This window comes from Lynx rufus, unplaced genomic scaffold, assembly GCF_022079265.1.
Source record: "Lynx rufus isolate CCGP_SWC_20201006 ecotype Redwood Valley unplaced genomic scaffold, mLynRuf1.p SCAF_10, whole genome shotgun sequence".
NCBI lineage: Eukaryota > Metazoa > Chordata > Mammalia > Carnivora > Felidae > Lynx > Lynx rufus.
Genome location: NW_025814824.1, coordinates 57,750,958 through 58,039,315, shown reverse-complemented (window position 1 = coordinate 58,039,315; position 288,358 = coordinate 57,750,958). Strand labels below are relative to the sequence as shown.

At 42.8% G+C, this 288,358-nt stretch overlaps 8 protein-coding genes and 2 long non-coding RNA genes across 17 annotated transcripts; 4 read left to right on the top strand and 6 right to left on the bottom strand.

Annotated features, from left to right (window-relative positions):
- The first annotated feature begins 4,716 nt into the window (after window positions 1–4,716).
- GNE (glucosamine (UDP-N-acetyl)-2-epimerase/N-acetylmannosamine kinase) lies at window positions 4,717–70,222 on the top strand. Of its 5 annotated transcripts, none has more exons than XM_047066313.1 (12): window positions 4,717–5,113; window positions 35,513–35,718; window positions 41,820–42,271; window positions 43,621–43,773; window positions 45,881–46,093; window positions 50,760–50,847; window positions 51,589–51,799; window positions 54,886–55,015; window positions 56,067–56,282; window positions 58,175–58,357; window positions 67,229–67,345; window positions 68,497–70,222. In XM_047066313.1, the coding sequence occupies exons 1-12, from the start codon at window positions 5,057–5,059 to the stop codon at window positions 68,730–68,732; spliced, it is 2,262 nt and encodes a 753-aa protein (XP_046922269.1). In that variant the 5' UTR covers window positions 4,717–5,056; the 3' UTR covers window positions 68,733–70,222. The 5 variants fall into 5 exon arrangements, with proteins under 5 accessions (XP_046922269.1, XP_046922265.1, XP_046922285.1 ...); XM_047066309.1 differs by having other exon boundaries at window positions 4,718–5,113; window positions 56,067–56,288; XM_047066329.1 differs by lacking the exon at window positions 4,717–5,113 and adding an exon at window positions 30,002–30,116 and having other exon boundaries at window positions 56,067–56,288.
- A 5,711-nt stretch (window positions 70,223–75,933) lies between these two features.
- On the top strand, window positions 75,934–84,935 carry LOC124501824 (uncharacterized). Its single transcript, XR_006959820.1, has 3 exons — window positions 75,934–76,746; window positions 77,051–77,162; window positions 79,037–84,935. It is a non-coding gene; the product is annotated as an uncharacterized LOC124501824 (long non-coding RNA).
- Window positions 77,940–100,048, bottom strand: CLTA (clathrin light chain A). The gene is made up of 5 exons (XM_047066299.1): window positions 99,722–100,048; window positions 92,049–92,086; window positions 89,904–90,021; window positions 84,935–85,046; window positions 77,940–78,371 (listed from the first exon to the last, which is right to left on the bottom strand). The coding sequence occupies exons 1-5, from the start codon at window positions 99,933–99,935 to the stop codon at window positions 78,200–78,202; spliced, it is 654 nt and encodes a 217-aa protein (XP_046922255.1). The 5' UTR covers window positions 99,936–100,048; the 3' UTR covers window positions 77,940–78,199.
- Window positions 100,049–122,449: 22,401 nt separating this feature from the next.
- Window positions 122,450–124,216, bottom strand: CCIN (calicin). The gene has a single exon (XM_047098905.1). It carries the CDS (start codon window positions 124,214–124,216, stop codon window positions 122,450–122,452), a length of 1,767 nt encoding a protein of 588 aa, XP_046954861.1.
- A 3,715-nt stretch (window positions 124,217–127,931) lies between these two features.
- Window positions 127,932–148,485, bottom strand: GLIPR2 (GLI pathogenesis related 2). 3 transcript variants are annotated; one of them, XM_047066265.1, is made up of 5 exons: window positions 148,378–148,485; window positions 138,323–138,431; window positions 137,871–137,974; window positions 135,884–135,961; window positions 127,932–129,478 (listed from the first exon to the last, which is right to left on the bottom strand). In XM_047066265.1, exons 1-5 carry the CDS (start codon window positions 148,403–148,405, stop codon window positions 129,318–129,320), a joined length of 480 nt encoding a protein of 159 aa, XP_046922221.1. In that variant the 5' UTR covers window positions 148,406–148,485; the 3' UTR covers window positions 127,932–129,317. The 3 variants fall into 3 exon arrangements, with proteins under 3 accessions (XP_046922221.1, XP_046922230.1, XP_046922238.1); XM_047066274.1 differs by lacking the exon at window positions 148,378–148,485 and adding an exon at window positions 147,592–147,694; XM_047066282.1 differs by lacking the exons at window positions 135,884–135,961; window positions 137,871–137,974; window positions 148,378–148,485 and adding an exon at window positions 147,592–147,699.
- Window positions 148,486–158,028: 9,543 nt separating this feature from the next.
- Window positions 158,029–158,983, bottom strand: LOC124501809 (uncharacterized). Its single transcript, XR_006959819.1, has 3 exons — window positions 158,880–158,983; window positions 158,413–158,539; window positions 158,029–158,067 (listed from the first exon to the last, which is right to left on the bottom strand). It is a non-coding gene; the product is annotated as an uncharacterized LOC124501809 (long non-coding RNA).
- Window positions 158,984–167,775: 8,792 nt separating this feature from the next.
- RECK (reversion inducing cysteine rich protein with kazal motifs) lies at window positions 167,776–252,114 on the bottom strand. The gene is made up of 21 exons (XM_047098894.1): window positions 252,015–252,114; window positions 239,569–239,627; window positions 236,715–236,789; window positions 235,771–235,807; window positions 233,218–233,303; window positions 231,758–231,805; window positions 218,749–218,782; window positions 216,147–216,344; window positions 213,745–214,012; window positions 211,351–211,530; window positions 205,388–205,600; window positions 203,594–203,730; window positions 201,269–201,409; window positions 199,669–199,857; window positions 196,776–196,898; window positions 194,304–194,475; window positions 172,882–173,074; window positions 171,486–171,696; window positions 169,852–169,925; window positions 168,885–169,040; window positions 167,776–167,997 (listed from the first exon to the last, which is right to left on the bottom strand). The coding sequence occupies exons 1-21, from the start codon at window positions 252,112–252,114 to the stop codon at window positions 167,776–167,778; spliced, it is 2,916 nt and encodes a 971-aa protein (XP_046954850.1).
- A 13,794-nt stretch (window positions 252,115–265,908) lies between these two features.
- Window positions 265,909–268,344, bottom strand: LOC124526118 (olfactory receptor 13C7-like). Of its 2 annotated transcripts, XM_047098874.1 has the most exons (2): window positions 268,324–268,344; window positions 265,909–266,835 (listed from the first exon to the last, which is right to left on the bottom strand). In XM_047098874.1, the coding sequence occupies exons 1-2, from the start codon at window positions 268,342–268,344 to the stop codon at window positions 265,909–265,911; spliced, it is 948 nt and encodes a 315-aa protein (XP_046954830.1). The 2 variants fall into 2 exon arrangements, with proteins under 2 accessions (XP_046954830.1, XP_046954838.1); XM_047098882.1 differs by lacking the exon at window positions 268,324–268,344 and having other exon boundaries at window positions 265,909–266,859.
- A 9,504-nt stretch (window positions 268,345–277,848) lies between these two features.
- LOC124526114 (olfactory receptor 13C7-like) lies at window positions 277,849–278,805 on the top strand. Its single transcript, XM_047098865.1, has one exon. The coding sequence runs from the start codon at window positions 277,849–277,851 to the stop codon at window positions 278,803–278,805; it is 957 nt and encodes a 318-aa protein (XP_046954821.1).
- A 5,585-nt stretch (window positions 278,806–284,390) lies between these two features.
- LOC124526106 (olfactory receptor 13C7-like) lies at window positions 284,391–285,344 on the top strand. The gene has a single exon (XM_047098853.1). The coding sequence runs from the start codon at window positions 284,391–284,393 to the stop codon at window positions 285,342–285,344; it is 954 nt and encodes a 317-aa protein (XP_046954809.1).
- The last annotated feature ends 3,014 nt before the right edge of the window (window positions 285,345–288,358 follow it).

Below are 288,358 nucleotides of genomic sequence, written 5' to 3'. Positions count from 1 at the left end.
TGGAGGTTTCAGGAGAGCGGTGGGGCCCGAAGGCAGACTGGACAAGTTAAGGAAGAGCGGGTGGCTGGCGAGTGGAAACCCTAAGTGTAACCTGTTCTCACAATACTATGTCACGAGAGGAAAGAAGGAGATGCCCCTCCCCCCATGCAAAGTGGCTACAGTATCGAGAACTGGTTTGGGTTGATTGTGTTTGTTTTTGTCCTAGAGAGACACGTTGGTACACAGACAGGAAGGCCTGTCGGGAGAGGAGGGGACTGAAAAGGCAAAAGACGAGGGGGATGATTGAGCAAGCCCCAGTCCCAGTGAAGGAGGAGCCTTGGAAAATCAGACTGAGGTGAGAGTCTGTTGTGTTGAAGCAGCACGCACATCTGACAGTCAGACAAAGCCGGGTGGAGCTCTTGGCCTAGCATAGAGCTGGCATCTCCCAAACCACCCCCATATCCGAACCTTGGCATCTCAGCGCATGGACCTGGAGCCCCAAGCAATGTTATGAGAAGGAGGTAGGACCCTGAGGAAAAGATAAGAGGGTAAGTGTGGCTGGCTTACCCAGTCGCCGTGGCCCTGAGCCAATTTACTCTGCAACCGCCCGGAAAGAGGAACTGAAGGCAAAGAGAGAGAGGAACACACACACCCAGAAGACGGCCAAACCCACACAGCAGGCTTGAGTCGATTGTTTGTGGCACTTACCTATAAGGAAGACTTAGATGAGAAAGTAAGAACAAGATGCTCAGGCCTTCAAATAGACCTTCCAGCCCCCAGCCTTTGCAACTTCCCTCCGTTCCACTGCATCGCAGCAGTGGAAGGGCAAAAGAAAGCCTCCCGGGGGCGCCTGGCTGGCTCTGTCAGTAGAGCGTGCAACTCTTGATCTCAGGGTTGTGAGTTGGAGCCCCACATGGGGTGTCGTGATTCCTTTAAAAAATAATAATAATAAATAAACTTGAATGCAAGAAAGCCTCCCACCCAAGGCCTGAGATCGAGTGCACTCTGCCTGGGCTTCTTGGTAAACACATAACAGACCCTCCTAACCAGTGTGGCAAGTCATGGATCTTAGTCCCAGGAACAAGGGGGGTCTGGGGCCGACTGCCTCAGCATGGGTGCTTGAGAGCCTAGATTTGTGCCAGGCTGTTCTAACTCTAGTATCTGCTAAATGAATGGCTACATATATTCATTATCATTTGTATTGGAAAAAAAAATCCATTAACTGGCGTGGTAATCCTATGGAAAGCATAAAAGTCACTCCATATCTTTTAAAGATCTGTGCGTTGGAAAAATATATAATTAGTCAGTTAAACCCATGATGTCACAAATATTATTCGCTAGTACAAGGTTAAGTAAAGAAAAACAAAGAGTCGATTTAAAGTTGATTTCAGGAAAAATAAAAGTAAAACAATATTACAAGCAGATAGGGCAGTCATCAGACTGAGACACATGGTCCCTCCCATTGCCCTCCGCCCATGAGCGCCTGTGTCCCATTCTGCCCGGGCCTGGGGAGAGGAAGGAGCTCACTGGGTGACACTCAGTGTCACTGAGTGTCAGGTGCTGGGTGTGCATTCTGCATAGAGGTCCCCTTCGACCTGGCAACAGTCTTCTGAATATTCTCCCTTCGGAAGTATCATCAACCTTAGAAAAGCCCAAGGTCAAGCAACTACAAATGGCAGAGGCAGAATTCAAACACGCTCTGGCTGACTCCTCCGCCTGGCTCCTTTTACTCTCTGCCAGGCACGGAGAAGAGGGTGAGTCAGTGTTTAGAAAACATTCAGCTTAGGGGAGGAAGCATGAGGGAGTTTCCTTGGGAGGTTCTCTGTCTCCACGAAGTTGTTGGTGAGGCCACTGTGGGGGATGTGATAAGAAACCACGCTGACTGAAACGTTCATCTTGATATGATAGAAAATTAAAAGAAATACAAGCCCTGGAAAAGGAAAGACTTCAGTAAGTTTGCAACCACCCATGGCTCCTCATGCTGGGAACTACTTAGGGATTTACCTGTGGCAAGATACTTTTACACTCATCCCCATATTTGAAGGGCCTCAAAGTTTCACAGTACCCCCTTCACAGGGATCTCTAGCTCCTTACTGCTTACAGTGCGGTCCGTTGGACCAGTATTAGGGTCGTCAACAAACTCGGTTGGCTTGGGGCTGAGGGACAAGGGGACAAGGACAGTTTAGCGCTAAAACTGGGATAGTCCTGGGACACATTGGTCACCCTGACCGGTAGCACCCGGAAGCTTGTTAGAAATGGGGAATCCTGGGGGCGCCTGGGTGGCGCAGTCGGTTAAGCGTCCGACTTCAGCCAGGTCACGATCTCGCGGTCCGGGAGTTCGAGCCCCGCGTCAGGCTCTGGGCTGATGGCTCAGAGCCTGGAGCCTGTTTCCGGTTCTGTGTCTCCCTCTCTCTCTGCCCCTCCCCCGTTCATGCTCTGTCTCTCTCTGTCCCAAAAATAAATAAAAAGTTGAAAGAAGAAAAAAAAAAAAAAAAAAAAAGAAATGGGGAATCCTGGGCCTCATTCCACATCTACTGAATCAGAATCTGCACTTGAGCAAAATCACGTGCCTATTCAGGTCTGAGAAGCAGTGTCACAGAAGGGATATTGGTGTAGTAGATCTAGTGATAGTCCCTTGGATTAGTCAGGGTTCTCCAGAGAAACAGAGCCGATACACAATATACGGATAGATAATAAAGAGGTTTATTTTCATGAATTGGATCACATGATCGTGGAGGCTTGGCAAGTCCAAAACTTCCCCGATGGAAGGGGCTGAGAGGCTGGAGACTCAGTAAAGAGTTGTTGTTTGAGTCCAAAGGCAGTTAGGCTGGAGGCCGAGGAAGAGCCAATATTGTAGATGAAGTCTAAAGGTCATCTGCTGGCAGAATTCCCTCCTGCTTGGTGGAAGTCAGCCTTTTGTTCCATTCAGACCTTCAACTGATCGGATGAGGCCCACCCACATCGCGGAAGACAGTCTGCTTTACTCAAAGTCCACTGGTTTAAATGTAAATCTCATGCAAAAACACCCTCACAGAAATATCCAGAATAATTTTTGGCCACATATCTGGGCACCATGGCCCAGCCAGGCTGACACATGAAATTAACCATCACACCCCCTCAAAAGATATGTCCACGTCAAACCCTGGGAACCAGCGAGTAAGTGTTACCTTACTGATAAAAAAGAACCTTTGCAGGTGTAATTATGTATCTTGGGATGAGAACATCCTGGATCCTCCGGCATAAACCCTTAATCCAATGACAAGCATCCTTACGAAAGACGGAAGAAGAAAAGGTCATGTGAAGATGCACAAGAGGTGAGCGTGACGTGGCCACAGCCAAAGAAACCAAGGCACATCTACAGCCCCCAGAAGCTGGAAGAGGCAAAGGAATCTCCCCTCGAATCTCTGGAGGGGGCGTGGCCCTGCCGGCACCTCCATTTTGGACTCCTGACCTCCAGAACTGTGAGGGAATACTTGTCGTCGTTTTAAGCCCCCAGTTTGTGGTAACTTGTTGGCTGCCATAGGAAACGAATGCCACTGGGAAATAGCCGGAGGCTCCCTCTCGCCCACCTCTTTGCTGTGGTCCATCACCTGCACACTTGCCCACCTGTGAGAAAAGGCTAGAAGCAGTCCTTCCCTCGTACTCCCGGCTTCTGCTACTTGGGTGGTTTGAGTCCAGGCCCCCATCCCACGTCAGGACCCTTCGCCTCTAGTGCCCTCGAACCTCCTGCCCACCCAGCCCTGCAAGCCTGCCCGCCTCAGGCCTCACAGACTGCCTGTCTCCAGGGACATAGTGCGGATGGTGTCTTTCAGGCTCTCTGCTCCGCCTTGGGCCCCCACGCTGTCACCGTCTCAAGTCAGCAAGCGTGTGTTGTGTGTCTGCTCCTGATGCCCCCAGAAGTCCTACCCTCCATAGGTTTACTGTCAGCTCAGTCATTTCCCACCCTCTCACCTCTCCGGAAACGCAGCCCGCGGCCACCAAGGCCCAGCAATCCGCGAGGTGCCTGCTCCTCGGTCTCCCTGGGTAAGAGCACACCCCACACCCCCGTGTGGGGGGGCAGCGGGACCGATGGAACTGTGGAGCCTCTTTGGAATGTGCACTTCACCTGTTGGCCTTTGCTGGGGAAGAAGCCAGGTACCAAACGAAAGGAGGGCGTGGGCTGACTTCGACCCATGGAGTCAGAGATTGTCCTTTCATGAAAGCCTCAGACCCGATGCTCAGGCATGTTTGTATAAGAAAAGATAGGGAACAATGAGGGTATGTTTTCCAAACTAGAATAGTTAAAATTTACATAACCGTTACCACAGCCGCTGGAAAAATGTAAGGGCAGGCCTCATTTCAAATCCTGCATCATGAAAAAAACTTCACACTGTAAAATCCACTCACTTCAATAATCAAGATATTTCATCAGTAGAGATTGGTATTTATTTATCAATTTATTATACTCTTTGAGGATGGGAGAGTATACTCTCTCCACATCTGATTTTCTTTAAAAAAAAATTCTCTTTTATATCTTTGATATAGTTGTCACTTTAAATAATCCAAAATGTGTTTAATTACTTAAAAATTTTTGTTTAATGTTTTATTTATTTTTGAGAGACAAAGAGAGACAGAGTGTGAGCAGGAGAGGGGCAGAGAGAGAGGGAAACACAGAATCCAAAGCAGGCTCCAGGCTCTGAGCTGTCAGCACAGAGCTGGAGGCGGGGCTCAAAGCAGGAACCGTGAGATCATGACCTGAGCTGAAGTTGAACGCTCAACCGATTGAGCCACCCAGGCACCCCATGTTTATTTACTTTTAATCGATCAAATAATCTACTCTAGACATAAAATCATGAAGATTAAGACTGAACTGACCTTCAGCATCAAAGAGACCATTCTTGTCTTTCTCAGCATTTTTTTTTTTTTTTAGCGCTCTTACCCCCATTTATATCAGAAATCATGGGGGTAATTATAGCAGAAATTATCTCACTTTCATTGAACTCACTATTTACTTATTTGCTGAGTGTCTACTATGTGCCTGGCATTATACAAGATTTTGGAAGCACAAAGATGAAGAAAACGGCTGTGGCCAACCCTAATGGAGTTTCCAGTCTACCGGAAGTGCCATAGCATACACCGAGCGGTGGTTCTCAAGGTATGGTCTGGGGACCCTGGGGAAGGGAGAGGGGCCCTGAGACACTTGCCAGGGCTGTGTGTGAAGCCCAAACTATACCCCTATATTCACAATAATGTAGCCTGTTCTCGTTACTTGCAGTAGTTATGTTCTATGAGGTGGCTGGGGATACTGAATCAGTGAATACTATTGCTCCCAAGGGAAATGTAAGGTTATGTTCCTGCACATCTCTGGTCACAACGTTTTTGTCAATGGATCAATAGAAAACCTTGTTTTATGTGTGTTTATGTTTAAAGGCACCTTAACATGAGGGGATGGGAGGCTTGTGGGCCATCTCTCCCCTCCCCAACTTCTCTGGGAGGATATCTTGACATGATTTCTTTTTTTTTTTTTTTTAAGCTTTATTTATTTATTTTGAGAGAGACAGAGACAGCGTGAGTGGAGGAGGGGCAGAGAGAGAGAGAGGGAGAGAGAGGATCCCAAGCAGTTTCCACACTGCCAGCACAGAGCCCGACGCCGGGGCCAAGCCCACAATACTCTGAGATCATGACCTGAGCCAAAACCAAGAGTGGGACGCTTAACTGACTGAGCCACTCAGGCGTCCCTGGTGACATGATTTCTTAAGACCTTCTAGGTTCTGATGTGATGAGGGGCCTTCTGCTCAGTCCCCTCAAAATAGACCTTCAGAGCATTAAACTGCTCAGTTGCAGCCCAGAATGGGCTCTTCAAAAGCGGGTGTCCTACCTCTCTACAGAAGCAGCCAGCTGGCTTCTGTATTGTCCTTTCTGGTGTGTGGGACGAAGACCAGGGGAGCTGGCCCCCCAAAAGTGGCTTGTTGTATCTTTACCCAGTCGGGCTCATCCTCAGCCTTGTGTGTACTTGATAATCAAAGAGACCAAAGGGCAGATGTAGGAGAGTTACTCTGTTCACAGCTGAGCCATCTGACTCGCAGACCCCAGCCTGCAAGCCAGCGACGAGAACATTCTTTCAGTTTTAGCCCTCACGGCTGAGCCTTCGTGACAGAGACTGGAAAAGGAGGGAGGGGAGAGGAGGACTTTTTTTCCCCGAGAGGTTTTAGGTAAGTGAAGAGGAACAGACTGGATGTGAGGAAATAGTTGGGAATGAAGTGTGGAGATTTAACGGAAGAGTGTTGCTGAGGGTTTTGTATACCCTTAGTCATTTTTGGCAAATGTAAGAAAAAAAAAATTGAGTTATTTAAAAATCCTCTTTGGTGGCCCAGCTGGTTTCTCTGATTGCAACACTGCTTTTAAATTCAAACCATGGCTTGCTTCATAATCTGTCAATATATAATGGTTAACTAGGAATTTCTGTGCCTGGGGGCGGGAGACTCATGAGGCATGACACCCTTGAATGTCCCGATGAAATGGCAGAAGACATTTCTATTATTTTCTATATAAGTACAAATTCCTTAAGCTTTCTACGTGTGGTGAAAACAGAGTGGGCGTAATACTTCAGCAGAGTTTCCCAGTGGGAATGGTCCTGCCTTTTGGGACAGGAAAATTTCTTCTTGGGCAAGAGAGTTTCTGGCATTGCCTAAAGTTCTCACCCAGTGAAAACCAAAAGCACCCACTCCCCCTTGTGACAGTGGAAAATAACACCCCTCCTCCACACACATTGTTTTAAGTTTATTTATTTATTTTGAGAGAGACAGAGAGAGGGAGACAGTGTGTGCAAGCATGCACAGCAGGGGAGGGGCAGAGAGAGGGAGAGAGAGAATCCCAAGCAGGCTCCACACGGTCAGTGTGGAGCCCGACATGAGCCTCAATCCCATGAACCGTAAGATCATGACCTGAGCCCAAACCAAGAGTCAGATGCTTAACTGAATGAGCCCCCAGGCCCTCCCGCTCCATTTAAAAACATACCCCATTGGGGATGGAACTGCATCCCTTGAGAACGACCGTGAGTCAAGAGTAGATGAGAAAGATGAGAACTTCAGGCACTGGGTTAGGTGCTAGGAGTGCAGTGAGAACAAGACAGACATGGCCTCTTTTCATCAAAGAGCTTGAGAAATTTCATCAAAGAAATCTTTGATGAATTCTTTGATGAACTTCTGAGAAATTCAGCTCCAGCCTTCTTCTGCCTAACTGTGCCATATCATTTATTTCACTCCTGTAGCCTCCCCATGTTGACGGGGCAAGGGAGAAGGGGGCCCATCTTATGAGGCATTCTTGGAGACCAAATGTTTGTGTCTCCCCCAAAACTCATATGTTGAAACCGTACCCCCCCAAACGTGATGGTAGGAGATAGAACCTTTGGGAGGTAGTTCGGATTAGATGAGATCATGAGGGTGGAGCCCTCAGGGATTAGAAGAATTAGCACAGTGCTGGCTTTCACCAGAACGTAGCTATATTGGTACCCTGAGCTCAGACTTTCAGTCCCAGAATTGTGAGAAGTACATTTCTGTTGTTTACAAACCAGTAAATTATTTAACTATAGGCTAAAACTTCTTCCTGTAATTAACTATACAGTGAAGATAAAAATTTAAACTCCCGCAAAACATTTTATGTTGAGTAATTATGCTATTATAGGTCATTCATTCATTCATTCATTCATCCATCCAAGCATTCTACAAATATTTATTGAGTACTTACTGTACTTCAGGCACTGGGTTAGGTGCTAGGAGCACAGTGAGAACAAGACAGACATGGCCTCTTTTCATCAAAGAGCTTTCAGTATACAGGGACAGAAAAAACTTAAAAATTAATTAAACCAATAAAAATCCCAGTTGGGTTTCTCATGAAACTTCACAAGTTGATCCTAAAATTTATATGGAAAAGCAAAAAAGAGAGGAAAAAGAATAGTCGAGTGTATCATAATACTAAAATAATTAAATAGTAAAGACTATATATCTGAATTTTATAAATCTATAATAGGTTTAAGTGAAGACTGGAAATCCTATTTGAATTGTGCTTTTTTTAAATTTATTTATTTATTTTTTTAACATTTATTTATTTTTGAGACAGGGAGAGACAGAGCATGAACGGGGGAGGGTCAGAGAGAGAGAGAGACACAGAATCGGAAACAGGCTCCAGGCTCTGAGCTGTCAGCACAGACCCTGACGCGGGGCTCGAACTCACAGAGTGCGAGATCGTGACCTGAGCCGAAGTCGGCCGCTTAACCGACTGAGCCACCCAGGCGCCCCTGAATTGTGCTTTTTTGAATGTTACATTGCTTTGGAAATAAAACGTGATTTCGTGACTACAATAGTTATTGACATATGTATACATAACTATCAAGTGTATAGAATATAGTTTAGATTTCTTTTTTACATACATGGGATCATACTATTCATATAGTTTTGATGTTCCTTTTTCTTTTCTTTCCTTATCTTTTCTTTCCTTTTCTTTTCAACTAGGCTCCATGCCCGGTATGGAGCCTAATTTTGGGCTTGAACTCATGACCCTGAGATAAAGACTTGAGCTGAGATCGAAAGTCTAATGCTTATCCAACTGAGCTACCCAGGCATCCCTGATACTCCTTTTTCATTTAACAGTGTGTCCTAGAAGTGTTCCACGTGTGTTCCTTTTTTTTTTTTTCAGATTAATTAATTTATTTTTTAATTTACATCCAAGTTAGCATGTAGTGCAACAATGATTTCAGGAGTAGATTCCCTAATGCCCCTTACCCATTTAGTCCATCCCCCCTCCCACACCCCTCCAGTAACCCTCTGTTTGTTCTCCATATTTAAGAGTCTCTTATGTTTTGTTCCCCTCTCTGTTTTTATATTATTTTTGCTTCCCTTCCCTTATGTTCATCTGTTTTGTCTCTTAAAGTCCTCATGAGTGAAGTCATATGATATTTGTCTTTCTCTGATTGACTAATTTCGTTTAGCATGATACCCTCTAGTTCCATCCACATAGTCGCAAACGGCAAGATTTCATTCTTTATGATTGCCAAGCAATACTCCATATATATTTTCCATGATATATATATATCACATCTTCTTTATCCATTCATCCATGATGGGCATTTGGGCTCTTTCCATACTTTGGCTATTGTTGATAGCGCTGCTATAAACATTGGGGTGCATGTATCCCTTCGAAATAGCACACCTGTATCCCTTGGATAAATACCTAGTAGTTCAATTGTTGGGTCGTAGGGAAGTTCTATTTTTAATTTTTTGAGGAACCTCCATATTGTTTTCCAGAGTGGCTGCATTCCCATCAGCAGTGCAAAAGAGCTCCTCTTTCTCCTCATCCTCGCCAACATCTATTGTTGCCTGAGTTGTTAATGTTAGCCATTCTGACAGGTGTGAGGTGGTATCTAAATGTGGTTTTGATTTGTATTTCCCTGATGATGAGTGATGTTGAGCATTTTTTCATGTGTTGGTTGGCCATCTGGATGTCTTCTTTGGAGAAGTGTCTATTCATGTCTTTTGCCCATTTCTTCACTGGATTATTCATTTTTTAAAAATGTTTATTTATTTTTGAGACAGAGAGAGACAGAGCATGAACGGGGGAGGGTCAGAGAGAGAGGGAAACACAGAGGCAGAAGCAGGCTCCAGGCTCTGAGCTGTCAGCACAGAGCCCGACGCAGGGCTTGAACTCACAGACCGCAAGATCATGACCTGAGCCGAAGTTGGACATTCAACCGACTGAGCCACCCAGGCGCCCCTGGATTATTCATTTTTTGGGTGTTGAGTTTGATAAGTTCTTTATAGATTTTGGATACTAACCCTTTATCTGATATGTCATTTGCAAATATCTTCTCCCATTCTGTCTGTTGCCTTTTAGTTTTGCTGATTGTTTCCTTCACTGTGCAGACATACGTGTTCCTTTTAACAATTACATAGTATTTTATAGTATGGATATTCTACATTTATTTACCTAGTCTCTTATTAGAGTTATTTAGGGTATCTACAGTTTATTTAAAAGGTACAATGATCATGATTGTACAAGTATCTTTGTATGCATTTGCAGGTACATAGGTGTAATAGATGAGTAGAAGTGGCAGTGATTAATCAAATAGTATATATATTAAACTTAAAAATAACACTAGATGATGAGGTGCTTAGGTAGCTCAGCTGGCTAATTGATGGACTTTTGGTTTCAGCTCAGGTCAAGATCTCATGGTTGGTGAGTTCGATCCCCTCGTCGTGCTCCACGATGACAGCAAGGAGCCTGCTTGGAATTCTCTCTCTCCTCTCTCTGCCCCTCCCCTGCTCAAGCATGCACGCATGCGCTCTCTCTCTCTCTTTCTCAAAATAAATAAATGAACTTAAAAAAAAAATGGATAGATATTGCCAAATTGTTCCCCAGGAAGGATGCAACCATATATACTCTTATCAGCAGAGAATGAAAGTTCTTGTTCTGCCAACATCATTGCCATCATTATATATTATCAAATCATTTTATTTCATTTTATTTTTTATTTTAGAGAGAGCACACGAGTAGAGAAGAGGGGCAGAAGGAGAGAGAAAGAATCTTATGCAGGCTCCATGCTCAGCCCAGAGCCTGATGGGGTGCTCAATCCCAAGCCCTTGGAACCATGACTTGAGCTGAAATCAAGAGTTGAATGATCCACTAACTAAGCCACTTAGGTGTCCCAAATCAATTTAGCTTTGGAAGATTTGATAGGCAAAAGATAATTACTCTGTCTTTGTTTTCATTTATGTTTCCCTGAGAACTAGTGAGGTTGAAGATCTTTTCAAGTATTTACTTGAATATTTGTGGGTTTTGTTAGTTTTAAGTTTTTTCAATTATTTTTATTCTTTTAATTTTATTTTGGAGAGAGAGAGAGAGTATAAGCAGGGGAGAGGGGCAGAGGGAGAGAGAAGGAATCTTAAATAGGGTCAACATGAAGCCTGACTTGGGGATGGACCCCATGACCCTGGGATCACAACCTCAGACAAAATCAAGAGCTGGAAGCTTAACCGACTAAACCACTTAGGTACCCCATCAAATATTTACTGGAATATTTGTGTTTCTTCCTCTAAGAATTATCTGTGTTTCTACTCTTTTTGGTCTATTAGCCTTATTTTTAATCCTGTATTTATAGAAATTCTATATATTACAGTTAAGCATTGTCTATGGTATATGTTGCAAATATGCTTTCTAGTCATTTACTATGAGGAGTTTTGAATTTCTATTTAATAAAATCTGTTTTTGCTTATGAATACTGATTCTTTTTCATCCCATGGTTATAAAGATACTGCCCTGTGTTTTCTTTTAGTGCTTTCATAATGTAGGTCTTGAATCAGTCTGGATTTATTTCTGAGTATGGTATGGGGTAGGAATTCACTTCATTTTTTGTTCTTGTGGCTCTTTTATTGTGCCAGTACTATTTCTTTCTTTCTTTTTTTAATGTTTATTTTTGAGAGAGACAGACAGACAGTGTGAGCAGGGGAGGGGCAGAGAGAGAGGAAGATGCACAGAATCCGAAGCAGGCTCCAGGCTCTGAGCTGTCAGCACAAAGCCTGATGTGGGGCTCGAACTCATGAACCCCAAGATCATGACCTGAGCCAAAGTTGGATGCTTAACCAACTGAGCCACCCAGGTGCTCCTCTTTCTGAATACTCTTTCATTTTCCCACTATTTAGAAATTCTGCCTTTACCATGTGCTAAAATCCCATGAGTACACAGATAAATTTTTGGACTCTATACTCTTTCATTAATTTATTAGACAAATAAATTCGCACTCCAGTACTGCATTGTTATAATTACTGTGGTTTTATAGATTGTTTTCATATCTGTAAGTTCTTCACCTCATTTTTTTCTGCAAACTTTTTTTCATTATTTTTGTTGGCTGCAATGGCTTGCATTCCCACCAACAGTGCACAAGTGTTCATTTATCTCCACATCCTCGCCAACACTTGCTATTTCTTGTGTTTCTGATTTTAGCCATTCTGACAGATGTGAGATATTGGATTGTGGTTTTGACTTGCATTTCCCTGATGATGAGTGATGTTGAGCATCTTTTCATGTGTCTATTGGCCATCTGTATGTCTTTGGAAAAATGTCTACTGTTAGTGTCTCCTGCCCATTTTTAATTGGATTATTTGGATTTTTTTTTTTTTTTGGTGTTGTGTAAGTTCTTTCTATTTTTTGAATATTAACCCCTTATTGGATATAGCATTTGTAAACATTTTCTCCCATTCAGTAGGTTGCCTTTTTGTTTTATTGATAGTTTCCTTCACTGCACAAAAGCTTTCTACCTTGGTGTAGTCCCAACAGTTTAATTTTGCTTTTGTTTCCCTTGCCAAAGGAGACATATCTAGAAAAATGTTTCTATTGCCAATGTAGAAGAGATTACTCCCTATGTTTTCTTCTAGAAATTTTATGGTTTCAAGTTTCATATTTAGGTCCTTAATCCATTTTGAGTTTATTTTTGTGTGTGATATAAGAAAGTGGTAGTTTCATTCTTTTGCTTGTAGCTGTCCAGTTTTCTAGCACTATTTGTTGGAGGACTACCTTTTCCCCATTGTTTATTCTTGCCTCCTTTGTCATAGATCAATTGGCCATATAATCACGGGTTTATTTCTGGACTCTCTATTCTGGTCCATTGATTTATGTGTCTATTTTTGTGCCAATACATACTGTTGTGCTTACTACAGCTTTGTAGTGTATCTTGAAATCTGGGATTGTGTTGCTTACAGTTCTGTTCTTTTACATGATTGCTTTAGCTATTTGGGGTCTTTTGTGGTTCCATACAAATTTTAAGATTATTTGTTCTAGTTTTGTGAACAGTGGTTATTTTGATAGGCCTTGCATTAAACGTGTAGATTGCCTCGGATAATATCGACATTGCAACATTATTTGTTCTTCCAACTCGTGAGCATGGAAGGTCTTTCCATTTCTTTGCATTGTCTTGCATTTCTTTCATCAGTGTTACTATAGTTTTCAGAGTATAGGTCTTTCACCTCTTTTGTTAAGTTTATTCCTAGATATTTTTATTGTTTTTGGTTCAATTGTAAATGGGACTGTTTTCTTAATTTCACTTTCTGCTGCTTCATCATTAGTGTGTAGGAATGCAACACATTTTTTTTTTAATTTTTAAAAAATGTTTATTTATTTTTGAGAGAGAGAGAGAGAGAGTGGGGGGGGGAGGGGCAGAACAAGAGGGAGACACAGAATCTGAGGCAGGCTCCAGGCTCTGAGCTGTCAGCACAGAGCCCGACACGGGGCTCAAACTCACGACCCGTGAGATCGTGACCTGAGCCAAGGTCTGACGCTCAACCTACTGAGCTACCCAGGCACCCCAAATGCAACACATTTCTTACGGTGATTTTGTATCCTGCAACTTCACTGAATTCATTTACCAGTTCTAGTGGTTTTTGGTGGCATCTTCAGGATTTTCCATATATGGTATCATGTCATCTGCAAATAGTGAGAGCTTTACTTCTTCCTCACCAATTTGGATGCCTTTTATTTCTTTTTGTTGTCTGATTACTCTGACTAGGATTTTCAGTACTCTGCTGAATAAAAGTGGTAAGAGTGGATATCCTTGTCTTGTTCCTGATCTTAGGGGGAAAGTTCTGTTGTTACCCACTGAGGATGATGTTAGCTATGGGTCTTTCATATATGGCCTTTATTATGTTGAGCTATGTTCTCTCTAATCCTACTTTGTTGCGAGTTTCTCTTATGGTAGATATTGTACTTTGTCAAAGGCTTTTTCTGCATCTACTGAAATGGTTATATGGTTTTTAGTCTTCCTCTTGTTAATGTGGTGTATCACATTGGTTGATTTGTGAATATTGAACCAGCCTTGCATCCTGGGAATAAATCCCACTCGATCATGGTGAATGATTTTTTTAATGTATTATTGGATTCGGTTTGCTAATATTTTGATGAGGACTTTTGCATCTGTGTTCATCTATAGTTTTCTTTTTTTGTAGTGTCTTCGTCTGGTTTTGCTATTAAGGTAATGCCAGCCTTGTAGAATGAATTTGGGACCTTTCCTTTCTATCTTTTGGAATCGTTTGGGAAGGAAAGATATTAACTCTTCTTTAAATGTTTGGTAGAATTCATGTCTGAAGCCATCTGGTCACGGACTTTAGTTTGTTGATAGTTTTTTGATTACTAATTCTATTTCATTGCTAATTGATCTGTTTGAATTTTTGGTGTCTTCCTGATTCAGTTTTGGGAGGTTATATGTTTCTAGGGATTTCTGCATTTCTTCTAGATTTTCCAATTTGTTGGTGTATAATTTTTCGTAATAGTCTCTCTAAAAAAGTTTTTTTTTTAATAGTCTCTTATAATCGTTTGTAGTTCTGTGGTATTGGTTGTTATTTCTTCTCTTTCATTTCTGATCTTATTTGTTTGATTGGGAGTCTTTAAACCAATTTCTTTTTTTTTTAATTTTTTTTTTTACATTTATTTAATTTTGAGAGACAGAGAGAGACAGAACACAAGTGGGGGAGGGGCAGAGAGAGAAGGAGACGCAGAATCCGAAGCAGGCTCCAGGCTCTGAGCTGACAGCACAGAGCCCAACGCAGGGCTCGAACTCACAAACCGTGAGATCATGACCTGAGCCGAAGTCGGAGGCTTAACCGACTGAGCCACCCAGGCGCCCTAAAACCAATTTCATTTTTGATTTGTGCTAGCTTGCGCTGGTTCAGTAAATGTGCTAGCCTATGCTAGTGTATATGCTTCCCACTGTTCATTGTTTTTAAAAAAATTTTTTTTAAATGTTTATTTTTAAAATTTTTAAAATTTTTTAAATGTTTATTATTTTTGGGAGAGAGAGAGACAGAGACAGAGAGCAAGCAGGGGAGGGCCAGAGAGACAGGGAGACACAGAATTGGAAGCAGGCTCCAGGCTCTGTGCTGATGCAGGGCTCGAACTCACAGTCTGCGAGATCATGACCTGAGCTGAAGTCAGCCGCTTAACCGACTGAACCAACTAAAAATAAATGCTTATTTATTTTTGAGAGAGACAGAGTATGAGCAGGGGAAGGACAGAGAGAGAGGAAGACACAGAGTCTGAAGCAGGCTCCAGGCTCTGAGTTGTCAGCACAGAGTCTGACACGAGGCTCGAACTCACAAACCATGAGATCATGGCCTGAGCTGAAGTTGGAAGCCCAATTGGCTGAGCCACCCAGGCACCCCTGTTCATTGGTTTTAAAAACAGCGATATAAAGTATTCCAAAGTAGAATGTAAAGTTGTGTAGTAGATAAGGCTAGGCTGGTGATGTGTTCAAATGAACACACACCAATGAAATGGAAATAAGCAGATGATCAGCCTATACCCTTTGCCACCAATCTGGCTGCAAGGGTCCCTGAGCACCAAAAGTGCAAGGTACATCCTTGCTAAAATGTTGCAATAATTTTCGATTCTACCTAGCTTAAATAAAATGGAACAGTACTGATTTTTCCTTCAATCTCATGAAACTAAGGATTCTAAATCTGTTGAGGCCTCTATTTTTTTTTTTAATTTTTTTTTCAATGTTTATTTATTTTTGGGACAGAGAGAGGCAGAGCATGAACGGGGGAGGGGCAGAGAGAGAGGGAGACACAGAATCGGAAACAGGCTCCAGGCTCTGAGCCATCAGCCCAGAGCCCGACGCGGGGCTCGAACTCACGGACCGCGAGATCGTGACCTGGCTGAAGTCGGACGCTTAACCGACTGCGCCACCCAGGCGCCCCGGTCTCTGACTATTAAAAACCTTGAAACCCTCCTTGAATTTTAGTTTAATGTCTCAATTAAATTTTTAAATTATTTTAGTTTTAATTTAATTTTAGTTTAAGTTCTTTGCTTTATTCCTTTGCTCAAATAGTACATCAGTTGGGATTCTGATAGATTTTTGTTTCTACCTTCAATAAACTCAGAAGAAAATACTTTTTCTAGTGGAACCTAGAATCAAATGGTAGAAACAGAGAAGTAACAGACACTGACTGTTCTCATACTTTCAAGCTACTGTCCAGGAATACAGGAAGAATTTAGAATCTTTTTTTTTTTTTTTTGGTCTTCCTTTTCAGAGAGGCGGGGCTCAAGATTTAGTCTGGAGTTCAGATGCCTATTAATGACTGCTCTGTGGCAGCTAAGCCAAGAGAACAAACAGCTGCCTGTTCATTAATTTAAACAACACCAGGTCCAGAGCTTGTGCTACAAAGCTTTTTGCTCCGGGATGGAAATCAATGTGTATCCTCACTGGAAGTTATGTTTTCAAGGACCTCATGTAAGTAATTTGGCAATTCGATAGGGCTTCATCATGAAAATTGCAGTCAGAAAAAATGAGGACATTACAAGGAAGAAGAGGAAAGCTTTGGTTTTAAGTCTGTCCCAGCCATCTTTTTTTTTTTTTTTTTTTTCTAACGTCTTCTTTTTACTGCTAACTCAGGTTAGTCATTCTGTGGTTCCTATTTATTTCTCAGTTACTGTGCTGAAATCCCCAGTCTCCTTAGCATTTCTAAACTGAGCTGAAAATGAACTCTTTCCCTCAGATTCCTAATGTCTTCATCAGATAAAGTGGGTTTGCTTTTACTTTATGAAACTCTGCTTCATAAATGCAGTTTATTCCCCAAAGTGTGATGTTTGTTGCAACTATTTTTACTTTCTCCTTTGTTTTTGGTACATGATGCATAGAGGGGCCCAGCTGATACTCCTTTCTCTCCCAATTATTTAACTATTGACTAACCACATGGGGGAGAAGAGTGTGTTTACTCTGAGTTAATTAGTATCCAATGATAATGGAAATTACCATGTTTATCAAAATATATCTATGTCATATACTGTAGTATATTATAATGTAACTTATTTAACTTCAATTTTTTATTAAGGTGTATGGAAATCCAGATGTTTTAGGAATTATCACATTTCAATTTGGTGATTAAACAACAACAACAAAATATATATAGTTTGTTTTTAAGATCACATAGGGGCACCTGGATGATTGAGTCTGTAAAGCATGAGATTCTTGGTCTCAGGGCTGGGAATTCAAGCTCCACATTGGGTATAGAGATTACTTAAAAGAATAAAATATTAAAAAAAATAAAGATCATCTACAGTTAAGGAATGGTTTATGAGCAGTTTTATGAGCAGTTTTCAATCAAATAACATCATTCTTGCAATTATTGTCAACACAGTCGACTTCCAGCTATGTATCATTAATGCCTAATTTCAATTTGCCTTCCTCACTGAGAATTTATTATCTTTATTTTTTTGTAGCAGTTGCACTTAGGTTTAGGCTCAAGGTCAGATTTTCTGAGTTCTGAGTTGGAACTTCTTAGGTTTTTTTTTTCCCCCTGTCATGTCTTCAATGAAATCTAAGAAATGGTTGTCTTTAGTTACAAAGGTAATGGTTGTTCTGACTCCCATTTTTCATGGGACTGATTTTTTTTTTGATGCGCCTTGAAATTACCATTTCACCCATCTGCCTAATGTCTGGTGGTTCTACAACCACATCAACTCTGAAATGCTGTATGTAGTTTCTAAGCTCCCTTTCAAGATACTCTTCCCCTTAATACTACACCCATATTTTCCAGTATTCCTCAACAAAACTTCTCTCCTGTCACGCTAGTCTCCTCTACATATTATTGTCCCTCCCTTATTATGTTCAACCACACCATGTTCTCTTCTCGAAAGATGCCTGTCTAAAATGTAAAATTAATAGGATTTCATGACAGAGTGAATTTGAGAGCTAATGGGGCAGGAGTCGAAGAAGCCTCCCAGTTACTGGGTGGAGGATGATACCCTTCACGGAGAATTAGAGTAGAGAAAGCCCAAGTTTATGGAGGAGAAGAGAATTTCTTTTGGGCAAGTGGATTTGAAGTGCCGGTGGAACACAGCCAAACGCAGATGTCCTGAAAGGAGTTGGTTATTTGGGTTTGGACTGAGAAGACCGGGCTGGAGGTTCAAATTTAGCAAAAACTTAAAATGCTAGTTTGTGAGGCCATGTAGATGGATGAGGTCACCTTAGGTGTATAGGGAAGTGAGATGAATGTAAGCTAAGAAGGGAATTCCATAGGGCTTTGGGGGTTAGCAGTTTGAGGAAGGATAGCAGCCAGAGAGGTTGCGGGTGGGCAGGAAATCAGGTGTCATGGAAGCCTGGGAAGTACAAAGTTGGAAGAATGAGGCAGTGACAAGTGTAAAGAAGGGGTTAAGAGAAGAGCCGCCGAGGGCAGAAAAGACTAAGGGCCCCGGCAATCGGAAAAAATGAGTGGGGAAAGAGGGAACTGGCCAGGAAAACACCACTGAATGTTTGACATAGCACACAACACACTGAAGTCTCTGGGTCTCCACAGAGTTTTATACCCTGATAATGTCTAAGAGTCTAATCATCTAGGACTTAGAAAACTGTTGTATGTAGAATATTAGAAAAAGCGTGCTGAACCGGCCAGGAGTAAAAGTATAACAAACTGGGCTGGGCATCAGGGGCATTAAAAACGTCTGGCGAAACAGGTAGAACAAGAAATGTAGTTGGGTGCCTTGGGCTAAGAGTGTGCCGGGCGGGTGTATTTCAAAATAGATTTGAATTTTGTTGGATGAATTATGCGTATCACAATAGGAATCTCTGACCCATATCATTCTCCAGGTCCCCAATCAAAGGAAAATGCCCTTTAAGCACTGTAAATTCAACATATCCAAATCAGAGATCCTATCTTATCACCGCCTCCAGCCCATCCCAGAACCTGTTCCTTCTCTGTTTCAGACGGCTCTGCTGGCCACCCAGCTGCTTGAAATAGAAACCTCAGTCGTTCTCCTACATCATCAGGCCTCCCATCTCATCTCTGCCATCAAGTTCGGTCCGTGCTTTCTCCACATTCTTTTGATTCCATCCTCTTAATTCCCACACCACCACCTTAATTCGGGTCCTGAAATAGGATTCCTGACTGGTCTGCCTTCTTCTAGTCCTTCCCCCTCTTCCCGACCCATCTTCCACAATTGTAATTAAGCAAATCTGTTCACGTCACTCCCCTGATTTACAAAACCTGCCCGTTCTAGCGAGGAGAAAGAAAGCCTGACCTCCTCAGCAAGACATTCTACAAGGCCCTCACTGACCTGGCTTTACCCCATATCTTAGCTGCATCTCGTTGCTTTCTGCCTCCACATCCAGCGTATAACACCATTAAGTTTCCCCTGTTCTTCAACTCACCATGCTTTTTTACACTGAATCCCCTGTAAAGTCCGAGCATTGGTGCTGTACTAGTAAGATCATAAGCTTGGGTGCTGGAGGAGGGGAGATGGGGAAGTTGAATCCAAGTGACATGGACTAGCCATAGAGAAAGGAACAGGGACTTTTTTTTTTTAAGATTTTATTTCTTTCAAGTAATCGTTACACCCAACATAGGGCTCAAACTTACAACTCTGAGATCAAGAGTCACATGCTGTACCGACTGAGCCAGCCAGCTGACTGGCAATGACTCTTTGATAAGAGATAGGATCCCCCCATTTCACTCAATGCTTATTAGATTGCATTTCTTTTTTAAAATGTTTATTTCTTTATTTTGTGAGAGGGAGAAAGAGTGCATGTATGGGTGCACCCACGAGTGGAGGAGGGGCAGAGAGAGAGGGAGAGAGAATCCCAAGAAGGCTTCATGTCATCACTGCACAGCCTGATGACTGTGAGATCATGACCTGAGCCTAAATCAAGAGTTGGACACCTAACTGACTGAGCCACCCAGGCGCCCCAGACTGTATTTCTTTTAAAAGTTTTTTTTTTTTTAATGTTTATGTATTTTTGAAGGAGAGAGAGAAATAGCGCAAGGTGGGGAGGGGCAGAGAGAGAGAGAGACCCACAGAATCTGAAGCAGGTTCCAGGCTCCCAGCTGTAAGCACAGAGCCCGATGTGGGGCTTGAACTCATGAACCATGAGATCATGACCTGAGCTGAAGTCGGAAGCTCACCCAGGCACCCCCCAGATTGCATTTCTTACATAATTCATGGTTCAAGGAACTATCAGGGAGACAAATATACCCAACAGAACAAACTTCAAGGAATTTCTGATCTGATGAGAAAAATAGGACATAGAGAATGAGTAACTAAAGTGACCGATTTTCTTAGGTTCCTTATAAAAGATCAGATCCATTATTTTACAGTCATAAATATATACATTCAAAGATACCAGGTAATTAAGTGTGAAATGAATAATCAAGACAAATGCTACAGGCATTTAGAAGAAGAAGAGATTGTTTTGGGATAGGGTGTTCCGATTAGGTTTTAAAACAGAGATAGGACCTGAAGCATGAGTAGGCATGTAAGTAGCAGGAGGGATGATGGCCTTCTCATTGTGGGCAATGACACAAAGTGAGGCAGAGAAGGATCTGTTCAGGACAAAAGGATTTGGGTAGGACAAAATGTGGGTGACAGGAAGAGGTCAGGGTGTGATTCTGGGGGACCTTCAAAGCCAAAGTTGTTGTCCTAGGCATACCTTGCCTAGCAGGGAATGAGGAGCCACTGAAGTTTTTCTTAAGCAAAGAAATGACTTCATGAAAGCAGTCCTTTAAGGGGGGATTGACCAGGCGGTAATGTGCAGGACAGATTACAAAGCAAGGGAACACAGGCTGGGTGAGCAGGTAGAGGCACAGTAATTTAGGTCTAAGATGCCATGTTTTCCTAATTCCAAGACACTATTGACATAACAGAGTTTGTAATAAAAATAATTCTACATGAAATGCACACGTTGATTATAAGATAAATCTTGATTTTAGGTATGAAACATAAAAATGTAGGCAATTTGGAATTAAGGAAATAAGGGCACCTAGGTGGCTCAGTCAGTTAAGCATCAGACTCTTAATTTCTGCTCAGGTCGTGATCTCACAGATCATGGGATCAGGCCCCATGTTGGGCTCTGTGCTGGGCGTGAAGCCTGCTTGGGATTCTCTCTCTCCCTCTCTCTCTTGGCCCTTCCCCTGCTCTCTCTCTCTCTCTCAAAAAAGAAAAAAGAATTAAGGAAATAACAGGATGAACTAAGATAGTGATAGTAGGAATAGGAAGGAAAGAGTAGCTGCAAAAAAAAAGGGGGGGTGCCTGGGTGTCTCAGTTGGTTAAGCATCTGACTCTTGATCTTGGTTCAGGTCATGATCTCACAGTTCGTAAGATTGAGCTCCATGTGGGCTCTACGCAGACAGCATGGAACCTGTTTGAGATTCTCTCTCTCTCTCTCTCTCTCTCTCTCTCTCTCTCTCTCTCTCTTCCTCTGCCTTCCCCCCCACCCCACACACACAAACACCCATGCTTGCTGTCTCTCTCTCTCTCTCTCTCAAGATAAATAAATAAACTTTAAAAAACAAATCCAAAACCATTTTGAAGAAGTTGAGACACTGGATGTTAAAAGTCAGAGAGAAGATTACAATGACACTGTGCTTTTGAGTCTGAATGCAAGTGGCAAGTTGGTACCATTAAAAGACATGGGGAAGTCAAGAGGAAAAATAATGAACCAAATTTTATATATTGAGTTTGAGGTAAAGAAATATCTAACAGGCAATTGGGACATGGGCCTAGAACTAGGAAGAAAGGTCAGGCTAGAGTGTGCATCCACGGAATTATCTACACAGAAGTCAAAATGGAAGACTTGAAAGTGAATAAAACTGAAGGATGGAGTATGTAGAGGACAGGGGGCAGAGGTGTAATCCTTAGGAAATACCCACATTTGGAGACAGGAAGCAGGGCAGGGAAGAAACACAGAATGATATGAAAGGTTGGATTGGATTCGTTCCAGGGTAGGGGCATGAAAGTCATGAGAAGGGAAAGGTTGAGGCTTTATGTTCATGCTTAGGATTTATAGACGTTAATTATGTGCACTTGGATGTGTCTCAAGCATTCACACAAGTATGAAGAAGCCCACTTCAGTCCAGCGGAATGTCCATGTGGGACCCACCTTCATCCTTAGCTGTAGGCTCACTACCAGGTGGGGGCTATTCCTCAGCTCCAGGGGGTTTGGACCAGTATCTTGGCTGGTTCCTCAGCCTATGCTGAGAAATCATGAAGTTTCCCCAAAGGCTTGTTGCTGGTATTGAGTGCTGTTGATTTTAGCCAGCTCCTTTTAGGTCCAAAAGAATATCCTTCTCTCAGAACTCTTTAATAAGCAGGTATTTTAGAACATAATTTTGTTGATCTAACTTTTTATAACGGAGCCAAAGTTAAAGACAAACTAGTTTTTAACACTTTTCCAGTTCTTCTGGAAGAGCTGTGCAAATTAAACTTTGTGAACTCCGATTGGTCAGGGATGGCTGAGCTGTCTCTGGCTTACCACATTCCCTGAGCAGACAAATAAAATTATTTACTGGTTTGAAATATGATCCTTTCATAGCTCATAAAGAAAGGTACATTTAGGGCACCTGAGTGGCTCAGTCGGTTGAGCATCCGACTTTGGCTCACGTCATGATCTCACAGTTTGTGAGTTTGAGCCCCAAACCAGGCTCTCTGCTATCAGCGCAGAACCCCGCTTCGGATCCTCTGTCCCCTCTCTCTCTGCCCCTCCCCTCCTCGTGCACTCTCTCTGTCTCTACTCTCCCTCTCTCAAAAATAAGTATTAAAAAAAAATGAAGATAGACTTAAAGATCCCAAAAAAGGGCAACATTTCACAAAAGCAAACACATGGTCATTGCATTTATTTGTACTTTTCTTCCATAATTGGGAAAACTGGCCCAGGGACGGCTCACAACCACAGGTGCTCTAAAAAGCTGATTGGCTGACATAATACACTGATTAGCCATTGGGGATATGAATAGTGATTAAATGGTCCTGAAATATGAATTTCAAAAGGCTTCTCTTCTTGTTATGAATACCTTAATCAGTACCTTTGTAAGCATATCTTTCCAGCTCATGCTCTTGCAAACCTGAAGTTGACATACAGTTTAGGACGTTACTGAATTATTTTCAGTCAATGTAACCTTAATCCTTATGTGCTTTTCCTAAAGGGAAAAGAATTGTTTTTTCCCCCTATGTAGTGTAGCCTCGTCAGAGCAGTAAGAGAAATCCTCTCTGTTCTGTGAAGGTGCCTATATGACTTGGTTAGGCTATAAACAATCTTACGCAGTGATATCTGGTTTGTAAGATGTGTTTTATCTTTTTTATATCCTCAAGAGATTCCGGCAATTAAAAGTGTTGTGCCTGAGATACAGAGTAGGGTGAGGGGAACAGTTAACGAAAGGATATTTATTAAAGGGGAAATATCCAGCGTAATATGGTGATTAGTTGCTCAATTTTTTCCATGTCTTGATTTCTTCATGACACTGGCTAAGGGCAGGAATGGCAAGTACGTGGCACCGTCCCTGCCTTCCTCCCATCCTACCCCAAAACAACATAACAGATACCAGAAGACTCTTTTCCATTGAACACAGTCTTTTCCATTTTCCACGCAGTTTTCTCAGCAGCCACTACCAAATGGTCAGAGTTGGGAATTGAAGTGATGGGGTTGGGGATTCTCCCGGTTTACGATTTTGACGTGAGTATCTTCTGATTGCAAGGAAACAGGGCACCTTAAGAAAAAGAGGATTTATTTTAAGGACACACATGGATTGAAGTTGTTCAGGATCCAAGGCAAGTCAGGGACTGGATTCTCTCCCTATGGCCCACCTGTCCTACCTTTTATAACATATCTGCTGTGACTATGATTTGTGCCTCATTTTCCAATCCACTACAAACTGGCCAATCCTCCCAGTATTCCACAGTCTAAATGCTTCCAAGAGCTAGTATAGCATGCTTAATCAGTACCCTAGCGTCTATTAGTAAGCATAGCCTTGGTGCTAGGTCTTTTCATAGGCCGTGGACAGGCAGTCCTTGGGTACACAGCCCATAGACACTGGCAATGTTTTATTTCTTTATTTTAGTGGTAGTTATCCAGGTATACTCACTTTATGAAAATTCAGAATTCAACACATACTTATTTTTTTCAACGTTTATTTATTTTTGGGACAGACAGAGACAGAGCATGAACGGGGGAGGGGCAGAGAGAGAGGGAGACACAGAATCGGAAACAGGCTCCAGGCTCTGAGCCATCAGCCCAGAGCCTGACGCGGGGCTCGAACTCCCGGACCGCGAGATCGTGACCTGGCTGAAGTCGGACGCTTAACCGACTGCACCACCCAGGCGCCCCAACACATACTTATTATGTGCAAGTTTCCTTGTTATATTTCAATAAAAAGTTGATCTTTTTTTTTTTTTAATTTTTTTTTTTCAACGTTTATTTATTTTTGGGACAGAGAGACACAGAGCATGAACGGGGGAGGGGCAGAGAGAGAGGGAGACACAGAATCGGAAACAGGCTCCAGGCTCCGAGCCATCAGCCCAGAGCCTGACGCGGGGCTCGAACTCACGGACCGCGAGATCGTGACCTGGCTGAAGTCGGACGCTTAACCGACTGCGCCACCCAGGCGCCCCAAAAGTTGATCTTTTTTAAAAAAGGGCCAAACCAATCTCATTTTCTTTTTTGAAGGCTTTGTAAAACTTGAGTGGCAGAAGACTATCATAGACATTGTATATCTTGATTTTAAAGGAGATATCTTTAAAAGTCTCTTAAGACATTTATGTATGCAATTCAGAGAGATGTGGCTGGATAATAGTAGAGTTATGTGAATTCTTTTTTTTTTTTAAGTTTATTTATTTAAGAGAGAGAGAGAAAGGGAGAACATGGGAGGGGCAGAGAGAGAGGGACTGATAGAGAATACCAAGCAGTTTCCACACTGTCAGCGCAGAGCCCTATGCAGGGCTCAAACTCACGAACCATGAGACCATGACCTGAACTGAAATCAAGAGTCAGATGCTTCACCGACTGAGCCACCCAGGTACCCCAAGAGTTATGTAATTCTTAACTAGCAGAACAGCATACCCAAAGATTGATGAGCAAGTTCAACCTGGAGATAGGTTTCTATCATAAGAAGGACTGTGTTTAGTATAAAGAGAAAATATAGGGTAGTGGCTAAACATGTGGGATCAAGGCCTGGGTTCTTCTGTATAACAACTGTGTGACCATAGGCAACTTTCCCTTTTGTGGTTTCCCCCTATCTATAAAATGGGGGCGATGAAATCTACAATTTTGTTGTTAGGAGTACTGAGGGAATGTAAATAAAGTCTTTAGAATAGTAGAGTACTAATACATGGGCAGAATTTATAGAGAAGCAGAGTACTTTTTTAATTAAACCACCAAATAAAAGAGGAAAATAAGTCCCTATTAGAAGAAATGTTCCCAAAGTCAGATGAACGTCTGTCGGGGATGATTTAGAGAGGTCTCCTCCTTCAATGAAAAGGGTGGGTTAGATAATCTTTTAATATTAAGGATACTTGTGGTGCCTGGGTGGCTCAGTTGGTTAAACATCTCTGACTCTTGACTTGGGCTCAGGTCATGATCCCAGGGTTGTGGGATCCAGCCCCACTATCGGGATCTATGCTGGGTGTGGAGCCTGCTTAAGATTCTCTCTCTCTCTCTCTCTCTCTCTCTCTCTCTCTCTCTCTTTCTCTCTCCCTCCCTCTGTCCCTACCCCGCTCAAGGTCACTCACTCTCTTTATCTCAAAGGAAAAAAGATTTAGGATTCTCTGATAACCTAATTATGCCATAAATGCTTAAAGTTATTCTGTTTATGGAGTAATCTATAGAAAAATATGATTTTATTGTATTATAAAGCCATAAAAGTACTTTTTTATAGCTTGTAGAGCCCTCAGATTAAAGCCAAAGGAAGCCAAACCAAGCATACAGAATGTAATGACTTGGGAAGATTTTTTATATGTTAATTCACTCTGTTAAATAGCAAAGTAACAGAGATCCAGAATTATAATATTACCTATAGAAATGTGATCTCAAAAAGCCAGAGGGAAATGCTCCTACAGCTCCTTGCTACAACTACATCTTAAGAGAATATAGGGGAAAATTCTAAAAAGAGGGCCATTTCATTCATTTCATTTCCATTTCAAGGTGAAATGATTCCATGAACACAGAACTACTAGACTGTATATGGAAATATACAGTTCTCAATATTGGTCAAGCAAACATAAAATCTACAAGTGGCTTAATAAGGCACAAATTCTCAAAATTGTATTATCTTTACAAAATGTATTTATATTTCTAGTTACATTTTTTCCTAGCTATCATCTTTTTTTTAATGTTTATTTATTTTTGAGATACACACACACACACACACACACACACACACATACACACATACACACACAGATTTCGAGTAGGGTAGGGGCAGAGAGAGAGGGAGACACAGACTCTGAAGCAGGCTCCAGGCTCTCGGCTGTAAGTGCAGAGCCTGAGGTGGGGCTTGAACTCATGAACCACGAGATCATGACTTGAGCCGAAGCCGGACACTTAACCAACTGAGCCACCCAGGTGCCCCTGCATTAAGTATTTTAAAAAAACATTGTACTTGGGGGTACTTCGTAGCTCAGTTAAGCATTGACTCTTGATTTCAGCTCAGGTCAAGATCTCACAGTTTGTGCATTCAAGCCCTGCATGGGGCTCTGTGCTGACAGTGCGGAGCCTGCTTGGAATTCTCCGCCTCCTTCTCTCTCTGCCCCTCCCCTGCTCTCTCTCTCTCTCTCTCAAAATAAATAAACATTTAAAAATTATATTGTATTTATACATAGAAAAAAGTGCAGATATCTTAAGTGTACAGTTTGAGTTCTAATAAACTAAACACACCCATGTAATAAGCACCCAGATTTTTAAAAACTGAACATTTACATTGTTTTTTAAAAATAATTTTTTGTAACTTTCAAAAGAAAAAAATTAGTGTTCTTTTCTGGATATTTGCTGCTGTGGCGTGTAACTTTATTTATTTTTAAATGTTTTATTTATTTATTTATTTATTTATTTTTCAACGTTTATTTATTTTTTGGGACAGACAGAGACAGAGCATGAACGGGGGAGGGGCAGAGAGAGAGGGAGACACAGAATCGGAAACAGGCTCCAGGCTCTGAGCCATCAGCCCAGAGCCCGATGCGGGGCTCGAACTCCCGGACCGCGAGATCGTGACCTGGCTGAAGTCAGACGCTTAACCGACTGCGCCACCCAGGCGCCCCTAAATGTTTTATTTTTAAGTAATCTTTACACCCAACATGGGGTGAACTCACAAACCCGAGATCAAGAGTCACATGCTCCACCAGCTGAGCCAGCCAGGTGCCCCTGGCATGTAACTTTAAAAGCAATATGCCCATCTTGAACATCTCCTGGGAGTTTCAATAGCACTTGTGGTAGGCAACATAGTAGTTTCCCAAAGACAGCCATGATCATCTAGCCATGATCCCTAGAATTTGTGAATGTTTCCTAATACAGCAAAAGAGATTTTGCAGATGTGATTAAGGATTTTGAGATGGGAAGATTATCCTGGACTATTTAAGTGGGCACAATGTAATCACAAGAGTCTTTTTAAGTGAAAGAGGAGGAGAATCCAAGGAGATGTGACAAGGAAAGCAGAGGTCAGAGGGCCACAAATCAAGGAATTCAGCCTGTAGAAGCTGGAAAAGGCCAGGAAACGTTGTTACTTGCTCCCTAGGGAAGGTAGACCCACTGAAAGTTTTTGTTTTTTCCTAATTATTTTATTTTTGAGAGAAACAGAGACAGCATGAGCTGGGGGCTAGAGTGGGGGCACAGACACAGAGAGAGAAAATCCCAAGCAGGTTCCGTGCCGTCAGCACAGAGCCCGACATGGGGCTCAAACTCACAAAACTATGAGATCATGACCTGAGCCAAAACCAAGAGTCAGCTGCTTAACTGACTGAACCACCAGGTACCCCCCACTGATACCTTTAAAACAAATTGACATATATATTATATTTTATATATATATTACATTAGTTTCAAGGGTACACCATAAACATTTGGTATATGTATATACTGTGAAGTGATCACCACAATGTCTAGCTAACATCCATCCCCAAACATAGTTATAAATTTTTTCTTATGATGATACCAACATTGCTACTTTGATTTTAGCTGGGTGAAACCCATTTCAGACTCCTAACTTCCAGAACTGTCAAGATAATATATTTGTTTTTAGTCATTAAGTTTGATGTGATTTGTTATAGCAGCAAGAGGAAACTAAGACACCCTCTGGTGAATCCGTGTCCAGAATCATGTATCTTACTGCTCACTTAGTAGCTTCATCTGGCTACTTCATAGGCATCTCAAACATATACCAAATTAAAGCTTCCCTTTTAACTCCCCAAACCTGGTTCCTGCCTCAGCTTTTCTCTCATCTTGGTAAATGGCACCCATCAACCAATTACTAATGCCAGATACCTGGAAGTCACCCTTGTTTCTTTTCCTTCCTTTTCTGTCATTCCCTCAGAGCCAATCCCGAATTTTCAGTTCTACTTCCAAACTCAACCTCATAGCCATCCGCTTCAGTTGAGTTTCACTGCCACCATTATTTTTTTTTACAATTAATTGTATTCTCTTTAATATGAAATATGTATATATATTGCAAAATACAAAGATATTATAAATAGGTATTCACTGGAAAAGTCCATCCCCTTGCAGCCTGTCGGTGTTACCAGTTTTTTACGCATCCTTTCAGTAATTTTTTTTTTTTACACTGCCACTATTCTTTAAATGCTAATCCATTCTCTCCATAGTAGCCCAAGTGATATTTTAAAAAGAAATCTGATGGCACTTCCTTACACAAATCCCCTTAAGATCTCTCCTTTTGTGTCTGATATGACCTTCTAGTAGCTCCAAGCTAGTTGCAGGGTAACTGATAGTACATTGAGTATTCTGCAAATTAGAGCTTCATTATTAATGTTTATTTATTTTTGAGAGAGAGAGAGAGAGAGCGCGAGCACAAGCAGGGGAGGGGCAGACAGAGAGGGAGACACAGAATCCAAAGCAAGCTCCAGGCTCTGAGCTGTCAGCACAGAGCCCCAATGTGGGGCTCTATCTCCCAAACTGTAACATCATGACCTGAGCTGAAATTGGACGCTTAACCAACTGAGCCACCCAGGCACCCCTAGAACTTCATCATGAATTGAAATACACGATGTGCAAAAGTTTGATTGGATTTGAAAAAAAAATTTTTTAAGTGTTTATTTATATTTGAAGAGATAGTGAATGAGCAGGGGAGGGGCAGAGAAAGATTGAGACAGAATCTGAAGCAGGCTCCAGGCTTTAAGCTGTCAGCACAGAGCCCTAGCTGGGGCTTGAGCTCAGGAGCTGTGAAATCATGACCTGAACACTTAGCCAGCTGAGCCACTCAGGTGCCCCTGAAATTTGCTTTATAGCAACAACTCTGGATGGGTTGTTAGATTATTTAAATAGTTTTACCTGTGGTAAATTACTTAAGGATTGTAAAAAAATGTTTTACTGTTTTGTAACACCAACTCATTCAACGTTTGTCACTGGTGCCTTAGCAATTTGAAAAGATCACTAAAAAGTCTTTATTAATAAGCAGCTGTGGGAGCCTTTTCCCTGACACCTTTTCTGCTGCTGCCAAGTTCCCCGCCCGACGTCCCTGGGGCAGGGCTGGTGGGAAGTTTCCTAAAGAGGAGGCCTAGGCTGAGCGTCTTATAAGGATCAGCCGGTGTGTGGCTTGTTTGGGTCATCATCAACACTCCATCAGAGCCTTCTAGGAGACACGGTCCTGGAGCGACAAGGGATGGCTCTGTGGCTGACCGGCTGCACGGCAGAATTGTTTTGGTGATAGCCTATAAAATGCCCGAGGGAATACAAGGCCTAATTCCCCCTGGGTGCAAGGCCAAAACCACTACCCTGGGTGAGGACCCGGGCTCCCGAGCGTGCGTAGCGGCGCAGGAGAAGGCGTCGGGGCGGGAACAGAGTGAGACCAGCAAGACCCCGACCGCCACGACAACGGAAGGCACTCGGCGCCCCCGCACCGGCCCCCTCCAAAGACCGTTTGGCCAGGGGGTGGGGCACGGGAAGGCGCAGCCAATCACAGGGTCGCTCTCAGGTTACGTAAGGGCGCGTTCGCCGATTCGGCGCTCGGGGTGGGCGTGCAGGGGAGTGCGTGGCTGGGATCTAGACCCGAGTCGTCCGCGCGCTTGGCCGACGTGCGGAAGGCGCGGGGGCGGTCTTGGGCCGGCCCGCTTGCTGGTGCTGCGTTCGTCTCTGCCCGCGAGGCGGGGCGGCGGCGGCGGCGGCGGCGTGCGAGGGAGCTGCGCGCCAGCGTGTGGTGAGAGCCCCGCGTCGGCCGGGACTCGGGAGACGGGCCGGGGAGAGCATCCTTCGGACCCCCCAGGCCTCTTCCCCCGGCCCCCGCCTCGTGGCCCCCGCAGCCCGGCGGCCGCCCGGTACCTCTCCGCGTCCCCAGGCCCGCACAGACCCTGGCCTCGCCCGGTCTTCGCAGGCCTACGTGCCAGGGCCCCTCCGTATTCCTGTTACGGGCTCCGTCTTGTGGCCCGCGGAGCAGACCGCTTCATTGCGGGCCCCGGGCGGGTAGCCGGAGGCCTGGCATGATTCCATCCCCCGGGCAGCGCTGCCCAGTAAGGAAAGGGGCTGTCCTGGGAGATAGTGAGGGTTCTGTTACGGGGGTGTGCAAAAGAGGGCGGAGAGCTCCTTGACAGACAAGTTGCCCTGGGGTGTAAAGGGTTGGATTAAAAGATGATTTTGAAGGTCTGCGCCCAACCCTGCCATTCTGAGTCTGGGCTTCCGTAGTAGTTTGATGCGCGTTTATTTTCCTCTCCAATCTTGAGCACACCTGTAAAATTGTTAGAGCACGAACAAGTATTCTGGGCTCCTCGGAAAGAGAGGAGTGTCGTGTAGCAGTCTAGATAATTGGCTAACCCAGCTAGAGAAGCTCTGGAAGAGGCCAAACCAAACTACAGCTCGGGAATAGGCTTCAGAAATTTCAGGCCGCTTTTACATAGCTCCTTCCGTCTTAATTGTAAGTCGCATCCCCGCTGCACCGAGGGAAGAGTGGTATGTCGTGTTCTCTTAATTGCTATGGAGCCTGGCAAGACCTGCCACGAAGAAGGCCCGTGGATGTTAAGGAACAGACACTAGGCAAACACTGGATGTGTAATATCCTGCGTGCTGGGTCTGATTTTTAGTTCTGGCAACAAACTGTACTTTGGGGCAGGTAAATTATTTTGTCTGTACCTCAGTGTCCCCGTCTGTAAAATGGGATTGGTGAGAGGGCTCTCAGGATGAGATGGTTAATGTAAAGCTCTAAATATAGTTAGTGCTTAGCACCTCAGAAGTACTTAGCAGATGCTTACTGTTACTGTTTCCTCTGCTCAGTGACTACTTGAGCCAAGTGCTGGTGAGTCTTTTTCCAACAGTTCAGTTGAGAGGTCCAGAGGAATATTTTTCTGGGAAGTGTTGATCATGTTGATCACCTTTTGTTAGTATGTAAAATGGTCACTCTTGAGAGAATGCAGGAAGTGGGCTTTAAGAATTGGGTTTCTCAGAGACTGCCAGTGAATTCGAGATGAAAGCATACTTCTCTGAAATTTAGCTATATTTTAGTTACAGTTCTGGAGTTAATAGGTGAAATGGGTGTAAATATCCAGCCCCTCCTGACTTTCTGAGCTTTAGGCTTGAGGGAAATGTGGACAACATACCTACTTCACAGTGTCTATTTAAAAGATTCTTAAAAAAAAAAAAAGATTTCTTGTTTTGATAGTGACAATTTCAAGTATGCTGAAAAGGACAGAAGACAATATGACACCCTCTACCAGTCACCAAGATTTAACATATATTAATATGTTACCGTGTTTGTTTCACATCTCTGCCTATGGTATGATTTAAAAAAATAAATGTTACCTAAGCCTTTTCAGCCCCATTTTTCTTTCCCTTCTCTCCCTCTCCAGAGATAATAACTACTTTCCTGAGTTGGTGTGTAACTTTCCTGTAGAGAAATAAACAACATATAATGTTTTATACATTTAAACAGTACATTATACATTAAGACATTTACAAAAAAAATGGTACCTTATGTATTTAAGATTTTAGAATTTGTTGTTTTCCTCTGATGTTCTGTTGCTGAGATTCATAAGTGTGGACAAATATAGACATAGTCCATTCTTTTTCATTGCTGTCTGGCATTCCAGAGTGTAAAGAAATGAGTTTTATCTTGTTTCCTTTACATTGCACTTTATGCAACTTAAATCATGCTGGTATAGTTTAAGTCCATTTTGCCACATTTACTCATTCTATACTGGTTACGGGGACTCTGGTCACAGTTCTCAGTATAAAAATGTATCTTTGGGTATGACCTCTTATGCAGAATAAATGATAATGTATACTGGGCTGAAAAAAATGTATTTTGTTTCTGGTGCTCCTATTTGGGAAAGTGAACTAGTTAATTAAGATCTATTATGTGGCCTGGTGTCAGGTATTAGATTTAAGTTTCCAAAAATCAGAGACTAGGTCTTTCTCAGCTCTGTGTCTGTCTCAGCTCTCTTCATAGTTCTCTGCACATAAATGTTTGTGACATTGATTATTTTTACTTTTGGGGTTCTCATACCCTTCATATATTTGAAGAGTTGATGGTGCAATTTTCAAAACTTTTTGCACCTTTAGGTTTAACATTTCCAGTGCCTTTTAAGTTTTCCAATTTCCCCATTCAATTCAGAAACAAAATTAAAAGCATTTTATTTTTTTAAATTAAAAAAATGTTTTTATTTATTTTTGAGACAGAGAGAAACAGAACATGAGCAGGGGAGGGGCAGAGAGAGAGGGAGACATAGAATCCGAAACAGGCTCCAGGCTCTGAGCTGTCAGCACAGAGCCTGATGCGGGGCTCAAACTCACGGACCGTGAGATCATGACCTGAGCTGAAGTCGGATGCTCAACCGACTGAGCTACCCAGATGCCCCAAATTAAAAGCATTTTAAAAAGCAAGGTATGAATATCAGTTTGTAGAATGTTACTAGTTGCATAATATGTGCTGTATGTATTTGTAAGCAAATACATCTGTATTTATATATGCATATAGTTTACTTATAGAAGTATAGATAAGAATATAGTAACTCATAGCATCCAGTGAGAAGAACTACATGGCTGGGGAACACAGATGAGAAGAATTTTTGCTATGTAGCCTCTTGTGACTTCTCAGTTTTAAACCATGCATATGTATTACCTAATCAAAAAATAAGTTAAAATTATGTATATATGTATATATATAAAACTTCTCCCCTTAAGCCATTTTACCATATTTTTAAGATTTAACTTCCTTTCCTTAAAGCTTTGGCCTTAATAACATTTTTGCCTTTTTCATTGTTGGTTTATTTAGCTATCTTACTCTCAGTTTTGTTAGAATAACCTTTGACTTACTTGGTAAATACTAAGTATTTTAGTATTGCAAGATAGAGTTTACTGTTCTTCTAAAATGAAAACAAATTAACCAACCATGAAAGATTTGCTTTGCCCCACCCAGCAAGTTGAATATCACCAACAAGTTATTCAACTCAAATTTAATCATCAGTGAAAGAGGGATAATGCACAAGAACATTTAAAATAACCATTTTTGGAAAAATATTTTTGCCTTTAACGATATTGGTAGTGCTTAGAGCTTATGAATACAACTGTCTTGACAGATGCTTATTTCATTATTTTATAAATGATTTCTGTTGGGTGCCATTAGCTTTTACCAGAGATTGTGAAGTTCAGAATGGGCCTAATGATGGGGCAGTTCGTGTGCTCACAGAAGTTCTAGCCCAATACAGAGGTGAGATGGCCACTGATGAGATTTCCAGCGGGTTTTAGAGTATCCTGGTCTAAAAGGCAGCTCCCCTTTTACTGGCATCTTTACTCAAGCTTCTCTGTATTACTGATTGCAAGTTCTAAATATTGGCACACTTCCTGAAGCAAAAGCGTTGCATCCATGAGGTGGAATTTTACATTGATATAGAGAAGTTTAAAATGCTCCATAAGGGGCGCCTGGGTGGCGCAGTCGGTTAAGCGTCCGACTTCAGCCAGGTCACGATCTCGCGGTCCGGGAGTTCGAGCCCCGCATCGGGCTCTGGGCTGATGGCTCAGAGCCTGGAGCCTGCTTCCGATTCTGCGTCTCCCTCTCTCTCTCTGCGCCTCCCCCGTTCATGCTCTGTCTCTCTCTGTCCCAAAAATAAATAAACGTTGAAAAAAAAATTAAAAAAAAAATAAATAAATAAAATAAAATAAAATGCTCCATAAAACATCTCTTATCCCTTGCCACCAATTTTTACTTTTGAATGAAGGGTGTAGATGGCAGGAGGGCAGAGGAGTTGAACAAAAGTATATATGTGTATGGTAAGGCCATACTGCTCAGAGGAAGACAGCAACTAAAAGGGGTGAGGTGGAGAGGGACCAAAGTTTACGTCAGGGTTTTCAGTAAGAGGCAACCCTGAGACTGGGTTTTGAAGAATGGGGAGGAGGCTGGGCAAGGGGAAAAGGAAGTTTTAGGTAGAGGTACTTCTATCTAGAAAGGCACAGAGATTTGAAGACTCACTGGTTGAACCGCAGGCACTTTGGTATGGCTTTGGCACCGAGTACAGGTAATTGTAGGTTGAGGAGAAGTGGTTGGAGAGATGGACCAGGCCCAGATCAGCAATTCGTACTTCATCCATAGGTTATGTATTCTGTCAGTCATGGTAATCAGATTTACAAACTTTGGACCGATCACTCTGAAAGCCTGTGCGAGGCAGGCAAAGACTGGCAACAGGCAAATTCCTGTGGCAGCTCTTAACAGTAGTTCAAACCTAAAATGAGAGTTTGGGCTAGGAGATGTCCTGGTGGGGAGGAAGAGGAGGAGCTAGATTTGAAAGCTGTTTAGGAGGCGGAATTGACAGGGCTTGGGAGGTATAAAGTAAGGAACAGAGAAGACAAGGATGTCAGAGCATTTGGATGAATGGAAGTTCATAACTGACTTACATAACAAGGAAGGAGGAACAGAAATGAGGGGGGAAAAAAAGTAAGTTTGGGTTGGGCTACTGACTTTAAGGTGTGTGTATAAGACAAGAGATCTCTCGTAGGCATTTGGAGTTGTCCAGTTTGTAGGCACTGGCTGTAGGTGCTAATGAGGCTTTGAAGGTAGGGGTTTTTATTTTACCGTTCTCTTCCTCAGCACTAATCACAGTGCTTTGTATACAGTGGGTATTTAGTGTGAGGGTGAATAGATCTTATCCCTTATAAAATGTGATCTTGAACCTTGAGTTAATTTCCTCTTTCAAGACCTGTGTTTCCCTTTTTGTAAAAGAGAGAGAGAGTTGAACTAGATCAGTTATTCTCAGTCACAGTTTTGTAGTAGACCGGTATGTTGGGATCAGTTGTGAGACATTGAAAGTAGTTTCTAACTAATTAAGAGCTGATGGTTCCTTGCCCTTTAAAGAGGAGTTGATTTGTATCACTGTTTCTCAATTGCATTCCAGTATGTTTTCTTAAGTGTCACAGAAAGAGGTGGAATTAGTCAGCTGGAATTTCTTAGCTCTGGGTGTACCAGTGGGTGTGTCACACAGGAGTGGGGGTGGAAAAAAGGTTAAGAAGCACTGTGTTAAATGTTGGTTAAAGGCTTATTAGAACTGCAGAATTCTGTGTTTATATCTAGGACCTATCATTCTGGTTATAAATAATTTGTTTTTGCAACTTTAGGAACTCTATTTTAAGAATCTCTCAAAGCAAAAGAAACAAGTCATGGAGAAGAATGGGAATAACCGAAAGCTTCGGGTTTGTGTTGCGACTTGCAACCGTGCTGATTATTCGAAACTTGCCCCGATCATGTTTGGCATTAAAATGGAACCTGAGTTCTTTGAACTTGATGTGGTGGTACTTGGCTCTCACCTGATAGATGATTATGGGTAAGATGAAAGCATTTTCTTATGATATTCTTAATTGCAACAAGGTGTGCAGAGAGCTTGGCTCTTGGCCTCATGTGGACCTAGCTTCAAATCCCAGTTGTGCCATTTAGTTTTTATATGGCTTGGAGAAGTTGCATCTTCAGGTTCCTCAGTTATAAAATGGAATGAAAACCTATGTTGCATGTTACTGTGGAGAACGGAGATTGTGCTGTAAAGCGTCCATCACAGTGTTGCTGCTTAATAGGTGCTTGATAAATGAAAGCCATAAATATTTTTATTGTTACATTCAGGAGAAATGCTACTTATAAATCTATATTGTGTGACTACAATAATGTAACTACCTGTAATGTATTTTGTGACTTGTAATGGTACTTTGTTAAAACTCATGTATAGATTGACAGCATCCCAAGTAGTAGATATGGAGTAAGATTTTAAAAATCTAGTTGATCTACAACATAATGTAGAATGTTACATTACCATTGGTATTTATTTTGGTGATATTAGGTTTATTATTGATCACAGTCTAAATTTGAAAAAATGACAGTTGGGAAATCTTGGAATAGAATGTCTAAACCAGAGATAAACATTCATTGTGTTCTTTGTAATAAAGTGGCATTTAGTGCACTCTTGTGGCATAAAAATATTAATGCAGTTTCCAGAGATATCAATAATACACTATTACATGTGAGAGAACCTTGTGTTAAAGTACAATTGCCTTTTTCAGACTATTCTTTAAAAGCAAGACAACAACAACAGCAAAAGCAAACAAAAACCTGTCTCTAAAAACCAGTCCGCTCTAGGTAAATACATAAAGTAGAGAAGAAACTTATGGCTAGCTCAAAAATTCATAGGTTTTAAACATGTCAAATGAATTCTGGCTATCTAAGAAAATCCACTGGGTTTTCGTATGTACATAGAGCAAAGTAGAAGAGAAATTTTAGCCAGAGCGTGAGATGAAAGTCTAAGTGGTTCCTTTACTTCTGTGAGAAGAATTTGACAGGAAGACTAGTGGAAGAGAGGCTGTGAAGGAACTTGTGCTAGGTTTCTTATCTGCCAGCCACTATAAGGTTAGAAAGGCAGTATTTGTTTGGTGAGACTGGTAGGAAACTTGACTGGTACTTAATGGAAATGTTGTATGAAGTACACTGACATAAGTTTCTGGGAGAGGAACTGGATGACTGGGAAACAAAAGTGAGAAGGTAGCCTTTTCCCTGTAGAACCTTTTGTATCTTAAATTTTAAACCATTCGAATGTATTATTATATTAAAAGACATTAAAACAACAGAAAAATAAGCTACCTTCTATTTCAACTACCTGGGTACTTTTTTTAAAAACAGCATTTTTAGGGGTGTCTGGGTGGCTCAGTTGGTTAAGTATTTGACTCTTGATTTCGGCTCAGGTCATGATCTCATGGTTCACGGGTTTGAGCCCTGCATGGGGCTCTTCGCTGACAGCATGGAGCCTGCTTGGGATTCTCTCTCTCTCCCCACCCCCTCGGCCCCCCCCCCCAATCTCTCTGCCTCTCTTGCTTGTACCCATGTGTGTGTTCTCTCTCTGTCAAATAAATAAACATTTTTTAAAAACAGTATTTTTATACTCCTAAGAATTGGGTGAAAAAGAAAATCAAATAAGTAACAACAGACTACTTAGAAATTCATTTGTTCATTCATTTCCTATGAGTTGGTAATAAGAAATTTTTTTAAATTTTAGAGCAGTTTTGGGTCTACAGCAAAATTGAGCAGAGGGTTGTGCCTCCACACATGCATAGCCTTTCTCATTTTCAACATCAGCCCTCCATCCCTAGTGGTACATTTGTTACAGTTGAACTTAAATTGGTACTTCATTATTATTGAAAGTCCATAGTTTACATTAGGGCTCACCGTGGTGGTTTAAACCCTATATGTTTGGGCAAATGTATAATGACACGTATCTACCATTATAGTATCAGAGTCGTTTCCTTTCACTGCCCTAAAAATCTGTTCTTTAACCACTGTTCCTTTTACCATCTCCATAGATTTGCCTTTTCCACAATGTCATAGTTGGAATCATAAAGTACACAGTCATTTCAGATTGGTTTCTTTCATTTAGTAATATGCATTTAAGTCTCCATGCATTTTCATGGTTTGATATTCCTTTCTTTTTAGCACTGAATAATATTCCATTTTCTGGATATACCATAGTTTATTGATTGATTCACCTACTGAAGGGCATCTTAGTTACTTCCAAGTTGAGGCATTTATGAATAAAGCTGCTGTAAATATCCGTTTTGCAGATTTTTGTGTGGACATAAGTTTTCAGCTCCTTTGGGAAATACCAAGGAGCATGATTGCTGGATTGTGTGGTAAGAATATGTTTAGTTTTGTAGGAAACTACTGAGCTGTCATCCAAAGTGGCTGTATCATTTTGTTTTCCCACCATCAGTGGGTGAGTGTACCTGTTGTTCCAATTCCTTGTCAGCATTTGGTGTTGTCAGTGTTCTGATTTTGGCCATTCTAATAGGTTTGTAGCAGTATCTCATTGTTTTAATTTGCATTTCTGTGTTCTATGATGGGGAGCAGCTTTGCATATGCTTATTTGCCAATTTTGTATCATCTGTGATGAGGTGTCTGTTAAGGTCTTTAGCTCATTTTTAAATCAGGTTGTTTTGGGTCACCAGAGTGGCTCAGTTGGTTGAGCATCCAACTCTTGATTTTGGTTCGGGCCATGATCCCTGGATCGTGGGATTGAGCCCTGTGTCAGGCTCTGGCTGAGTGTGGAGCCTGCTTAGGATTCTCTCTCTCCCTCTGCCTTTCTCCACTGCTCATGCACACTCTCTCTCAAATTAAAAAAATGAGGTTGTTTTCTCTTACTGCTGAGTTCTTTTTTTTTTATTTTTTTATTAATGTTCATTTAAAAAAAATTTTTTTTTAACATTTTATTTATTTTTGAGACAGGGAGAGACAGAGCATGAACAGGGGAGGGTCAGAGAGAGGGAGACACAGAATCTGAAACAGGCTCCAGGCTGTCAGCACAGAGCCCGACGCGGGGCTCGAACTCACGGACTGCGAGATCATGACCTGAGCCAAAGTCAGCCGCTTAACCGACTGAGCCACCCAGGCGCCCCTATGTTTATTCATTTTTGAGAGAGAGAGAGAGCGAGAGAGCATGACAGCAAGTGAGGGAGGGGCAGAAAGGGAGACAGAGGATCCGAAGTGGGTTCCAAGCTGAGGGCAGAGAGCCTGATGCAAGGCCAAACTCACGAACTGTGAGATCATGACCTGAGCCAAAGTCAGATGCTTAACCAGCTGAACCACGCAGGCACCCCGTTCTTACTGTTGAGTTCTAAGCCTGTGGACCAAGTAAGTTTTAAGGGAAATTGGAAAATCTTCTGAACTGAAGAATATTACAGTATATCAAAATTTGTGGGTATAGATGAAGGAGTGCTTGGAGGAAATTTATAGCTTTAAATACTTAGGTAACAAAGGAGAAATTTCGAGTTAATGGTCTATTTTCACTTTCTTAAATGAGAAAAAGATGAGAAGACACCTAAGTAAGTAGAAGGGAGAAAAGCATGAAGAGTGGAATTCAATGAAACAGAAGTAGGTTAAGCAATAAAAGAGTTATATTTAAAAATATAAAGTTGACAAATTCCTAGCAGAGCATAAGAAAAAGAGAACACAGAGATTACCAATTTAAGATGAGAAAGAGGATATCACTACTGATCTTCTAGCCATTAAAAGAATAAAAAAATATTAGGCCAGTAAAGTTGGCAATCAGTGTATATAAAATGGACAAAGTCTTTGAAAAAAAACCACTGCTTACCAAACTGACACAGAAGAAATAGAAAAATCACAATAGTCCTGTATCAAAGAAATTGAGTTCATTATTAAACACTTCCTATGAAAATAATTTCCTACAGAGATGGGGTCACTTATGAAATCTATCAAGCATTTAAGCAAGAAATAACACCAGTCTTTTTTTTTTTTTTTTAGTTTTTAATTTTAATTCCAGTATAGTTAACATACAGTGTTATATTAGTTTCAGGTATATAATATCATGATTGTATGCATTACCCAGTACTCGTCATGATAAGTATACTCTTTAATCACCATCACCTATTTCATGTATTCCTGCCCCCCCCCCCCACCGCTGTAACCATCAGTTTGTCCTCTACAGTTAAGAGTCTGTTTCTTGGTTTGTCTTTTTCTCTTTTTCCCCCTTTGTTTGGAAATAACACCAAAATTCTTCTATATTAAAAAATTTTTTTTAAGTTTATTTTTCAGAGAGAGAGAGCATGCACAAGTGAGGGAGGGGGCAGAGAGAGGGAGAAGAATCTTAGGCAGACGATATGCTGTCAGTGCAGAGCCCAATACAGGGTTCAGACTCACAAACTATGAGATCATGACTTGAGCCAAAATCAAGAGTCAGATACTTAACTGAGTTACCCAGGCGCCCTGGGAATAACACCAATCCTACATAAACTCTTTTAGAAAATAGAGGAGAGGGGAACTTTCCCAGATTGTTTTATAAAATCTGCATAATCTTGATAATAACACCTGACAGAGACATTGTAAGAAAAAAAAATTACACCAGTATCCCTTATGAACATAGATATAATTTTTTTTTTTTTTTTTAATTTTAGAGAGCATGTGGGTGGGGGTCGGGGAGAGAAAGAGAGAGAAGACCTTAAATGCTCAGCACGGAGCCCAATGCAGGGCTCGATCCTGTCACCCTGTGATTCATGACCTCAGCCAAAGTCAAGAGTCAGATGCTCAACCGACTGAGCCACCCAGGTGCCCCCATAGACATGAAATTTTTTAACAAGATATTAACAAATCACATTCAGCAATATAAAAAACAGCTAATACATCATAACCAAGTAGGTTTATCTCAGGAAATCAAGACTGATAGAACATTTGAAAATCAGTGTTACTCACATATTAACAGAATAAAGGGGAAATACCTGATCATCTCAAGAGAGGTCAAAAAAGCATTTGACAAAATTAAATCAGTTATGATAAAAGCTCTTAACAGACTTTGAATAGAAGGGAAATTACTCAATCTGGTAAAGACCGTTGTTAGAGACAACATGATGGTTTGTGTAGGAAAATGCCAAGGAATCTGTAAAATGACTATTAGCACATCCGCATGATGTAAAATGATGTATGTAAAGAATCTTTCATTATCAGAGAAAATATTGTATGAAATGGATTAAATAGATTATAAAATTGTGTGTGTTCTCCCCATGTTAAGATATCATGCATGAAATGGCAAGAAAAATAAAAATGATTACACTGATAGTGCTGAGTGGTAGGTTTAGGGAGGATAATTTTCTATATTTTCCAATTTAAAAATACAGATTTTGAAAAATTATACAGAATTACATTATTATATGTTTATTAAAAACCATATCTTTTTAAATCAGCCATAACAGACAGGAAACTTTGAGGCACTGAGAATTGCTATTGTTACTAAAGCATGAAACAGACATGAAATTACATTTTATAGCCAATTTAATGCTGTAAAACCTACATTTACACCCCATTCAGAATTATGCTGCACTAATGGTACAGTACAAATTCAGAAGAGAATTTCCATCATTCAGAAATTTATAGTATAGTGACATGTCAGGGATCCTGATTGCCTATTTTTTTTTTTAATAAAAAATGAGCTTTTCTTTTATAAGTAACATTTTTTAAAAATTAGGTAGCGTATTGTTTTAAAAAAAACTTATAAAAAGAGAAAGAGAAAAGTCAACCACCAAAAACTTTGGTCTCTATTTTAATAAAAAAATTCTCCCCCAATACCCTGAGTGCCCAGGTATTGGCCAAGACACTAGTGAGACACTAGTGAGACACTAGTGAGGGTGCTGGATATGTTATATCTTGATCTGGGTAGTAGCTATAGGGGTATTTATGTAAGATAATCAAGGGATCTGTACATTAATGATCTATGCTTTTTAATTTTTGTGTGTAAGTTACACCTCAGTTTGTCTATTTTAACAAGTACATTTTATAAAATATTTCTCCCTTCAGGGTTGCTCTTAGATTGGTTTTTCATATGTTTTTATGGTCCTGTGTTGAAGAACATGCTCTCATATCTTTATTTCTCTCCTGTTTTAGGAACACATATCGCATGATTGAACAAGATGACTTTGACATTAACACCAGGCTACACACGATTGTTAGGGGGGAAGATGAGGCAGCCATGGTGGAGTCAGTAGGCCTGGCCCTAGTGAAGCTACCAGATGTCCTTAATCGTTTGAAGCCTGATATCATGATTGTTCATGGAGACAGATTTGATGCCCTGGCTCTGGCTACTTCTGCTGCCTTGATGAATATCCGAATCCTTCATATTGAAGGGGGAGAAGTCAGTGGGACCATTGACGATTCTATCAGACATGCCATAACAAAACTGGCTCATTATCATGTGTGTTGCACCCGAAGTGCAGAGCAGCACCTGATATCCATGTGTGAGGACCATGATCGCATCCTTCTGGCAGGCTGCCCTTCCTATGACAAACTTCTCTCTGCCAAGAACAAAGACTACATGAGCATCATTCGGATGTGGTTAGGTACGTATCAAACTGTATTCACTCTGATGGTTGTTTTTGTCGGTGTTGGGTATGTTTCAGTTCTTTCAGAAACCATTGTAGGTAGAATATTCCATTAGAAATCGGAAGGCTAAAGTTTTAGTTCATAGATCTCACCTTATGGCATGACTTCACCTCTCTGAGACTTCTCAAGTTTTTATTTTTACTTATTTTGAGAGAGAGTGCACACCCACGTGTGAGCAGGGAAGGGGCAGAGAGAGAGGGAGAGAGAGAATCCCAAGCAGGCTCCGTTCTGTCAGCACAGAGCCTGATGTGGGGCTCGAACTCATGAACCCTGAGATCATGTTTAGCTACACCTTAAAGTAATCTTGAGTTTCATCGATTCATTAATACTGCTGGTAATTTGCTAGAAACAGAGAAGATTTACATTTTTCTAATGCTTTGAAATATTTTGGATTTTATTTAATTTATTTTTATTTTTTAATGTTTACTTAGAGCAGAAGCAGGGGAGGGGCAGAGAGAGAGGGAGAGAAAAAAAATCCCATGCAGGCTCCATGCTGTTAGTGCAGAGCCCAGTGTGGGGCTTGATCCCACAGACTGAGATCATGACCTGAACTGAAACTAAGAGTTGGATGCCCAACTGACTGAGCCACTCAGGTGCCCCTATTTATTTACTTTAAAGTTTATTTTGAGAGAGAGAGAGAGAGAGAGTGCAAGAGTGTGCATGTGAGCAGGAGAGGGGCAGAGAGAAGAGGGGAGAGAGAGAATCCCAAGCATGCTCCATGCTGTCAGTGCAGAGCCTGACTTGGGGCTTGATCTCATGACCTGAGTCGAAATCAAGAGTCAGATGCTTAACCAACTGAGCCACCCAGGTGCCCCTGAACTATTTTGGGTTTTAAAACAATGGGTTCTAGTGACAGCTACTTAAAATTAGATATTTTGTTTATGGTAGCAAGCACCTTTATAAAATTTGCTGGATTCTTGGACTTGGTGCTCTAAATTCTTACTTTTTTATTTATTTTTATTTTTATTTTTTTGAGAGAGAGTGCACAGGGAGGGGCAGAGAGGGAGAAAGAATCTTAAGGTCCACATCCAGTGCCAAGCCCAACTCGGTACTTGATCTCAGGACTGTGAGATGATGACTTGAGCCAAAATCAAGAGTTGGATACTTAACCGACTGAGCCACCCAGGCGCTCCAAGTTCTTAGTGTTTGATCCTATGTCCAGATACTCTACCTGGAATGTGACAAACTGTTTTTTCCTTAGAACTTTTGAAAACACAGACTTTGGGGTCTTACGTTTTAGAATTTGCTTTTTCCTCTTTAAGATTCTTAACTAATGAAGCAACGTGGTTTGATTTTCTTTAAACAGGTGATGATGTAAAATCTAAAGATTACATTGTTGCGCTACAGCACCCTGTGACCACTGACATTAAGCATTCCATAAAAATGTTTGAATTAACATTGGATGCGCTTATCTCATTTAACAAGCGGACCCTAGTTCTGTTTCCAAACATTGATGCAGGTAATTGGAAATGAAATTATGCCACCTCCTTTTCTGATTTTATGTTTCTATTATGTCCCCTTTTGACTGCCCCTCCTATCTTATCTTATCATTGAAGGCCACTGTATTCTGAAATGCATTCCAGTTTTTAGGGGGTCACCAATTTTGTAGTAGATTGAAGTTTGTGATGTTTTTGCCAAGTCTGATAGAAACTGGGTAGGAAAGAAAGAAATACTTAAAGTTTTCTCTAATCTCCACTGTAGTTCCAAGTTTAGTCTCTGTCCCCCAGTTTCCACCAATGAGAAAATGCAGTAGCTAAAAGACAAACCTTAGAAAGTGAAAGGGTATCTCCAGGAAAGTAATGATCCGAGTGAGTGCAATAAAATAGCCCTTACTGTTATTTCTTGTTCCCTTATTTATATTAGCTATACCTTAATCTTGAGCACAGGCAGTTTAGATCCGGAATCCCCAACCAGTTTGTCCTTAAGCCTGACCTGGTTGATCACCTACTGGTGGATGGTACTGTAGCCTTTGGTGCTAGTGAGACCTTAGGCAGGTTAATGGGAATGTGAGCTATAAGTGAGAAATGCAGAGCAGGGCCTGGTGCTACAGAATTTTCAAGTACTGATTTAGCTGACACCACTCGTTGCTGAGCTTTTAGGCATTTTTTGGTAAAGGAGGCAGGACCCTTCTCTGCAGTACCAAGATGTCAGCGTCTTACTCTGAAAGTATCCTTCTTAGTGTCTCTTGAATCTTTTCTATTAGGGGAATCAAAGTAGGATGTTAGTTGGAAAAAAGAAGAACTCCCAACCCAGGTTTCATCCAGGTAACATATTAGTATTTCAAAAATGTTAATATTGATTCTTCTAACCCTTTAAATTTTCTATAAATATTTGGTAATGTAATTATATATCTCTGATTCAGTATTCATTGTCCGCGATACTCTGTTTATAATATACTTTCCTGATTTTACACACTTTAGAATTAGAGATATTTTTCCCCAGTGAAAATAAAGGGTCCCAGGAATGCCCAAATCATGTCTGCTACATGCCCCTCTCCTCCTCGCGGGGCTTTTGATAAAATTAACACAAGGAACTTTAGAGAAGTAAGAATCACGGCATCCATTTATCATTATGAGGCTTAGTGCCCAATTCCCCAATGGAGGAGAATAGAAGTAGTGTCTGTGGTTTAGGCTTAAGGCCAGAGAAAGCCTTCAGTGAGCCTAAACCTGAATCTCAGAATAGTACTACCTTCTGGCGTACTAAATACTACAATAATTATAGTTGATGACTGACGTGCTCTGGCAGAACTGGATAGAGAGAGGGGTGGCCAGGCCTGCGGTAGGGAGTTAGACCCTGAGTCTGTCACCTACCTTGCCACATAGAGAAAGTTAAAAAGAGAGAAAGCACATGTGTGCCCAACTTCTGTTACGTCAGTGGCTCCGCCCACCATTAAATATGGTGTGCTAACACAGTTTGGTGCTCACGGTCTTGTCTAAGTAATAAGATTAGCAACCTTATCTCCCTTGTTAGATGCTGGTTAGGAAAGGGTGAGTAAAGAGGCAAGCAGAGAGGCATTAATTATTGCCTCCCCCTTCATACACCTGTACCATTTTAAATAATCCTGCATTTAATATAAAATACCAGCCACAATATCAGGTTCTACATGCATTTTGTTGGGAGTTTAGTCCATGTAATCAGGGATGCTATCCACTTGAGCAGTTGTTAGGGTAAATATGAGCATAGCTAAGGCAGAGGCTCTCTAATCAGCTTGGTGTGTGGAGCCCGAGACCTTTCAATTTAGGAACTCCCAGCTTAAGAGAGAGAGACTGTTGGCCGATCTTGCTTCTTAGTTGTTGTTTAATGTAAAGGCTTTTATTGGGGCATTAGTAAGAGGTGTTTACTTTGATGAATGCTGTTTAATGTTCCTAGATGAGTTGAAGCAGAGAGCTGACCGGACATTTTAAATATTCATCATTCCTGGAAAGATCAGTAATTAAAATTATTATCTCCCTAATAACCATTGTGCATCTGCATAGAACAATTTCTTTAAATGGGGCTATACTTGCCAGTGAAAATGGTTTTTTTAATCTCATAAACCATTTAACAGTTGATTTTCATTTTCACAGGGAGCAAAGAGATGGTTCGAGTGATGCGGAAGAAGGGCATTGAGCATCATCCCAACTTCCGTGCAGTTAAACACGTCCCATTTGACCAGTTTATACAGCTGGTTGCCCATGCTGGTTGTATGATTGGGAACAGCAGCTGTGGAGTACGAGAGGTTGGAGCTTTTGGAACACCTGTGATTAATCTTGGAACACGTCAGATTGGAAGAGAAACAGGTATTTACCTTTGTCCATGTCTCAGCTATCTAGAGATATATATGAAGGCAGTGGCTCTGGCAAGCACAGTGTGGTCATTGCCCTGCTGTCTAACCAATCAGATTAGTAACTTGGCCTCCCATCGTAGGCAGTAGCTAGGAGAAGGTGAGAGAAGAGGCGTTAAGTATTGGCTCCCCCTCATATATCTGTAACATCTTTAAAATTCTGTATATGAATTATTACAAGGCAGTGCTGGCATATATTTTTATGAATCAGTGAGTGAATGAGGTTAATGACCAGTTGTAGCCTAAAATCTATAAATAGCACAAAGTGATTACCAAATTTTTTTAGGGCTCTACATTTATTTTTATTGTCTTTGTAATATCAGAGCTAAGAGTTTCTTAGCTGATTATGGTCTTTGATGGCTGTGGGTAAGTTAGAATGGTTGAATGTATTATAAGTATATGAATGCTAGTCTCATTTTTGGGTACAGTAGAGTACTTTTAGTGAGTAGTTTAGAGCATGAAAACTCTAAGATGCTCCCTTAATAACTGAAGGATAAAGAAATTTTATTATTAATTTGCTAATTGAGTTAGATCTTGTTTTTAATAGTAGTCTAAATTCTAATACTGTACATGGAAATATATTTCTGTAGCTAATGGAAAAATGTATGGACTTTGTGAAAAAAGAACAAGACTAGAATCAAGGAGGTTAGTTTCAGCTCTGCTTTTTCTCTATTCGTAATTGCTACCCTAATTTTCTGTTGTCTTTAGGTCTTCTTTCCCTTACGTTATTATTATTTGTTTTTAATTTACATCCAAGTTAGCATATAGTGCAACAATGATTTCAGGGGCAGATTCCTTTATGCCCCTTACCCATTTAGCCCATCCCCCCCTCCCACAACCCCTCCAGTAACTCTCTGCTCTCTATATTTAAGAGTCTCTTGGGGCGCCTGGGTGGCGCAGTCGGTTAAGCGTCCGACTTCAGCCAGGTCACGATCTCGCGGTCTGTGAGTTCGAGCCCCGCGTCAGGCTCTGGGCTGATGGCTCAGAGCCTGGACCCTGTTTCCGATTCTGTGTCTCCCTCTCTCTCTGCCCCTCCTCCGTTCATGCTCTGTCTCTCTCTGTCCCAAAAATAAATAAACGTTGAAAAAAAAAATTAAAAAAAAAAAAAAAAGAGTCTCTTATATATTGTCCCTCTCCCTGTTTTTATATTATTTTTGCTTCCCTTGTGTTCATCTGTTCTGTGTCTTAAAGTCCTCATATGGGTCATATGGTATTTGTCTTTCTCTGACTAATTTCGCTTAGCATAATACCTTCTAGTTCCATCCATGTAGTTGCAAATGGCAAGATTTCATTCTTTTTGATTGCTGAGTAATACTCCATTGTGTATATACACCACATCATCTTTATCCATTCATCCATCGATGGACATTTGGGCTCTTTCCATACTTTGGCTATTGTTGATAGTGCTGGTATAAACGTTGGGGTGCGTGTGTCCTCTTGAAACAGCACACCTGTATCCCTTGGATAAATACCTAGTAGTGCAATTGTTGGGTCGTTGGGTATTTCTGTTTTTAATTTTCCGAGGAACCTCCATACTGTTTTCCAGAGTGGCTGCACCAGTTTGCATTCCCACCAGCAATGCAAAAGAGATCCTCTTTCTCCACATCCTTGCCAACATCTGTTGTTGCCTGAGTTGTTAATGTTAGCCCTTCTGACAGGTGTGATGAGGTGGTATCTCAGTGTGGCTTTGATTTGTATTTCACTGATGATGAGTGATGTGGAGCGTTTTTTCATGTGTCGGTTGGCCATCTGGTTGTCTTCTTTGGAGAAGTGTCTATTCGTGTCTTTTGCCCATTTCTTCACTGGATTATTTGTTTTTTGGGTATTGAGTTTGATATCCCCTTTCATTCTTAACATATTACCTTGCTCCCCACTTCACAGAGAAAATACAAACCACTGAATGGAAATTGTTTTGACTCCATTCATTAAGAAAATATTTAATAAACACCTAGTATGTGTAGGCACTGGGATTTGTCAGTAAACCAGACTAACAAGGGCTGAGCTCTCGTGGAAATTTCATTTTAGTGGGAGGGGAGATAGATGATAGACAAAAAAGAAAAAAAAAAAAAGAAGACTGTCAGAATTTATGTGTAGTGTGCAGGGTGTAACCTGCAGGTGATGTGCCGGGCTACATTAGACTGCATCAGGGAAGGCCTCGTTGAGGAGATGACACTTCAGCTGAGATCTGAGTAACAGTGAATCTGCTGTGTGAGGATCAGAGAGAAGCAGAGGGAACAGCCAGTGAGAAGACCCTAAGACAGGAACAAGCTTGATGTATTTGAGCAGCAAAAGGCCAGTGTAGCAGGAGGGTACTGGGCGGGAGGAAGAGCGATACAAGATGATGTCAGAGAAGGAGGTAGACCTTTGTAAGCCAGGGTAAAAAATCTGGGGTTTTTCCCAAGTATCATGGAAAGCCATTTATGGGAGGATGACACGATGTGACTTGCATTTTGGAAAAACCACTCTGCTGCTCTATGAGAGTGGAATGTGGTGGGACAGGAGTGGAAGCAGGGAGACTACTTGAGAGGTTATTTCAGTTGATATGAGAGTTGATAGTGGCTTAGAGTACATGATAATAACAGAAATGGGCAAAAGTTAGATTTGGGGATTGTTATAGGACTTGCTGCTGCTTGGATGTGAGCAGTGAAAGGAAGAAACTTGCAGATTTTTGGATTGAGCAGTGGGGGCACTCTTTGCTGACATAGGGGACACCGTGGGAGGAACACATTTGGGAGGGGTGCCATTAAGAGTTCTCTAATAGCTGTGTTAAGTTTGAGATGCCTATTAGATATCAAAGTGGACATGGCAGACAAGCAGCTAGATAGTTCCAGGGAGAGTCAGAGTTGGAGATAGAAGTTTTAGAGTGATTGGCATGTGGATGTTGTTTAGTTAGGATATTAGTTCATCTGCTGTAACAGAGAGAACCAAGATAATAGTGCCTAAGTGGGATTTTCTTTGTTTCTCATTGGTATAACTCCATGGTTATCAGAAATTTAGCCTCCATCTGTCTGCTTGAGGGATGCTAATCTTGCTATCAAGTCCACATTTTAGTCATTGGGAAGGAAGAGGAGGGAAGATGTCCTTCTTTTAAAAGCACAACCTGTAAATTTCAAATATTTCTTCATGTATCCTGTCAGAACATAGTCCCAGGGTCACAGCTAGCAGTAGGGGAAGGTGAGGAATATAGTCTTGAGCTGGATTATCAGATGCCTGGCTAAAAATTCTGATGCTAGTACAGACAAAGGATATGGAGATAATGGTGCACCCTGCCAGAGATGTCATTTAAAATGAAGGGATTGGGGCGCCTGGGTGGCGCAGTCGGTTAAGTGGCTGACTTCAGCTCAGGTCATGATCTCGCGGTCCGTGAGGGCTGTGAGTTCGAGCCCCGCGTCGGGCTCTGTGCTGACAGCTCAGAGCCTGGAGCCTGTTTCAGATTCTGTGTCTCCCTCTCTCTGACCCTCCCCCGTTCATGCTCTGTCTCTCTCTGTCTCAAAAATAAATAAATGTTAAAAAAAATTTTTTTTTTTAAATAAAATGAAGGGATTATAGGAGATTAACCAGGGTAACATGTAAATAGGGAAGAGAATGGAATCCACAACCAACTGCTGGAACTAGTCAGCATTTAGAGTTCTGGTGAGGAGGAGGGGGTCAGTGGGAAGACTGAAAAGGAGTTGCCAGTGAGTCCAGAGGAAACCCAGGAGTGTGATAGCATTAAAGCCCAGAAAAGAAAGTGTTTCCAGGAGATGGTATTGAACGCTGCTCAGAGTTCAAGGACAATGTGAAAGAAGAATTGAACGCTGGATCTGGCATCGGGTCTTTAGTCAAAGGCAGTCTTGTACTTTGCCATTTGTCACCACACTTCTATAAACACATGTCCATCCATCCTTTCCTTCATACCTCTTTACATTGGAAGGGTTGGCATCTCTTTCCTGCCCATTGCTCAGCCTTCTACCCGTGTTCTAGATCCGTACCCTTCCTGCCTTCTCAGGGACCTCAGGGGTATCCTTTCTGTACCATGATTCTGTAGCCTCCTCATCATTTAAACATGCCTTCGCCTCTCACATCTGAAAACCAACCCCTTCCTCAACCCCATGCCTCTTTCCAGCTCTTCTCTTCTTAGCTAGGTCTGTTGAAAAATATGGCCATTTTTACTGTATTTACTCCATTGCACTGGTCAGAAAATATATGGAGAAAAAGTGACTGAACAGCTGACTGGCTGATAGACTAATGGAACGACCTGGCCTGACTGCTGATGAACACCTGGCCAAGTAGATGGAAAGCAGGGTGGATTGAAAGAATGGACGCACTGAACGATTAGATGAGGGGTGGGGGGTAAGTGGGTACTAGATTAATGTACATCATTTATTTCAGTAAATCACCAAAAACTTGATTTATTCTTTTTGGGAATAAAGGACCCTAGGGTCCTTAAGTATTTGGTACATGGAAATCTTGTTGAAAGTGCTTTAAAGGTATAAAGGAGAAAAGTCGATGTTTCTCTGATAGACTCATTTGAAGTCCTCTGGGTTTCAGGGTTAATAATGAGCACAACACATTGCTAATTTCTTTATTCTTTGGATATTTCCACTTCCAAATCATTGTAATGTGTCACTGGGTTCATCTAGGGGAGAATGTCCTTCATGTCCGGGATGCTGATACCCAAGACAAAATACTACAGGCACTGCATCTTCAGTTTGGCAAACAGTACCCTTGGTGAGTATATACCCTTTCTAAAGAAGTGATTTAAAAGGGGGAGCTGTGGGCACCATTTTTAAGCTGTGATCATTCTTCAGTCATTTTAACAGAGCTTTTGTTGTATATCCCTAGGGGTCCCTAGCTGTCAGGGAGACAGGGCTTGGCAGTAGAACCCCTATTACTCTACCAGGGGTTCAAATGGAGGATAGCTGTTTTTTATTTGTCTCAGTTAATTAATATAGCACTTCTGCCAGGAAATACTTCCTTAACCTACTTTGACGTTTTATAAATATTAGAAAATAACTGATTTTCTTTAAAAATAGTCTAGTTCAGCATTTTAATTTAGACTGCTCACCTTTCTGTTTCAAATTAATGAGATTTTCCTTTATTTGGATGTTTGAAATGTTTGAATTCTGAAAATAACTTTTTTTTCCTCACGAATGTAAAGGTTTAAAAAGCAATAAATAAATAGATTCATTGTCCCAAATTATGTTATATTCTGAAATTGGCTTAACAAAGGTAATTTGTCTTTGATGATAGAGACATTTGTTAATGGTATCCCAGTCTGGAATAGTTGTATTTCAACCAACAGTGGAGTTAGACATTCCGTTGATCATACCCTGAAGATATCAGATGTTATTTTAAAATGAAAAAGCACAACTTTATTACCTGAAGTCTTGGTTTCTATTAGTACCGTGTCCTCCAGACCATTTCACATGTATGAGAGAAGCATTTAATTTGACTTTTTTGATACTGCAGTTCAAAGATATATGGGGATGGAAATGCTGTTCCAAGGATTTTGAAGTTTCTCAAATCTATTGATCTTCAAGAGCCACTGCAAAAGAAATTCTGCTTTCCTCCTGTGAAGGAGAATATCTCTCAAGATATTGACCATATTCTTGAAACTCTAAGTGCCTTGGCTGTTGATCTCGGTGGGACAAACCTCCGAGTTGCAATAGTCAGCATGAAGGTAAAATAATTCCTAAGTCTTAACTTCATACCTCATATAAATAATTGATCTTTTCTTTAAAGTATGGTTGGAAGGTAGGACTAGAAACATACATTAGAGTTTATAATCATTTGCCCACAGGATTGACTTTTAGATCCATTACAATGTTTGTCTCGCAATATTTTACAAATTATTGACATTTCAGAGAAATAAAATTCTCCGGGAATCCAAGTTAGTGAGACTTGAATTAACCATGGGAGACCCCTTAGGCACCAGAGAGGGCTCTTGCCACCCACGAGACCTGGAATTCTGTATTTGGTAACAGCATGTAGCATGTTGATTATGGTCATTATCCAGCGGAAGACATCGGCAAATGGGGAAGGGAATTGCATCTCCTCTAGAACATGATTTTTAGTTGAGTACAGCATACTTCAGTCCCTTAACCAAAAAATCAGCAGTGTTGACAGAGACTGAGAGAGCATCATAAAAACACTAAATTCTTCATGTTAAAAGATCTCTGATGACTTAAGAATAAACCTACCAGAGGGGCACCTGGGTGGCTCAGTTCGTTGAGCATCTGACTTCGCCTCAGGTCGTGATCTGAAGGCTGGTGAATTCTAGCTCTGCGTTGGGTTCTATGCTGACAACTCAGAGCCTGGAGCCTGCTTCAGATTCTGTGTCTCCCTCTCTATCTGTCCCTCCCCTGCTTGTGCTCTGTCTCTCAAAAATGAGTAAAGATTGGGGCGCCTGGGTGGCGCAGTCGGTTAAGCGTCCGACTTCAGCCAGGTCACGATCTCGCGGTCCGTGAGTTCGAGCCCCGCGTCAGGCTCTGGGCTGATGGCTCGGAGCCTGGAGCCTGTTTCCGATTCTGTGTCTCCCTCTCTCTCTGCCCCTCCCCCGTTCATGCTCTGTCTCTCTCTGTCCCAAAAATAAATAAACGTTGAAAAAAAAAAAAAATTAAAAAAAAAAAATGAGTAAAGATTAAAAAAAAAAAAAAAAAAACAACCTACCAGAGAAGGTTCTGAAATCTTGTGGATATATAAAGTTTTAGGAGTTCATGAAAAATAGTAAGGTCTTAAAAAATAAAGTTGTTTAGGGGCGCCTGGGTGGCTCAGTCGGTTGAGCGTCTGACTTCGACTCAGGTCATGATCTCGTGGTCCGTGAGTTCGAGCCCCGCGTCGGGCTCTGTGCTGACAGCTCAGAGCCTGGAGCCTGTTTCAGATTCTGTGTCTTCCTCTCTGACCCTCCCCCGTTCATGCTCTCTCTCTGTCTCAAAAACAAATAAACGTTAAAATAAATAAATAAATAAATAAAAGTTGTTTAGATCAAATAGAGCAAAACAAAACCTAATTTTCTCAAAAGAAGTGGTGGTCTCCTTTGTAAATACTCTTTAAAAAGTATTAATAGAATGGGCACCTGGGTGGCTCAGTTGGATAAGTGTCCAACTTCGGCTCAGGTCATGATCTCACATTTGTGAGTTTGAGCCCCCCACTGGGCTGTCTGTTGTCAGTGTGGAGCCCACTTCAGATCCTCTGTCCCCCTCTCTCTCTGTCTCTCCCCCGCTTGCATTCACGCATTCTTTTCTCTCTGTCTCTCAAAAATAAACATTCAAAAAAATATATTAATAGAAGATTTTCTTAACCCGAAGATGATCTATTCTGTATCAGTGGTCAGTACCCTTTGTAGTGGTGAAATTCTAGAGAAAATCAAGAAGAAAAGAAATGTTTTCTGCAGCATTATTTCACATAATTCTGGGGGAGTCACAAAGGGATAAAGCAAGGAACAAACAGCACAATCTCTCCTTCTCTGCCCCTCCCCTGCTTGTGCTGTCTCTCTCAAGATACATAAATAAAATTTAAAAAGATCAGTAACTTTCTACTTACATGAAATTTTAGGCAGATTTTTGAGTTTTCCTCTTGGTGAGTGTTAGCCTGACTGCCCATTAGCATTACCTGGAAGCTTTAAAAAAAACACAGATGCCCAGGCTATTTGAATCTCTGCAGGTGGGGTCCAGGGCATCACTATTTGTTCACTATTTGTTGAAGGTTGAGAAACACAACTTTAGGTTTACCTTTTAAAAAAATATTTATTTACTTTTGCACATGTGTGTGCACAAGTGGAGGAGGGGCAGAGTAAGAGGGAGACAGTGAATCCCAAGCAGGCTCCTCGCTGTCAGCGCAGAGTCTGACGGTGTGGATCTCAAATCAAGTCAGATGCTTAATCAACTGAGCCACTCAGGCGCCCCACTTTCGGTGTCTTTTTAATGACAATCATTAGTGATTGCTTTAACCCTTGTAAATGGATAAAATCCATTAATAACAAAAGATTGGGAACAACAACCAAAATTGTAAGAATCATCTGAACTAACAACTTACGCAATCTATCTATATGAAGAAAAGTATAAAACTTCAACAAGTAATGTAAAGGCTTGAAAAGTGTCCTAGATGGGAATGCTGAGTATTTTTAAAATGTCAGCACTTTTCCAAATTGAATTACAAGTTTAATACAATTCTAGTCAACATTTCAGCGGGATTTTTTTAAAGTTTGGCAACATTATTCTGAAATTTACTCAAAATGATGCACAAGTGAGAAGAGCAAAGAAAAAACTTAAAAACCATAATTGGGAGAGACTCTCCTTGACTGGCTTTAAAACAGATCACAAAGCACAGTAATTTAAACATTTTGGAACCATGCCATTATTGGCTTCACTTATGGGAGGTGATCAGCGCTTACCTCCCTAGGATATATATTTAGGTGCCTCAGTTTTTAAGCAAGGAAGTTTTTTCAGCCTGAAAGAGTAAACTACGACCTTTTCGTGAAGATTGTGATTAGCCAGCACTGACTTTATGCATAAGAGGGGCGCCGTGATTTGCTGTGAGCTGTTGTTTCTTCAGTAGCCATGTGCCAGGATGGTTTCTCAGGAAACTACTTGGACATACCCCACGGCCGGCCCACATCAGAGCAGCTCCCTTCCTGAGCTGTCCTCTAAATCTACAGTACTCTCTATCCTATAGTGAAGTCTGATGTATCGTGAAAAAGGTCAGAAGATTCACAGGCTGCTTCTTAGCTTAGATCAATGAGACAGGGCTTGTTTTTTTCTCTTTTAGGGTGAAATTGTCAAGAAGTATACTCAGTTCAATCCTAAAACCTATGAAGAGAGGATTAATTTAATCCTACAGATGTGTGTTGAAGCTGCAGCAGAAGCTGTAAAACTGAACTGCAGAATTTTGGGAGTAGGTGAGATTGTGAATTACATATTCAAGAAATGTTCGTTTTTTTTTTTAATATGAAATTTATTGGCAAATTGATTTCCATACAACACCCAGTGCTTATCCCCACAGGTACCCTCCTCAATGCCCATCGCCCACTCTCCCCTCCCTCCTACCCTCCATCAACCCTGTTTATTCTCAGTTTTTAAGAGTCTCTTATGGTTTGCCTCCTTCCCTCTCTGCAACTTTTTCCCCCCTTCCCCTCCCCCATGGTCTTCTGTTAAGTTTCTCAGGATCCACATAAGAGTGAAAACGTATGGTATCTGTCTTTTCTCTGTATGACTTATTTCACTTAGCATAACACTCTCCAGTTGCATCCACGTTGCTACAAAAGGCCATATTTCATTCTTCCTCATTGCCAAGTAGTATTCCACTATGTATATAAACCACAATTTCTTGATCCATTCATCAGTTGATGGACATTTAGGCTCTTTCAATGATTTGGCTATTGTTGAAAGTGCTGCTATAAACATTGGGGTACACGTGCCCCTATGCATCAGCACTCCTGTATCCCTTGGGTAAATTCCTAGCAGTGCTACTGCTGGGTCATAGGGTCGGTCTATTTTTAATTTTTTGAGGAACCTCCACACTGTTTTCCAGAGCGGCTGCACCAGTTTGCATTCCCACCAACAGTGCAAGAGGGTTCCCATTTCTCCACATCCTCTCCAGCGTCTATAGTCTCCTGATTTGTTAAGAAATGTTCATTTTGACATACAGAGTTTTCCAAGTTCTGATGCATGACTGACCATCATGTCACTGCTCTGTGTACAGATGGCTCCAGGTCCTATCTGTGGGCCCCAAGTGTGAGGACTTCCTAGAACCCCAGTAATTGTTATGGGTACATTGGTGGGGAGCTACAGATTTTGCTCAGAATTGCCTGACATTTCCCTGCAATCTTTGGTAATGCTTGTCTTAGGAGATCTTGGGTGAATTAATTTGTGTTTGAAACCCAGTAAGTTGGCATGCTTTCTAAGGTTGCTTATGAGAATTATTTTCCTTGTGTGTGTGGTGGAGCTCAGGTATTTCCACGGGTGGCCGGGTAAATCCTCGGGAAGGAATTGTGCTGCATTCAACTAAACTGATTCAAGAATGGAACTCTGTGGACCTCAGGACCCCCCTGTCTGACACCTTGCATCTCCCTGTGTGGGTGGACAATGATGGCAATTGTGCTGCCCTGGCGGAAAGGAAATTTGGCCAAGGAAAGGGCCTGGAAAACTTTGTGACACTTATCACAGGTACAGGTAAGAGGAGTAAGAGGTTGTTTGAGGAGCTAGAATGGGTGTTGGGGCATGCCTTCAGCACCAGCAGGCAGCTTGTGAGTCTGCTTTAGTGTTCACTTTCTGCCTGAGTAGAGCCAGGAGGTGAGCCCCACATGAGAGCTTAGGGCCTTCTCAGTCTTTCCTGGGCATATGCCCTGCCCTGGGCATGTGTGTGGACCTCAGATTGCTAGGAACTTGTCAGAGCTGTTCAAAGCTCTTACTCCCCAAAGCTTCTCATTCTCAGCTTTGCCTCCCAGTCTTCTTGGTTAGTATATTATTTGCCTCATCTGTCAGCTGTCACCCTAGGCAGCAGAGACGAATAAATATATTTTGCCTTTAAATATTTTTGACAAAGGCCACCTGAGTGCCTCCCCAGCTCTAGGGGAGTTCTGAGGTCAGTGACACAAAGGTGAGCTGAGCTGAGCTCTTCGAGTTGGTCCTCCACTAGCCGCCAAGTAGGTCAGAACAAGCAACCACAGGTTTTCGAGAATGAAGTTGGTCCTGCTTCTTCCAGTACTGCCGTCTCTGTGCAGGATGTGGGCTGGTTCAAGGCCACCAAACTGGGGAGTGGGTGGTGGGGCCAGAAAATGCCAGAAGGAGCTCTTAAGACTCAGTTGTTTTTTTTTTCTTGAGTAAGCATTCCCTGGTTGTTACAAAACCTGTGATTAGTTTCCAGAGTTCCAAAAAAAATTGGTTCTGAGAGTTTTTGCCAGTTTATTCATTGCTTTAGTGGAGGGATGGACTTTTGGAGTCGCCTACTTTGCCATTTTTGCTGATGTCCTACTTTTGGAATGAAAAACAGACTGACCTAGTAAGTGGTTGAGCCACCATTTATCCCAAATATATGTAACTTCAAAACTTGTGTGCTCTTAAACTCTGAATTATGCTACCTCCTCTTGAAGCTCAGGCCCTTCTTCTCTTAGTTGCAGATACAGTTTTAGCAAGCTTGGATATCATTTCTTAGTTCAGAGCAGGTAATTTGCAAATTAAAAGGGTGGAGTTGAGTAGGTGCCACAGGAAGTAACTGATGGCAAGAGAGCTCTAAAAATAGTCTTCTCAGGCTTTCCTCCTTAATAACTCCTCCTAAACTTGGTAACAAGAGTCATTGATATTCATAATCATTGAATCATAGATTTTTGGACATGGTGGCATTAAGAGGCAAAATCTTAATATTCTCTGTTTAAGGAAGAAAGTGGTGTGTGAAAGGTGGTGTGCGATACGTTTGGGAAAGATGGTCTTGGGTTTCTCCCACAGCAGAGCCCAAGACGAGGACTTAGGTGTGAGAATTTTATGTGGGAGGTGATCCTGAGAAGCAGGAGTAAAGGAGTGAGAAGAGTAGAACAGAGTAGATGGAAAACCGTTATCCAAGTTGCCTTGAGGGCAGTGGGGGCTGAAATCAACCAGAGCCTCCCAAGAAGCCTGTGAAATATCATCCAGAATTGTCCACTGGAATCTGTTGGCTCCTACCTTGCTTGGTTGAGGATGCCCTGTGCTCACGTGGACAGTTAGGCTCTAACGTTAGTGTTGGAGATGGCCTTGGTGAGAACAGGCATTGTGAGCTTGAGGTGGTACACTGGCATCACACGGTGAGTCTGAGCCTGCATGGATCTGTTCCCCACAGCTGTGCTTGAAATCACAGTGAGCCACGTAGGTGCGACACAGGCCATCAGGGGATCTGCTAGATAGATTTTCCTCCAAAATGCTTCCAGGTGAAGTGTTAATACTTAGTAAGTTTCCGCTTTTAGGAAAAGGGGCATCATAAAGAATCTCACATTCCAAAGCTTTGCTAAACACATGAGGCATTGCCATATTTCAGCTTTCTGTTTCAGGGGAAGAGCCACCTCAGTGATTATTGTCTCTTGCTGTAGGAATTGGCGGGGGTATCATCCATCAGCATGAATTGATCCATGGAAGCTCCTTCTGTGCTGCAGAACTTGGCCACCTTGTTGTGTCTCTGGATGGGCCTGATTGTTCCTGTGGAAGTCATGGGTGTATTGAAGCATATGCCTCTGGAATGGCCTTGCAGAGGGAAGCAAAAAAGCTACATGATGGTTGGTTTCTTTCTCCTGAGGGGTTAAATAGCTAAATTGTAGACAAGTATTTCAAAGTACATATTCCAAAAAGAGCTGCACACTGAAGCCAGAACTTCTACCCTTCTCACTTCCTGGAGGAAAGATGGGGTTCCTCATACTAAAACTCCCAGGTACCCTTAGTCTTGATCCATATTAACACTTTCCTCTCCAATGCTGGGGGTGGACAAGGGTCTTGAGCTCCAGGAGAGCAGGGAGGATTTTTAAAATTTTTGTTTCCTCGGCCTCTAGCACAGGGTGGGTGCTTAATACACATTTTTAAAACTTTCTTTTTTTAATGTTTGTTTATTTTTGAGACAGAAACAGAGTGTGAGCAGGGAAGGGGCAAAGAGAGAGACACAGGATCTGAAGCAGGCTCCAGGGTCTGAGCTTTCAGCACAGAGCCTGATGTGGGGCTCGAACTTGTGAACCATGAGATCGTGACCTGAGCCAAAGTTGGACGTTTAACCGACTGAGCCACCCAGGTGCCCCCTTAATACACATTTAAAAAAAATTTTTTTTAACATGTATTTACTTTTGAGAGAGGCAGAGCATGAGCTGGGGAGTGGGGGGAAAGAGAGAGGGAGAGAGAGAGGGAGAGATACAGAATCTGAAGAAGGCTCCAGGCTCTGAGCTGTTTGTTAGCACAGAGCCTGGCACGGGGCTCGAACCCACAAACTCCCAAGACCATGACCTGAGCCGAAGTCAGGTGCTCAACCAACTGAGCCACCCAGGCACCTCCCCCCCGTCCCCCCACTTAATACACATTTTAATGAGGAAGTAAATGGATTAACATACTACAGTTGTGAAGTCTGAGAAGTCTATTTGAGTTAAAGCTATTTTTGGACATGTTAATAAAAGGATGGTTTCTAGCCTAAGAAAAAGGAGTCATTTAATATCATTATTAATATAGTGTCAAGTGCACTGAGAATGATGGCCAAGGAATGTAGACGTATAAAAGGACACCAGCGTTCTCTCCCTGCCCTCTTCATATGGGGAAGGGAGTGTTAGGATGCTGTCTGGAGGTTGAGAGAGGGTAAGTAGAATTAGCAGGGCAAGTTGGGATGAGCCAGGGATGCTTCCAAGCCTGGGAAACAGTGGTGTGGGTACATAAAGGGCAAGGTGGGGTAGAGCGTAGCAAGAGGGAGGCCAGGACCAGCAGCTAATGAAGCCATTGAGAACTTTTAGGGGAAAAGCATGGTCAGATCTGAATTTTAGACTCTTCACTACACTGTAACTTTCTGTTTTCTGGGAGAAAAATAGTAGTTGAATGGAGTGGCTTTATTTTTCAAAATTTTATTTAAATTCTAGTTAACATACAGTACAGTATTGGTTTTAGGAGTAGAATTTAGTGTCTTTTTTCCATTGGATATTCTTTTCTGCTTTGTTGAAGATTAGTTGACTCTATAGTTGTGGGTCCATTTCTGGGGTTTTTATTCTGTTCCATCGATCTATGTGTCTGTTTTCATGCCAGTACCATACTGTCTGGATGACTACAGCTTTGTAATATAGCTTGAAATCCAGAATCGTGATGCCTCCAGTTTTGTTTTTTTCAGGATTGATTTGGCTATTAGGGATGATTCCATAGAAATTTTAGGATAATTTGTTCTAGCTCTGTGAAAAATGCTGGTGGTATTTTGATGGAGATTGTGTTAAATGTGTAGATTGCTTTGGGTAATATAGACATTTTAACAATGTTTGTTCTTCCAATCCATGAGCAAGGAATGCTTTTCCATTTCTTTGTGTCTTCTTCAATTTCTTTCATAAGTGTTCTGTAGTTTTCAAGAGTACAGATCTTTTACCTCTTTGGTTAGGTTTATTCCTAGGTATCTTACGGGTTTTGGTGCAATTGCAAATGGGATCGATTCTTTGATTTCTTTTTCTGCTGCTTTGTTTTTGGTGTATAGAAATACAACCAATTTCTGTATGTTGATTTTATATCCTGCAACTTTGCTCAGTTCATGTATTAGTTCTAGCAATTTTTTGCTGGAGTCTTTTGGGTTTTCTACATAGAGTATCATGTCGTCTGCAGATAGTGAAAGGTGGACTTCTTCCTTGCTGACTTTGATGCGTTTTATTTCTTTTTGTTGTCTGATTGCTAAGGTTAAGACTTCCAGTACTATGTTAAATAGTAATGGTGAGAGTGGACATCCTTGTCTTGTTCCTCAAGGAGAAAGGCTCTCAGTTTTTCCCCATTGAGAATGGTTAATTAGCTGTGGGTCTTTCATATGTAGCTTTTATGATGTTGAGGTATGTTCCATCAATGCCTACTTTGTTGAGGGTTTTTATCAAGAATGAATGCTGTATTTTGTCATCTATTGAGAGGATCATATGGTTCTTATCCTTTCTTTTATCAATGTGGTGTATCACGTTGATTGATTTGTACATATTGAACCAGCTCTGCAGCCCAGGAATAAAAAATCCCATTTAATTGTGGTAAATAATTCTTTTAATGTAGTGTTGGATTCAATTTGCTAGTATCTTGTTGAGAATTTTTGCATCCATGTTCATTAGCGATATTGGCCTGTAATTCTCCTTTTTATTGGGGTCATTGTCTGGTTTTGGAATCAAGGTAATGCTGACCTTGTAGAATTAGTTTGGAAGTTTTCCTTCCATTTCTGATTTTTGGAATAGTTTGAGAAGAATAGGTATTACTACTACTTTTTGTTTGTTTGTTTGTTTATTTCTGAGACAGTGTGCATGCGAAAGCTGGGGAGGAGCAGAGAGAGGGGAAGAGAGAATCCCAATCCATGCTGATAGCATGGAGCCTGAGAGAGGGCTCAATCCCACAAACCGTGAGATCATGACCTGAGCCAAAATCAAGAGTCGGATGCTTAACCCACTGAGCCACCCAGGCACCCTAGTATTAACTCTTCTTTCAAGGTACGGTAGAATTCCCCTGGGAAGCCATCTGGCCCTGGACTTCTGTTTGTTGGGAGTTTTTTGATTACAGTTTCAATTTCTTTGCTAATTATGAGTCTGTTTAAATTTTCTATTTCTTCCTGTTTCAGTTTTGGTAGTTTGCATGTTTCTAGGAATTTGTCCATCTTTATGATTGCCCAGTTTGTTGGCATGTTATTTTTCATAATCTCTTATAATTGTATTTCTGAGGTGTTGGTAGTGATCTCCCCCCTTTCATTTGTGATTTTATTTATTTGTGTCCTTTCTTTTTTCTTTTTGACAAGTCTGGTTAGGAGGTTATCAATTTTATTCTTTCAAAGAACCAGCTCTTAGTTTTGTTGCTCTGTTCTTTTTTGTTGTCGTTGTTTGTTTGTTTCTGTATCATTTATTTCTGCTCTGTCTTTATTATTTTTTTATTTTTATTTTTTCAACGTTTATTTATTTTTGGGACAGAGAGAGACAGAGCATGAACGGGGGAGGGGCAGAGAGAGAGGGAGACTCAGAATCAGAAACAGGCTCCAGGCTCTGAGCCATCAGCCCAGAGCCTGACGCAGGGCTCGAACTCAGGGATCGCGAGATCGTGACCTGGCTGAAGTCGGACGCTTAACCGACTGCGCCACCCAGGCGCCCCTGCTCTGTCTTTATTATTTACCTTGTTCTGCTGGCTTTAGGCTTTATTTTCCCTTTTCTAGCTCCCTTATGTGTAACGTTAGGTTGTGTATTTGAGACCTTTCTTAATTCTTGAGGTAGGCCTGTATTGCAAGATACTTCCCTCTTTAAGACTGCCTTTGCTGCATCTCAGAGGTTTTGGACTGTTGTGTATTCATTTTCTTTTTTTTTTTTTTTTTATTTATTTTTTTTTTTATTTTTTTTTGTGTATTCATTTTCATTTGCTTCCATGTACTTTTTTATTTCTTCTTTAATTTTTTCATTAACCCATTCATTCTTTAGTATGATGTTATTTAACCTCCATGTATTTGTGGTCTTTTCAAGTTTTTTCTTGTGGTTGATTTCAAGTTTCATAGCGTTGTGGTCTCAAAATATGCATGGTTGATCTCGGTCTTTTAGGGGCTGATTTGTGACCCAATATATGATCTGTTCTGGGGAATATTCCGTGTGTACTCTAAAAGAATGTGTATTCTGCTGCTTTAGGATCAAATGTTCTGACTATATGTGTTAAGTCCATCTGGTCCAGTGTGTCATTCAAAGCCATTGTTTCCTTGTTGATTTTCTGCTTAATCTGTAAATTGGTATAAGTGGGGTGTTAAAACTCCCTACTAGTATTGTATTTCATCAGTGAGTTTCTTTATGTCTGTTAGTAATTGATTTGGGTGTCCCAGGTTGGCATAAATATTTACAATTAGAACTTGATGGGTAGACTCCTAAATTATGATATAATGCCCTTCTTCATTTCTTTTTACGGTCTTTGGTTTAAAATCTAGTTTGTCTGATAGAAGTATGGCTATTCCAGCTTTCTGTTAGTATCCATTATCATGATAGATGGTTCTCCATCACCTCACTTTGAATCTGCTGATGTCTTTAGGTCTAAAATGAGTCTCCTATAGACAGGTTATAGATGGGTCTTGTTTTTGTTTTTTGTATCCATTCTGATACCCTGTATCTTTTGATTGGAGCATTTAGTCCATTTACAGTCAGGGTGATTATTGAAAGAAAGGAGTTTACTGCCATTATGTTACCTGTAAAGTTGGTGTTTCTGATGATGTTCTCTGTTCCTTTCCAGTCTTCGTTGCTTTTGGTCTTTTTTTTTTCCCCCCAGAGTCCCTCTTAATATTTCTTGAAGGAATGGCTTAGTGGTCACAAATTCATTCAGTTTTTGGGGAAACTCTTTATCTCTCCTTCTATTCTGAATGACAGCTTTGATGGATAAGGTATTCTTGGCTTCATATTTTTCCCATTCAGCATGTTGAATATATCCTGCTATTCCCTTCTGGCTTGGCAAGTTTCTCTGGGCAGATTTGCTGCAAACCTGATCTGTCTTCCCTTGTAGATTAAGGACTTTTTCCCCTTGCTGCTTTCAGGACTCTTTCCTTGTCTGTGTATTTGGTGAATTTGACTATGATATGCCTTGGTGATGACCAGCTTTTGTTGAATGTAATGAGAGTTCTCTATGCTTCTTGGATTTTGATATCTGCATGCTTCCCCAGATTAGGGAAGTTTTCAGCTATAATTTGCTCACTGAAACATTCTGCTCCTTTCTCTCTCTATTTTCCGGGACTCCTATGATAAGAGTGTTACTCCGTTTTAATAAGTTGCTGAGTTTCCTAAGTCTACCTTCGTGATCCATTATCTTTGTTTCCCTCTTCTTTTCAGCTTCATTATTTTCGATAATTTTAACTTCTGTATCACTGATTCGTTTCTCAGATTCACCCATTCTCACTGTTGTGACATCCATTCACGTTTGCAGTTTGGTTATAGCATTTTTAATTTCAGCCCGACTAGGTTTTAGCTTTTATCTCTGCAGTAAGGGATTCTCTACAGTCTTCTAAGCATTTGTCAAGCCCAGCTAGAATCCTTATAATTGTTGTTTTAAATTCTAGTTCAGACATACTACTTATATCTGTATTGATTAATTCCCTGGCTGTCATTTCTTCCTGTTCTTTCTTTTGGGGTGAATTCATCCATCTTGTCATTTTGGAGGGGAAAAAATAATAATAAAATGGAATTTAAAAAATAATAAAGGAAGCTAGATCCTTGGTGTATAGCTTGAAGCTTGATAGAAGAAAAAAGATTAAGAAAAGGTAAAAAAAATTTTTTTTTAATTAAAAAAAATAAAATACAATAAAAAATAAAAAATTTGCTTTCTGTATCCCAGGAAAAAAAACAAACACAAAAACAAGTAATAGAAACAAAGCAAAGAAGCAAAGCCCAAGGGAAGCTAGATCCTGTTTCCCCTAGAGCTGAAGCTTTGCAGCATTCTGTGATCTGTAGACGTAGTGCATGGAAGCAGTTTGTGTTGGTCTTCTGGTGGAGGGGCTTACTACTTTGATTCTCAGGCCAACTTGCTTTACCAGAGATGTGCCTGGAGGGTGCAAGGGGGCGGGCTTGGTGTATTGGCTCTGTTCTCCACTTGGTGGCTCCATTCTCTACTTGGTGGCGCTGTTTAGCTCACTGAGGTTGATCAGTGATGATGGGCTAGGGGTGAAAATGGCTTCACCCCACTCTGTAGTCTCCAGAGAGGCAAGTTTGTGCCCCCACAGATGTGCAATCAGTCATCCTCCTGTGTCCCCAGATTCTGTCAGCTCCCCACCTTCATTCACCCTGTGTCTGCGCTGTCCACCTGCCATATGGTGCCACCCTCCTGGGTTTTATCTCAGACACAGCTGTGTTTCAAAACCCCACACTTCAGAGACCCCTGCGGCTTGGGACCTGCATTGAATCCTGTGGGACAGCATTTTGCTGCACTGTGGCTGGTGCTGGCTAGTCCTAAGCAACAGTTGCGCGACTGTGCAGCAGCAGTGGCTTAGAGTTTATGGTAAATTGCAACATACAGCCAGCATCTTTGTTCCTGTACTGGTGAATGGGGCAGCTCAGTGGTACCCACCAGGGCTTTTGCCTGCTTGAGAGGCCATGTCGCCTCTACCAAATGCACTCCAGGGGATCCTCAGACCACACTGCCCGCTCCGGGGCTCTGCCCTGCTTCCTCAAGGGAACTGACCTCTAAAACATCAGACTCTGCACTCCACCCTCTCCTTTTTCCCCATCATTGGTTTTGGGGAACAGTTTTTTTTGTGTAGTCCCCTGCATGTATTTTCACTCTTTTATTTTTTTTCTTCATTCTTATCTCCCCTCCCCCTGATCAGAGATCCCTCCCTTTCACAGTGTCAGCCATTCTTTTCTTCCAACGACTCAACCTTCCACAGTTCCTACCTTGCATGGGTTGTTTTTTCTGCTTGTAGACATGCAGTTTTGTCTTCTAAGACTTCCGGTCAATTTCTTAGGTGTTCAGAATGATTTTATACTTATCTAGCAGTTTGGGGGAGGAGGCAAGCTTGGAGTCACCCTACTCCTCTGCCATCTTGCCTTAATCCCTCCAAATGGAGTGGCTTTAAATAGTACAATTCTAGAGTGACTTCCCGTTTTCTAGTCGGACAGCTGGGGGTTGAGAATATGAAAGGAGGAACAAGTTGTGGCAGAAGATGATGGTTGGGTGCTTATGGGACATAGGGTGGAGGTGTGTAGGCAGAGCCTGGCTACAGGAGTCTGGTGCTCGGGAGAGAGGACTAGAGGTGGGGATTTGGGAATCATCAGTGCTGAGGTGGCAGTTAAACCTTTGAATTGAATGAGATTGGAGTGAGGCAAGAGTTAGAGGTGGAACCTTGCAAAACAGTGTTTAATGGGCAGAAAGGAAAACCAGGAATGGGTAAAGTCACAGAAGCCAAAAGGGAGAGTGCTTCGGGGAGGGAATAGTTGGGAATGTCAAGTGCTGCTTTTGGGAGAGAAAATCAGAAAAAGGTATTGATTTTGGCCATGAGGACACTATTTGAAACCCTGAAAACTATTTTTCAACCTCATTTTTTACATTCAGCCCCTCTTAGGAGCCTGTTCAGACTTTTCTTAGTCCTCCCCCCGCCCCATAATACTTTAATACCATATATCTGTTGATCTGTTTGTATTTATGTACTATTTGTATAAGAAGAATAAGCTTATAAACTCCCCCCCCACCCCCCTCCAAGAACCAGTTTTGGTCCCCATCAGGGCAAATGCCTGTCTTAAGAGCACTTTCAAATCACAGGAGCAGAAACTTGACTACGCTGAGAGGGAAGAAGTGCTTTGAGGACATGGAAATTGTGAGCACCTGCCACTGGAAAGCAGACAGTAGGAATGGAAGCAAGGGTTGAGAATGCGGGAGGGAAAGGGCAGTTGAATCCCTACTATAAAGCTCCTGGCGAGGGGGTAGGAGATGAGCTGCAAGGCCTCGACAGAGGGCCCAAGAGAGGGGAAGGATGAGTGAAGGTGTGCAAACAGACGTGTTTATAGGTGGGGGCAGAAAAGTGAGGGGACTGCTGCCTGTTGATGGCCTTTAGTAGAGAGGCCAGCAGGACGGAAATCCTGTGGTAGGAGGTGGGGTATAAGGTGTGAGGTGGTGGAAACTGAGAAGAGCCACGGGGGGGAACGGGAGAGTGCTGGCAGGGGCAGCTGTGAGAAGATCCTTGGATGGGGTCTAGGCGGCAGCCTGCATGGCTGGGATTTTCTCTCATCAGCACACAAGTATGACAGCAGACAAGGAGGCAGATTGACCTGGGTTGAGACGGGCAGGGTGAGGGGCAGAAAAGACCAGGACTATAGATAATAGACATGTTTAGTGAGCATTGACTCTGGCCAGCACTTAACTAAGTACTTGATATCTGTTACCTCATTCAGCTCCTCACATAATCCTGCCAGGGTACATGGTGTTACCCGTTTTATAGAGAAAAGAAGGGTCTGCAGGTGGCGTGACATGGACAGGGTTGTGCAGCTGGTAGTGGCCAAGCGCCAGCAACTGAGAACCCCTGTCAGCGTCAGTTCTTCAGGCCCTGCTGTGGAACGTGGGGCACTTGCAGTAATGTGACCTGCATCTGGGGTGGATAAAGGAAGGAGATAAATACAGAGGAGTCTGATAATTTGGGGGAAAAAAACACGTTAAGGACTCAGTTTCACGTGGAGGTGAGAAGTAAAGAAACTAGAGAGCCGGATAGGAGGCTGTGGTTGGAGTTGAGGATTTTCCAGGTGGGGAAGTTCTGGATGATAGGTAACCAAGACAGCAAGAGGACAGCGGCCTCTGGAAAATGTATGTGGACATTTGTGCGTGATAAAAAGCTTTGCAAATGTGAAAAGAAACCATGTCTTCCCACTTGGGGGCTTGCCGCCCGCAGGCAAACTTAAAAGGTTGGCCCTGCTGCAGGGCTGCCACAGCCCAGTGATGACTGCTGCCTCTTGCCTCTTCTCTAACAGAAGACCTGCTCTTGGTGGAAGGGATGTCAGTGCCAAAAGACGAGGCCGTGAGTGCAGTCCATCTCATCCAAGCCGCAAAACTTGGCAACGTGAAGGCCCAGAGCATCTTGAGAACAGGTGAGCATGTGGCTCTGGGCAGCTGTGCCCTAGAGGGCCCCTCAGACCGCCCAGGGCTCCGACACGTACCCAGCCCCCCTCGGGACCAATGCTCTGGAATGTGTGTTCAGGGCCGTTTTTTCCCACCTTTCTGAGAGTGAAAAAAAGGAAATGGCATTCAAGGTATTTGGCAGCATTGCTTTATTAAACAAGTTTTTTGTCTTGTTTTAAAACCATGAATAAACTACTTGTTCATTTTATAGGAGATCTAGAGAAATACAGGAGAGTAGGAAAAAGTATCCCTTTGGGGAGCCTGGGTGGCTCAGTCGGTTGAGCGTCCGACTTCAGCTCAGAGCCTGGAGCCTGTGTCAGATTCTGTGTCTCCTTCTCTCTCTGCCCCACACCCACTCTCTGACATGTGCTCTTTCTCTCTCACTCAAAAATAAACATTAAAAAAAATTGAAAAAGTATCCCTTCAAGTTTTACTCTTCAGAGATAGTCAACTATTAGCATTCCCTTCCAGTCTTTTCCAGTTTTTTTTTTTTAAACATAGTTGAGAGCATATGGTGTAGTATTACCATATCTAGCTTTTTTTAAATTTCGAAGCATTTTCTCATATTAAGAATAAATCATGAGGGCGCCTGGGTGGCTCAGTTGGTTAAGCATCCGACTCTTGATTTGGCTCAGGTCATGATCTCACAGTTTGTGAGTTTGAGCCTGCATTGGCAGTGAGGAGTCTGCTTTGGATATTCTCTCTCTCTCTCTCTCTCTCTCTCTCTCTCTCTCTGCGCCCCTCCTCCACTCAAGCATACGCTTTCCCTCTCAAAATCAATAGGAGCGGGTGGCTCAGTCAGTTAAATGGCCAACTTCACCTTAAGTCATGATCTCATGGTTCATGAGTTTGAGCCCCACATCAGGCTCTCTGCTGTCAGCACAAGCCTGCTTTGGATTCTTTGTACCCCTCTCTCTCTGCCTCCCATCTCAAAAATAAACATTAAAAAATAATAAACCTAAAAAAAAGAATAAGTCTCAAACAGCTTTAAAAGTACCACTTTCTCTTACGTAGTATGAATGTAGTGAGTATTCTGGGCTGCTGACTCTTTCCACTGTCCTCTGGTGTTTTTGATTTGGCTCTCTCCTTGAGACTTATTTTCATTTTTGTTTTCTTGTAGCTGGAACGGCTTTGGGTCTTGGGGTTGTGAACATCCTCCACACTATAAATCCTTCCCTTGTGATCCTCTCTGGAGTCCTAGCCAGTCACTACATCCACATCGTCAAAGATGTCATCCGCCAGCAAGCCTTGTCCTCGGTTCAGGATGTGGACGTGGTAGTTTCGGATTTGGTGGATCCCGCCCTGCTTGGTGCCGCCAGCATGGTTTTGGACTACACAACTCGCAGGATCTGCTAGGCCTCCCAGGAGGGGACATGGACCAAGACTCAGAACTTCTTCGTGGAATCAGGTTGTCTTTTAGATGAGCGTTTCTTACAAAGCAAATTTGGTATTTAGCAGGTGACTTCAGTTAAATTTTTGCTTTTAGTCTCCTCTTCCAAAGTCACTTTTCCCAACCCGTTTTGGTAGATGCTGCTCTTTCTGGGGTCATTTTAGCTCAAACCCTGTAAGTACCAGTCACAATTTTCTGTGCCAAAGGAGCTGTGATAGTAGACAAGGAAGCCTTAGGACTCTGCTCACCAGACGTACCACTTAGACCTGCAGGCCTTGCTTGAGATGGGACCTTGATACTGGAGTTTGGATTATTAATCCTTCCTACTCTGACCTTAAACTCAGATTGCAGAAAGGGATCCAGTCAGGAAACAGAAGGAAATCTCACCGTGAATGGCTAAAGTAAACTTTTTTAAAAACAGCTTTACTGAGATATTTTTAAAAGTGTACAATTTGGTAAGCTTTGACATATGTATATACCTGTGAAACCATCACCACAATCAAGACATTGGACATACCTGTCACCCCCAAATGTCATCTCCTTAAAGATGTTATTTGCTACTACTCTTGGAGAGTCTTGAGCAACTTTAGGGATCTGAATTACAGTGGCTTTAAGTGACCTTGTCCTTATCTTCTTAAGGACAGCTGAGAAGCCACTAGGACTTAACAGCCTCTGAAAGGAGATTAACCATCCCCAAAGGATCTTCGCTATGGACAAACACCTCTCCCTTCAGTAACTTTTCATGCTAATGTTGAGTATGACCCTGGAGTATCTCCTAAGGCAGCGTTTGTGGAGCCCGTATCTGTGAATCTGGATTCTGGCGAAATATGATTTTGTGCTTTCATTGGTGTCTAGATACAAAGGCTAGGGTTCTTGCTATCAATTTCAACCTGGAAGAAATACGAATACCCACCATTTATTAAGTGCCTACTGTGTGCCAGGTTCTGAACTAGGTGCTCCATATATGTTATTCTAAATTCTCACAACCTGGGAGGTAGGTGTTTTAATTTCCATTTTATACAACCACAAATTAAGTCTTGGCGCGTTTAAGTGATGGCTCCTAAAGCTGTGTGGCTAGTGACTCTCAGAAACAGGATTTGCTCCCAGGTCCATCTGTGCTTTTCTGCTAAGCCACACAACCCCTCAAATAAAAACCTTGCAGAAGGTAAATATATCCTAATTTAGTTCAGACTGACAACAGCTTTAATAAGACTGTCTCATTAGCAGATGACTCAATTTGTCTTTGATGCTGTCCCTCAGTGATAAATTTAATCAAATATTCTTCTCTGCTGTGGACATTTTGCCAATACAGTATTTTGTCTAGTGACAGGTTTTTATGGGTACTTTCAGATGATCTAAGAAAGCATATGCATGTTTTTCAGATTCTTATTGTAGGAAAACCAGAAAGTTTCTATTGTTTCAGTGTTAGCATACAAAATAAAGTGTGAAAGAATCACTATTGCATTTGAACTACTTCCTTCCTGGTGGGTTAATGTGAATAGATAGGTTGGCTGATTCCAAGAACTCCACCGGCCCTGAAATAATCTCCAGGTCCTGGTTATTGTTGAAAAATTCCACCGTGATTCCTAGGAAGGAAGCTAGTTCTGCTTGGCGTCAGCGTCTGGGGTGAGGTGGTGTCCTGGGAAGGGACACCAGTTGTTCCTGGGCGACATCTGTAACTGCTCTGGACACCAGACGGTTGCATTGCTACCAGGCTTCATACCAAATATTTGGAAGGATGGTTCTAAATCTAAAACCAAATCTTAGTTTTTATTGAATTCACAGAAAGGATAATTAATATATTCCAACATAATTATTACTGACAGTTAAATCACATATTAATTTATTTTAGTGTAAATATTTGTATGTTACTGTTCTGAGCCAAATTCTAAAGAAAAAAATAAATATATTTCTTTGTGGAAATCCTAACATTTTTGCATTTTGTTTTCTTAATTAACTGTCTAGCTAAAATCCCTTCCCAGAAGAAATTTATGTTGTTGCATTGCTTACTTTTTGAAGGTCATGTAACTTCTTAAGGCATCTAGTACAGATTTCTTAACCAAACAAATAATAAATCTTTGATAATACGGAGTACTGCTATGTAATATTTTTATATATTGCAGATGATCACCACAGTAAGTCTAGTTAACAGCCATCACCATACCTACAGAACTTTTTTTTTCTTGTAATGAGAACTTTTAAGATCGACCCTTGTAGCAACTTTCAAATATATGGTATTTGAGGTACAGGCGTACCTCATTTTTAAAAAAAAATTTTTTTTTTTAACGTTTATTTATTTTTGAGACAGAGCATGAACGGGGGAGGGGCAGAGAGAGAGGGAGACACAGAATCAGAAGCAGGCTCCAGGCTCTGAGCCATCAGCCCAGAGCCTGACGCGGGGCTTGAACTCACGGACCGCGAGATCGTGACCTGAGCTGAAGTCGGCCGCCCAACCGACTGAGCCACCCAGGCGCCCCCAGGCGTACCTCATTTTACTGCGCTTCACAGATAATGTGGTTTTTCTTTTTTGTTTTTTTGTTTTTTTTTTTAAACAAATTGAAGGTTTGTGGCAACCCTGTGTCACACAAATCTATTGGCACCATTTTCCCAACAGCATCTGCTCACTTTGTGTCTCTGTCACTAGTTGGTAATGACCGCACTATTTCAAACTTTTTCATTATTATATTTGTTGTGGTGATCTGTGATGTTACTGTTGTGTTTGGGGGCACCATAAGCTGCACCCATATGAGATGGTGAACTTAAACCAAGAAATATGTGTGTTCTGACTGCTCCACTGACTCGCCGTTCCTCCATCTGTCTCCCTCCTCACACCTCCCTATTCCCTGAGACACAATATTGAAATTAGGCCAGTTAATAACCCTACAACGCCTTCTGTGTATTCAAACAAAAGGAAATGTTACACATCTCTCACTTTAACTCAAAGGCTAGAAATGAGTGAGAAGGGCAGGCCAAAAGCCGAGACAGGCCAAAGCTATGCTTCTCACGCCAGATAGCCAAGTTGTAAATGCAAAGGAAAAGTTCCTGAAGGAAATGAAAAGTTCATTTGCTACTCCAATGAGCACACATATGATAACAAGGCGAAACAGCCTTATCATTGGCATGGAGAAAGCTTCAGTGGTCTGGATAGAAGATCAAGCCAGCCACATTTCCTTAAGCCAAAGCCTAATCCACAGCAAGGTCCTAACTCTCTTTAATTCTGTGAAGGCTGAGAGAGGTGAGGAAACTACGGTAGAAAAGTTGGAAGCTAGCAGAGGTTGCTTCATGAGGTTCAAGGAAAGAGGCCATCTCCGTGACATAAAGTTGCAAGGTGAAGCAGCAAGTGCTGATGTAGAAGCTGCAGCAAGTTATCCAGAAGGGCCAGCTAAGATCATTAACGGAGGCGGCTACATGAGACAACAGATTTTCAATGTAGACAAAACAGCCATATATTGGAAGAAGATGTCTTCTAGGACTTTCATAGCTAGAGAGGAGAAGTCAGTTCCTGGCTTCAAGCTTCAAACGATAGGTTGACTCTCATTAGGGGCTAAGGCAGCTGGTGACTTTAAGTTGGAACCAGTCAGTGTTCATTCATATACCATTCCAAAAATCCTAGGGCATTTAAGAATTATGCTAAATCTACTCTGTGCTCTGTAAATGGAACAAAGCCTGGATGACAGCACATCTGTTTACAACATAGTTTGCTGAGTATTTTAAGCCCACTGTTGAGGCCTGCTCAGAAAAAAAAAAGATTCCTTTCAAAATACCACTGCTCATTGACAAGGCACCTGGTCACCAAAGAGTTCTGATAGAGAGGTACAATGACATTAATGTTATTTTCAAGCCTGCTAACAAAACATCCACTCTGCAGCCCATGGGTCGAGAAGTCATTTCAACTTTCAAGTCTTATTGTTTAAGAAATACCTTTCATCAGGCTCTAGTGCCATATATAGTGATTCCTTTGATGGATCTGGGCAAAGGTAATTGAAAATCTTCTGGAAAGGATTCACCAAGTCCGGTGCCATTAAGAACACTCATGATTTATGGGAAGAGTCAAAATATCAACATTAACAGGAGTTTGGAAGAAGCTGATTTCAACCCTAATGGATGACTTTGAGGGGTTCAAGACTACAGTGGAGGAAGTGAGTGCAGATGTGGTGGAAATAGCAAGGGAACTAGAATTAGAAATGGAGCCTGAAGATGTGACTGAATTGCTATTACTGTCATGATAAGATTTTAATGGATGAGGAGTTGCTCCTTATGGATGAGCAAAGAAAGTGGTTTCTTGAGATGGAATCTACTCCTGGTGGAGATGCTGTGAAGACTGTTGAAATGACAGCAAAGGATTTAGAAATTACATAAACTTAGTTGGTAAAGCAGTGTGGGGTTTGAGAGAATTGACTCCAATTTCAAAAGAAGTTCTGTGGGCGAATATCAAATGGCATTTAAATGCTACAGAGAAATTGTGAAAAGAAGAGTCAATCAATGTGGCAAATTCATCGTCTTATTTTAAGAACTTGCCACAGCCACATCAACCTTCAGCACCCACCACCCTGATCAGTCAGGAGCCACCAACATTGAGGCAGGACCCTCCACCAGGAAAAAGATTACAACTCACTGAAAGCTAAGATGATGGTTAGCATTTTTTTAGCAATAAAGCATTTTTTAATTAAGATATGTATGTTTTTAGACATAATGCTGCTGCACACTTAACAGACTACAGTATTATAATGTAAACATTTGCACTGGGGAACCAGAAGATTCACTTGACTCACTTTATTGCAGTATTCCCTTTATTGCAGTGGTGTGGAATTGAACCTACAATATCTACAAGGTAGGCCTGTATTATTTTATTTATTTTTTATGTTTATTTTTGAGAGAGAGAGAGGAGACAGAGCATTAGTAGGGGAGGGACCGAGAGACAGGGAAACACAGAATCTGAAGTAGGCTCCAGGCTCTGAGATGTCAGCACGGAGCCCAACACAGAGCTCAAACCCACCGCGACATTATGACCTGAGCCGAAGTCAGACACCCAATCGACTGAGCTACCCAGGAGTCCCGGTAGGCCTGTATTATTAACTATAGTTGCCACACTGCATTACTTCCCCATGACTCAATAAATGGAAATTTGTACCTTTTGACTCCCTTCAGCCATTTCACCAACCCCTTCCCCATCCTGCACCTCTGACAACCACCAGTGTGTTACCTGTTCTCTATGAGCATGGTTTTTGGAGTTGTTTTGTTTTTTTTTTTTTTAAGATTCTACTTGGATTTTTTTTTTTTTTAATTTTTTTTTTTCAACGTTTATTTATTTTTGGGACAGAGAGAGACAGAGCATGAACGGGGGAGGGGCAGAGACAGAGGGAGACACAGCATCGGAAACAGGCTCCAGGCTCTGAGCCATCAGCCCAGAGCCCGACGCGGGGCTCGAACTCACGGACCGTGAGATCGTGACCTGGCTGAAGTCGGACGCTTAACCGACTGCGCCACCCAGGCGCCCCTCTACTTGGATATTTCATATGGTATTTGTCTTTCTGACTTTGCCCTCAAGGCCTATCCATGTCACAAATGGCAGTATTTCATTTTTTATGGTTGAATAATGTGTGTGTGTATGTGTGTGTGTGTGTGTACGTGTATGTGTACACAGATACCACATTTTCTTTATCCATTTATCCACTGATGTACACTCAGGTTGTTTCCAGATCTTGGCTATTGTAAATAATGCTCTAGTGAAGACAGGGGTGCATTTATCTTTTCAAGTTAGTCTTTTCATTTTCTTTGTTAAAATACCCAGAAGTGCAATTGAACTATACATTGGTTCTATTTTTAAATCTTTGAGGAAACTTCATACCATTTTGCACTGTGGCTGCACCAATTTGCTTCCTACCAACATAGTACAAGGAGTCCCTTTTCTCCACATTCTCCCCAACCGTTTTTTGTTTTTTTTTTTTAATGTTTTTATTTTTAAGACAGAGACAGCATGAGCAGGGGAGGGGCAGAGAGAGAGGGAGACACAGAATCCAAAGTAGGCTCCAGGCTCTGAGCTGTCAGCACAGAGCCTGACATGGGGCTTGAACTCACGGATTGTGATATCATGACCTGAGCTGAAGTCAGATGCTTAACCGACTGAGCCACCCCGGTGCCCCCTGTCTTTTTGATAATAGCCATTCTCACTGTGGTTTTGATTTGCATTTCCCTGATGATCAGGGATATTGAGCATCGAAGCATCTAGCTAGCTGTTGGCTATCTGTATGTCTTTGGAAAAATGTTCAAATCCTTTGCCCATTTTTCAATTGGGTTTGATTTTTTGTTCTGCTGGTATAGGAATTTTTACATATTTTGGATTGACCCCTTATCAGATATGATTTGCAAATACTTTCTTCCACTCATTAGGTTGCCTTTTCATTTTGTTGGTTTCCTTTGTGCACAAGCTTTTTATTTTAATGTAGTCCCACTTTTCATTTTTGCGTTTGGTGTCAGATTCGGAAAATCACCAAGACTGATGTCAAGGAGTTTATTGCCTACTGGTTTCATGTCTTATATTCAACCCTTTAATCCATTTTGAGCTAACTTTTGTGTATGGTGTAAGATAAGTGACTTAATTTTCCCAACAGCAATTATTGAATACACTGTCTTTTCTTGATTATATATTCTTGTCTCCTTTGTCGTAAATTAACTGACCATACATTCATTGGTTTATTTCTAGGCTATTCTGTGCCATTAATCTAGGTCTGTATTTATGCCAATACTCGATTACTATAGCTTTGTAATAATATAGTTTGAAATTAAGGAGCATGAGGCCTCCAGCTTTGTTCTTTCTCAAGATTGTGTTGGCTGTTTGGAGCCTTTCGGGGTCCCATACAAATTTTAGGGTTGTTTTTTAAAAATGCCATTGGAATTTTGAGAGATTGCATTGAATCTGTAGGTTGCTTTGGGTAGTGTGAACATTTTAACAATATTCGCCCAATCCCTAAGCATGGAGTATCTTTCCACTTATTTGTCTGCAGTTTCATTTATGTCAGTTTTCAGTGTACAGGTCTTTCATGTTTTTTAAAAATCCCTGGGTATTTTGTTTTTGATGCCGTTTTATAAATGGGATTATTTTAATTTCTCTTTCTGGTAGTTTGTTATTAGTGTACAGAAATGCAAGATTCCTGTGTATTGATTTTGTGTTCTGCAACTTTACTGAATTTATTAGTTCCAACAGTTTTTTGGTCTTTGGGGTTTTCTATATGTCATTTTATCTGCAAAAACTGACAATTTGGGTGCCTTTTGCTTGCCTAATTGCTCTGGCTAGGACTTCCAATACTATGTTAACATTTAAAATTTGACATAAAAAGCAAAGTGGTCCAAAGAAAGAAGTTTGAAACTAAATGTTGAACACTCTACTGAGTCCATGGACCAAACTCCCTCCTTTTTATGAAACCCCATGTGGGTGATGCAGGTTATCAGGAACAATTCTAAGTTACTACAGCTTTGTCACAAACCACCCTAAAAACTTAAGAGGTTCAAACAGTAATCATTTCTCTCTCGGATTCTGTGGACTAGGAATTTAGGAAAGGCTCTACTTGGCAGTTCCGACTCCAGGTATCGGATGTATTTGCATTTACAGCGGCTAGAGCTGGGCTAGCGGGAAGTTAGAACACGAGGGACTGGCCAGACATTTCTGCTTGTAGTTTCAGGATCGCTCTGTGTGGGCTGGTCTGGGCTTCCTCACAGAATTGGCTTCAGGGTGACTCAAGGACTTACCAGCCTGTGTAGCTTTTGCGTGTTCCAACAGACCAGCTGTAAGCTGTGTTGCCTTTGATCTAGCTTTGGAAGTCACAGAGCAGTCCTTTTGTCGTGTCAACCAGTCACCTCTTGATCTGGGGAATGTCAGACTTTATGGATCTTTTACAACCGCCACATCTCCCCTCAGGAAGCCCATCTGGTGTGAGAGAGGCAAGACCAGCCTAGATACTGCCACCAGGAGAATACCAAAAGGTAAGCTGCCCCACGTAGAAGGCCATGGGAGCTCACAGAGGGGAGTAAGGGAAAGCATTTTGGAGGCGACCTTTGAGCTGGTTTTTAAGATGGATTTTGACATTTTGAATGGCATTAGCAAGGTCCAGAAGTAATAAATGGTTGAACAGCGAGTGATTACTTGACTGCAATCAAAAGTGGCTGAAGGAGAAGGAGTGAGCAGAGGCCAGAAATGTGAGCCAGATCAAGGAATGCCCAACCTAAGCAGCTTCGAGAGAGGTGGGGACATGGGCAGAAAAGTAATGAAGGTTCCTCTCCCCTCCAGATTCAATTACCATGGGAGAGATGGTGAACTTTCCTTCTTGGCAAGATCTACTACCCCTCCTGGGTGGTATTACAGGAGTTTACAGCAGTCTCCAACTTGGAAATAGTATCAGGTAACTATAAGCATGTATTTCTGATTTGGCTTTATTAGTTGCTTGAACTATCACCTAAAATGTGACAGGCTGAAAGGCATATAACACGTGTTGAAGCCTGAATGGAGTACACAGTCTCTTAGTGCTACCTGTCGTGTAGATCAGTATGGTCCAGAACTTTCTGTGATGATAGCTGGGATGCTACCTAACCACAGGCAGCTATTAAGCATATGAAATCTAGGGCTAGAAATGTATTTTAATTTAAGCACACGGGCCTAGTGTGCTGGTTAGCCAGGCCTACATGAAGGGTTTGGCAAGTGCAAGAGTGGAGTCCTAGGGCTGGCACAGACCCCAATGTGTGCTGTGGAAATTCAGAGTAACAGGGCTAGCCACAAAGTAATGCCATCCTGATTCAGGTTTACTGGGTCAATCCGATGGAATAATATATACCCCAGAGAGACCCCTGGTGAAAAATACTACCCAAGCCCCTAGAGTAGGGGACAGTGACAAGAGCCGGCTGGGAAAAATATCTGGGTTGGTAAGGGGATTCACAGCTCTCTGGGGAGCAATGGGAGGTTCATTTTCAGCCACGGGACTCCCTTTTTTCAAATAGAAACTTCCACAGCATCCTACTACATACAGATGGCAGTAACTTGGAGCTCTTTCAGTTCAGAGCGGGGGTGGACACTCCGTGGCTGTGCCTCCTCAGTGCTAGAAATGATAAAAGGAAATCCATCATCCTTTCCAATCTTACTCCAACGTGCAGTGTATCTTGAGGTCAATAATGAGACTTCACGGTTGTTTCTGAAACAAATTTATTCTCAGAATAATGCACAAAAGTAGAGGTTGAGGCTACCTTTGGGAGGCTTCCTCCCCCTCCTCTCTGAATGCCAGGGAGAACACAGTTGAGGGAAACATGCAATCACAAACAATGATCAACTCTAAAGACAAAAAGGTTTGGTCCAAAAGAACTCAACATAATTAATCCAATTACTGTGAACAGCTTCACTGAGTAGGATTAAGATATTGCAGATGTAGTGTTTCCACAGGGTGGCTCTTCAGTGCACCAGGGGGGCCTGCTTGAGGGAGATGAGGACAGAGCGCATGCGGGAGACGTCTTTGGCCTGCTTGCTGGACTTGGGGTTAAAGTCACACAGCCGGGCCACCCGTTCCCACTCAGTGCCTGGGGACGACTCGTCTATGTCGTTTACAAAGGCTTCTTCTGCTGCCCTGGAAGCAACAATGAAATATGTTGGTTTAATGTAGAACCCCTTGTGAGCTACCTGGTGGCTGCCTCTTCATGCCTGACTGAATGGCATCTGCTTTTCCAAAGAGTGACAGCCCCTGCCTGGCTCAGGTCAGATTCAGGAGCAGACACGTGGCCAGTTCTCCCAGGCACAGGGGCCCAGACTGCTGTGTAAAATGTTGGAATACAGGTGTTTGGTGCAGGGCTCACTCTCTCTCTGTCTCTGTTGACACAGAGCATTAAAAAAGCAAGTCCTTGGCCAGCTATGCACTGCCTTCATTAACAGGAGCAAAGCAGCAGGCTGGTCAAGAATGTGAACAGTGGTTTATGTTGGGCTCTACTGAGTTTCAAGTAAATTCAGAGCCTTCTAAAAAGCCCACCGGTCATTGCACGATAGCCTCTCGATTTATCCCTAAGACCGGAGAGAAACAGGGCAGATCAAAAGGAATTCAAGACAAAGCTCCCATGCGAGCAGGCACTAGAGACTTAAAGCCATTCTGGAAGGGGGTTTGTTAGGACATTGTCCAGTTCAGCTCAAAGTTGGCCATTTTCCCTCCAGCCGGGTGCCTTGGGCCACTCAGGGCACTCTCTGGACGGGGTGGGCATCTGATGGCTGAACAGCCAATCAATGTCAGTTGTTTTTTGCTAGGATGCTGCTCCAACGATCTTTCACGTCAAGGTCAGCCCACCCCCCAGTTGGGAACTGGTGGGAGCTACAGCCTGAAAGGACAGCGGAAGGAGGAGGGAAGACACACTATATTCATCTACTCCGACAAGCATCACGGGCAAAGCAAAAGCAATGGAGATGACTGGTCTGTGGGGACGGGGGGGGGGGGGGTGGCACTCTCACAGGGATGGCCGTGGCAGACACTGCTGAAGCCCAGAGCCACTACAACACTGCGACTTCATGGCACACACAGTTAGGGGCAGTGAGAAAGGTTTACTTAACTGTTCTAGGCTGTAGCAAGGATGGTTTATGTTTGTGCTTAAAGGTGAAGAGAAGAAAAGAAACAAGGAGAGAAACTTTAGGTCAGATATAGAAAATGAGAATGAGCTCAATGCAGATGGTCAGTAAGCTAGACATGCCCTTGCCACTATAGCTACACTTGGGAACGTGCAGCTGGCTTTGCTGGGCCACCCTGCTGCCCAGCAAACCCAGACTCGACCTTTCCAGTCTCCATTTCTACTCCAGAGAGAATGTGCAAAAAATCAATCCAACACCACCTGTAAGTCCAGCATTTCACAAATCTCATTGCAAATGCATCTGGGGACCCAGGGAACCCCGCTCTGTAAAGGGATGAACGTGTAAAGGTCACAGGCCCTAAGAGGCTCTACAGCCATGAGCCTATTGTCCACCCTTCTACCCTCATCTCCCTTGTATCAAAAGCTAGTCCTAATTCTTAAGGAAACAGCAATACTGCTCTGAAAACAAGAATCCTTAAGTACTTTTCCAGAGAAGATGTAGTTTTCTTTGGAGGAAGAAACCACAGTGGCCCACACCAGACAGCTTTGGCCATCTGGACCTTAAAAAGCTTGGGGCCTCTTTGTGCCACACTAGGGGGATAGGGCATCAGAAGGTGGCCACTAAACAATTTCCAACATATAAAACCATAGAGAAACAATTACAGAGCTCCCCCCTTACCCAATGAGACAATCTCCTCTGCTCTGGACTCTGCTGCCCCAAGGGAGAAGCAACCAACCCCACATGTCGTTCTATAGAATTAAATGTAGGAAATCCTGCCTCCCTCCCTGCCCCCCCCCCCCCAATAGCTCCCAACCACAGAGCTTCCACCTGTTCCAGGTGGGGACACGTCCCGTCCCCACCTAGGGCAGGTAGGTAGCAAGAAGTTAGAGCCCACCCCCGTCCCACAGCCTTCCCAGACAAGGTCACAAATGACCCACATTTTAAAAGGGAATCTGCTTCCTTCTCTCCAAAACCCTGGATGTGCAAAAGGGCTATCGGAGTTAAAGGGAGTCACGATTCTGCAAGACAAATCGATGGGTCATACCCCCAACCTTATAACTCTTAGGCAATCCCCAGAGTGCCAATCTGAAATAATTCAGAAAGCAAAGCAACTTGTGACATAACAGGAACATTAACTCTAAACAAAAAGTAGAATCAAAACAAGAAAAGGAATTAGTTTTGCAACATACACATAACCAATCACGTCAGCGAAGGGTTGTTTGTAGAAAGCTTCATCTGCCACCCTAGACAGCAAGAGGTCCAAAAGGCAGGCAAGCAGGCAGGAAAAAAGAGAGAACATTGAGAAGCAGAAACATCTCAAATCCACAGTAGAGGCATGACTGTGCTCCAGGGCGCTGCTCCCAAGGCTCCGTCCTCACCCAGCAAGGCTTCAAGTGCTGGAGACCAGCAGGCAAGGTTCTCCGCTGGCCTTCCCCAGGGGCGGGTTCTCCCAAGGGAGCCCTGCCAACTCCTTCCCCACCTTCTCCTGACAACAGCGAGCCTTTCTCAGCGCCCGCTTCCAGGTAAGCCCTTTTAGAGACTCCGAATCCATCCGATCCAATCCTCAACCCCAACGACCTAGGAGAACACTAGGACGTGGTCTCACCAACACTTTACAGATCAGGTAACAGGAGGCCTAGAGATGAAGCAACCTGCTCAACCCCAGGCGGCAGAACTCGGAAGCAGGCCGGCCTGGCTCTCTGCACTGTGCAGTAAGGCTTCTTCCCCGCTGGCGGATGACCGGGAAGCCACGCCGCCTTCCCGTCAGCCTCAGGGAGTCTCACTAGGCACGAACGCTGCCAGCTGCCCGACACCAAACACGCTAGGCCCCAAAGCCACTGTCCAACTACTGCTTCTGAACCACCCTGGCTCAATGGGATCAGTTTTCAGTATTCTGGGAACAGATGAGGAAAAAGTTGCCGACACAAGTGGTCTGGCGGAAAGGACTGCAGCCCAGGGTCCTGGCTCTGGCACCGTCTTCCTGTGTGTCCCCGAATAAGCTGGTTCGTCCGCTCAGTCCAGCCAGACTGGACTGCCACCACAAGGTGCAGTCCAGAAACCCCAACTTCACTTCCCCTCTCACTCACACCAGGAATGGATCAAAGTGGCAGGGCTCTATGGGACAGAAAGGGAAGGGGGGCACGCTGGGTGGAGGAGTTTACACCCCCACAGACAGGCTGGCTTATTTAGACTTTGTTGCCCCAGGCTGAATCCCTGGGCCCAGCCAGCCCACCCCATCTATTGTGGGTGGGCAGGGAACCTCCCTGCGGAAATCTTACCCTGTCCTTTGCCAGGCTGGTTTTGGGGCACAGGAGCGGGAGGGGCATTTTGAAGGAAAATCATGCCTGTTTATTAACCTAGGGTCACTTATTTATTTAAAGGGAAATTCTAGTAATTTTATTTCAGTTTATTTTTAGACTCACCACAGCCTGCCTTCTTTCCCATTTTGGTTTATACATAGGAGGTGTTTTGTGGAAATTTGATTGTAACTCTCAGTGAGTCAGCAGGAAAACAGAGTTGTTTGTGGGCAGAATGAGTGGGCGGGAAAGGAAAGGCCAGACAGCTTGTAAGCCCATAATCCTTTTAGTTTACACAAAGGGCTAAACCTAATCAATTTCAGTTTGTGCTTGCTCCTACTGGAAGAAAATAAAGATTTAGTGACTCCAGTAGAGGCATCACTAAGACAACAAAAGCCTGAATGCCAGGCTTCTGTTCCTTTGCAGTTAGCCCCAAGACTAAAGAGCTTGTTAGTGACAGCAGAGGCCCATCCGGGTCGGGTTACAGACAAGCAGGACAAATGGAAAATCATCATCTAAGTGGCCTGTTTGTTCTTCACCCACCAGACAGAAGGGCCTGAAAGCAGCAATCCTCATGGAAGCCTGTGGGAAAGGGGGCGGGGGGAGGGAGGAGGAATGCCTTTGGGCCTGACCACAGGGTACTCAAGAGGTGACCCACATCAATAGCCCCAACGGGGCATGGGAAAAATGTCTGCCAACTTTTAGAAGTCTTGAAAGAGGGGGAAAGTTAGCACCAGAGACCCCTGTAAAAGGGGAAATGTTTCTGTCAGTTTGGAAGGGAACATGGTCTGCGGCTGGTCTGGAGTACACACTGTCCTGACTGGCTCCCGTGGAGGAGGAATTTGTTTCCACAGGCTGTCACTAATAATTGATGGCTCTTGTGCAGTGGCATCTGCACCCTGAGTTGGGATAAAAGCAGGGAGATGCAATCTGAGCACTGACACCAGTCTACAGATGCAGTGAAGACAAGATCTGCTGTCATCTGCCCAGCACCACGCCTGGGCACCTAGAAGGTTTTAGTTTGGGGCACCTAGAAGTCAGGAGCCTGACGATACACTCAAATATAGGCCCTTGCTACCCACTGCATCTCTTCTTTCAAACTACTCTACCTATCTTTGTGGTCCCCCTTAAAAATCCAGCTGCTACAAAAGTCATCCAGAGAGAAGGGCACATGCTTGAAACGAACACTTCATTTTCTCAAAATACTCACTCTTTACCTACGAACAGAGTTCCTTTACATATATAAATGGGACTCAGTCCCACAGGATGCTGTTTAGAGAATCAAACACGGAGGGGGAGTGGTCAACAATGTCACAATCTCGAGGAGGGGGTGTGTGCCATTGGAAGAAGTTCCCCACGGTGGCTCTAAACGGCTCCCATGCTAGTCCATGAAAACTAACTGGAGTAAAATGTAAAAACCACCCCTTCCATCCTGGAACCCTGGTGACAATGGCTCATGTGCCTCCAGTTTTACACACTCAGAGTCTGCCCTGTGCTTCGTGACCTGGTTTTGAAACAGCTACACATTCTCCATGAGTGGCAAGTTTAAGTCTTTTCCCCTCTCTGGAACTTGGGAAGTTCACCTATGACATCATCCAACCCGACATTCTACGATTCTAAGAAAGGTACCAAAGCCCTAAACCGATGCCTGGAGGGACTAAACCTTAGAGACTGAGCTCCTGAAAACAGGAGTGCTTACTCCAAGGATAACTGACACTGTATACAGACAACCCCTTTCTTTCCAGAAGGGCTACAGTTTAGCAAAACTGGCCTGAAAAAATTTCCGCAATTAGAAGCCTATTCCCACCATAATAATTTTTTAAGTCTGAGAATCTGTATGTCAACTTGTTTACACATCAAGGACCCTGAACAGGGAGGGTCAGCCCGGTTTTACCAAGTACTTCAGGGCAGACGGACTCCCGGGCAACTTGCTAGAATAAATGGGGCCTCACACGGTACTTGCACAAAGAACTCGCTCCTCTCCCTTTAGAGATGTGAACTTGTATCTGTGGTAAATCATCTGGAATGAGCACAGAATAAAGCAGCCTGGACCTGTCAGCACTTCAAAATGACCACAAGCTCAGGAGAAGCCCTGGTAGTTAATGCTACCCTGAGCAACTCAATGTGAAGACCAGAGGGCAGTCCCCACCGTATTAGAACTTCACTGGAACCTGAGAAGCATTCCTAGAAAATACCTCCCCACAGGAAGGGGGCCAGGACTAGGCTCCCATTTGGCATTTAAGACGCAGCCAACAGAACCAACTATGGCCAACAAGAGAAAGGTAGCCGAAGCCTACCGCACACAATGGTCCATCTGTTCTGCTGTAGGTGCCCCACGATGGCACAGGCTGGCTGGCAAAGCGGTCTGCTCCCTCTTTTCTGGCAGATTTCCAGCAAGAAGCTGCCAGAGACCAAAGCACTTAAACCAACTTCTGCCTCTGAGGCAGGAACCTAAGAAGGCGCTTTACCCTGAAAATTACAACTATCCCCAGGCTCAGGCTAGCCTATCTTTCCACTGAGGTAGTGAAGCGACCGTGTTAGAGCTGGGCTCGGGATGCAGCAGGAAGGTGAGCCACTGGCCTACATCAAGGCCAGCAGTGCTGCCTCCACCTCTCTGAGCTACTTCCAAGCAGACTGAGCATGGAGACCACAGCTCCTGCTCGGCGGGGAGAGGAGGAGGCGCTTAGTTTCTCCCTCAACTTTAGGGAGTACATCATAAAGAGCACTTTCAAAAGGTCAATCTTAGGTCAGTTTTCTCAGATGTACGCGGAGGACCCTTCGTTCTCAAGTCACCATGTCGGAACATCCCTGGCTACTGAATTACAAAGCACATTTCCCTGCTAGCGGGCCCCTCTGCCTAGCAGCTTTCAGAGAGCGAGGCTGTATTTAGGGGCTGCAACATGACCAAGTCTATAATCCCCAAAGTACTGAGATCCTGGTATATTCATAACGCAGCCCTTCATTTCAGGGTTATGTTTCTGCATGTGGACTTAATCCATGACATAACTTTCCCTTTTGCTGCTTCATACCGATACAAGCAACACATATTAACCAAACTCTTAGCTGAAGAGCTAAATCCACTACAACTGGGATGGCTAAAGGACAGGCTGGACTAAGCTCATAAGACCCGAGAGACCTGCAACCTTTATGTTTCAAGTACTTTTTCCAAAACCTGCAAATACATTTCACACTAAAAGAGGCAGCACGTGAGAACTAAATTGGCCACTGGAAATGAATTTGATTCCATCCTGGAAAGCAAGCAGTGCTGGCAGCACCGGGGACTGACCTGTTATTTGCTTTTGTTTTCTGTAGCTGCTCGTCCTGCCTCGCATACCACTCTTCTAGCTCCTTTATTGCTTTTTCTTTCCATTCTGCTTCTTGCTTCCGAGAATTGGCATCTTTGAAGGGAAGGAAAAGAAATAAAATGAGGCGAAACACAAATCGAAGTCTGCTCCATAAATTTTTTAGTCTTATTAAAACTGCTGTGTGGGGCGCCTGGGTGGCGCAGTCGGTTAAGCGTCCGACTTCAGCCAGGTCACAATCTCGCGGTCCGTGAGTTCGAGCCCCGCGTCGGGCTCTGGGCTGATGGCTCAGAGCCTGGAGCCTGTTTCCGATTCTGTGTCTCCCTCTCTCTCTGCCCCTCCCCCGTTCATGCTCTGTCTCTCTCTGTCCCAAAAATAAATAAACGTTGAAAAAAAAAAATAAAAAAAAAAAAACTGCTGTGTGCTGGCGGGAGACTAGGCAGGAGGGAAGACAAAATTCTGTTTTCCCTGTTTGTACATCCAGTCTCTCATCTCAGGGATTCCATTCAAAGGGTTTCATATTTTATCTCAATCCACTGACATTAGTGGATTCACTAATTTTGGGATTTCTTTTGGGGGTGGGGTAGGGGAGGAATACTTTCTTTTTTTTTTTTTTAATGTTTATTTATTTTTGAGACAGAGAGAGACAGAACATGAACGGGGGAGGGTCAGAGACAGGGGGAGACACAGAATCTGAAACAGGCTCCAGGCTCTGAGCTGTCAGCACAGAGCCCGACACGGGGCTCAAACTCACGGACCGCGAGATCATGACCTGAGCTGAAGTCGGACGCTTAACCGACTGAGCCACCCAGGCGCCCCAGGAATACTTTCTTAATAGAAAAAAGCCTTTGGGGGCACCAACCAGGGAAAAAACAACTATGGACCATTCTTTAATAATGCTGTCAATATCACTTCAGGGTGGACAATTAATATTACATCATCTAACAACATCTTCTCCCAAACTATATTTAACAGCCTAGGTTTGACAACCAGTGGTTTTGTAAAACATAAGTTGGCACTCTCTTTTAACTAAAGATGGTAGAAGCACCTCTATAAAGCAGGGAGCTGTTGTTAAAATTACCAGAGGTAGAGAATATTCAGGAATATAGGCGGTAGAATATAGATGGTAAATGTTGAGGGGGACCACAAAATAGCTATTCCTGCTTGGACTGCAGAGTGAGTCTGTGGCAGAGCTAAGACAGAAGTAAAAAAGAAACTAATGGAGGATTGCTGGGGGTTGAGGTGGGGTAGGGGATCACTAACAGTTATCCAAAAGGTTCTAGAAATTAGAAGACGCAAACTTGGCAGGTTTGCCATACTGGATTCTCAAACATTAAGTTTCTCGGCTAAGTATTCACTAAGACATTTAGCTAAAAAGACCAAGTCAGTAGAGAGCGGGAGACAGAAATGCAGGTCACATGCAGTTGACATCTGAAGTTACTCTGAGAGTTCACTTTTAAACATGTTCTTAAGGAAATACTCTCTGGCAGGTATTTTTATTTAAAAAAAAATTTTTTTTTAAGTTTATTTATCTTTGAGAGAGAAGACAACAAGTGCACACACACGAGTGGGGGAAGGGGCAAAGAGAGAGAGAGAGAGAGAGAGAGAGAGAGAGAGAGAGAGAGAATCCCAAGCAGGCTCTGCACCGTCAGCAAAGAGCCCAATGTGGGGCTTGAACTCACGAACCGTGATCATGACCTGAGCTGAAGTTGGATGCTTAAGCGACTGAGCCACCCAGGTGCCTGTCGCAGGTGTTTTATAATAGACCCCTCATTTAATCTTTATAACAATCCCAAGAAGGTAAACTCTAGACCCATGCTCAGCACTGAGACAAACTATAGCTCAGAAAGTTTGAGTAACTTTTCCTAAAGGTTAAAGTCAGTGGCAGAACGAAGATTCAAACCCAGATTTGCCTCTAAAGCTTACACGTTCTTACTTCATTAAGCTGCCTCCAAAGAGAAGGATGGAAAGGAAGGCAAGCCTAAAAAAAAAATCACAAGATGTGACTAGAAGGTGCTCACCAGTGCTCCAGAAAAGAGTCTGGACAGCACAGAGCCAGAGCCCGACCTGTAGGTAGCATCCTCGAGGAGGTTACAAAGCAGCGGTGGTGGCCAGTCACCCCCTGAAGAAAAGAAACTGAGCATTCGGGAGCATTTTTGGGGCCTTTGCAAGCACATTTTATAGTAACAACCTACAGAAAAGGCTGTGTCTGTAACTACTAGAAATAGCCTACTGGCACCTAGAAACTCTCCAAAAGTTTCGGATTCTAAAGCAGCTGTTAGCCTGTAGCCTGTTGTGTAAGTGAAATGGAGAATGCCACGATGCGACGGGAAATGCTGTGAGCTGGCAGTGCGTGTGGACAAGAAACCAAAGAGTACCAAGGTTAAAATTGAAGGTCACCTTTTCAAGAGTGGTGAAATCACTTCTAAAACATTACTTTTTGACTGCAGAGTATTTGCCTTTGTGTGTAGTCTAATGATGATTTTTTTAAAGTTATTTCTCTGAAAAATTAAATAAAAATTGTGATCTGCAGATTGTAGTCGCTGCATAAAACCACCTCTTTAAATCATCTACTTGCTTTTACAGATTTATGAAGGGACACTAGCAATAAGAATTTAGAATTCTTAAATGCTTAGTACAACAGGGCAGAGATCTAAGCTGCAATACAATCACTGCATCTGGGCAGGAGAAGAGGGAGGGAAGGATGAAGAGTCCCCTTAGAGAGCAGGGCACATGGACGGCTGTCTTCTCTGGCAATCCCTATTACTGCTCATGGAAAGGAAAATTATTTGAGGACACAGCCAACAGCTAAGCTGAAAACGACTGACATGGATTCTCTATTTTTAGCATCTATGCTTTCTCACAGTTCTTGCAAGGAAAAAAAAACAAAACAAAACTGAAAAAACACCTAAGGTTCACAGACCAATTTAATTCAGCTGCAAAGCCACATGTTTGACTTCCTTCATAAAAACATCCTAAGGGGCCACCTGGGCGGCTCAGTCGGTTGAGCATCCGACTTTGGCTCAGGTCATGATCTCACAGTTCGTGGGTTCGAGCCGCGCGTCGGGCTTTATGCTGACAGCTTGGGGCCTGGAGCCTACTTCAGATTCTGTGTCTCCCTCTCTCTCTGCTCCTCCCTGGCTCACCCTGTCTCTCTCTCAACAATAAATAAAGATTTAAAAAAAATTTTTTTTTAAAAAGCATCTTAAGAAAACAATTCACTGAACATTCCCAAGGTGCCCAATCTGGTAACTGAGAAAACGCAATTCTTCCAGACACCAAAAGCGTACTCCCTCCATGGAAGACAACTTTACTAAACTTGGGGAAAGGGAAAAGATAAAGTTGGGTTCTGAAACGTGAAAAATACTAATACCAGCTAAGTCTTGCCTCTCAGCTTACTCAGAAGCAGCAGCCAGGACCAAGGCTGCCGGCACCACGAGGACAATTTTCATCTTATCCGATGCAGGAGCTACTAGCTACACGTGGCTGTTAAAATTTAAAATTCGGTTGCTCAGTCACACGAGTCACATTTCCCATGCTTAACAGCCACATGTCGCTAGTGGCTACCATCACTGGAGAGGAGAGATAACGTAGTATTTCCATCATCAAAGAAATTACTACTGGATAGTGCCATAAAGGTTCAAACAGAAGTGTGTCCTTTGATCTCAAAGTCACATAAATTGGACTGGAGAAATAACAGACTCGGTCCTACTTCCAGGTGTCAACTATCCCAACCGAAGAATAGGACTCACGTGTTTACTAATTCAGTGGTTCCCAAGAAAGAATAACGCTGACATTGTGGGTACACAGAAGAACATCATTATTTCTAGATACACAATAAAATATTTAGGCATAAAATACGTGATGTATCTAAAAGTGGACCAGAAATGTGTGTGTATAAAACATACATACACACACACACACACACAATTACATTTATATAAAGATAACCCAATATGACAAAATGTTAATTGCTGAATCTAGGGGGTACACACAAGTTCATTTTACTCTTCTTTCAACTATTCTGTTTGAAATTTTAATGAAAAGTTGAGAAGACTGCCCCATGGCTTTATGTCCACACTGTGCCATACCTCTGCAACTCCCAAGTACAGATACCAAGCCTCCCAATCCTGACCAAAAGCGACACTCCATACACAGATCTTCACCGAAGGCCCGGCCAGCTGGCACTGATCTTGGGCTGGGCCTGCCTGGTGGGATAGTGTTCACTAAATGCAATGTGACTAAGGGACAGATGGGTCTGGACTATGAAACAGGGCAGACTTGAGCTGAATTGTGACTCCACCACTTCTTAGCTAAGTGACTCAAGAACTTATCCTGGGATTCTCCCATTCCTCACCTACCTACAGAGGTAAAAACGTACCTTACAGAGCTATCAGAACAGGAAAACAAAATTGTACATGTTTCCTACAATTGACATTTTCCTCTTAAAGCATTACCTTAAATTCAGCCTTCAAATGATAAATGGACTCTGGAGTCTCTCACATGGACAGGATACCTACAAGTTTATACAACACCCTTATAAATACCACCCCGGACTACCCTTGGGGTTGGTAACACTGATCTTATTCCACAGAGGAAGTAACAGACACTGGAAGGTTTGAGCAACCAAGTGCCCAGAGCTGGTAAGAGTTAAGCCTGGGCCTTGAACCTAGTCTTTTACTCCAAGCTCAGGACTCTTTCCACAGCACTGCTCTGCTCTTCCTGAGAGGATGCACTCGGTGGCGACTCTCCGAGCTGCCCTAATCCTCACACAATGGCCTGTGATCAAGCGTCTCCATGCGGGTGGCCTTGGGGCCTTTATTTAGGTTGAGAAAGAGATCTTCCCAAATACGAGACAAGGACATTATGGCTAATTCTAGTTAAAAAGGGTAAGAGTCAAGGTCAACTATCACACTGAAAACAGACACCCAAAGACATAAAGGGATTCCTTACCAAGGGCTTCCAAGCGTTCCGTTTGCTCTTCTCTCCACTTACGGATACTTTCAGGCTCTGACTGCAAGCGATCCACTTGTGAAATAGCTGCGTAACTGTCTGTTGGACCATTACTCTCCTTAACACAAAACACAATTGTGTTCTATCAGTACCAGACGTTCCTTCCTGAAACACACTTCATCCATGGCAGAACCCCTGGTTATGTACAGCACGGAGGCTGTTGTAAAATGTTAAAGGATTACCTTAAAAGCAACAACACAACCTCACGTGCCAATAGGGAGCTTTCAACATTACTGCACAGAATCCTTACAATTTACAAGGGAGGTAGTTTTTATCCTACCTGTTAATAAATGGGACGTGAGTGGGAGAGAGGAAAATTGGGGAGGCGGGTAATAATGGACTTCCTAGGAAACAGTGTTAATGGTTTTTGTTTCCCCACTTGACACACAACTTCTGTGGAATCTTCAAAGTAACAAAGGTAAATACACAGCCCAGAAAGGCCTAGAACCTAAGGCTTCTAAATGCCATTATACAATGTAGGAAAAAGATCACTTAATGCCACCTAACCAAAATGTGAGAACTCTGGGTAAAAGAGTCCAAAAGAAAACGTGCAGTCCCTACAGTCACACCAAAGAAAAGAATAAAAAGGCAAGCAAATATGAGTCACAAGTGGGGGGTGGGGGGGCAGATTCTTTTACAGTGGCTAAGGTCTGACAGCTGATACACTGATAAAGACTCAAACAGAATTTAATCTTTAAGAGATTTATCTTTTAGATTTTTCACCTGTTGAACTAGGAAGTAAATTCCAAATTAACCTAACCAGACCATAAAAGATGGAAGGGGAGTTACTTAAAATATTAGTTAACTAAAAAACAAACAAACAAAACTTAGTAACACTTTCCATGTGTCAGGCACATAAAAGCTTTATCCCCCAAGCAAAGTTTTTCTTCCCATTTCACAGCTGGAGAACTGAGACACAGAACTGACATGTCCACTTCACAGCTAGTTAGGGACAGAGCCAGAATCTGAACGCTGTTGTGTCTCACTGTAAGGATTAAGCTCTAAACCAGGGATTGGAAACTAGAGTCCGTGCCAGCTGCCTGTTTTTGTAATTACATTTTACTGGAACACAGCCGTGCCCATTCACTTATGTTCTGTCTATGGACGCTTTCACAGCACAGCAAGAGTAGTCTGACAGAGACCTTTGTGACAAAGCTTAAAATGTTTACGACCTGGTACTTAACGAAAAAATTAGTCCAACCTTGGTTTAAGCTAATTAGACTAACATCCTTCTTTAATTGGTTGAGGGATGGGCAGAAGAAACCCAGGCATAAGCAAAGCATCATGCTATTCCCCCAAGGCTATAGTGACTACTTCCACTTGGTCCAGAAGGAAACACACAACTCTTGTTGGGTGCTTGGGAGAAGAGGAGAAACCTCCACTTGTTCTAGATAAAAGGACATGCACACGTGAAGCCCAATGTGCCCTGTGACCACCATTCGACCACCATGAAAAAAGCTAGAGCACAAAAATGCATGCTTGGCGGCCAGAGTCCGAGAACACTTCAATTACATAAACTACTAAAACTTCGCTGTGTTTAAGGTGATCCAAGTTGGGCTAGCAACTGAAAGCTTAGTGAGGAAGAGGTAAAATAATGGTAGTAACCAAAAATTCCAGCCCCCCCCCCACCCCCAATATCATCTCAAAAGTTCAAATGCTGGCCCCACCACATACCAGCTTTGTTACTTTTAGACTACTCTCTCTCTGTGCCTCAGCTTATTCATCTGTAAAATGGGAAGGACAATAGTACAGGTTCCCCAGGTTGTTGAGAAAATTAGAGATTAAGTAGAAACACTTGACACAGTACATGGCACATAGTGTTTAGTCACTGCTACCATCACCATCACGAAGGTTCATTTCTGGAGAATAAAACTGGTAACACTAGGGCCAGGTCAGTAACATTTTAGAAGAAGGCTCTATCAATGTCACTTCTCTTCAAATCCTTCCATTCTAGCAGGTAACATACCCAATACTAATACATCTAGGAAAGTCAAAAGAGTGGAGTCCTTTCTAGATCAGTGAATTCAAATCACAGGAAAGGAAGCCTTGACCACTATCATTCAACATAATTAGAGTACTCTGTACCTGGTAGTATTCGCCATTCATCACTCCATCAACAGCATCTGCAAGACATAAAATTCAGTCTATCAATCAGGGCTGGTCAAACGCTAGGCCAAAGCATTCTGGCATATAATACCATACTATATGCTGCAGGTACTGTAAGTTATACTAATACTATCCCTTGTTAGGCACTAGACAGAACAAATGACTTCCTGTTTAATGAAATCAAGATGTACTTATACACAAATTACTTCACCAAAATGTGGATAAAATCTGCACGAAGCCCCTAGTTCAAAACCTTTTGATCTTCTGGCCTAGAAAGAGAACACATGGACGCCTGGCAGAAGAATCTCAGAGAGCAACAGTGTCTATGAAAGTTCTGGAGAAGGCAAAGCAAAAGTGGGCCCTAGAATCATCCAGTCAGCAGTGACATGCAGCTTCATATTCAAACCAAGGTGCTTTCTTGGAGGTAAGAACTCTCCATCCTGTGCCTATAGAGACCCAAGGGTCTACACCTGACTTCTTGCTAATTCCTCCAGACTACCTGGAATTAGCCTGGGCTAGTAAGATTCGGGCATACCAAATTAAATCAGTGTTTTCAAGGACACAAGTTACAAAAAACTCAAAGTACGGTGTACCATCCAGTCTTGCACAATTAATTACTCATGAGCTAAATGAGAAAGTCCATCTGAGAAATGTAAAAAATGCCTTTTCAAGTAAGACCTAGAGACTATCAATCCATATGGTACACAATGGTGGTCCAAGGGTGCCTAGTGGCTCAGTCGGTTAAGCATCAGACTCTTGACCTCAGCTCAGGTCATGACCTCACGGTTCGTGAGGTGGAGCCCCGTGTGGGAGTCTGCGCTGACTGCTCTCTAAATAAGTAAATAAGCAAGCAAGCAAGGAGACATTAAAAAAATTAAAAACAAACAAAACAGTGGTCCACAAGCTAAACATATTTAAAACACAAGTAAGTACTAAGTAAGAAAATTTCCCCAAACCGGAATGTCCAGGTTTGGGGATGAAGGCAGGCAGACGGACGACCTGGCAATACTGGGCCTCTATGAAAGGATGGCCTTTACATACAGCATGCTCTGGTCTATCAGCCGGGATCCCCGTCCCACTTTTTTTTTTAAACCCCACTTTTTTTTTTAAACTCCATTCTGTATCTCACTAATTCAGTTACCTGATCAGCCTGCATCCTAACCCCTGCCCTGACCCAAAAGCAGTCACTAAGAGGCAATCTACAGACTGAATGCCATTCCCGTGGAGTGGCTGCTCTGCCTTCCTTCAAAAGCCCTGATCCAGGCAACATAAAAATGTAGCTTCCACCTACACATTCTGCACTCTGTAGCTGCTGACCGACCTACATCTACTACCTACTATGAAGGACTTCTATCATGTATCCAATTTTTTCAAACTACAACGACCATCTTGTCGCCTGGGGCGAGAGACGGAAGATAAGAGACGAACCTAAAAGACACAAGAACCCACACAGTGAAAGAACGCCAAGCAAGCAGTTAGTGTGGGCCACCATCAACAAGGCCCTCAGAAGGCACTCTATGGAAACATCAGGGCTTTCCTCGAGGCCTGGGGCAGGATGCTCTCATCCTTCCCTCAAGAACAGGCAAAGATTTCATTAAACCACTCCTCTGCTCTTGATTCCTAACTAATTAAACCCAACTCGAACTGCCTGTTTTCCAAACCAACCCTAACATTTTATCCATTCTTTTGGTTCTCTTGCTTCTCCCAATTACTCTCCTCTTGGCTTTGAGTATTGAAAACTTTTATAGATTACTTCCCCAGCACATCTCCCTAAGACACTTTTAAAAAAAAAAAGGAAAAGAGAGAAAGAAGAAAGAAATATCTAATTTCAATGCTCGGCTTCTACCCTTTAGCACACACATGGCAACTGCTTTCAGTGAAACCAGACTCCTACAACATATGCTTTCTTGGAATTCATTCATCTATGTCCTTAAATTCTCATTTTTTTTAGTATGAAAGAACCTACTATTGTTTCCAAGGTGCCAGGCACCATGTCCAACATTTTATACACGTTAAGTTTTAATCCTTACAATAAACCTAGATGTATCAGCCCTTCACAAATGACCTGAAAATAGGTGTAGGGTTCCCTGAAAGATAAGGTGTTCTTGAAGGGGCAAATAATTAATGACAGTATTTTCTCTCTTGATTTTTTAAGATATGTAAGAAAAAATAATAAATGCATGTTTTATGAGATAATCAGCTTTTCAAAAGTGGTGCAATACCTCAGCAGGCCAGGAAGTCAGAGGAAAGATCATCTGATACATGAATACAAACAGCCAGGATCTAAGCATTTACCTACCTTCATGGATTTTGATTTATGTTTCAACGGCTGGTTATGGTTCTTGCTTATTTCAACATAGTTCTCATATTTTTTAATAAAGCTTGATTTTTTTTCCCTGTTTTCTTTTAGAGGGAGTGTGCAAGTGGGGGAGAGGGGCGGGGGAGGAGAGAAAGAGAAAGAGAGAGAAAATATCTTTATTTTTTTTTAACATTTATTCATTTTTGAGAGACAGAGAGAGAGCATGAGCAGGGAAGGGGCAGAGAGAGGGAGACACAGAATCCGAAGCAGGCTCCAGGCTATCAGCACACAGAGCCCGACGCGGGGCTCAAACTCACAGACTGTGAGATCATGACCTGAGCCAAAGTCAAGACACTCAACCGACTGAGCCACCCAGGTGCCCTGAGAATATCTTAAGTAGGCTTCACACTCAGCACAGAGACTGACACAGGGCTTGATCCCATGACTCTTTGAGATCATGACCTGAGCCCAAATCAAGAGTCAGAAGCTCAAGCCTGCTTAAGATTCTCTCTCAAAATAAAGAAGTAAACTTAAATATATATATATATATATATATATATATATATATATATATATATATATATAGAATTGCTGGTCACAGGATGTACATTTTTTTAATGTTTGAGAATGAAAGAGACAACATGAGTGGGGGAGGGGCAGAGTGGGGGAGGGGCAGAGAGAGAATCCCAAGCAGGCTCCACACTGTCAGTGCAGAGCCTGATGTGGGGCTTGAACTCACAAAACCATGAGATCATGACCTGAGCAGAGATAGAGTCAGATGCTCAATGGACTAAGCTACCCAGGTGCCCCAGGATATACATTTTAACTAAACATTGACCAACTGACCCCTTTTAGTCTATTTCTATTACTACCATCAGCACATGACTGCCCCATTTCTCAGACTTTTTTTTTTCTTTTAATGTTTGAGAGAGCACTAGCACAAGCAGGCTGGTGGGCAAGTAAGCACAAGTGGGGGAGGTGGGGGGAGAGAGAGGGGGGAGGGGGAGAGAGAAGGGGGAGGGGGAGAGAGAGGGGGGAGGGGGAGAGGGGGAGAGAGAGGAGAGAGAGGGGGGAGGGTGGGGAAGGAGAGAGGGGGGACGGGGAGGGGGGGAGAGAGAGAGAGGGAGAGAGAGAGAGAGAGAGGGGGAGGGGAGAGGGAGAGGGAGAGGGAGAGGGAGAGGGAGAGGGAGAGAGAGAGAGAGAGAGAGAGAGAGAGAGAATATCCCAAGCAGACTCTGTGCTAAGTGCAGAGCCCTTCATCTCACAATTGTTGAGATCATGACCTGCAAAATCAAGAGTCAGATGCTTAACCTACTGAGCAACCAGGTGCCCCCATTTCTCAGACTCTTAATGACACTAAAGACTGAGTTTTGGGTTTTTAAATTTTGGCTAATTTGATAGGGAAAAAACTTAAGGTGGCTTTGTTGTGTCAATCTTATTTCTTGTGAGGTAGTCATGTATCTGACGTTTGATTTTCTTCCTTACTGAATTGTGAGAATTTTGCCCATTTTTGTATCTTCTGATCTCTAAATATTCGCTTTGTATTATTTGTCCTCTTACTACAAATATTTTTCCCATTGTCATTTTGTATGATTTATAATATTTAACTAGAGCTACTTAACTTGTATGCGGACACTATCAATTTTTCCTTTAGGATTTCTGTATCTGCTTTTATGCTGAAGGACTTTTATACTCTGAGATAGTCACTTTTCCTCTGATACTAAAATAACAAAAATGCCTCTCCTTAATCCACCTGGAATTTAGTTTTTGTAAGACAGAAAGAGTGAGATGATCTTGACTCCTAGAGCTTATAATAGCTAGTATGGTCAGGCCTAAGCCTAAATTCTGGTTAATTTATTACATTTAACACACGAACTGTCCTTAATATATTCCAACCCAGGGCCATTCCCAACAGGAAGAGACTTTGATCGCTACTCCATATACAAAACTAGAAGCAACTGTCATCCCATACCTCCTCCTAAGTCACATGCTGCCTGTCCTTGAGGTCTGAAGTCTCATTCAAAACCCACTGGCAAGTGATCTGAGCTCATTAGTTACTGTACAGACATTCAGCTGGCCCAAATCCAAGAATTTCCTATTGCTACAAAAACATGCATAGACGACATTTAGGGCCTTGATTTATTAGGGTAACTAAGCTAAGTAACCTGATGCTCCAGAAAACTTCCTAGGGCATCTCAGGAACTCCAGAGAGAAACAAAGGCCAGAATTAGTTTCCAGAGAAGGAAGATACTTTGTCCCAAACCCACTTCGACTCCCACATTCCCCATCCACTGGGGGTCAGGCACACATCGTTTGAATTCCAGTGGAGACATGCATTAGCTTGCTACCTTAGGAAAACTGCTCAACTTCCCCCATGATCACCTCTTACCTGTAATAGGACGCCACTAAGCCTGCGCTTACTGCATGGATGTGAAACCACAAAGAAGCTGGCATACATTAAGTAGGCAGTACTACTAATTATCATGCATGAGACTTCCCTGAATTCTCTCCTCCACTGCTACCAAGAAAATAACTCTCCTCCTCCAGAAAACTTTAATTCATGTGCCTCCCTCCCTCCTTCTCCAAGGATAGACTTGTCAGAAACAACAAATATTGCCTCACTGCCATAATCTCTCAGTAGCTCCTTACCCGCGGTCTCCCCTCCCTCCTTGGCCGTCACGATCGAGGCTTTTCCACAGGTCTAGACTTATGCTGCCACTTTCCTGACTACTTGCTCTTCAGCATGCGAGCCACTTCACTCAGCTGGTCACCCTCCCCCCCTCGAAACTAACCTCTCTTCTCCAGACCTCCTAACAACCGAGGGAGTCATCCAAGGCTCAGGACCTCCGGTTTATGTCTGTTCCCATCCTTCATGGGAGTTTCCCCCAAGGCTGGGGAAAGTTTAAGTATGTTCCTCTTTCCTGAATCTGTTAGAGCATCCTGCCCATATATTTCTGTACGGTAACACATCCGATACAGGGCTTCCTCCTAAAATCTGTTTCCTCAGCACACCCCAAGGCCCATAAGCCTCGTAATGCCTCTCTCTCCCCGCTACTCCCAAGGAATAAGAGTACAGCCAGGTAACTGTGGTATTACTACCAAGTAATACCAAGTACAGTGTGTTAACGCTTTACAGGTACTAATGTAATCCTATCAACTCTGTAGATCTGTACAAGGCAGCGGTGGTTACGGAAGCTGCCTGAAACCACAAAGTTAAACTTGGGCTCAAGCAGTCTAGGACAGCACAGAATCTTAACCACTAGAGTGCCTCTTTGAAAGGAAAGAAAGCAGAGCCCAACTAGTTCTCTAATCCCCAAAGGAAGTGCTGACCACTACACTATTACCGATCTCAACTGCACTGTCAGGGGACTGGCTTCAAGTCCATGAACGCTTAGGTCACTAACAAAGTCCTTCCTAGAAACTAAGTCAGCAACCATCCCTTCCTTCCCTTTGCTGAAAGCTTAATGCACAGGGGACCTATCCCCTTCCTTTTACCTCTCCAAACTGCCCATCACCAACATTTGTCTTTCTATGCAGGACTCTCAGACCTAATATTTTTGTTCATTCCTTTGAGTATCTATTACGTGCTAGACACCCTGCTAGGCACTGGGGACACAACCGTGAGCAAGAGTAACACTGTCCTTGGATCAGGACAGTTTTCTAACTATGGGTCCTGATTCTCTGAACTCTGTCCTACCCAAGGCAGCCACAACTGCCTACTTCTGTACCTTTCAGAAATGACCACCTCTTATCCCACGAAACCCCTGCTGACACAACTGCAACAGAACATGGTACAACCAAAGGGCAGAGGGACTTGGGGCACAGAAATAAACTTGCCCTTTTTTCCTAAGCAAGTCATTGCTCTGTAGGACTCAAGTTTTCTTTTATTAAATGAGGGAAGTAAACTAAGGATCTAAAAAGTAAATTTATGATTCTCTGGCAAATGTTAACACACCCAACCACAAAAACCTATTCACTTAAGGCCAACTTCATCTCCTGCCACAGCCCAGTTTACAGTTCAGTCCCACCTGCTTGCTGTAATTTGCATTTTCAAGTGTATCATATGTTCTCGTGTAAGTTTTTATTGGGGGACTGATTTGCTTAGGAGGTACCATGGTGCAGCATAAAAAGTCAAGAGTCTGTAAACAAGCAGTCTCCCCACTCCTACTCACAAAGATGGTTCCGCTTGGCTGGCACAGTAATTTGAGAGTTCTGAGTCCGAATCCTTCCATGAAGAGCACAACTACAGTGCAACAAAATCTCGGTCTCCAATACTCCTTAGCGTCTCATTCCCAGCAGGTTTCTCTCATTTATGTTATCTGCATGGCCCTTTAAGGCTGTAGTACAAGCACTCCTATCTGCCCTACTGTGCCCTATTCTCCTTTAATTCTTTTTTTTTTTTTTTTTTAAGTAAATGAAAACCCAGGTCTTACTTCTTCCAGCTAATTTCCTACTTCCCCATATGACTAGAAAGGTCTCTTCCACTCATCTCTTCCTTCCACCATAATTCCAAACATCACCCACAGCTAAGGCATTCAAAGGTCGGGCTGGCATCCTAAGGCTCGTTTTTTGGTTTTGTTTTTGCCAGACCTCTGGCTGGGAAAAGGCCACACAATATTCTCTCTTCACCTTTTGGAAGGCTAGTCCAGGCTAATCTTAAATTCTGCTTAGGCAACACTGCTTACCAAAGCTGTTCCTAGAGGAAGTAGAGCTCCAGAAATCCTGGCTGTAATCCGTCCGATAAATGGTAAAACTCTTATCCTTCTTTGGCTGGAGTTTTCTTCCTCCAGGGCTAGGCCACCTTCCTCGAGTTCCCTACTCACGCCTCCTTTCGTCCCCATAATCCAACTCTACACCCCTGAAGTCCTTAAATGCTGAACGGTATTGCCACCTCTGTTGGTGTATATCCCCAAAACGACAGCACTATGCTCATTTTTTCTGCCTTCCTTTCCCAGTAACTGGTTCTGTGCTGGGTTCAGACTTGCCTTTAAGTCTAGCCAAACTGCGCCAATGCGGCTATGTTTCAGAGGCCAGGCTCAAAGCACAGCAAGTGCTCAATGAAAAGTTCCTGAGCTGAACCGGCTTCTTCAGGCTCGTCAGCCTGACAAGTACTCTATTTTCTTTGCTTTCTCGCTCTATCCCGTCCAGGAGCACTTAAACACACTCATACGACAGAGTAGGCTCACCGAACCTAGGTTTCTGCAATGACTGGGCCAGGGTCTTGTTTCCTCCTTGCACTCTTCCTTACCCTCCTCCCCGTTCAGCAAAAAACAAGTTACACAGAGCCCTTAGACCCACCCTGGGCCAAGTTTCTACACAAGTCCTCCCGCCCCAAACGCGCCCGCACTCTCACCCGGACCCCCCGGCGGCTCGCCGTGCGGCTGGGGCCCGGGGGCACCGCCGTCCAGGATGGCGAAGGCCTCGTCGTTCTCGATGCCCGCAATCTCGCTCTCCTGCTGCGCCAAGAAGGCCGCGGCCGGGTCTTCTTCGCCGGTACCGGCCACCCCGTTCCCCAGCGCGGGGCCGCCCGGGCCGGCGGGGGCGCCGAACGGATCTAGTTCAGCCATGGCGGGCAGTTCAACGGCACGGACACCAACGTTGAAAGACAAGCCAACCGCCCCACCGACACCGCGCCCCGCAGCGGCAGCTGTGGCGGCGACCGCGATCCGACGACAAGCGGGAGGGAGAAGGCGGAAGCGGAAACCCTGCCCCTATATCCGGTTGGTCTAGGCGGTGTTGGGGTGGGAGCCGAAGGGCTAACAACCAATCAGAGGACAGAAATAGTTCAAGAACCACCCAATCAGCAGGAGGAGGGGAGGGCCTCCGAGGAAAACTCGTGACTCCGGCAGCGCGGGCTGTGAGGGTAGTGAGCCCAGTCAGGCCTGAGGAAGGCGGAAGTGGCTTGACTTCAAGCAGCCTTACCCACCTGGCCTTTGGGGCTGCTCTGACCCTGGACTACCGTCTCGGAGGGACTCTAGTGCTGAAGGCGGAGGTGAGGTGAAGTGAGTGCGACAACGATCGGTGGATTACGGAAGAGGCAAGCTACTTAGGCTTTCTGAAGAGGCAAGCTACTTACGCTTTCTGAACCCAGGTTTCCTCGTTTGGAAAATGGGATCGAGAATCTTGCACTGCCTCCCTCCCAGGCTCCTTGGGAAGGCTGAATCCTTTCAGAGCTGTTTACTGGCTTTATTAAAAATTTTGTATTTGTTCATTCATTCACCCAGCCTGGATTATTTTCACCTGTGGAGACGCCTGACTGAAACGTAATTCATTCAGGGCCGCCTGGCTGGCTCGGTCCGTGGAGCATGTGACTTTTGGTCTTAGGGTGGTGAGTTCGAGCCCCACCGTGGGTGTAGAGATTACTTAAATAAACTTAATTCATTCTGATTTTTCTACCCCACAGTATTTTTATAAAAAGGCGAAGATATCTCCTTTTGTAAAGCCTTTTTGCAGCGAGTATGTCTTACCAGGGCTACACATACATTTCTAGAACTGGAAAACTCCTTAGGGATCACCTAGGAATTTCATAGGGAAACAGGCCCCTGTGTGGGAAGGGATTAATCACCCAGGGAGTGCTCAAGAGGAAACCCAGGTCTTCTGGGCACCTCAGAATTGGTACAACCTCTTGTATGTACATACCTCTGTCAGCGAAGGACAGCAGTTTTCTTTAAAATTCCTTCAATATAGGGGCGCCTGGGTGGCTCAGTCAGCTAAGCCTGCGACCTCAGCCCTGGTCTTGATCTCCCCGTTTGTGAGCTCGAGCCCCGCGTTGGGCTCTGTGCAGACAGCTCGAGCTCGGAGCCTGGAGGCTGCCTGGGATCTCTGTCCCTCCCCTGCTCACGCTCTGTCTCAAAATAATAAATAAACGTTAAAAAAAATTTTTTTTTAAATTCTTTTAGTATTTAACATCAGGGGATTTTGTCTACACCATAAAAATGATAATGGGTGATTACATTTAACCCCCCACCATCCCCCCCCAAAAAGGAAAAAAGCAAAACCCAACCAACCAGAGGTCAAAAATGTCTCCTGAGATGGTCAGCAAAGGACAGGAAAGTGGTTTCTTGAAAACTATATGTATCTTTAATGACATGGGGTGCCCGGTGGCTCAGTTGGTTGAGCGTCCGACTTTGGTTCAGGTCATGATCTCACAGTTCTTAAGTTCAAGCCCCGCATCCAGCTCTGTGCTGACAGCTCAGAGCCTGGAGCTGCTTCGGATTCTGTGTCTCCCTCTCTCTCTGCCACCCCCCCCCCCCACTTGTGCTCTGTCATTCTTTCTCTCAAAAATAAACATTAAAAAAAATTTTTTAATGAAAAAAGGAGGTAATTATTTGCTTAAAGCATGTATTTTTAACGTTATTTTTAGTAGGAAATGTAAGAAAGTTTTGAAGAAAAGCATTTAAGAAACTTAAAATCTTAGGCCTGCAATTCATTCAGTTTCTCCTCCCTCTTTTTGTTTAATGCTCATCCATAGCATAAACTATCAACAACATAAGGAGTTTCATATTCGTCTTTTCCTTGAAACCATCTCTCCTGCCCCTGGGTGGAGGATAATGGGAAAAGATAGCCATGAGGGGGGCCAAGGAAGACAACTGTTGGATGCTCACAACAGTAGTAGCTGAGGGAGACAGCCTTCACTCTTGAAAGTAGATGGATACGGCTGAAGACAAGCGTATTAGAGTCAAATCAGGGAGGGCTTGAGTGCCCAGGTGAGGATTATTCCTGAATTGCAGGGGCTGAGAGGAGACTTTGAAGGACTTTAAGCAGGCAACAACTTAGAACCCTGTTCTGAAATCTGGCATCTCAGGCAATGTAAACATAGAGGGTTCTGAGAGCAGAGACGACAGTTAGGAAAGGTGCTGCACTGAACCTACAGTGGTTCAGGAGGGAGACGAGGGGGACCGAGGATGATATTCCAGGGAACTGAGCAGCGGGCTCTGATGGAAGAAAAATAATGGAGGTAATGTACACATAACTTGGTAACTGACCACATTTAGGAGGCAGGGAGGAGATCCACAGACAATATTTATAGCTTAGAAAACCATGAACAGAAATAGCCATGACAGGAAAAGCCAGTTGAGTGCCATGAGGCAGGAGATGAGACAAATGAAGAGTTCAGTGTGGATTCTTACTGAGCTCAGGGCACCTGCAACGTATTCAGGAGGCATTCAACAGGTTATTGGAAATCAGTCTAACATTTAGAAGAGGAGGCTTTGATTCTAGCAATGGTGGGTAGAGTTGCTTAGGGCCAACTCTTCTGCTGAGAATAACCAGAAAAGCTGGGGAAGCAGTTTTTTCAAAATCTCTCTGAAGACATCAGAGGACTGACTGCCAAAGCAGTGAGGAGTTGCGGACCCAAGTCCTAGGAGAAGGGGGTAAGCCAAGAAAAGTGAGTCTAACATTTGGAGCCACTTTTCCTCTCAAGGAGATTGTTAGTTCTAAAAGCAGACGCTGAGAAGCCAAGTAGAGCTCTCAGTAAACAAGGCTGGGAGGAGAAAATAGCTGAGGGCTTACCAAAAAGGAAGAACCCTGAAAACTGTACCAGGTTTTTATGTGGGGTCCAGGAGGGCTATGACTGTACAGTAGGAATCAAGGTGAAGCTCTTCTAAAGCCCAGCTTTGAATCTTACAAATCCTTGACTGGGCTTTCTAGTGCTTTTAGCCTAGAGCTGCCTGCCAAAAGCAAAAGTAAATTCTAATAGAAAACATTCATCCAAAAATAGCTAAGCATGAAAAGACAAAACATGCTCAGAGACATTTTCAGAGACAGACCTATAATAGAAATCCCAGAGGATTCAGATAATGGAGTTATCAGACCTACGTTTTAAAATAGCGATGATTAAGGACTTAGGGGAATTAAAATAAAATAGAGAATTTCAGCAGTTTAAACATTTGAGAACCAAAATTTATAGTATCTGTTACTAACAAGTCAATGGATAAATTTAATAATGGATTAGACATGACTGAAAAGAGAATTAGTGAGCCAGAAGATAGAGCAGAAAAGTATCCAGGCTGAAATAGAGTCAAAAGGATGAAGAACACAGAAAAGAACATAAAAAAACATATGGGATATGAGGAATAGGTTTTATAGACATAATTGTAGCTAGAAGGAGAGGAGAGATTGGAGCAGTGTTAGAAGATAAAATGGCTGAGAATTTCCCAAACTCAAATTTCCCAAATCAAGCTACAGTTTCAAGAAGCACCATGAACTCCAAGCATGTCCAAACAAAACAAAACAAAACAAAACATCCCTTAAACAATTAAAAAAAATAAATCTACAGGACTTGGGGTGCCTAGATGGCTCAGTTGGTTAAGTAACCAACTTGACTTCTGCTCAGGTTGTGATCTCATGGTTCGTGAGATGGAGCCCTGAGTCAGGTGCCATGCTGAGTGTGGATGCTTGGGATTCTCTCACCCTCTCTCTCTGCCTCTTCCCTGCTCATACTCTCTCTCTCTCTCAAAATAAACAATAAAAATCTACAGGCCTCTTGTGCATTTTTAAATTGACATCTAATTTTTTTCATAACTTAATTAGTGGCAAGGATGTAATTTCTAATACAAATATTGATCCTTTCCAACGAAATTGTTGTATTGCTCTTTTAAATGTATCCAGTGGTATCTATCATGATTTGATGCTACCATCCATTAAAAAAACACATCGCAAAACTTTTCATTAACACTAAGAAATTTCAGATTCTTACTTTTGCTCCCTGAACACATACTACCATTCCAACACTTGCCCCTAAATTCTACCCCGTTAGAGTGTTTTGTGCTTGAAAGACTTATCGATCAATTTATCATACTTCTTTGTAACAAAAATATGTAATACAAATATAATTGACTATTTTTAATGTTTATTTTTGAGAGAGAGGGCACGTACGAGGGAGCAAGTGTGGGAGGGGCAGAGAGAGAGGGAGAGAGAATCCCAAGCAGGCTCTGGGCTATTAGCATGGAGCCTGATGGCAGGACTCCATCCGGCAAACTATGAGATCATGACCTGGGCCAAAATCAAGAGCCAGATGCTTAACTGACTGGGTCACCCAGGCGCCCTTATAACTGACTTTTAATTTTTTTTTTCAATGTTTATTTATTTTTGGGACAGAGAGAGACAGAGCATGAACGGGGGAGGGGCAGAGAGAGAGGGAGACACAGAATCGGAAGCAGGCTCCAGGCTCTGAGCCATCAGCCCAGAGCCCGACGCGGGGCTGGAACTCACGGACCGCGAGATCGTGACCTGGCTGAAGTCGGACGCTTAACCGACTGCGCCACCCAGGCGCCCATAACTGACTTTCAAAAAATATCCCATAACCATAAGGCTCTGTGAAAATTTTGTTTTGGATTGACATAATTAGTAGTATACATTCAATCAAAGCAGCAAAATATACCAGAAAATGTCATAATTATTAAATATAAAAAGTGAAATTTTATTAGAAATTCCTGTCTTAAAGAGCTAGATGGGCTTGTATATTTATTGCTTATTAATAAATTATCTTAAAACTTAGCACCTTTAGGTAACAAACATTTATTATTTCACAGTTTCTGAGGGTCAGAAATCTGAGGGCTTAACGGGGTGGTCCTGACTCTGGATCCCATGAGGTAGCAATCTATCGGCAGTGGCTACGGTCATTCAAATCTTGATGGGGACAAGTTAACCACTTCCAAAGTCACTTACAAGGCTATTGGCAGGAGGCTTCAGTTCCTCGCCATATGGGCCTCCTCAAAATGTTACGACACAGAAGCTGGCATTCTCCAGAGTGAATAATCCGAGAAAGAATGACCGAGACAGAGGCATGGTATCTTTTTACAACTTTACTGAGATACAGTTCACATCCTGTACAAGTCTCCCATGTGAAGTGTACAATTCAATGGCATTTAGCATATTCACAGAGTTGTGCGTCCATCACCACTGTCAATTTTAAAACATTTTCATTACTTCCAAAGAAATTTTACACTCCATCCTCTCAAATTCCCTAGCTCTAGGCAACCAATTTTCTACTTTCTGTCTTTATAGGTTTGCCTGTTAATGGACATTTCATGAAACTGGAATTACGCAACGTATGGTTCTTTGTGACTAGCTTCTTTCACTTCACATAATAGTTACAATGGTCATCATGCTATGGTATATATCAGTACTTTGTTTCTTTTTATGGTTGAATAATATTTCACTGTATGGTTATATCTCATTTATCCATTTATCAGCTGATTTGGGTTGTTTCCACTTTTTGACTATTATGTATGAACTTTCATGTACAAGTTTTTGTGTGCATACGTGTTTTAATTTTCCTTAAGTGTATATACCTAAAAGAGAAATTAGTGAGTATTTATACCCAGTACATACATTACTGGTCATATGGTAATTCCATGTTTAATCATTTGAAAATTGCCATACTGTTTTTCAAAGTGGTTATACCATTTTACATTCTCAGTAACATCGTATGAGAGTTCCATTTTCTTCACAGAGTCATCAATACTTATTTTTTTTTATTATTACAGTGATCCTAGTGGATATGAAGTAACATCTCATGTTTTTTTTGTTTATTTATGTTTAATTTTTTTTACTGTTTATTTATTTTTGAGAGACAAATCATGAGCAGGGGAAGGGCAGAGAGAGAGGGAGACCCAGAATCGGAAGCAGGCTCCAGGCTCCAAGCTGTCAGCACAGAGCCTGACACAGGGCTGAAACCCACGAACCATGAGATCATGACCTGAGCCAAAGTCAGATGCTTAACCAACTGAGCTACCCAGGTGCCCCTATTTATTTATTTTTAGAGAGAGAGAGAGCAATTGTGAATGGAGTAGGGGCGGAGAGAGAATTCCAAGCAGGCTCCATGCTGTCATCTTGGAGCCCAACATGTGGCTCATGAGCATGTGTGCAAGCAAGTAAGGGAGGAGCTGAGAGGGAGAGAGAATCCCAAGCAGGCCCCATGCTCAAACCCAGGACCATGACTCAAGCCGAAACCAAGAGTTAGACACCCAACCCACCAAGCCACCCACACACCCTGAGGCACAATAGGTTTTAAATTTGATGATGGTTATTTGTGTTTTTGGAGTAATATCTAAGAAACCGTCGCCTATCCAAAGTTGTAAAGACACCTATGTGAGAATGGTACTTTTTTAAAATTCAAAGTCTGAAATAAAAAGGGAGTCATTAAAAATTTAAACACATTATAAACATCAAAAGAGGATATACAAACAACTGTATGTTAATAACACTGAAAAAGTAAATGAAAAACTCCTAGAAAATATAACTTAAAAATAACACAAGGAGAAATAGAATTGGATATTCCTATTACTAGTAAAAACAATAAATCAGAAAGCTTCCCACAAATTCCATTTGCCTTCATTAGTGAAATTTCTTGTCTTCGTAGATTCTTCCAGAGAATTTTAAAAAGGAGGATATACTCCAACTCATTTTATGGTAAGCATAATCTTGATACAAAACCCAGTAGAGAAAGGAAAATTACAGGCAAAGTCATTCATGAATATAGTTGAGAAAACCATGAGTGGGAGTCAGATGGAGTAAGCACATTCCTCCTGTCTCTCCCACTGAATGCAGCTGTAAAATCTAGCCAGAATGCATGGAGCAGAAGCTATTTGAGGACTCTGAAAAGTAAATAGTGGCAGACAAGTTGGGGAAGAAGACCAAAATATGAAGCACTGAACTGGCAATGAATTCACCATTTTTTATCCTCTGGTTCTCCTGCCACTTGGTCTCAGACACGGGTGCAGTTATGAAAGTGCATGGCAGGCAGAGTAAGCTAAGCAAAGCTCTAGCTTCCTGGTGGAGAACCAAAAAGAAGAACCCCAGAGACCTGAATAGTACAAGGGAGATCGTAGAGAAGGAGCACCTTGGAGAATTGGCCCTATAAAATTGCTCACAAACTCCTGGGCTCAGCCCTGACCTGTACTTAGGTCTGGTCTTAATCAGCATGTAAGACTTTGAGAACTGCACTTTCCACCATCCAAGTCCCAGACTGTCCACTGGGTAGCACACATGTGGACTAGATCTGAACACCATTGCAAAGTGAGAAAATTAAAATGAAATTCTAACCACAGTCCACAAGACTGGTTTGGAACTTAACAGCCTGAATCTAATTAGGTCAATTGCATACTAATAAAAAATAACATTCTTCATATGATTTAAACAAGAGCCAGAGTCTCCTAGCTTAACACTCAAAATGTTTAAGATACATTCTTAAACTTGGCAGATGAATAATTACTTGGCATATGAGTAACTAAGGAAAATCTCAACTCACAAATAAAGACAGTCAACATGTGTCAATATTAAGATGACTTAGATGTTGGACTCACGTGACAAAGACTTTAAAGCAACCATTATAAAAATGCCCTAACAATTGTAAACATCCTTGGAACAAATGGAAAACTTGGAAGATTCAGTAAGGAAATAGAAAATATAGTGAATAACAAAATGGAAATGCTAGAACTGGAAAGTAAGAAAGCCCAGAAGTTAAAAACTCACTGGATGTATCCCAAAGCAGTATGGAGATGACAAAGGGAAGAGTCTGTGAACATAAAGATGAGTAAACATTAGTCTAAACAATAGTGAGGGGGAAAAAAACCTGAAAAGATCCCAGGGAACCTGTGGAACAATAAAAAAAAAAAAAAAAAGTCCAGCATTTGTTCCATTAGACTTCCAGAAATAGAGAAAGAGTGCAGAGCTGGAAAAATGCTTGAAGTAATAACAGCTGAAAACTTCCCAAATTTGGCAAAAGACATAAATCTACATATTCAAAGGTTCTGTGAACTCCAAACAAGATAAAGCCAAAGAATTTTATACCCATACACATCATAGTAAAACTGTTGAAAACTAAAGAAAATAAATCTTCCATGTGGTCAGACAAAAATAATACATTCTGGCAGAGAAGCAATGATTTGAATGAATGCTGAATTCTCATCAGAAACCATGAAGGCAAGAAGGGGGTGGCACAATATTTTTAAGGTGTTGAAAAAAAGGAACTATCAAGCCAGAATTTTCTATCCAGTAAAAATAACCTCCAGTAATGAAGACAAAATAAAGACATTCTCAGAAGGAGGAAAAGTGAGAGCATTCGTGGCCAGTTGACATGCTCTAAAAGAATGGCTAAAGGAAGTTTTTCAGAGGAAAGGGAAATGACACCAAAATGAAAGCTAGAACATCAAGAATGAAGGAAGAGTGACAAAAATGATAAATATCTGGGTAAATATAATAGACCATTCTTTTTCTTTTGAGTTCTTTAAAATATGCTTGATATTTAGAAGCAAAAAAAAAAATAGAACAGCGTCTGATGGGGTTTTCAATGTGTGTAGATGTAACATATAAGACAACTACAATATAAAGGGGGAGGGTAAAGGGACCTATATGGAGTAAAGTTTTTGATATTTCACTTGAAGTAGTTAAATATTAATTTTAAATAGACTATGAAGTTCAGTATGGATACTGTAATCCCTAGAACCACTAAAAACTTTATACAAAGAGATATTATCAAAACACAATAAATTAAAATGGAATGCTAAAATATATTCAAATAACCCCAAAGAAGGTTGGAAAGAAAGGAGAGGAATGAAAAAGAGGGGCAAAATGGAAAATGAATAATAAAATGGGAGCCCTATATCCAAACATATCAATAAGTCATTAAACTTTTTTTTTAAATGTTCATTTATTTATTTTTAGAGAGAGTTTCGGGGAGAGAGTCTGTACCGTCAGCACAGAGACTGACTCGGGACTTAATCTCATGAACCATGAGATCATGACCTGAGCTGAAATCCAGAGTCAGATGCTTAACCAACTGAGCCACTCAGGCATCCCTAAATAAAACTGTTTTCAACACACCAATACAGGGGTGCCTGGGTGGCTCAGTTAGTTAAACATCTCACTCTGGATTTCAGCTCAGGTCATGATCTCATGGTTCATGGATTCAAGCCCTGCATGGGGCCCTGCTTGGGATTCTCTCTCTCCATCTCTCTCTCTCTTCCCCCTCCCTGCTAGTGTGCTCTTTCTCTCAAAAATAAATAAACATTAAAAATAAACACACCAATATAAAAATCAGAGTTTGTTAGAATAACAAGACACGAACCAATTATAGTCTGTCTATAAGAAACTTCAAGATAATGAATGATATAGATAGGTCAAAAGGAAAAGGATGGAAAAAAGATCTACCATGCAAACACTAATATCAGACAAAGGAGACTCAAAACAAGGAAAGTAACAGGGATAAAGGCATATATTATCCGATGATAAAAGGGTCAGTTCACCAAGAAAACACTAGAATCCTAAATGTGTATGTAAGTAACAACAATTACCTCAAAATACACGAAGAACAGAACCAAAAAGAAAAACACACAAATCCACAATTATAGTTGGGGACTTCAATACTAATAGAAAGAAGTAATAGAAAGAAAATCAAGGATATAGAAGGACTGAACAATTGACATTTATAGGACACTCTATTCAGTAATAGCTAAATATGTGTTTTTTCCCAAGTGCATATGGGACATTCACCAAGACAGACATATTTGGGGTCATAAAACAAACTACAACCTGGGGTGCTTGGGTGGCTCAGTTGGTTAAACGTCCGACTTCAGCTCAGGTCACGATCTCACGGTTCGTGGGTTTGAGCCCTGTGTTGGGCTCTCCTGCTTCGGATTCTGTGTCTGCCTATCTCTCTCTCTGCCCCTACCCAACTCATGCTCTGTCTCTCTCTCTCCCAAAAATAAATAAACATTAAAAAAATTTAAAAACTACAAAAACAAAAAAAATTGGGAAAATACAGTGACCATAATGAAACTAAAGTAGATGTGATGAACAGAAAGATACTAAGAAAATTCCAAAACTTTGGAAATTAAACAAAACACTTCTTTTTTTTTCATAATGCATAGAAATTATTTATTTATTTTTTATTTATTTTTATTTTAATGTGTTTCATTTTTTAGTTTTTAAAATTTACATCCAAATTAGTTAGCATATAGTGCAACAATGATTTCAGGAGTAGATTCCTTAGTGCCCCTTACCCGATTAGCCCATCCCCCCTCCCATAAACCCTCCAGTAACCCTCAGTTTGTTCTCCATATTTATGAGTCTCTTCTGTTTTGTCCCCCTCCCTGTTTTTATATTATTTTTGTTTCCCTTCCCTTATGTTCATCTGTTTTGTCTCGTAAAGTCCTCATATGAATGAAGTCATATGATTTTTGTCTTTCTCTAATTTCACTTAGCATAATACCCTCCAGTTCCATCCATGTAGTTGCAAATGGCAAGATTTCTTTCTTTTTGATTGCCGAGTAATACTCCACTGTATATACATATGTGTGTGTGTGTGTGTGTGTGTGTGTGTGTGTGTGTGTGTGTATACCACATCTTCTTTATCCATTCATTCGTCGATGGACTTTTGGGCTCTTTCCATACTTTGGCTATTGTTGATAGTGCTGCTATAAACATGGGGGTGCAGGTGTCCCTTTGAAACAGCACACCTGTATCCCGTGGATAAATGCCTAGCAGTGCAATTGCTGGGTCGTAGGGTAGTTCTATTTTTAGTTTTTTGAGGAACCTCCATACTGTTTTCCAGAGTGGCTGCACCAGCTTGCATTCCCATAAACAAAACACTTCTAAATAATCCATGAGTCAAAAAGTCTGTAGGGAAATTAGAAAATATTTTCACCTGAGTGAATGAAAATACAAATATAAAGTTTTCAGGATGTAAAGTAGTTTTAGAGAAAAGTTATTAGTATTAAATTCTGGTATTAGAAAAGAAGAAATGTCTTAAGTAAATAATCTAAGCTTTCACTTTAAGCAACTAGAAATAGAGCAAAGTAAACCCAAAGGAAGCAGTAGGAAAGAAATGATAAAGAGCATAAATCAATACAATTGAAAACAGAAAAATAGAGAAAATTAATGAAATCAAAATCTGGTTCTTTGAAAAAATAAAATAAATCTCTAGCAAGACTGAAGATACAAATTACATGCAATACTCTGCAACATTAAAAGGATAATAACAGGATGTTATAAACAACTGCACATAAATTTGACAACATAAGTGAAATGGACAAATACTTGAAAGCCACAAACTACCAAAACTCACCAAAGATGAAATGGATAATCTGCACAGTCATATGACCACTTAAGAAATGGTCACCTCCCGAGGGAAAAAAAAATCTCCAGAACTACCTAGTATTGTCAGCCAAATATTTAAGGAAGTAACACCAGTTCTAAGCAATGTCTCCTGAAAAAGAGAGAGAAACAGAGACAGAGAAAAGGGAGCACTCCTCAACTCATTTTATGAGGCAAGCATTGCTCTGATACTAAAACTAGACAAAGGGAGTACAAAAAGAAAACTATAAATCAATATCTCCCAAGGACAGGGATGCAAAAATCCCCCGACAGAATACAGTCCCTGACTTAATGCTGGCTCAGTGTATAGTTTTTCAACTTTATGATGGTGCAAAAGCAATACTCATTCAGTAGAAACTGTTTGAATTTTGAATTTTGATCTTTTCTCAGGCTAGCGATACAACACTCCCTTGTGATGGTAGCTCCAGATCACAAGAGTAGACAACAAATATACTTAGAATGAGTCTGTACCTATACAACCAATCTGTTTGTCACTTTCAGTACAGTATTCAATAAATTACATGAGATATTCAATACTTTATTATAAAATAGGCTTTGTGTTAGATGACTTTTTCCAACTGTAGACTCATGTAAATGAGCCTGTTTAAATTTTTTTTTTCAACGTTTTTATTTATTTTTGGGACAGAGAGAGACAGAGCATGAACGGGGGAGGGGCAGAGAGAGAGGGAGACACAGAACCGGAAACAGGCTCCAGGCTCTGAGCCATCAGCCCAGAGCCGGACGCGGGGCTCGAACTCACGGACCGCGAGATCGTGACCTGGCTGAAGTCGGACGCTTAACCGACTGCGCCACCCAGGCACCCCTAAATGAGCCTGTTTAAGTTAGGCCAGGTTAAGCTATGATGTTTGGTAGGTTAATTGTATTAAAGGCATTTTTGACATGAGTTGTTGTCAACTTACAATGGGTTTATCAGGACATGACCTCACTGTAAGTCGAGAAAGATCTGTATTAGCAAGTTGAATCTATCAACATGTAAAAAGAACAGTATATGATCACAAAATGGAGTTTATCTCAGGATGCAAGCTGGTTCAATATTTGAAAAACAAATCAATGTGGGGTGCCTGGGTGGATCAGTCAGTTAAGCGTCCCGCTTGGGCTCAGGTCATGATCTCACGGTCTGTGAGTTCAAGCCCCAGGTCAGGCTCTGTGCTGACAGCTTGGAACCTGGAGTCTGCTTCAGTTCCGTGTTTCCCTTGCTCTCTGCCCCTCCCCTGCTCTCTCTCTCTCTCAAAAATGAACATTAAAAAATTTTTTAAAAAGAAAAGAAAAACAAATCAATGTAATCCACCACACTCAAAGTCTAATGAAGAAAAATCACATAATTCACACAGAAAAAAATTTGACAGATTTCAACATCTACTTATTATAGAGTCTCATCTATGAAAAACCTATCATGTTAATGATAAATTTGGCATATTAATGGTGAAAGACTGAATGCTCTTCCCCTAAGATCAGTGACAAGTTAAGGATATTCCCTTACCACTCCTATTCAATTTTGCACTGGAAGTCCTAGCCAGTAAAGTAAGATAAGAAAAAGAAATAAAAGGCGGTGGGTGGGGGGATGGGTGAAATAGGAAGGGGATTGAAGAGTACACTTATTGTGATGAACACTGAATAATGTATAGAGTTCTTGAATCACTATATTATATATCTGAAGCTAATATAACACTGTATGGTTTTTCAAAGAATTTTAATTAACATTGATTTATTTTTGAGACACAGAGAGAAAGAGAGCATGAGTGGGGAGGGGCAGAGAGAGAGAAGGAGACACAGAATCTGAAGCAGGCTCTGAGCTATCAGCACAGGGCCCCACGCAGGGCTCGAATCCACAAACTGTGAGATCATGACCTGAGCCGAATTTGGATGCTCAACCGACTGAGCCACCCAGGCACCCCATAACACTGTATGTTAACTGTACTAGAATTAAAATTTTAAAAGAGTATGCAGAGGAAGGAATGAAATTGTCCCTATAATTGTCTATACAGAAAATGTCAAGAAATCTGCAAAAAAACCTCCTAAAATTAATAAGTGAGTTTGACTAAGTTGCAAGATACACGGTCAACACACAAAAATCAATCATATTTCTCCATACTAGCAATGTATAGTTAGAAACTAAAAATTTTTAAATACCATTTACAGTTAGTTCCCTACGATAATTTTACAAGTAAAATAAAAATGAGCGAATATATAGTAAATGGAATCCAGCACTATATAGAGGGAATTCTATAGTTACTGAGTCCAGTAATTATATAAAACATACAGTATTTTATATAAAAGTATGTCATATGTTGGGGCGCCTGGGTGGCTCAGTCGGTTAAGCGGCTGACTTTGGCTCAGGTCATGATCTTGCGGTCCGTCAGTTCGAGCCCCACGTCGGGCCCTGTGCTGACAGCTCAGAGCCTGGAGCCTGTTTCAGATTCTGTGTCTCCCTCTCTCTCTGCCCCTCCCCCACTCATGCTCTGTCTCTCTCTGTCTCAAAAATAAATAAACATTAAAAAAAAAAGTATGTCATATGTCATAGCCAAGTTAGGTTTATACCAGGAATGGATGAATGGTTTTGCGTTGACAAATTAATAAAAGTGACTTGTCCTTATTAATAAAGGAGACAACTTGTGTTCATTTCACTAGATGCAGCAAAAGTATTTGATAACATTCAATATCACAATAAAAACTCTTAGTAAATTTGGAATAAAGGCAATTTCCTTAAAGAGATAGAAAGTCATTACACATAATATAATTGTGTATTTGGAAAGTATAGCAGTACCTACAAATATATTTTTAAAAAATTTTTTACATATTCTGGATACAAGTTCTTTGCCAGATAGGTGACTGGCAAATATTTCTTTCACTATGTAGCTTGTCTTTTCATCCTCTTAACAGTATCTTTCCTGGAGCAAAAGTTTTTCATTTTGATGAGGTCCAATTTATTATCAATTTTTTAAATGGATCATGCTTTCAATGTCATGTCTAGGAAATCTTTGCTTAACCCCAGGTTACAAATATTTTCTCCTATGTTTTCCTCTCAAGTTTTGTAGTTTTGCTTTTTACATTTAGAGCTATGATTCATATTAGTGGAGAGAAGATATTTACCACATGTACAACTGATAAAGGGCTCACATCCAGAATATATAAAGATGTCCTAGAAGTTGCTAAATACAAAGTCAACATACAAAACCCAGCTGTATTTCTATACATATTCAACTATGAAAAGAGGAAATTAATTTTTATTTATTTATTTTAAAATTTTTTCAATATATGAAGTCTATTGTCAAATTGGTTTTCATACAACACCCAGTGCTCATCCCAAAATGTGCCCTCCTCACTACCCATCACCCACCCTCCCCTCCCTCCCACCCCTCATCAACCCTCAGTTTGTTCTCAGTTTTTAAGAGTCTCTTATGCTTTGGCTCTCTCCCACTCTAACCTCTTTTTTTTTTTCCTTCCCCTCCCCCATGGGTTTCTGTTAAGTTTCTCAGGATCCACATAAGAGTGAAAACATATGGTATCTGTCTTTCTCTGTATGGCTTATTTCACTTAGCATCACACTCTCCAGTTCCATCCACGTTGCTACAAAGGGGCATATTTCATTCTTTCTCATTGCCATGTAGTACTCCATTGTGTATATAAACCACAATTTCTTGATCCATTCATCAGTTGATGGACATTTAGGCTCTTTCCATAATTTGGCTACTGTTGAGAGTGCTGCTATAAACATTGGGGTACAAGTGCCCCTATGCATCAGTCCTCCTGTATCCCTTGGGTAAATTCCTAGCAGTGCTATTGCTGGGTCATAGGGTAGGTCTATTTTTAATTTTCTGAGGAACCTCCACACTGTTTTCCAGAGTGGCTGCACCAGTTTGCATTCCCACCAACAGTGCAAGAGGGTTCCCGTTTCTCCACATCCTCTCCAGCATCTACAGTCTCCTGATTTGTTCATTTTGGCCACTCTGACTGGCGTGAGGTGATATCTGAGTGTGGTTTTGATTTGTATTTCCCTGATGAGGAGCGATGTTGAGCATCTTTTCATGTGCCTGTTGGCCATCCGGATGTCTTCTTTAGAGAAGTGTAGGAAATTAATTTTTAAAAGGATACTATAAAGTATACATACATGCATGTGTACAAATTTTTAAATGTCAGGTAGAATAAATCTAAAAAAAGTATGTAACACCTCTACAAAGTAAAGAATAAAACTTCAAGGGAAATTAAAGAAGACTCTCCAAAGTAAAGACATATACCATGTTCATGAATTTTAAAAATTGATATTGTAAATCTATCAAATTTCCCTAAATTGATCTCTAAGTTTAGCACAATCACAACCAAAATCCCAACAGGTTTTCTGTGGATCCTAATGGTCTAATTCTACTAAACTGTGGAGGATGTGATAGAACTTTGGTAATGTCAGTAACTGCTGACTGTGGTATTGGCATAAGATCAGAAGAATAGACCAATGAAATAAGAGAGCTCATAAACACATTTCTGTCTATGGACACGTGATTTACAACAAAGGTGACACTGCAGAGAAGTGGAAAATTGGCACTGGGGCAGTTATATATCCATATGAGAACTTTGTAACCCCGGGGTAAAGAATGATTTCTCCAAGTATTAAAGAGCAGTAACAAAAAAGGAGAAGACAAATCAGGCTAATTACAATTAAAACGTACCATTAAGAGTGAAAAGACAAGCCACAGAGGCAAAGAAGATATTTACCATATGTGTAACTGATAAAGGGCTCATATCCAGAATATATTAAGAATTCCAACAAGTCAATAAAGAAGACAGAAAAAAGAAATGAAGACTTCACAAAAGAGGAATTCCACATGGACAATAAACATGAAAAGACGCTTAACCTAATTATCCAACTAAGAGAATGCAAATTAAAAACCACACTGAAATACCACTTAATATCCATTGGCTAGGATTTTAAAAAGTCTGACCAATAGCAAGTATTGGCAAGCCTGTAAAGCAACAGGACTTCTCATATACTGCTAATGGCAATGTTAATTAACAATCACTTTGCAAAAATAATTTGGCATTATCTTACAAATAAGACAGTAATTCCACTCCTAGGTGTATGCCCTAGACAAACTTGGTACATGTGCACCAAGATACACTCACAAGAACAGCATTGTAATTGTAATGGCCCAAACTGGAAACGACCCACATGTCCATCAACAGGAAACTAGATAAGGAAAATGACATATTCATATAAAATAGCATACAGACGTGAAACGGATGGAACTAAACCTACATACAACAACACGGATAAATTATAAAACATAATTTTGAATGAAAGAAGCCAGACACAAGATAATTCATACTGTACAATTTTCTTGTGAAGTTCAAAAACAGTCTGACCTAATCTATACTTCAGAAATGCCTATTTAGATAATAAAACTATATAGAAAACCCAGGAACACATTATCATAAAGGTCAGAGGGGAGAGAAGAGATTATAATCTGGAAAGGGGCTAGATAGCTTTTGAGGTATTGGCAATGCTCTATTTCTAGCACTCAATAGTGGTTACAAGGATATTTACAGTAACTCATTAAGCTACACGGTCATGCATCATTGCTTTTCTGCATGCGTTGTATTCACAATAAGAAGGGTTATTGAGCACGTGTATTATTTCTTGGTAAGTGTTCTAACTTACATGTGATGTGTTTACTTTGTTCAAAGATGTAACACTGATCTTTCGGAAGTAAACGTGGAATGTTTTATGTCATCCTTTAAATGGTGTAAAATACACAACTAGACATGGGATGATGGAGCTCCTTCTCAGGAATGCGAGAGGTGAAGATGTAGAGTAGACATGCTTGGTAGCAGGTATTTTCTAAAATACTTTTAACAAATCTTGGACATTCTAATTCCAACATAAATGGGTAGGTAGGAAAGCATAGACTTGCCATGAATCTGTGGCCTAAATGAAATAGTGCACTATGACTGTCAGTGTTGCTGAGCCACACTGTCTGTGTTTTGTCCTCACGGGACACTTCCTCAGGGAGAATGCTTTCTCTGAGAACAGTGGCATGCGGAAGAGGAAAGGTTATTAAGCAACTGTCATAAAATAAGCCCATGAAAAGATGCTTAATATCATTAGCCATCAGGGAAATGTAAATCACAACCACAATGAGATGCCACTTTGCTCCAAGATGACTATGTTTGGAAAGAAAGATAAGAAGTGTCCACGAGGACGTAGAGAATTTGAAACGGTCATATGTTGGAAGTGGGAATGTAAAATGATGCATCTGCTTTGAAAACAGTCTGGCAGTTTCTCAAATAATTGAACATAGAGTTACCATATGATCTAACAATTCCACTCTAAGGTGTATATCCAACAGAAATGAAAACATATGTGAACACAAAAACTTGCACATGAATGTTCACAGAGCATTCTTCATACTAGCTGAGAAGTGGAAACAACCCAGATGTCCATCAGTTAACTGATAAATGAGTAAATAAAATGTGGTCTATCCATACAGTAGAATGTTACTCAGCCATAAAAAAGGAATGACGTACTGGTATATGCTACGACATAGATGAACCTTGAAAACATTAGGCTAAGTGAAAGAAGCTAGTGAAAAAGTCATATATTGGGACACCTGGGTAGCTCAGTCGGTTAAGCATCTAACTTGATCTCAGCTCAGCTCTTGATCTCAGGGTCGTGAGTTCATGCCTCGCGTTGGTCTCCACGCTGGGCGTGGAGCCTACTTAAAAAAAAAAGTCACATATTGTACGATTCCATTTACATGAAATGTGTAGGACAGGCTAATCCATAGAGACAGAAAGGAGACTAGTGGTTGCCTAGGGCTGGGAAGATGAGGGAGTTAGAAGTGACAGCAAAGAGGTTCCAGGCTTCTTTTGGGAGTAATGAGAATGTTATAAAATTGTGACAATGATTGTACAACTCTGTGAATATCTAAGAGTCACTGAATTGTACACTTTGGTTGAATTGTATGGTATGTGAATAATATCTCAATAAAGCTTTTCAAAATATGTCATCATTCCATCATGCTATTTAATATTTCTGAACAACCTAACTTGGACAAAACACCCCAGTTTTTAGTATTTTTTTAACCTTTATTTATTTTTGAGGGATTGAGAGAGAGAGAGAGAGAAAGAGAGAGTGCACCGAGCAGGGGAGGGACAGAGAGAGAGGGAGTCACAGAATCTGAAGCAGGCTCTAGGCTCTGAGCTGTCAGCACAGAGCCCGTCACGGGGCTTGAACACACAAACTTCAAGTTCGTGACCTGAGCCGAAGTCGGACGCTCAACCGACTGAGCCATCCAGGTGACCCCAAACACCCCCAGTTTTTAACACCAGACTTCACACCTTAATAAAAACACTGGATAAATAGGAGAAAAATACAACAAACTCTTCTTTGGATATTGGTGTCTTGATGAAAGGAGGAGGCTTCACTGATACTTCCCTGACATCAGTTTACACCCTTGTGTGGCATCATGAGGCAGTATATCCTAGGAAGATGTGGGTAAAGGTGTGTGTGTGTGTGTGTGTGTGTGTGTGTGTGTGTGTGTAAGGTGTTGGAAGAATAATTTTGAAAGGGAAGGTGGGAAAAGAGAACTAGAATGAAATCTCCACCACAGGTATATTCTTAGGTAGATTCATTTTAGGAAAAAAGTTGAAGATCTGAAAATTGATGCCCTAAAAATTGTACATGTCTGAATTTCCCTTGGAAAGACTTCATGTGCCCGAGTTTGAAGACCAGAGTTGTCGTTCAAAAGTCTAGTCTTTCAAGACCACAATCTCTGCTACGAATTGCTAAAGTTTCCCTTGTGGCTAAAGCCGAGAATTTGACTCTACATTCAGCTCTGCCAGCCTCCTCAGGGTAGTAAGTTTCAAATGTTTCAGCCTTATGGTCTAATTTTAAGGTGGGAAGGGGTTAGGAAAGAAGGAAGAGGGAGAAAAGAAGGACCACTTGGGTCAGTAGATCAAATTAGAATCCTACCATGCCAAAGATCTCCCTTTTTAGCAAGCACCCTAGTGATTCTGCTGCAGCGGGGGGACAGGTCAATTCTGTCCAAGACTGCAAGGGAAAGAACTGACTGAGAAAAGGACAAAGAGGACAGTGTTGTCAGGAGACGGTTTGGTGGCATGATAGGAACAGAAGCCAGACTGAGTGGTTTAGAGATTGATCTGGAAGCAAGAGGTGGAGCCAGAGAATAGATGTACAGGAAACTCAACTAAGGAAATAGATGAGCGGAGAGCAAGAGCTGGACTTCAGGGCCAAGGAGGGTTTGTTTCCAGAAAAAGACAAACTTGAGAATATTTGTGGAATAAAGAGAGAAAATCAGGAAGGGGGTGTAGAGTAGAGAAGGAACCGAGGGTCCTGAGAAGTTGTGAGGTGACAAAACGAGACCCAGGGGAGGGGATCAATGCTGAATCCTGGAAGGACAGCTCTTCCTCTGGGATGCAGGAAAGCAGCAGAAGGTCTGGAGAGTTTTGGTAGATGTGGGCTTGTTCATGGAGCTCACATCATTTGACCTCTATTTCTCTGTACGTGTGATGGCAGAATGAGAGGTAAACAGTTGAGAAAGAGGAGAGAAAAGAGTGGGGCCCCAGGACACCGAGAGGGTTAGAGAATCAGCCGTGGGGAATGGCACCCGGAGTCAGTGAGAGGTGACGAGGTGGCCAGATAAGCCTGGTGGGGTGGGGGTGGGGCAGGTGGGCTTAGCCACATGGATCTGTAAGGTGCTGTTGGTCTCCCAGCTGGAGGACGGCAGTGAGGTAAGCAGAGGTGGGGGCTACCCAGCGCTGAAGAAGTGAGAAGGGTGGGAGAAATTCCAGAGAAGAGGTCAGCTGTGAAGTGGAAGGTCCTCGCCTGCAGGGAACAAAGTAAGACGGGGCAGAAGGCAGTCTTTGAAGCCAGAGACCACCCAGCAGTGAGGTCAAGAAGATGATGCTGAGCAGGTCAAACGGGGCTGAGAGGCAAAAAGAAGGGGACGGAGCAGGTTTGAACGACAAAGCTACCTAAAGCGTCCTGTACTAATACGGTAGCCACTAGCCTCCAGGGTCCTTACGTGGTTGGTTAGTCCAAATGCGTTTGTGCTGTAAGTGTAAAGTACACACGATTCCGAAGTCTTCGTACGAGAAAAAAAGAATGTTAAATACCTCAATAAATGTTTGCCCTGATCACTTGCTTAAATAATATTTGGATATATTGCGTTAAATAAGATACGTTAACGTTAATTTCACCTGTTTTTTACTCTTGTAGCATTGCTTCTAGAAAAATTTAAATCACATACGTGGCTTGCATTATATTCCTGTTGCACAGCACTGCTATAGATACTCCCTTACTGGGGCATGGATTGTCTGTGTCATGCCCGCGGCCCCAACGCCTGGAACAAGGACCTGAACAGAGAGGCCTCAGTGAATGGTGTGCATGTGAACTGATGAGAGGATGAATAAATCAATTCATGAATGCGTGAGGGGAAAAATAAGGATTATATATTAGTATGCAAATGAATGAAAGGGGAACAGAGATAGTTAGAATTGAGGACTGCTCATCAAAGCTTTGAGGTAAGGAGTCTCAGAGAGCATTTTATGGGACTTTACTAATATAAAGGCTCAAGAACCTGGACCCTTGCCACACTCTTATTTTCCTTTAAAAAAAAATGTACTCTTTTGGCACTTTTATATATGCCAGGACTGTCCTAGGCATTTACATGTATTAACTCATTTAAGCTTCACCCTATGAGGGAGGTGGTGGAATTGGTATTTAAATCAGGCCAACTGGTCCCAATGTCTGTACTCCTAACTACTGTACCATCCTGTCTCTCTTAGCCCCTCTCATCCCCAACTTTCTCCAGCAGAGACACATTAGCCCCCCCTTTATCTACAGGGGATCTGTTCCAAGACCCCTAATCGATGCCTGAAACTGCAGATGGTACTGAACCCACCGTATTATGTTTTTTCCTATAGAAGCATTTCTCTGATAGAGTTTAATGTATAAATTAAGCACAGTAAGAGATTAACAACAATAACAAACGATGGAACAATTTTAACAATATGCTGTAATGAAAGTTGTGTGAATGTGGTCGGTCTCTCTTTCTGTCTCAAAATATCTTATTGTGCTGTACTCCCCCTTCTTGTGATGATGGGAGATGATAAAATTCCTGCGTGAGGAGATGAAGTGAGGTGAGTGACCGTGTTGTGACATAATGTTAGGCTCTTACTGTCTTCTGATGATACATCAGAAGCAGGACCATCTGTTCCTGGATCACAGTTGACCATGGGAAGCAAAGCCACAGAGAAGGGGGGACAACTATATAGATTTGTTTTTTTCTCCCTTTACTGATCTCTCTTTTGCTCACAGTCCCTCAAACCCTGTATTCCTGGAGAAAGATTTCCATGAACTTTGCTTACTGAAAACAACTGTAAGTAACCCCCCAACTTCCCCACAAATAAGACACAAACACACGATGGCTGCATAGTCAAATACAACAGCCAAGTAACCATGCCTCCTCTGTTCCCTCTGCCTCCATCCCTGAGCCTTTTCCACACCACTTTCTTCGCCCAGACCGTGAGTCTCCTGTCCCAAACCTAGGATCTGCCCTCCCCTGCCTTCCTGGGCAGACTCAAGGGGAGTGAGTGTTGGAGGAGCCTGAGGCTCTAAGCAAATGCTTTATCTCTCAGTCTAGTAGATGCCAGCAGAGATGACTACAGAGGATAGAATGGGGGCTTTCCGGACACCACCTTGGCCAGTGTCCAGGAGTTGCTTCAGTCCCACCCACCGGGGACTCCATTCCAGCCTCAGCTTGGATCCCTCCAGGGACAGAGTAGCCCTGAATTTCCACCCACTGAGAGCAGCCCTAGCCCAGGATCTCCTCTTTCAGGGCCAAACATAGACTGGAACACTAAGAAGGAACCAACAGGCCACCTTCCTCTCTTTCTCTCATTAAATTGTGAATAATAATGCATTTACTTATTCTCCCACTTAAAAAGTTGTTTAAATCCTTTGAAGAATCTTGCAAGGCAGCTTGGCTAGACAGCAGGCAGGACAGTCCAGTGCTTCCGGTGGGGGGGCCAGGGTCTTCCACTCGCCCATCTTTTGGTCCAACAAGTAGGCGTTTGGGTTGATGGTGTAGTCCTTTGTCTGGACATCACTGGCTATGGTGACACCCCCACAGACAAACACTTTGCTGTCTCCAATGGAGCATATAGCATGGGACACATCCAAGGGGCAGTTGTTGGGCAAGAGAGGCACCGAGGTGGATGTCTTGTTGGCCTTTACCTTCTGCAGGTTGATTTCCACACTCTGCCGGTGGCTGTGTACACAGAGGATGTTGTCCTGATGGAAAGAGAGCAAGGGCCGGTGGTTGAACTCAATGGGGAAGGTGATACACTGGACCACATCCCCAGTGGTGGTATCAAAGCAGTCCACCACTCCAACCCGAGAAATGTAGCCCTTCACCAAGCACCGCCCAGTGACAATGTACAGGTTCCGGTCACCCTTGGTGATCACGGCTGTGCCATCCATAGGGATGCTCATCTTCCCTGCCAGGCACCAGGCCTCCTTGCGCTCATCATAGCGATAGATGTTGGAGACATACCGCCTTGGAGCAATGCTCCCACCCACTGAGTACACTGTCCCCCCGCAGGTCACCATGGTGTGGAAGACAAGCCCAATTGGCAGGTCTGGCAACTTGGTCCAGGAGTTGTCATCCATGTCGTACCGCCAAGCTGTCTTCAGCCCTGAAATCTGCTCAGTGGTGCCACCAGAGATGTAGATGTAGCGACCAGCCGAGGTGGCGCTAAGCGCTGCGGCCCGATAGGGCATCTCTGACAGCTTCAACCACAGGTTCTCCTGGATGATATAGGCAAACACGCCATCATTGAACTTGCCATGGGCCTTCTGGCCCCCTAGGATGACCACCGAATCAAGCAGGGCGCCTTTCCGCTGGTAGCTCAACAGGCTGCATGGCCTCTCCTGTTTTCGGTCCATAAGGACACTCTCAATCAGGGTCACATGGGCCGAGCTGTTCTCCATGCCCATCAACTTGTTGCTGGCAAACATCAGTGTCTTGTTGGAGACGGCATTAAGGTTGATGTAATTGAAGAACTTCTTGAAATACTTCTCCCGCTCATCCTTCCGGAAGTGCACCCAATTGATGAGTGCGCTGAGAGCCTGGTCCTCATTGAGCACATGCAAGTTTTCATCTCGGAGCAGGCGGCCAAAGATGACAGGTGGACAGCGCATGAAGTGCATAGAGCCCTCAGGACTCGCCCAGTAGTGGAAGTTGTCACGAATGCCAGAGTAGGCCAAGTCTGATACCTCTTTGAGCTCAAACAACTCAGCCAAGAAGAGGTAGCGCAAGCAGTTTGCGCGGCGGATGGACTTAATCAGGAAGTCATTACAGTGGATTCGAAGGCGTGGTGTGTTGAAATACTGGGCCCCACGCAGGAGCTCCTCCACGTTCTGCTCCGAGATCACCACCTTGCCGCTGTAGAAGTAGTCCAGGAGCTGGTCCACTGTGGCCGGACTCAGGTAGTTGGGGTCAATGGTGATAAAGAGCTCATCGGTGGTCTTCATGTCATTGCTGGAGATGAGGCTCTTCACCAGTGGAGAGACAGCAGCCAGCACGTTGCGATGTGCAAAGAAGACATGGTGGTCCACAGTCAGGGCCATGTCCCAGTACTCTTTGCGTTTCCTCTGTTTGTTCAGGTTCTGCAGCACGAAGCTGTTGTAGTTTTTCTCCGTGAATTCCAATTTCATGGTGCTTCTTGCTGGCTGAGGCAGAAGATCAGCGGCAGGTACTGGAGAACAGACTTTCTCATGCCTTTGGGATTCAGATTGATGGTTGTTTGCAGAGCAGTTGATCGGAGAGGAGGGGGGCTGGGAGAGAGGGTGATGTCATAGAGTGGATGAGGGCATCACAATGCCAGTCCCCTGAGGCCCCTCTCAGAGGCACAGGACCTTTCTCCCCTTTGATGGCTCCAACGTGCCATGGCTAGATACCCTGCCAGGACTTGATGCCCTGGGCCCAGAGCTCAGGAGAATGGGTTGCAGCTCTAATCTGGGACTTTCCAAACTTAGTTCAAGGTTATACCCGGAATGTTAGAGCCAGTTTGGGTGGAGGGTGGTATGGGAAGAGAAGAGGGGAAGCTGAGGGAAGAAAGGAGATTTTTGGATTTAGAAGAATCTCCCCATGGATAGGAGGGAAACAGACCCAGAGAAGGGAAGGGACTTGCTCAAGATCCCACAGCAGGTTGGAAGTAGACTAGGGCCTGGAACTCAAGCCTTCTCTAACTCAGTGTTCTTTACTTTCCAGGAAGCTCCTAACTCCCTAGCTCTCCCCAGTCTCTGGTTCTCAGGCCTCGAGGTCCCTTTCTCTGCCAAGGCTCCTGGCCATCAGAGAATTTCAGGCTCTGTCCTTTGCCTTCTGACCTTTGCAGCCATGGACACCGTTTTTCTTTAAAATGGAGAGACAGAGGCTACTAGTTGGAGCAGGGATACAGGAGTTAGCCACACACTGGGGGATGGGAGGGCCTCTGAAGCTCTGATTATTTCAGTTCCACAGCAAACTGGGACCTTCTCTCCACATTTCCAAGTCTATAGTCATGCAGCTTTGGGAGCTGCGGTGGGTCAGCTCTCTCCATCAAGTGTGGACTTGGACCAGTGGCTCAGACCCTTCTAAACTTCGGTTTCCTCATCTGTGAGATGGGAATAATAGTACCTGCTTCAAAGATCCTTAAGAGTTTAAATCAGAAAATGACTAGACAGTGTTAAGCACGTCTGGCGGGTAGCAAACGTCCAATAAATGTTAGCTGCCGTTACTTTATTAATCTATTAGTTCGCCCAGGGCTGGTGTCCTTGGCTGCTCCCTTCCTAAATGCCTCTCTTCGTCTGGTTGGCTTGTGATGGTGGTGGGGGGGTCTGGAATCCCGCGTCCCCTCTGGGGCAGGGGGGCTCCCCGAGCCCCTTCCGGCCACGCGGTGGAGCTGGAGGGCCATCTCCGGCCACTGAGGCCCCGACTGCCACGCCGCTCCTCGCTCGCAACCGCATCGGCTCCAGCTGGGAAAGCGGCGCCCCGCCCCGCCCCGCCCCCTCTTGCCACGGGGTTCCGCGCGCCCAGCCGCGGGTGGCAGGGCCTCCCACGTTCACCACCCGGCCTCCGGTGCCCGCTTTACAGGTGGCGGCCCCGGGGAGAAGCCGTCTCAGACTCGGGGCGTCACCCCTCGGCAACCCGGGCGGGCGTGGGGTTCCCCGAGTGCCCGGCTCCTGCGGAGAGTGGAAGAGCCCGGGGGCCCCACCCGCACCAGCCTTTGGGGGCCCCAGCGAGGGGCTCAACTCGCAGGCGTTTGCGGGGATGGCCAGATGTCACAGAGAGGACCTGGGCCCGGAGCCCCACTCCTGACCCTTACGTCGTCCTTAGCGCCCCCACTAGGAAACCAGTGTTGCCTGGAGCGTGGGGAGCGTGAGCCTGCCGGCTCTTCCCCTGCCCGGCTTGGTCCACTTATTCATCGTCTCTGCATCACATCCTTCCAGTTTAGACCTGGCTTTTTCTTTGGGGATTTGGCAGCTTGAAAAGTATTTAAAAGTACTTACGTTTGAATGCTGAACTTGTTCACCTTGATACCTGAATGGAATAGAGGCACTCAGTCTCTTGACCTATCCCTGCACAAGGGTAAGAACTAATGTTTTTTCCCATGAAAAGAAGGCTGACTTCAGCTCCTCCACCACAGACTAGCCGCGAGGTTTAGGTGGACCCCTCTCTGTCCGTTTTCTCCATGTGAGGCTAACTGAGCTCTAAATGCTTCACCAGCCCTGATCTCGCGAGAGGTGGCTGCCACCTGGGTGCAGGTGAGACCTCTTGGTGTTGATGCCGGCCGCTTTTTCATCCATTGGCATCTAGGCTTGCCCTTGTGAGAGGCCGGCGGACCTCACCTCCAGGGGCGTTTCAACCAGTAGAGGATGGGTGGGGTCAGGCCTGTGGTTGCATCCACCCCTTTGCCCCCATATCTTTCAGCCTTAGGGGCATTTTGGTGGAGGAGGTGGCCGCGCCCCTTTACGTTTGTTTCAGGCACTAGAACACCAGGGCGGGAAGTCTCTCCAGTTACAAAAGTTGGGCACAGGGGGTGTCACGGGACCTGAGAAGATCCAGTAGACTTAACTCTTTGTGCCAGACCTGGTACAGCCGGACAGACTGCAGCCCCGAGTGGGGAAGGGAGCACAACTCTGAGAGCACAGGGCTAGAGCCTGGAGCAAGGGTTCCTAATTCCTTCCTCTGCTCTCTGGCGACAAAGGAGAACTGGCGATCTGGCTTGTCTTTGGCTCTTATTGATTGTGGGAGTTGCTGTCTTTAAGAGATCCATTAAAGAAGTGAAATCAATGCCCACCCTCTCAGCCAGCTTTGTTGCCTGGCTTTTCTTCAGCCTAGAGTGCTCTTCTGGTCAGCTTTTTTCTTTCTCCAGCCAACTGATGAAACAGACTCCAACCTCAAGAGCCTGGCTGCATGCCAGCATCCACCCCCCTGTTATGCGTGTGCATTGGGTGGAAGGTGTCCCTGGGAGCCACCAGGAAGTTCACTGACTGGTCATTCAGTCCCTGTTGCTCAAGGTGGTTGCCCAGGTGTGGCCTCAGCCCAGTCTTTTTATTCCCCCCATCCTCAGCTTTCTGACCAGCTCATTATTTGGTTGAAAAGACTCCCTCAGGGAGGGGACCCTACTATTCTAACCTTCTGGAGAACAGCAGTTGACATTATCATTTTATTGGGAAGCCCTGAAGATGAGGGGCGTGTTTTAAAGATACACCGATTTGGGGCCCCTGGGTGGCTCAGTTGGTTAAGCGTCTGACTTCGGCTCAGGTCATGATCTCACGGTTGGTGGGTTTGAGCCGGTGTCAGGCTCTGTGCTGACAGCTCAGAGCCTGGAACCTGCTTTGGATTCTGTATCTCCATCTCCTTCTGCCCCTCCTCCGTTCACGCTCTTTCTCTCTCTCTCTCTCTGAGAGCTAAATGAACATTAAAAAAAAAATGACTTAAAAAAAAAATAAAGATACACAGATCTCGCCTGGAGCTAGAAAGCTCACTCCACCTCTTTTGTACCTCTAACAACTGGCTTTCTCACGTCTACGTATTTTCAACTGGCAACTTGGCTTGCGTATAGTTTTGGCTTGCCACGGCCCTCATTCAAACCCATGGCATCTGAATTTTTTCGGTGCAACCGGCAAATTCAATCCTCAGGTCTTAGCTAAATTCCTGGTCCATGGTCAGCCCAGGGATTGGCTGCCCTTGGATCACGTGTCCACTTCAGCCCAATCAGCTGTGTGAGGGTGGGTCACATGGATCAAAACATGGCTGCCCAAGAGGCACCAAGTACAGGGGAGAGATTGGAGGTATTCAGAAGCTTGAGTTACCTGAGGCAGGAACCGACAGTTATGATTACCTTAGTCACCAGTTAAGAATCGGGCACGAATGACATGGAAGATATTACACCAAAGAAAAAGATTTTATTGTTGTCTTAGTCAACATCCCTGGGTGAAACGAAGGGCACAGCATGAGGCTGTGTTCACAGTGTAACACAGACCTTCAGGAAGCACGTTTCCTGACTGGCCTGCTCGACATCTGTCTTTAAGCCGGCAGCCTTCCAACTCCCACCCTTGCTATCTTAGGACTCGGAGATGCCAGTTTCACGCCACTCAGCCTGGCATCTGGGTTGGTTCTTCCCACATGGACCATGTGAAATTGTTATTCAGGGGAACTTTGTGTAGTTTGAGGCAAAACACAGAAGCCAATTGGCGATTCTAACCCCCCACCCGGGATATCTCCCTGGAACGCTTGGGCCTGTCACACATTCCTGGAGGGGCCGCCAGCACAGCTGCAGCCACAGCCGCCAGGAACAGGCCAGGCTCCCGCCCTGTGTGTGAGGGGAGGGCAGAGGCTGGAGGGCTTCCTCTGGGGGCCCTGGTGAGCTCACACTCACCCCCACGCGCACTGACTTCATCTGTTGGATGCTTGGCCGCGAGCCCAGGCCTTGTGAGGGGCTTTCTCCCAGAACAGGCCCTGGGCCACCTGGCCGGGGTGGGGGAGGGGGCAGCTTCGGGCCTGACCCAAGGCCTTAGAAACCAGAAGGCACATACTGAGCTCTTCAATGCCCGAGGATTTTAAGAAAAAAGGTGGGAGGGGGCAAGGGTGGTGGTAGTGGCGCTAGTTTGCTATTTAAAGGTAGAAAATGCAAGGAAGTAAAACTTTTCTCTGCATTTGTTCTTTGGCATTCCCATCAGAGAATTCCAGGAGGCACGCAGATGACATCATGTCTTACAACGGAGAAATCCCAACGATGCTGTGAAATGGAGTTGCTGCCTGCCCCATGTTTCCAATGGAAGCTGCTTTATGTTTATGTGTTTAAAGCTGTTTTATGTTACATTTACACGCGAGTTTAATATTCCTAAGTATCTACCAAAAGTAGATTACAATGCAAGAAGATCACACAAAATGAACTTCACTTCTAAGCATCGCAAACATTTGGAATAGAAAAAGACCAGGGATGGATATTATAAGAAATATACAAAAAAAAGTTTGCTTAAAAAAAAAAACCAACCAAACGTTTTAAAGTTGATTTTTTTCCCCCTGAAGTCCAAATTATTGTGGTCTAGGTAACCATTAGGATAAAGGCTTCATTTGCTCCTTCCTTTGATAAGAATAAGTTCATGCATAACCGTATATCCAAGCGTGTGGTGCAAGAGACACTCACACATGCATCACACACACACCAAGCGCGTACACCCACAGGGACAGACACACCGCTGAGTTTTTGTTGTTCTAGGAACTTCGTATCCACGCTCAGTCTGCCACCTTCCCATTACGTTTAATGAATTACTTCTTTGGAGGCAGGACATTTTCTTCAAAGAAGCCCTGGTTGACGACATTCCCTGCCGGGAAGTATCGGGCCACCACGAAGGAAGACCCGTCGCTTGCAGATGCCTTCCCTACTCCCATCTTCTTCGTATTCTTCCACACCATGGCCGTGAAGTGTCCTATAGGGGCACAGGCAGGGGGAGAGGGAAACAGGTCAGTTAGCAGAATCTGGAGAAGGATGTTTCAAAGGATTCTTGAGCCCTGCACTGTCTTGTAAGGCATGGGAGGCTTCATCTTCACGCACACCAATCAGAGGAAGGAGACATAGAACGCTCCGCCTACCTGATTTTCTGAGGCGTCACGTCCTCTCAATCAGCCACACAGATCCTCCTCACCCCACCAATTCTCGATGCCCAAAGGTTTCATGGTCTCCCAGAGATCACGACAAAGCTGAGTGACTCCAACAGTTAGGATGACACCCTACCAGCACCTGACTCCACCCCTCCCCGCAGACTGTAGTCTTCAGGGTCACTGATGATCTGTCTCCATGTTCTTCCCCAAAGACCCCTTTTTGTCTCTATCTCACTTGACATCTTAGGAACATTTAATAGGGTCGACTCCTCCCCTTTTCGAAGCACTCCCCTCTTTTAGTTTCCACGACGCTGCCCTCTCCGGGCATCCCCATCTCACCGCCTCTTCTTCCTCCTCTTCCATCTCACTTGTAAATGTTGGAGGGGCTTGCGCTTCCCAAGGCTCAGTCCTGGGCTCTCTGTTTTTTTTCTTGCTGTACTCTTTAGGTAATTTCATCTTTCCCTGGCTCCCAAATGTATTTCTCCAGCCCAAATCTCTGTATTCCAGATACAACTACTTACTTGACATTTCCACTTGGATGACTCATAGGCAAACCTATCCAAACCTCATCCTTGATTTTGGTTCCCCGCCCTTCCCATTCCCCCACCGCCAGAGGTGCTCCTCTTCCTCCCTTCCATTTCCATTAATGGTCCCCTTGTGCACACAACCCTAGGGGTTGGTCTGTATCCCTCCTTCTCCCACATTTCTCCCTCAACAATGCATCATTCAATCTTGAAGATTTGAACTCCAAAATATATCTTAAGTCCATCTACTCCCCAAACTTTGGTCTCAACCACAAACTTTCTCACTTGGACCACTGGGATAGCCCTTGATTGGTTCCCTAGCATCTGCCTTTGCCTCCTCTAATTCACTTTCTACCAAAGTAGTCGGAGTAACCGTTTTTAGACATATGTTTACTTCCCTGCTTAAAAATCCTTCAACCGCTTCCAACTGCACCTAGAATAAAAGTGAGGAAAGTGAAGGCTTTGGCCTGATGGCCTCCTTTCCATTCCTTGAGCACATCAGGTTATTTCCCACCATGGAGCCCTTACACACACTGGCCGTTGTGTGGACTGCTCTGATGATGACCAACATCATCTTGTCCCTTAGGCCTCAGCCTGAATATCACTTGTGCAGGGAAGCCTTTCACAGTGACTCATTTCCTGAACACCTCCCTCCCGAGATCATCTTATCATACCTTGTTTTTCCCCTTCAGCATTCTTACCATTTGCAATGTTATGTGTTTTGGTTTCTTGCTAATCTGCTTGGCTCTTTGACTAGGCTAGGAGACTCACAGGGGCAAGAATGAAATTGTTTCAGTAAATTCAGTACCCTGGCACAGCCTGGCACATGAAAAGTACAAACTAAACCTTTGTTGAATGAATGAATGAATGAATGAATGAATGAAATGAGTGAATGAATCAAAAGGCATATGGAAGAACCATCTTAGACTTGGGTTCTGCCCTCACTGAAGTGCAGGCTTTCTATTTTGAGCTCTTTGAGACCTTGACAGGTTAGAGCCTCCTTCAATTTCCTTTGCTCTGAGCCAAACAGCCCAGTTCCTTCTCAGGCTACTGTTGACCCTCCAGACACTTCTATGGTTTGCTAAGCTGCTCAGCATCTCAGGCTCCCTGCCCCTCACCCACTGCTTCTTTCGAGCTTTTAATATAGCTCAGCTTCCAACTCCCCTTCTGCTTTGGGGTCAAAGAGTTGCTATAGTGGCTTCTTTGCTCAATGACCATTAATACTTCTGTCTCCTAGGAGTAGAGGTTGGGAGTTTATCCCTCCCACCTTCACTGTTGAGGACTCACAGAGATCCTTTGACAAGTCAATATTTACTTCCATATCACAGAACGGCATTCATTTGCTAAAACAACACCGAAGAGACTATGTTTCCTCTTTGAGGGTGGGTACCTCACCTTTCGTATTGACCACAACATACCCAGTGTTTGGCACGGAGCTTGGCACAGGTAGATGCTCAATAAATAACTGATGAAGAATAGAAGAGACAGAGGGAAGGAGGAAAATTGTGATCAGAGGAGCTAAGTTTCCCACAAGGCAGCTAAGAAAGAAAGAGGGGAACCACTTTATGTCCATTAGGATGGATATTATTTTTTTTTCTTAAAGAAGAGGAAAATAACAAATATTGTTGAGGATGTGTAGAGATTGGAACCCTTATGCATTGTTGATGGGCATGTAAAATGGTGCAGCCACTGTGGAAGACAGTATGGTGACTCCCCAAAAAATTAACTATAGAATTATTATATGATTCATCAATTCCACTTCCAGGTATAAACCCATAAGAACTGAAAGCAGAGACTCAGATATTTGTACACCAATGTTCACAGCAGCATTATTTACAATAGCCAAAAGAGGGGGAAAAACCCAATATCCACCAAAGGATAAATGGTTAAACAAAATGTTGTATATATACATATAATAAAATACTATTCAGCCTCAAAAAGGAATGAAATTCTGGTACATCCTACCTTGAGGATGAACCTCGAGGACATCACGCTAAGTGAAATAAGCCAGACACAAAAGGGCAAATATTAATGTTATATTAGGTACCTAGAATAGTCAAACTCATAGACACAAAAGTAGAAGAGTGGTTGCCAGAGCTTAAGGGTGGGGAAATGGGAGGGAAGGATGGGAGTTATTATTTAATGGGTTCAGAGTTTCAATTTGTGATGACTGAAAAGTTCTTGGCAATGGTTGCACAATATGTGAACGTACTTAATCTCACTGAACTGCATTCTTAAAAATGGTTAATTTTATGGCAAATATATTTTACCACAAAATGGAAGGAAGGAAGGAAGGAGAAAGAAAGAGAGAGAGAGAGAGAGAAAGAAAGAAAGAAAGAAAGAAAGAAAGAAAGAAAAGGGAAAGAGCGGTAGATATTCACACTCTTCCAACCCGACAGTTGATATCTTCCATTGTGTCTCATGTATGGTAAGGACTGAAAAAATGTTCATTGATTAAATTGTGTGTTTTGCCCTACGGTTGAACTCCATTTTTATAACTATTAAATTTAGGTATACTTTTTTGCTTTGTCTACATCCATAAAAAGATTTGAGATTACTAAATTGTGAAAATAACCAAACATAAACACTGATGAGTAGAGTTGCCGTGATAAAAATCAAAGCAAGAACTAAAGGAAAGGAAACCCGAGGCTCAATTATGCATCTTTATCACATATCTTTAGACTTGTATTAACCAATGCCCAATAAACTCTGATTTTCACCTCAAAATAGAGGAGAAACACTTCTTGCCAATTCACCCTTGGTCCTTACACTTTTGAGTCACAGCTCCAGGCTTTCGGCAACTTTGCCAGATGTCACTCCTTCTAAAAGCTGCCTTTTTATTAAGGCTCAAGCCCTTTTTCACACCAGCCTTTTCTCTCAAGAGAACCACATGCTTTGGCTACTGACCATTCACTCTCTCTGCTGCCCAGACAAGGACGAACTGCCATTTATCCACCGGTTGCCAAGGAAGTGATTACAGACACAAGGTGCACATCAGCAGTTTGCATGCCTGTGGAAGCCTTTTCCAAACAGATGAGACTAAGTAATTTTTCCTCTGGCTGGGGAGGTCTCTGGTTACGGAGATAATTAAGTATGGGTATTCAGAGATGAGTTAAAGAACATGACTTCCTTAGCAACCATCAGATACACAGTGGTTTCTAAGTAAATCAATTACAGTTTCTTCCCCACCCCCCACAAAAGGGATCACATCCTCTTTTCTGCTATGGACCCAAGCTTGCTAGAATACACATTTGGAAAGCATATTAAATACGTTACAGTATATTCTTGCAAAGGAATAACGTAAAACAGTAAGAAAGAATGAAAAAGCTCTTTTTGTATTAATGGGGAACAATCTCTGGCAATCTGCTGCATGAAGAAAGAAAGTACAAAACAGATCATATATCTGACACATAAAAAAAGGGAAAAAGAGAACATATTTACACAAACGCTGGTATAAAATCAGAACAACTCTCGAATGATACCCAAGAAACTGGTATCACTGGTTGGAAGGGAAAGTTCTGGAGACCAGGGATGGAAGGAAGACTTTTTTACCTTATACAGTTTGCAAGTTTCATGTCATGTAAAAGTATTATTTACTCAGAATAAACAAACCAACCGACTCATTAAAACAGAAAATAACAAAGGAATTGCAAGAAACCATTTCTTTCCACACAACACATAGCACAGAACTGTGTCCTTTGTCACAAGATGCTGACCCAAGGTGGGTGGGGATAGATTACAGGATATTTCAAAGGCCCTTCCCCTACATCATGGACTCAGGCCAGGAAATCCCTGTAAACAGCAGCTCTGGGGAGGCTGAGGCACGGGGAATGGGCCCGAGGATCTTGAAGGGTCTTGCAGGCTCTGACTATAACACCGTCCAAAGCTGTGCTTCTGTCTTAGGATCAGGCTGTCTCCCCCAGGCATTGCCTACCGGCACCTGAGACAGCATAGGGGCTAGTTGCTCTGAGGTTTTCCTCTTTTGGGCTGGGAGATGCGGGCCAATAGGTTGGACAGGCGGTCAGTGATCAAGGAAAGTTGAGTCCCATTCCCAGCTCTGACCCTTGTGAGATTCCCACCTTGGAAGCAGGGGCCATGGAAACAGCATCAGACTGAGGATAGGAGATATAAAAGAAGACTCTTCCTCTTTATGGCCTCAGTTTCGTCCTCTGCAAAATGGGTAGAATAAAGCCCCGCCTACGAATGGTGTTGTGAGGCTCACGTGGCTGTGGCTGTGGAGGCACTTTATAATTGTCAAGTGCCACGCACATGAGCAACGCTAATAACTCGCTCTGACACATGTCTGATTGCTCGCGAGTCTTGCTCACGGGGTAAGCAAATCCAGACGCTCTGAAATAAAATGTCTTCTGGACGCCGAACTTTACGAAAAGAAGACAGGTCTGCACATACATCCTTAAACACTGGTAGGAAGCTGTTCCTGTTCCCTTCCTCACCCCTTCAACTGAACTGCCATCCAACAGTCATTTCTTACTTAGGGCCCTGACAGCGGCCTCCTTGTCCCCAGCCCGGGGAGCCGAGAGGAGAAATGCCTCAGCAGATGCTTCCACCTCTGCCCCACAGTCCTGCCTACGCTGTCGAAAGAACCCCTGCCCAAAAGGGTGAGCAGCAAACCACAGGAAACAGTGACTGGCTCCGACAGCGTGTCACTTCCTGCTTCGGAAGAATGCTCCAGGGGGTGAGAGGCCATAGTGGCCCCACCCATGGGTGGGATGGGGGAGGGGAGAGGGAAGGGGGTGGGCAGAGAACCCCCTTTTCAGTTTCCCTGGTGCCTTTCGGTCAGAGAAACTCACAGCCCCTCTGACGCATCCTGGGCCGCAAGTCGATCTGAGTCGGTTCTGAGGAAAGAGGGTGTCAGGTGAGGGAAGCCTGCTGAGGCAGGAGGGAGCCCAGAGCCCAGAGCAGCTGGTGGGGCTGTAGTAAGCTGAATGTTTACCGCTCACTCTGGAGGCCTCGCAGAAAAGCCGATGCCGGTCCCACAGCTGGCCCTTCCCCGCATCTAAACACCAGCTCTCAGAATGTCCCCTAAAGGCCACCACCTGGCCCCTCACCCTCCGGGACGGGGGAAGCACAGGGAGTCAACCCAAGTTCACACAACTGACAGTGCTGGAGCCTAGAGCAGATCTAGGCTCTCTGCTCACCTGAACCCCAAACTGGAGAGAGAAGATGAAGGGGGAGCCTGGGAGGCTGTAGGTGTGGGAAGCACTTGGGAAGGGTGTTGGGGGAGGGGGTGAGTGGGGAGGGAGTAAAGACCAGGAGGAGAGAGTGAGCAGTTTGGCCCTTTTCCTGAAGAGAGAGAGGGCTTTCGAATATTCTGGCTGTGGGCCCAGGCTGGATCGGAGGGGAGCAAGACTGGCAGTAGGATGATGGGCCATAGCGCCACTCCCGGGAGCAAGCACTGAGCAGCGGTTAAAATCCACAGCCTCCTGTGACACACGCACTCTAGTCATCCGGAGAACTTGGAGCTGGTGGGGAGGGAATCCGTGGCTCGGGTGTTCTCAGATAGAGGGGGATGTGTGCGTGTTGGGAGAAGTGATGGCGAAAGAGAGTTTTGCCCTTTGGGCAAAGTCATACAGGAGAAATACGGAAGAGGTAAAATAGGAGGGAAATGGCCGCTTTTCAGAGCGTTAGTTCCTTTCCAAAGTGCAACCCTGCCCAGGACCAGGCCACTGGTGTGATCCCATCACTCACCAGTCCCAGAAGTGAAGCCGGGCTGCTGGAAGTTGTAGTTCTTGATTTCACTGTACCATCTATCAGCCACCTCCTTTCCTGCAGGGAAAAGACACTGCTTAAAACTCAGCAGCGGAATTGGGGCACCTGGGTGGCTCTCTCTGCCCCTCCAGAGCGCTCTCTCTCTCTCTCTCTCTCTCTCTCTCTCAAGATAAATAAACTTAAAAAAAAAAAAAACCCAACACCTCAGCAGGAAAATCAACTCACTCACTACTCCTTCCATCTTCTCCCGTTAACCCCAAACCACCCACCCCACAGGTAGATGTCTGATAAAGCACCAGTGAGCCGAGATAGGGACTCCTGCCCAGGAGTGTATCTAGGCTGAAGAGAGAGCTTTGTTGGAGATTGGGAAGAGCCCTGGCCTGGGGTTGGAGGACTGCCTCTGTGTCCCTGCCCTACCACCACTTGCTATGTAATCCTAGGCAAGGCCTTCCTCTCTCTTGGCCTCCGTACAAGGGCTGACTGCAACGTACTCCAAGGGCTTCTAATGATGCTCTGAGTTTTCGGGAGACTCTGCCCTCATCCCACCCAAAGTCTGTCTCCTGAAATATCCACAGGAAGAAAGGCAGTTGGGCTGGTGGGCTGGGGTCTCCACTGCAGGCAGAAGGGTCCTCACCTAGAGCATCGGCTGGCCCCCGCCGGGCAGGTGCTGGTAGGAGAAAACCCCCAGCATCTCTCTGGGAGCTGTTGGTGTCCGGACCACAGCCGGGAGCCTCAGATCCCACAGCAGTTAGTCCCACCCTGAACTGTGATTTGTGCGTGAATCACCTGGGGCGCTTGTTAAAGTTCTGACTTCAGGAGGTCGAGGGTAAAGGCTCTGAGTCTGCATTTCTTGGCCGGTGGACCACACTTTGAGTAGCAAGACCTTACACAACAGAGGCTACACACTGGCCTCACCCGGGGAGCACTGAAACGTTGTTGAGGCCTGGGGCCTGCCACAGCCTGTATCAGTGTCTCCGGAGGAACCGGGTGTTGGGATTTTTTTAAAGCTGCAGAAGATCCAGGGCGGGGATAAAGACAGCCTAACGAAACAGAGATGGGGAAGCTGGGGCCAGAGAGGGTAGTGACTCACTCAAGGCTCCACGGGGAGCCAGCGCAAGGCTGGAACCAATCACATCTGTTCCCACCCCTTCGGTGAGACTTCTCTCCCAGGCCCACCAAAGCCAGCGGCCTGAGCCTGGAAAGGAGGCCAAAGGCGCCCACCTTCCTGGGGAGCATGCGCACACCTCTCCCGGAGGCCCGCTGCTCTGGGGAAACCGGGAGGCCCACAGGGCCTCTCCCCCCCCCAGGGAACTCCCAGGAATGTCAGGCCCCAGAGGGCACAGTAGCTCTCTCCAGCATTTTCCTAAAAAGCCGGACAGCCCTGTCTGAGCCAGGAAGCTCAAGAATGTTTGGTCAGTGTGGGGGGATCATCATTCCAGGCTGTGACCTTGGATGGAGGAATTGTCTTTCTCATTTTTTTTTTTTTTTCTAACATGGAAAAAGCTCAATTGCATTTTTCTGGTGATAAAAGTTAATACACCAACACTTAAAAGAAAGAAAAATGTGAAGAAAGTACAATTCTTCTGTAGCTGGGGATACTGAGGCGCCCCCAGGGTCATGCTGAAACCCTGTACAAAAAGGGCACAGAAATGGATTTGTCTCCCCCGCCCCCATTCCTCAGCTGGGAGCTCTTCTGAAGGGGAGGGCTGGGCAGTCTGACTCATCTCTGTGTCCCTGGCACCCAGCACAGGCCTGGCCCTGAGCCGGCCATCGGAGAGTTTGTGGTGACCGGCTCCTCGGAACAGAGGCGGAGGGTTCTGGGGCGCCTCTCTCTGGGCCGGTGGCACCAAGGCCACACGGAGGAGGGTGCTGGGGCCAGGAGGGGCCAGAATACTGGATGTCCCAGGCCCAGCTCAGGTGGGGGGGGGGTGGGGGCTGGCGGGGGGCAGCTGAGAAAGTGACCTACCTGTCTGATCGTAGGAGGCCCATGCCAGGTTCTCTCCGCACTGGCCGCGACTGGACTCCGGGCTGTGCTTGAGGATCCTCGTGCTGGCCAGGGCCTCCGAATACCTGCCAGAGTCCATGTACTTCCTCAGAGCGGGTGCAGCCCGGGGAACCCCAGAGTATGAGCCCTAAACTGGTGTGGCTGAGCTTCCTTCCCTGCCCCAGGCTAGTTGCGCAAATCAGGAGCATCGTGCCAGCATCTCTTCTGAGCCCCCAACAGTCTCATTTCACAGAGAAGCAAACTGAGGCTCGGAGGAAAAGGACCTGCCTAGGTTAAGTGGCTCAAGGATTATTCAAGCCTGGCTGCCTCTGCCCCCCAGTCCTATGTCCGTCCAGCTACCCCAGGGCCCCGGCACGACTGCAGCCACAGCGCCACGAAAGGTCAGAGTCACCCGGGGCTCTGGGGACACTCACTGCTGGGCCTCCCGGTTGAGCTTCTTGCAGAGCTTCAGTGGGGGGACGCCGTGCTGCTGCCGGTACTCGTTGTGGGCCTTCAGGACCTCATTATTAAACTGCTTGGAAGCTGCAATAATTTCAAAATGGAGAATGTCTCAGTGCAGAGAAAAGACCCACCAAAAGCAGGATGGCAGGCTTCAGAGTGACGCCCAGCTCAGCCCTCAGGCTACAGGGACCGGCCGCTGCTGCCCTTCGGCACCGGGGCCAACCGAGCAACCACGATGCCCTGCTTCATACACCTGATGTCACCTTCCACATCTCTGCGCGTCTGCACCTCACGGGTCACCTAGGGCCTTATGGACCACATTAGGGATTTGGGTCTTTATCGGGGCAATGGGAAGCGACTGAATGGGCGCAGGGGGCTGGGCTCCTGAGATCTGTGTTTCTGAGAGATTCTGCTGGCCGCTGGGTGGAGGATGGGCCGCAGGTGCACAGAAGACGCAGGGGGGTGTGGGCGGGACAGTGAGCAACGAAACCAGAACCCCTGGGAAAAAAATGTGCGGAGACTGGATATCTCAGACTGGACCCACAGGATGTGGTGGGGACCGGGAAGAACAGGCCTGGCTGTGGTGAGGGTGACAGGGACAGGTGAAGAAGGGGAGCAGGGGGGACAGCACCGGGGAGGTGGGGTGAGGGACAGAGTGGAAAAGAATGTGGTGGTGTTGGGGAGCAGGGTGGGGTCAGCTGGACCCAGGGGTGCACTGAAGGGAGAGGTAGAGCCTGGGCCCAACTGGGTCATGACCTCAGAAAGGACGAGGTGAAGGAGGCTGGAGTCGGGGAGAGAAGAAGTGGGTGAAGGCAGAGTCAACAGTAGACAGAAGTCACAGCAGTTTGGATCTGAGATGGAACCCCATCCATCCCACACCTTCCATCCGTCTCCCCGCCACTCGTCCATCCATCTTCTGATTCATAATCTATTCAGCAGCAGCAGCAGCCAGCCATCCACCCATCATCCACGCATCTGTCTGTCTGCTCTCTGAGCGCCTTCTCTACTCCAGGTCCTGGATTATGTGTGAGAGGTCCAGAGACAAATGTCCTGCCCTCAGTGAGCTCGCAAACAGAAGGGAGACAGCTTTGTACACAGACACTAGCAAAGAGTATGAGGGGGCTAAGGTGAAGGTGAGCAGAGGGCAAGGGGAACTTGGAGAAAAGCAACCTAACGTGGGCCGGGGGATGGGGAAGGTGGCCCCTTGGATTGAGGCCCCAAGGATGCCTGTACAGGAGCCAGTCAGGCTGACTGCGAGGTCACTGAGCACCAGCCTTAGGCATCTGGGAGTGCCCCTCTGTGAAATGGGGTGAGTTGGGTGGGTTACGAGTAAGAGCCATGGCGGGGAGGGCGGGGTGACACTGAGCTAGTCCCATCTGGCGGGACCCTTCCCTGAGGCTTGGCTGTGGGCAGCAAAGGAATAAAGTGGAGGACTGAAAGAAGCGCCACTCCCATCCCTGCCCCCAGCTCATTCACCAGGCTGCCTGTCCTCTCCTCTCCTCTGCTCTTTTCTTCGCCCCAGAGGCTGAGATGACCCAACAGGGAGTCTTCCTCCCCTCCCTCAGCCAGATTCCCCATGTCCCCTGGGGCTTCAGATCAAATCCCACTGGGTCTCTGAGGAGAAGCAGAAGGAAGGCTTGCCCTCAGGGAGCTCTAGGGTAAATGCGGCCCTGAGAGGTGAGGCAATGCCAGTGGTGGCTAGCTGCCCGAGGGGGTTCCAATGACCCGAAGAGCTAGGACCCTGGGGGCCCAGCACTGCCTTTCCGTGAGGTCTGGTCACAGCAAGGCGCCGGCAGGGGGAGGCGGGGCTGAATGGCAGGATTTGGGAGGCAAACACGGGGGCAGACACAGGGGACACTGAACAAAGGGGTGATGGTAGCTGGGCACAAGGCAGAGGCGGAGCTGCGATCTGAACTCTTCAGGTCTTTGTGGCCAAGAAAGGGGCCAACCCCTCTTTGGTTTGAAAGGTAAAGATTTCAGGTTTATGGGAGGGAGGAAGAAAAGGGAAGGAAGGTACTGTTTGGAGATCTGTTGTACGACAACGTGAGTATACTTAACACTACTGAACAGTATACTCCAAAATGGTTAACATGGTAAATGTTATGTCATGTGTGGTTTTTTTTTTTTTTTTTACCACAATAATAAAAAAGATTTGGGGTTTAGCATGTTAATGTGGTATTTGGGATAACGGAGTCACAGAGGTTCTTAAAGAATCTCTCGGGTGGAAGCCATAGCAACTCAAGGGGACCAGAAGGGGTTCCTGTTGGTGACGTGCAAAGGAGTCAGCAGGGCGACTCGGCGGCCAGTAACCCACCAGCTCCCGGGCAGCGCACTGCTTGTCCTGCACGAGCCGGTGCCCAGCTGGTGTGCTTCACCCAGCCTGGCCCCGGCCTTGTCTGCAGGTGGCGACCATCTGTAGTGTGTCCAGAAGTGGTGACAAGGTGGAGAAGGGGCCGGAAATGGGGGTCTTATAAAGAATGGGTACAATGCTGGGTATGTTCATCCTGCAGATCAGACTTTGGAAGACACAGTGGAGGCCTCTGATGAATTCTGGGATCCACAGGGCAAAGTCGGGGTCAATGGGTAGAAAAGGCAGGATGATAGAGCTCAGCTCAGCCTAAGAAAGATCTTTCTGTCAATCAAAGCTTTCTAAAAACTGACAACCTCACAAGGTAATGAGCTCTCCGGCACTGGGGGAATACAAGCAAAGTGATTTCTCTCAAAAGGATTCAGGCACTGGAGGCCAGTCAGATGACTTTCGAGTCCCTTCAAATCCTGAGATCTCATAAGGTCCCATCAGGGTGGGGTGAGAGGAGACAACTGAATGACCCACCTCAGACCGCCAAGGAGTTCTGAGCTTCTCTGAGGAGAGGGAGTGATCAAGATAAGCGTATGTGTACGTGCAGGGGCAGGTGTGGGTGCACGCGGTCAAGGTGGCAGAGGATCCCTATCTGAGGGGCAGGCTTGGCGAGGCCCACACTAATGTCCGTTCCAGCTCCTATGTCCTGGGGAGGCCACAGTGGGACACCACAGGAGATGCACGGGATTGAGTGGCATGGGCAATGCAGACCATCAATGAATGGAGAAGGCTTCCGGGAGGAGGTAGTGAGGAGGTGGAGAGGCACAGAGAAAGCCAGGGCCACCGGGAATCTGGTGTATCCGGGGCTATGGGGAGGAAGGGGAGACAGGGGAGGAGTGGGTAGCTTAGATGAAGCTCGTTTGTTTACAAGCAGCCCTGAGTGCCGGGCTCAGGTTGCAGGGGACCCAGTAGTGCTGGAGGTCCTGCAGTCTTTTTGGCAGAGAGGGACATATAAGGCTGCTAGAAACTAGGTCACTGCACTCCCAGAATGTGGGAAGTAAAAAGAAACAAAAGTGAAAGTTCCTGTGCCCAATCTAAGCTTGGTGCCCAGAAGCCAAAGCTAGTCACTGTCTCCAGCAGGGCCAGTTTCCTGGGCCAGAGTTTCTAGAAAGGGGTCAGGAAGACTTTTTGGTAGGGGAACCTTCTCTCCCCACCCCTGGCTGGAAGGCATGGGGGCCCCAAGGCCACATCTCCCACTGGCCCCAGAGTCCCTCCCACCTCGGAGGCCAGTCCCCGCCCAGGTGGCTCTACAGAGCAGGGCCTCCGGGAGGCAAGATACCACTTGTGACCACACCCAGCAAAAGGCACACCTCGCTCTGTAGGAAAACCCAAGAACACATCTGCATATAAAGATTAAAAGTCAAAGAAAATCTCCCCATCCCCACATCAGGCAGGGAGAGCCCTCACAGCCACCCCACAATGGGGGAGGGCAGTGATTATGTCCTTATTTTGTAGGAGGGTAAACCGAGGCTCAGAGAGGTCATACAGGCTCAGGGTGCCAGCCCAGAATGAAGAAGGTATCCTTTCTTCTGCTTGCTGACCAACTATTTCTAGGTGCCAGGCTGGTGCACGATCTTATTTACTTATCACCCTTATCACCACCTTTTGTGGGAGCCCCTGGTTTTATTTGTGTGTTTGCTTGTTTGTTTTGATGAGGAAACTGAGGCTACTTCCACAAGGGAAGTAACCTGCCCACGTTCTCACAACTGGTCCAGGGGTAGTAGGCCCACGAAGGCCCACGAAGGGGTTACTCCTTAACCCCACACCACGCCCGAGGGCCACGACACAGAGGACAGCGCATAGAAGAGACAGCAGGGTTTCCAGATCCAGGAGGAGGATCAGGTCCAGGGAGGCTGAGTCTTTACATCCTGAGGAGGAGGAAGTATGAGGAGAAAAGAACTTTCTCAAGAGCCTCCTCCATGCCAAGCCGTTTACGAACGACCTGCCTGAGGGGCCCCAGATGAAAATCAGGGGCTTCAGGAGTATAAGCTCCAGGGGGCAGGTGTGAGGCTTGAATTCAGAGCTTCTGGAAGGTGGAAGGAGCTGCCTGGGCATGGCTCTCTGGGGCTGAAAGAGGGTGGCAGGACTGGGCTGTCTCTGCTAGGGTAGAGGGCACTGAACTGGGATGGGGGCTCTTGAAGGTCTGAACTTGGGGCCCAAGCTTCTAACTGCCAGATAGACTCAGGTCGTGCCCCTCCCCCTCTCCCTGCCCTTGGGCTGGGACAGGCTCCTCCCTCAGCGTTGAATGTCCTCTGAGGCCTCCCAGGGCCTGACTCATTTCTCTGCCCTCTCCAGAATCCCCACCAAAGAGGCCCATCAGGGGTCAGGGCAAGAATTGTGAACGAGCCCCTTCTGTCCCCTTGGCAAGAGGCTGGAAAGCGACCCAGTCCCGCGTTTGGGGCAAAGCTGGTTGTACTAGTTTATCAGGAAGAAAAATTATAAGTTGATCAAAAAAAAAAAAACACCAAAAAACAAAACAAAAAAAAGAATGAGTTCCAGATGGGTAGCTCTTGCTCTTTCAGTCTGGCTTCCAGGAAATTCAAGAGGCAAATCCCAGCTTTTACTCACTGTAGATTCTAGGACAAGTTGCTTAATCACTCTGTGCCACATTTCTCCCATATATAAAATGGGGATCACAGTTTCTACCTCACAGGGTTGTTGTGAAAATTCAATGAATTGGTCTATGTAAATGCGTTAGAACAGTTCTGGGACATAATGAACAGTTACTAAATGTCAACTATAATTATCATCATCACTATTGGGCAGAGATCCTTTGGCCTCTGGCCTTCGGAGAAACTGCCCTGTCAAAGCCCTTCCTAGATTAAAACAAATTTTTTTAAGTTTATTTATTTTTTTTTATTAGTTATCTCTATACCCAACAGGGGTCTTGAACTCATGACTCACAGATCAAGAGTGTGCTGGCTCCTTCGACACTGCCAGCCAGGGGTCCCGCCCCTCCCAGATTCTAGAGAAAGCGGGGCTGCTGGTATTTAAATTGGTCTTTGATGACTTCTTTCAGTACCTCTGGGCTTAGACATTTGCTGAATGAACGAGTACACAAACAAATAAATGAAAGTCCCACACTAGCACAGAGAAGGCACTAGGATGGGAGCCTTCTCATTGCAGATGAGGAAACCGTAGAACAGGAACGGCTGAACATGTGAACTGCCCAAAGTCACACAATGAGTCTACAATAAAGTCAAATGTAAGAATGTCCCTCCCTTCCCCCCCTTCCCTCCCTCAAATCTCACACACTTTCCACTTCATATACGTCTTCCTCTCCCTAATGACAAAAATGATGGTCACTGAAGAGTTGCCCAATTGCTTACTGGAACAAGGATGTCCCGGAGCATTGGGCCCCGGCTGCCCCTCTGAGGGAGGACAATACTCCTTGAAGGGCTGAAGGAGCCAGGGCCGGGAGAGTGCTTGCTCTGCCTACAAAGCGGCTGTCCCCGTTCCAGCCCCACTTGTGGCCCCTTGGGCCTGCCACAGGCACTGGGCAAGTCCCTGCCTCTCTGGGCCCTGGTTCCCCATCCGTGTGAAGGAAGGATGACATCTGTGGTTTTCAAAATATCTTCAAAGCAGGAAACCCTTTCTTTGAACTACTCCCCCCCACCTTTTTTTTTTTTTCAATAAAATCAACTGATGGCAATGACACAGCTGGGAGTGACCCAGCCCACACAGCCTCCCCTAGCAGAGGTGTGACAGCTCCACTTGGTAGAAAGTTCCTGGGCTAGTCGGTCCCCAAAGGCCCTCTGCTCTGACTTCCCTGGGTGCTGGGAGATGTGGGTGGAGGGACACTAAGATACTTAGCAATAATTGCAGGGTGTGTAGAGTTCCCTGTGGGGCTGGCATCTTGGGTGAGAAGCATCTGGGGAGCAGGTAGAAAAGTGGTCAGTGTGTCTGAGGGGCAAGCACACAGCTGGGAAGTCAGAAACTTGGGTTCAAATCCCAGTCTGTCCACTTACTGGTCAAGGTTGAACTTGGACAAGGTGAGTCAACCTCTGTAAATCTGTAAAATTGATAATAACTGCCTTGTAGCGCTGTTACAGACGTTGGTAATGAAATACCTAGTTTCAAGTGTGGCACGTAGTAGGAGCTTAATAATTGGTAATCACGATTATTAGGGGCTAGAGGCTTCTACAGAGCCCAAGGTCATTGCTTTTCTCTGCCTCCATAACACGTGCAGCAAACTGAAGGCCAGCAGGGAGACCAGGGCGAGGAGCAGGTCCTGGGAAACTCTAAGCGCTGGGCTGAGTGTCTTCTGGAATTTAAGCTGTGACGGTTGTTTGATACTTTTTCGGCAATGCCCACAACCCCAGGCAGCTCTGGAATATATCTGAGGTTAAATATTAAAAAGAGATTGGCCCCTAGGCAGTGATGAGGAAACCGAGGCCCAGAAGAGGCAGGGGCTGGCTCTTTACCCCGGTCTTTTTGGAACCACGTAAAGCCCCTGTGTGGATAGGTATCTGTGAGTGCTATCGGACGGCAGGCGCAGGTAACCTCAGGCTGGTGGCCTGGAACCCCAAGGCTGGCCCTGTGCTGAAGGCCCGTGGGGCCCAGAAAAGCCACTTTCTCTTGAAGACCCTTAGGGGGGCCAGACACTACCTGGGGGCTCATGGTCTTTGGGACAGCCAAATAAAATGCATGTGGCTTTGAGGGAGATACGCCTGGACCAGCATTCTGGAAGGTCCCTGGGTACGTGGTAGGACCAGCTCTTACCTGCCTTCTGCACTGCCCTCCTCCTCTGAACTGGCCTGACTGTGCATCTCTAGTCCCACAAGGTGTCACCGCCATCCCGCACCCAGACTCACAAGGCTGGCCCTTCTTCACATTCACAGTAAGTTGGTCACCAAGTCCACTTTTGGCTACTATCTCAAAAACCCTTCTCCTCCTCCTCTGCAGTCCTAGATGCCTCCATCTCTCTCTCCTGAGTAACTGCAGCAACTCCCCCTGACCCCCACCTCTACCCTCCCCGTCTGGTCCACCCTGGCACAACTCTGGTCTTGCCGTGTTTAGATCAATGTCTTTCAATGGCACCCTAGGGCCCATGGGTAAAGTCCAAATCCCCAAGACTCTCCAGGAGGCTGCAAAGGTCCCCTCCGCACAGATTTCCCCCTCCCTTGAGCTCCTACCGCTCTCCACCGGCACCTGCCCTGCGGCTTGAATCACTTCCCACCTATCACTGGAGCCTATCCACCCTCCTCCTCAATTAGCTTTGTGATTCATTTCATGATCCAAATGAATACTCCTGAGGACAGAGGCCATGCCCTCCACAGCAGTGGGTCTGCGGCTTAAAGAAGAAGCCAGAAACAACTGATACAAATGTAACGTTAGAGAATTTGCGGATTTTCTCCTAAGGTACAGAGAAAGGAGTTGATTTTCAAAATGCTTTTTCACATCTGCTGCATTCTTGCCCCATCATCACCTATCATCCTGTTCTTTTACTACATGACAACTCCCTATGTCACCTTTCCATACTGGAGATCATAGGGGCCACCCTCACTGTACAGATGGGGAAACTGAAGCACAGAGAAGGAAAGAGCCTTGTTCAAGATCACACAGCAAGCGATTAGCAGAGCCAGGGCTGAAAGCCAGACCCGTCAGGGCAGGGCAGGAACAACGCCAGGGAGGGCCACTTACTCCCAGCATGGGTACCTCGTGAGTCTGGATCTTGAGAAGAGATTCAAGAAGGGACCCAGCCTCACCCACCTGAGGATGACAACCCCAGCTTCCCATTAAGCAGGACTCCTGAACTCTGCTGGACAGCTGTTCACTGAGAGCCTCCTGTGAGGCAGGAACTATGCTGGGACAGACATGGCCCCTGGCCACCAGCAGTGAGGAATCTGTAGGAAACAGGTCCATGGCTGGGGTAGTGTCCCAAGCTGACCGCTGGGAGGGCTGCAACAAAGAAGACCCAGAGTGGGGCCGTCCCTCTGGGGGAATGGGGAAATCAGGGGGGGCCCCAGCCCCGAGTTGAGCCTAGAAAGATGGGGAGGATTTGCCAGCTCGGCGAAGTGGGAGAGGCAAGGTGGTGGCGGCGAGCACTGGAAAAGGAACCCCGGGGAGGGAGCAGCGTGCCAGCCTCCTAACAGCTGAGTGTAGGGGAGTTAACGGGTGACGACCAACTCTCAGGGGGTTCCAAGCCCCGCGGAAGAGTGTGTACTCTCTCACCTGTGGACAGTGGGATGGAAAGTGTTAGGGAGCGACAGGACAGATCTGCATTTTAGAAAGTTCACCCCGACAGCCACAGTGATGAGGATGCGCAGCCACAGGTCAGACGTAAGGGGGAAGCGCGAGTGTATATGCCCGAGTGGAGCCAGACAGAGCCTGGCACAGAGCCTGGCACCGAGGGGGCGCTCAGGGGAGGAGGGACAACGACAGAAGAAAAGGATGCTCAGAGCTGTCCTGAGGGTTGGTTGGGGCGGGCTGTTTTGCAGCCAGAGATGCTGTCATAGTTTGGAGGCTTTTGCCGATTCTAACTCCGCTCCAGAAACAAAGCAAAGCCACGCCTTGGCCGGACGCTGAGCGCTAATCCCCAGCGCCTGGAAGCCCTCCCTGACGCAATCTCTGGCTCGCAGACAGGGGGACCCTCCCTCGGTCTCGCCTTCCCTCCCTCTCTCGCGGTGGCCCGAAGGCCACCCCGGCTTCCTGGCTGCCCCGGAAACCGCCGGCGCCGAGCCCGCGGGCGCTTCGCCCCGCACGCCGCCCCATCCCGCAGCCGGGGGTCTCGCGGCGCAGCCGGAGCCCCGGTCCCGCGTGGCCGCGGCGGTCCCGCTCCCCGGGGAACCAGCCCGCCGCGGCGGACGGTGAAGGCGGGGATCCCCGAGCCGAGGCTCGCGAGCCGTCCCCGCAGCCCGCCCGGCCGGCCCGCGGGCTCACCTGACTTGCCCATGGCCCGCTCGGCGCGCTCCCCGGCTCCAGCTGCCGCTGCGCTGCGCTGCGCTCTCTCGCCCTCCCCGCGCCGCTGGAGAGCCTCGGAGGTGGCCCGGCGGCCGCAGCCCCTCCCCCGGCGCCGCCCGGCCCCCGCCTTATAAGGCAGCGACAGCTGCAGGCGGAGGAGCCCGGGGCCACCCCGCCGGCTGCCCGGAGGAGGAGGCTCCGCGGGCCCCCCACTCCGCGAGCCTCCCCGCCCGGCTTCAGAGAACTCTTGTAGCCAAGGGACCCCAGCGGCTGTCCAGGGCTCTCCAGGTGCGGCCTGGGAGCCCGGGACCTCCCGGATCTCTCAGCCCAGAGCTGCCCCTCTCGGGACGCGGAACGGGGGTAGGGCAACCGCTAAGGCGCTTTGAGGACAGTAGTGCTCACTGTCGCGCATCACCAGGGGTTCGGGGCTCTCCCCACCTCGGCCTGGCCCCCAGAGACACTTCAGGCTCCGGGTGCGCCGCCTTCCCCTCCCCAGCGACACTGGGCTTCCCAGGACGTGGCCTCTGGTGCGAGTCCGAGTTGGAGTTCCGGCACGCACCCCGTAACGCCCTGCGTCGACCCTCCCGGGGAGGCTGCCGCTGCCCTGCTCTGACCGGTGGGCCTGTCCCTCATTCCTATCAAACCAAGCCGAATCCCCCAGCCCGGAAGTCTGACTCCAGACTTGTCTCTTCAAATCCTTAACTTCATCCCATGCTCCAGTCAAACTAAACTTTATATTCCCCAAACATGTAGGAGACTTCTTACCTCCTTGTTTTTGCTGGTGCTGGCTCATCTCTGCCCATTCAAGTCCTACTCATCCCTCAGGGCCTTTGGGTCCTTGTAACCTCCTTTCTTGACCTTGGGGGCAGTGGTCAGTACACACCTGGCACTGGGGAGACAGGGTCTCAGTCACGGCCCCACCCCTGTGTGAGTAGAGGACTTGCATGAAGACACAGCCTGAGTCACCTGTGTGACTCCCCAGAGTAACTCCTAATTAAAGGAAGCTAAATTTAAGTAGGACCTTTCAATAAATGGGCACTGGAGTGAACTGATTTGCTGATTTGCAATACCAAGGGCTTCAAATGTCCAGTAGGGCAAGGGTCCTCTCTACTCCCTCCCCTGTGTCAGGCTTTCAAACAGTGGTGGAGGGTTAGAAAAAGTGGCCCACCCTGACTCAAAGGGACTTTTGGTACTAGGCGGAGACCCAAACTTTTATGTCCAAAGCCCTGTCCCATGTTGCCTACGTCCCCCTTGAAATGACCAAATGAACCCAGTAGGAAGAATTCCATATCACCTCTAGAATCTGGAGAAAAGCCTCTCCATCTTAACCAAAAGTTCAAGGCCAGGAGTGGAGATAGCTGAGCACAGTGGAGCCACTCACTGCCTGTTGAGGGGGACCACCAAGTTTCACTCCCATTTCCTTGTATGGAGATGAGGGTGGTCTTGGGGTGGGGGTGGGGCGGAGGACAAAATCCCAACTTAGCGGCGTCTTTGGAGTCTGTGTGGGGTGGGACGTTGTGGACTGTAGAGCCGGCCTTAGCAGCAGGCACGTGGAAGGGCAAGTGTGCCGAGTGGGGTCAGGGCAGTGCCAAAGTTGCCCCCTTCCAAGGGCTGGAGGGGGAGCCACTGCCCAGCTGGTTCCAGTGGGTACTTAGGCAACAGAGACAGAGCAATGGCCACAAAGGTCAGACACAAGAAATGCTTGACCCAAGCTAGGACTTCTTTTCTGTCTTATGTCCTATTTAAGAACTCCTTACCTATTCCAAGATCATGAAATGTTTCTGTTTTCTTCTAGAAGTTTTAAAGTTTTAGCTCTTAAATTTAGTTTTAGCTCTTACCTTCATTCTAATTAGGGTGTGTAGTATGAAGTCAGGATTATAACTCTCTCTTTATCTGGCATATGAATCCCCACTTGATCCAGCATCATTTCTTAGAAAGATCTTTCTTTCCCAATTGGCCATATATATGTGGGCCCTCTATTCTGTTCCAGTGATCTATACACATAGTTTTACATTAAGACCACACTGTCTAGTTTGCTGCAGCCTTATAATAAATTTTGAAATCAAGTAGTGTAAATCCTCTCTTTTTCTTTTCAAAGTTGTTTTGTTCATTTTAAGTTTTTTGCATTTCCATACAGATTTTAGAATCAGCTCATCAATTACTGTAAAACAAACAAAAAACTTGCTGGGATTTTGATTGGGATTGCCATGAATACACAGATAAACTGACCCCTTAAGAAAATTGAGTTGCTGGTCCATCACCATGGTGTAACTTTCTGTTTATTTATAACCTCTTTAAGCTCTCTCAGTATGTTTTGTGGGGTGTTGCTCTGTATTTACTTTTCTCTTCTTGTAATGTCTTTTTCAGATTTGGGGATCAACACTGGCCTTATTAAACACTGGAAAGGGTTCTCTCTACTATTTTTTGGAAGAGTTTGTATAGAATTAGTATATTTCTTTCTTAAGTATTTGCTACACATCATCGGTGAAGCCATCTAGGCATGGAGGTGTTTTTCTTTTGGGGGGAGGAAAGGTTTTAAATCACAAATTCAGCTTTGTTAATAGATATAAAATCATCCAAATTGCCCTTTTCTTCTTGAGTGAGCTTTGGTGACTCGTACCTTTTAAGAATTTGTGTATTTCATTCACCTAAGTAGTGGAATTTATATGCCTAAAGTTGCCAATATTGTTATCCTTTGACTGAATGATGTCTGATGGTGACCCTTTATCATTTCTGATATTTGTAATTGGTGTCTTCTAAAGGCTTATCAGTGCAGTTGAAATTCATTATTTGTGGATTCTGTATTTATGAATTCACCTACTTGCTAAGATTTTTTTGTAACCCTCAAATCAATACCTGCAACACTTTCAGATGTTGGAAAACATGCACAGACACTGAAAAGAAATTGAGGTGCCCAACACACAAGTTCCCAGCTAAGGTCGAGAGGAGTCGCCATGAGATGGCTCTCACACTGTAAACAAATGCCCTTTTCGTCGTCTATTTAATGCCAGATCTGGGGCATTTTTGTCGTTTTTGTTGGTGGTTTTGCTGTTTAAAATGGTCCCCACGAGCAGTGCTGAAGCGTTGTTTAAATGCAAGAAGGCTGTGGTGTGCCTTATGGGGAATATGTATGCATTAGATAAAGTTTGTTTGGGCCTGAGTTAGAGTGCCGTGGGCCATGAGTCCCATGTTCATGAATCAACAATATGGATTAAATTAGGTGTCTTTAAAGAGAGACACACATAAAACCAGGCTATTACTGATCTGCTGACAAAATGTTGTGGCCAGAGGCTGGCGCAACCTAACCCTGTATTCTCCCTAGCAGCAGTGGCTCAGTGTTCTCTAATTCAGTGTCCCCCACAACTTTATAGAACATAACTCCTGCAAATAATGAGAAGCAATTGTACTATTGATCTCAACAATCCAGCTTCTTGTTTCATTGATTTTCTCTATTGTTTTTCCATTTACTATTTCATTGATTTTTATGTTTATTACTTTTTTTCCTGCTTACACTGGGTTTAATTTGCTCTTCTTTTTCCAGTTTTTAAAGGTAGAAGCTCAGGTCATTCACTGTAAGCCTTTCTTCCTTTCTAGCATAAGCATTTAGTGCTATTAATTTCCCTCAAAGACTGTTTTTAGCTGCTTGTCACTAAATTTGATATGTTGTGTTTTCATTTTTATTCAGCTCAAAATAATTTCTAATTTCCCTTGTGATGTATTCTCTCTTGACTTATAGTTTATTTTAAGTGTTATTTGCTTTCCAAATATCTGGGAAAGTTCCAGATATCTTTCTGTTATTGATTCTCACTTTAGTTCTGTGTGGACAGAGAATATACTTTGTATGACTTCAATCCTTTCATACGTTTACTGAGAATTGTTTTATGGCCCCGAATGTGACTTTATCTTAGTAAATATTCTATGTATATACCTCCTGATATTATAACCAGTTCTGCTTTGTGCACTTTGAACCTTTTTATTTGAAGCATAAACATTGGTAATTCTTATATCATTTTGATAAATTAGCTTACTATTCTGAAAGGACTCTATCTCTGGTAACAATGCTTCCTGTGAAATCTACTGTGTCTGATATTAATATAGTCATTATAGTTTGTTTTTTTGTTTTGTTTTGTTTTGTTTTTAGCTTTCTTTTCATTAGTATTAGTAGGCTTATCTAATTTCAACCCTTTAACTTTTTTCCTTGTTTCAGCAGCTTGGGAGACTACTGTTCCCATAGAAGAATGCCATTTGCCTTTATGTTTCTTTATGTAGTTTTAGTGGCATAACTTGATTTTGATGTATTTTGGAGGTTATATGTATTGAGTGGTATAGAAATATAGAAAACAAAAATGTGTACAAATATGCAGAAATGTATACTTTTTTTGCTTTACTGCAACATTGTTCACACTAAGCCCCTTGCAACTGAATGCTCTGTAAATATAAAAATGCAGACTTCGTGTGAACGATGTGTGGCCTTGGATAAGTTCCTTGACTCAGTTTTCTCCTCTGTAAAATGGGGATAGTAATAGTACCTCCCTCATACAATGGTTGTGAAGATAAATGAGCTAATACATGGGAAGTACGTAGAACAGTTCTTTTAAAAAAATAATTATTGGGGCGCCTGGGTGGCGCAGTCGGTTAAGCGTCCGACTTCAGCCAGGTCACGATCTCGCGGTCCGTGAGTTCGAGCCCCGCGTCGGGCTCTGGGCTGATGGCTCAGAGCCTGGAGCCTGTTTCCGATTCTGTGTCTCCCTCTCTCTCTGCCCCTCCCCCGTTCATGCTCTGTCTCTCTCTGTCCCAAAAATAAATAAACGTTGAAAAAAAAAATAAATAAAAAATAAAAAATAAAAAAATAATTATTGGGGCGCCTGGGTGGCTCAGTCGGCTAAGCGTCCGACTTCGGCTCAGGTCATGATCTCGCGGTCCGTGAGTTCGAGCCCCGCATCAGGCTCAGTGCTGATGGCTCAGAGCCTGGAGCCTGCTTCTGATTCTGTGTCTCCCTCTCTCTGACCCTCCCCCATTCATGCTCTGTCTCTCTCTGTCTCAAAAGTAAATAAACGTTAAAAAATAAAAATAAAAAATAAATTAAAAAATAATTATTAATTTTGGTCTAGTGCAAGCAGGGAGGAGCACAGAGGATCTGAGGTGGGCTCTGTGCTGGCAGGCTGACAGCAGTGACCCTGATGTGGGACTCGAACTCAAGAACTGTGGGATCGTAACCTGAGCTGAAGTTGGATGCTCAACCAACTGAGCCACCGGGGTGCCCCTCTCAGAACAGTTCTTGACATGGAGTAAGCGCTATGCAAGTGTTTACGACCATTCCGCGCTTTAACTTCCAACTGATCTGTTTCATTACATTACAAATGAGCAGCTGTAGTTGACAAGATGTAGTTGGGTCCTTCCTTTTATCCAGTCTGGCAATATCTTGTCTTTTAATTTGCGTTAAGACCATATAAACTTGATAACTTTATTTTCAAATTTCTAGGGAACCAATACCAATACCCCAGTATTAGTCTTTAAAGCAAACCATGATAAATTCCTGAGAGTGGAACCATTTAGTCACATTTTCTGGGCACAACGTAATGAAACTAAAACTTAGTAACAGAAGGTTAACTGACAAATTCTGAACCATTTATACATTTTTTAAAATCCCTCCACTGAAAGGCAAAATCAAAGTGGATGTTCAGAGATGAATGACAATTAGAATACGAACTGGAATGTTTAAGCGCGTGGAGCATGGGCCTGAAGCCATGTGTACCTCACCCGAGTTCTGGCTCTGCTGCTGCCCACTCTCTGTGACTCTCATCCAGGTGTTGATAAGAAGATAGCAATACCTATCTTGGAGGATTTTTTCCTGACTAAATAGATGACACTTAGCGCTCTTTAAATGTCACTGATGTGTGTGTGTGTGTGTGTGAGACATTTCCCAGTCACAGTTTAGATATGTGAAAAGGGAACTCTCTTTCTCTGTCTGGATCCAGCCCCAATTCTACTGATGGTAGAAAACTTAAACTTGAGCACTGAGGGAAACTCAGTCACTTCTTACTTTTGTCTCTTGGGGATTAATATTCAAGCAATCCACACTCTCTCCTGGCTCTCTCCACATCTCTGGGTCAACTTCTCCAGGCTCGGATTCCTGGGCAGGAACATCTGTTTGGTGGAGCTGGGACCACATGCTTTGGGAAGGAGAACAAAGAATGAATGTCTGCCCTCCTGCAGCTTCAATAGTTAGTTAGGTGCAAGATCTTTTACACGCCAATAGAGATTTCTCCACACGCCGAGCGGCCCAAACCCAGCAAATGTGGATAAGATCTCCCTTTTCAGAAAGAGGAATTTTGTTTCTGTCCTAAATACTGTTTCCCCAGAATGTGCTGCATCCCATGACTCAGTCCTTCTCAGTCGAAGCTCTTATATTGTTATAAACTCTTCCCCAAACTATAGTTTAAGATTCACACTATGCGTTAAGCCCTTCAGGTTTTGGCTCCATTCTGCAGAGGTTTTTAGAACAAATAATTCACTGTAATAGCTTAATGAGTAGAAAGCCAGGGCAGCTAGAAATTTAATACCTCGGCAGAAAATCTCATTTTATCCTCTTACGCTGTCCTTATTATCGTTGTTAGAAAATATATGGGATGCAGCCAAAGCTGTACTTAGAGAAAAATACACAGTATAATATATATGAGCACCAACTTTAAGTTAGACCAGGGTTCAAAATATCCCTGCTCTGCTACTTACCATCCATGTGACCTTGCAGAAATTCTTTAACTATCAAGGCTTAGTTGCATAATGGTGTCAATAATATTACAGTTTATCCCTGAACAACATGGTGGTTACGGGCACTGACTACCCCCATGCAGCCAAAAATCTGCGTATAACTTTTTACTCTCTAAAACCTTAACTACTGTTGACCAGAAGTCTTACCAATAGCTTAAAACAGTCGATTAACACACAGTTTGTATGTTGTGTATTATATACTGTATACTTACAATAAAGCAAGCTAGAGAAAAGAAAATGTTATTGAGAAAATCGTAAAGAAAATACATTTACAGTACTGTACCCTACTTATTGAAAAAAATCCATGTAAAAGTGAACCCACTCAGTTCAAACCTGTGTTGTTCAAGGTAAACTGTATTTGCTTCATAAAGAGGTTGTGAGAATTGCATGAGATAATTCCTTTAAAGTACTTAATACTATGCCCGTGTGAAAGGAATTCTTGGATAAACTTGAGAAGGTGGTCCAAGAGACTTTTTGGTCATTCTTGGCCACTTGTCACATGACCATTCTTCCAGTGGAAACTTTCAGTAGAAGAGTGTGATACACAAGGCTCAAGCTGTTCTGGTTCCATGAGGTAATAGATGGAAGATACAGAGGCGCTTGGGTGGTTCAGTTGGTTCAACGTCCGACTTTGGCTCAGGTCATGATCTCACGGTTCGTGAGTTTGAGTCCCACACCAGGCTCTCTGCTGTTGGCACAGAGACCGCTTTGGATTCTCTGTACCCCTCCCTCTCTGCCCCTCCCCCATTGGTTCTCTCTCTCTCTCAAAGTAAGCTTAAAAAATAGAGGTAAGATACAACTGAGCGTGGAGTGTTTTCTTAGATTTTACATTTTGCTGATTTGCAGTGTAGTATTCCTGACAACACATAGACCAAGTTTATCTCTCAGTGCTCCAAATGAGAACAACAAGCTGTAGTTAGATGACGTCACCGTCAATCTTGGATAAGCAACTGGAAGGTAGGAAGGTAGAAGGGAAGGAAGTCGTTGCCACATCAGATCCATAGAGCTAAACTGCAGATGAGCCTCTGATTGTCCTCCTTTCCTAAGAGAGGGAGCTCTTCTGAAAACCAGTAAGGAGAGAAGCTTCACCATCAAAGGGCTGAGGAAAATGTATAGTGACTTACTTAATCCTTTGATTTGAAAATAAAGGGACTATAATGAAAATCCCTTCTTATTGACATTTGTATTGTTACAGACCTGGTGCTTGTGTCCCTCTAAAATTCAAGTGTTGAGGGGCGCCTGGGTGGCTCAGTCGGTTAAGCGTCCGACTTCGGCTCAGGTCACGATCTCGCGGTCCGTGAGTTCGAGTCCTGCGTCAGGCTCTGTGCTGACTGCTCAGAGCCTGGAGCCTGTTTCAGATGCTGTGTCTCCCTCTCTCTCTGACCCTCCCCCATTCATGCTCTGTCTCTCTCTGTCTCAAAAATAAAGAAACGTTAAAAAAATAATTAAAAAAATAAAATTCATGTGTTGAAACCTAATCCCCAATGTGATGGTATTTGGAGGTGGGCCTTTGAGTGGTGATTAAATCATGGGGGTGGAGTCCTCACGAATGGGACCTGTGCCTTTATTTATTTATTATTATTATTTTTAATGTTTATTTATTTTTGACAGAGATAGAACGTGAGCAGGGGAGGGGCAGAGAGAGGGAGACACAGAATCTGAAGCAGGTTCCAGGCTCCGAGCTGTCAGCACATCTGCACAGAGCATGATGCAGGGCTTGAACTCACGAGCTGTGAGATCATGACCTGAGCCGAAGTTGGACGTTTAACCGCTTAACCGACTGAGCCACCCAGGCACCCATGATTTGATTTAATTTTAGAGAGAGAGAGAACTCAGGAGCAGAAGGGGAGATGGGGAGGGAAAGAGAGAGAGGGAACGGGTGAGAGAGAGAGAGAGAGAGAGAGAGAGGGAATCTTCAGCAGGCTCCATGATCAGCTCAGAGCCCAACTCAGGGCTCACTCCCATGACCCTGGCATCATGACCTGAGCTTAAATCAAGAGGTGGACACTCAACCAACTGAGCCACCCAGGCGCTGCAGAACTGGTGCCCTTATAAGAGATCTGCGAGAGTTCCCTCTTCCTTTCTGACACAACTAGAAGTCAGACTGCAACTCAGAAGAGGGCCCTCATCAGAACCCCACCTGCTGGCATCCTGACCTTAGACTTCCAGCATACAGACCTGTGAGAAATAAGTTTCTGTCGTTTATAAGCCACCCAGTCTATGGTAGTTTGTTACAGCAGCCCAAGGTGACTCAGATAATGTATCTTAGAATTCTGAACCTTACCCTTACTAAATTATAAAAGCAATTACCTAATTTCGGGCCTGAAGAGAGAAGGCTGTCCCTTGACCTTTGAAAAATGCCCCTAGGAGCACTTGGGTGGCTCAGTCGGTTAAGCATCTGACTTCATCTCAGGTCATGATCTCGTGGTTCGTGAGTTCGAGCTAGACTTCGGGCTCTGTGCTAACAGCTCAAAGCCTGGAGCCTCCTTCGGATTCTGTGTCTCTCTCTTTCTGCCCCTCTCCCCCTCATGCTTTTTGTCTCTCTCTCCCTCTCTCTCAAAAGAAAATAAACATTTAAAAAAAAAGGAAAAACAAAAGAAAAATGCACCTAAAGTGGCCTGAAACATGACTGATGGTCAATAAATCTTAGATATTATTATACTAGTTATTTTAAAAGAAAAATTACAAACTAGGTGTGGATGAAAGCAGCTAGACAAATTACAAAAAATAAAGAAAAGCACCATAAACAAATATTGAACTACAGTTACTGAATGAATGCTGAAGTATTTGGGGGCAAAATGTACCAGTGATTGCAACTTACTTTGAAACACATAAAAAAAATAAGATGGGGAGCGCCTGGGTGGCTCAGTCTGTTGAGCGTCCGACTTTGGCACGGGTCATGATCTCGCAGTCTGTGAGTTCGAGCCCCGCGTCGGGCTCTGTGCCGACAGCTCAGAGCCTGGAGCCCGCTTCTGATTCTGTGTCTGCCCCTCCCCTGCTCATGCTCTGTCTCTCTCTGTCTCAAAAATAAATAAAAACGTAAAAAAAAAAATTTAAAAAAAAGATAGGTGGATATATGGATAAATAGTGATAAAGCAAATATAGTACAGTGTCTGTTGTAGAACCTAGATGGTGAGTATATGGATTTTCCCTTTCAAATTGCAAGTTTGAAATCTTCCATTATAAAGTGCTTAAAAATTAATTGATATAGAAATTAACATAGTTAAGAACAGAAAATTATGCCTTAGAACAAAGAAAAAGAGAATTGAAAATACATCCTAGAGCTGGGAAACATATCAACTGGATAAAACTTTATGAAATCAAATAAAAAAAGTCTAAAAAAGGAGAGAAAACTCAAATGTACTACATTAGTAATAAAAAAAGGGATATAATCTTTTTTCAGAAGTGGTCAGAAAAACAATATTGTCAACCCTCCACTAGTAGTTTTTCTGAATTGGGCAATTTTCTAGGAAAATACAAATTACTAAGATATATTTAAAAGAGAAAAACTGGGGGCACCTGGGTGGCGCAGTTGGTTAAGCGTCCGACTTCAGCCAGGTCACGATCTCGCGGTCCCTGAGTTCGAGCCCCGCGTCAGGCTCTGGGCTGATGGCTCGGAGACTGGAGCCTGTTTCCGATTCTGTGTCTCCCTCTCTCTCTGCTCTGTTCATGCTCTGTTTCTCTCTGTTCCAAAAATAAATAAACGTTGAAAAAAAAAATTTTTTTTTAAAATAAAAAAAATAAATAAAAGAGAAAAATAGAGCACCTGGGTGGCTCAGTTGGTAAAAAGCATTCTACGTCAGCTCAGGTCATGATCTCACAGTTCATGAGATCAAGCCCTGCCTCAGGCTCTGTGCTGACAGCACAAGGCCGGCTTCAGATCCTCTGTCCCCCTCTCTCTCTGCCCCTCCCCTGTTCATGCTCTGTCAAAAATGAATAAGCATTTACATAAAAAGAGAGAGAAAGAGAGAGAGAAATCTAAATGAGCCAATAGAGCTATTTTTAAAAAGGGAAAATACCACTCCTTACCCAAACAGAGATGGACCCAAAATGGGTTTGCAGCCAAGTTCCATCAAACCTCTGAGAGAGAGATGATTCTAAGGTAGAAAACCTCCCCTGTTCATTCTAATGATTAGAATGATCTTGATTCCAAAACCTACAAAGTATAGCAAAAAAAAAAAAAAAACCACAAAAACATAGTGCAACATCATTTATGACTACAAGTGCCAGATTCAGCAAATTGAATGTAGTAGTGTATTATGTGAATAGTACATTATGACCAAATAAAATTTATTTCAAGGGTATAAGGATGATTTCATATTAAGAAGTATATTCACAAGTTATACTCACAAGTCAAGGAAAAAATGTAAGCAGATGCCAAATATATCTTTGATATAATTCAATATTCATTACTGAGTTAAAAAAAAAAAACTCTTATTTTTTCCTTAGCAGAATAAAGGGAAGCCCCCTGAAACAAACAGTAAAACATGTCATACCTGGGGGAGCTTGTGTGGCTGAGCCGGCTAAGCTTCTGACTTCAGCTCAGGTCATGATCTTGCAGTTCATGGGTTTGAGCCCCGCATCGGGCTCTGTGCTGACAGCTCAGAGCCTGGAGCCTGCTTCCAATTCTGTCTCCCTCTCTTTCTGCCCCTCCCCCACTCACTGTCTGTCTCTGTCTCTCTCAAAAACAAATACACGTTAAAAAAAATGCCATACTTGAACATGTCATGCTTACCAGGAAAACAATGTGACATTCCCATTAAAATCAAGAACATAGCAAGGTTTCCAGCAATCACCACAGTTATTCAACTTTGTTCTGGGGGTTCTAGCCAATACCAGGGCAAGAAAAAGATGTAAGAGGTATAGATATTGGGAAAGGAAGAGAGAAGAAGGCTTCCCCTTGGAAAAACCTAAGAAAATCCATTAAATTAATCTAAAATTTAAAAAATGATAGCCAGGGCCAAAAAAATGTTTTTAAAGAACCGATGCACACAGCACCAGTAGCCAGTGAGACTTTATCATAGGGGCACGTTGAGAATAGCAGCGACAAAAGCACTGCATTTTAAAGCCCCCGGTATAGACTGTACTTCACTAGACAGATGACCACAAGCATCTTGCTTTGAGGATGATATCCTTTCCTCCCGAGAACAGCCTGGGCTGTTTTAGCAAGAAAATGAATACTCTCACTCTTATGAGGGGTGATTACTCTCAGTGGCTGCTAAGTGGCTGGTGGGGAAGGTGAGCCGGTTCCAGAGCTCAGAGCTCAGGCCAGGGCTCACCCAACACTTCAGAGCCAGCAAAGGATCCCAAGCGCTCCTGCCTGAAGGCAGCGTTTGTGTGACTAAAGAAGGTGCAGGGGGCCTGGAGGCTTTCTAGATCAGGGAGGGTGGGGAGTCTTGGAACTGGGGAGAGATGCTGGAAAATGATGCTGTGAAGGGCTGAGAGAGGAACAAGGAGGGGAGCGGCGCCAGGAAGGAAGGCATGTGCAGGGAGACACCTCCAGAGGGCTGAGCCGAGAGGCCTTCCCCATCGTGGGCGATGTGCTGGAGTGAGTGGCAGATACTGTCACATCTCCTCATCCTCTTACTTGGTGTTGTCCTGGCCTCCTGGGCTGGCACTTTTTTTTTCCCCTCCACTTCCTTCCCTAAATTGACTTGGCTCTGCTCTCGGTCAGGGAGGCTGAACTTACAGTTATGGCGACAGGCTTCCTTATCTTCAGGCTTCTGACTGGGTTCAGCAATGGTAGGAAATGGACGGACGGGCGCAGGAAATGGCGGTCCATGCAGCGCTCTCCTTGTGTTCTGGTAACCACCCCGTTGCTTTGGGCTTCGGGGCCCTAGGGGCCCCATATTCTAGCTCACACCTGCACTCTCCCTCTGGTTTCTTACACTCTGCTCACATCTTTGTGAATAGTCCCCTTATCAAGCCTTCGTCAAATTATCCTAATGGGGGGTGGGGGGCACCTGTTTTCCTGCTGGGCCGGGATCAGCATGAAATCTTACCTGCTGGCTCAGGAAAGCAACTACTCACATCTCCAGCAGAGCTCAGTGCCAGATTGGTAGGGGGAAGACAGGTGAGGTGGTACTCAGGAAGAGGGTAGCATGTCACCTGATTACCTGGTGGGGTTCTGGCCAAGATGGGGCTTCCATCTGGCAGGAACGTGCCAACCAGCAGAGATAGTAGAAACGCCCCAAGTATGAAACCATGGTCTTGAACTTCTCCTCACAGCCTTGTGGGGTAACCACCTCTGCCCCCATGTGGACAGAAGAAGGATCCTGCCGTAATTAGATACAGAGAGATCTTGGTACAGAGAAAACTCTAGAAGGATTCTGCACTCGCTGGTAAAAGCAGGGAGAGGAAGGTGCATTGTGGGTAACTTTGTTTATATTTCCAGGTATCTTGGGGGAATGCATGTTATTTTTTATAATGAGAAAACAATACTGCGAACTTCACTTTGGAAAAATGAAAGTGTTTGGGGCTGGGGGCAGGGGTGTCATCATGCTTCCCCACGTGAAGGCTTCCTGCCTTACCCTTGCCCCCCACCAGCCTGACTTCCTGAGAACCTAACTAGACCTTAGACTTCGCAAGTGGTGTCTATGTGCACCATTTTGCTGTGGGCCAGTGAGAGAACAAGGTGAAAAGCACTGTATAAACTATCATTCAAAGTGCTGGACAGGGGTGCCCGGGTGGCTCAGTCTGTTGAGTGTCCAACTCTTGATTTCAGCTCAGGTCATGATCTCACGGTCGGGGAGATGGAGCCCCGTGCTCTATGCTGACAGTGGGGAGCCTGCTTGGGATTCTCTCTCTCCCTCTCTCTCCGCCCCTCCCCTCAAACTAAATAAATAAACGTTAAAAAAGAAAGTGCTGGAGAGCTGTATCAGTCACTCTTATGATTCCCGTTGCTCCTTGGACTCGTCTATCAGACACCAGCTAGTGTGCTCGCCTTGTCGGTCTGACCTGACACTGAACTTAGCTCACTCTGCCCATCCCCTGGTGTCCACCCTCGTGGCGTTCTCCCACGTGGCTGGCTCCATCTCTGAGCAGCACAAATCCTGCCCTGTTGCCTGTGCCAGGGAAGGCCCAGACCCGGCCCCGGGCCTTGGCTTTGCCCTGACTTGCTGTGTGACCCTGGGCTAGTACTTCTGCTCTCTGGGCCTATTTCCCTGTATGTACAAAGTGGAAATCTACCCCCCAGCTTCAAGATTGCTGGACTGGGGAAAGGAATTTCCCTAGGAATGATGCCTCTGCTGTCCCTTCCCCTCAGCTGGCAGAGCTCACAACTCAGGCCTCTTCCACAGCCGGGAGAGAGGGGGAGAAGAGTATCCTGGAGCAGGGCCTCCGGTCCCTTTGGGAAATGGAGTGCCCGCTGTGGGGTGTGTGGGTTTGACTCCCACCAGTCCAGGGCTGAGGGAAAATCACCAATTCACATGAAGGAAAATAAAATGTCTTCTATGGATTTTGTGTCAAGGCCATCAGCATTGCTGGCAGGCTTCACTTTCCTCCCGTGGTGGAACTGAAACAGGATGAGGCCGAACCCTGAGAATGGGGGCCCAGGGGAAGCCTGGCACCCGGCCTGGCTCAGTTAATGTTTCCTCAGTAGAGTCTAGGATGTTCACAGGACAGAGGAAGAGGAAGCACAGCCTGATAGCGAGATCAGTGGATGATCTCAAAGGTCTCTTGTGACACTGAAGCTTGATGGGCTCCACAGTCATCCAGGTCCACCAGCACAGCCAGGGGGGCAAGGGCAGAGGCTCTGGATGTCATTCTGGCCTGGCATTCGAGGCCGGCAGGACTGATCTGCCTGACACCGCCCCTTCCTAACTTGTCAGCTCCACCGTTCTGTCCCGGGGACCAACCCAGACTCTCCTGCCTCTGTACCTTCGCTCAAACTGTACCTCCTACCTAGAATGCATCTCCTGAAGTCACCTGGCAAAGCCCTCCTGTTTCTCTCAGGCCCAGCTCAAATCAAACCCTCTATAAGAAGCCTTCTGTCTTCTTCTTTCTCTCCTCCTTCTAACGCTTCCCGAGTCACTTTGTACAGATTACCTACTCCTGTCTCTCCAGGCAAACCATTACTAATGGCAATGCCACTCAGGAGCTCTTAGTTGACAAACTTTCTTACTAGAAACAAATGTCCTAAGGCTTGTACTGTAGCTGTCCTAATGACTGTGACTGATGCCAATAGTGGCCCCATGCCAAGCTCACCAGCTCACTGAGAAGGGAGCCTAGGCTGGAGGAGGCCTAAGAGGCCTTTGCATTAGATGTGGGATTGGCGTTTTAAAATAACCAGGGAAGAGGCCTGAGAAATGAAATGAGGCTGTTTAAATAACTGGAGGTAAGTACTGAAGATATGGATTCAGAGAACGTTGATGATGGGGTTCTACTACCTAGTTGCAAACAGGGGTCCACCTAGCACAGCTGGGGCCAGTTACTGGGAAAATAAAACTATTTCCATGTTTACACTCTAACAAGTTGAGACTGCCAAAAAACTGGCTTTACCTGGAGGCAAATGCTGTTGGTGGCCTTTGCCTTCTTACTTGCCTTCCTGCACTTTGACTCCCCTCGGCAGCGGAATGTTCAGTCCCTGACTGTCTAGCTATAAAAATGCTGTTCCCCTTGGCCAGTTGTCTATGGCAGGAATACGACCTGATCCTGGCCAAGGAGATACAAGGGACAACTGCCGAGGGATTTCTGAGAAATATTTTTCTTAGTCATAAGAGGCACTGGCAGCAAAAGGAAAAGACACTTGTGACTCTTTTTTTAAGTTTATTTATTTTGAGAGAGAGAGAGAGATGCGGGAGGGGCAGAGAGAGAGAGAGAGAGAGAGAATCTCAAGCAGGCTCTGCACTGTCAGCACACAGCCTGATGCAGGGCTCAGACTCATGAACCATGAGATCATGACCTGAGCTGAAAGCAAGAGTCAGACGCTTAACCGACTGAGCCACCCAGGCGTCTTGAGAAGGCACTTGTGACTCTTGTCTTTCTTCTTGCTCAGAACGCTGTGCTTGAAGCTTAGCTTGGAGCTGAGACAAGCACCAGGAGACCATGACGGGGCTGCGATCTCTTCACCATGGACCTAAAACAAGGATGTGGTGCCATGAGTGACATATTTATCTGCTGTCCATGCTCTGTAGAAAAACGGTAACTTTGGAGAGATCAACCATTTAGAGTCATCCAGTGACTGGCCTTACGCCCGTCTCGTCTGTCCTGGAGCCGTTGGAAACTCCCTGATAGAGCTGGTTCGGAAGCGAGGCATCCAGGAAGCAAGCAGGATCTTCCCCTGGTTGGTCTGCTTCTATTTGCTTCTGTTTGATTTAAATTTTCTGCACTCATCACAGGGTCTCCTCTTTGTTCCCATTCTTGCTCTTGGTATAACAACTATTTTATTATTAGTCGCTTTGGATAATTCCCTCTTCCAATAGGTCAGCCTCCAAAGCACTCCCCTGTTACTGGGCTCTGCTGGTTGACGGTACAAAACCGGTGGGCGTGTGCCTGGCCGGAGCGCCAGGCCCTGCCGAGTGCTCACAGGTTGAACAGGTGTCGGGGCTAACGGCCTGCTAGAGAGATGCACACTCCCCAGAGGACACATCCAGCAAGAAGGCTTCTTCTAGGAAGAGTCATTTCCTGAGAGAAATCCATTCCATCAGGTTTAGGGGGCCGAACTCCCCTACCTTCCCTCCTCTGCCACAGCGGTGGGCATGTGACCTAGGCTGGGCCTATGACTCTCTTGGGGTCCATTCCTGCTCAATCACTTTCTGTAGACTGGGTGGGGAGCGATTTCATTTGCTTTTCTAGCATCTCGGTTTCATTACCTATGGCCATAGGAGCTTCTGAATCTTTCTCTGGAAGCTACTTTTCATGTGGGTATCTCACCTTTTAAATTGTCCTCCTCCTGCAGAACTGCTTCCTCCTGAACTTCCAGGTCCTCCCTGCTGATATTATTGGGGCACAAGAACCTCGTCTCTCTCCCCCCACAGCCCAGCTGTCTCCTACAGAATCTCGATTCAAGGCCTCTACCAGCCCGACACACTTGACCTTGGGCAGAACGCTGGAGAGCCAACAGCAGGGCTGCAGCCCGCACTGGTGTTGGAAAGTCACCGACGATCAGTCCGCGTGGCCGTCTGGGAGTGTCCGGCATAGCAGCTTTCGGGGGAGAAGCGTTATCTCCCCAGAATGACCTGACGTGGGCTCGTTTTGCCCCTGTCTTCGGGGTTCTCATGACTGTGTCCTCAGAGCAGGACCAACCTTTCTCTCCCTTAATACTCCCCTTCCCCCAAACCCAAGCACCTCTCTCATTTCTCTAGTTCCTTCCCTGACCACAAAACATCTACTGATTTTTTAATAAAAATTTTTAGTCAGTCCTGGCTAGCCTGATGAGAAATGACCTGTGTGGTGGACTGTATTGTCATTCCAAATGCTTCTGGTTCCTGCCCCAGCTCCTTCCCTGCAGCCCCTCCCCACCCAACACACACACACACACACACACACACCCCAGAAGATTATACCATCCCTACCTTTTGAAGTTAGGAGTGGCCACGTGACTTGCTTGGGCCAGTAAGGTATAAGCAGAAATGACAGTGTCACTTCTAAGCAGAGACCTAAGGGATAGTTGTGGTTCTCTCCATCTCTTCACAAACTGCCCCCCGCTCTCCTTTTTGTTGTTGTTGTTGTTGTTTTATTTTTTGACTTAAACAACAGATATTTATTTTCTCAAAGATCTGAAGGCTGGAAGTCCAAGATCAAGATGTCAGCAAGGCTGGTTTCTTCTGAGGCCTCTCGTTAACTTGCAGATGGCTGCCATCTTGCTTTGTCCTCACATGGTCTCTCCTCTGTCCAGGCACATATCTTGGGCACCATGTTCCTGGTGCCACCAAGCCAGGCTCAGGGCATGCCCTTCACCTGATTTTGTATACACGGCTGACTGAAGACGACCATTTCAACAAAATCTCTAGAGTTAACTATGTCCACTGTCAGCAGGACCTGGCGCATCCACTCCATTTCCAGAATTATGACTTGATCTGGGCTGAAGATCGAGTCAGCCAGCCATGCCTCCAGGTAAAACACCAGTGGGTCTTCCAGTTCCTGCAGAAGAGACCACCACGGCCGGGTATAAATCCATGGTGGCAGAAGCGGTGACCTCAGCAGCCGGTCCAGGGACTGGGTGGGTGTCCATCGTCCCCCTGGGCCTCAGCAGCACCTCTGCCGTTGACTATGCTAGAATCAGCAGCCCACGGGCAAGGTCTGAGTAGCTCCCACAGAACTCCAGCCTCTTTCCTCCCCCTTTGTGAGATTGCTGGAAGGGTCCCGGAGCAAAGACAGTGTAGAGCAAAGTGCAGCTGACCCGCGGTGAACACGTGATGGAAGTAAGGGGGTGAGCCTCTGTTGTCAGCCATGGAGGTTTGGGGGCCTTAGCGTCAGTGATTGATAGAAGCTCTCCGGCTCTAATCAAGAATAGGCCCTCTGTCTCCACAGCTCAGAGTTCTCTCTGCCTCACAATGAACCCTAGAGCAGCAAACTCGGGCCCGAGGCAGTGGGAGGAGGACGGCCTACTCTGTTCCTGGGTCTTGGAGGGCCTAAAGCTGGGGTCTTTGTTTTTGTTTTTTAACATTTGTTTATTTTGAAAGGGGGGGAGGGGCAGAGAGAGAGAGAGAAGGAGGGAGAGAGAGGATCCCAAGCAGGCTTCATGCTGTCAGCACAGAGCCCGACTTGGGGCTCGATCTCACCAACTGTGAGATCATGAGTCAAAATCAAGAGTCAAACGCTTAACCGACTGCACCACCCAGGAGCTCCTAAAGCTGGGGTTTTTGTACTTAACTTCCTGCCACAGTATGCCCTCTGGTCCTGCCTGGGTCTGATCTGACCAGCTCTGTTCCAGCTGCCTCGTTTTCCCAGGGCCCTTGGCTTGGAGTAATAAAACTCCTATAACTTCTTCTTTCAGAGCAAAGGGCATAGCTCACCCAAGAGTGATAGGTGGTTTCACTTTACATGTTCACACTGCTTGGAAGTACACATAATCATATAAAATTATTTTTATTAAAATAGAAAAGCTTTCCAGTATATTGCATTGAAGACATTTATATAGAAAAAGCAATTGCAACAAACACGCTACATCAGCACTGAGATATTCTGAAAGCTTTAAGTGCCCACTTTTAAACAATATTTTGGTATAATGAGCATAGCCCTATATATTTCAAAGGGTACATATAACACTGAAAAAAATACTTCATGTAAAATCTAAGTTTAGGTGCATACAAACAAGAAGTATTACACTGAATAGCTTATTTCAAACTGTGAAACACATTCAAAGTATTCAATTTCTCAGACAACATGCAGACATTTTAATACTTAGATTGACATTTTTAAATATTTAAACCACAATTCTTTATAATTCTATATCAAAAAAAGAAAGTCAGACAGAACACTTATCCACACTGTGCATATCACAAAAAGCAATGTGTCTTCATGAACGGAAAGTACTGGGTTAACACACATGATTGTCACTTTACAAATATGGCTATTCACCTTCTTCATAATAAAATAAAAATATCACGTATTATTTACACGAACTACTAATTATTTCACTTTTTGGCAAGTATATAAGTAGCAGCAATCGGTTTAAAGATTGATGTTTAAAAACTCTAAGTTTAACTCGGATGAATACCAAAGAATATACATCTGGTTAATATAAAAATGCATAATGCAATATGCTTTGATGTGATATAACTTCTCCCTTTCACAAAAGTCACACGCACGTTAGTAACCACTGAGCCTATTGCTTACAACGTGTCACGTGAATGCCATTTCCATAGCTTGCTCTGCTTAACACAATAGATGGGTTCCTGAAGTAAATTTCTGTAAATTAAATTTGCCTGATGATGAAAATGTAATTCCAAAGATGCTTTCTCTTTGTTTCATACTCTAATAGTCTCTTCACTGCGACCCCTAGCTTCTAGACAGAGCAGGTAATTATCTGTAAACAAGCACACATACCCTAGGGGCACCTTAATACTTAAAGGACCTCTGAAATGAAGTTTCCAGACACGAAGCTTATAGTAAAGTGAGTTACCTTTCTAAAAAGTGATCACGTCACTTATCAGTGATATCAAATTTGTTCGAGAGTGGGGGGGACCCATCTAAGGAGCAAACTGTAAGGCAGGAATCCACCAAAAGAAGACATCCTCTTCTCATTAGTATTTGGAAGGACATGTTTTAACATTTGTAAAAACAAAACAAAAACCCTAATATTGGCAGATTAAAAAAAATACTGTGTGGTGAATAGAGGTGACAAGTGCTTTTACTTGGCCACTATTCAACTAGAAACCAGCAGTCCTGCCTGTCCCTCACAATGTAGAAAAACTCGAGGGAGGAACGTTTTGCACTTTTCACGGGCAGTCAGTTACATGTCCAGACCATGTGCAAGGCAGGGCCCAGGCTGAGGAGGAGGAGGAAGGGGGGACAGGGGGCTCTGGCCTCGATGCCAGCTGATGGCACACTGTTCGAGACCTGTACCTGGGAAATGATGAGGGCAGAGAGAGGGACGTGGGATGCCAGAGTGGGGCTGTCAGAGTTGATGAGGGATTCGATCTTCTCTGCTTCTTTATTGCAGGCCTCAATCTGGGAGAGGATAATCAGATTTTTAAAAATCTAAAACCACAGAACCTAGGAAAAGGTCAAGTCAGACAAAATCCAAATATATCCCAACATAGAGAATATGCTTTCTCTGTCCTTCTTTTCTTGGCCAAAGTCACATTTTAATATAGTCTTACTTTATTACACAAATAGTAACAGCGTCAATGGAAATTAGCAGAAATGATCCATAATGTCACTGCCCTTACTTTTCCCACAATCCTGTTTACCACTTATCCACATTTAGATACCATCTTTACATGGTTAGACACCGTCATAGGGAAGGGACGTTCAATGCTTCCTTACCCATCCCGGAGGAAAGCAATCAGGCTTTACTAAACTTCCTGACTGTGGCAGTTTACAAACTGCTTGTATTCACCCCCTTCACTTGAGCTCCCACTGTTCTGATGCCAACACTTGGCCCCAGTGGGTGAGGCTCACCTCTAGAGTCTGAGGAAGAAAAATGGGGTCCATTAGACTAGTCCTGGTGGGCTCCTCCTCCCCAGTAGGAGCACAGCCCTGAGGAGACAGGTGTCTACTCTGGCTGTGTCACTGCGTGACCCGTGTCAGCCCCTTCCCTCCCTGGGCCTCGGCTGCCTGCTCTGTGTGTAAGCAGACGCCTTCCACGTCTGCACACTCTGGGCCACGGCCTCTCGGCCTCTCCGCTCTCCCACTCCTTCACGTTCAGCCGTCGAATGTGTGCTCGGCCTCAGCCACCGGGAAAACGCTCACCGGTACGGTTCTGTCCTTCAGAGGCTGCCTTGCTTTTCTCCTTCCTGCCCTGCCTAACTTTCCAAATGCCTCCATTCCCTACCCCACAAAGTCCTCCAAATGTGAAAGTGACAAGGAGGCTGCACAAAGCATGCTGAACACACCTGCAAAGCTTTCGGATAATGATCAACAGGAATGATCAGGATCACAATTTCTGATTCAATGCTGAAGTATCCAAATACGTCACACTGTGGGACAGACACGTGCATGCGGATTTTCTGAAGTATTTCCAGAACCGTTATTGGCTTTTTGTTTGTTACCTGCAAAGAGAAAAAATTTCTATTACCTGAATAAAAGAGGAATTCCTTATTGCTGCCTAGGTTACCTTGCTACCTTGCCTACTGGAACCCCTAAGTGTGGGGCCTCAACTCAGTAGGGGCCCTGCTGGCTGAATTCTAAATCTCCAGGGTCCATACCAAAGGGCTTCTGACTGCTGAGCTTTGTAGCTAAGATAAACACTCTCACCAGAAGCCCCCCCCCACCCCCTTTTAAGCGACTGTTCTGAATTAGGGGCCACAGGAAAATGATTAAAGTCTTCCTGTAAAAACACAAGTGTTTGAATCCAAGTGGGGATTAACTTCCAGGGAGTGGCAGGTGGGAGCCCTGTGTCCACAAAAGTGGATCAGCAGCAATGGTGCAGGAAAGGGAAAAGGGCAAAACCACCACGGGAAGGTGGCACACTCCGGAAGCACCCTCAGGAGGAATGGGGACTGAGCGGGCAGGCGGCCTTCAAACCACCGGGCCTCTGCCAGTCTCTGGCTGCTTGGTTCTGCCTCCAGCCCTAACTCTGCATACGGTGCAAGCAGGGGAAGGCTTTTCTAAGCAAGGCTCAGGCCAACTGTGACGTGTAGAGCAAGGTCACCAAACAGCCAGGGTGCAGAGGAAAGGAGCACGGGATCAGGTGCCAGACAGCCTAGTTCTACTGGTAATGAGCTGCACAGCCCTGGGCAAGTTGCTTTTCCGTGAATCACTTTCTTTTTCTATAAATGGGACGACACATTCTCCTCTATGGCATTACTGAGAGGCTTATCAATACGGTTTCAACAGTATCTGGCACAGAAAGCAATTTACCTTAGCAATAGTATCCAGTTTTTCTTTGTCAAATAAAACTCTTAACATTCCAGCACATAATGGGCAACAAGCACCTGTATAACAAAAACCATTTTACGTGTGTTCAGAATTAGAAAATGAGAATTCAAAGTAGTTGGTGAAATTACCCACCCTTCATTTTGTGCTAGGAGAGTTGTAGCTGTTCTTCCTGGTGACTGTACGTTTAGATATGTTCCCTGACCAACCCGGTCTTACTATCTATACGTTTACCCGAATCCTTCCTCCACCCTGCTTTCATCCTTTACCGCTTCTCAGGGTGAGGCAGTTATGGTACAAGACAGCAGAGAGAGCTGGCCCTTCAAGAGATGTGGGGCCTGGACCCTGCTCTGCCTCAAAACTCAGTGTGATCCTGGGAAAGGGCTCTCCTGGGCCTTTGATTTCCTGTGTACAAAACAAGGGAGCAGGTGTTTTAGGGATTCCATGAGTTTTTGATTCAAATTTAATTTTAAAAATTATTTGAAGCAGTTAAAAATTATAACAAGATATCAGAACATGGTTTCCAAGAGGGAAGAGGCTTTGTTTTGCTCACGGCTATGTCCCAGTGCCTAGTCTCTGGCACACAGTGGAAGCTCAAGAAATATTTGATGAATCCAAGGATGGAGGAATGAACTTGTTAGACTCCAGGTTAACCTGTTCCATGCAGACATGGGATAAAGTCTTTCCTGCTACCTCTGTTTAAGTGGAAAGTATGACACTGGAAGGTAAGTAGTTTAAGAAAACTGTTACCGCTTGTAATGGTCTGTATGAAATAGACTTTCTCGATTATATGCAACTAAAACAATTAAATTAAGATGCCAAGGCCAATCTAAGACCACAATCTTATATTTCTCCCAATTTCAAATGTTTGTGTTCATTGAAACTACTTCAATTATTCATTCATTCATTATTTATTCTATATTCATTAACTACTAATTCTTTATTAACTTTATGAGTAAATTTATGCATTTGAATACATAATCATAATTTTAGTAATTAAATATTGCCTTTTCTATTTATATATTGGTGTTTGGTAGGATTTTGCCTGAAAAAGTTTGCCATATTGCTTTATTTATTTATTTATAAAAGTTTATTTATTTAAAAAATTTTAATGCTTATCTATTTTTAAGAGAGAAAGAGAGACAGAGTGTGAGCGGGAGAGGGACAGAGACAGAGGGAGACACAGAATCTGTAGCAGGCTCCAGGCTCTGAGCTGTCAGCACAGAGCCCAAGATGGGGCTTGAACTCACAGACCATGAGATCATGACCTGAGCCAAAATTGGAGGCTTAAGTGAATGAGCCACCCAGATGCCCCAAGTTTATTTACTTTTTATTTAAGTAATCTCTGAGATCAAGAGTCACATGTTCCGACTGAGCCAGCCAGGCACTCCTACCATGTTGTTTTCAATCCAATGGACAAGACGATATCTAAGGTAATCTACAGCTTTTTATTAAGGTGGACTCAGAATGATGCATCTATTCAGCATCAGGTAGAGCCAAGACTTTTTGAAAAATTTAAATAAACGAGTCAACTCTCTTCTGAGTGACTCACTCTCTAGAGGTGCTAAGTAAGCCTTCCCAATCCCACCCCTGCCCCACCCCAAGCACTGCCAGCCTACCGGGTGGGATGATGGGTTTGCACTCAGTTGCAGAGAGTGAAGGACACTTCACAGCAGCACACTCAGCGACAGAACTGTACTCTGAGAGGACCCCGACGGCCTGGCAGGGCCCATAGTAATCAACAGCCACACGGTCCGAGTAGGCAGCACACACGCTACTATAGGTCTCGCCATTGTGCCCGCAGACGGGCTCTGTGGCTCTGCAGAAGGGCTGACGACAAACAAAGCGCATTTAGCCTAGAAACCTGTATGGTGCATTTTTTCTAACCAAGAGCACAGAATAGGAAGGGGAAGAGACACAGGTATAAATTCCTGGACCCTCTTAATTAAGCTCCTAAAGTTGGCTAAACTTTGGGTTGGGGGAGGGGTCAAGAGGGCTGTCCCAAGATCAACTGAAATGATTACTTTTCTCAGCCTCTCTGGGACTTGGGTGCTCATTCCACGTGACCTGATATAAGATGCCGCCCCCCTCCATTCCAGACTTCTGTGATTCCAGAAGTGCCTGTTTGAAGAAAACAAGATCAATCTTCATGCACATTCAGAAGCCTTATCATTTCCTGCCGGGTATGGGATAAGTAGAGGGAAGAGCGGAGAGATCAGTGGGGCAGAGACCCAGGATCCATCAGGTAGGTTAGGAATAAGTAAGACAAAACCTGTAGCCAGGAAGAGGGAACAAGTAGGAAAAGACTGGGAATTCAGAATAGAAGGCATCAGTGCACTTGGAACACAAGCTCTGAGGGAAAACGGGCCTAGGGGGACAAGGCAAAGGCATTTTCCTGCCAGCGAAGACCAGGAAATGAGAAGCAAGAGAAGCAACGCTGTCGTCAGGTGCTAGCCAGCTGTGGGTGGGGGATGTGGTGCGTGTGGGAAGCTTCAGTGGAGTTGTCCGTGGGGGCGTTTTTTTTTTACATGAACGCTACAAGGCTGAAAGATAAACTGATGTGAAAAGACATTAAGTTCTTCAAGAAATTTTCACTCACTCTTCAGTAGTGAGAGTGGGACTCTGGCGGAAAGAGTGGGAAAGGACTCTATTCTTGGAGGTCTTAACTCACAAACTTCCCGCCCGTCCTCTAATGAGGGCCCGCGGAACTGTGGGAAGTGACAGTGGTGCTACTGCTCGCCAGGGGTGTGTAACGTCACATTCTTTTCCTAATGGCGGTGGCAGGAAGCCGCTCTATCCTTGCCTGGGCACTAGATGCACAAAGGTCGGTACACTAGCAAGGGAGACGCCAGAGTTAGCAGAAACAACCCAACTTGGGATGGTTCATCTTAATTCTCTGGATTTGACAGGATTCACAGAAGACCCCCAAGTGATCTTACTGCTGCTTCATCTGTAAAAGATCATAAACCGGTTTTAAGCTCAGTGTACTTGGGTTTGTCAGCCAAACAACTGTACCTGGCACGGGCCTTTGTATAAGAGGCTTTGCCCCCTCTGGTACAAGGCGCAGAGACTGCTGTGCTCCATGTGGTGTGTGTCACAAACAGGATCGCGAACCTGGTCACAGGTAAGCTGTCTCGGCAAACACTCGTGTTGGCTACATCCAAATTTATCAAACGTTGTCAGGCAGACCTGTGGTTTGGGTATGCATCTGAAAAACACAAGTGTGGCACCGTGGGCCAAGGCTGGTAGGGGAGATGGTGAGGCCAGTACGGCATTGACAAGGCACAAGAGGGTGGGGAGAAAGCAAGAGAGGAATCAGAAACAGCCCCTGCCCTCAAGAGCGTATGTAGAGCGGGAGGGTCAAGCAGGCATATGAAGTAAGCTAGTAAATGACACACAAAATGCTCGTGGGAATGAGTCATTCTGATTCAGGAGCCAAGAGAAAGCACGGGGAGGAGGAGGTGTCCTGGCCGCCACGTGGAGGATAAGGAGGGTCACACAGGTGTGCCAGGCCAAGGGGGCCATACAAGCAAAGGTGTGGTGCTAGAGACTACAGTGCTGGGGGACAGGGGAGGTGACTCTGAGGGCAAGAGTCAAGGTCGCAGGGGTTGAAGTGTCACGATAGGAGGCCATCAGGTGGGTTGGCATCCAATGCTAGAGGCCTTTTAGTCAATAATAAATGAAGCATTTTCTGGGGTTTAATCTTCAGCTCGCTAATACACAGGAGTCTGTCTTAAGAGAAGGCTTCACAGTGTGTATTGAAAAAGTCAGGCTTCTGCGCTTACAGGCTGAGGACCTGCCGCTCACTGGTTGCAGATCAGACAGAATGCTACCCCACGAAGCTGGGTTTTCCTGGTAACATCAGGACCCTGCTTCATTCTCAATTCCTGAACTTCTTCAGAGGGGTTGGGGATGGTGGCTCTTCTTTAGACTTTTCTGCTATTTCGTTTCTACACAGGTCATTTATAACCTTCTATAAGAAGGCCTATTAAAATGTTCACCTTTCACTGGGCATTTGAAATAACAGGATATACAAATGTTAGTCTGCAAAATAAAAGGAGAAGAGTATAGCAGCTAGCATCATTTTATTTCCAAGGAAATTGCCTCTGCTCTTTTCGACGAGAAGCCTACTGCTCTGAAATGACCACCACCATCATCACTACTACCACCTGTGGTCACCTTTTCCGATGGGATTTAAAGTTGGAACGCACAGCGTGATATGGCTCTTTGGAAATTTAAGACATTTGAAAAGAAATAATGGAAAAGCATATTTAGAACTTCATTATCTATTAACATGGAAGGGATGAGAACCAAGACTATCAGGAGACATTTGGTAGTTTTGGAAGGAAGGATTTTGAGTACTGAAAAATAGGATCAGCGGAAAAGCTGAAAATCCAGGGGCTAAATTACACATGATGGGCAGGTACTTTGTCTTGCTTAGTGTTGTGCCCTAGTGTTTAGAAAGATGCCTGGTACATCAGTAGACATTTGATGAATGAATACAACTTTGTATTCTTTAACAATTATTTTTTGAATAGATAATTCGAGCCCATGGTGAAACTGAAAAGATACAAAATTGTACACAGTGAAAAAATTAGTCTGCCTCCCACTCTTACATCCCAGCCACCTGAACCCTTCCCCAGAGACAAATGATATTATCAATTTCTTGTTTATTAATTGCAGAGATCCTTTAGGTAAGTAGAAGCATTTATATATGCTGATTCAAGAGTATCTGCATTTAAAATTTTGATAGGCTTGGTCAAACTGCCCTCCACAGAAGATGTACCAACCCTCCCTTCAACCCCCTTCTTGTATGGAAGTGCCTGTTTCCTTATATTATGTTATCAAACTTTTTATCTTTGCCAATCTGATAGATGGAAAATGGTGCATAATTGTACCTTTAATTTACATTTCCCTTAATATGAGAAAGGTTAAGCATCATGGTAGATTGACTGGATGCTCATCAAATTCATTTAATTTTCTTCTTGGGCACACATCTAGATTATATTTCCCAGTCTCCCTGGCAGTAATTGTGGCCAAGTGATTGAGTTCTAGACAGTGGAACGTGTCTGGAAGTAGACATGAATGTTCCTTCTAAACCTGGTCTAGAAAAGCTTCTCAAGAGCAACCTTCACCATCTTCCTTCTCTTAATTGCTGGCCAGATAGAGAAGATATGGAGGAGGACTATGAGTCTGCAGGAGCTGGGCATCACTAGATGGAAGGAACTTAAATTTCTGAATCACTATGTGGAAAGCACCTGCTGAACATCCAAATGGATTGTATTTGAATTTCTACTATGTTAAAGTACTGATATTTTTGGGTTTGTATACACTAGCTAGAATTACTCCAATAAAAGCCTCTTTTCAAGTGTTTAATAACTATTTGTATTTTTCTGTTTATATCCTTGGTCCATTTTTCTATTAGGTTTTTGATTTTTGCCCATTTTTATATTAGGTTGTTGTTCTTTTACATGATGATTTGTAGGAACTCTTTTTTTTTATATGAAATTTATTGTCAAATTGGTTTCTATACAACACACAGTGCTCATCCCAAAAGGTGCCCTCCTCAATACCCATCACCCACCCTCCCCTCCCTCCCACCCCCCATCAACCCTCAGTTTGTTCTCAGTTTTTAACAGTCTCTTATGCTTTGGCTCTCTCCCACTCTAACCTCTTTTTTTTTTTTTCCTTCCCCTCCCCCATGGGTTTCTGTTAAGTTTCTCAAGATCCACATAAGAGTGAAACCATACGGTATCTGTCTTTCTCTGTATGGCTTATTTCACTTAGCATCACACTCTCCAGTTCCATCCACGTTGCTACAAAGGGGCATATTTCATTCTTTCTCATTGCCACGTAGTACTCCATTGTGTATATAAACCACAATTTCTTGATCCATTCATCAGTTGATGGACATTTAGGCTCTTTCCACAATTTGGCTACTGTTGAGAGTGCTGCTATAAACATTGGGGTACAAGTGCTCCTATGCATCAGTACTCCTGTATCCCTTGGGTAAATTCCTAGCAGTGCTATTGTTGGGTCATAGGGTAGGTCTATTTTTAATTTTCTGAGGAACCTCCACACTGCTTTCCAGAGCGGCTGCACCAATTTGCATTCCCACCAACAGTGCAAGAGGGTTCCCGTTTCTCCACATCCTCTCCAGCATCTATAGTCTCCTGATTTGTTCATTTTGGCCACTCTGACTGGCGTGAGGTGATATCTGAGTGTGGTTTTGATTTGTATTTCCCTGATAAGGAGCGACGTTGAACATCTTTTCATGTGCCTGTTGGCCATCAGGATGTCTTCTTTAGAGAAGTGTCTATTCATGTTTCCTGCCCATTTCTTCACTGGGTTATTTGTTTTTCAGGTGTGGAGTTTGGTGAGCTCTTTATAGATTTTGGATACTAGCCCTTTGTCCGATATGTCATTTGCAAATATCTTTTCCCATTCCGTTGGTTGCCTTTTAGTTTTGTTGGTTGTTTCCTTTGCTGTGCAGAAGATTTTTATCTTCATAAGGTCCCAGTAATTCATTTCTGCTTTTAATTCCCTTGCCTTTGGGGATGTGTCAAGTAAGAGATTGCTACGGCTGAGGTCAGAGAGGTCTTTTCCTGCTTTCTCCTCTAGGGTTTTGATGGTTTCCTGTCTTACATTCAGGTCCTTTATCCATTTTGAATTTATTTTTGTGAATGGTGCGAGAAAGTGGTCTAGTTTCAACCTTCTGCATGTTGCTGTCCAGTTCTCCCAGCACCATTTGTTAAAGAGACTGTCTTTTTTCCATTGGATGTTCTTTCCTGCTTTGTCAAAGATGAGTTGGCCATACGTTTGTGGATCTAGTTCTGGGGTTTCTATTCTATTCCATTGGTCTATGTGTCTGTTTTTTGTGCCAATACCATGCTGTCTTGATGATTACAGCTTTGTAGTAGAGGCTAAAGTCCGGGATTGTGATGCCTCCTGCTTTGGTCTTCTTCTTCAAAATTACTTTGGCTATTCGGGGCCTTTTGTGGTTCCATATCAATTTTAGGATTGCTTGTTCTAGCTTCGAGAAGAATGCTGGTGCAATTTTGATTGGGATTGCATTGAATGTGTAGATAGCTTTGGGTAGTATTGACATTTTGACAATATTTATTCTTCCAATCCATGAGCACGGAATGTCTTTCCATTTCTTTATATCTTCTTCAACTACCTTCATAAGCTTTCTATAGTTTTCAGCATAGAGATCTTTTACATCTTTGGTTAGATTTATTCCTAGGTATTTTATGCTTCTTGGTGCAATTGTGAATGGGATCAGTTTCTTTATTTGTCTTTCTGTTGCTTCATTGTTAGTGTATAAGAATGCAATTGATTTCTGTACATTGATTTTGTATCCTGCAACTTTGCTGAATTCATGTATCAGTTCCAGCAGACTTTTGGTGGAGTCTATCGGATTTACCATGTATAATATCATGTCATCTGCAAAAAGCGAAAGCTTGACTTCATCTTTGCCAATTTGGATGCCTTTGATTTCCTTTTGTTGTCTGATTGCTGATGCTAGAACTTCCAGCACTATGTTAAACAACAGCGGTGAGAGTGGGCATCCCTGTCGTGTTCCTGATCTCAGGGAAAAAGCTCTCAGTTTTTCCCCACTGAGGATGATGTTAGCTGTGGGTTTTTCATAAATGGCTTTTATGATGTGTAAGTATGTTCCTTCTATCCTGACTTTCTCAAGGGTTTTTATTAAGAAAGGGTGCTGGATTTTGTCAAAGGCCTTTTCTGCATTGATTGACAGGATCATATGGTTCTTCTCTTTTTTTTTATTAATGTGATGTATAACATTGATTGATTTGCGAATGTTGAACCAGCCCTGCATCCCAGGAATGAATCCCACTTGATCATGGTGAATAATTCTTTTTATATGCTGTTGAATTCGATTTGCTAGTATCTTATTGAGAATTTTTGCATCCATATTCATCAGGGATATTGGCCTGTAGTTCTCTTTTTTTACTGGGTCTCTGTCTGGTTTAGGAATCAAAGTAATACTGGCTTCATAGAATGAGTCTGGAAGTTTTCCTTCCCTTTCTATTTCTTGGAATAGCTTGAGAAGGATAGGTATTATCTCTGCTTTAAACGTCTGGTAGAACTCCCCTGGGAAGCCATCTGGTCCTGGACTCTTATTTGTTGGGAGATTTTTGATAACCGATTCAATTTCTTCGCTGGTTATGGGTCTGTTCAAGCTTTCTCTTTCCTCCTGATTGAGTTTTGGAAGAGTGTGGGTGTTTAGGAATTTGTCCATTTCTTCCAGGTTGTCCAATTTGTTGGCATATAATTTTTCATAGTATTCCCTGATAATTGTTTGTATCTCTGAGGGATTGGTTGTAATAATTCCATTTTCATTCATGATTTTATCTACTTGGGTCATCTCCCTTTTCTTTTTGAGAAGCCTGGCTAGAGGTTTGTCAATTTTGTTTATTTTTTCAAAAAACCAACTCTTGGTTTCGTTGATCTGCTCTACAGTTTTTTTAGATTCTATATTGTTTATTTCTGCTCTGATCTTTATTGTTTCTCTTCTTCTGCTGGGTTTAGGCTGCCTTTGCTGTTCTGCTTCTAGTTCCTTTAGGTGTGCTGTTAGATTTTGTATTTGGGATTTTTCTTGTTTCTTGAGATAGGCCTGGATTGCGATGTATTTTCCTCTCAGGACTGCCTTCGCTGTATCCCAAAGCGTCTGGATTGTTGTATTTTCATTTTCGTTTGTTTCCATATATTTTTTAATTTCTTCTCTAATTGCCTGGTTGACCCACTCATTCTTTAGTAGGGTGTTCTTTAACGTCCATGCTTTTGGAGGTTTTCCAGACTTTTTCCTGTGGTTGATTTCAAGCTTCATAGCATTGTGGTCTGAAAGTATGCATGGTATGATTTCAATTCTTGTAAACTTATGAAGGGCTGTTTTGTGACCCAGTATATGATCTATCTTGGAGAATGTTCCATGTGCACTGGAGAAGAAAGTATATTCTGTTGCTTTGGGATGCAGAGTTCTAAATATATCTGTCAAGTCCATCTGATCCAATGTATCATTCAGGGCCCTTGTTTCTTTATTGACCGTGTGTCTAGATGATCTATCCATTTCTGTAAGTGGAGTGTTAAAGTCCCCTGCAATTACCATATTCTTATCAATAAGGTTGCTTATGTTTATGAGTAATTGTTTTATATATTTGGGGGCTCCAGTATTCGGTGCATAGACATTTATAATTGTTAGCTCTTCCTGATGGATAGACCCTGTAATTATTATATAATGCCCTTCTTCATCTCTTGTTACAGCCTTTAATTTAAAGTCTAGTTTGTCTGATAGAAGTATGGCTACTCCAGCTTTCTTTTGGCTTCCAGTAGCATGATAGTTCTCCATCCCCTCACTCTCAATCTAAAGGTGTCCTCAGATCTAAAATGAATCTCTTGTAGACAGCAAATAGATGGGTCTTGTTTTTTTATCCATTCTGATACCCTATGTCTTTTGGTTGGCACATTTAATCCATTTACATTCAGTGTTATTATAGAAAGATACAGGTTTAGAGTCATTGTGATGTCTGTATGTTTTATGCTTGTAGTGATGTCTCTGGTACTTTGTCTCACAGGATCCCCCTTAGGATCTCTTGTAGGGCTGGTTTAGTGGTGACAAATTCCTTCAGTTTTTGTTTGTTTGGGAAGACCTTTATCTCTCCTTCTATTCTAAATGACAGACTTGCTGGATAAAGGATTCTCAGCTGCATATTTTTTCTGTTTAGCACACTGAAGATCTCGTGCCAATCCTTTCTGGCCTGCCAAGTTTCAAAAGAGAGATCAGTCATGAGTCTTATAGGTCTCCCTTTATATGTGAGGGCACATTTATCCCTTGCTGCTTTCAGAATTTTCTCTTTATCCTTGTATTTTGCCAGTTTCACTATGATATGTCGTGCAGAAGATCGATTCAAGTTACATCTGAAGGGAGTTCTCTGTGCCTCTTGGATTTCAATGCCTTTTTCCTTCCCCAGTTCAGGGAAGTTCTCAGCTATTATTTCTTCAAGTACCCCTTCAGCACCTTTCCCTCTCTCTTCCTCCTCTGGGATACCAATTATGCGTATATTATTTCTTTTTAGTGTATCACTTAGTTCTCTAATTTTCCCCTCATACTCCTGGATTTTTTTATCTCTCTTTTTCTCAGCTGCCTCTTTTTCCATAACTTTATCTTCTAGTTCACCTAGTCTCTCCTCTGCCTCTTCAATCCGAGCCGTCGTGGTTTCCATTTTGTTTTGCATTTCGTTTAAAGCGTTTTTCAGCTCCTTGTGACTGTTCCTTAGTCCCTTGATCTCTGTAGCAAGAGATTCTCTGCTGTCCTCTATACTGTTTTAAAGCCCTGTGATTAATTTTATGACTATTATTCTAAATTCACTTTCTGTTATATTATTTAAATCCTTTTTGATCAGTTCATTAGCTGTTGTTATTTCCTGGAGATTCTTCTGAGGGGAATTCTTCCGCTTGGTCATTTTGGATAGTCCCTGGAGTGGTGAAGACCTGCAGGGTACTTCCCCTGTGCTGTGCTGTATAACTGGAGTTGGTGGGCGGGACCACAGGCAGACCTGATGTCTGCCCCCAGCCCACCACTGGGGCCACAGTCAGACTCATGTGTGCCTTCTTTTCCCCTCTCCTAGGGGCGGGATTCACTGTGGGGTGGTGTGGCCTGACTGGGCTACTTGCACACTGCCAGGCTTGTGGTGCTGGGGATCTGGCGTATTAGCTGGGGTGGGTAGGCAAGGTGCACGGGGGCTGGAGGGGCAGGCTTAGCTCCCTTCTCCTTAGGTGATCCACTTCAGGAGGGGCCCTGTGGCAGCGGGAGGGAGTCAGATCTGCTGCCGGAGGTTTGGCTCCGCAGAAGCACAGAGTTGGGTGTTTGCGTGGAGCGAGCAAGTTCCCTGGCAGGAACTGGTTCCCTTTGGGATTTTGGCTGGGGGATGGGCAAGGGAGAGGGCGCTGGCGAGCGCCTTTGTTACCCACCAAACTGAGCTCTGTCGTCTGGGGGCTCAGCAGCTCTCCCTCCCTTTGTCCTCCAGCCTTCCCCCTTTCCGAGCAGAGCTGTTAACTTATGACCTCCCAGACACTAAGTCGCGCTTGCTGTCGGAACACACTTGTCCGGCCCCTCCGCTTTTGCCAGCCAGACTGGGGGGCTCTGCTTGGCCGGCAGGCTGCCCCTCCGCCCCAGCTCCCTCCCGCCAGTCCGTGGAGCGCGCACCGCCTCGCCGCCCTTCCTACCCTCTTCTGTGGGCCTCTCGTCTGCGCTTGGCTCCGGAGACTCCGTTCTGCTAATCCTCTGGCGGTTTTCTGGGTTATTTAGGGAGGTGTAGGTGGAATCTAAGTGATCAGCAGGACGCGCGGTGAGCCCAGCGTCCTCCTACGCCGCCATCTTCCCAGTAATCTCGGAACTCTTTATATTATAAGGAAATCAGCCCTTTCTCTGTGATATTCTGTGGGTTCTGCTTATCACATTGGGGTCACCAATTGTGGGTTTGGCTTTTGGCTTTGTCCAGCAAAGCTGAGGATGGCAGAAACAATTATTCAAGACTCCACCAGTCAAGAGAGGTGAGAGGGAGGCTAAGAGAAGTCTCCCCAGCTGCTCTCAAGTTCCTGTATTTATTAGGCATACGTTATAGGGAAAACATTGCACAATGTGTCAGTGGCTACGTGCCAGTAAGAAAGTATAGAAAACATGCAAAAAAGCAAAACAAGGCATTCCCAAGACTACAAAAGAGCAGATGGGAAGAAAAAAAAGCAGAGTGGAAAACAAGATAAGATATTCAATAGATAACATGGTCTAAGGAATTCATGAGAATAGGCAGGGCCCAATCCCTATATACACATTAACTGGATACTGGTCCACTGTTTTCAGCAGGGCCAGAAAGCATGTAATGTGTTCCCTATAATCTCCTTAACCAGGACAGAGCTATTTGATTTCCCACAATATTCCTTCCAATTTGTAATTTGTTACTATGCAGAAAATTTTCCTTTTCATGTAGCTGCATTTTTCAATCTATTCTTTTTACATTGGTTTTGTATTATACCCAGCAAGACCTTTCCATTTTGAGATTTTGTTTCATTATAAAAGCAAAACAGCCCTATTCAAAGGGGTTAACAAATAGAGGAAAATGAACAAACACCAAAACAACCCTCAAGTCACCTCCCAATACAACTATCTTATCCTATCAGCTTATTTCTTATTCCTTACGCCCAGTACCCTGTCTTCTTTCCATAGGAACTTCTTGGGCTTAGTTTTCATGGTATAAACTTTGCCAGATGGGTGACCAATTCTCTTTGCCATTTCTTTTAACATATGTGAGAATTTTCCCCTCCCTCTATACTGCATCACGGTTTTTAGGATGGAGAAGAAATTGCTTATTCTCCATAAAATCCTTCACAAGGAAAATGTGTGTTCTGTTCCGGCCTCCAAGGCAGCCAGTGAAAACTCCTTTTCTAGAGGCTTAAACCTAAGACAGTCAGCAGGACCCTTGCCCTATGGCCACCACATACAGAAATCCATCATTAAGGCTAGGTCAACTATACTCTGAGCTCATGAGGAACCTGCAGAGAAAGGAGCCCCTACAAAAATAACTTCACACAATACTGAAGTTGCATTTCCAGAGATTTCTCATGTCCAATCCCTAAAATGGAGGTAGATAAGTGGGAGGAAATTTCCATTACTATCAGGCACAAACAGCTAATAATAAAAATACATTCATTTCTCTCGTCTTGTCTGCTACCATTCCGTGTCTCGCACTTTCCATTTTAGTCTTACAGAACTGCTATAGCTCCCAGGAGATACCATGCTATTTCCTCATTTCTAGCAGTCAAGATCTTTGCTCCTGTTGTTCTCTCTGCCTTCACCAACACCACCTTTCTTCCACTGTCAACCCTGCTGGCAATCTCCCCATCTTATGTATGTACGTATGTATGTATATATGTATGTATTTTTAAATTTACATTCAAGTTAGTTAGCATAGAGTGCAATAATGATTTCAGGAGTAGAATCCAGTGATTCATCCCCTACATATAACATCCAGTGCTCATCCCAAGTGTCTTTCTTAATACCCCTTGCCCATTTAGCACATCTCCCCACCCATAACCCCTTCAGCAACCCTCAGTTTGTTCTCCATATTTAAGAGTCTCTTAGGTTTTTGTCCCCTCCCTGTTTTCATACTATTTTTGATTCTCTTCCCTTAGATTCATCTGTTTTGTATCTTAAATTCCACATATGAATGAAATCATATGATATCTGTCTTTCTCTGATTGACTAATTTTGCTTAGCATAATACCCTCCAGTTTCATCCATTGTTGCAAATGGCAAGATTTCATTCTTTTTGATGGCTGAGTAATACTCCGTTGTATGTACATACCACATCTTTTTTTTAATGTTTTTTTAATTTATTTTTGAGAGAGAGAGAGAGAGACAGAGACAGAGTACAAGTCGGGGAGGGGCAGAGAGCGAGGGAGACACAGAATCTGAGGCAGGCTCCAGGCTCCGAGCAGTTAGCACAGAGCCTGACGTGGGGCTCGAACTCGCAAACCATGAAATCATTACCTGAGCTGAAGTCGGACGCTCAACCGAGTCACCCAGGTGCCCCACATACCACATATTTTTTATCCATTCATCTGTCGAGGAATGTTTGGGCTCTTTCCATACTTTGGCTATTGTTGATAGAGCTGCTATAAACACTGGGGTACACATGCCCCTTTAAAACAGCATACCTGTATCCTTTGGATAAATACCTAGTAGTGCAATTGCTGGATCGTAGGGTCGTTCTATTTGTAACTTCTTGAGGAACCTCCATACTGTTTTCCAGAGTGGCTGCACCAGTTTGCATTCCCACCCACAGTACAAAAGGGTTCCTCTTTCTCTGCATCCTCACCAACATCTGTTGCCTGAGTTGTTAATTTTAGCCATTCTGACTGGTGTGAGGTGGTATCTCATTGTGGTTTTGATTTGTATCTCCCTGATAATGAGTGATGTTGAGCATTTTTTCATGTGTCTGTTAGTCATCTGGATGTCTTCTTTGGAAAAGTGTCTATTCATGTCTTTTGCCCGTTTTGTCACTGGATTATTTGTGTTTTGGCTGTTGACTTTGGTAAGTTCTTTATAGATTTTGGATATTTACCCCTTTATCTGATATGTCATTTGCAAATATCTTCTCCCATTCCATCATTGCCTCTTAGTTTGGCTGATTGTTTCCTTTGCCTTGCAGAAGCTTTTTATCTTGATGAGGCTCCAATAACTCATTTTTGCTTTTGTTTCCCTTGCCTCTGGAGACATGTTGAGTAAGAAGTTGCTGCAGCTGAGGTCAAAGAGGTTTTTGCCTGCCTTCTCCTTGAGGATTTTGATGGATTCGTGTCTTACATGTAGGTCTTTCATCCATTTTGAGTTTATTTTTGTGTATGGTGTAAGAAAGTGGTCCAGGTTCATTCTTCTGCATGTCGCTGTCCAGTTTTCCCAACACCATTTGCTGAAGAGACTGTCTTTATTCCATTGGATATTCTTTCCTGCTTTGTCAAAGATTAGATGGCCATATGTTTGTGGGTCCATTTCTCAGTTCTCTATTCTGTTTCATTGATCTGAGTGTCTGTTTTTGTGCCAGTATCATACTGTTTTGATGATTACAGCTTTGTAATACATATTGAAGTCTGGAATTGTGATGTCTCCAGCTTTGGTTTTCTTTTTCAGGATTGCTTAGGCTATTCGGGGTATTTTCTGGTTCCATACAAATTTTAGGATTGTTTGTTCTAGCTCTGTGAAGATTGCTGGTGTTATTTTGATAGGGATTGCATTGAATATGTAGATTGCTTTGTGTAGTATTGACATTTTAACAATATTTGTTCTAATCCATGAGCATGGAATATTTTTCCATTTTTTTGTGTGTCTTCTTTAATTTCTTTCATAAGCTTTCTATAGTTTTCAGTGTTTAGATTTTTCACCTCTTTGGTTAGTTTTATTCCTAGGCTTTTTTTGGTTTTTGGTGCAATTGTAAATGGGATCGATTCTTTGATTTCTCTCTGCTATTATTGGTGCTATTATTGGTGTTATTGCTATTATTCTCTCTCTCTATTATTGGTGAATAGAAATGGAACTGATTTCTGTGCATTGATTTTATATCCTGCAACTTTGCTGAATTCATGGATCAGTTCTTGCAGTTTTTTGGTGGAATCATTTGGGTTTTCCATATAGAGTATCATGTCATCTGTGCCGATTTGGATGTGTTTTATTTCTTTGTGTTGTCTGATTGCTGAGGCTAAGACTTCCAATACTATATTGAATAACAGTGGTAGAGTGGACATCCCTGTCATGTTTCTGACCTTAGGGGAAAAGGTCTCAGTTTTTCCCCATTGAGGATGATATTAGTTGTGGGTCTTTCATAGATGGTTTTTATGATCTTGAGGTATGATCCTTCTATCCCTACTTTCTTGAGGGCTTTTATTAAGAAAAGATGCTGTATTTTGTCAAATGCTTTCTCTGCACCTATTGAGAGGATCATGTGGTTCTTGTCTTTCCTTTTATTGATGTGATGTATCACATTGATTGTTTTTGCACTGACTGCCCTGCATCCCAGGTATAAATCCCACTCGGTCATGGTGAATAATTTCTTTAATGTATTGTTGGATCCAGTTGGCTAGTATCTTGAGAATTTCTGCATCCATGTTCATCATGGAAATTGGTCTATAGTTATCCTTTTTAGTGGGATATTTGTCTGGTTTTGGAATCAAGGTAATGCTGGCCTCATAGAATGAGTTTGGAAGTTTTCCTTCCTTTTTTTTTTTTTTTTTTTTTTTGGAACAGTTTAAAAAAGAATAGGTGTTAACTCTTCTTTAAATGTTTGGTAGAATTCCCCTGGAAAGACTTTCGGCCCTGGACTCTTGTTTTTGGGGAGGTTTTTTCAATTATTAATTCAATTTCTTTACTGGTTATGGGTCTGTTCAAATTTTCTATTCCTTCCTGTTTAAGTTTTCGTAGTTCATATGTTTCTAGAAATTTGTCCGTTTCTTCCAGATTGCCCAATTTATTGGCATATAATTGCTCATAATATTCTCTCATTATTGTTTGTATTTCTGCAGTGTTGGTTGTGATCTCTCCTCTTTCATTCTTGATTTTATTTATTTGGGTCCTTTCCTTTTTCTTTTTGATCAAACTAGCTAGGGGTTTATCAATTTTGTTAATTTTTTTAAAGAAACAACTCCCGGTTTCATTGATCTGTTCTACTGTTTTTTTATTTTGACAGCATTGATTTCTGCTCTAATCTTTATGCTTCTGCTGGTTTTGGGATTTATTTGCTGTTCTTTTCCCAGCTCTTTAAGGTGTAAGGTTAGGTTGTGTATCTGAGACCTTTCCTCCTTCTTTAGGAAGGCCTGGGTTGCTATATACTTCCCTCTTATGACCATCTTTGTTGCATCCCAGAGGTTTTGGGCTGTGGTGTTACCATTTTCACTGGCTTCCATGTACTTCTTAACTTCCTCTTCAACTTCTTGGTTAACCCATTCATTCTTTAGTAGGATGTTCTTTAATTTCCAAGTGTTCATTGTCTTTCCAAATTTTTTCTTGGGGTTGATTTAGAGTTTCATAGCGTTGTGGTCTGAAAATATGCACAGTATGATCTCGATCTTTTTATACTTGTTGAGGGCTGATTTGCATCCTAGTATGTGATCTACTCGGGAGAATGTTCTATGTTCACTCTAGAAGAATATGTATTCTGCTGCTCTAGGATGAAATGTTCTGAATATATCTGTTAAGTCCATCTGGTCCAGTGTGTCATTCAAAGCCATTGTTTCCTTGTTGACTTTCTGTTTAGATGATCTGTCCATTGCTATAAGTGGGGTGTTGAAGTCCCCTACTATTATGGCATTAGTGTCAATGAGTTTCTTTATGTTTGTGATTAATTGATTTATATATTTGGGTGCCTCTACATTTGGAACACAAATGTTTATAATTGTTAGATCTTCTTGGTGGATAGACCCCTTAATTATGATATAATGCCCTTTTTCATCTCTTGCTACAGTCTATTTTAAAATCTAGATTGTCTGATATAAGTATGGATACTCTGGCTTTCTTTTGGTATCCATTAACATGGTATATGGTTCTCCATCCCCTTACTTTCAATCTGAAGGTATCTTTAGGTCTAAAATAGGTCTCTTGTAAACAGCAAATAGATGGATCTTGTTTTCTTATCCATTCTGTTACCCTATATCTTTTTTTTTTAATTTTTTTAACATTTATTTATTTTTGAGACAGAGAGAGACAGCATAAACGGGGGAGGGGCAGAGAGAGAGGGAGACACAGAATCGGAAGTAGGCTCCAGGCTCTGAGCCATCAGCCCAGAGCCCGACGCGGGTCTCGAACTCACAGACTGCGAGATCATGACTTGAGCTGAAGTCGGAAGCTCAACTGACTGAGCCACCCAGGCGCCCCTTTATATCTTTTAATTGGGGCATTTAGTCCATTGACATTTAGAGTGAGTACTGAAAGATAGGAATTTATTGCCATTGTGCTGCCTGTAGAGTTGGAATTTCTGGTGGTGTTCTCTGGTCCTTTCTAGTCTTTGCTGCTTTTCGTCTTTTTTTGTTTTGTTCCATCTTTTCTCCTCTCAGAGAGTCCCCCCTTCAAATTTCTTGCAGGGCTGGTTTAGTGGTCATGAACCCCTTTAATTTTTGTTTGTCTGGGAAACTCTTTATCTCCACTTCTATTTTGAATGACAGCCTTCCTGAATAAAGACTTTTTGGCTGCATATTTTTTCCAGTTCAGCATGTTGAATATATCCTACCACTCAGACACAGCTTGAGAGAGAAATAGATTGTGGACCTGTGGCAGCCATGGTCACAGAGAAAGGCGAGAAACAAACTAATACACAGGGGAGTGCTTGGGGAAGACAAATCCCTGCAGCAATTGGCTTGGAAAATGAGAGGGCTCAAATTTCATGAGTTCTTGCAACCAGTGGGGCTTAAAGCCTGGAGTTTTAAAGATTAGTGTGGTTGGTTCTGGGAGAGCTCAGAGGACATTGGGGCTGTTCTGGAAGAAAAGGAGGGCAAAAAGCCTATGGACAGACAGCATGGAAACAGCAAACCGAAGAGCACCTGGAACACACAGTAGGGAGGTTATTCACTCATCTCAGAGTATGTCCCAGAGAGACAGCATTTCAGGGAGGAATCTCTATGAAAAAAGGAATTCACAGGTGCCATTTTCCTCCCCACCCCTCAACATAAGCACAGGACCACCTTTGGGAACCAATGCAGCACCAACACCTGCAACTTAACTTGCTTACACCAAGCCCTGCCCCATCATGCTCTGGTGGAATCATCCTTCCCAGTCACACCTGCCTGAGTCCCAGTGTGGTGGGCCCCCTCCTGCAGAAGACTGGCCCAAACCCCTGCTCACGATGCATCTTCCCATGTGGGAATTTTGCAGAGACTTGGTTCCAGTAGCAGTGGCAACATGTCTCATTTCACAAACAGACCAGAGCACAGCTAGTTAAAATGCCCCACTTTCAGACCAGGACCAAACAGTGCCCACAACAGGCAAAGAGCCTCTGCATACAACTGGCCTGAAGGATAAAGTAGCCAGGATAAAACAGCAGAGCACATGCAGCACACATTGGAGACACTCCCAGAAGCAGGTCCTGGAGAATAGGGGACATTATACTGCAGGGCACTACAGAACCTCTTCATAAAGCCACCATCCTTAAGAACAGGAGACATAGCTGACTTTCCTAACACCCAGAAACAGGCATAGAGACTTAGACAACATTAGAAGACAGATGAATTTATCCCAAATGAAAGAACAGGACACGGGCATGGCCAGAGATTGAAGTACAACAGATAGAAGTAACATGCTGATGGAGAATTTAAAGCAATGATCATGTGGATACTCATTAGAATTGAGAAAAGAGTGGAAGACATCAGTGAGACCCTTAACACAGAGATAAGGAATAACATAGTAGAGATAAAGGCTCAATAAATGAAACAAAAAACATGCCTGGTGGAATGAACAGCAGGTTGGAAGAAGCAGAGGAATGAATTAATGATCTAGAAGACAGAGTAATGGAAAGTAATCAAGCTAAACAAAAGAGAGAAAAAAGAATTATGCAAAATGAAAATAGACCTAGGGAATTCAGTGATTCCATCAAATGTAATAGTATTTGTATTATAGGAGTCCCAAAGAAGAAGAGAGAAAAAGTGGGCAGAGAATTTATTTGAAGAAACAATAGCTAAAATTTCTCTAATCTGGGGAAGGAAACAGATATCCAGATCCAGGAGGCACAGAGAACCCCCAACAAAATCAACAGAAAGATCCACACCAAGATATATTGTAATTAAAATGGCAAGATATGGTGATAAAGAAAAAAATATTGGAGCACCTGGGTGGCTCAGCTGGTTGAGCATACGACTCTTGGTTGCCTCAGGTCATGATCCCAAGGTTGTGGGATTGAGCCCTATGTCGGGTTCTGTGCTGACAGTGCAGAGCCTGCTTGGGATTCTCTTTCTCCCTCTCTCTCTGCTTCTCTCTCTCTCTCTCTCTCTCTCTCTCTCTCAAAATAAATAAATTAAGTTTTAAAAAAGCCAAAACAAAAGAAGACAGTTACATACAAAGGAAACTCCATAAGGCTATCAGATGATTTTTCAGCAGAAATTTTCCCAGCCAGAAAGGATATATTCAAAATGCTGAATGGGAAAGACCTGCAGCCTAGAATACTCTACCCAGCAAGGTTATCATTCAGAATAGAAGGAGAGATAAAGAGCTTCCCAGACAAACAAAACTAAAGAAATTCATGACAACTAAACCAGCCCTGAAATAATTATTTAAGGGTAGTGTTTGAGTGAAAAGGAAAGACCAAAATGGCTTATAAAGATAGGAAACACAAGAGTAATAAAAATGAGTATTTCTGTAAAAACTCAGTCAAGGAACTCATAAAATAAAATGATGTAAAATATGATACCATATACCTAAAATGTGGGGAGGAGAGGAATAAAGAATTTGTTCAAATTTAAACAAACATCAACTTAATATAGACTGCTATATGCAGAAGGGGTTATATACAAACCTAATGGTAACCACAAATCAAAACCACTAATAAATATGCAAAGAATAAAAAGAAAAAAATTAAAATACATCACTAAAGAAAATCAGCAAACCATGAAAGAGAGAAAAACAAGAAAGGATCAGAGAAAATTTCCAGAAAGCACCACCACACAGGCAATAAAATGGCAATAAATACATATCTATCAATAATTACTTTGACTGTAAATGGACTAAATGGCCCAATCAAAAGACACAGGGTGACAGAATGGATAAGAAAACAAGACCTATCTATATGCTGCCTACAAGAGACTCATTTTAGACCTAACGACACCTGCAGATTGAAAGTGGGGGGATGGAGAAACATTTATCATCCAAATGCATGTCAAAAGAAAGCTAGAGTAGCAATACTTGTATCAGCAAAATAGACTTTAAAACAAAGACTGTAACAAGAGACAAAGAAGAACACTATATAATAACAAAGGGGACAATCCAACAAGAAGTTATAACAATTGTAAATATTTATGCACCCGACTTGGAAGCACCCAGATATAAGCACCCAGATACATAAAATGGTTAATATAAATGTACAAGTAATAATGGATAATGATACAATAATAGTAGGGGACTTTAACACCCCACTTACATTAATGGACAGATCATCTAAACAGAAAATCAACAAGGAAACAACGGCTCTGAATGACACACTGGAGCAGATGAATTTAACAGATATATTGAGAACATTCTGTCCTAAATAAAACAGCAGAATATACAATCTTTTCAAGTGCAGATGGAACATTCTCCAGAATAGATCACATATTAAGGCACAAAAGAAGCCTCAAAAAATTTAAAAAGATCAAAGTCATACCATGCATCTTTTCTGAGCCCAACACTATGAAACTAGATGTCAACCATAAGAAAAAATCTGGAAAGACCACAAATACATGGAGGTTAAATAACATACTACTAAACAGTAAATGGGTCAACCAGGAAATAAAAGAAATAAAGTACATGGAAACAAATGAAAACGAAAACACAACAGTTCACAACCTTTGGGATACAGCAGAAGTGGTTCTAGGAGGAAAGTTTATAGCAATACAGGCCTATCTCAAGAAGCAACAAAAATCTCAAACAACCTAACCTTATACCTAAAAGAGCTAGAAAAAGAACATACAAAATCTAAAACCAGCAGAAGGCAGGAAATAATAAGAATTAGAACACAAATAAATGATATGTAAACAAAACAAAACAAAAACAATAAAGCATATTAATGACACTAGGAGCTGGTTCTTTGAAAAAAATCAATAAAATTGATAAAACTCCAGCCAGACTTATCAAGAAAAAAAAGGGAAAGGATCCAAATAAATAAAATCACAAATGAAAGAGGAGAAATAACAACAAATACCACAGAAATACAATTATAAGAGAATTTTAGAAAACTATATGCCAACAAATTAGACAACCTAGAAAGACATACCTACCAAAACTAAAATAGGAAGAAACAGAAAACTTGAACAGACTGATCATCAGCAAAGAAACTGAATCAATAATCAAAAAACTTCCGGGGCGCCTGGGTGGCGCAGTCGGTTAGGCGTCCGACTTCAGCCAGGTCACGATCTCGCGGTCCGCGAGTTCGAGCCCCGCGTCGGGCTCTGGGCTGATGGCTCAGAGCCTGGAGCCTGTTTCCGATTCTGTGTCTCCCTCTCTCTCTGCCCCTCCCCCGTTCATGCTCTGTCTCTCTCTGTCCCAAAAATAAATAAACGTTGAAAAAAAAAAAAATAATCAAAAAACTTCCAACAAACAAAAGTTCAGGACCAGGTGAATTCTACTAAACATTTAAAAAGGAGTTAATATCTCTTCTTCTCAAACTATTCAAAAAAGTTGAAAAGGAAGGAAAACTAAATTCATTCTTTGAGGCCAGCATTACCCTGATATCAAAACCAGATAAAGCCACCACAAAAAGAGAACTGCAGGCCAATATGTGTGATCAACACAGATGCAAAAATCCTCAATAAAATGCTAGCAAATTGAATCCAATAATACATTTAAAAAAACAATCATATACCATGATTAAGTGGGATTTATTCTTGGGCTGCAATACTTGCAAATCAATCAATGTGACATATCACATCAGTAAGAGAAAGGGTAAGAACCATGTGATCATTCCAACAGATGCAGAAAAAAAAATTTGACAACGTACAACATTCATTCATGATAAAAACCCTTAACAAGGTAGGTTTAGAGGGAACATAACTCAAAATAATAAAGATCGTATATGCAAAACTGACAGCTAACATCCTCCTCAATGGGGATCAACTGAGAGCCTTTTCCCTAAGGTCAGGAACAAGACAAGGATGTTTACTCTCACTACTTTTATTCAACATAGTACTAGAAGTCCTAGCCACAGCAATCACACAACAAAAAGAAATAAAAGGCATTCAAATCAGTAAGTAAGAAGTTAAGACTTTCACTATTTGCAGAAGACATGACACTATATATAGAAGACCCAAAGGACTCCACCAACAAACTGCTAGAACTGATAAATGAATTCAGTTAAGTCACAAGACATAAAATCAATCTACAGATATCTGTTGCAATTCTATACACCAATAATGAAGCAGCACAAAGAGCAATTAAGGAAACAATTCCATTTACAATTGCACCAAAAATAATAAGATACCTATGAATAAACCTAACCAAAGGGGTGAAAGACCTGTACTCTAAAAACCATAAAACACTGATGCATGAAATTAAAGATGACACAAAGAAATGGAAAGACATTCCATGCTCATGGATTGGAAGAACAAATATTGTTTAAATGTCTGTATCACCCAAGGCAACCTACACATTTAATGTAGTCTCTGTCAAAATACCAGTAGCATTTTTCACAGAACTAGAACAAATAATCTTAAAATTTGTTTGGAACCACAAAGGACCCCGAATAGCCAAAACAATCTTGAAAAAGCCAAGCCAAGCCACAGGCATTATAATTCTAGACTTCACGTTATTTTACAAAGCTGTAGTAATCAAAACCGTATAGTACTGGCACAACAATAGACACATAGATCAACTGAACAGAATAGAATATCTAGAAATGAACCCACAATTATACGGTCAATTAATCTTTGACAATGCAGGAAAGAATATCCAGTGGGAAAAAGATAGTCTCTTCAACAAATGGTTTTGGGGAAACTAGACAGCATGCCAGAGGAAGACACTGGACCATTTCTTACACCATACACAAAACTAAATTCAAAATGGATTAGAGACTTAAATATGAAACCTGAAACCATAAAAATCCTAGAAGAGAGCACAGGCTGTAATTTCTCTGATGTTGGCCATAGCAACTTTTTTCTAGATGGGTCCCCTGAGGCAAGGGAAATAAAAACAAAAATAAACTAGTGGGACTACATCAAAATAAAAAGCTTCAGCACAGCAAAGGAAACAATCAACAAAATTAAAAGGGAATCTACATGGTGGGAGAAGGTTTTTGCAAATGACATATCTGACTAAAGGGTTAGTATCTAAAATACATAAAGAAATTATAAAAGTCAACACCCCCCAAAAAGCAAATAATCCAATTAAAAAATGAGCAAAAGACATGAACAGACATTTCTCTAAATAAGACGTACAGATGGCCAATCTATATGAAAAGATGCTCATCACTTATCATCAGGGAAATGCAAATCAAAGCTACACTGAGATATCATCTCACACCTATCAGAATGGCTAAAACCACAACACAAGAAACAACAGGTGTTGGTGAGCATGCAGAGAAAAAGGAACCCTCTTGCACTGTTGGTGGGAATGCAAACTGGTGCAGTTACTCTGGAAAACAATATGGAAGTTCTTCAAAAATAGAACTACCCTATGATCCAGCAATTGCACTCCTGGGTATTTACCCAAAAAATATAAAACACTAATTCAAAGGGATACATGTACCTCTATGTTTATAGCAGCATTATTTACGATAGGCAAACTATGGAAGCAGTCCAATGTCCATCAAGTGATGAATGGATAAAGAGGTGGTATACATATACAATGGAATATTACTCAGCCATAAAAGAGAATAAAATCTTGCCATTTGCAACAACATGGATGGAGATAGAGAGTACAATGCTAAATAAGTGAAATAAGTCAGTTGGAGAGAAACAAATACTGTATGATTTCACTCAGATGTGGAATTTAAGAAACAAAACAAACAAGGAAGGGAAAAGAGAGAGAGACACACACACAAACCAAGAAACAGACTCTTAATTATAGAGAACAAACTGATGGTTATCAGAGGGGAGGTGGGTGGGTGGGGATGGGTAAAATAGGTGATGAGCACTGCGGGATTAAAATAAAAACTTACAAAAAAAAAAAAAAGAAAAAGATAAGGAGCCATTTAGTTTACCTTTGGTTTTTGGGGCAGGGATTAGGATTACATGGATCCTTTGAGATGCACGATCCAAACTCAAACTGATGGTCTTGGAGGCCCACACAGCGAGCAATGCAGGCGCTGGGGTAAGTGCGTCCATTCTGCCCACACACGGGGACAAACTGATCTGCACAGTTACAGGGCAGGCCTGTGGAGAGGATACAGACTCACTGATGGGCACTTGTACATTCCCTTGCCCCTCATATTTCCTAATTAACATGGAGATCTCAAGTTAAAACAGAATTGTGAATTGAGTCAGGAAAAAGCATCACTCCAATCCCTGACAGTGTTTTTACAGGTGGTGAGGCTCTGAAAAGCCATTTGTCTGCATAATGGCTTTCCTTTGTTTCATTTATTACCACCTAATTGAGGGTTTCCTGGCCTTGATCCCAGGGGTAGAAACCCATATAAAAAAAGCTATAGGTAGGAGAAGTAAAGAATGCTCCTCTCAATTTAGTATGTATAAAGTATGTATAAAGTATGTATAAAGTATGGCTTGCGGGATCTCTGGAATGTTAAAGGGTAATACCAAAAGAACAGGAAGGTAACTTGGGAAATTACTTAAATTTTGAGACTTAAAAATTTTTATGAGTAATCAATCAAGAATAGTACCTTCTTAACATTCCTATGCTTTATGCTGCTGGGATTATGCTCCAGTAAGTAAAAAGGCTACTGAGAAGCGATGCTTTTTTCCTGAGAGAAAGCTATAGTTGTTAACAGCAACAGCACAGTCTCTGGGTATCTATTGGTAGATGCTTTTCTCCAGATCTGGAATACCTTTGATTCCAGGTAAAGAGAAACCAGGTAGCCTCCTTTACCCCATTTCATGCCATTGCAGCAGCAAGTTGATTCTTCTTTCCCTGAACTTAGTTACACATGGAGTGGGGTGGGAGGAGGATAGATTAGGGATTTGCCAACCTTGTACCTCCAGCCCACTGGAAATAAAAAGGAAATCAGAAGTAAGAAGTGAACAGCAGGCTGCTGGGGAAGTAAAGGCAGGACTAACTCCACCCCACCCTCTCTCCACCTTGAGTGTCAATCTTGATGCTTTATTGTCATCATTGTTATTCTTATTATTATCCTCTATCTGCTCTGCTTTGATGAGAGCAGTTCATTCTGCTTAGAGAGACCATAAAACCATGTGGGAATGAAGAGTGAACTAAAGACTTACACAGAAGACTACTTACTTATTTATATCTAAATGTTTTTGGAAGATGAACTTTACAACTAGCAGGACCCTTTTCCCTGTAGTGCACAGTCCCTCATGTTCTGGAGTAAATTAAGTTAGTGACTGTTTAGCTAGCAGATTCTAAGGAGACTTTACTGGCCACAAAGTGTACCACATTTCTTGGGACTCAGATATTGTCCCAGCCCAACAAGACATTCATAAAAATGCTTAAGTCTCAAAATTACAATAATTTGCAAGTTACTTTCTTGTTCTTCCTCTTCCCTAATGAGATGAGAGTGGAAGGAGCCTACATGAAGAGTTTACAATCTTTCTTTGTCTTGTTTTCGGTATTAATTACCATTTGACATTCCAGAAATCCCCTAAGCCAGACTTCAAACATCTAAATTCTAGATTAAAAAGAAAATTTTTTTAATGTTTTTATTTATTTTTGAGACAGAGAGACAGAGCATGAACAGGGGAGGGGCAGAGAGAAAGGGAGACACAGAATCTGAAGCAGGCTCCAGGCTCTGAGCTGTCAGCACAGAGCCCAACATGGGGCTCCAACTCACAGAGCGTGAGATCGTGACCTGAGCTGAAGTCAGACACTCAACCGACTGAGCCACCCAGGCATGCCATAATTCTAGATTTTATACACTACATTGGAAGGAGGATTCTTCTTTTTCTACCTATAGCTTTATAGGGGTCTCTACCTAATGAACCAGTAAGCTAAGGCAGTTCAGGGAAGAAGGTTATGAGAAAAACATTAGAACAGAAATAAACTTAGAAAATACATGGACATTTTATAACATAATGGTAGAGGCATTACTCCTGAAATCATCGTTGCATCATGTGCCAACTAACTTGAATGTAAATTAAACAATAAACAAATTAATTTTAAAAAATTAGCAGTAAAACACACACACACACACACACACACACACACACACACACACACAATGGTAGGGGGAGATGAGGTATTTTGGCAGGTAGAAAAGTCCCATTTAACCAAAACCATCCCAATCACGGACCCTGTTCATTTTGACTCATAGAATTCAAGAATATTAGAGCTGGAAGGGTCCTAAGAAAACATTTAGTTTAATGCCTTCAGTTCATAGAGGAGGAAACAGATCCAGAGAGGAAAAGTACCTTGCTCTCGGATTATGTATTTATCTTACTAGGTACATCTGTGGTTATGGCAAGACCATCAAAGCTGCCTTGAAGGGAAACGGGTACAAAGAGATGATGGCTGCTGGGGATAGGTTCTGGGTGACCATGGTTACCTGTGAAGGTGCGACGGTCATCTTCTGAACTGTGCTCACTGAGGCACAGGCGGGTAGAACACACCAAATTGCCAGCAAAACAAGAACAGATATTGCAGTCAATGTTAAAGGATGTCCCATGACCTGAGAAAAAGAGACATAAAATGTTGATCTATTTCATGCATTTATAAATAAATCATAAATTAAAAATGTAATAGTTAAAAATTTTTTTTTAACATTTATTTTTGAGACAGAGAGAGACAGAGCATGAACCGGTGAGGGTCAGAGAGAGGGAGACACAGAATCTGAAACAGGCTCCAGGCTCTGAGCTGTCAGCACAGAGCCCGACGCGGGGCTCGAACTCACGGACTGTGAGATCATGACCTGAGCCGAAGTCGGCCGCTTAACTGACTGAGCCACCCAGGAGCCCCTAAATAAAAATTTAAAACAAATTCTTGAAAGATCACTTCTGAATATACAAACAGGGGAGTTAAATCTGTAATATTTATATTTTAATATTTAACTCCCACCATATCCCTCCAAACCCCTAATGTGCTAGTCTAACTAAACGGCTCCCTATTCTCTGAGAATGCTTTTGGCTGTCCCTTCTGCCTCGAATGGTCCTCTCCTCCTTCTGGAAATTTGCTCAACTTTCCCGAACCAGCCCTGATGCCATCTTTGAATCAAAGACTCTCCTGATGCCCTGGCAGGAGTGACTGGGTCCTTGAAGAGCACCACTTGGTTTGCTCCCTTCTGTGGATCACATTCTCCCTCATCTGATCATGTACGGTATGACCTCAGTCCCTCATGCGATTTTAGCCCCAAAAGGCACTAGTATGTTCTTCTGTAAAAAATATGCATTTAATCAGTGGAAATCTATGGAAGGAATGTTTACCCTTAGAAATATTCTGTGATACAAGGTACCTACCCTACACTTTGGCTAAGTAGAATATGGATTAAAAAATGAATACTTGGGGGTGCCTGGGTCGATTAAGTGTCCAACTCTTGATCTTGGCTCAGGTCACGATCTCATGGTTTGTGAGATCGAGTCCAAGTCAGGCTCTGTGCTGACAACATAGAGTCTGCTTGGGATTCTCATTCTCCCTTTCTTTCTGCCCCTACCCCACTCACTCTCTCTCTCTCTCAAAAAAATAAACTTAAAAAAAAAGAATACCTGACTTGTTCTAGGGCAGACACTTGCAGTCCCTTTTTAGCCAAAAGCACCCTTCTTTCTAATAAGATCTCACGCAGAAGAGTAAAACCAGGAGTTATATAAAAGCTGAACTACTCTGATCGATGGGGATGGAGGTGGAGATAGGGATGAGGGTAGCAGAGTGAACAGCTGTGGGGGAGTACATTCTCAAAAGTAGCATTTTTTTTCCCCACAATTTTTAAGGTCATATATCAGTCGTTAGGGCTATAAGCAAAAGATGGTTAAAGTAGCAGTGAGAAAGCAAGACCCTCAGACTTTTAGAGAGGGCATCAAAGGGTGTTTTTTTTTTCCTTCCAAGACTTTATTTATTTATTTGGAGCAAGTGTTAGGGAGGGGCAGATGAGGAGGGAGACAGAGGAGAGAGAGAATCTTACGCAGTCTCCACGCCCAGTGTGGAGCCCAATGAGGGCTGGATCTCATGACTGTGAGGTCAGGACCTGAGCCGAAATCGAGAGTTGGACACTTAAGGGGCACCTGGGTGGCTCAGGCGGTTAAGCATCCAACTTCGGCTAGGGTTATGATCTCATCGTTCCCGAGTTCTAGCCCTGCATTGGGCTCTGTGCTGACAGCTCAGAGCCTGGAACCTGTTTCGGATTCTGTGTTTCCCTCTCTGTCTCTGCCCCTCCCCCACTTGTGCTCTGTCTCTCTCTCTCTCAAAAATAAATAAACATAAAAAAAAAAGAGTTGGACACTTATGGCTGAGCTACCCAGGTGCCCCCAAGATTTTACTTAAATTCAAGTTAGTTAACATACAGTGTAGTGTTTGTTTCAGGAGTAGAATTTAGTGACTCATCACTTACATATAACACCCAGTGTTTGCCACAACAAGTGCCCTCCTTAATGCCCATCACCCATTTAGCCCACCTCCCACCCATCTCCCTCCAGCAACCCTCAGTTTGTTCTCTCTCTCATATGGTTTGTCTCTCTCTGTTTTTATTTTATTTTTCCTTCCCCTATGTTCATCTCTTTGGTTTCTAAAATTCCACATATGAATGACCTCATGGTATTTCTTTCTCTGATTGGCTTATTTCACAGCATAATATGCTCTAGTTCCATCCCCATCATTGCAAATGGAAAGACTCCAATCTTTTTGATGGCTGAGTAATATTCCATTGTATGTATATAAAAGGGTGGCACTTCATAATGTGCTCTCTCCCAATGCTTAGTCAACAGTGTAGTTTCCATCCTCCAGTTCACTTTCCATGACATCAAACTCTGACTTTTACTTCCGTTAAAGACACACACTTGAGGAGAAGGAGCACACCTGTGTCCTTGCCTGTGGAGTACACGGGCTCTGGAGTCAGATAGGCCTGGGACTGAATTCTGTTTCGTCACTGACTAGCTGCGTGATCTCTCTGAGCATCAGCTTCTTCATAAGAGTACTGAAATCAAAGAGCAATTGGGAGGCTCACATGAGATAACACAGGCCAAGACTTAGCATAGTGCTTGGCACACAACTAAAAGCTCAGTAAGTACTAATTAATTATTATTAGTCATTAGTCTCTTCGTGAGGAAGCTCCTAAGAGGGTTCCTTAGAAGTCCTAGTGTCCTATAGAGTACAGTTTGAAAAATACTGCCCTGGAGATCTGATGTGTAGACCTTACTCTTTGGTGGGAATCTATCCAATGTCCATCCTACAAAATTAAGATAAATAATCTCATATTAAAAACAAAAAGCAAATAAATACAGTCCAAGACTCACTTTTTCTTTTTCCTCCAACAATACATGACTTCTGGAGATCTATACAGTGCATCTCCATACAGTTTTCCAAGAGTCCACTTTGTCCACACGAGCAAATTTTGTAACAACCAACTTCCCCTGCAGATGATGGCACCTGGATTAGTGTCCCTTGACGGACGATGAAATCAGAGGCTTCTCCCAATTTGCAACCTATACAAACAAAAATTAGCTGAGAGAGATGGCATTGTTCAATGTCATGTTTTATGATATTACATATACTTTACACAAGTCTTATAGGTACTGTGTGGCTATTAAAGATTATGTAATAGAAATTCCACTAAGTTAAAGAATTGGTTTGGTTTACTGACCAAAACATATCCTCTCAAATGAAAAATTCCATGTTCCATGAGAAGGTGCTGATTAAGGATCTATACTCCACAGGTAGCTATAGTTCAGTATAAAAATGCCATAAGATATGTACTTTTTTATTGCTTTGGGCTCATCAAAGATACTTAAAAATCACAGATACTTTAAGAATGGACTATGGAAATGTACAATATTTTTAGAATATTCTTCTTGGTCAGGAAAACTTTTAGCGATGGAATACCAGCATACCTTAAAGTCAATGAAAAGTTGAATACTGGATTGGGCTTAAGGAAGCCCATACATTTCCAATTTTAACAAGATTTATCATGGCTGTATTACTGATATATTCTGGTATTACACAAATATTATAGATGATCCTTTGAGACATCAGGCTTTTTTAATTCAATATTCTATTCCTTTCAACTTCACAGAAATTTTTAGATGGTGATTTTAACATGATAAACATTTTCAATTGGGAAATAGATAAAAGGCAACAAAATATTGCCACGACTGTACTCTAAAGGGATGCCCATAGAGATAAAGACTATCAAAATTATTCTATAGGATAAACATTTTTTATTCAAGAGGCCTCCTGCATTTCAAAAAAAAAAATCAGTCTTAAAATCATATGCATCTTGGGGCACCTGGGTGGCTCAATTGGTTAAGTGTCCCACTCTTGATCTCGGCTCAGGTCATGATCTCACGGGTTTGCAAGATTGAACCCTACATTAGGCTCTGTGCTGACAGTGCAGAGCCTGCTTGGGGTTCTCTCCCTCCCTCTCTCTGCCTCTCCCCCTTCAAAATAAATAAATAAACTTAAAAAAATCATATGCATCTCAATAAAACATTAAGCTTTACAGAGATAACTGTACATCCCAATGAGTATGCCATTTCTCCTTATAACTAAAGCAAAGCAAAGACAAAATCACAACGCGCAGTACATTTTCTCAAATGTTACAACATGGCAGAGAATTTATAAAAACTGGCTCAAGGTTTTTTATTCTTTTGTTTCCAAGAACCCTATAACTCATTATGAGAGTCAGTTCACAATCTAAATGATAATTGAAAATTACATTTGTATTTGTCTTCTCCTGCCTATGTAACTAACGTGTTTATTGGGAAAATACGTTTTATAGAAAAACATAATTTTGAAAATAAAGTCAATTGCAACCTCACTCCAAAGATAATGCCTATACAGAAACACCAGCAGCACAAATCCATACCCACCCTACACTCACACCCATCTACCTCTTACCTTGAACACAAGAGTATGGAAGGCAGGGATCTCCAGATGGACACCCCTTCCGGTTTACCTCACAGAGCTCATTAGCAGGGCAAGGATTTGGGTTACAGGGATGAGTGACCTCTTCTATAATGTTACCCAAAGTACTAGGCCCTGAAAAACCAAACACAGATCAGTTTAACCAACCCCAAAAGGTAACAGAGGTGTGTAAATTATCTGAATTAATTATGACTTTAATAAATGGAGAGCTCATGAGCATAAAGTGAGGCCTGATTCTAATAAACTATTAAAACACACAGATTCTCTGATAATTTGTGAATTTATTTAAAACAAAATTTTTTTTAACATTTATTTATTTTTGAGACAGAGAGAGACAGAGCATGAACGGGGGAGGGTCAGAGAGAGGGAGACACAGAATCTGAAACAGGCTCCAGGCTCTGAGCTGTCAGCACAGAGCCTGACGCGGGGCTCGAACTCAAGGACCATGAGATCGTGACATGAGCTGAAGTCGGAAGCTTAACCGACTGAGCCACCCAGGCGCCCCATAATTTGTGAATTTAGCATAAACATACATACATTCATTCACTTGTTTATTTATTGGGTACCTACAATATGCTGGACAAGATTCTAAACACTTGTGCACATGTGTTTTTGTGCGTATAAATAAAAAAGGTACCTACTGATAGGTAGTAAGTTGTATAAAGGGATGGAAAATGACTGGTATAGTTTGGGTAAGGTGTTCAAACAGGTGCTTATGCCTAAGAGGAATAACTTGGCACATTTTACCATACACTATAATAACTCACCATGGTAAGATAGATGCTGTACCATGACTATATTTGTTAACTTGTGAAATAATGACTAAGGAAGAGTCTCATGTAATATTTAAAGAGAGTACTAAAATTAAAAAAAAAAAAACCCACTTCTTTAACCTTTTTCCTTCTGCATATATATTTCACTGCTCTAATAAGGTCTAGGCTTGTGGAGGTATTAGTTTTGCTTACTTGATTTTAGGCCAGACTCAGACTGTTAGCTAATGAAGGTATCAGGGTTCTTGGAGTTCATCACATCCAGCCCAATCCTTTTATAAACAGCAAAGCTGAGGCTGAAAGAAGTGATCTGTTCGAAGTCACAGAGGTCTAGATTCTGGCCAAGGCTCTCTTTTTTGCTATCCTGGTCACGAAGGCTGAGGGACATAGTTTATTGGCTTCAGGAAAGTGTGGCTGATATCATTAGCTGCAAATCTAACAGATTTGGATACTCTTTTCTTCCTGCTCACTAATAATAGAATTCCAGTTTTGCTTAGCATGACAATGGGCCCACAGCTAAAAAGATCATCTTTCTCAGTTTCCCTTACAGCGAGGGTGGTTTTCCCTTACACTAGGATATGGTGGCTAGAGTTCCAGGAGTCATGTTGTGAGGATAAAGTACCTGAAGTAACCTTGATGATGGAAACCAAGCACTAACGAAGGCACGGAAAGCAAAAGAGCCTGGACTCTGGATGGTGGAGCCACTATAACAGCCTTGGACTATTTATTTCTGGGTTTTCTTTTACTTCTACCTGTTTTTCTGTTATTTGCGGTAGAACTTAGTCCTATCTGACACAGGAAAACAAAAAAATTAGGAGCTGGATCCAAGTCTGCCTTTCCAGCCAGCTCGGGGCACGAATGCCCCCTGGTGGCAGCACAGACACTTTCCTTACCCTGACTATCACATTTGGTGTGTTTATGGGTTCTACTCATCATCCCTCTGGTTTCCACGACACATGGTCACCTCCTGCCAAGAAGCTCAGCTCCAGGACCCCTCAATGAGATACGAACTTATTCTTCTAGCTCTCGGCTTGGCTCTTGGCAGGAGTATCTCGGCATAGACAAAGTTCCACCTTTATGTACTAACCCAGACCATCATTTCTTACTCCCTATTTGGTGGGTCAGTCTCAGCCAATGCCTGGCTCTGGTCCACTAATATTCTGATGACAAAAAGCTGAAGATTCCCTGGGGAAATTTCACTTCCTGGACAAATCATGGCAAGGAGACAGCAATGATATGGAGCTGGCCCCATATCTAAGAATGCTGGCTCCAAATTCACTACTTAGAATTCCTGATTGATAATAGTTTATGACTTCCTCAGACTGATAAGATAATCACTTGTGCCTATATATTTTAAGATGACAATTCTTTTCAGGCCAAAAAGGCCAAGCAAATAAGATAAGAGTCTGCCATTGAGACAGTATCAACAGACAGATGTTCTCAACAGACAGATGTTCATCCAAAGCAAACATGAAGGGCAGAGATGGAAGGGAGGAGTATTTGAAATCTAAAAAAACAAAGTACTTACTGAGGTATGTATCCAAAGGTATACAATTCTCTAGGTCATCTGTAGGTGACAGAAGCTCACAAATACTTTCAGCTGTGTGGTCCTCGGGGAATTTGTTCTGGTCCCCACATTTCTTGAGAATCTCCACACAATCTGATCTTAAAAAGAAAAATATACACAAATTTGGGGTTCAAGAACCTCCTCATATTGTCTAATCAATATTAATCCTGTTTCTGAAGCTTTCCAGAAGGTGAGTTTTCATAACAATGTTTCACAATTGGTTAGATCAAAGTAACGGCAAAAGAAAACAGGAGTCATAGAAGACCTGAGGTTGCATAGTAGTAAGTAATGTATTATAGTATCAAAGCATCCGTAGCTTTCTCTTATCTGAGATCAAAGGCCTTGCTCAAATTTTACACTCATACAGTTACTAGTATTGATGTGACTTGTCCCTTCTTTGAAAGGAAATTAAACTAGGCTTTTTGCAAAATCATCCATCCTTTCTTTTAGGACCTTAGGCTTGCTTGCTTTTTCCTCCCTCCCTTCCTCCTTCTCTCCCTTTCTCTTTTTAAATATATTTTTAGTTATCAACATTAAGGTGTTTGGCCTGTAACAACTGGAAGTACACTACTTTAAAATTTTCTCAGTCCTCCAAAGGGATTTGATTCCTTTTCTATAAATTTTCCATACTAAGAGTCTATAAATTTCCCACTGGCTGCCTCTAGCTTGTTGCCTAAGTTACCCCTCACTTTCCCCCTTACTCAGGTGATCCCCAGGTCATGCCAGAGAATTGATCTGGATTCTGTTTAAGGTTGAAATAATCTTCAATCAGTCATCAAGTTCCAAAGAGCACCAAGACGCACACCAACATCTTAGGGGGTGGACATTAACCTGGTCTTTAGGAAAGTTTTTTGGAAAAATAGATGATTGAAGATCAGCTGGCATAGATTACTATGTGGCCAATACTTTTGGTTTCACTCAGTATAGCAGCTTTCCTCTTTACTTCATCCTAGATCTCCTAAGCAAACCATTCACAAAATGTTTACTAGAAACAGGCCTCGATGACTACATTCACTAATTCCTTCACTCATCAAACATTTATGCAGCACCTATTGTGTGTCAGGATTATGTTAATCACTGAAGAGGAGAAAAAGAGGAAAGAGGAGACAAGAAAAAGGAGGCACAAAGAAGAATAAACTCAAGGAGAGCAAAGTCTAACTAAATATAAGACAAGTATAGGGGTGGCTGGGTAGCTCAGTTGGTTAAGCGTCTGACTTTGGCTCAGGTCATGATCTTGCGGTAGGTGAGTTCAAACCCTATGTCCAGCTCTTTGCTGACAGCTGACAGAGGCCTTGGAGCGTGCTTCAGATTCTGTGTCTCCCTCTCTCTCTGCACCTCCCCCACTCTCATTCTATCTCTCTCTCTTAAAAAATAAACATTAAAAAAAAGACAAGTATACAAAATAAAATATAAAAATAGAATTGTGTATTGAAGGTATTCACTAAAGTTTCTGGAACTAAATTGCATAAGAAAAGTTCAGATAAAGGTCTATAAAAATTTGTAGTAAGGATAAATTACTATTAGCTGGTGAAATATGGGAAGGTTCCACGGGCATTTGAGAGGAGCTAAGAAACACAGGCAGTGGGCAAGTGGAGATGGAAGAGTAATTCAAGCAGAGGAGGAAAAAGTAGGAAAGCACTTGACATGTGGGGTGATGGGCAAACGAAGTGGTAGGAGGGAAAACTCTAAAGATAGGCTGTGGTTCAGATCATGGTCTGAACCAGGACTGGAGAGTCATTATTATGAGAAACTTACTTGCAGATAATACTTCCCCGGGATTTCCTATGACAAGGTTTAATCTGCAGTGAACAAGCTACTGCTTTCCACATTTCTGGCTGGCACTTCTTAATGTCAAGAACAGGTATGTTGATAAACGGCATCTTTATGCTTCCTTTCTCCCACAGCTTCATGTCATTCATGGCTCCTTGATCTGACTGAGCATTACAACTCCTAAAAAGTTCTGTTGGCCTGAAAAGCAAAAAGGCCAGAATCGAGAGACAATTATTTTCTAGAGAGAAGATATGGGTAAAATCCTGACCTACTAATGCATCAGGAAAACATGATTTTTTTAAAGAACGTACCTATGACGTATCAAAGGATATCAGCTTTGCATGTATGGAGATTCAATGTAGACACATTAAGATTTTGACTGCATCTTTCCTTTTTAACAAAAGTTAAAAACTTAAACACTCTGTATGGGACTATCATCTCTAGACTGTATCATTTCTTTCATATTACAAAATAATGAGTCCAGGTTTTAAAAACTGAGGTATAATTTATAAAAAGACAAAAAAAAAAAGCATTTCCATCATGTCAGAAAGCTCCCTTGTGTCCCTGTCTAGTCAATGCCCTCCCCACTGACTATACCCCAGAGGCCACCTCCATTCATACTTATCTAGAACTTTATATATAAATGAAACATATTGTATATGCTCTTTTGGGTCTGGTGTCTTTGGCTGAACAATTTTTTTAGATTTACCTTTGTTATGTATATCATAAGTTGTTGTTTCCTTTTACTGTTGAGTAGCATTCCGTTAATAAATGTACCACAATTTGTTTATCCTAGTAGTTCTCAAACTTTCGATCTCAGGACCCATTTACACTCTTAAAATTACTGCGTTCTCAAAAAGCTTTTGTTTATGTGGGTTACAATCACCAATATCTATGACATTATAAATCAAAACAGATCTTTTGATTCGTAGTTCTTAATTCATTTAAAAGGATAAGCCCATTACATGTAAGAAATAATGTTTTTGTGAAACATAACTATATTTTTCAAAGCAAAACTAAATTTAGTGAGAAGAATAGGACTATTTCACAGCTTTGAAAATCTCTTTAATATATGGCTTAATAGAAGACTGCTGGATTTTCATATCTTTTCTTGACCTCAATCTGTTGTTACATCACATGTGTTTTTTTTTTTTTTAAGTTTACTTATTTATTTTTGGGAGGGAGAGAGAGAATATGGGAGGGACAGAGAGAAGGAGAGAGAGAATCCCAAGCAGGCTCCACGCCGTCAGTGCAGAGCCTGATGTGGGGCTTGAACTCATGAACTGTGAGATCACGTCCTGTGCTGAAATTAAGAGTTGGTCACTTAACCGACTGAGCCATCCAGGCGCCCCAATTACATCATGTGTCTTACAGCACTGGGGAAACTCCACTGTTCACTCTTGTGAGAACAAGAGTGAAAAAAGCAGATCACAGCTTAGTGTTATTATAAAAATAGTTTTGATCCCATGGGGTTTGGGGACCATGGACCACACTTTGAGAAATCCTCGTTTATTAATTCACCTGTTTATAGACAAAAAGTTTTGTTTCCAGTTTTCATGTGTCTTCATGCCTAACGAAGAGCATTTGGGGTCATAACTTTCTAAGAAACTGCCAAACTATTTTCCAAAGTGGTCACACCATTTTAGACTTTAAGCCACAACATATGAAAGTTCCAGCCGCTTTACATGCTTGTCAGTCTTTTTAGTTGTAGATGCAGTTTTAAAAATTGCATTTTGCTGATGACCAGTCACGTCAAACACCTTTTCATGCACTTCCTGGCCATTCAGGTATCTTCTTCTGTGAAGTGTCTTTCCAGCTACTTGCCCTTTTTAGAAAAAGTTGTCTTTTCACTATTGAGTTATAAGAGTTCTTAATATATTCTGGATATAAGTCCTGCTTCAAATATATGTATTACAAATACTTTCTTCCAGTTTGTGGTTGGCCTTTTCATTTTCTTTTTGTAAAATTTTTTTTTTAAGTTTATTTATTTATTTTGAGAGAGAGCGAGAGAGAGCATGCAAGTGGGGAAGGGGCAGAGAGAGAGAAAGAGAGAGGATCCCAAGCAGGGTCTGCACCACCAGCACAGAGCCCAATGCAGGGCTTGACCTCACAAACCACAATATCATGACATGAGCCAAAGTCAGATGCTTAACCAACTGAGCAACTGTGGCGCCCCTGCCTTTTCATCTTCTTATTGGTGTCTTTTGATGAGCAAAATTTTAAAAATTTAAATATTTATTTTATTTAGCTAAAATATTTTATTGGGATAGAAGTTACAAAGAATATAATGCACAGATCTTGAGAGTTCAGTAAGTTTTGAAAATTGTATTCACCCCTGTAATCAAAGCCCCAAACAAGATATAGAATATTTCTATCACCTCATAGAGTTCCCTTATGCCCACCTCCAGCCAATTTCCTCTTCCAAAGGCAATAACTTTCTGATCTTTATCCTCATAGATTATTTTTACCTATTCTTGGATTTCATATATATGGAATTATAAAGTCTTTATTTTGTATTGGGCTTTTTTTATTCAACATAAGACTCATCCATATTTTGGGGTTTATCAGTAGTTTGGCCTTTTCCCTTGCTGTATACTATTCCATTGTTCGGATACACCATGTGTTTTCATTCCCTTCCTGATGTACATTTTATTTATTTTTCCCCAAATTCTGGGTTCTGATGAATAAGGTTGCTATATAAGTCTTTTTTGGAATTAGATTTTCATGTCTCTTGGGTAAATGCTTTAGAATGGGATTGCTGGGTCATGGACTTGACACTGCAAGGAAACTCTTCAAAGGTCTTAAACCATCTTTATACTCCAAGCAGGGAAGTATGAGAGCTCCACCTGCTTCACATATTGTCACTCAAAAAAACTCCTTTTTTTTAATGTTTATTTATTTTTGAGAGAGAGCGAGAGAACAAGAGAGCGGGGTAGGGGCAAAGAGAAAGGGAGACACAATCCAAAGCAGGCTCCAGGCTCCAAGCTGACAGGGCAGAGCCCGACCCAGGGCTCAAACTCACAAACTGTGAGATCACGACCTGAGCTGAAGTCAGACACTTAACTGCCACCCAGGTGCCCCAACTGTTAATCTTTTAATTTTAGCTATTCTAGTGGGTATGAGGAGGCATCTCACTGAGGTTTTAATTTGCATTTTGCATAAATAGTGACAAAGAACTTTTTCATATACTTAAATGGCTATTTTGATGTCTTTTTTGCTGAAAGACCCTTGACATTTTTTTGCCCATTTTTCAAATTGGGTTATTTGATTTTTTATTATGAGGTTGTAGGAGTTATTTATATATTTTGGTTACAAGTCCTTTGTCAAATGTGTGTGAGTGTGTACATGTGATACACTGAATATCTTCTCTCAGATTGCGGCTTGCCTTTTCAAATTTTAAATGGCGTGTTTTGGTGAACAAGTGTTTACAGTTGAACCTTAACTCATTAATTTTTTTCTTTTATAATTGGTATATTTTGTCTCCTGTCTATAAAATCTTTGCCTGCAGCCAGATTGTTAAAATAATCTCCTATGTTTTCTTTTAGAAACTTTGTATTTTCAGCTTTTATGTTGTATTCTATGACCCCATCTTAAATTAATTTTTGTGTACAGTGTGAGATAGAGGTTGAGGTTCTTTTTTTTTCATAAACATATTCAACTGTTCCAGCATTGTTTGTTGAAGAGATGTTTCTCTTTGCATTGAATTGCCTGGCTGCCTTTGTTGAAAATCAATTTACTGTGTGTGAGTCTATTCTTGATTCTCTGTTTTGTCCTACTGATCTATGTGCCCAAACTTATGCCAATTTACATTGCTTTAATTTTTGTTGCTTTATAATAAGTCTTGAAGTCAGGTACTATAAGTTCTCCAAATCTGTTATTTTTTTGAAACTTCTTTTAGCTAATCTAGGTCCTTCGTATTTTCATTTGAATTTCAGAATTAGCCCGGAAATTTCTATTTTAAAAAGCCTCTTGGGGGGCACCTGGGTGGCTCAGTCGGTTAAGCATCTGACATCGCCTCAGGTCATGATGTTTCGGTTCACGAGTATGAGCCCCATGTCAGGCTCTGTGCTAACAGCTCAGAGCCTGGAACCTGCCTCAGATTCTGTGTCTCTCTCTTTCTGCTTCTCCCCTGCTAGCACTCTGTCTCTCTCTCAAACATAAATAAACGTTAAAAAAAATACTTAAAAAATTAAAAAAAAAAAAAAAGCCTGTTGGAATTTTGATTGGGATTGCACTGAATCTAGAGGTCAGTTTCAGGAGAATTAACAACAATATTGAGGATTCTAATCCATGAACATGGTAGCTCTCTCCGTTTATTTACTGTCTTTAATTTCTTTCTGCAAAGTTTTCTGGTTTTCAATGTATAGTTCCTACATATTTTTTTGTCAAATTTATCCTAAGTATTTCATGTTTTTTGACGCAATTGTATAAATTTGTATTTTTAAAATAAACTTCATTTTCCAGTTGTTTGTTGTTAACATACAGGAATACAATTGGCTTTTTTTTTCTTAAATGTTTATTTTTGAGGGAGAGCGAGTAGGGGAGGGGCAGGGAGAGAGGGGGACAGAGGATCTGCAGCAGGCTCCAGGCTCCGCGCTGTCAGCACAGAGCCTGACGCAGGGCTGGAACCCACAAACTGCGAGATCATGACCTGAGGTGAAGTCGGACATTCAACCGACTGAGCCACCAAGCGCCCCTATAATTGGCTTTTGTATGTTAACCTTGTATCCTGTGACTTTGTTAAATTCAAGGATTTAAGGAGAGTTTGTTTGGAGATTTTGGGGCATCTCCTTTTGTGGTTCCCACCTTTCTGGGGTTTTCTACTCCCAGCAGTCCCAAGCTCTAATCTCCAACTCCTCTGCCCAAGACTGCTGCTTTTTGCATGAACTCTTTATGCCAGGCAAGGAGACAGAGTGTGCCCATGAAGGGAAAACTGGATATGTGGCTCTCATGCAGTGTGGTTTCTACCCCTCCTGCTTTTGGTCCTTCTCTAATGACTTCAAAACAATAGTTTTTTAATATTTTGTACAGAGCTCACAATTGGTACTTGTAGAAGTATTAGTCTGATACAAACTACTCCACTATCCCCACAAGCTAGAACTATGTGTCTAAGTTTAAATTTAAACATTTCATAGATTTCAAATTTCCTCAATCTCTAAGCCAAGTCCTTATTGGCTAACACTCTATTACTGGCTGTAAAGATATCTCAATTTTCTTATTCAAAATAATATTCTGAATACTTTTAAAAGAATGGGATTTGTGTTAGTTTGAACCTTCTTCTGGCCCAAATGATTGACTTTTTCCTCTTTGCCCTCCTCATCTCCAGGCTGCAGCTCACAGAACCAGCCCCCTCTTGTTTAGAAACTCTCTCTGGCTTCTCTGATATGGTGTTCTCTAGGCTTTTGGATGCCTTTTTGTTTTCTTCACTGCTTGTTCAGCCATTCAGTTTTGGGCCCTTGTTTTTCTGACCATACTTGATACCCAAGAAAATATAAGTAGGTAAGAAAACATTTTTGCATGAAATAGGGAATTCACTGAGTGAGACCAACCACCCTGGAGGTCCTTCAAAGTAAACTGTTCACAAGAGGGCATTTGGATGGCCAAATTGTTCACAGTGATTTATTCTGCAATAAATTGCTTCTACTGGTTCTGTAGTAGAAGGGAGTGGGTAAGATTGGTAGACTGAAGGCAGAGAAGATTCTTTGAACTCTAGATGCTTTAAGTATCTCTAGTCTAGTCTAGTCTAGTCTAGTCTTGAAGTGCTTCCTTTCTTACAGGTGATGTATCAGATGGGTTATATAGCATTTAAAGATGAAATAAAGAAATGCTACTTCCTTTTAACTTAGCATCCGAGTAAAAATGAGAGTAAAGTGGTCTTTTCAATTACTTAAAAACAAGATAATTAATGATAAAATACTTCTATTCCATGTATAATAATTTGCTCCTACCTGTTGTTAAAATTAGTACAGTAAGTAAGATTTCTACAGCCCAACTGGCAAGGTTCCCGGACATCTGCTAAACAGGTCAACATGGACACTTCCACTGGATTGTATTCACAAAAGCGATCAAACTCTTGCCAACTCTGTGTATTGCCCCAGCTCATGCTATAAAGTTTAGTGCACAGTTCCCTAAAACAAAGGCACAAATATAGAAACACAGGTGAGCCAAGTGAATACATAGTTTAGAATATGAACAAGAAAAAAGTACAAAAACCAAAAGACTAAAATTTATCCCCTAGAATTTAGAGCCATAAGCAGAACTTTTCCATGAAAATGTTAGCCTTCTTTTATTACCCATCTCTTTCCTTTATGCCATGGTTGCTACAAAGCTCAGTGCTAAAGGTAATGTTTAATTATATTTGTACATCTTTATTCTTGGCACAATTATCTCTTCCATTTCTGATCCCTCTTTTACCTTTCACGTAAGATAAGGCATACAGTTTTTCCTCCACAAAGATAGATTCCCCTATATTTATATTTATTTACTTCCTATAAATAAAGTAAAACTGTGTAGTAAAACTGTGACAAGGTCCTCAGACCTAAGAAGCTTTACAGACTTAGGGTTCACTAGTTTCTCCCTGAAAAATGATCCCAAAGTCATTTATCTTCCTTAAGATACACCCAGATAGTCTACATGTAAAGGCTTATGAATTCCAAAGCTTCTATATACTATTGTAGTTAATACATGACAATCTTATTTGTAGTACTTGGTGATTACAAAGCAACTTGACTACATGCATATAACTAAAATAATATCAGTACCATTTCTCAAGTGCCTTCAAATTAGTTTAATTTTTAAAATTTATAAATGTAATAAAAATGTAAAAAAACATAATATAAAATTTAATACTACCAAAATACAAAGTCATAAGTAAAAATTCTCCACTCCTACCACATTTTATTTGACTCTCATTATTAAACCTTTGAGGAGGATGTCTTTACTTTTATAAGTTTGTTCATTCATTCTACTGATTTTTACTGAGTGCCTATTTTGTGTTAGACCCTGTTCAAGGCACTGGATATTCAGTGGTAAATAAGAGAGACGGGTCCCTGCTCTCAATGGAGCTTATACATCATAGAGATAAAGAAGGTGGGATCAAGTTATATTAGGTACTTTGAGCTGGGAACCAGTCCTTTCTCTAGCCCTTAACTTTCTCTATGACCTTGGACAGACTGTTTAATAACATCGCAGAATTAGTTTTCTATATATAAGCAAGAATTACACAAACTGACACCATAAGATGTCATAAACTGACATCATAAGGTGATACAATCATAATGTTTCATGAAGAGGAAATAAGATGGAAATAAACCACGAAACCTTACATCAAGGTAAGGCAGGGCAAAGTGTTTTTCAGTGAAGTTCTACTAGGATAACACAGAGATTCCAATCTCCAATGGCTTTAGGGCATAAACTCTTTTAAAGACATTCAAAGAATTACTCAGCATCCCTCTCATAAATATATTTATTAATGCAATCCAATTTCCTTAATTACAGGACCAAATTAACTTCTCTTTAAGATCTTCTGTTAATTTTCTTTGGATATTTTCCAGTTTTTTAAAATATTTTTGGTAAAGTTTGATGAGCTACTCTAGGCACAATTTTTGCTAAAGGTCCATTCCATTTAGAAACCACAGAAAAGACTGTTTCATTCCTGGTAGATGATATTAATTTCAGGATGTTCTAGTAATATATACTTCTTTTTCACCTAAAATCTCCCTATAAAGCAAACTTCTATTTCACCGGTGTTCTACCACGACCTTAGTAATCTCCATTTATTCTTGTCTCTAGATTGTTTCTTCCATCTTATATTTGTGTTAATTTTTTATCCCTAAGTGTATCATCCAAATGAATGCTAATACACTGCTATCTACCTTTGTGTATGAGTGCCAATCCAGATCATTCACCAATATATGCAAAAGGTTGGTTAATGTTCAAAGTTTCATAATTTAACAAAGAGAAATATGCTTTAGACGTCAGATCAAAACATCTTCTAAACTGTAAGCTTACTTAATGATAGCCTTGAGGGTAGAATCCAAATTGCACCATCTTTAAATATTTATTATCCTGCCAATGCTAATCCTCCATACCCCCAAACACAGTTCTTTTAGCACTTGATGTTCAAAAACAATGTTTTCTATAAACAACACTCAATAAATATTTGCTAGATGGAAGAGTTTGTATCTTCTCAACTCCTGAGTTTATATCTTCTCAACTCCTGATGAAAGAGTTTATATCTTCTCAACTCCTGCGAGAATATAACATACATTTGCTAGCACTTAAAATCACGAATTAAAATGCTATTTTCTACTGGTTTTAATAAAGGAAAATGAGATACTGACCTACATGTTGAAGTGTTTGCTTTAGAACAACAATGCAATTTAGCCCCATCAAGGCCCGTAGAGGGAGGAGGATGTAGAGTGACTCCAGGGTGAACAGATTGTGAGCTTTCAAGAAAACACTGCCAAAGAGGATCCTGAGGCAAAGGCTGAGTTTTACAACCCTCGATGAGGCCATCAACAATCTCCATTTCTGTTTTCTTAGACATCAGAATTCTCTTGCAGGCATTTTGGCAAGCATGGTCTTCAGCTCTGTCACAGCAATATAAACCTACGTTTTCAGGATACATGTGGCTTAATTAGCTGATTTTATGTCACACACTGCTCAGAACAGAAGAACATGGTGGTGTACTGGAAACAATACCACTCAATCACATGTCAATATCTGCAGTACACAGGGCCTACCAAATTTTCTCTCCATTACTTTGCAGCATAGCAAATAGATACCTACGTGGACTAGGTATCTATTTCCAGAATTCACCACTGTCCCAGTCATGGGATCTTTGGCATCAATTCTACATAAATGAAAGGTCATCTCGTCTTCCACCTGAGAAGCCCTTACATGTAAAGTATCTTAAGTTCCTGGAAAAGGTACTATACGTTAAACTGGAATTATTTCATCCTAGAAACAACAGCCTAAAAGGGATTACGTTCTTGGCAGAGTGAGAGAGGAATAATTTCAATAGCAAAAACCACAAACACCATATTTCATGACATTCTGGGATATAAAGCTCTTATATATCTATACAAGTTAATCAATCTAAGTTGTAATTTAAATAATACAATAGCAAACTGTGACAAAATGTCAGTTTCCTTCTGCTTTTAATTTTCTACAAAGAATCAGAAAATAAAAGCACTTCCAATCAGATTACAGATTTCAGAAGGAGTTCTTTAAAGTAGTTTTCTCAGGTGTCTTTGACTTTTTAAGAAACATATTCAGGACAGCTTTCTTTTCCACATTTCCTATGTATCAGTATAGACATTTGAGATGGTTGTTCTTCTACCCTTAAAACATCTTGCTGGTTTTTGTTTTTGTTTGTTTGTTTATTTATACTTTGAGCTGCTACCACCTTAGCTCCAGCAGCACCTCTGTATAGCCTAAATGTCAATTTCTTTTTTTTTTTTTTAATTTTTTTTTTTCAACGTTTATTTATTTTTGGGACAGAGAGAGACAGAGCATGAACGGGGGAGGGGCAGAGAGAGAGGGAGACACAGAATCGGAAACAGGCTCCAGGCTCTGAGCCATCAGCCCAGAGCCCGACGCGGGGCTCGAACTCACAGACTGTGAGATCGTGACCTGGCTGAAGTCGGACGCTTAACCGACTGCGCCACCCAGGCGCCCCCTAAATGTCAATTTCTATTACTCTGCCTTTAAAATGAATGAAGATCATTTGTGGCAAATGCTTCATCCTCTGATATTCACCATGCAGCCACACCACAGTACGTCATAAGCTTTAGAGCTCTCCTTTAGATGCTGGACTTACAGGGCACATAGCACTGCTTCTGAGTTTACAAAAACAAGTCTTTCAGTATCCCAGTATAAATCAAAACACTGGCATCCAGCTTATAAATCTTGTCTTTTGTCAGTTTGGTTAATTAATCAATTGTTTAAAGTTTGTTCATCTCTAAATAAAGAAGATGGATTATAGGATGTACAAAGCTGAGACTTTGAAGACCCATAAGGTGCAGGTTCATTAGGAGGCCCTGATTTTCAAAAGTATCAGGATTTCTTCTCATTTTTATGATGCTTTTATTATAAAAGTAATAACTGCTCACCATAAAAATTCAACCATCACAAAAACACATAATGTAGAATAGGTATATAACTAACCATATTATACAGTTAGTTCTACAACTTGCTTTTTTTTATGTCTTGGACTTTCTATATAAACATACTTTTTTCTTTATTTGGATTACATAGTATTTTTATTATACAGATATATAATTTATTTCATCAATTTTAATCAATACCCTATTGATGGTATTTGAGTTATTTCTAATTTTTCTCCATTACCATCAGTGTTGTAGCAAACATCTTTCACGTGCATAGATACATTTTTGCAAATTTATGAGTTTTCTTGAAGGAGAAATTCTAAGAAATGGGATTCCTAGATTAAAAGGTATGGTCATTTGAAATTCTCAATTTCCTATCAAAATATCCATACCAAGGAATTCTCCCATCCTCAGAAACAAAGAGTGCTTGCTTCCTCATACCGTTGACAGCTCTATCTTTCTTGGTACCTTTCAGCTGTGACCATAATATCCAATCTGCCAAATCTAAACACCAAAGGAAGTCTGGGGTTTCCCAAATGACCGAGACTACAGATATCTACAAGAATTTACTTCCTTTTTACAAATTATTTTACCAAAGATTGAAACAAGAGAAATATATCAATTTTACTTACTATCTGTTGGGTTCCTCATTGGATAAGATTGGGTGTAATTGTTCACACAGTGTATTAACTGTGGACTAATAGAGGCACAATAGTTTTCCACTGCTTTGATCTGAGATGGGCCAGGAGAAGAGTCTGTTCGAAAGATGGCTTGACAGTATTCTCGGCAGTTTGTGTGATGGCCTGCATAACTGCAACAAACTGAGCCCACTGAGGGGGAAAAAAGGAGAGGTTGTTGGAATGGAAACAGCTATTTGGTAACAATAAAGCATCATAATATTGATAGAACAATTTGCAACTTTTTGAATTGGAGAATAAAACCATGCCACAGAAGACAATTACTTTAAATCAGCACTACTTTCAGAATAGTATACTCCAAATAAGACATTTCGGAATAGGACATTCAGGTGCTCACTGGTACAAGGAAGTCTTATTTGTCAACTTAGAATCTATATAGTCCAGTGAGTCTCGGCAGGAGCAGCACACCCCTGTGGGAGACTATGGAGACACGTGGAAGTATTTTTGGCTTTCATGATGACTTGGGGAGCTACTGCTAATATTTAGTGCATGGGGACCAGGGCTGTTTACTCTGCAATGTACAGGGCATTCTCACAGTGCCAAAACTGTTTCCAAAAATGCTAATACTGCCCATGCTGAGAACCGCGGGCACAATTTCTTTTCATGTTAGACTTGTGGAGATTTATAAACAAAGCAAGGCAAACAAAGCCAAAATAAAACAAGACCCCTCCGGGGGGGTTTATAAAATAGGATGAGTAAAAACTGAGAGATATCAGGCTCATTTCATAAATTTGACAGTTATATAACTGTATATCTTGAAAGAAATCTCAAAAGTTCTGTTCCATTTGAACATCTCCAAGGACATGCCTAAGTTGAAACAGTCTTTACCTCACAACTGATGTGAGCTGCTTTAATACTGAAAAGTAAACCCCGCATTTGAAATACATTTATGGATTTATGTATTTTTAGAAATCGAGGAGGAACCATCTCAGGTATCTGGGGAGAGCTGGATGCGTGGCTAGGGGTACAGATGTGGGATTTAAACTGGAGAAGAAAAAAAGACCCTCACAGGAGAGGTTAGGGGGTCTGTGGAGGGCTTAAGGGAACCAAGATGGAGATATGGCAGGAAAACAGGTAAGAGAAAGGCAGGTAGGAAATCTCTGATAATTATTAGAGGTCGTGGAGGAACGAGAATCAGGTTTCTGGTGAATTCCACAGACCAGGGAATGAGCAGGGAATCCAAGCAACTTCCAGAAATAATGACAATGATAAAACTATACGCAAATTAAACTAGGACTGAACTGATGGCAGGATAGGCCTTGGTTTCCTGCACCAGGAAACAGTTTCATAATTACTGTGCCACCTGTTTTTAACTTGTAATTACTACTTACTGTGCTCACTGCTGAACTGTTCGATTTCAACACAAAGAATAATTAATGGCTACATTTATCACTGTTAACCTTAAACTGAGGATAAACTGATGGATGGGGGAATACTGAGGACAGAAGAGATAAGTGAGAATAAGCCAAGGATGCCCATCTTCTGATTCCTCCATGAGGCTGGCTTCCTCACTAGTGTGGGAGGACAAAGATTATGTGCGACACTATCTGGGAAACTGTGAATTAAGCCCTAGTTTGCGAGGGTTAGAAGATAAAGTGCAGCCAGCTAACGTTTCTTATTATACTTTGATAAACCAAACTGCCAAACTAATCCAAACAACTCTTCTGTTCCTCAGCTGTGTTTTCCCAGCTGTAACTGCTCTCACTACTCCCTTTACCTGTAATGCCCTTCTCCCCATCTGCACTGTTCATATCTTGTCCATCCTTCAAGGCCCAGCTCAGCTACCAACTCCATGAAGCCACCTCTAAAACCCTGGCAGGGGGTGCCTGGGTGGCTCAGTCGGTTGGGCGGCTGATTTCGGCTCGGGTCATGATCTCATGGCTCGGCTCGTTTGAGCCCCGCGTTGGGCTCTGTGCTGACAGCTCAGAGCCTGGAGCCTGCTTCGGATTGTGTCCCCCCCTCTCTCTACCCTACCCCCGCTGGCACTCTGTCTCAAAGGTAAATGAACATAAAAAAAAATTTTTTTTAAACCCCGGCAGGATGTGATCCCTCCTTCCTCTAAACTCATGCAGCAATTTTATCAGTGCCACTATCCCATATCCTCCATGTTCTAGAGGTTTTTTTGTGCACAGATTGTGTCCTCACGTGCATGTATGTCTGCACAGAGCAAGCAGTCAGTAAACATCTGCTGAGTGAACTGAGAGGAAGCCTTCAGCAAGTGCTACATTGTATGACCTGGGAATGCTTAATTTCTGTAAGTAATCCTATTTATTCAAGGAGAGCATGATATTCCCATCTAACAGCAGTATCTGCTTTGTAAATCTGCATTTAAGACATGGCAATTGTCATAATTCATGAATGGCCTGGACACCCTAGAGGAAAGAGCCTATGAGAACCCTGATGGGCTTTTAGGCAGCTTACTAACAGCCCACATCATAATGCCAGGTCTTGGCAATATTTATAACAGCTAAATCGTATTCTGTAAACTGTGTTTTGCTCCTTGGACTGCTCATATAACCATTGACAAAATACTTACTTTCATTTCTGCTAATGCAACTGAAAAGAGCATTCTGCAAATTAAAGAAAAACAAACAAATTAACCACCATGCAGAATTTCTAATTTTATTCCACTTTATGGTTACATGGAAATCAGAATATCAAACTATTTAATTCTTCTCCAAATCCAAAGCTGAGGATGAAGAAACTGAGATGGCATCCTGGTGAAAAAAGAAACCACCATCTAACACATACTGGGGGTCAAGATCCTCATCCTGAGCCATAAGCTGATCATGTTATAGCAAACCATGTTTATGTAAAGCTGTACCTGTGTATGTGGGGGTAACCTACAATGTATTAATCTCAATTATCTCTTGCAGTATATAAAAGGGCTCCCAGAAGATAATATAATAAAAGGTATTTAGGGAAACAGAGATTTCATGTAACTGCTGCATTTTAGAGTTGAAACGTGCTTAGAGAGCATCCCTAATTGTTCTCAAACATGGCCATGCACTAGAATCACCTGGGCTTCCTAGGCCTTACTCTACACTTACAGAATCAGAATCTGGGAATGAACCACAGAAATCTACATATTAAGGCTTCCAAGATTATTCTTATGTAATTATTGAATCACTATATTGTACTCCTGAAACTAATATTAACACTGTTTGTTAATTTTACTAGAATTAAAATAAAAAATAAAAAGATGATTCTTACATAGTCACCCTGGGATGTTGGGGTATCTCTCTACCATTTTAAAGATGAACAAACCGTTTCCTCATCAGAGGGGAAACTGCCCCAGGTTACAGAGCAAGTCAAAAGCAGATAATGAGAACAGAATTAGTATTTCTAGAGTTTTTAGATCACTGTTCAGAAAATATCACACTATGTTAAAGTCACCGTAAGGAAAATAAGAGGTAAAACAAGACGAAAACAAAAAACTCCTTGTTCAAAGCCATTTGGATATTTAGAGCCTACAGGCTATGATTAATATCTCTTACAAGTAAAAGAATGAATTCCTAAAAGAAATAATATAGGCATAAATAAAAGGTAGATGGAAATCAAGTGCTCTTACAGCTGAATAGAGATGACTTTGGCTTTTAGTTGTAGCTAAATCATAAGCCGGCTATGTGATCTGGACTTTTAAAAGGACCAGCTTTACTGACATTTAAAATCTACCTTCAAGGATCCATCTATGTAGTTGTGTGAAGCTGTACTACATTCATTTTCTCCACTAAATAATATTCTACTGTAGAAATAAACCATACTCTATCCATTTAAAACAAAAACAAAACAAAAACCCAGGCCTCACAGATAAGGGCTAATGAATTGGATCAGTATGACTTCTTTCTGCTAGGGCTCTCATCAAGCAATATGAGGGGTGAAAATAAACATTCTTGGTGTTCTTTAATACTCATTTCTAGATCTCTCTTCATCTATTTTTCTTTGTTTGACTTTTCAACTACCTGTTACAGATAGCCATCTATTTTGGTTGTGGTTTTAGGAACACTTTCCATAAAATGATCTAAATCAATATTAAAAAGCAATCTGCTACTGACTTTCCAGCCCCCTTTGATTCTCATTGTCTTTCTTTTTCTAATAAACTGGTTGTTCTTTTGGGCTTGGCTGTTTTGACCTTGTACTTGAAGGAGTACATTTATTATCTTGGTGGCCATCCTGAGTCGCATGGCCTGATCTCCAGTTTTGATATTCTTCCAATTACTCATACAAGTCTCCAGAGCAGTGGTTCTCAACTAAGGGTGATTTGCTTCCCAGGGAACATTTGGCAATATCTGGAGACATTTTTCGTTGTCATAACTGGAGGAGCAGCGTGTGCTATTGGGATCTAATGGGTAGAGGAGTCCAGAGATGCTGTAAACATCCTACAGTGCGCATGGCAGCTCCCTGACAACAATAACAAACAACAGCCCAAAATATCAATAGTGCCAAGGTTCGGACACCCTGTTCTAAAGACTTCCAAATTTTTTCAAGCTGGAATTTTGGAAATTTGACCTTCCAAATAAATATCACTCTGAGTTGACGTGTAGATCACTTCACTTTAGAGAGATACTAAAGGAAGGACACAAAACCTGAAAAATGTCAGCGATCACCTAATTCAACCCCTTATTTGACCAAAGCCAGTGATGGAGGCCTAAAAAGGAGAACTCTAGCTTTTACCCACAAATGGGTTGGCAGACTATGGCACACAGGCCAAATCTTGCCTGCTGCCTACTTTTGTAAATGAAGTTTTATTGGAACAGTCACACCCATTTGTTTACATATTGTATATGGCTACTTGATACTACAATGGTAGAGTTGAACAGACAGAGGCCATACAAACTGCAAGCCTGAAATATTTGAGATCTGACCCTTTACAGAAAAAGTTTGCCAACCCCTGATGTAGGAGGGCACAACTGTCTCCCTCCATGGCACAACCAGACTTCAGAAATGTTCCCTAAGCACCTCTCATTTCTCTTAATGTTCATTGATAGACCTTTCAAGGATAGATTTACCTTAATTTATCAAACTAAAAACATTCATATTTCAACACGGCAGTACCTTTGGTACTGATACCATTTTTACATCTCTATTTTTATCTTTATTAATTTTAAGGTTTTAAAGAATGGTCCTTCATTTAAATATACCAGTTTTTGAAGAATTCATCAATTCTCTGTTGCTTACTTCATACTCATGATTTCAAACTCTGATCATATCCCTCTCTTTAATAAAGGATTCTTAACCTTAGGATACCTTAGCTAACTATATCTATTATATGAACTATAAGCAACTCTACCTTTTCACTGCTTAAACTATTGCTGATTAGTTTGACAGGTCTTAAGACACACATAATGAGTTACACCATTAACTTATAATTTCTTCATCTCTTAAGACATTTCTTAACTCCTGGAAATGTCTGGTCGCCATCTGGTGGCAAAGGAGGTAACTGAGGCTTTATACTAAAGTATGGAGCCTCTTCTGACCTTTTGCCACCAATACTATACCCACTGTGCCTCCATAGATCAGCTCCCCCGCTCCGTTCATCTTACTCTAGAATAGATAAAAATTACAGTGTTACCAAGATGAAGATCTACCACAACCTCAGAGACCCAAGAACACAGGCAGATCCCAAGAGATCTGCAAATCCAAAAGCCTTCACTATCCAGCTGGAGACAGATGTACACAGCAAACAAAGGGCAGAGCCAGGGCTACAACCCAGACTGCTCTCTCATGACACTATACCGTAAGAAGACTGGATTCTTTTTTTGAATGAGGCCAATGCAAGGTTGCATTTATGTCCACAGAATAATATCTTTTCAAGTCTCCTTTTTTAGAATCAGCACATTAAACTGTGGGAAAAACAATCATTTCTTGAGGGTAATATTATTTCCCTTAAAGATACTTGATCATGAAATCTGTCCTCGGGAGCTACTTCCAGTTCTCTGCCCTACTCTTGCTGGTTTTGAGAGAACTGCAGCAAGCCCTTCCACCCAGCGTTGGGTTGCCCAGAGGGCAAACCCGGCAGAAAAATAAAATACAAAGTAAAATCAAAGTAAAGGGAACCATATGTGATCCTTCAAGCCACACTGACCCTCCTTTAGGTGAAGAGCCATTGGGGTGCATCTGGGAGGTAGACTTTCCTGGTCAAATCACTTGTTCAGAAGTTGGGTCCGTGGATCTATTTTCTGTCCCGGCCACACACACTTTTCCATTTCTGGGACTCCTTTCTAACATTTCTCCATTTGTCCACTCATCTCAATCCTTTCCCTGGCCACCACCCTTCTGCTTCTGGTTCTCCCAGCTCCCTCCCCATCCTCACCAATGATGAGGATGATGAAAACAAAACAAACACTGACCACATGAATCTTGTAAAAAAAAAAAAAAAGAAAGAAAGAAAGAAAGAAAGTTTGACTTTAGAAGTTTTAGTTACTTCTGGACAAAGACCCAAAAGAGAACATTTTATAAACTGTTATTTAAGAGTCTCTGGGAGGGAGGGGAAAGTGGGTGATGGGCATTGAGGGGGGCACCTGTTGGGATGTGCACTGGGTGTTGTATGGAAACCAATTTGACAGTAAATTTCATATATAAAATAAAGAAAGAAAGAAAAAAAGAAAGAAATATTAAAAAAAAAAACCTGTTATTTAATGTTCCCTATTTCCAAGGCTACTAGTTAAAAGTAAAGGAGCTGCTTTATTCCTAAGGCCTCAAAAATAAAATGTTTCTTTTTCATAAATGGACTGAAATTTCTCCCACTTTGAAGTTTTGCATTTCGTATGAGGAATCTAGCTCATCAAATGCTAAGTTGGAGATATTAAATAAGTGACCTTTATTTTATTTTAAGTAAGCTCTATGCCCAATGTGGGACTTGAACTCACAACCCCAAGACCAAGGGTTGCATGCTCTACACACTGAGCTAGGCAGGCACCCCTCCATAATTGCCCTTTAAAAACAAACATGTTTTTAAACCTCTACAAGATGTTTTTTCCTTGTTGTGGACACTATGGCTTTTTAGTTAAAAAGTTTAAGCGACTAGATTATGTAAAGGATTTAATAGCATGATATGGATATCGCTAAACAAGTGATTCTTCAATTTCTTCAGCCTCCCAAATAGTAAATATCATTTTAAGAGTTGGATGAAAACAAACACCCACAACTAAAATAAGATTAATAGGTCTAGACTCTCAAAGAAATTTGCTCATTATCACCAGAGCATCCAACCAACTGGAAGCAAATTCAAGGGCAATATCTGCAGCGTAACACAAGATCTAGAACAGAACTCAGCACAGAGTGTTTGTGGTAGAGTGACTGTAACGATAGCCCCAGTTCTTCACATTTCCCCCTATGTCTCTCTCTCACATTAACTTTGGACTTAGCCATGTGGTTTTTTTGGTCAAGTGGATAGTTGCAAGCTTGAAGCAAGCAGAGGCGTGCACAGACACTTGCATCTTTCCACTCCCTCTCTTGGGTCCCTGTCATCACCACGGGAAACATGACTGAGAGGGCTAGAAGACACACATGGAGGAGAGCTGAGCTGACTTAGCTAAGAGCATCCTAAGTCAGCTAGGCTCACGCTGACCTGCAAGCTGATTGTAGATGCATGAGTGAGCCCAGCCCAAATCAGCTAAGCTTGCTTGGCCAGGTCAGAACTGCCTACCTGGACTGTAGAGTCATAAGAAATGATAAACTGTTATTGTTTCAGGCTATGGAGTTTTTGGATGGTCTGATTCACATTATTGCGATAACAGAGTATTCAGTGTTTTCTGGACTCATTCAGACATTGCCTAACGCACTGACATTTATACAAGGTTTCCACATAAAATTGCTATTTACTCTGAGACAAAGAACCTTGTGTAACTCAGCTGTCCAGAATGGCAAAATTTCTATTAAAAAATTCTATCTATAAAAATACTAACTGTATAGCACCTATCCGCAGGCAACAAATTTCTGTTCACCCTTTAAATCTTACCTGCTCTGTGAAGACTTTCCCATTACACTGGGCATTGTCTGTTTGTTTTCTTCAGGCTCCAATGTGTCTTGTACAGACTTTTGGCAATGTACTTGTCTCACTGTATTGTAATGACCTATTTGTCTCTTCCCACGGACTAGGCTATGAGCTTCTTGCAGACAGTGGCTAAATCCCTTCACCTTGTGCCCTGAGAACAGTGCCTGAGACACATTAAGTGTACCAGTGCAGTGAAGGTTGAGTGAATGAATGACAGACGCAAAGACAACTGAAAGGTGGATTCTGCCCCAGGAACTCAAAGGTTGAGTATTAAAAAGTGACCTGTAAACAAAGAATTATACTATAAGGTGACAAATGCTATAATCAAGCATGTAAAGTAAAGGGGAAGTAGCAGTCAATTTTATGTGTGTAGAGGTAACAAGGCTGGGCAGGGAAGGTTTTTAAAGAACCGTCTAAGCCAGAATTTAAGGCAAAGGTTGTTGCCAGTTGGACGGGAGTACTGGTGTGCTAGGACCAACTTTTGCAGGGCTTGGGGTGGAGGGAAAGTCCTGATTTGTAGTATTTACTGATGTTTGTGGTGAAAATACGCCCCATCATGGCTGATTTCGGGTTAAAAACTGGCTGGCAAAATTCCTGAATATTTAACAAGCAGTTTTCTCTAGCTAGTAGGAGCTGGCTCCAGCATACCACTGGAGGGGGTAATAGGATGGATTCAGGGAGAGGGAATTCTAGGTAGCACAAACAGGTTGTCCAACTACAAGTAACAATCTGGGAAATCACAAGTAGCATACTACTGAAGTGTAAAGGAGAAGAGTCAGCAAAAGCTTAGTTTACCAGGCTGAGGAACATGAACTATATCCCATAGGTGAGCCATTGAAGGGTTTTAAGTAAGGGAGTGACATGACCATATCTGGTCTTTAAAGAGATCATCTTAGGAGAAGTGGAGAGAGTAAATAAGAGGAGAAATTAGATAGGAAAGCTAGTTTGGCAGCTACTGTAGTCCAGAAAAGTGGTATAGGGGCCTGAGCTGAGGCAGTAACCGAGGATCTGGAAAGGAGACCGACTTAAGATGTACTTTGGAGGTAAATCTTCAGGGCTTGATAACCAATTATTTGTGGGAGGTGGTGAGAAAGAGGAAAGAGTAGACAATACCTCTTAGGCTTTTAGTTTATGTGTCTGGGAGCACTATACTGGAATAACCAAACAGGAAATATAAGAAAAAAATGGTAAGTTTTTGTTCTGGATGCGTGTGTGTGTGTGTGTGTGTGTGTGTATGTGCACGCGCGCACACATGCACGTGTGTGCTATGTAGCAGTGGGGTGGAGGGAAGGATGGAAAGTAACAATCAGTTCGGCTGATTTGAAATGCGAGTTGAACATCAAAAGTATCCATATCCAATAGTGATTCAAGAACTCAGAGAAAGAGGTTAGCAAAGAAGATTCTAGAATTGTCATCATATTGGGGCAATTAAAACTATGGAAGTAGATGAGATTGCCTAGGGAGAAAAACCTGGCCATTTAGATTAGACCAGGTCACAATCTAATCAAACTCCGATTTCCCTTTGGGATGATCTCATTCATGTGACTTCTGAGAAGAAAGGACAAGAGAGGAAATATTCTAGCACAGAGACTGAATAGGAGTTATTCCCTTCTAATACAAAATATGACCAAAAAAAACCCCACATACAAATGGAACATAATGAAGGTTTTATATATCTTAAGCCAGTACTGCAGGACCTAATAGGTTTCGCTCTTTTTGGAGCTCATCAGCTGCAGGTAACGGCTCATGTTGACTCTGATACAGGGTATCAGTACAGCATTCTGTCATTTACAAGCCTCCCATTCACAGTCTTCTATTACTATATTCTGCCAATTCTTGGGGTTGCCTTAGAACTAACTAAAAGAAGCTTTACATTTAGGTCCTGAAGGCTTTGATGGGGCAAAGTACCACATTCTTTTTGCTAAATCCCCCAAAGCTGACTATCAACAGCCTAGACTGTCGTCTGCCATGCAAGATGGTCTACTCTATTCTTAAAGCACTGTAGAACAGATCCAATCACATAAGGCGTGGCAGGCCTCAAGCTGTCCAGAGAATCCTGCTGGCCCTGACATCCCTGCCTTATCTCTAAGTTTTTAGGGCTATTTCTTCATCCCTTTCCTTTATGCTTCTGGTAGTAAATCTAGAATCAAGGTTAATTTGAGAGAAAAAGGAACAAAGTAAAATTAATACATAGAAATCTTTAAAGCAGGATATTTTATTGTGACATTTCCTGAGAATACACTGTACAGCCTGTGTAGGCAAACATAAATATGTACTAAACACTGGCATCCAGGGATGTGACAAACTATCATTTGTGCTACGGAGATGGAGGAAAACTATATATATTTACTTTTATAAGCACAAATATTTCTAGTGACTTTAGGAACTGAGTGGCTGTAGTACAGGAAGTTACAATGAGACTTTTTATTGTACACCATTTTTAGTTTTGAACATGTGAATATTCAAAAAATAAAAATTAACACATATCTGCACCTTTCTCTTACACACTGAGCTGTGTCTTGACAGGATGGTGCTGACAGAAATGGCTCTGAAACTCACAAGGCTGGCCATCTTTGTTTTTGTGATTCTTAGCGCCTCTTTTTAATATCTCCTCAGAGTCTTAATTTTATCTTCGCATTGTCACAGAACCAGAGCCCCAGGACAGAACGTTATTTTAGTTTTGTTTAGCAACTGTTTAGTTTAAAACTTAAATGCCTTAAGGTTAAAAAAAAAAAGTGAGTCCTCACAAAAATACCTCCTACCTTCTTTCATAGTTTCTCACCTTCTTAATGAAGTAACATCAAATAATGGACAAAAAAAAAAAAGCTAGAAAGAAAGGAGAGAATTGAAAATGATATTTCTAAAAAGAATATAAAGAAAAGTACAGAGAAGGGTCTGTGAAAGGAAGAAACAAGTAAAAATGTGAAAGTCTGATGACAAATTTGTATCACTGTATTTCAGTGGCTCATGCAGCAAATGGAAAGGTATTTATATTTATGACTATTATGTTAAAAGAATGGCAGTAAAGCCTGCCATAAAGGTATGAAATAGATTTATGAACCCAAAACTAAAGTTTGTCTCATCACTCTACAGCCATTGCCAACTCTCTGGAAATTCATCACCCACACATCACCTTAATGTTTATCTTAATCAAGAAAGAAACGATGAACAACAAAAAAATTTTAATTACCATTTTGGTGGCTAGAAGAAAATATTTTCAGCCAACTTGCAGACAGAGACTATGTAAAAAAAATATACTAGATGTCTCACATCTCACAGAAAGCATGAATTAGTCTGTAATTTGGTTCTAATGAGGCAGTGTGCACTAGTGCGGCTGTACCGATGGGTTACAGCCAGCATCTGTTCTGTTGGTGCCTCGGTCATTTCAGTTGTTGAATATTTTGAATGTCAGCCCTGGTTCTAGTATCACACATCTATGAGTCCACGTGGCCTAATACTTCTAGGTGAGCCAAAGGCCCAGGCCTGTGAAAATGCATGGAAAACCTAGAACTAATCATGCCCATGACACTTGAACATGTCTTTGTCAGAGTTATCAAGCCACTGGTTGATACTGGTGGCTCTAATAAAATGTGTGATTCTGAAAATAGTACTCTTAATTACTGAAAGAAGTACTCTTTCTTAGGTTTGGGTCAGAAAGAGAACTGCAGAGTTGGGAGATTAGCCAAATCTCCCATCCATTGCAGAAATCCCTTCCATGATATGTGTGTGAATCCAGTAAGCCTTTGCTTGAACATTTCCATTGACAGGAAGTTAGTTCTCTTTTTCTTGGAACATCTCATTCCAATACTCTTATTTAACACAGGTAGGGTCCTCCTAATCGATTTCTGGATCCTTCTCTTGCAGTTCCCTAAAAAAATAATTTTCAAAAAGCAGCTCTCTACTTTTTTGAACACTTTCTCTTTTATTGAGGTTTTTTTCACTCTCAAGATTCAAGGGTTACGTCATGGTTGATTTGGGCATGATCATTCTTCCTCTCTTTAGTCCTGTATTCACTACCTCTGAGATACGGGTTTTTACATTTAAAAATCTAATCACTCAATATCACTCCATTTCTTTAAACTCCTTTCCCAACATAATAGGCTCTTGTTACTGTTACTTGTTACTTATTTAAAAACTGAATACATCATTTATTATTTTTATAATCTGTATTTTAATTTAGCCACTTTGTATTTTCATCATTCTCCCATTATCTTTTGCATCTCAAAAAAGACATTTTACAACTTCCTTTAGAGAAGGACTTCTAGAAAGGATCCAGTAATAGCAATTCTTTGTTTTGCTGTCTGAAAAGACCTTCATTTTGCCCTCTTTCTTGAAAAATATTTTTACTGGATATGGAATTCTAGGTTGATTAATTGCTTTCTTTCAGAACAGTTTAGGTGTCATTCCACTGCATCTGGCTTCCTCTGTTGCTATTGAGAAATCAGCTGTTAGTCTCCTTTGAAGGCAAAGTCTTTTTTTTTTTTCTGACTGCTTTTAAGATCTTTGGCTATGAGGTATGTCTGTAATATATGCATTTTTTTCCCTTTTAATCCTGCTGGGGATTTGTTGGGCTTCATTAAATATTGCCTCTGCCCCATATTCTCTTTTCTTCTCGTATTCCAATTAGGACATTTTATCTCCCACAACCCTTAAACTCTCTTTCAGTCTGTCCTTCTATGCTGCCTGTCCATACAATTTCTTTGGGTCTACCTCCCAATTCACAAATAATTGTTTTTTTTTTTTTTACTATTTCCCTGAATATTATCTCCTCTATTCAACCCACCATAACAAATGCTATTGATGGATTCTGCCTTCAAATCTCTAGTTATTCCTGAATACTTGGTTCTACTGTTATCATCCTAGTTTTGTGCCTTATCTACTTTTAGCTAAGTTAGAGGGGTCTGGGGGATCTAAAACTTAGCATGCACACAACTAAGGCTTTAGCTTTCTAAAATATGGACTTGTTACTTTGGCCTATTACAGAATCTTCATCATCCTCCTCTACTTCATGATGATCTGAGCCCTAAAATATCATCTTTCCAGGATATGGTCTGATTTTTGCCTATCCAAGCACAGATTCACAGCCCTAAATAGGCCCGTTTTCTTTCTGTCCCCTGCACAAGCCATGTACATTTTTGCTACCATGCTTTTGATCCACAGTCTTTTTACCAAAATATACCAAACGTGCTCACTCTGCTTTCTGATTTGTGTGGACAGTATATATTTTAATTTTTCACTCAGTTAGATATAATTCTTTAGTAATAAGTAAGTAGCTTAACTAGAATTCAGAATTAGGTATAACTCCAAAATTTATGCTCTTTCTAATATATAGCACTACCCCTCGGTATTCAATAAATGTTGTTTTGCATAAGAAACTAGATCTATAAAATCAGACATAACAATGCTTTACATTTAACTGGTTTATCTTAGCTTGGTTGGAACAAAACAGAATTTTAAATGGCATTAAAGTTTTTTTAACTTTATGCGTATAAGTAAATTTCTCAGGAAATCTGCTCAAATAAAATTACTCATTCTCTGAATCTCTCTAATCAAACTATACAACCTACTTCAGGGTAAATGCTAACTCCTAAAATTGTTAGCCTAAAGGAACAGCTCACATATCCAGAAGTTCACACCAAGGACCACTCCAGTGTCAAGGAAAAAATATTAAAAGCCTAATTTTATAAATTATTCTTACGGTGATAAACAACCAATCCCATTAAAACAGGCTGCACTACACCAAACTTACCCAGTTCACTTTATAACAAATAGTCATTATCTTTAGGCTAGATTTTAATAATCATGAGAGTGACTGTTATTTGGGGTTTATAATACAGAACCCTCCTTCTGCATTAAAGTGCTCTTGTCTCTCTTTTATTTCTAAGTAATACATAAGAAATCAAATTGTCTTGAATTATCTTTAATAAATTATAGGGTCAGTTTTTAATGGATTTATATTACATATGTATATTTCTTATATATATTATAGTACATATATGTATTTTACATATATATTTTACACATGTATATATATATAAAATATATATATTTTATATATATGTATATATATATATATATATATATACATGTGTAAAAGAACCCTCTCGGCATAGATTTTTTTTGAAAATAGTTGCTTAATTCTAGGCCAGTAAGGGAGGATAGACTGGAAAAGTAAACTATCCTTAGTATTTCTCTCATAGGACAGAACTTATCTCTCTTACCTTTCCTGTCCCGTCCTTCATCAACACATACTGGCAGACTTCCTAGGGCAATGCAGAAATCCAGACAAGAGAAGGAAGCACACTAAAATAATGGAGGACAGGCTACAGAAGATGGACAGTGTCAGACATCATGTGGGAGAAAAGAAGGAATTATCACAGTTAGCCACTTTGTTCAAGAGAAACTAATACTAGTTATTTTAAAGGTAGAGAGATAAGAAAAAAAAAGAAAGCTCTTTTATTTCTTTGCAGCAAGGCTCCTTTTCATAAGAACAGAGGAGAGTTGCAATTAATTTGGAAATTTGTCTTCAGAGAAACAGATATAACTTAGCAAACAGTACAAAGGGACAAATGGTAAGATTTTTCCAATTTAAAAATATTAATCAAGAGATATAATTATAGGCATTGAGAAAAGAAAAAAAAGAACTATAATCTAGAAGCTGTTAAGAGACCTGTTCTATCTTTCTTCTCCAAGAGAATACAGACTATTAAAAGCAATAGGAATCCCAATGTTTACAGGTAAAATGATGAATGAGGAATATGCATGTAAGTATCCTTAACTGCATGGTCTTACACTATGTAAAACAATAATGTCACATTTAACAATGGACTTCTAGAAACTGAAGGAAGTAGTCCAATGAGGAGCTTTTTCACATCAGGGACAATCTTCTGTACATATTTGCATGACATGAAATACCTCCTCTACCTCCTCCCTAGGAACTGACCCATCTACATACCACAGTGCTTGAAATACCACCATTGGGAGACAAGAATCCTTCAGATTTAATACAGCCTTTGTAATTTACTACTTTTTTCCACCAAATGCGAGAGCTGCAAAAGTTTGAAGCTACTCACACTGGCAGTGTGATTTTATTTCTTCCAATTAGAGACAGTTAATAAAGATGGATACCTGCATAGATCAAGGCATAGGAAAGGGGGCAAAAGAGGATATGGAACTTTAGAAAAACTATTTTACACTTGGGTATAACCAGTTGCTGTTATGAATACAATATAGGTTAAAGCCTCTGTATATGTGATTTAGACATTTCTTGAAAAATATTTTTTTAACTTTAAGATTTTATTTTTAACTCATGTATAGTTAACAGGGCATTTCCTTAAAATTAATGTTCAATTTTGACAAGTCAATTAAAGTCATGACATTTCTAAACAAGGTAAATGATAAGGCTACATTTTGTCAATAAGGCTATATTTTCTGTAAAGTAAAAGGTAATTTATGTAAGAATGAATTCACTTTGAAAATTTAAGTGATTTTTATCAATTCTGATAATATCTGAATTGGTCTATCCAAAGTTGTTAAACCAAATGCATACCTCATATTCTTTTCTGCAAACTTTGGAAATATCATTTTTTGAAGATGCCTAAAAGATAACAAATTTCTCCATTAATTTATTACACATACTATTCAACACAGGACAAAAAGAACACAAATTAATATATGTTACTTGGTTTCGTATTCTTTATTTCATCAAGAAAAACCTTATGCTCTAATATTTAAAAGTTCCTAAAATACAACAAACAAATTTCATGCAAGTTCTTTAAAATAAACATCAGCCCCAGAACCTACCCGATATGCTAAAGCTTTGCTCTTTTATGGCTTTAATCTCACATAATAACAGGGTCCTTTTGTTATTTCAGAAACTAGATGACTTTGAAGAAAATGTAAATCAGAGAATTTTTTTTCTTAGTTGAAATCCACTCTGTAGCAAATTTTCTTGTGAAGCTCTGCCAGGGCATTTATATTTTGCTTTTTCTTTAACCCTTCATATTCTAAATTCTCCTACTGACTTACGAGCCAATTTCCTCAGCAAAGATCCATATGCAATGGAGGGGGCAACTAAAGAGGAAAAGGCTTTGTCAGGCAATTAACAAAAGTAATTTTTATGTAATTCTCTTTATGCACCCTCCCACCCCCCCATCCATTACAGTTCAAGCCTCTGCAACTCAGCTTCACCTCAATGGCTGGAGCACAGCAGCAGATCACTAGACTGTACACTGCTCAAAGAGTGTTGCTCAGGCTAAACAGCACAGTGGTCTGTATGAAAGTAAAGGTGACACCATGTCTCATGTACTCTGGTCCAGAAACCAGTCACTAGAAGAAGAAAGTAAGAGAAGGCTCTCCAGCTGTGATTTCAGGTCCATCTAAATTTCCCACTTAATCTACTCTCACCGCTTGGGAGTATGAGGAGCTAGGAGACCAGTTCTCCCACAGCACTCTGAGGAACCACTATGAAAATATACACAGTGAGGAAGAACTCAACTTGAATTGGACCAGAGATCTATCAGATCAAAGAGAAGTCACAGTTCACCGTAGGAGTCATGCTCACCTCAGGAGCAGAGAAGGGATAAAAGAACATGCCCAGGGTAAACCCATGATGAAAGAGACAACGGAAGATGAAAGCGAAATAAGCCAACTGTGTCATCTGCTCTCATCCAAGCATACTCTAAATTTACACAACCATTCGGAGTCACTCAGCACTGACTAAGCATGACCACAGGAAAGTACAAAAGGCCTCGGCTCCTGTAATGTTCTTTCTTTGCAGGGCAGAGAAAAGTTAAGAAAGAATAAGAGAAGGTTGAGTGTCTTACATGCAGCAGCCACAAATGAGAAAGCAGCACGTCTAAAAGGAAGTGGTCTATGTAAGAAATGCTAAATTTGTAGTTTTTATGGGTCACCCCTCCAAAGGTATGAGGTGGGCAAGGTCCAAGACATAGACGCAGCTAATACTCAAACTGTATCCCATGCTGCTCACGAGCCTGATTGCCATGTTACCTGCTTGCATGCCTGTCGACACTCCAAGGTAATAGCCAGTTCACAGCAGCCTAAGCCAACCCAGCCATCAGACTTCTTAAACACACCTTAAAAACAAAAAGTTCAAATGTTTCAGTCATAAGGAGTAAGAAACACAAATGGCATGCCCAATTGGTTTGTGGATACCAGTAAAAGTCAAAGCAGGTGTCTACAGGAAAACTAGCTCAGATAACAAGGCCTCAAAATTATTAAGGCCCTCCTCCCCTGCTTACTCCCAATGCTGCCAGTCTTCTCAGAGGCCCTTACCAGGTGCTCTGTTTTTTTCTCTCTTCCCTCTGCCCACCCTAAACTCTCTAGATCACTCTCCCTCTTGGGTAAACAGCATCTCTACAGGACACACAGGTTAAGGAAAATAAGGAGAGTGAATCAGAGGCAAAGACTGTGAATCAGAGGCAAAGATTCCAATCTAACTTAACATGCAAACAAACAAAAAGGGCATAAGGATTATTGTACTCAAAATATTAAGTAACTAGAATGGTGTAAAACCTATGATGCTGTTTAGAAATTGATACTTATTGAACAGAAAAATACATCTTCTGTGGGTAAGAATGGACTTTGGTGGGTACACTTAATTATGGGGCAAAATGACTACTCTGTTGCAGTTTATACTCAGCAGCTGTTGTCCAACCAAATTACTGTGATATCAAAAGGTGATGCAATTATAAAAAGTGTTCTAATGAATTTTTTACATCCACTTTTGCAAGTATAAATGTCAACGAATGACTCCTAGGATAAAATTAGGAGACACAAGTAGTAATTATGAAAAGAGAAAAGACATATGCTCATAGCATGTGGCATATTTCACCTTATCTATTTTCAGAAATATTTTACACTGCTTCCATGTAATACATATGTCTGCAAATTCACATCTAAGTTATATTATTATTTAATATAATAATATATTAAATTGAAGGTATAAAGAATTCAATGCAATAGCTAACATAGTTCTCCAAATGAAATTAGGACTTAACACAACAAATAGAAACATTCTGCTAAAAAACAAAAGTAAACAAATGGCCTGCAGATGGACAAAGCTCTGAAAATTATAAACCACCCCTATTTTTAAAATTGGCTAGAAATACTGAGTATCGTAAGCTTCTGTATCCCTACATGTTTTAATGGTACAAAGGGCAAGAGACTTGCATCTAGTCCCATTGCTTAGTACAGTTTCCTCTAAATCTCTGGTGCTTACTTTCAGAATCACTCACATTTTCATTATTTTGAATGGAACCAACGTAGGTCATAAATTCTGTGAACTTTTATACCCTACTGCAGTATATTGCTGCTTCCATACACCTGGTAGCCTCTTAGAAACTATTAAATTGTCCAATAAGCATTTATAATATTATGTACAAAGGACTCCATTAGGTATTGTATGGGCTATGAAATAGATAAAATATATGATTTATCCAATTATGGAGATTACATATGGAGGTATACTATCTTAGATATATATTATATACAAATAGTTCCAGAACATTAGGTAGACGGATAATTGAGAGAACAAGCAAGGATATGGCCAATTCCAAGAAGGAAAATAGTCCAACTTGTTTGAAATACAAACTTCAAACAGTGTGAAAGCCTTTAGAGTTCAGAGATACATAAAACACACTTCCTTTTTTCCTTTTAAGGCACTGGCTTTAACCAGAACTGGAAGACTGTGAATGCCAGGCTAGGGAGTCTGAGCTTTATTTTGATGGAAGTGGATATCCCCGGAGAGATTTTCTTCTTTTTGAAGGAGCCGGGGAGGACAGCTATGATATGTTGAAATACCAGCTACAAGGTTGTTACAACAGTCTACCCCAAGAGCATAACAATAATGGTAGGAGTAGAAAGGACAGATGCAAGATTTTCCCAGGGGAGAGTCAATAGAGCTAAAAAGAAAAAGCAATCAAAGGTAACTTGAGGGATTCCAGTCTAGTGTCATTCACAAGACAGGCCGTTATGAGTCTGGTTTTAGGTTTGCACTTCAGTTGTCACCAGGATGCAGAGATCCAGGTAGACATATCTAGAAGTTGTGAGCTATAACTTGGATTTGAAGGTTGTCTTCCCAGGGCTGATTAGTTAACAGTTCTGGGAAGGAAAGCAATTATCAGGGTAAGTGTGGATGGAAAAGGGAAGGAATGACCCAAGTCCTTATGGGGGGAGAGGGGAGGTAAGAGAGGATAAGGTCATGAGGCCAAGGTGGAGTCATAAGGAGGTAACAGTCAACAGTGCTGCAAGGCAGTCAAAGGTGATAAGGACTGAGAAAAGGCCATAAGATTTAGGTACCATGAGATCCCGGTGAACTTGCAAAGACCAGTTTCACTAGAATGGTAGAAGTAGAGACAAGAGCACAATTAATTACTGAGTGAATGAGAATAAATTATACATTTGAAAATTTGGGTGCCTACCAAAAAGAGAAGATAGGAACTCAAGGGGATACATTAGGTTACAGGACTAAGACACAGATTTTACAATCACAAAATAAGTTTTTAAAGATAAAATGCCAAATGTTATTTAGCTATTGCTTACCTGGCAAAGATGAATTCATACAACTCCAAATTTCAACCTAAAATTGCAATCACCAAAAGGCTTTTATATAACCAGTTCCTAAATATGACAATTCATACAGAAATTATGTACAGCTAATTTGATTATGTTTGTCTCTATTTAATCAATGTTCTAAGACTACATGAGTATCAAGCAGCTATTCAGGGGGAAAAAATAAAACTGAGATGCAAAAATATTGCTTGCTCTTTTCCCATCTTCCCATCTAAGAGCACTAATGAGGAGTCTGGGTTCTCAGGATGCTTACTGGAATCACTGTTTCTAAGCAAAAGACAAAGTGTCTGTAGAGCGAGTAAAGGCAAATGTGTCAGTCAGAATTGTTTGATCAACATTTCCCGCCTCACATAATGCAAGCTACCATATCTAAAAAGGTAAAGCTCAGACTTCCTGAGCCTAGCCCATGAATATCCCGAACACTGAGAATGGCCCCAGCACTGGAGACATGTTAAGTTACATGATTCAGACAGGCAAGCCAATATATCTATAGTACACCAAAAAATGGGAAGATAGGAATAATGAAAAGTCACACATTTCCCCTTACCCCAAATTTAACTTTTGAAAATCAAAATAAATATAAGATTTAGTTACTATGGTTTTCATAAAATTGTCAAAATAATGAGTAAAATTCCAAATTCCAGATAAACTTTATAATGAAATTTAAGGACTGCAATACATGTACATTTAATATTATTTTTATACCTACATTATAGGATAAATGACAAAAGATGAAAGATAATATCTACCGAGCAATCTGTGTGATGATCTTTTAAAAGTACCTTGCTAAATCGAACATTTTAATCTGATCACAACCTCAAACCATTTTGAAAAATTTCCTGAATCAAGGAGTTAACTCATTAGATGGCTTCATTTAGACAAAAGCTTCCATAGTTAAGTTAAACAAGACCTACCATTGTTTCAGGGCAATAATCTGGGGCTCGCTGTAACAGATGCTTTAGTCGGGATTCACTTTTTGAGGAGAATATCTATTTGACAAAACAAAACAAAACAAAACAAAAGGTTTTTGTGGCATTTTTTTTTGGTAAGAAATAAAAATGGGCAAAATTTATTGTCCTCTATACTTATCAGTTGTCTAGAATATTTTCCAACTTCCTTTTATAAATGGAAAACCTTTTGAAAGTTAACATCTCTTAAAAGGTTGGTTAGTTTGGCAAATAATCAAGAAAGTCCATATATGCAAGTCTAGACCCTTTTCTAATGACCAAAAATGGAGAAAACCGGGCTACCAAATCTGTTGGAGAACAAAGGAGAAAAAGAAAGAAGAAAACAGAAAAGAAAAAAAAAGTTCATTCTAAACTGTTCTATAAACTGCTTTTAGTTAACTGATGACAATGTAAAACAGATTATGTCATATCCTTGATATTAGTGACGAACAAATTTGTGAATAGCATTATGGCACAAACTTCCATAAAATGGCATTAAATAGAGACAAAGTCATGGTGGGGGGGGTAGGGGCTTTTATTTTATTTTTTCATTTTTATTTAATTTATTTTTTTTAATTTACATCCAAGTTAGTTATCATATAGTGCAGCAGTGATTTCAGGAGGCACAAAGTCATTTTTAATAAAGATGCTGAGGAGCTGACAAGTTTGTTCACCAGGCTAACTGGCTCTCTTCCAAAATAGAACTTTAATTAATGTGATTACAATTTGATGTCTCAGTAAATTATAAACCATTACATGTATCAGACAGAACTTCACGGTTACCTGCAAATAGTCAAGACTGTGAAATCCATGAGTGCTAAGGACAATGAAAAAGGATTTATCTCCAGTTAGTTTTAATAGCCATTTTTCTCCCAAACTATCAACTATAATTAATAAGTGACAAGAGCTAGAATATCACCATTTTGCAACCCCTAGTGAATTAATGCATTTAGGCAATTATCAAGAATGGCTGTAATGTTAATTACAAAAAGAGACAACCAGACACAAACATTATAAGTAAGATCTGCTGAACAAACAAAACAAAACAAAAACCTAACCTGAATCTTATCAAGCCTCTGGACTTGTCTCATTAGGTAACTGCTAGCCATGTGTGACCATCTAAATTCAAACTCAAATCAGTTAAAATCAAATAAAATTTAAACTCAGTTCCTCAAACTTCTCTTTCTCTTCAATCTCTTTTTTTTTTAAGTTTATTTATTTATTTTGAGAGACAGAGAGAGTAAGTGCAAACAAGTGGGGTAGGGCAGAGAGAGAGGGAGGGAGAGACAGAATCTCAAGCAGGCCCCACACTGTCAGTGAGGAGCCTGACTCAGCTTGAACCCACGATGAGATCATGATCTGAGCCCAAACCAAAAGTGATGCTTAACTGGCTGAGCCACCTAGGCACACCTTTCCTCAACTTCTTTAAACACATTTCAAATGTTTACCTGGCACATATAGCTGTGGCTACTATATTGGATCACACAGATACAGAATATTTTCATCACTGCAGAAAGCTCTCTGGATAGCCCTGCTTTAAATCTACCTACCACTTACTAAGACATACAGAGGAAAGAGGAACACATTAAATGATATCATGGGTTACAAACAGCATAATTCAGATTGTGAGAAACTCTACAGGATAAATGACCAGATTTATTCATTAAATAAGCAAAGTTAGGAAAGCAGTGTTTCCAAAAGCAGCAGAACTATTTTAAAAGCTCCCTTATGGTGACACTATCTAGGGACCATTTCTGCTTTTAAAAGCTACTGTTCTGGCAGTAAATTTGCAGAAAACTTAATTTGCTATATTGTTTTGACATGAAGTCTCTAGCAGTTACCTAGATGAGCTGAGTCACTGTCTTGTTTTATAATTAGAGAGTATCTTGCAAAATCTTTCTAAATTCACAATATTGTTTGAGAGAAGTTTTAATCCCAGTTAGGTAGCTCTCTAAATTTTAGGCAGTGACAAAATCTACATTATTGAAAACTCTTTAAAAGGCAATTGAGGCCATTCATTCTCAAGTGCCAAGGCCAGCACTACACAACCAAGGGGATGAAAGGCAGACTTTATGACCAGGTATTGTCTCAGTGGAATTTTACTTAAAAGGTTCAACCAGAAAAATTCAAATTCACAGTAAAGTTTGAAGAGCAGTACAACACCCACATAGTCTTCATGTAGATTACTCATTATTAACATTTTGCAACATTTGCTTTAACTCTCTCTACATACACAGATATTATTGCTATTTTGGAACATTTTATAATTCATTACAGACATGATCATTTATTCCTAAATCCCAGCATGTTATCTCCCAAGAGCAAGGACACTGTCCTATGTCACTGCAATACAATCACCAAATTTAGGATCACAGCATTGATACATTATTACTAGAGCCCATATTCAAATTTCACCAATTTATCCCAATAACGTTATTGATAGCATTTTTTTTTAAATTCCAGGATCACATATTGCATTTAGTGTCATATCTCTGTAGTTCCCTTTAATCTTGAAGTTTCTTAACACTGATAACTTTGAAGACTTCAGGCTGTTGTTTTGAGGAATATCCCTCAATTTTGGTTTGCCCTATTGTTTCTTCAATGATTCAGGTTATGCATTTTTGGCAGGAATCCTACTAAAGATGCTGTGCTCCTTTTCAGTGAATCATGTCAGCAGACACACATTAATTTGTTCCATTACTGGTGATGTGAACTGTGATCACTTGGTTAAGGTGCTGTCCAACAGATTTCTCCGAAACAATTATACTTCACATAAACAGTTACATAACCAATAGCCTTAACAATTATTACATAAGCTTACCTGTTCACATACGTCATGGCACATTTGGTTATCCTTTGAATGATTACAACACAGTGCACCTAGGAGAAAAAATAAACACCAGATGTTGCCCACTATTAATTTAAAAAGATGATTAAACTAAATCAGATGGCTACACAAACCACTTATTCAACAGATTATTATTCATTTTAACTCAACAAACTTTTACCACATACCTATCACAAGCCAAGGCCAGTGCTGGGTTTGAGGACATGGTCCCTGCCCTAAAGAAGCTTGCAGGCTAACAGGGGAGATGGTCATACACACTTTCTGTGTGCCAGAATTTTACTAAATTTGCTTTATGCATTACACCTCATTCAATCCTTATAATTACTCTATAGGCTAGATTCTATTATTGTGCCTATAATGTAAGACTAAAAGATAAAAAGGAAGTGAATTTTGTTTTGGACATGTTAAATATAAGGTTCCTATCGGACACCCAGATGGAAATTCCAGTAAAATCAGAAAATTCAAGCCTGGATTGTAGGTAAAGTCAAGCCTAAAGATCCAATTTGGAAGTCATCAGTATAAAGGAGGTATAGTACATGGAAACGAGTGACATTGTCTAGGGAGAGTTCTAGTGAGAAGTGACCACAGCACCAAATTCAAAAAACACAAAATCTGAGACATGGGAAGGAACAAGGAAAGAGACAGAGATGCAACAGTCAGAGGGGTAGGTCAGCCTCGAGAGAGTAGCATTAAGAAGAGGGAGTAATGTCATGAACCCAAACATACAAGTTAGATTGAAGAATCAAAAAAGGAAATGGCCACTTAGTAATCCTCAAAAGGTATTCTGTGGAGTAGAAGTGAATGATACTAAGGAGTAAACCAGAGGTGTGGAAGTATAAACAACAAATATAGGCTCTCAAGAAGTCTGGCAGAAATGGGAGGGAAAAAGAGAGTAGCAGTTACAGGAGGAAGCAGGATCAAGTTAAGAAAACCCTCCCTCCCCCTTTTTAGTTGGCCTTGGTCCCTGATTCCTTGGAGAAAGACTCTAAATCCTGGGAATTTCTAGAGTAATAGCTGTATCTTTGTTATGCTAGTGAGGTGGACTCCCCCCTCAGATAGCTTCAGGATGGGGACTGGCCTAGCCAGAAACACTAGCCTTATGTTTAGAAGGCTGGGGCTTTGAGCCACAGGACATCAGCCCAACCTCCAGCAGGAGAGGGAAATGGACATCAAGTTCAACCATATGGCCAATAATCCAATCAACCATGTCTATCTATATGATGGAATTCTAATGAATACTAGATATCAAAGCTCAGGGGAACTTTCTAGTTGGTGAAGATGCTAGTGTGCCAGGAGGGTGATTCTATGAGGAGAAGGCACAGAAGCTCTGCATTTCCTCCCAGACCTCATCCTGTGTATGTCTCTTCATTTGGCTGGTCTTCCTGATTTGTATCCTTGATAATAAAACTGTGATCATAACTATCACGCTTCCCTGAGCTCTATGCATCATTCTAGTGAATTACTGATTCTGGGGTGGTTGTGGGAAGCCCGGATTTATAGCCAGTTGTTCAGAAGTGTGGGTGGCCTGGGGACTCCTAAGGGCGGCTCGTATCTGGGCTAAGTGTTGTGTTGTTCAGTATCATGCCCTTTAACCTGTAGAGTCTGCTCTAACTCTGGGTGGTTAGTGTCAGAACTGAACTGTCATACACACAGTTGTGGATGAAATAGGAGATTCGAGAAATGAGGTGATTGCCGGAAAGGGATGTGGGTTAAAGAAAAGGCACTGAGTTTGGGGCTAGGGATACAACAGTGAATAAATGTTATGTTCTCTGACTTTATCCGGTCTGATGGTAGAACAAAGTCTAGACAAGAGGGTAGGATATAAGGTCACTCACTAATAAATTAAGAGGAAAGCTGACAGCCTCCATTTTTTTTTTTAGTGAAACACAGATTAGGTTTGAAAACAAAAAGGGTTGAGATGGGGTTGGGGGCTTGAGGTGAAATTGTAGAAGTGTGGAACAGTCACTTCAGAGAATAGAGAAAGGCAACTATAAATAGGTCCCTCAAACTTGTATTCTACTCATGACTTTTAATATCTATCCCTCAGGAGAAAAATTTCATGTTCAAATAAACTGGGAAATAAGGACTAAAAAAAGTTACAGAGAATTCCTTACTGCAGGACCAAAGCCTTTAATATGTTTATATATTATTAATCTCCCAAAAAGGGATCCAAGTAGACAGACTTCTCAGAGCACAGAACATTTTTTTCATGCCACTTACTAAATTTCAGAATACCAATTTGAGAAACATGAAATTAGAGGAATGGAGAAATGTTGCCAAGCAGCATTACAAGCCTAAGGAAATGCATAAATTGGCTATAAAGATAATCAGCAGGGACATGTTATTATTCTAGAGTGGACCTGAATGGAAAAAAGATACAGCTAGCTGGATTGATCAGGGGCTGTCAAAAGAGACAAGAAGATGAAAATATTTCAGACAGCTGGATCTGATACAATAGTTTAAAACAGAAATTTGCAACATAATCTCTTCAAATGCAATCTATACAATTTCATTACACAAAGTAGATGAAAGAAGAGCTTTTTTAGTGAAGGTAGGATTTGTATGGGGGGGAAGGAAAGAATAAATAGATGAATAAAATAAGTCCTCTTTAGATCTTACAAGGAAAGCCTTCTACATTCAAAACTGGAAATTGTTCTCTATAAAACAGTGTCAAAGTATATGATACTACTGGCATATTACTATAGTGTTGTTCCATAGAAGACAATTGTGGGGCTGGCTTTCCAATATTATTTCTATGAAAAAAAAAAAAGTGGCTTCAAGTTCTAAACGCTTGACTTACAAATTCTGAAGAATATAAAAACGTCACTAAATCAGAAGAAGAAAAAGTCCCTTGTTTGTAAAGCTATAGTTACTTTCTTAGAAACTTTAATTCGAGGGGAGAGGGGGGCAATCACTCATGAGGCTTTCTCAAAACACCCTTTCTTCCCTGCCATGCCATGCTAAGCTTCCCCCCACCCCCAACTTCTAAGATTTAGTTATGTCCCCAGCCTCATTACTCATTAGAATGGGGAGGGCAGGTAGGAAAAAGAAAAACAAAACACAAAAAAGGCTCTCCTGTGTGATAATGATGTACTCTTTTGAAGTCCTGTAGAAATTGCCACTTTCTACTAGCCTCTAACACAAAGGTCATTTGAGGGCAAAAAATCCAGCTGATCGTGAGCAAAGATAACTCAGGATAACATATGGTCCCAATAAGCACAAGCTTAGCAAAAAGTAAACAATCAGGCAGACAAGAGTCTGATTTGGGCCTGGGGATTTTTGAAAAACAGTTTCTTGGAGCAAAGGTCTATTTCAGAACAGAAACAAAATGTGTTATAATTAAAAGTCCAGTAACAATGGAAAGTTTTATTAAAAACATAAATATAAAAGCCTATTTTTTTCCTATTTAATAGTTAAGGTCAAATTTACAATGTAGTGACCCCCCAAAGTTAAATTTTTAAAATAATTCTTTTTTTTCACTAAGAAACTCCAAGCTTTGGAAAGTAAAAAGAACAATGATCTATAGTCCCACTGTCTTGCCAGAACCTATGTTGACATTTTGACATATTTCTTTCTAGTCTTTTCAAAAGCCTTCTGATAATTCTGACAATATGGGATTACAGAGGGCAGCCCAAAGTCTTCTGGTAATAACTCCCTTCCCCCTCCCAATGGAGCATTCCTCTGTAATAGTGCATTTCCTCCCTTGAGAGGGCTGCCACCCTCCATGAACAGGCTCAGGGGACCTAAACTCCATCACATTTTCCGTACCCTCTTCTTAACCTTAGCCATTATTACATTGGCGCACATTTTCCTTCCTTTGAAACTTGTTAGAATCTTTAACACTGCATATTTTTCAAGAAATAAATGTCTTCAAATAGACATCAATTCATATGCCTTCATTAAGAATGAGGAGAAGGGATTCAAATGCAATTAACATGGTAATTAAAGGTCTTTGTCTTTTTTAGAGCTATTAAAATGGGTTAATTGGGTCATTTAACAATTAGAATCCAAAAAAACTCTCCAAAGCCTTATGTTTTTATATGGCAATGGATTCTAAAAATACTTTGTATTTATAATTTGTTTTTAAACTAATTTCTTATTCTTCAAGAAAAATAGTTTAAAACCTGCTTATTTGCATGAAATGGAATGGAACAGATAAAGGTAAATTAGTTCAAAATAAAATTTGATATTCACATTATGAAAATACAAAGCTCAGGTGTTATCCTCATTAACGACACATAAGGACAAGTGTCATATTTTGCACTCTTATTCCAAGAGTCTGTAATTATAAAATTAATAAAACAAAAACCCAAACAGATTGCTAAAAGACATATATATTGGCTTTAAGGAGGTACAATCTAGAAACATGCAAGCAGAATTACCTAATAATTAGAAACATCAAGGTTTGGCTAATAGTTTGGGTCACATGTGTACTAAAGATAGGCAAGTAAGCAGGAAGCACATGCTCCAGCCACAAGGGAAAAATGCAACTTCTAAGACCAACCAGCACTTAAAACAACAAATACACACCCTAATCTAAAACTAAAATATTCATAGAATCATAGGATTTTTGAAGTTAAAAGGAATTTTGCCACAAAAACCTCCTAAAAGCTATAATTCAATTTAGTTAATTAAAAGGTATTCTTGTTTTCTTTTCTAAAGAAAATAAAGATTCCTCCTAATTAATGTCTTCCTAAAGAATTACTAAAACAGAATATATACATATATATATCCCGCACTGTTGAGAAAAAAACTAAATCTGAGCTGATACTAGAAAAGGTCATTTTAAATAAAAAAGACATGTTAACAAAAAACTGATCTTGGGGCGCCTGGGTGGCTGAGTTGTTTGAGCAACCAACTTCTGATTTAGGCTCAGGTCATGATCTCATGGTTGGGTTGGTGGGACAGAGCCCCGCCTTGGGCTCAGTGCTGACAGCATGAAGCCTGCTTGGGATTCTCTCTCTGCCCCTCCCCTGCTCGCACTCACTTGCCTGCATGTGCACTCTTTCACTCTCTCTCTCAAAATAAATAAATAAACATTTAAAGCAATAAATAAATAAAACATTTAAAAGCTGATCTTACTTTCTTTTTTAACATTTTTTAAAAAAATTTGAGACAGAGAGAGTGCATATGTGCGTAAGCTGGGGCATGGGGCAGAGGGAGAGAGAGAGAATCTCAAGTAGGCTCCAAGCTCAGGCCAGAGCCTGATGTAAGGCTCATTCTTACAACCCTGGAATCTTGACCTGAGCAGAAATCGAGTTGGACACTCCACCGACTGAGCCACCCAGGTGCCTCTGATCTTACTTTTAATCATATTTTTATTTTCAAAACAGCCTGGAAATTGACACTTTTAAAGCATTTAAATGACAACTACATCTTCAACTTATAAGTACATTCTTGCAATCATTATACTTATTCCTTTAAAGATATGTGTATGTTTGGGTTTACATACAAAATATATTATCACCTAAGGAAGAGCCAAACAGTAAAGTGATTACCCATATACGCACTATCTGCATTCAACATTGCTAACATTTTGTCATACTGCTTTATTTATCTAGAAAGATATATGTATTTTTTTCTGAATTATTGGCAAGTTACAGATATCCTTCTCCATTGCCTGCCAAACAGCCAATTATATTCATTTAAATTTTTAAAATAATTCTTTTTTTTTTCCACTAAGAAACTCCAAGCTTTGGAAAGTAAAAAGAACAATGATCTATAGTCCCACTGTCTTGCCAGAACCTATGTTGACATTTTGACATATTTCTTTCTAGTCTTTTCAAAAACCTTCTGATAATTCTGACAATATGGGATTACAGAGGGCAGCCCAAAGTCTTCTGGTAATAACTCCCTTCCCCCTCCCAATTACCAATATGACTGCCACATAGACCTTTCATAATGTCACTCTTCTAATAAAGGGCCCACAATGGCCTCTTGCGATTCCAATTCTAAACTTTGCAAATCTTCCTTTAACCTTACCTTCCCTGACCTTCTATTATTTTTCAACAAGGAAAGCCTATAGTTACCTTGAACACTGCCTTCTGACTGAAATGCTTAGTGCCCTTTCCCTGCTGACCTAAATCCCAAATACTTTCAACTTTTAAATCCTACCTCAACTCTTAGTACCAATAACTCCAAGCTCTGTTTGATTTTTTGGCCCTGATATTCTAGTCAGAACTGGCAACCTTAACATTTCAATCTTCTCTAACCATATCATGCGTGTACTTATGGTATCCCCAGTTTGACTGTAAACTTCTTGTATCCATTTAGCATAATGTTCAGCTCAAAAAATGTTATTCATTGGTTAATAAGTAACAATTTCCAAGTTATACAAAGGCTTTTACCAGCAAAAGGTACAAAAAGTTTTATTTCTCCCACCATAACACTTTAGTACCACATTTCATATGGTGACTAACCCATAATTTAGCAATATCATAAGAGGTTTTGGCCTAGAACAAAAGATAAATTGGACAATCACATACGCAGGCACAGAAGTATGCAGCCAGCTGGGGATGGGCCCTGCAGCCATAGGTCAAGAAGAGTTGGGGCAGGGGAAGCTGAAATTTTATGGTAGTACAGAAACGATGAGTAAAAAGAAGAAGCTGGTTGGTGGAGAGTGAGTGGGAAATGCAAGAGATGCACCGAGAAGCTATGAAAGGTAGAGAGAGACTGTCCCTAACAGCAGTCTTAGCTCCTGGCAGCTTTCCAGTTCCCACAGCAGCCCTCAGGGCTGCTCTGCTGAATTTCCTACCTTTGGATTTCCATGTGTCTCCCTGTTAGATGCTACACAACTAGCCCCCAATCCTGAGCTGCCTTGGTTTCTGTTCCCTTAGGGGGTCAAAAAACCCTTAACCTAGACATTCATCATTATGAAACAACTAAAGCAAAGGACTGTCCTTAAGGTCCTCCTCACGGATGCTAATAGCCAGTATTCTTGGATGACTCCTTTGCTCATTCTACGCTGCAGGCCTCCCATCTATAAAACAAAGAACCTAAAAGTATAAAGTCTGGCTCCCAGTGGTATATTCCATAATGAGAAAGTTTCTCTTAATACTATACTTTTCTTGATGTCTTCATGTTATCTGTGTGCTTTACAGCACCCATCACATTATGTGCTATATACTTGACTAAATCACATTTTTCCTCAGAAATACTCTCCAGATTTAGAATATAAACTGATACATACTACTATAATCACATAATGTTAGCAATGTAGATATACATATATTGGTGATATTTAATGTCTGAATTTCCTACTAAACGATAAACCCCATGAAAGCAGAGACTATGTCTGTTTTTGCATATCACTTTGTATCTGGTGCCTATCACGGTGTCTGGCACTATTAACAGCTTAACAAATATTTGCTTAATGGATTACTGCCAGGTATGAAATTTAGCTTAATGAGCAATAGACCTAGGGCAGTTATTCCTAATATCTATCTTAAACATATACAAAAACAGAACTTTTGATGCTCTTGGCTCACCTGCCAACTCTCCTCTAATCTGCTCCTACCCATCTTCCCAACGTCAGTAAATGGCATCATGTTTTACAAAATTGCTCAAGGAAATAAACGTTGAAAAAAAAAAAAAACCAAAACTGCTCAAGGTAAAAAATCTACAAATAATCTTTAATTTTTCTTTCCCTCACTTCCCACATCCAATCCATCAGCAATATATCTTGAACCTCTCCTCTTCTATCTCCACCATCACTTCACTCTAAGTCACCATTATCTCCTGCTTCAACTACTACAGAGGTCTTCTAGTCAACCTGCTTTTACTCCTACCCTACCATGATCACATTTTTTTTTCATTCAGCAGCTAGAGTGATCTAAAATATAAATCAAAGCTTATATCTCTTACATAATAGTCTACCAGTTTCTTTCTGCACAATAAAATAATGCACAATAATCCTTATGTGGCTTTTTGCAAGGCTCAGCATCATTAGCTCTAGCCTACTCTCCTGTGCCCTATGCTGCAACCAAACAGTTCCTTCTTGCCTTAGGGCCTCTGCACTTTCTGGTCTCTATCTCTGTCTTTCTTAAGACCTTTAGTCTTCAGATTTTGCTGCTGAACTTTACCTTTTCAAAGAGGCCTCTCTTCTCATCACTATGTAAAGAACTCCCCCCTCTACTCACACAATTCTGTTATCAGCTGGTTTCCTTCATAGCATACTTAGCACTATCAAAAATCATTTTATTTATCTGTTGATTGTCTATCTCTCCTCTGGTAGAATGGAAACTCCTTGAGAGCAGCAAACCTGTATCTAGAACAGTTCCTGACATGTAGCAAACACTCAATAAGTATTTTTCAAATGGACAAACTCGTGCAGTATGCTTTGTTCTTTTAAAAACTACATTTCAGGGGCGCCTGGGTGGCGCAGTCGGTTGAGCGTCCGACTTCGGCCAGGTCACGATCTCGCGGTCCGTGAGTTCGAGCCCCGCGTCAGGCTCTGGGCTGATGGCTCGGAGCCTGGAGCCTGTTTCCGATTCTGTGTCTCCCTCTCTCTCTGCCCCTCCCCCGTTCATGCTCTGTCTCTCTCTGTCCCAAAAATAAATAAAATAAAAAAAAAAAAATGCTTTAAAAACTACATTTCAAGTATATAATAACCACCTCCTTGACATTGTCCCACTTTTTGTCTAGAAGAGGCACACTTTGGGTGAAAAGTATGATTATTGAAACTGCTTAAATCTAGGGATATGAGACAGGAACTTTTTTCAGCACACCAGAATAAACTGTATCTGGTCTATCACCAATCCTAGCTCTTTCCACAATGTGGGCCAAGATATGTGTTTGTGAAGAGAATCTGTTTTTTATTACTTTCCTCTAGATAGTGTTTGCTTTTTTCTAACTTAAAATTCATTACATTCTTTTTCAGGATTCTAGGCTATTACATAATTCCTTAAATGTCAACTTACTGAAATTTAGCCCTTAATGTTACATCTTTCCTTCTTTCATACCATTACAAAACATCTTAAATAGAAACAGAGCTACTATTAGGTGCCATGACACACAGAGCCTGAGATCTGAGCATAGGGTCCCATCCCATCCTTCAAAGAGAACATTAGAAATGGGCAGGGGTAGGGGGGCAGCGTGTGGGGCTGAGATTGGAAAGTACAGTGGGATAGGAAGAGTGGCACTACTCCAATGTAGAGGTGTGGCCAAACTTCCCAAGACAAAATAATCACTGAGTAAGTAATATCATTCCTTCACCTCCACCCCCAGGAATAGCAATAAATATCTCTAAGAACAAATAAGACTTGTAAAGCCTTATACCAGAGGATACACGAGTACCCAGTCTTGGAGAGGAAAAAGAAGACTGATCAGGAATAAAAGCCAGGCAGGCCTTCAGTGAAATACAATTTAATATTTTGTTCTCAATTTTTATTTAGGATTGAAATCCACAGTGGAAGCTTTTGTCCACTGTATTATTCAATATCTTTTATGTAAGGACCAGGCAATACATGCTTCCTAGAATTTAGTACAAGGGACAAATCTCACTTTTAGCTCAAAGTTGAAATTTTTTTTTTTTTTTTTTATCAAACAATGCAAACTCTATGCTGTCATGGACTTTTAGAGCTGGAAGGGTCTTTAGAAATTATCTAGCCCAGCATTTTCTAAAGCATCCTTTAGGTGTCATGAACAAAAAAAGAGCTCTATAAGCAAACGAATCTCTTTTTTTCTATAATTGTTGAGATACAAATCAGGTTACATTAATTAAACAAGAAGGCCATTAGACTGAGGTGGTTTTAATGCCTCAGTAGCCTATTTATACAGGCCAAAACCTAAGTTTATAATACCTCAAGATTAAGAAATCGAAACCTAGGGTCAACCAATCACAAACAGCCACCTGGGCTTTCTGGATAAGGCAACTTCTTAACCTATAGCCAATCAAATAATTTCCTTGCTTTGCTTCCACATCTTCTCTATGAAAATCTTTCCTCCAGCTCCTGTCACTTCCCATTCAGTGATATTGGATTCAAATCAATTTTTGCTCAAATAAACTCTTAAAAATTTTAATATGCCTTAGTTTATACATTAACAATCATGACCACTAAATTCACCTTTTGACTTTTATTTATTTTTTAAAGATATCCTTTTAAGTAATCTCTACACCCAACCTGGGTCTTGAACTTACAACTGGAGATCGAGAGTCACATGCTCTACTAGCTGAGCCAGCCAGGCTCCCCCTAAACTCACCCTTTTAAAGCGTACAATTCAGGGCGCCTGAGCGGCTCAATCGGTTAAGTCTCTTGGTTTCCACTAAGGTTATAATCTCATGGTTCATGGGTTCGAGCCCCACATCAGGTTCCACAGCTGGCAGCACGGAGCCTGCTTTGGATTCTCTCTCTCTCCCTCTCTCTCTCTCTGCCACTCTTGGCTTACTCTATCTCTGTCTTTCTCAAAATAAATAAACAAACTAGGGGCGCCTGGGTGGCTCAGTCGGTTGAGCGTCCGACTTCAGCTCAGGTCATGATCTCGTGGTCTGTGAGTTCGAGCCCCGGGTCGGGCTGTGTGCTGACAGCTCAGAGCCTAGAGGCTGCTTCAGATGCTGTGTCTCCCTCTCTCCCTGCCCTTCTCCCACTCATGCTCTATCTCTGTCAAAAATAAATAAACATCTAAAAATTTTAAATAAATAAGCAAACTTAGTAAAGTGTACAATTCAGTTGTTTTTAGTATATTCATGGAGTTGTGCAACCATCACTACTACTTAATTTCAGAACACTTTCATTTTTGTTAAAAGAAACTTCATACCTATTAGCCTTTTTCCCATTCCCCCAGCAAACAAGTTTCTTTACTATAGCATCCTTGGACCCTTTATCGTGACTCTAACATGTTTTGTGAATTTATAAGAGAAGGGTACAATGTGCAGTGTTTCCCAAACATGTAATAGGTAACATTTCAGTGCTTACTATACGCTATTCTAAATTCCAAACATGTATTACTTCAATTAATTCTCACAATAAAATCCAAAAGGTAATGTATATAGTAACTGTGGATATTAACACACAGAAAGATTAAGGCTAAGTAACTTGTTCAGATATTCTTAATTACTCCACTCTAATATTTCCAACAGAATCAACTGGTTGTGGGATGAGAATGGACAACTAGTATTCTATGGGCCATAACTTTGAAATGCTTTAGATCAACTTAATGAGAAAAAATGGGGCCCAGAAAGGTAAGCTGACTTAGCCAAGAATACACAGCATATTCCTATTTTCTCTCTTCCTCTCCTTTGATTTCTAACTGACAGCTAAATTTGGAACCCCATTACAATTAACTATCTAATCCCAAGTTCCTGACACAATTCTCGCCCGCCTTTAAATACTTTATTTTCTTAAAACAAAAACAAAAAAGAAACTTTTAACATTGTAAACTGCCTTAAAACCTTGTTGGGATTGATTCTGCTCTTTCTACGTGTCTCTGCCTGTAGGCAATGCACATCCCCACCACCCTGCATGTATAAATCCCAGCCATCTTTCAATGTGTGCGCAGTTGGAGGATCTCTCAATTTTCCTCCTACGCTCGATGGATGTCATCTCTCTCCCTCTGTGCACCCACAGCCTTCCATCTCCTCTGGACACTCTGGCCTTGAATTCCAGCGGCTTGTGTCCGGCGGTACCCCACCTCCTGGCCAGAGAAATCGCAGAGGGCAGGAGTTGGCATCAACTCCTAAAGCCCGGCACGTGGGAGATACTCTACCAGCACTGAACAATTTCTTATCCATTCTTGGTTTAATTCCTCAAGAGCAAGAACACAGCTCTCCTTAAGCCTGCTAGCCGCCCCCCACCCCCCACCCCGAAAGCAGAGTTTACTGATTCTTAATCTGTCTCCCGCCAGAGCCCAGCGCTGCCTTGGACACACAGTGCACCCACCGCGGGTGGCAGCAGAAGTGGATTTAGCAGGCTCGGGCCGATTCTCTTCAGAGACTTGAACCTGGCAGGCTGTGGGCCCCATCAACGCTCGCCGCCCGAGGTCTGCCTTACTGAACCGAGGGTCAAGTTACAACTGGCCAGGGCGGCGGTAAGGCGCCTGCACCTTGGAAATCCCATCCAACCCTCGCCACCGTTCCAGGCGAAGGCATTTCACCCTCTTCTGACAGAGACCTGAGCCCGGTGTGGGGTTGAGGGCCGAGACGGGGGCCCCTGCCCTGTGGGTGACAGAGCAAGGCCTCGAACCCGGGTCACTGTTCCCAGGGCAGCAGATGACCGCAGCGGACAGAGCGGGAGTGAGGAGGGCTCCTCGCTCGTCCCGTCTCGACGCCCCCTCCCGCCCGCTGGGACCTCCGGACCCTGGGTCACCGCACTAGGTCCAGGTCTGGGGGTCGCGCGCACCCCCGCCCCCTGCTCCGCGCCATCTTGGAGAGCTGAGGCGGCCGCCCCGGACCGCCCCGAACCGTTGCTCCAGCAGTTACTCACCCGCACTGCCCGGGGCCAGGCCTCCTGCCACCTCCGCGACCTCCGCCACGGCCAGGAGAAGCAGCAGCGCGCCTCGCCGGGAGGCCGGGACGACCGCCATATCCGGGCCAGGGGGTCCGGAGCCACGGGATGCTCGGACCCAGCCTGGCCGCCGCGGCTGCTCGCGGAGGCCCCGCCCCGGCGCCCTGGACCTTTAGTGATTGGCTGCGGCGCGCTCAGGCCCCGCCCTTCGGCCTCTGGGAGGTTCCAAAACCTACTGGGGGCGGGAACATTCCCGAGACCCCGGCTCTTTGTTAGGACACAGCTGTGTGACGGCTTGTGTAGCGGAGTCCCGCAGCCAGCGTTCCCCAATCAGACGATGTCAGAGCTGGAAGGGCTCTTACAACACCTCTAACACCACCCGAACTTTGCGGCTGGGGGTCACTGAGGCTCAGAAAGGAGACGGACCTTTCCAAGACTTGCAAGTCCAAGCCTGAACCAAAGGGACCTCTCCCTTTCACTTCTCTTTACCCTGAATGAGCTTCTTAATATCCTTTCCGCCTCACATCCAAAGAAGGCACCCGGGTCAACCCGACCTCCCTTAAAATCTGAGGGGCACTGACCAAGACATGGTCCCCTAACAGGGGACCGAGGGACAGATTCGCCACCAAAGCTCATGTAGCACATGTAGCCCCTATATGTCTTTGATGTACAGTTTAAGTACCAATTCCTATTAGGAAAAGGTGAGGGTTGGAATGCTTGTGTACCTAGATACGGAGAGCCTTGAATCTCAGGTTGAGTTTAGATTTCGTTTAAGATATAATTTGGAGGTGGGTCCCCACTCCACCCCTTACCCCCACAGCTATTTTGGGGAATGTTTGAGAGGGTCCACTGGTTTTCAAAGTGCCTCTCTTTCTCTTTCTTTCCCTCACCTTTTCCCCTGTCTCTTTTACTGAAATAATACCTTCTGTTCTCCCTTCCCCCCCCCTTTGTTTTTTTTAAAAAAGCATAACCACAGGTATGAATGTAAAATTCCTTAATATTATCAAATATCCAGTAAGTGTTTAGATTCCCCTGTCGTCTTATCATTTCTTTTTACAGTTTTTCAAGTTCCAAACAAAATCTATATATTGAAATTAGTTTATACGTGTTTTAAGTCCCTTTATATCTACTCTCTCTAAGTTTACAAAGGGAAAATATAAAGAAATCATGATGATCTTTCTAAGACATTTGTTCTGATGACAACTCCCTGGCTTCAAACCCTGAGAGGCCATGTCTTTCTTACAGGATAGAATGATGTACAGTTATTTAACATGGTGTCAGAGGGTCTTAGCAATTGGACCCAATCACCTTTTCCAGCTTCATCTCCACACCTTCCCTGCACTTCTGCCACCATCCTTTCAGAACCTCTTACCTTTAGTTCAAGACCTTTGAGGTGCTTTCACAGCTCTGTCACAACACCTACCTCCTCCACAACACCAATTCCCCAGTTCCTGTGGTAACCCTCTCAGCTGAGGGAACTAAGATGGTTGCTCTAGGCCCAGCTGTGCCCTGGAAGGACCTGAGCAGGTAGTGGGCTCTGTATAAGGTGAGCAACACATCTTGCTGGCTTGGGACTGTCCTGATTTTAAAACTGAAAGTCTCATATCCCAGGAACCTCCTTAGTCCCAGGCAAAACGGGACAATTGATCTCCGTAGTTCTGTGCACCTTAGAAAATGTAATAGAAAGACCTGTAAGGAGGTTTCCATATGGGAAAATGGAGTCATTTAGGTAATAGATACCAGTCCCAAGATAATGCAATAGGTAGACTGTCATAAGCCATGCAGATGGGTCATTAGACCCCTGGGTCCCTGTATTAGAGTCCTAGGCTGCCATAACAGAGTACTATGAACTGGGTGGCTTAAGCAACAGAAATTTATTGTCTCAGAGTTCTTGAGGCTAGAAGTCTGAGATCAAAGTGTTGGCAGAGTTGGTTCTTTTTGGGAGCTGTGAGGGAGAATCTGACTCATGCTTCTCTCCTAGCTTCTGCTGTGTTACTGGCAGTCTTTGGCACTCCTGGGCTAACAGACGCATCACCTTCATCTCTGCCTTCATCTTCACATGGAATTTTCCTTGTGTGTGTGTCCAAATTTATCCTTTTTATAAGGAAAGCAGTCATATTGATTTAGGGGCCCACCCCACTCCAGTATGACCTCATCTTAACTAATAACATCTGCAGTAATCCCTATTTCTAAATAAGATCACGTTTTGAGATACTAGGGGTTAGGACTTCAACATACAAATTTGAGGGGAGGCAGGGACACACAGTTCAACCCATAGCACTTCCTAAAGGAAAGACCATCTACTCGTCCTATCAGAAATCACTGACTCTGAAGGAGAGGCTGAAGAAGGGGGAAAAGGATAAAGGACTGGTCAGTTGCCGTTCAAAGATCCTAAGTCTCCCAAGAATAGGAGTGGTTGGGTGCACCTCTGTTGACTCACAGAGGTGATACCTGGAGTCTGTGCACAAAAAGAAGGCTTGAATACTTGGAGATCTCTTAGCTATAGAATCAGAAATGACTTTATTTCCAGGTAGTTCCTATGAGATATGGCAGCAAACCTGAGGTCCTCCCACACCAAAAGATAGCTGACTGGCCACTATATCCTATACAGAGCACAAGCGTGGGAGGGGCAGAGAGAGAGGGAGACACAGAATCATAAGCAGGTTCCAGGCTCTGAGCTGTCAGCACAGAGCTGGATGCGGGGCTTGAACTCACGAACCACGAGATCATGACCTAAGCCGAAGTCAAACACTTAAATGACTGGGCTGCCCAGACGCCCTTATTACAGTCTATCTTCAAATAATAATTATCACTTCACGTAAAATGTATGAACATGACAGCAATATGAGTCCATTTTCCCCTTTTGTGCTAAAGTTGTCATACATTTTGCTTCCACACACTGTTATTATTTTGCCTTTTTAAAAAGTTTTATTTATTTATTTATTTTGAGAGAGAGAGAGAGAGAACAATCAGGGAAGCGGCAGAGAGAAGGAGAGAGAGAGAATTCCAAACAGGCTCTACACTGTCAGCATGAAGCCCAATGCAGGGCTTGAACCCACGAACCAAACCTCGAGATCAGGACCTGAGCCGAAATCAAGAGTCAGACGCTCAACCGACTGAGCCATCCAGACACCCCTGTTTTGCTTTAAATAGCCGGTTATATAAACATGAGATTTTAAAATAAGAAACAATGTCTTTTATATTTACTTACATATTAAGCATTTCTGATGCTCTTCTTTCAAATTTTAGATCCAAATTTTTCTCTGGTATCTGGAGGAAAGAAACTTTTTAATTAAGAACACAACAGGTTTAAAAAAACAGACAAAAAACAAAGAACAGGGCAGGTTCTGTTGGTTTTAATTAGCTAGGATCCCATACTTTGTTTTTAGGAATTTATGCCCAGTAAATTTCTGAAGTCACTCCTTAATGAAAATAATTTTTCTGGGTTTGTTTAACCTAAATACATTTTACAATCATGAACTGATCTATCTTGATAAGGAAGAGGTCTGTTTTGAATTCTTTAAGACTCGATGATATCTGGCTTTATACGTATATAGTGCACCAATTCAAAAAATATTAACATATTTTTATTTCTAGTAATGCCTTCTCTAGAACTAAAACATGCGGGTAAGGCAGTCACCTCATCAGAGATGATTATTAGAGTAGAAAAGTAGACAGGACAATTCCTAACTTTTTGGTTTTAAAAATAGACCTTTGAAATTCCAGGCAGAGACAGTGGTCATTGGAGTAAAAGCTTTTGAGATGTTAGAACCTGGCCCCAAAGGCTGAGGGCATAAAATATTTCTATGAACACAGACTTGGAAGAATATTCTGATAGACACAGTCCCGACTCCCCCCACCCCTGTCAGCCCCCAACAACTCACTCTGAGGGTGTGGGGAGGGATGCACTGGGGTGGGACCTAAAGCCCCAGAAAGGCTTGAGAATATGGGATAAGAGAGGATCCGAGCCTCACTCCTCACTTCCCATGGAGCTCAGGGAAATGGCACACTTCACTGAATTCCCCTGCACGCTGCATGATGGGAATGTGGACGGGAAACGGAGGCAAGTCCGTCTTGTTCCCTGCTCTCCAGTTAGAGTGCCACAGAAGAGTGGCTGAAGGTTTTCTGTGCCCTCCGAGAGGAGCAAGCAGGAGTGGAGAGCACACCGAGAGCCCGAAGAGGCCTCAAGATTGGAGCCGAAAGGCTGTGGCTGTTGTTTTGAGTGATCTATATAATTGGATGCCAGATGGGAGTGCAGGTGTCAGCAGAACTGATGATGACAACTGAGGACCAGATGTCCTGCCTTCTTTCCCAGTCCCAGCTGGTGGGTTCGGCTCTATATATGCTTCTGAAAACTAGGAAGGGTGTCGAGAAGCCTTGCCTGAGCCGAGATCCCACCAAATTGACTAAGATTAAGTTTTAGTCATTTAGCACAAAGGGGACTTGGAGAGACAGCTACCTGTCCATCAGCCCTTTTAGAAGTTGTTGCTTACAAGCAACTTTCCAGTCAGAGAAAACATTTTCTGTTGTCATGTTCACTGCTAATTTAGTAACTGGGCATATGGCTTTAGAGATCAAAGGAGACGCCTGTGCCTTAAAGGAGAATCTGTGTATCTGGCATCTCCATTGGTCCCTATCTTGAGACGTCACAGGAGGAAGAGAAGCCCTACTCCAGGGCATCCAACACCAACACTATAAAATTCAGCATTGTGACCCTCAATCTGTGGCTCATAAAATACGTGCCAGGCTCCGATACATCCTCTAAAGATAGGAGACTGTGAGCATGAAATTGTCCCCATTCCCCACTTTCCTTGTCTGTTTATTTCAGTAATTTCCAAACTTAGAAATATTATTTTTATTTTCTAGCTTATTTCAGTAATTTCCAAAGTTAAGAAATATTATTTTTATTTTTCAGCACTGGAATCTTTTTTCCAACAAAATCTTATAGAGTCCTGCTATGTAAAATAGAAAAAAAAAAGTGCTGTTTTATTGTTACATTTCTTTTATCAGTTTAAATTTGTAACAATTGCTTGGTTCAAAGACAATGTACGAAAATTCAAAGATAATGAGATTATGATGAACACAAAAAACCTGAAATCTGGAATTATGGACGATAAGTGCCTTCGTACCAGTTTCAGCCTCCAATTTATGTTTTGTTTTGGTTGTTTGCTGTGGAGAAAATTCTCATTCATGCAGATGAGTAGTTTGCAAAGGATCATGGTTTTTGAAATAGCTCGCCTTGCAATCTCAAAGTACTCTGTATTTACATTAGGTTGGTTCCTTGAAAATTTTTTTGTTTCAGTATTGATTCGTGAAAATTTATGTGCACACTTAAATCTGCACATGGCTGTTTAGAGCCACTTTATTCATAGTTGTCAAAAATGTGGAAGCAACCAAGATGCCCTTCAGTAGAAGAATGGATAAATAAACTGTGGTCCATCCAGACTGTGGAATACTATTCAGCACTACAAAGAAATGAGCTATCAAGCTATGAAAAGACATGGAGGAAATTTAAAAGCGTATTATTAAGTGAAATAAGCCAATCTGAAAAAGTTATATACTGCATGGTTCCAACTATATAATATTCTGGAAAAGGCAAAATTATGGAGATGGTAAAAAGATTCAGGTGCCTGGGTGGCTCAGTCTGTTAAGCCTTCGACTTTGGCTATGGTCATGACCTCACATGATCTCGCCCCACATTGGGCTCTCTGCTGTCACCACAGAGCTTGTTTCGGAACCACTGTCTCCCTTTCTCTCTGCCCCTCCCCCACTCTCTCTTTCTATCAAAGATAAACATTAAAAAACAAAAGATTAGGGATTTCTGGTGATTAGAGGGGAGGGAGAGACGAAGAGGCAGAGTACAGAGGATTTTCAGGGCAGTGAAGCTATTTTGTACAAAACTATAGGGCTGAACACATGCCATTATATATTTGTCCAACCCCACAGACTGTACAACACCAAGAATGAATCCTGATGTAAATTATAACTCTGGGTGATGATTGTCCATGTAGGTTCATCGGTTGTAACAAAGATAATCGCTCTGGGGGCGCCTGGGTGGCGCAGTCGGTTAAGCGTCCGACTTCAGCCAGGTCACCATCTCGCGGTCCGTGAGTTCGAGCCCCGCGTCAGGCTCTGGGCTGATGGCTCAGAGCCTGGAGCCTGTTTCCGATTCTGTGTCTCCCTCTCTCTCTGCCCCTCCCCCGTTCATGCTCTGTCTCTCTCTGTCAAAAATAAATAAACATTGAAAAAAAAAATTAAAAAAAAAAAAAAAAAAAAAAAAGATAATCGCTCTGGTGGGAGAGGTTGCTAGTGGGGGGGGCGATGGGGGACATGGGAACTCTGTACTTTCTGTTCAGTTTTGCTGTGAACCTGAAACTGCTCTAAAAGACAAAGTTGATTAATTTTAAAAATGCTAGTTTGACATTAAAATTCAGAAAAAAATAGTGGTTCACCAATAAGGCTGGATATCTGTTCAATTCCTTATCAGAAATGTGGTCAGACATGGGGGAAGGGAAGGGTAAAAAATAGTTTCAAACAGAGAGGGAGGCAAACCCTAAGAGACTCTTAAATACAGAGAACAAACTGAGGGTTGATGGGGCGGGGGTTACGGGAAAGAGGGGAAAATGGGTGATGGGCACTGAGGAGGGCACTTGTTGGGATGAGCACTGGGTGTTGTATGTAAGCGATGAATCATGGGAATCTATTCCTTCAAGCCAAGAGTGCAGTGTATACACTGTATGTTAGTTAACTTGACAATAAATTATATTAAAAATGAAAAGAAATGTGGTCAGAAAAATAGCACCTCAAATTTATGGTTCATCCCCAAACTATTTATGATGTGATGTTATTACTGTGTAACAAGTTGGGTGTTCATTTGTTATTGTGCGTTCAGCTAGGACACCATGATGAGAACACGCAAGGAGCAGATGATTCTGAGCCTTGCCCGGCACTTAATTGAGAACAGTTCTTATGTGTACTCTCTGGTACAATTATATACACACGAGCGGATGTGCATCAACCCAGATTAAAGAAAAGATCAGTGCAAAACTACACTTTTTCTAATCAAGGACACATTTAAAGAAGATACAATAAACACAGAGAAGACAGGAAAAGACATATTCTGTCTATACAAAAGGAAGTCAACTCAATGGCACCCATGCTAACATGATAGGGGGGCCCAGTGTGTAAAAAAAATCAAAGCATCTCAAGTTTGCATGTGTCCACTGTCTTACTACCTATTAAAAGTTATTTGGAATATATATATTTTTTTAATTTTTTTTTTCAACGTTTATTTATTTTTGGGACAGAGAGAGACAGAGCATGAACGGGGGAGGGGCAGAGAGAGAGGGAGACACAGCATCGGAAACAGGCTCCAGGCTCTGAGCCATCAGCCCAGAGCCTGACGCGGGGCTCGAACTCACGGACCGCGAGATCGTGACCTGGCTGAAGTCGGATGCTTAACCGACTGCGCCACCCAGGCGCCCCTGGAATATATATATTTTAAAGAAATACTTGTAGAGTCTGACAAACTTCCATTTGGTTGTAGTTTGATACTTGCTTGATCAGTCTATATTATTCAGGAGTTTTGCACGATGTATGTTTGAACTTGTCTATTTTCATTCTGATACCTTCTCTCTTCCAAAATAATGAATCATAGTCCTTTCCACAGCTGGAATAAATATGCTATTCTGTTCTTTTTTAGATTTTTGTAATCACAATGGTATTTGATGTTTAATTCGAATGCATCAGAATCCAACAAATGGTGTGATGTGTGGATCGGAGGCAAACCTTCATCCATTTGAATGTTGTTGCTGCCCGCTACTAAAGAGTGATTTTTTTTTCTTCACGCTGTGAATTTTGATCTGAAATATATGTATTTAATTCTTTTTTTTAATTTTATTTTTTAAAATTTACGTCAAAATTAGCATATAGTGCAACAATGATTTCAGGAGTAGATTCCTTAATGCCCCTTACCCATCTAGCCCATCCCTCCTCCCCAAACCCCTCCAGTAACCCTCAGTTTGTTCTCCATATTTAAGAGTCTCTTCTGTTTTGTCCCCCTCCCTGTTTTTATATTATTTTTATTTCCCTTCCCTTATGTTCATCTATTTTGTCTCTTAAAGTTCTCATATGAGTGAAGTCATATGATTTTTGTCTGTCTCTGACGAATTTTGCTTAGCATAATACCCTCCAGTTCCATCCACATAGTTGCCAATGGCAAGACGTCATTCTTTTTGATTGCCGAGTAATACTCACTGTGTATATATATACCACTTCTTCTTTTTCCATTCATCCATCGATGGACATTTGGGCTCTTTCCATACCTTGGCTATTGTTGATAGTGCTGCTATAAACATGGGGGTGCATGTGTCCCTTCGAAACAGCACACCTGTATCCCTTGGATAAATGCCTAGTAGTGCAACTGCTGGGTCGTAGGGTAGTTCTATTTTTAGTTTTTTGAGGAACCTCCATCCTGTTTTCCAGAGTGGCTGCACCAGCTTGCATTCCCAGTATTTAGTTCTTATAGTTGGAACTTTCTGGTGTCTCAGACACCACTGGTTTTATAAACCCTTAAAAAGCAATGGTATTGGGGTGCCTGGGAAGCTCAACCGGTTAGGTGTCCAACTCTTGATACCGGCTCAGGTCATGATCCCAGGGTAGTGGGATGGAGCCCCGTGTGGGGCTCCATGCTGAGCGTGAAGCCTGCTTGAGATTCTCTCTCTCCCTCTCTTGCTACTCCCCCCACTCAATCTTGCATGTGCGCACTGGTACACATGCACACACTCTCTCTCAAAATAAATAAATAATAAATAAATAAATAAACTTTAAAAAAGCACAATGGTATATAGTTCAGTAATTGTTACTTTGTAAGAAGTTCAAATCTGGTAGGAAGAATCTAACATTATTTCCTTCAAAACATCTTTGTATTGTTCAATTGTTCTTCGCTAACAATTTATGTAGCTCAGTGGAGTCTTTGAGGGACTTAAAAACACTAAATACATTTCTGAGCCCAGCTTTCCGATTGGCCTTACCCACATGTAGAGAAATGGAAATATTTGGAGGTAGAGCCCAGGGTATACATATTAAAGAGAGTCTCCTGTTGATACAATTTGAGAGCTTCCACCCTCAAAATTAAGGTCATTTTTAATGTATTTCTTCTCTCTTGCTTCTCCCTAGAGTTATTCCTGGTCAATCACCTTGCCTTCCTCTGTGCTCCCAAAACACTCATAATTTTTTTTTTCTTAACTCTGTCATGTTTGGAATTATGTTTGTTTCCAATCATTTGATATTTGTTACTATTGCAAATAGCACATTATTCTTGCTTTTTTTCCCTTTTGTATATTGATGGTATGTAGGAATACAATTGATTTTTGACAAGCTATTTCTATCTCCTTACCTTTTCTGAACTCATATTACTGCTAATAGCTTTCTGGTTAATTTTTAGATATATAATAACTGTGTCTTCTGCAAAAGTTGGTATGTATTTCTTCCTCTGCTGTATTTACGCCTCTTGTTCTGCCCTTGACCATGTTGTATATCTGTTTGCACTTGACTGCACTTTGGAGCTATTTGAAATGGGGAATGGCTAGTTTCTGGTCTCACGTGTAAGAAGCTTGGCCGTCAACACTCTGTTGACAAGTAAAAATCTGAACAAACTGATATATCACCAATTCTCAGATCCGTAAGAGAAGTGAGGTCACAGGGCAACTGCTGCCCTTGGCACTGGAGAGACCAGAGTCGGTGGCTGAGGCCAAAGGACTTGGTGCATGCCAGGAGACCTCTACGAGGGAGCTGCTTCCCGGCCTCTTCCTTCACTCCCTTGGTCCCGGTCCCACGTCTTCGAGGGCCGCTACTCCAAGTGTGGCCTGCAGAGCAGCAGCATAGGCACCCAGGAACGTTTCAGAGATGCAGAGTCTCGGGTCCCACCTCAGACTCACTGAATCCAAATCTGCATCTTCACAACAGCCCTAGGTGACTCTTGAGCACGTTAAGATTCCAGAAGCGCTGATCCCCGAGGCTTGCAGGAATGTCCACCAGATGGCAGGTTTGCAGCAGGCACAGGTAGCCAGGGCCACACAGCCACCCAAGCCTCCTTCAAACAGTGCCCGAAGTGGCCTTGGGAATTGGGAGCCATAGCCCATGAACTGTGGAGGGGGGAACCCAGAGGGGACCCCTAATCCATGAGTGACAGGTTGTGAGCCCTCTGGGCTCTCCCTAGGTGTTTTCTCATGCATTGTCTAGGGAGAGGGATGGGAGGATACGCTCGCATTTAACAGGCAAAGAAACTGAGGCCCAGAGAGGGAAAGAAACTCACCAGTAGCGAATGGAAGCAGAATTGGAAGGCAGGTCTCAGGCTCCCTGGCCTGGGCTCACAGCACCTCTGGAGGGGCCTGGCAGGATGGCTCAGCCCCAGGGTGTGCCGACCTGAGCAGCCTCCATGCCCACCTCTCCATCCTTCCTACCCGGTTGCTCTTTCAACTGCTCTCTCGTTTTCTTTGGGAGTGCTAGCAGCAGCTGTTGTAATGATTCAATTTGGGATACTAATGGACTTTCCACAATACTCAGGTTCCTGGAGTTAAGCCCCAGGGGAACAAAGCATCAGCCTTAATTGGGAGCAAACAGAACCAGCCCTGGGCCGCGGAGGGTCCCTTGGGAATCTTAATGGTTCCTGAGTCTACAGCCAGTACCAGCTGTGAGCCACTGACTCTTCAGTGAACTTTCATCTCCATCTGTTTAGTTTTGCTCTTTTAGTTATACGAATACTCACTTGCGTAGGCTCCAGTAAATTTTTTCCCATTTTTCCCCCTAAGAATGTATTTGAGTTGATTAGGGAAATCACCTAGAATTCATGAGCAGAAGTTTTTATAGAGTTGGGGCTGACTGAGCCAGAACATTGTGTTCCCAGACTATAAGGAAAATGTTTTAAATGGGGTGGGGGAACAAAGGGTTATAATAATGCTCAATTCCATCCCTCTTATTAACTGTTGGTAAGACTTGCTCTAACCACATTGTTAACGCAGTGAGTCAGATGAAGTAGAGATCACGAAACCAAGGAAAATGCAGAGGCGGACAGCATGGAGAATGAGAGATCAACAGAGACACCAACACAGGGCCCCGGACTCTCCCTGCGTCCCCTTGCCCCTCCTCTCCTGGGGTGCAACCACTTTCCTCTACTTGCTGGCATCTCTGCTCACCTCTGGTGGTGAGGAGGGTAGGACTGTGGTCCATTCAAGGAGAGTAGGATCCTCATTTTACTGATTTCCAAGGAGAGAGGTTCCACGGTATCCCCTCTCACTGTCCCCAACCCCAAAGAGAAGTTCAGTAGAGACTGCTGTTCTCTTTCCTCTCTCCTGTGAGAAAGCCCACCAGAAGTCCTAATCTCTGCAGGCAGTGTTGGTATTTTATAGGCAATACTCCATGAAAGGAACCTCTGCCACCACCCAGAATCTGGGAAAGAGCAGACTCTTTCAAGTGCAATTGCAAATAGCACAGACGTACCTTTGGGAGTGTCCATGACAAAGAACCTGAGATCTGATCACAGGGGCTTATGTTCAGGGAAATCTAAGTGCACACGTGGAAATACTGATAATCACCATCTCCTGTATGTGTCGTGTGCCACATATAATAAACACAGGGGACTGGGGGTTGAGGAAGCAGCACAGGGCAAGTATGCCCTAGGGGCCATGATACTGGAAGGTGACTTTCACAAAGTAGCATTTCACCATCCCTAGTCTCATGCTTGTAGCCTGGGGTTAAAATCACTACCTTGGAAGGTCAGCCTTGGAAGGACCTCAAGGCCATCCAGTCCCAAATTAACGTACGGCTGGGGAGAGAGACAGCAAGGCCCAGAGAAAAGAGCTGGGAGGGGCTGCTTCTCCAACAGCCAGACCACTGCCCCTCCCACTGTCGTGTTTTGTCATTAGTTCATCTGGGTTTTGTTTGTTTACTTGTTTGCTTGCCTATTTGTTGTTTTGTTTGCTTGTTGGTCTTTCAATATATGCCTGGCATCATCCCACAAAGGACTGAGCCCCAAACTACACCCAAGGCCAAACAGGTGAGAAAATGGGGCAAAGGAAAACTAAAAGAAAAATTGTAAGATTACAAAGCCAAGGAGGAGTAAGATTCACCTCAAAGGGCAGACCATCAGGAGGACTTCTCAGGTGCAGAGTTGAGACATGACACAAACATATCAGGGACAGATGTGAATCTAGGACAAAAACTCAGATGTACAGGAATATTCTTGTATTCATTTTCTTTAATCAGATTTAGTCTGACATTGAGCCTCCACTTGGCCAGGCTGGGAATATTCTGCTTCACCATTCAATAAGAGGCATTCTACCCTCCTAGGGGTTTCCCAGAATAAGCCTCACGTAGGGCCCAGAAAATGGTGGACATTTGTCAGCTGCTCTTCCAGGGTCCATTGCCCCTCTACCACTTTCTTAACAACTCCAGATTTTCCTTTGTGTAGCAGCCATAGACTTAGGTTAGACTGACCTCACCTTCTGTTTCAGAGCAGGGGCTGCTGGTCTAAGTTAATCTGCATAATCTTATCTCACCTGCCACTGTGATTGGTTTGCAGTTTGCATCCATTGGTTGGGTCAGAGAAAACTTCAGGACACTCATTCTCGGGTTGTAGGCACCAGTGGTTTCTATCCCATAAATGAATGTGGAAAATGCAAGTCCAGGACTACAGCAGCCATCTTGTGACCATGAGAAGAGTCAGCCTGAGAACAAAGCTGACACATGGAAGAGTGAAGAGTCAAGAGAATCTCAGAGCAAAGGAGCTAGAGCCTGATTAACTTTGCCTGAGGTTGGCCCTACTTTTGGATAAATCCACATTAGTCTTAAACCAGGGTGAGTAGAATTCTGTCTTCTGTGCAGTTGAAGATCTCCCACCTAAAATGACCTCCAACCTCCATGCTGTTAGGGCTGCAACCCAAAGAGTCCAAACCTGTAGCTCCACAGCCCGTCATACCTGTGCCATAACCAATGTAGAGCAACTCTTACTAATGGCTGATGATAGCCATGCAACTGAGGATTATTATAACGCTTTGCTTTCCCCAAAACATTTTTTGGACCTCCTTATTGTCTGGGCACCCCCATGGTGTTTGATGCTGTGAGTCATATAGTTTGTGTGGGCAACAAGAGATTGAAACCTGCTGACTCCCAGCCATGCAGGAGTGTACCAGTGTGTGATTAGACCTGGGGTATGGATAATGGAGTGCAGACATCTCTCTGTGCTTCCTCAGAGTGTTCCATACTGAAGGTAAGAGCCCTTTTTTACTGGGGCCAAGACTTATGGTGAATTCTTGCCAATGGTGCTATCAGCCAATGGTACAAATTTTATTTTTCATGTTATTCTTACTGAACACAGGCCTCTAGGATAATATCAAAACATGTACAGTGATGAACAATTCTACGTAGGGCCTCACAGCATATTCCAAGAGCCCAGTTCTACTAAAACCAGATTCTGTGTCTATCTCTTAATTTTGCACACACCAATGAGGCTTCACAGATATGCACCAGCTTCTGGTGGCAGAGAATCTAAGATTTCACTAGCATAAAACAGCTCTGATATGTCACTGTGGTTGTGCACAAAGCCAAAAACTAGCCAACATTTCTAGAACTGTGAAGGTTCTTTCCTTCCAGGTTCATAGATAGAAGCTTCCATTAGTCAATGGGACAATGGGTGGGTGGGTGAGTAGATAGAGAACAAGTTTACTTTTTAGCCTTAGTCACATGGTCTATAACATGGACCTTACAAAACTCCCTTCTCTACTTTGGGTTACCATTTTCCCATGAACACAATGAGGAGTTTGGAGGTCTTGCATTCTGACAGTCTGGACTTCTTTGATAGTCACTCAATCAGGTATTATTGATGTACCAGGTTCTTCACGGCAGCCTTCACATCCTTGTTCCTTAGGCTGTAGATGATGGGGTTGAGCATGGGGGTCACCACCCCATAGAAAAGGGAGGTGAGCTTATCTGAAAGGTCCTGCTTATCTTCCCCCAGGGGGTCCTTGGATTTGGGTTTCCCATACATGAAGAGGATGGTTCCATAGAAGATGACCACAACTGTGAGGTGGGCAGAGCAGGTGGAGAAGGCCTTTTTCTTCCCCTCAGCTGAGGGGATCCTCAGGATGGTAGCAATGATAAATACATAGGAGACAAAAATGAACAGAACTGGGACCCCCAGGAAAATCACATTAGCCACAACCATGCTGATCACATTCATAGAAATGTCAGCACAGGCCAACTTCAGGACAGCCAGGATCTCACAGGTGAAGTGATTGATGACATTGTCCCCACAGAAGGGCAGCCTCATAGCCTGGGATGTCTGAACAACAGAGTTGGTGATACCAGCTGCCCAGGAGCCAGCAGCCATGGGTATGTATATAGCCTTGTTCATGACCACAGGGTACCTCAGGGGGTTACAAATGGCCACATAGCGATCAAATGCCATCATGCCCAGAAGCACACACTCTGTAGCTCCCATGGCAAAGGAGAGAAACATCTGCCCAAAACAGGCTGAGAAAGAGATGGTTTTCCTGGGGGTCAGGAAGCTGTCGAGAATGAGGGGGACAGAGGAGGTTGTGTAGCAGATGTCCAGGAAGGAGAGGTTCCCCAGGAAGAAGTACATGGGTGTGTGCAGGTGGGAGTCAAGGATGGTCACCAGGATGAGGACCCCATTGCCCAGCAGGATCACCAGGTACATCAGTAGAATGAGCACAAAGAATGTTTTCTCCAGCCTTGGATGGGCTGAGAGTCCCAGGAGAATGAACCCAACCACAGGGGAGGTCTGATTGAACCTGTCCATCGTACATCTCCTCTGTCACCTGCAGGAACTCTCTGAAGTCAATTTCAGCTCTCTCTGACTCCAAAAGCGTCTGGGCAGCAGGGCAAAAATCCCAACCCTGCTGATCAACTGGAAAATAGCTCTGACAATTTGGTCATCTTTATAGAATTCTAGGAAAAATGTAGTAGAGAAGAGTATTTAACTTCTGCTTCTAGTAAGAATGAAGAGATAATTTGGACTAACTCTCCTGCATATGACAATTAAAAAAAAAAAAAAGCTAGGGGCACCTGGTGACTCAGTCAGTTAAGCATCCAACTCTTGATTTTGGCTCAGGTCGTGATCTCAAATTTAATTCATGGGATCAAGCCCTTCATCGGGCTCTGCACTGACAGTGCCGAGTCTGCTTGGGATTCTCCCTCTGCCCCTCTCCAGCTCACGCACACGTGCTCTCTCTCAAAATAAGTAAATAAACTTAAAAAAAAAAAAACCTAGACAACTATATAAAACACTGTGTTAAGCATGAGCGAGGTTGTAAAACAACAAAGAGCCACAGGGTCATGATTCTGGGAAAGAACAGGGATTCAGAGAAGTCCAGCATTTGAAGCTATGTTTCAGCCGAGGCATGTGCAGCATCTGGAGGTGGCTAGTTGAGAGGCTAAGAAGCACTACTTCCAGCCTCCTGAAGGAGGGGACCAGGTTTTGAAGTCCACAGCTCACCGTGAAGGGCCTCTACCGAAACCTCCTCCCGTTGGTAGGGGATCCCAAAGGGCAGGACCACAGGAGTAAAAGAATCAGAGGGAAGCATTTGTTTACAGGTGCTCTAGCTCAGCTTCAAATCTTCCCAAAAAATTGGATCTTCCCTGAAATTGGATCGAGGTGGTCCCAGATTTTTGGTGCTTCCAAATATCAGAAGCAAATATAAATGCAGGCTGAAGGGAAGTAACGTCACCCCAGTCTTCTGAATCACTCCCACAAAGAATTTTGCAAATACAACATCTGGCACACATTAAAAAAAAGAAGAAGAAGAAGAAGAAGGCATGCAGGAGACAAGACAACATAAATTAAAACCAACAGGAAAAAAACAGGAAATCGAGCATCCCTCTTCCTGGGGCAAATGAGAGCCACCAGCTCCTCTGCCCTGCTGTCACCTTTTGAGAGGATTAGCTCAGACCACAGTGCCACGGTCTTAACATCTTGTTGATCCTTTTGTACATTTGGGGCAGCAAATGGGCCCCTTGCACGCAGTGGCCACACTGACGGAGAGTTCAGACTGCATATCCCTTCTTTTCTTCATTCTCCAGCTGTCTGCACCAGAGGCACTGGCTTCTCCCCGAGACTGTTCACAAAGCCCCACATCCCACTCTGTCAGCTCTTCTTTCTGGAAAGCTTGACTCTCTCCTCAGACTTCTGAGAGCTCCCCAAGCTGGGATTTATTCTGAACCAATTAAAAAAAAAAAAACCCACTTGTAGGCAACACTGAGGGTGTTGGGCATTCAGTTTTATGTGCTCCATATCTAAAATATTCATGAACTTCCCAGGCATCCATCTTGCCAAGTTCTCTCAGCAATCGAGGCCCTTCCTTGATTATGCAGGGGCACATCTACCTGGGGAGCTCAGAGACACTCCTCCAGTGGTTCTTAACATTGTAGCTGTGACCAAATAAGTGCCATCAAAATTCAGTTCAGGCTGACACATTTACTGAGCACCTGCTTTGGGGGCAGGCATAATCCTAGGTGGTGGGAACACAGCAATGAAAGGCAGAGCCCATGACCTCAAAGAAAGATCTCAACATCTAGTGGGGGAAGTAGATATGCAAATAGTCATGCAAACAAGTAATTACAGCAGCAGCAACCACAATAATCACGCCAACGCTACTGACGATGGGCTTTAGGATCTATTTAGCAATGTGCTCCCTTTCCAGTGCAGATAGCCCTACCACCTTCTTCCTGGTCCTCCAGCCTGTGCTTGATGGCCTGAGCGATGTGGGACTCTGTGCTTCCTGATGAGGATCGTTCCCTTTGAAGTTTCTCCTTGGATACTGAGCTGAAATCTGCTCCTTTGCAACCTTAATCCCTCTTCCATGTGCCAGCCCTCCAAATATCTACAAATCCCTCGGCTTTAGCATGAAGATAAACAACAATCTCCCTTTTTCTGCCAGCATCTTAAAAACACTGATATATCTCTTTGAAGCAAAGGTACCATCCAGGAATTGACTACAAGGCCACTCAGTACTGAGAATGGCTCCCAGCGTGGGGATGGCTCGGATGCCCAGGACACACTACTACTTGTGACATATGTGCTGGGGCAGTAAATCAGTCCCAGCCTGAGTTGACCAGTCCTCTCCCAAGAACCTGGATTGTGTGAAGAAAATATTCCCTTCATGCCATCATCACCAGATCCAGAAACATGGCTCGTGATTATTACTGTCCTTTGAATCATTAACTACAGAAGAAGAGTCCTCCCCCACCCTGGTTTTAATCAAGAAGGGACACCTGAATGTGGACACAAGACTATGAGCTGTGAGGTCCTGGGCAAGCCCTATTCCCTCCGCACAAAGTGGGGTGAGAACAGATGATCTCTCTTACAAAATTTTGCAACTTGTGGGGTCTATTTGACTCCATGGGAATAACACCATACCAACGAAGGGGCTTCTCTCCCTCTTGAGCCTCTATTCTGTTACAATCAAGTCTGAGGGCAGAAATGAAGCTTGCTAATGAAAATTTTGGTGTGATCAAAACCTGCACTTACCTGGATCAGAAACATGGTGAACACAAATGATCCCTTTGTTTCCTAAGGGTTGGGAAGAGGCCACATGTCAGAAATAGCAACACTGGGTCTGAAGTATCAGGGTGAGTTCAGAATGTGTGACAAGGCAGGTGAAATGTCCAGTCAGTCCTTTCCCCTCCACCTGCCTCGTGCGCTCAGGGCACAATTTCCAAAGGACTGGCCATCGCCTTTAGAAGATAATTTAAATTACAGTCTGTTCTTTGGGACCATTCTAGTCCCTGAAGTCATTTAAAGTTTGGAAAGTGAGTTGTACTCAGTCTAGAAACTTTGTATTCTTCTGGGATAACATCCCCAAGATCCAATTATGCTGAAGGCACGGAAGGAAGTTTGCTGCCTGCTTCCTTTTTCCCTCCCACCCCTCCTCCCTTCTTTCCTGTCTCCCTTCTTTCCCCTGAACATCGTAATTCCATTAATAGGGTCCAACCGCCTGCTGGGCAGTGATTCCAGGACTCATTCAGATCCCCAAGTCTCTTCTGCTGTGCGGTGGCCAAGCACCATCACCCTAAGTCTGTGCTTTGGCAGTGGTTTTTAGGAGCCTGACTAGAAGACTTATACTTTCCCTCTAAATTTTCAACTCACAGGATTAAGCAACCTGCTGTGTTCTTCCTCAGTCCTCACCCAGCATCCATTTAAATCACTGTCCTTTCAGCTTTCTTTCATTTGTGCATGTGCTCTAAAACCTCTTGAAAGTCACTGACAGAATGGGCCAACAACAGGGATGGGTCCAGAGAATGGGTACATTCCTTTACTCAGCCAACAATCGTTGAGTGTGCCCTGCCTGGAAGCAGAAATGTACAGAGTAACCGCGGTCTCTGCCTTCTGGATTGCGCCCTCTAGTGGCAAGAGAGGAACATGAAAAGAAAATGACCAAACGAGGTAGGTGGCGCGGGAGAGGGAGAATGCCCAGCTCCTGGTGAGAGTCCAGAGGGAGGCAGGGGCCAGACTTCCTGGAGCAGATGATCCAAAGCCCATCGTGTGCTGGAACTGACTGGCCAAATGTGTGCATCTCCTCCCAACTCCCATTCAGTGACTTTGTTGGTTGCCTGAAATTGGCCATCGTGGGAGTGTTTACAACACAGAAATCAGCAAATGCTCCAGACCAGGGCTTTTTGACCTGGAGATCTGGTTGTTAAACATTTACCAGCATACCACTGGAATGAGTGAGTGACAGTTGACCTGACAAAGGGGAGTGGGAATCGTCCCAGCCAGAAGAAGCTGCATAAACAAAGACACAGAAACGAGAAAGAGCCCCCAGAGTGGGGAGCGACCAGCCATGCAGTACTGTAGGAGCACACAAGGCAGGTACTGCTGATGGGGAGGAAGGCAGGACTGGACTCTGGTTTGTCTTTGGGGGCATGCTGAGGAAAGTCCTAACCTCTCCCGTAGGGGCTACTGAGGCACTTAGGGATATTTTTTTATTTTTATTTTTTTAACGTTTATTTATTTTTGGGACAGAGAGAGACAGAGCATGAATGGGGGAGGGGCAGAGAGAGGGAGACACAGAATCAGAAGCAGGCTCCAGGCTCTGAGCCATCAGCCCAGAGCCCGACGCGGGGCTCGAACTCACGGACCGCGAGATAGTGACCTGAGCTGAAGTCAAGACGCCCAACCGACTGAGCCATCCAGGCGCTCCAGGGATCTTTTTTTAAAGTAGATTTCATGCCAACACGGGGCTTGAACTCACAACCCTGAGATCAAGATCAGAGCAGAGATCAAGAGTCCACCACTTTACCGACTGAGCTACCCAGGCGTCCCAAGGCACTTAGGGATTTTAAGTAAAGGTCTGGCATGGTCAGATTTGCATTTGAGGTTGATCCTTCTGAGCACAATGTGGAGGGATACAGGGCGCAGGAGGACAGAATGAAAAAGAGAGGGAAACACTGAAGGCAAGTGAAGATAAGGACATTTAACTAGGAAGGGATTGAGGGGCGGTGAACATGGAGATTCAAGGAATGTTTGGTAGATGCAAAATACAATACCAGAGTTTGGTTGCATAGAGCAGGCAGGAAAGAGGGCAGAGTCAATATCTGTCGCTCAGATAATGGGTGGATGATGGCAGCACCACTGAAGTTCACTGACCAAGTTGCTGGTTTTAGGGGAGAAGATGAATTCTGAATTCATTTGGGGGTAAAGTGTGTTTGGGAGAGATGAGGGAGATGTGTGTGCAGGACACTCGTGGACTAAATACCTAGAGTGGCTGGCATTGCTCTGCCGCGTCTGGATCCAATTCCAGCCGTACTGCCGTAAGAGACTGCTGCAGTCTCTGCAACATGAGTTCATGGTATCTCCAGGACCTCCCTGACCTCTGGGCCGCGAGGGTCCCACTCACTCACTCTAGTGCGCAGACGCTCTGAGAAAGTGGATCCTGAGGACAGAAAGGCCCCAGAGAAAGTGACCCAGAGGAGGGCAGCAGGGGTGTGAACAGTCAAGGGTCAAGGGTCAGGAGTTAAGGGCCAACGAGACCGAAAGCGCAGCTGACTCCAGGGCAGAGGAATTGCAGCAGCTGCTCTGACCATTCATAAAAAATACCTCCCTCCGGTTCGATTGCTTAAAAGGAATAACCAGAATTCCAATCCTAGGAGAAGTCTAGATAGACGGGTGCTTCTCAGACATTTGTATGCAGGAGAATCCAGAGGACCTGTTAAAACAGAAATCAAAGGGACGCCTGGGTGACTCAGTTGGTTAAGTCTCTGCCCCTCCCCTCTGACCTGCTCACGCTCTCTCTCTCTCTCTCAAAAATAAATGTTAAAAAGGGGGCGCCTTGGTGACTCGGTCATTTAAGTTTCCAACTTCTGGCTTCTGACTCAGGTCATGATCTTGTGGTCCATGAGTTCAAGCCCCACGTTGGGCTCTGCAACCGACAGCTCAGAGCCTGGAGCCTAGTTGGAATTCTGTGTCTCCTTGTTTCTCTGCCCCACCCCTACTTGCACTCAGTCTCTCTCTCTCTCTCTCTCAAAACTAAATAAACATTTTTAAAAAATTTTAAAAAAGAGATTAGATGGGGCACCTGGGTGGCTCAGTCAGTTGGGCATCTGACTTTTGCTCAGGTCATGGTCTCACTGTTTGTGAGTTCGAGCCCCGCGTCAGGCTCTGTGCTGACAGCCTGGAGCCTGCTTCCAATTCTGTGCGCCTCCCCCGCCACACCCCACACACCCCCCTCTGCCCCTCCCCCCTCTCTCTCAAAAATAAATGAATATTAAAAAATTAAAAAAAGAGAGATTAGGAAAACACATGCACATACACAAACAGAGGCACACATGTGGACCCACCACCAGAGATTGATTCTGTAGGTCCAAGGAGGTGCCCAGGAATCTGCATTACTAACAAGTTCCCAGGTGATGCCAGTGCTGCCTGTAGTCACACTTGAGTAGCACTGGGCTAGATTTCTTACTAACTCAGTGTGTGATTGAGATTTGAAGTGGCTCTGAAAATGTTTCTCTTCATTTCTCCTCCCTGCCTAGGAAAGCCCCAGACAGACCAGCCAGGGGATATTTGAGTTTTAGTTGGCCAAGACAAAGCTTTGTGTGTCAGAAATATCCTTATTCCATGCATTTGTGTGTGTGTGTAAACGTGACCTTGCCAAAAATGAGTGGAGCTGACCAAAGGGGTAGACTGAACCCCAGTAGCCCCAGCATTTCCTAGAGAGGCATCTGTTAATTGTGGCTTCCCGAGGACAAATGTGGACACGACATCCCATGGAATTCACTAGATCTGTGACCAGATCCCCAGCCAAAACTTTTCAACCTTGGCCAAAACACTTTGAGATTGTCAGGAATCATTCTAGCACATTCTCTGTGAAGGCAGAAAAGAACCACCACCGTTTTGAGATAAAACTGGGATTGGAGTCGAGTGGTATAAGGTCGGAGAAACAGAACTTCTCTGAAGATGGTAAAGGGAGGAGGCGGAGGGAGAACCTGTCTCCATGAGAGGACCAAAGCTTTGCCTCTTCATGGAGAGGAGACCACTCCATGCAGCGAGCACTAAGTGGAGACACAAGTGTGTAATTTCTGAAGTCTGAATGCTGGATTATCCAAACAGCATTTGCCTGATTCGCTGCTTCATTCCAAGAAGCCTCACTTACTGGTTATACCTATGTTCTCCTTCCTCTTACATTGTTTCCATGCTCTGTACCGTGAAGCACCATGGCCCCAGGACTCACCTGACTAGACCAGGCAGACACCTGTCTTAGGGGCAGTTAACGTGTGAACTCTGTGATGGCCTATACTGCCTGATGACTAACCAAACCCCTTAGATCTGTCTCTCAGGAGCTTGAACTCAAACACCAGGACATAGCAGCTGGTATAAGGAAGGAAAGAGAGGAAGGAGAAACCACAGTAACACAGAGAAGGCTGTGGGAAGCTAGGCTTGTGGTAGCTCAAGTCGAGTCAGAGGGAAGAGAGTAGGGGGTATTTAGTCCCAGCTGGAGTCCGTGAGGCACATCGGAGTCCCCAGTGTGGCAGAGCCCTGGAGTTGGGGGACACAGAGCTCTGCCACAGAGGGGCCAGCGGGAGCCACTCAGGTTGACATTCCAACACCTGTCCGACCACGAGGCCTGCCTGCACCGCTGTTCCCCCACAAACTCTGAAACATCCCCTCACCCTGAGGAAGCCAAGAGTGAAGGAGGAAAGGCTCCTAGCACTTGGAGAGCACTTGGCAAAGATGTCAGACATCACGAATACAAGGTGCTCTGGCCCAGAGATGGAGGGTTCCTCTACCTGCTCACATCCAAGTATCCCTCATACCTACCTCAAGGGATCCTGGGGAACCTTAGGTAAGACGAGATTTAGAAAAATTATAAATTAACGGTAACTCATTAATATCGACATCTCACCATTATCTCAAATATAACAAATCCAACAGGCCATAAACTCCTCAGTCACAGACACAATTTCTTAGTCATATCTCTATTTCTAGTAACCAATGAGCTGGGCACTAAAGATATACCAAAACCGTAGCGTGAAATGTCAGAAACAACCCTGCAGCCACCCTACCCCTTCCAGCCCGGACAGCCTCTCCTCCGTAATCATCTGGTATCTTAGCCACTGTTGGTTCTTCTCTCTCCTGCACCTCTCACCCCACATCTGTCTCTAAATCCCACCATTTCTTCCTTCTAAATGTCTCCTTCTGTCCCTCTCTCCCCCATCCCTGTTATCTTCATCCTGGGCTAGTTCTGCGCGCTCCTCCTGTGCACAGCCTCCTGGAAAACTCTGTGGCCCTGTCAGCCATGCTTTGCTCTCTAGATATTCCTGCGGTGCCTGCCATTCTCTGAAGGCAAAGGCCCATTTCTGGTCATCATGTCCCCAGCTCCTGCTCTCTGGTACTTGGCATTTTGGTACTTGACATGGTCATAGCGATTGTTCAGAGTGGTGGGCAGGTTAGTGAGAACGAGTGAGAGAGAGAGAGAGAGAGAGAGAGAGAACGCTGGGTCACGGAATGGAGGGGAGGAGATGGCTGACGGGCAGGGAATCTATCTGGCCCAAAGTTCCCAGGAATATTTGAACCACTGAGGCCCAGTTCTTTTTCCTTCTCTGGGGACAATTTCAGAACCATCTTGAACCGATTATCGTGATCAAAACCCAGGGGAACTCTGATTACCTGGCCAGAGGATGTTCTAAGCTGAGACTTCCTTGTAGTGAGAGGGCAGCATTGGGTAGACTTCACAACATTGCCTAATTGGGTCTATGGGATTGAAGTCTAAATTCTGAGCCTCTCACCAAACTTTAAATTGCTTCTGGGATAGGGCCTGGCCCCAAAGCAACCCAGCATTAATTCCTGAGAGAGTCATCATGGGGCCCCCTGGAGAAAGTGTGGAGCCCAGACAAGAGGATGTTGGGTCTAGTAGCTGCATGGCTCACCAACTCACCCTGGGGTGCAGCCTTCCCTGGGCTGAGGTTCCTGGCCGAGCCTCATCCTCGACAGTTAACCTTTGTCTCGTTGTCTTACTAAGCCCCAAGTTCCGGCAAAGGCACCTTGAGTAGCTGCAGCTTCTATGGGCTTTGACCTGTGGCTGTACTTTGGACCCCTCTACACCTAGGGTCATTTAGAGACACCAGGAAGTCAGACAATAGTTAAAGAGTATGTGCCCATGTTACAAATGTGCATCTACCTGTTGCTGGAGCAGCTCTGAGAGATAAAGCCTGTATGGCCTCCTTGGTTATGGCTTGGTAGCATCCAGATGGACAGATGACAACAGAAACAGTCATTTCGCCTTGCTCCTGTAAACTGGCAGCCTCCCCCCTCCAGTGGCTTCCCTTCCTGTGAGCGACAGGCCCAGCCTAGATGTCACCCCACGCTGGGTAAGTTCCAGGCGATGTTTATGGCCAGCTCCTCACCAGTTGGGAGGGAAGAAAAGAGGCTGAAAAGAGAGTGCAGGGTGAGGCAGGGAGGGAAAAACTGGGCTGGGGGACAAGACAATTATTTCTAAAGCTCTGAAGGCTGCTGCTATGACAAGGGAGCAGGTCTGTTTTGCATGAGCCCAGAGGAGTCTTTGGGCCCGTGGAGGAAGGAAGAAGTTAGAAAAAAAGCAATCAATAATATATTGATATATATTGACAATAATATGGGAGGATGCGAGCCCCCATGTTGTTCAAATGTTCTGCAGAGGCAGAGAAATTACTTCCTGAGGAGAGGATCACTGTAACAGGTGGGTTAGGGAAGGGGACTGGATTGGTTTAATATCTGAAGGTTCTGCCAAGCTTCAAATTCTGCACTTCCTGGTACTAAAAGAGCTTTTCTCTAAAAATGATTCTCTCTCTCTTCATTCCACATATCCCGAGATAATTTCTTTTGGGCACTGTATCATTACCAATTAGAAGAAAGTACCCTTTCTTTGGGGCCATGTGCAAGTCACAAACCTCTCTCCAGACCTCAGTTTCCCCACCTTAAAAAAATTTTTTTAATATCTGTTTATTTTTGAGAGAGAGCCAGAGTGTGAGAGGAGGAGGGGCAGAGAGAGAGACACACACAGAATCTGAAGCAGGCTCCAGGCTTTGAACTGTCAGCACAGAGCCTGACGCAAGGCTTGAACTCAAACTGTGAGTCGGGTGCTTAACTGACTGAACCCCTCAGGCACCCCTCCCCACCTTTAAACTGAGAGGTCAGTGATTCCCAAGACTGGTGTGGATCAGAAATATATGAGAAACATTTATTTAAAAACTATGCAAACAAAAAATTGATCTCCAAGATCATCTGCAAATGTAGGACTCAGCAATCTGTATTTTTAATCAGCAGTCAGGTCACTCCATGCTGTTTTAGGCACTCTGCTACAGGGCCTGATCACATCCGGTGTTCCTAATCTCTTTGGCAGAAAAATTGTGATGATCTACAGTGTGGCACTGAATATTCTGGCAAGCTGAGTAGATTTACATGTGATGATGTCTCCAAAGCTTCTCAATGGCACTGGATGGCACATGACTCAAGACCCCACTCAACCTAGGCTGGGGGTGTGTATTATGAATGGGCTCTGACTGTCAGCTATGATTATATTCCTTGGGCCCAAGGTCCAGAGCCACGGAGGTACAGACAGGTGAGCTGTGGTTATGGGAGATTTTGGTGAGTGCTCCATGTTATAGGTTCCAGAAATTCAATTGGGTCAGATTATTCAGAGAAGAGGGCCAGGATCAGATAAATTGATTCATACCAACTAAACTCAGAAGATACTGAAGTGTAAACCACATACTGTATAAGAAATAAAACGGTTACAAATATAAGTAACTTTATGTTTGCAAGCCAGCACATTCTCTTCCTATAAAACTGTTTGTATTGGGAGTCCAATTATATTAGAAATTTACTGGGCAAAGAAGAACTGGAGCCAGAGGAATGGGCAACGTGACTCAATGGCCTCTGTCGCTGAGCTGGGATAGCTTGTGGTCCCAATTGTATGAGAGAGACAGAATTAGTCAGAGGCTCCTGTTTCCCTGGAAAGTGTGGAAGACACACAGCATATGCAGACACACAATTTTTGCTTTAGGTATATTAATATCAAAATGTCTTTTTTATTTCATTAAGTTTCATTAGATTTCCAAGTTCTGCTCTAGATGCTTTTGACTGCTACACAGCCTTACTTGAGATTACTTGGTTTTGTAGTTGAATCCCATATATAGATTAAGTTTGTTTATAATTTTAGGGACATGATGCTGTGATCCCCATGTACTGATTCAAGCAAGCCATCAAAAAACCAACAAGAATTTCTGCCTTCAGTATTTTTAGGGATAAAGGAGAGAGTTTGAAATGGAAGCATCCAACCAATCTGCTGTGACAGAATTTGTTTTGCTTGGCCTCTCTGCCCATCCAAAACTAGAGAAAACGTTCTTTGTACTCATCCTGTCTATGTATCTGGTGATCCTGCTGGGCAATGGGGTCCTCATCCTGGTGACCATCCTTGACTCCCGCCTGCACACGCCCATGTACTTCTTCCTGGGGAACCTCTCCTTCCTGGACATCTGCTACACAACCTCTTCAGTTCCTCTAGTCCTGGACGGCTTCCTCACTCCCAGGAAAACCATCTCCTTCTCAGGCTGTGCCATGCAGATGTTCCTCTCCTTTGCCATGGGGGCCACAGAGTGTGTGCTTCTGGGCATGATGGCATTTGATCGCTATGTGGCCATCTGTAACCCCCTGAGGTACCCTGTGGTCATGAGCAAGGCTGTCTATGTGCCCATGGCTATCAGCTCCTGGGTGGCTGGTGGAGCCAACTCCTTGGTGCAGATCTCTCTTGCAGTACAATTACCCTTCTGTGGGGACAATGTCATCAACCACTTCATCTGTGAGATCCTGGCTGTCCTGAAGTTGGCCTGTGCTGACATCTCCATCAATGTGATCAGTATGGGGGTGGCCAATGTGATCTTCCTGGGGGTCCCAGTTCTGTTCATCTTTGTCTCCTACATCTTCATCCTCACCACCATCCTGAGGATCCCCTCAGCTGAAGGGAGGAAAAAGGCCTTCTCCACCTGCTCTGCTCACCTCACAGTCGTGGTCGTCTTCTACGGAACCATCCTCTTCATGTATGGGAAGCCCAAATCCAAGGACCCCCTGGGGGCAGACAAGCAGGACCTTTCAGACAAGCTCATCTCCCTCTTCTATGGACTTTTAACTCCTATGCTCAACCCCATCATCTATAGTCTGAGGAACAAGGATGTTAAGACCGCGGTGAGGTACCTGGTGGCTCAGAAACGCTTCACCCAGTGATGCTGGAATATGTCATGACCCACACACTCTGATTCACTTGAGAAATTCAATGCAAAGTGATGCTAGGTGAAGGGCAAACTGAATTCAGAACCATGCTGCTCATAGTGTGGTCCATGGAGCAGCAGTGTTAGCAGCACCTGGGAGCTTATTAGACATGCGGAAGGGACCCATTCCAGATTTAACTGAATTGGAATCTACATGTTAACAAGATCCCTCAGGAGATTCATGTGCGTGTTAAGCCTTGAGAAGTACTGGTTAAGAGTGTATAGTGGGTGGTGTGGTGAGTGTACTGCCCAGACCCTGCCTCTCTCTCCCTTAGGGGCTTTGGCTCCTGTTACCCCAGCCACTGGGAGTACTGGTGGCAAACAACATTCAGTTAGTTGCTGCACTGGCTTGCCCTTGGCCCATGAGAGTTACGTGGTAGTTCAAGTTCTTCCTCTGCACTGTCCTGCTTCCTTCACCTCCACCACACAGGTATTGATCTTAAGAGCACTCTCCAGTCAACATCCTGCATGAAAATCTCCCCACCAGAGTCAACTTCCTGGGAAAGCTTACCCACAACAGAAAACAATTATCAAATCTCAGTACTGGTGCATGAGTTGTGTGTGATGGGCCTGCGTTCCCAGGTGTCTCCTGCACCCTGGCTCCCGAGGAAAGTAACTTGGCAAATTCCATTTGTTCAAGGAAAATAATTATTCCCCAAAAGTGATTTGCTAAGTTAAATTCCTTACTTTTTATTATATAAACAGATCTTAATTTGTACTTACTGTACAAATGTCTTTACTCCTTTTTTTTAAATTTTTTTTTATGTTTATTTATTTCTGAGACAGAGAGAGACAGAGCATGAGTGGGGGAGGGGCAGAGAGAGATTGGGGGAGACACAGACTCCAAAGCAGGCTCCAGGCTCTGAACTGTTAGCACAGAGCCCGACCTGGGGCTTGAACTCCCAAACCGTGAGATCATGACCTGAGCCAAAGTCAGTCGCTCAACTGACTGAGCCACCCAGGCGCCCCCAAATGTCTTTACTCCTAAGCAGAGAGTCAGCAGAGCTGTTTTACCCTCCGGGCATGAGGGTGCAGTAGTCGGGCCTTATGGGGTGTTTTCTAAGTACAAAGACGTTTGAGGGCTGGAAAACCTGTTGGCTCTTAACTACAAGACAAACAAACAGAAATCCTTTAAAAACTTAATAATTGTTTATTTGTGTGCCCAAAAAAGGGAATATTATGTTAACCTCAGTAATGGATAAACGAATGTACTGTATTCATGAATCTTATTTTAAAACAATGTGTATGTAGTTAGTTACCTTAGCTTTGCAAACACTCCAGAGTTTTTATGCTAACTGTTGAGAAACCATAGAATTGTAAATTGAGTCACTTGTATGCCAAGTAATTCTAATAACAGAAGTAGAAAAATAACTTCAAATTTACCACAAAATTACACATAAAATGGGATACAGGTGCATTTTGACATGATGTGGGTCGAGACCTCCAAAAGTAAGAGTGCCAAGGTTGGGAGCAGTCTTGAGGTGGACCCTCTAGTTCCCAATGTATTTGTCTGCAGTGCCTAAAAATGTAATCGGCATGCAGGTACTAAAGAAGATACACAGATGTCTCTCCCCACCTACCTTTTAACTTTCTCTTGTCCCCCTGCACTCCTTGGACTCAGAGATGTGCCATGTGGCTGGTAGACTTCTATAGAGGGTCTCAAGTGAGGGCTCAGAGGGCTGAAACCTTTCCTTAAGAGAAAGTCCCAACATGCTAGTCTCCAGCCAGAAGCCTGCAGTGGTCTGTGGGTCGTAGAGGTCCCCAACCAGGGGGCTCCAGGACTTCTTTTCTTCAGTCTTTATGAAAATGACAAAAGCATTGGTGGAGAGGAGCTGAACCCACACTCTATAATGAGATCTTTGTGCATTTCCCCTGTGATAACGTGGACCGTGATGACTACATGATGCCCACGTGGGTGACAAAAGTATACAACAAACTGATACCAACTTCCATCTTCTTCTCAAGGAAAAATTAGTTCCCAGGGTCTTTTATTAGCAAATCACCCTCCTTCTCTTTTAAGACCAGTCTTTGTCAGTTGCTTTTGATAGAGATTAGGCTATAATCCAAGGCTCCTTACCTCCTCCCTGCCTTCCCTCTTATCCACTTATATGGGAAAATTCCTGTTCTCAGGCCCTGCCGAGCAGGCATGGCCACGTTCCATACTGCCTGATTCTCACCTCCTGGACTCCAGTTGAGGTGACCTGAAGGGTTCTCTTGTTTCTTGTCACCAAAGATTTCCAACTAAACAGAAGCTCTTAGCAAAATGCTAGTTAGCTGCCTGGCCTGTGACTCCAGAGCTGCTTCTAAGGGTAGACTCTGCTGTTTTCTCACCAACCCTAGAGCTCTCTTCTGCCCTCATGTCCTCTGCTTCAATCCACAATCCTTATTCCCTGCTATACTATAGTATGGCAGGGGGGCAGGAAGAATTGCTTCCTAGTTGGGACCTAAGCTTCTCTGATCTCCTTCTTCTGACTTTTGCCTGTTCTGGCCTCCCATACAGCTTAGGGGCACTTGGCAATCATCTCTCAAACTGTAGCTGTCACTGGGAGTTTCTGGAGATCAGAGGTGCCATCCTTATCATTTCTAGCGCCTGGTGCTGGCTTGTGGTACATGTTTCCTGTCTTTGAGGGCAAGGGCTAGAGCTGATCAGCCCAGGATGAGTGCTGGGTGACCGCAGCGAAGGTCAGCTACTGGAGCATGTGGATGCCCAGTGTGTCTGCGAGGGTCTAGGCAAGCTTTCGTCTCTTGTTTGGACACTTAGTCCTGCAAAGACAAGTGCAGAGCCCCCTCTAACAGATACCATTGTGGTAAAAGCATAGTCAGACCTTAGTTATCTCCTCTACTTCCAGGAAGGTCAGCAAGGACAGGACGGGAATTTCTAATCTAAGGAACATTTCTTTGTAGTGAGAGTTAAGATTTACATAGTGTTGTCTACAATGTATATAATTGAGTTCATGGGACACAGGCTCTAAACTCCTGTGAGGCCTCCACCAAACTTTAAATTGCTTCTGGGATTAAAACTGCCCCCAAACAACCAGAACTCTAAATTCCTCCGTGGTTCTTTGACGGAACCTATAGAGAGAGGGCAAGGGGCAGAGAGCAGAGTGTGTCTGCCCCGATCACGCAGGTTGGGCATGACTGCAGGGCCACTGGGAAGCAGCAACTTGAGGTGTCCTTCCTGCTATTATCTCACCAGACATGGAGAAGTCCAGCAAAGAGAGCATCTAGAGCCCCTTTGGCTATGGCCAACCCTGAATTTTCTTTACCTTCTGTGAAATTTGAAGGGACTGCTTAGCTCCAAGATAGCTAAACAGAATTTGCTGCACATTTCCAGGCACAGCCTCAACAGATAGAGCTAGACAGGGGATGGTCAAGGTGGGCAGTTGAAGCTATCACCTCCAAAGCCAGGAGCCTTCCAGCATCCTCCCTGCCATGAAACCTCCTGTCTAGGTAAGCTCCTGATGGCATGGCCTCATCCTCATCCTGGATGTATACTGAGCTCTCTCTGTAGCCAAAACTTCTCCAAGTAGGTGGGAGAAGAGAAAAGATAGTCGTGAGTAGGGACCAGCTCACAGCTCCCATGTCTCTGAAGGGCTTTTATAGGGGAAGGGAGCAGGCATGTCCTGGGAGTTTAGGCCAGTGGGGGGCAGTAGGAGGTAAGGTATGGGGACAACATTAGAAGAAGGAAGTTCTGTTCAATGTAAGGGAAAACTTTCCAACAATCAAGGCTGTTTCACAAAGGAATGGGAGCCATGCACTCACATAGCTCAAGGTGTTCAAAGCAGAAATGGGAAAATTGCATTTCATAGACTTTCATACAATCGAGGGGAAAGAGGCAAACCAGTTAATTTTTGACATTTCTGCCAACCTTGAGATTCTGCAGCCAATAGTACTACTATCTCTAAAAACAGATCTCTTTTTTCCAAGTATTTTCAGTGCCCATAGTTAATGTCCTCTGATAATTGCATGAGGACAGCTTCAGACTAGCAGCAACAGGGTAATAGTCACAGATGCAACATGTGAAGCCCAGGGACAGCCTCCTACCCAAGCTCTGTTACATGGCAGATATCTTAGAGAAAGGTGTGACATCTCTATTTTTCATGAGTGTCCTAGGGAAAGCGAGGATGATCAGGATTTCATAGTGGGTCCTTGGCTCCTCAGTAGACCTGCTCTGGCACAAATGAGGGAGCACTTGTGAGCTTCTGTTTCTTCATGTTTAACATGAGAAGCCAAGGTTTGAGGTTTTCTCTAATATATTGGATTAACTGGTCTACATGACTGGAGCACATCCTATGTGCAATGCCTCTTTGGGGTGGCCCCTGTGCAAGGCTGGGTAGAACTGTCTGCTCTTCTATGGGAGAGAAAGCATTATTGTGGTATTGCAGTGGTTTTAATGGTCAGCTCAGATATAAAATGGTCTGAGTGAGGAGTTGTGACTTATAAAACAGCTCCAAAAGCATAGAGCTTGCTTATAGAGTCACAAATGCTCACACTGGGAGGCATGAAGGACATTTGTCCTTGGATTCTACCCCTGCTCCCTAGCACTGGGGGCTGGAACAGACTAAGGGAAACTGCAATGCTGTGGACAAAGGCCATGGTTAGAGAGGGGGAATATAGAAGTGCTTTTGGTAGGGTCTCCATGAACTATTAGCCAGAGAGTCCCTATTGACAGTGCAATGAAGGAAGATCAACCAAACTCATGAGAAATGAAGTATAAACTAGGCATCAAGTAACAAATATAAATGCTACGCAGATTCTAATGTTCCTGGCCTCTGCTCATCACATCCTCCCCGTAGTCCTCAAATTATTGCCAGAAAATTATTGTATAAGCACAGGATTAGAGTAAGTGAAGTGATGTCAGTGATTATCACCACTGAGTATGACAGCCGGAAGCCCCTAAGGACACTGCAGGGACAATTACAGGCAGGGAGGGCTGGCCAGAAGAGCCAATCAGTGGTCTGGACCCATGCATTACAGTACAACTTCAGGGTTCCTCTTTTATGGTTCCCGTGTAGACCCTTCCTTCAAGTATGTCAACACTATTGATCTGTCTAAAATTCTGTCATATATCATGATTTGATTAAGTTTCCAGGGTCTGCTCTTCCTGCTTTTGATTTGACATATCCTGACTTTTTTTTTTTTTTTTTTTCAACATTTATTTATTTTTGGGGCAGAGAGAGACAGAGCATGAACGGGGGAGGGGCAGAGAGAGAGGGAGACACAGAATCGGAAGCAGGCTCCAGGCTCTGAGCCATCAGCCCAGAGCCTGACGCGGGGCTCGAACTCCCGGACCGCGAGATCGTGACCTGGCTGAAGTCGGACGCTTAACCGACTGAGCCACCCAGGCGCCCCTGACATATCCTGACTTTTAAGGTAACTTCAGTGGACAACGATTTTTGTAATTTCAATGTTACTATTATAAGTTGGCATGCCAAAGGATAAATTTAATTATAAGTTGTCATTTAAATCCCCACATATTGATCCCTATAAACATGTGCTTGCTGTCCTCAGTTTTCCCGAGGGTAGAAGAGAGAATTTAAAATGGAAGTGGGCAACCAATCTGTTGTAGCAGGATTTGTCTTGCTGGGGCTGTCAGATCAGCCAAAGCTTGAGAAAATGTTTTTTGTGTTCATCCTGTTGATGTACCTGGTGATCCTGCTGGGCAATGGGGTCCTCATCCTGGTGACCATCCTTGACTCCCGCCTGCACACGCCCATGTACTTCTTCCTGGGGAACCTCTCCTTCCTGGACATCTGCTACACAACCTCTTCCATCCCTCTCGTCTTGGATGGCTTCCTCACTCCCAGGAAAACCATCTCCTTCTCAGGCTGTGCCATGCAGATGTTCCTCTCCTTTGCCATGGGGGCCACAGAGTGTGTGCTTCTGGGCATGATGGCATTTGATCGCTATGTGGCCATCTGTAACCCCCTGAGGTACCCTGTGGTCATGAGCAAGGCTGTCTATGTGCCCATGGCTATCAGCTCCTGGGTGGCTGGTGGAGCCAACTCCTTGGTGCAGATCTCTCTTGCAGTACAATTACCCTTCTGTGGGGACAATGTCATCAACCACTTCACCTGTGAGATCCTGGCTGTCCTGAAGTTGGCCTGTGCTGACATCTCCATCAATGTGATCAGTATGGGGGTGGCCAATGTGATCTTCCTGGGGGTCCCAGTTCTGTTCATCTCTGGCTCTTATGTCTTCATCATTGCTACCATCCTGAGGATCCCTTCAGCTGAGGGGAGGAAAAAGGCTTTCTCCACCTGCTCTGCCCACCTCACTGTGGTGGTCATCTTCTATGGGACCATTCTTTTCATGTACGCAAAGCCCAAATCCAAGGACCCCCTGGGGGCAGATAAGCAGGACCTTTCAGACAAGCTTATATCCCTCTTCTATGGAGTGCTGACTCCCATGCTCAACCCCATCATCTACAGTCTCAGAAACAAGCATGTGAAGGTCGCTGTGAAGACTCTGGTGAGTCAGAAATGCTTTGCCTAGTGAGAGTAGGGGGAAGCAGCATACCTTGTGGCTCTGTGCACACAGATCTCCTAGGAAATGACTGCTTCATAAGCATAGATTTGTTCGATGGTCCTACACACCAGTCTCATCACAAAACTGCCCAAACAATGCACACCAGGATGGGACTTTCCTGAGTGATTGACAATGAACATCAAATCTTTGGAATGAAGAGGGGAGAGGACTGTGCTACATCACCTAGAAACAAGAATAAGTGACTCTTATATTTTATTTTTGTTATGAAAAAAATAAATAAAAATGGAAAACTTTGTAAGAAAAACATACTTTCCTTGTTCATGTGCTGACCAGCTGCAATTTGTGCCCATTATGTTGTTTTCTGCTCTACTATGCAAGGGGGGGAGGGGTATGGCAGTGAGGAAAAGTCACTTCTTAATTGGTGTCCAAACTGAAAACCAACCTGCCATTTTGCAAAATTACCAACATCAAGACATCCCAAATGATACCATTTAACCCTGCAGGGGGCCCAGAGTGCTTCCTGTTTAATTATTTCCTGCTTAATATCCTAGAGCTTATTTTGGCTCCATCTTCTTTTATTGTACATAAAGCACATCTATTCCTACCCAAATTTGTGAAGGAGGATTTCGTGTCAACACTAATCAAACTCCAGATACTGCAGGCCAAGAATAAAATTTCTAGCACTCTTCAGTTCATTATTACTGCAATGCAGTTTATATTCTGAGTCCCTTTATTTTCCTGGAATTAATGTTTGCAACCATCCAGACTCTAATGGTCAAACTCAATTTCCTCTGTCTCTTCAGGATTTGGACTGGACACTGGCACCAATGCTACAAATCCACTGGTAATTAATTACTCTTGTGGTTAAGAGCATGGACTTTGGAGCCTGACTGATGTGGAGGTGCCCCTGCCTGTGTAATTCAGATACATTTTTAAAAAGCTACTTAATCTTATAGACTCTTAGTTTTTTAATTTGTAAAATGGACATAATGAAGCCAACCCCATGGAATTGTTGTGGGGATTAAATATATTTCACTTAGGAGGGGGTGGGGAGAGGGAGAATGGGTGATGGGCATTGAGGAGGGCACTTGTTGGGATGAGCACTGAGTGTTGTATGTAAGCCAATTTGACAATAAAATTATATTAATAAAAAATAAATATATTTCATTTTAATTTAATATATATACATATGTGATACACAAGGGCTAACAAAGAATATCCTCTCAATAAATGAACATTTTTATTATTAATGAAATATGTTAAATAACTCCTCTGAGGAAGCCTTATGACACGAAGACAGTTCAATTCCACAGTTAACTGAATCACTTCTGATATATTATTATAGCGCCTTTTTGTTTGGCTTTCTAGCTTAGGAGTCAAGAATCTCATTTCTCTGGGCATTTCCTCTGTCACCTTTCTTCCTTATCCACACAGGTAAGTTATGCATGTCTGAGCTGTGCAACACTGACCCTACCTCGACCAACCAGATTCTTTCTGCCAGATTTTGGGGATTGTTGTTAATACCCAAGAAATGAGTCACTGCATCCATAACATACAAACTTGGGAGTTTTGGGGTAATTGTGTTCACCCACGTGTACTGGGGTGGTAAAGAGAAAACAAGTCTGCAAAGAGAAAAGAAAGAACAGCCAAAGAACCGATGATTGAGGGCTTCCTCATATGTTCCCAGTTCTCAGTTTCCAATTTTTCCTAGGCCTAGCCTGTATTCCTGCCCTTTTGTTTCTAAAGGACACTCCTCTATATTAGATTGTATTTTTGAATAATCTAGATTAAGTTACTTTCTTTGAAAGAGGGCAATAAAAGTCATATCTAATATGATTACTAATGTATAAAGTAGATATTCTCTATCATGTGCCTTGTGCAAATGGAGTGCTAGGCTATAATGCACAGAAGTCTTAAAGAATTCAGTTTTGAGACAACTGTTGTGAACTCAATATGCAGTGCTTCTTGTAATCAGTACTCCCTTTCTGCTACAGTGGCTTTGCTCTCTGTGGATCCCATCACCTGTAAATGTGGAACATGTCCAGAGGTTGATGTAATATAAAATGTTTAGGTTTAAATCCCTGACCAGCCACAGAGCTGAGAGACCAAGAGTGTATTCTCTGCTCTTGAAGAATCTCAGGTATATTCTTCCACACAATGAAGGGGGAGTACTAAATCTCAAGTGATCGCCACCTGTGAATTTCCTGGGATCTGTGTTTCCATCCACTGGTGGGAAAGTCCCACTCTGTCTTACAGCAGTTTTTATTTCAGTATTTGAAGCTGAGTCTGGTTTCTCTCATCTCCTTAGCTGCTCATGTACTAGGAGCATCTTCAGAGCCTCCATCTTCTCCACTAGGCTCAACAATCAAACAGAATGACTCAGGGAACTGATGTCATTCCACCTCTATCACTGGTACGATGAACAGAGTAGACATGATTGCAGGAGGTTATTTGCTAAACAACAGGGACTCACTCACAAAGGCTGATGTAGCTACTTCAGCAGCTAATTGTTCAAACTCTCAGCAACAGAGACCAACCCCCATTCGAAGAGACTATTCAGCCACTTGGCAGTAAGCTGATTACATTAGGCCATTTCCATTCTGAAAGTGCAGTGATTCATCTTGATTAAAATCAACACCTCTTCTGAGTATGGGTTACCTTTTCTCTCTGAAGGGCATTAGCTAACATCACCATCTGACAACTCACAGAGGGTTTGACTTATCCTGTGTAATATTTCATTGGTCCAAGGCTCATTTAGCAAAGTTGGTGTCATTGTGAGATAGTGATTATGAGATCCACTGATCCTTCCATATACTGCACCATCCAGAAATAACTTGTCTGAGGGAATGACATAATGGCCTTTTGAAAGCACTGCTAAGGCACCAGCCTGGTGATAATATTCTTCAAGAATGGGGTATATGGATCCTAAATTAATGGCTGTTTTATGGTTCTGTGCCCCCAAAAGGCAAAATACATGGTCTAGGAGTCATGGGTGGTAGCAAGAGTATCCCTGATGACAG

Coding starts and splice junctions, on each gene's coding strand:
- LOC124526106 (XM_047098853.1), top strand. CDS start 284,391: ATGGAAGTGGGCAACCAATCTGTTGTAGCAGGATTTGTCTTGCTGGGG.
- CLTA (XM_047066299.1), bottom strand. CDS start 99,935: ATGGCTGAACTAGATCCGTTCGGCGCCCCCGCCGGCCCGGGCGGCCCC. Junction 85,047..89,903: donor GGAACGCTTGGAAGCCCTTG/GTAAGGAATCCC, acceptor TTCCCTTCAAAG/ATGCCAATTCTCGGAAGCAA. Junction 78,372..84,934: donor AAAACAAAAGCAAATAACAG/GTCAGTCCCCGG, acceptor TGTTGCTTCCAG/GGCAGCAGAAGAAGCCTTTG.
- GLIPR2 (XM_047066265.1), bottom strand. CDS start 148,405: ATGAGCCAGCACCAGCAAAAACAAGGAG. Junction 138,432..148,377: donor GCACCAGCAAAAACAAGGAG/GTAAGAAGTCTC, acceptor AAATTATTGCAG/CTTCCAAGCAGTTTAATAAT. Junction 135,962..137,870: donor GGCCTCCTACGATCAGACAG/GTAGGTCACTTT, acceptor TTTTCCCTGCAG/GAAAGGAGGTGGCTGATAGA.
- CCIN (XM_047098905.1), bottom strand. CDS start 124,216: ATGAAATTGGAATTCACGGAGAAAAACTACAACAGCTTCGTGCTGCAG.
- LOC124526114 (XM_047098865.1), top strand. CDS start 277,849: ATGGAAGCATCCAACCAATCTGCTGTGACAGAATTTGTTTTGCTTGGC.
- GNE (XM_047066309.1), top strand. CDS start 5,057: ATGGAGTTTCCAGTCTACCGGAAGTGCCATAGCATACACCGAGCGGTG. Junction 46,094..50,759: donor TCAGATTGGAAGAGAAACAG/GTATTTACCTTT, acceptor GGGTTCATCTAG/GGGAGAATGTCCTTCATGTC. Junction 50,848..51,588: donor TTTGGCAAACAGTACCCTTG/GTGAGTATATAC, acceptor TTGATACTGCAG/TTCAAAGATATATGGGGATG.
- LOC124526118 (XM_047098874.1), bottom strand. CDS start 268,344: ATGGAGCACATAAAACTGAAT. Junction 266,836..268,323: donor TGGAGCACATAAAACTGAAT/GCCCAACACCCT, acceptor AGGTTCAATCAG/ACCTCCCCTGTGGTTGGGTT.
- RECK (XM_047098894.1), bottom strand. CDS start 252,114: ATGGCGGTCGTCCCGGCCTCCCGGCGAGGCGCGCTGCTGCTTCTCCTG. Junction 171,697..172,881: donor TATACAAAGGCCCGTGCCAG/GTACAGTTGTTT, acceptor GTTTGTCGTCAG/CCCTTCTGCAGAGCCACAGA. Junction 169,041..169,851: donor AACTGGATACTATTGCTAAG/GTAAATTGCTTT, acceptor TTCTCTTTGCAG/GTAACAAACAAAAAGCCAAT.